The 266,332-nt window shown below is 37.0% G+C and overlaps 12 protein-coding genes and 1 long non-coding RNA gene across 21 annotated transcripts; 4 read left to right on the forward strand and 9 right to left on the reverse strand.

Annotated features, from left to right (window-relative positions):
* Positions 1-30,010: 30,010 nt before the first annotated feature.
* On the reverse strand, positions 30,011-56,008 carry taf4a (TAF4A RNA polymerase II, TATA box binding protein (TBP)-associated factor). The gene is made up of 16 exons (XM_088937749.1): positions 55,723-56,008; positions 54,569-55,582; positions 46,433-46,587; positions 45,680-45,799; positions 43,862-43,984; positions 42,413-42,535; positions 42,047-42,136; positions 41,399-41,632; positions 39,039-39,177; positions 37,717-37,831; positions 36,451-36,620; positions 35,497-35,627; positions 35,062-35,187; positions 34,609-34,665; positions 34,166-34,285; positions 30,011-31,526 (listed from the first exon to the last, which is right to left on the reverse strand). The coding sequence occupies exons 1-16, from the start codon at positions 55,952-55,954 to the stop codon at positions 31,359-31,361; spliced, it is 3,117 nt and encodes a 1,038-aa protein (XP_088793875.1). The 5' UTR covers positions 55,955-56,008; the 3' UTR covers positions 30,011-31,358.
* A 3,558-nt stretch (positions 56,009-59,566) lies between these two features.
* lsm14b (LSM family member 14B) lies at positions 59,567-64,742 on the forward strand. Of its 2 annotated transcripts, XM_088937527.1 has the most exons (9): positions 59,567-59,872; positions 60,264-60,427; positions 60,681-60,816; positions 61,307-61,351; positions 61,580-61,756; positions 62,360-62,443; positions 62,847-63,008; positions 63,131-63,281; positions 63,644-64,742. In XM_088937527.1, the coding sequence occupies exons 1-9, from the start codon at positions 59,752-59,754 to the stop codon at positions 63,807-63,809; spliced, it is 1,206 nt and encodes a 401-aa protein (XP_088793653.1). In that variant the 5' UTR covers positions 59,567-59,751; the 3' UTR covers positions 63,810-64,742. The 2 variants fall into 2 exon arrangements, with proteins under 2 accessions (XP_088793653.1, XP_088793654.1); XM_088937528.1 differs by lacking the exon at positions 61,307-61,351.
* Positions 64,743-65,904: 1,162 nt separating this feature from the next.
* LOC148817998 (proteasome subunit alpha type-7) lies at positions 65,905-70,091 on the reverse strand. The gene is made up of 7 exons (XM_088937320.1): positions 69,859-70,091; positions 68,369-68,495; positions 67,567-67,691; positions 66,962-67,084; positions 66,692-66,811; positions 66,402-66,464; positions 65,905-66,089 (listed from the first exon to the last, which is right to left on the reverse strand). Exons 1-7 carry the CDS (start codon positions 69,952-69,954, stop codon positions 66,003-66,005), a joined length of 741 nt encoding a protein of 246 aa, XP_088793446.1. The 5' UTR covers positions 69,955-70,091; the 3' UTR covers positions 65,905-66,002.
* Positions 70,092-70,458: 367 nt separating this feature from the next.
* Positions 70,459-83,784, forward strand: LOC148817999 (calcium-responsive transactivator-like). 3 transcript variants are annotated; one of them, XM_088937321.1, is made up of 11 exons: positions 70,459-70,617; positions 71,890-71,966; positions 72,735-72,819; positions 73,738-73,882; positions 74,241-74,441; positions 74,798-74,962; positions 78,159-78,260; positions 78,606-78,698; positions 79,419-79,538; positions 80,412-80,539; positions 80,863-83,784. In XM_088937321.1, the coding sequence occupies exons 1-11, from the start codon at positions 70,549-70,551 to the stop codon at positions 80,887-80,889; spliced, it is 1,212 nt and encodes a 403-aa protein (XP_088793447.1). In that variant the 5' UTR covers positions 70,459-70,548; the 3' UTR covers positions 80,890-83,784. The 3 variants fall into 3 exon arrangements, with proteins under 3 accessions (XP_088793447.1, XP_088793448.1, XP_088793449.1); XM_088937322.1 differs by lacking the exon at positions 78,159-78,260; XM_088937323.1 differs by lacking the exon at positions 78,159-78,260 and having other exon boundaries at positions 74,843-74,962.
* Positions 83,785-85,368: 1,584 nt separating this feature from the next.
* mtg2 (mitochondrial ribosome-associated GTPase 2) lies at positions 85,369-90,810 on the forward strand. Its single transcript, XM_088937324.1, has 6 exons — positions 85,369-86,041; positions 87,041-87,188; positions 87,461-87,576; positions 88,004-88,222; positions 89,226-89,364; positions 90,086-90,810. Exons 1-6 carry the CDS (start codon positions 85,835-85,837, stop codon positions 90,478-90,480), a joined length of 1,224 nt encoding a protein of 407 aa, XP_088793450.1. The 5' UTR covers positions 85,369-85,834; the 3' UTR covers positions 90,481-90,810.
* Positions 90,811-93,890: 3,080 nt separating this feature from the next.
* Positions 93,891-96,229, forward strand: LOC148818001 (uncharacterized). Its single transcript, XM_088937664.1, has 5 exons — positions 93,891-93,973; positions 94,178-94,301; positions 94,509-94,661; positions 95,797-95,976; positions 96,111-96,229. The coding sequence occupies exons 1-5, from the start codon at positions 93,902-93,904 to the stop codon at positions 96,227-96,229; spliced, it is 648 nt and encodes a 215-aa protein (XP_088793790.1). The 5' UTR covers positions 93,891-93,901.
* Positions 96,230-99,376: 3,147 nt separating this feature from the next.
* Positions 99,377-125,933, reverse strand: LOC148818002 (histamine H3 receptor-like). Its single transcript, XM_088937446.1, has 6 exons — positions 125,892-125,933; positions 124,793-124,906; positions 123,334-123,483; positions 122,520-122,664; positions 100,679-100,845; positions 99,377-100,156 (listed from the first exon to the last, which is right to left on the reverse strand). The coding sequence occupies exons 1-6, from the start codon at positions 125,931-125,933 to the stop codon at positions 99,377-99,379; spliced, it is 1,398 nt and encodes a 465-aa protein (XP_088793572.1).
* On the reverse strand, positions 106,977-109,773 carry LOC148818003 (uncharacterized). Its single transcript, XR_016094486.1, has 3 exons — positions 109,693-109,773; positions 108,735-108,833; positions 106,977-108,449 (listed from the first exon to the last, which is right to left on the reverse strand). It is a non-coding gene; the product is annotated as an uncharacterized LOC148818003 (long non-coding RNA).
* On the reverse strand, positions 110,203-121,852 carry LOC148818004 (cadherin-like protein 26). The gene is made up of 11 exons (XM_088937366.1): positions 121,801-121,852; positions 121,500-121,663; positions 120,452-120,583; positions 119,869-120,051; positions 115,854-116,179; positions 114,576-114,718; positions 114,006-114,230; positions 113,060-113,287; positions 111,438-111,589; positions 110,626-110,715; positions 110,203-110,286 (listed from the first exon to the last, which is right to left on the reverse strand). Exons 1-11 carry the CDS (start codon positions 121,850-121,852, stop codon positions 110,203-110,205), a joined length of 1,779 nt encoding a protein of 592 aa, XP_088793492.1.
* A 6,342-nt stretch (positions 125,934-132,275) lies between the features above and the next one.
* On the reverse strand, positions 132,276-157,987 carry LOC148818005 (cadherin-like protein 26). Its single transcript, XM_088937437.1, has 17 exons — positions 157,868-157,987; positions 153,127-153,237; positions 152,231-152,380; positions 151,700-151,844; positions 149,769-149,932; positions 148,949-149,080; positions 147,721-147,903; positions 145,809-146,128; positions 145,220-145,362; positions 144,582-144,812; positions 143,788-144,015; positions 141,739-141,857; positions 140,566-140,670; positions 140,089-140,193; positions 138,328-138,414; positions 135,552-135,650; positions 132,276-135,105 (listed from the first exon to the last, which is right to left on the reverse strand). The coding sequence occupies exons 1-17, from the start codon at positions 157,919-157,921 to the stop codon at positions 134,899-134,901; spliced, it is 2,583 nt and encodes an 860-aa protein (XP_088793563.1). The 5' UTR covers positions 157,922-157,987; the 3' UTR covers positions 132,276-134,898.
* A 3,961-nt stretch (positions 157,988-161,948) lies between these two features.
* On the reverse strand, positions 161,949-185,382 carry LOC148818006 (cadherin-like protein 26). 3 transcript variants are annotated; one of them, XM_088937564.1, is made up of 16 exons: positions 185,142-185,382; positions 181,424-181,534; positions 180,154-180,303; positions 179,203-179,347; positions 176,157-176,320; positions 174,868-174,999; positions 173,155-173,337; positions 169,393-169,712; positions 168,739-168,881; positions 168,210-168,434; positions 167,612-167,839; positions 166,025-166,143; positions 165,196-165,300; positions 164,759-164,836; positions 164,065-164,145; positions 161,949-163,652 (listed from the first exon to the last, which is right to left on the reverse strand). In XM_088937564.1, the coding sequence occupies exons 1-16, from the start codon at positions 185,178-185,180 to the stop codon at positions 163,434-163,436; spliced, it is 2,442 nt and encodes an 813-aa protein (XP_088793690.1). In that variant the 5' UTR covers positions 185,181-185,382; the 3' UTR covers positions 161,949-163,433. The 3 variants fall into 3 exon arrangements, with proteins under 3 accessions (XP_088793690.1, XP_088793691.1, XP_088793689.1); XM_088937565.1 differs by having other exon boundaries at positions 176,157-176,296; positions 185,142-185,256; XM_088937563.1 differs by lacking the exon at positions 185,142-185,382 and having other exon boundaries at positions 181,424-181,624.
* An 11,399-nt stretch (positions 185,383-196,781) lies between these two features.
* On the reverse strand, positions 196,782-228,522 carry cdh26.1 (cadherin 26, tandem duplicate 1). Its single transcript, XM_088937675.1, has 18 exons — positions 228,410-228,522; positions 219,230-219,319; positions 217,468-217,560; positions 216,784-216,939; positions 216,243-216,390; positions 215,189-215,361; positions 213,972-214,100; positions 211,910-212,095; positions 211,228-211,493; positions 208,455-208,597; positions 207,887-208,120; positions 207,236-207,457; positions 206,202-206,332; positions 205,589-205,663; positions 205,177-205,257; positions 203,660-203,737; positions 202,861-202,950; positions 196,782-199,774 (listed from the first exon to the last, which is right to left on the reverse strand). The coding sequence occupies exons 1-18, from the start codon at positions 228,464-228,466 to the stop codon at positions 199,556-199,558; spliced, it is 2,571 nt and encodes an 856-aa protein (XP_088793801.1). The 5' UTR covers positions 228,467-228,522; the 3' UTR covers positions 196,782-199,555.
* Positions 228,523-238,598: 10,076 nt separating this feature from the next.
* LOC148818008 (dysbindin) lies at positions 238,599-261,085 on the reverse strand. Of its 4 annotated transcripts, XM_088937483.1 has the most exons (5): positions 260,795-261,083; positions 259,659-259,716; positions 242,914-243,063; positions 241,773-241,916; positions 238,599-241,175 (listed from the first exon to the last, which is right to left on the reverse strand). In XM_088937483.1, the coding sequence occupies exons 3-5, from the start codon at positions 243,029-243,031 to the stop codon at positions 240,937-240,939; spliced, it is 501 nt and encodes a 166-aa protein (XP_088793609.1). In that variant the 5' UTR covers positions 243,032-243,063; positions 259,659-259,716; positions 260,795-261,083; the 3' UTR covers positions 238,599-240,936. The 4 variants fall into 4 exon arrangements, with proteins under 4 accessions (XP_088793609.1, XP_088793608.1, XP_088793607.1 ...); XM_088937482.1 differs by lacking the exon at positions 259,659-259,716 and having other exon boundaries at positions 242,914-243,060; positions 260,795-261,085; XM_088937481.1 differs by lacking the exon at positions 259,659-259,716 and having other exon boundaries at positions 260,795-261,084.
* Positions 261,086-266,332: the final 5,247 nt, after the last annotated feature.

A 266,332-nucleotide genomic window follows, 5' to 3' on the forward strand; every position in this document is an offset into this window, starting at 1 on the left:
GAGATATAGATATCTTCAAGTAATGTGATATAAATTATATCTTTAAGTAATTTACATGTTTATTTAAATGATTTATATATATTTTATTTCATTTATCACATTTTCAGATTATTTATATAAATATCTTTATATGTTTTTAGAGATATTTCTAAATGATAATTTGGCTTGCCATACACCTGCTTGTCTTCATTCCAATGGACCTTTTTACGTAATTGAATTCTTAAGTGAACTGAGATTTTTTTGTCTGGAACTTTTGAAATGTGTTTACTCAAAAGTAGGTAATTTTATATAACGGAGATCTCCAACATGTTTAAGAACCACAAACAATTAAAATTGTTCAAAATAATCCTAGTATTAGTGAGACAAAGGGTTCAATTATAAAACTGAGAGCTCAGTTGTAAAGAAACAGCAGGTGTGTAAGTACCAGGGTTAGGTTCACAGTGTAGACAGGACTGTGAGTTCTTTCTTTTTTGTTTTCAACTTTAATAAACCTAGGAACTGCTATATTCCATTATTCACTGATGAAATGCTTTGATTTTGTTAATTTTGAATCCATGGCATTTTAAAAATGACTTTCATGCATCCATGCACTGCTTGCCTTTCCTGTGCCTTAATTAAATAGAAATTAAGAATGTCTTTTGTGCTCAAATTACAGCTTGCACTAACATTTTAATTATGAGAAATCAATGGTAAAGAATAAGTTAGCCAGTCACAGAGGCACAAAATCTATAACAGTCTAAGGAGTTGAAGAAAATCTTTTCTCTTATACCAATTCTTCCAAGTCGATTCAACCTTCTTAGAAATGCTAATATCTTACAAAAACTGAAGAAGGAAAAAGGGAGGTTTTCAGAAATATATCATGAGGAAAAAAATCCATCAGGAGAACAACAACATTGAAACATTTTCAGTAAAACCACAGTTAATGCCCCCCCCCCCCCAAAAAAAAACGTAAGAATTATGACTTTCATTAAACTTCTAAATTTGCCATTTATTTAACTCTAAAACTCTGTTCAATGAACTTAAATAATCATGAATGTCAAAAGTATAATATTTTATTACAGTTCTTAGGGAGAAAGTACCTCAACTAAAAAAAGCCATTGTATATCAGAATATAAATATAAATATAAATCCAATATTTGTGTTTTTTAGTGTTACTGAGCATGTTTAAAATATGTATATGATAAAGCCAACACTCCATGGCCCAAGTCTTCATTCAGTTCTTTGGTCAAATTCTTATAATGATGAAATGAACCGATGAATATAAAGGAATAAAGTGCCTAATACTTTGGCTTTAACACATCTGGCTGAGGAAATCATCTATGACTGGCCCTGTCACATCACTCATCACTTATAATGTATAAGTCAGGGAAGAAATCCTGCAGTAGTGCTTTTGGGGTAGAGGGAGGGGTGCTAGAATATATAGGGAAGCAGTGAAAGATTAGAATTTGAACTCCACCCAAACTTTTGGTCAATAACGCCATTTAAATTGTTAGGTTAAATTATGATAATGACGAAAGTGGTGACAAAAGTTGGTGACTAAAAGAAGTCAGCTCCTACCAGTCGTTAATTTCCACTCCCGGGTCTTTTATGCAAGAACAGCAAAAAGGAGGATAGGGGAGAAACAAACAAATATAGGCTGCGGGAGGGTAGAAAGAATAGAGCAGGCAAAATTAGGAAGAGAGAGAGCAAAGGGAAAGTGGGACATAACCGACGCAGTTGTTCAGAGTTTCTGGAAGGCTTGCCAACATCAGGAGACCTGTAAAAATGCAAACAGCATTGTGGGAACAAAGCAGCTTGTTTGTGGTGGAAGGTTGAGGCTGAAGACCTGAAAAAGCAACTCTAGTCCTGGATGAATGCAATGAAGGTAAAGTCCCAGCAGCATCGAATGTAAAACATGTCCTTTTGCAATGAAGTGATCTACCAAATACTAGAAAGATGCGCACAACATCAGAATGTGACCTTCACCTGAAATATTCAATAACACCATGAATATTTGGTATCAAATCAGCTAGATCCCTAATATACTCTATCTTGCATGAAATTATAAAAATAATTCCAATAATTCTCCATGAAAAACAGAGATTAGTAAAAGGAGCTCACAGCTCAAATGCCTTATTGTATTTCAGCATTTTAGACTAACTTCTGAACCATTGCCAGTGTTTGATTCCTGCTTCAAATACTCCAGCAGAGACTCTGTTAATTAGCACTGCTGAAGTTTGTGCAAAGTGGAGAAAGCAAAAATACTTACTGACGAGTAATTGTGTCATATCTTAAAGCAAGTAAAAAATATTGTTTAAAACATGTTGTTGGAGGAAAACAAATGCCTTTTTACCTAAACGATTGGAATGAAATCAGAATCAAACTTTGCTTTATATAAATATATGTTCCACTGGGACTAACATCTTTTCTGTAATATGCAAACAGTGTAAATTTCACATTTTATCAATCCAAGAACAGAAAGACATTTTGGTGTTTAAGAGATAATATAAGAACTTCAGTGAACTGTGATACCCAGCTGTACCACAGCACTACAGTCCCTCCAATACATTTGTTTACTTTTCCTACAGTGGACATGGAGCAAAAAGTTATCATTGTTTATTTTCTTATCCTTAGACACAACACATATAATGAACTTTACAGTAACAATCACATACACACAACAAGGAAAATGAAAAATACATCAAACACAAGCTGGAAGTGAAATACAAGTGCTGCTCCAGGCAAAACAAAACTGCATACAGTGTAAAAATAGAGTTCTGCTGAGGATATCCCTTTTTTCTCTTGCAGTTCCACAGAACGCAGAGACATGGCTTCATCAATGGAAATTGCAAAATAGAAGGGCCCTTAAATAGGCTTTATTATGTTGCTGATAATATAAATGCCAATGGATTCTACAACAAAACCTATCCAGGATGGATAAACACTGACAGCCCAGCACTGGGCCGAAATTTGACCAATGATTTAAATTTCAAAGGCACACTGCCAAACTTCTTCTTTTTAGCTTTCTAAAGATATTGCAAAAGGATGAGAACTCATTGGATACTTGCATGCCACTGTGAATGGTTTTACAGATTATTTTTATTCTGCTTTCATAAAGAGTGGCAGCTGTGACATTTGCTGATCTGCAGTTAATCCCTGCATGTGCAACGTTTAAGTGTCATGGGCTGAAAAGCTTTTACAAGTAAAGTTCCACATCTTACAGTTTCCTCATTGATAAGACAATTCAAATGCAACTGTGGCTCACATTGTCAAAACTAAAACCCAAATAAGCACAGCAAACACATTTAAAAAAAACAGTAATTTACGCAAAATCCAAATGCCAACCACCTCTTGTACAAAACAATTAAAACAATGCTGTACAGACGACACAACAATTAATTAGAAATATCTGGTCAAAGAAAACTCAATTTCTCCTAGTTGGTAACAATTACTCCCACTTGGGTGAAACCGTATTACACACATGCAAATAATCTTTCCCTAAGTGTTAAATTATCACTCAGTTCATAATCACATATACTGTTAAAGAGGTCACTATTGGGTTGGTTTTGGTTGGAGACTGATGGTTAAAGAGGATGAAGAGCAATACCACAAGCCCAGAGTGGAAGAACTGCTCAAAGACATAGAGGAAGACAGCAGAAACATGAGATGCCAAATGAAATACAGGCAGCTATTGTTGACCATGTGATGAATCATGATCTTTCACCGCGTGAGACTGACCAAAGGATGCAGCCCAATTGGACTCGTTCAACTGTGGCATTAATTGTTAGAATACTCAAAGTAGAGAATAGGTACTGTAGATCATGTATAATTTCAATGCACAGTTACACATTACTGTATGACATGCATGTATGGAGTTTTCTCTCTTCAGATACTTATGGAGTTATCTTTTTTGTCCAGCAGAAATGTATTGTTGTCCTTAATAGAACTGACAGAAAACACCACTCTGGTGGCCAAGAGAAGGTTTTTAATGCAGAACAGGAGGCTGCAATTGCTGATGTGGTGCTTACAAACAATGCCATACATTTGTGGAAAATCCAGGCAACTACTGTTGGAGACGATACTGTATTTTCAAACGTTAATGCAGTAGTGTCAGTACTGCAACAATTGACTGAGTGTTGAAGAGACGTCATCTCAGAATGAAGTAGCTCTACACAGTGCCCTATGAAAGAAATAGTGACAGAGTGAAGGAGATGAGGTACCAGTATGTACAGGTAAGGATTCACCATAGTTTTATTTTGCCTTACATAGTATCGCTGTATTTGATTGTAAACACTTTACTGTGAATGGTTAAACATATTGTGTTTATTGTCCCCTTAGAGTAAAATGGAGTTAGAAGCAAATGTGTTGCCACTTGTATCTGTTTATGTGGTTGAAGCTTGGTTCAATATGACCAACATGAGCAGACGTGGGAGGAACATTATAGGTTATAGGGTAGTTAATGTGCCTGGCCAAATATAACTGTGTGTGTAGCTACTGTATCTCAAGAGATGATGTCCTTCCCCACATGCCTAGAGTTGGGTCCCACAACACCATATGCCGGATCATGTTTCTTGATGTTCTATATATTGTATAAAACTTCTTGGTTGGGGCTAACAATCTAAAATACTGTATTTTTTTAATGTGCTTTTCTTCCCCCATTTTTGTACAGCAGTGTCATTTGATTTCTTGCTTTGTGATAGATTTGATATGTTTTTACTTGGAAAGCTCAGTAAATAGTAGGTTCACTAAATCTTTTGTCCAAGTGTTTTTCATTACTTAATCAAATTCTTCCTCTCATTTATGACAATATGAAAACATTGGTTTACACTTATGTTACTAAAATTGTCACATTTACGTTGTGTTACATTATCAACGAGCAGGCCAAGGCAAGATTGCTGTACCCCTGGCTGCGTGTCATTCCGAAGATAATAGTGTTTCCAGTGTCATTTTGAAGTGGCTGGTGCAAAGAGCTATTAACCAGATGATGAGTTATACTGATCTGATTGTGTTATTTGTTATTGTGTGACATATTTAAGGTTTTCAGCAAATTTTGTGCATTTTGCACAAATTGACCAGCACGTTTCTGTTCTGGGGGGGGGGGTTGTATTTACCATTATGTGAATACTGTTTCAAGCATTGTGCTCAAGCAATAAAGTAAACCCCTGTAATATTCTGTACCTTTCTTGACACAACAGAGTGACTTAGTGCAGAGCTGTAGTATTAACATTATGAGGGAAACTGCATTATACCACAGCACATTGTTCAGATTCACGCACACCTTCGGCCACCACTTATAACTTATTTCAAAGTACTACAACATTACTGGGTTTTCTGATTATGTTCCTTTTCATGGTTTCTGTGGCACCCAGCAGGTGTATCACAACATTAATAAATTTAAAATGTATTTTGTGTTCTTTGTAAATCATATACCACAGATGGATTTTCACCTCCAGAAATAGTTTTAAAACAAAGGTCTTCCACCAGAGATTAATCTCATGGATCAGACGTGCAGGTATGATAATAATAGTGAACATGCATGTAAAGTAAAATACCAGTTAATTTTTTCCAAATTATGTTAAACAATTTCAGCACATAAAAACATCACTTGTACATCAACAGTATCTTATATACAAGATTTCAAATGTGCATCTTCTTATTAGGCAGTACTTCCAGTCAGATAAGCACCATTAAATTAATGTCTAGAATAATTTGTAAGCTTTCACTAGGAAAATGTACAACACAGATGTGAATCAGTGCAGGACAAGGAATGAATCAAGTGATACATTTCTCTTCTATTTCATATCACATTTTGAATATTAAATCCCATGCCATTCATATCAAACTGGTTCTTATATCAGAGGTCATGTTCCAAAACATCTTAGGTCGCTGCTCTTTGGAAAACAGGGATAAACTAGCCCACAGCTTTGGGAAAGGGTTCACCTATGTTATGATCACATAGGGAACTGGAACAAGGATAAGGTTTGTGAATAACAAAAGAATACTGCAAAACAATATAAATTGAAATCATGTTAATGCATTAAGTACATAACGGAAAGTAAATGGGACCACCACAATCTTTTTTCCTAGGAAATGGTTCCTTTAAATATTAAACGTAGATTTTCCAGTGGCAGCCCATTTAAAAAAATACAGCATATTTTGAAGTGTTTCATTTTACTCCACAAAAACTATAGTTACAGCTTTTCTGTCTGAAAAATAGCATACAATATTAAAGTATATTCACTGAGGCCACATGAGTTGTTGTGTCCCTTCTAGTAGCGAGACTCAGACCTAATTAATCTCATATATTTAGCTCACCCTTGCTGTCATTTGTAAATTATTAATCTCCTAAGAAACACCTTTGCAGTGGCTTCCTGGTTCATTCAAATGCATTTTCTTTTTTCTTCACTCAGCATGTCTGCATTGAGAAAGTCACAGTGTTTAAAATCAATGCACTTCATTTCACTTTTGTGACCTCTTTACAGCATTAAACATGTTCTCAAAGGTTTATTATCCAAACTATACCATTATGCCACATTATTTTTACAAGAATATTCTCGACACACTTTGCAGTGGCAACAAAAATATATAAAAAACATGTAAGACCAAGGGATGCATTTCTCCTTTCTGTCTTGTACAATTACATGGCCATAAGTATTTATCACATGATTTCTTCCAGTATTATTATGACCACACTATTTTTAAAATGTCAAAGATAGAAAGGGAGGATAATTCACATAGTGCAGTTTTTGTTTTCCCCTTTCTTTCTATAGGAATAGGACATTCAGGAAAAATGGGTTATGATTTTATCATACAGTGTTAACAGAGCAGTGTAATGTGGGATTGGCTCCACTCTGTATGCTATGAACTGTGTTTTATCCCAACCATGTCAAAGTGTTTGATTTGAAATGTACATTTTGAGGATCAAATTCTTTCACATTGTGAAAGAAAAAACACTTTGTGCATTGTTGGTCTTGGCTGCCATAGTCTCCAGATCAAAATTCCTTTGACTTTCTTTTTGGCTGGAAGGTGGAGGGCTTAAGAAGAGGCTTATTAGTAGGGTAACATGGCCAACTAAAGATCTAGAAAGTAAAATATGACCAGTTTAAGTGGGTATTCTAGAAGAAATGTTGGTAGCAAAAAAGTAGAACTTTAAAAAAAGAGTGGCAAAACTTCTGGGCCCTAAAATCATTCCTCTTGTCCTCATTGTGGAACTTGTAATATAATAACTTGGAAGAGTGTAGGATCAGGCTACATTATGGAAGTCACTAGTAACACCAACCTCTCTAGTTAGAATTCTTTGATTTGACTACTCTAGGTCATTTGACAGTGAATCATAAGGTATTCTGGAAGATCCTGGAATAGTATGGATGTCCTCCAAAATTGATTAGCTTATTTTGCCTGCTTCATGATAATGTAATAATTCACACAAATCACTCGATTACAGAATTCAAACATTCAAGAGACCAAAATTCTCCATCATCAAGCTCCAAATGGACTCTCACCAGTGCCATCAAACCAGATTCAGATTCAAATAAGTATTTGAAGAATGTCGAGAATTTCCTATAACTTGGGAGTTGCAATCTCCAAGTGCAGTCTTTAGCTGATTGTGGAAGTGGGTGCTTGAGGACTGCAACATCAAAACTATAATCAAACCGATGGTCTGCTCTGTAGTCATCATTCTTACTTTACTTTATGGGTAAGTACTTTAATTTATGGGGCTGAAATAAGGCAATCACACCAGAGGCGTCCACAAGACTTGTGTAACGATCAGTTCTTTCCGGGCCCTATGCAGACGACACAATCCGGGTTAATGTGAGAAAACACGGGGGGAAAAGTCATGCAGGAGACGGGAATGAAGATGGGGGCGTGTCCTTGGTGCACTGGTGTACGGGGAAGGTGTGGCCGAGGCAAACAGTCCAAAGAATAAGTCCATAAGCGAATCCAAAAAACAGGCAAAAGACCATGGCCAGGTGATCCATCCAAAACGAAGGATTAAAAACAGGAACCGGGTTGGAACTGGCGAGGGGAACAGGAACAGGCATAGAAACTTAAAAACATAACGGAGCCAGGCACAACTAGGTCCCGGGTTCGCACGATATGGGAATCAGATGCAGAGCCCTGATTAACGTCAGCGCCTGGCTTTTAAGGGGGGCAGGAAGGAGTCTAGAACAAGGAACAGGTGCTGGGAATGAGGCAAACAAGGAAGAGCCGGAGCGCCCTTTAGGGGGAGGGACTACAATCGTGACAATGGTTTCATAAATGTGGTAAAGCAAACAAAGTAATGCAACATTGATATTAGCTCCAGAATATCTAGGATGGATCCCAGCACTTTAGGACCCAAAGGTGTCAAGACAAGGCAAGGGAGCCGAAGAGAGCTGACCATGAATAGATTGCACCTTACACAACCGTAATGTCTCTCAAGGCCACGCCTGTTCAATGTGACAGAGTGGGAGGATCCCGTATTGGCCTTATCAATCACCTCCAGGTTCATGGAAGAGAAACGTCATTGACCATCACTGGAGGGACAGCCAATGACAAATAATTCATTTTGATGTCACATGTTCTCTGAGTAGTTCAGGTGGGTAGCTGCATCAACATGACACCTGAAGCAGGCTCCACGGCCGAAACGTTGTGTTTTCTTTCTTCTTTTTTTCAGCATGGAATAAACCTATTACATGTTCTCTGAGTGTTCTCCAAGTGTTACAGTGCAGTACAGCCCAGTTGGTTAAACTGGCTGTGTACTGCAGCCAGCTGCAGAGTATTACAACCTGGATCCCAACTGCTTGGACTAGGGGGGTTTTGTAGATACCTGGCACGAGTTGGACACTGGTGAAATTAATATGTTTGAGAAGTGCACCAGTTTAGAAGCAGCTTTAGGGAGTGGATTCCTAGCAGGAGATTTAAAGAAGAGTAGAAACTTGGAAGACTTGGGATTGCATACAAGCACCGCAGAGCTGTGCAGCAAGCTGTACACCCTTAGGTAGCTCAATGACAGAGCATTTCGTTGGTAGAGTCTAGGAAATAAACAGAAGACCTGAAATGGATTGATTAAGTGGTTGATTTGGTGCCTGATTGGTAGGATGTGGGTTTAATCAAAAGGTGGCCTAAGTCCTCAAACTCATGAAAGGACCATGATTGCTCATGAAAATGTTACAGTGGCCTGGGGCAACCAAGTGCTATGTCACTCATGTGAGTGACACTAGAAGATAGGATATTTGTTTTAACATGGAAAAAACCCATATTTTTTAACATTATAACATTCTGATCATCATTACATTAAAATTAACATGAAAAGTCTTTTCTTGAAGACCCCATAAACTTACATCGATTCTTTTGTCTACAAGAGCTCACACATCCTTCTTGCTAATAAAGCCTGGACAACTTGCATGCTTGGGAAATAGTTGTTCTCACCCAGATGTGGCCCTTGATCTTTATCACTATCTGAAGAGTCATTTCAATTCACAACCCCTCCCCTCCACGTTGGAATGGTACTTTCAGGGTCAAACAGATACTACTGCTTAGGAAATGATTTTTTTCAAATCATCTGTCAGTCTCTGAATGACAGGGGTGAATTTCTGCCAGGTATCTCGAGGGTAATATCTCAGTTTTTTCCTGTCGTTCTCCTGCCTGTCGCTTTCAGTTATCATGATAGCACCAAGGAAAAAAAAAGACTGGAACTGAGATAGTAAACTGTTGGGATTTTTTAAAAAAAGTAAAAGTTTTCAAACCAGAAAAAAGGCAAGCAATGAAAGGCAAGTCTGAGGTATTCTCATTAGAAATGTAAAGGTAGCATTGCTGTCGTAGCCTATTTCACACTTCCAAACAAGCTCAGCACTGTGCCACCCAGCTGTCACAAAGTATGACTGTAATGTATTTCTATACTACTGTACCTCACATTAAATACTGTAGCTGGAATGTCTTTATGAATGCAGTCATATATAAACTGTACACTGAAGATCTTAGTTAATATATGAGAGACTAGTGTTCTCACATTGCACAAGTTTAATTGAAATCTGATCTAAATTAATCTGCAGATCAGTTACTTTTGAAACTGTACATAAGTGAAATACCCCTATTAAACATCTATTGAATTTTGATTTGATCATGATAGAAAATCAGCTTATAAAGTTAATTGAATATCTAATAACCGTTTTAGTGATATAAAGATTTACAGAGCACATAAAAGAGCTTTCCAGCTTTGAATCAGCCGAACCTCCAGCAGACTTTTAAAAGGAAGAATTACAAAGTTGTCTGCTTAGAAATTGCCATTCAATTAAAAATATATGTTCAAGATTGGGGAAAAATATTGAGGCCTTTGTAAACAAAATCCAACAGCACCGTTGACAGTACCAGTCTCCTTTTAGAACTGATTAACAAAAATGCCACCATTTTAAAAGAAAAGACTGAGCAGTGCAGATATTCTATTTCTATATCCAATGGATGAAAGCAGAGGAACTGTATGAATTGCTGAGTGCAGAGAATCGGAGTAGACCACACAGGTCTCATATTAAAATCCAATGTCTCTCAACACAACTGAAACACATTAAGGTGACTATTTTTTGCTCTTATTGCATTTTTCTAATATGGGCCAATATACACTGTGTAAAATCATCTCAATATTTTGGAGTCCTGAGGTTGATACCGTAATAGTGACAGTTCCATCTACCACGAAGCATTTATAACATAATGATAAAAAAATAAAAAAAACAAAACTCAAATCTGAAAACAGCAGGCAATGTGCAAATAAGGTGACACTGTTGAACTTCAAATGAAGCAAGTGGAAAAGAGAAAAAAATACATATCATTCATGCCTATGTATTCCAGTCTCATTATTTTTAAGAAAAAACTACTGTCAAATATTGCTGTCAGCATCTTGACTGCAAGTATTTCACATAAAGATATACAAGTATTCATTTTTTAACAATCATGATACTTTCTCCTCTTCTCCCACATACAATATCACAAATTTTAACATTTAAGAACTCAGTTTTAACAGTAGTTTGCTCATTGAATAAATATCATGCTTCTGATTTTTTTGTGTGCTAAGAACATTATGCATAATATGTTTCCTGTGTTATTTTTAACACTTAAGAAGTCTGCATTTTTAACCAATGCTGTCAAGTTGTTATGTTTAAGTCAGTGTAGAAAAAAAACGATAACGATTTTCCCATTTGCTGTGACAATTTCATTTGAAAAGAAAAACTCTGTGGATAATTTTGGGTGCAGGAATATTCACTCATGTATTGATTTGATTATTATGAATTATCTGCAGATTTTCAATTATAATTTGTACAGCCTCTTTCAGGTTAGTGCGCAACCTTTTCTTTTCACATATCTATGTATTATTATAAAGAGATTTTATTTATCTGATGCAGAGTACAAAACAAATCGCTGAATGATATTTAAGTCATTGTATGTCCTCTTTTCTATTTTAGCATGAGTTTGCACTTGAGATGCATGTTTTGAAAGATAGAGGGCTTGTTCATGGTTTCCATAGATATCCACAATTGCAGTGATTTACTTATTCTGAGATTTAAACACTTAATGACACAACACATTCACACTCTGAACTTCATAAAACTGTGCTCTGCTATTTTTGTGGTCTCTCACATTTTATCTCAGGTTTTAAATTAGACATTCTTTCTTGTGAAGATAAGAAGGCAAAGTCTTTCTGGTTTTCATGAAGAAGTGGGTTTCTTTCTCTGATTGTCCTGCGATGTCTTCATTCAAGATAAGCACAGCCGAAAAAAATTACAGTCTTGTCTCACAAATTCTTTCATGCATCCTCCAAACATTTCACGACTTTTAAAACATTACATAGCAAATGTTTGTTCATTCGGGGGTTTAGATTTACTGCCACTCACTTGTTTACATCACGTTGCCTGATTAATCTGCTCCTCTTTAATGAGTTAATTGTGTTCAAACTGAGTGTGATTCATTCTTTTTTCAAAATTAAATCTCAGAATACTAAGTGCTCATCATTATAAGTCTCAAGTCAATCTTCAAGTTTATCTTGGCCCAAAAAATACATTTAGAGGTGCATTTATAATTCATACCACATGCTCCGGGGAATTGTAATTCTGATTCCTTCTATCAAAGCATATTGAAATTGGTTTGTCTGTTCATGAATCATTCCATATTTGTTTACCACTAATTTATGGTATGTTTAGATCTAGAATTCTATTAATTTTAAGCAACCAAGATACCGCCTGCCAAAAGCAAAGCTTCAGATGCCTTATGATGATGCATGAATTTTTAACTTCCAACAATTTTTCCCTATTGAAGAATTTTGTTGAATTGACCCCAAATCAATTCAAATCACCCCAAAGGATAGTTATCCTGGAGATTACAGGTTTACTTTCTGAGTGCATGCATACACAATATAACACTTATGTTACTTTAATAGTTAAAATCTATTGAGGGAAATCAGTTCTTGGGTACAAAACTATTTCTATTCAACCCAACTTCCATTGCTATTTGAAGTATCTTGAATGCAAATGCATATTAAGAGGCCAACAGGCTATTAACCTCAGAATCGATACTTCACAGGTTCAGCACCACTTATAAACCCATTGAAGTGAGAACGATGAATACTCTATACATTATCACCGTGGCACTCTGGCTAAATATCTAATTTCCCATTTTAAGCACTGAATGCATTTGAGATTAGTGAGGTAACAAGCAACATTTGCATACAGTGTATACCAATCAATTTCAAGGTGACAATACCACCCAGGTCCTCCATATCACTGGTTCTTACTACTTCCTCTCTGATCTGCTGAAACCTTGTTTTTCTGCACAGTAACTGGAATCCTGGCCTTCTTATAACGTCTGTCCCCGTGAGAGTTACAACTGAGAGGTGATAGTTCAGCTACTGTATGTCACATACATGCCCACGAATGCTGACATTTCTTTTTACAAGAATAGACTAAGCACATATGTTCTCTCTGGCACGTGTTTTCTTATTCCCAGTGTGATATCTATTCCCATAAACCTTCTTCATTTAATGAATTATTGATTGATTGATGGATGAATAGAATTAAACGGAACAAATTCTATTGCGTTTATATGCTTCTGATACAAGGTCTGGATTTTACAAATACTTGCTGCAAATATAGTACCAATTAATATGTTAATTAAAATCTTGTATTCATTTTTAAGACACCTATTGCTCTCTAATACACTCAACCAGATTGCTGCATAATGGCCCTTTATATGTGCAAAGCCATCAACACAGCTGGTTTTCATCAAAGCAGGGGAAGGTTATTTCAAAAGAAAGGAAACATGTTAGCTTAATAATTATACTCAATTGGCAGTTTTAATTGGAATTATTCTGAGTAATTGAAATAAAAAACTCTCCAAACCACTGGTATATGGGTGTGTTTTTTTGTGCTTTTTATCTGCTGAAACATGCTATCAACTTGCTATCAACTGCATATTCAAGATCACAAAGAAATGAATTAGAAAATTTAGCACCTGTATGGATACAATATATGACACAGAGTCTGTCTTATCTGGAGACATCTGAGATACAGAGGTGTATCAGTAAGGAATCATTGTGAAAACTGCCCAGACAAAGGGTCACTAAAAAGGTTTTTTTTTTAGAATACCCTAAGGAAATTGAATGTAATTTAAAACTCTGATGCTGCAGAACTGATATTAACATGAAATGGAAAGCACTACTGCAGCAGACTCCACAGTACACATACTCAGGGCATTGACATACTGTAAATGAGGGTGAAACTGTTTGTATAGTAAATATGTAGATACATACATACGTAGGTTTTTTGGGGGTTAGATATTCATATTAGATATTGATATTCAGAACCAAATATGTGAACCTTTTTGAGTCTTTTGTATTTTTATTGATTAAAAATAATATACTATAATATATTATAAAAATGCATAATGGATCTTGTTTCACACTCATCCTGCTCCTCAGCCAGCAGTGACAGACAGTGAGACATCTATAGTAGAAGAACTGTGCAATTAGCATTTGACCACATAGTAGTAATATTACAAACTTCCATGCGGTCCCCTCCCTCCACCATGCCTGTGAGCAGCAGTGAACTCCAAATACTGTAGATAATGTCAGAATCACACAGCATCCAATGGTGCCAGGGGAATGCAAGAACCACTGTCTTAAGAAGACTATCCTAGGACAAGAGAAGCAGTGTTCAGGTAAATTGTTGGTTGATATTGATCTGTTTGATTTGAAGAATGGGGCTGCTGCAAAAAAACATGAACAATCTTTTTAAATAAATGGGAATTCCTAGTTAGGTATAGACCATACAGTATATCACCAGCCTACAAGCTACAGTAGTATTTACCCTGAATCCTTGCAACAGAATGACGATTGCTATCGAAACGACATGCTGCCAATGCATTTGGAGTATGAATAACTACCATTAATGGCTTAATTATAACAGTCCATGCTTTTCGCTTAAGATAAATGGAGTATGAAGTCCACCCACCATCTTCTGACACCCACTCACTACTGCATGGCTGTCCATGTCAAGGCATTTTAATCAAGTAATAAAAGCTTACTTTTAAGTACCTCCCTGGCATCCCTGGATCTGAAACAACATTTCCACCACCCACCACTCATTCTAATCTGATCTGACAGCGCAGGCTGATGAGCCTGAGTATTGGCTGGGGTGCAGACAATCGCAGAAACAGCCACTTCATCGCACCGCACAGCTGGAGCCAAGCCGTGCCAGTGGCAGCTCAGGAAAGTTGTTAAAAATGTAACATAATAATCTGCGTCTTTAACGGATCCATGGCAGTGGTGCAGCAGAAATGTGCAAAAAAAAACAGCCTGGAGGAGTTTGAAGCAGATTCCACTTCATTTCGTCCCTGCTGATTGAGGCTATTTGGAATGTTCTCTTAATGGTTTCTATCTGTCTACCTATCTATCAATGTATTTCTCAGCAGTGGCCCAGTTCTGCAGAGTCTCCCAGGCTCAGCCTGTGGGTCTGTTATACCAAAGCTTCTGGAGTGAGCTCCTGGGTGGCTGCAGAGATTAGCGTTATTACCAAACAGCGTCTCATTTCCCTTGTCGTGCCTAGTTACTTTCCTGTCAGAGGTTACAACTGTAAAGCCTCGTCCAGATGTTCGGGTTTAGCGCTAGAATACTTGTTTTTCATTTTCTGCATGTGTGCATGGTTAAAACAAGGAATTGGTTTCATTGAGAGGATAAGCACTTCCTACGCAGGATGTACTACCTGAAGTTCCAACTCCACGTCCAAAGAGGACACCATTTGGGACTGCACCACAGGAAGAGCTAAATAATAAAACTTGACATTGGCCTAAAAACTAATTGTAGCAGTGACTGTCACGGATGTCAGAGGGGACAATCCGTGGAGCAGGAGAGCGGAAAAAGACCAATATGCATAGCGGCGGAACGGGAAAAAGGCCCGGGCTCAGCAGTTCAGGAGTCAGGTAGAAACCAATGCCCTCAGGCAGCGGACATGGGGCAACCTGGATGGTTAGGCAGGTTTCAGGACATCCAAACGTCAATGCTGAGCACCAGCAGAATGAGAGACCCAGAAATATATAGCCCAGGGAAAGAGGGAGACCGGAAGGACAGCAAAGCAGGAAACTAGGGACAGGACAGAGTAGGAGTGCCCTCTGGCTGCAGAGGGCGTGACAGTGACACATGGTGGTGAAACATAAGTAACCCCCAATTGTACTGATGATTTTCAAAAGTACCATATGAATCCAAAAGGAAATTGGCAGGGTTGTGGAAAAATGGCAACAACTTGGGCAGAAAACATTGCCCAAGGTGTGAACACTACCCAGGAGAGACAGAGTTCTTTTGGACAGTCAAGTTACCTTCAACTCCCAGAATCATTCTGGGAGTTAGATCATCTTTTTACCATCTCTGAGAAATGCGATAGTCTGGTTCATATCTTTATCTGATACTGCATTTATTTGACATGCTATTGCTACCTTTCATCTAGACTACTGAGAAATACTGTGCTACTGAATACTAAAATACTAAAATAATACTACTGAATTTTTAACCAAAAGCAATCATCATGATCGCATTGTTCCACAAGTGGCCCTACTTCAATAGTTACTTGTTTTTATAATGCTGCTGCTCACTTAGAAATCGTTTCAGAAGCCCAGCCTTTAACACCCATCTTTCCCACTGTCACATTCTGTCTTGAAAGAAGGTCTCCTTGTTATTCCAAAGGACAAATGCATAGCTTCCGCTCTCTAGAATTATCTTTCGCTTTACAAATCAAAAGACTCACGTCCTTCATTCATTAAGGTATTGATTTAATTCCCACCTTTTTTCATTGGGTTTGCCAATAAAATGAGTATTAAATGTTCTGGGCTGGCGATTGCCTAATCACCCGAGGTTTTTTTTGGTCTCTTGTTAATTTTGCATATGTAGGAAAGTTCCATGTGCTGGCATATGCAAAGAATATTATTTTGCAGAACTTTATCCACTGTTATAGTGTTTTGTTACATATTTTGTGTTATTTTTATGTATTTTCTTTTGTGCTCGATTGTGCTCAATGCACAGTGCTTTGTGAAGGATATTTTCCTTGAAAGGTGCTTTATAAAAATAAAGTTTGATTGAAGCTAAAAGGTGACTCACAGCAGGTGTTGTTATATTCTTGCACATCATTACTCATTCTCTAGTACAGTATATTACAAATTTTTGTCAACTAAAGCAATGAAGTTCAGATCTTTATACAAAATTCTTGGTTAGTTTGGCTAGCATCAATAAGTTTTATGTCTCTTCTGAGTCAATTAAAAAGTTTTTCTTATCAGACACAGGTGCTGCTCAGATGATCAGCCTCCATTTCTTTCACTTCTTGGTGATAAACCAGGTCAATACTGTTCAGAAACCAATAACAGAGCACCATTTTGCCAACACTTTCAATGTAATCTCCCTGTAGCTCTCAGCTGGCTGCGTGGTCCTGGTACTTCAACTTCACTGCATTAAATATCTCTGAGTTAAATACCAGTGCGCACTAAAACCATCCTGTTCAAGCAGTAATAGTTTAAGCTCCAGGGATTCTCATAGCCTGACTGTGAAAATGGTTTAAATTGAATGAAAAACATGTGGTCAGATTTGAAATTGGCTTTGGGATTTGTAGCACTATGGTTAACTCCAACTATACATACTCATACTGTGATTATGATTAAAATTACAGTAATGGGAAAAATATTCAGATTCTCCAAGAACCTACTGTAAATGTTCAATTTACTAGTTGTTTTAAAGCAAAGCTCTTGTGATGAAAAAAGGTATATAATCACATTTACTTATTTTCCTTGAAATACCTCTGCATAGGCAGGACATCAAGCAATTCTAAAATTAAATACAAACCCAGAAAAGATCAGCAAGTGAAAATTGGTAATCATGCTTTATTCTGAAGATATGTTTGCCCAGGTTCAATAATTGTTCTTTTTACTATTCTAATTTTTATAATTTTAGGGCTCAGATTTGGTATTAATGGTATTTTTAGAGAATGTTTTGGGTTGGGGGTAAAAATTACTTGTACTATTTTTGCACATGTCAGACTTGTGAACATCCCTGAACAACCTTCAGAACATCAACTGGGAATTGTGCGATTGTCCACTAAGCACTAGCAAGACCTACTTCTTTACAGTGCACCGTAGTACAGTCAAATATAACCCGAGACAACTACAAAAACCATCTATCCCAAGACTCCAACTATACAATGGACAAATACACAGCGAAAAGAACAAGAACGCACTGGAACATCATAGTTGGGAGTACTAGAAGAAACATCAATGGTTAACTTCAACCTTCGCTGTCCATTGTACAGGAATTTTCAACTTTTCTATAGTTAAAAAAAGTACTGACCAGCAGCTTACATTAATTTTGAAGCACTCCAATGAAAAATCTGAAAATATAGCAAAGTACAATGCAAACACGGATTGATCCGACTGAACACTAGACTGCAGCAAAGGTACACAAAGAATGCCACAGAGAGGCCAATATGTCACCTGAATTCAACAACATCACCTCTTCATCGATTCTTAAGTGACTGTTCGAGGTAATGAATTTTAATGTAGGTAGGACAACTCTAAACTAGTTGTCATGTGCATATTTCCTGCTCAACACTTATCTTATGCTTTGAAACATATTATTTTTTATTTATCTGTAGAGTTGCTTTGATTATATTCATTTCAGTTGTTGTTGTTTTTTCTTCTGAAGTTTCTACTTCTGCAAATGGTTGTCAAATGAACAACAAAAAGAACTAAAATGTCAAAGTTTTCATTGCTTTGCCTTCCACAGCTTGGCCAGCTATTACGTTTCTGATGAAATTTTAATGGCACATCGGCATTCATTCAGAACAAGCAGTGCGTATTTCAAATGGCTTTCCTTTCCTGGTTCCAGCAGAAGAATATTTATTTTCCAAGACACGTTAGTATTTAAATTTGCTCTTGAAAAAAACAATTCAAGTAACAAATAATAATAATAATATTTCTGTGTTGTACTGAACATGAGATTAATTGTCTTGCCAGTTACATTACATATAACCCCTAAAATTAAGATTAAAGTGTTGCTTGCATTGATATTCACTTTAAAAACAATTGGAAAAATATCTTTAGTATGCACTGGAAAAAAAGACAAATGTGTTAGTGGTAGCTTCTCAAAAGATCCATTTCTGTTCTTAGTGCCCTTAAGCTCACCATTTAACTGTGGTTTCTTAGTTTACCTTCTCTCTATATGTGTTTTTTATTGCAGCTTATACAGTAAAACACATCACTAGTTCCTACTATATGCTCCTACTTTTAAGACCTTTCAGTGTTTGGAAGGCTGAGATGATCTGATTTCCTGAATATTACATTCTCATGTAATACATTTTTTTGCAGAAGATATACCTTCTCTGCTGGTACCTTACATTAGTCTTTGTAACTTAAAAGCTCAATTTTGTCTATTAGGAGTTTGCAGGATGTGTGGACGTGTAACATGGCCAGATTCTATCATTAAATCATTCGCTCGTGTATACGTTTACTGGCATATACTGTAATTCTTAGAATCTAAATGAGAGCTTCCATATATTTAGTCCTTTGGATCAATCTAAACTACTAATTTTAATTAACATCCGACCAAAAGATCTCAGACTTAATTCTGTTACGTGGAGGTTAATCATCAAAATCAGAAAGAACCCAGCTCAAGGAAGAATTATAGTCAGGTTAACTTCAAGGCTGGGAAAAGCAGGAAAATAACTTAGATGTTCAGGAAGGCACTCTGAGTTTGATATATAGGCAGTGTAACACCACATCCCTTCTTCAATTTCAAACAGACAACCTCTCTCATACAGGAGAGGCATAGTAGTCCTACAAGGTTTTTCTTTTAAAGATCTTTTACTTAAAAAAGAAATTAATTATGGTAGCACAACAAACTGAGTGGAGGTAAGATAAAGCAAAATCCAGAAGCTTTTATGACTCTGTAGAAGTGGGTTGATAATCCATGGGTTTAGATTGTAAGAACAAACTAATGGTTTAATAGTGAAAATATACTATTGCTGCAGCCGTGTCAGTTTCTATACAACTGTATTTTTCTTGTTTCATAGAACAATCCCATTTAAAATGCCTTGTGGCAAAATTATATGAACACTCAACTTCTGAGATGTATGAGCACTCAGGAGATATACCCAGAACATGGCTCTCCTTAATTTAGAGGGAACCGTCCTATTTTTACAGCCATCTGCACCAAAATGAAAGGATGGATGTTCCCTAATTAGAAGAATGTATTTACAATTGGGACTGATATGGGGAATACATTAGTCTGCAGATGTGTTTTCCAGCATCCTTTGAGAAAAGAAAAAATAAATCTAATTTTTTTAAAGCACTCTTTCACTATATATAACCAAATTCTTACGATGTATCTATTTAATAGACATTAAGAGACAAAAATAGGGAAATAAAAAATAGGGAAACCACAGTCATAGTTTCATATAAAGTACAGGATTCCACAAGTTGTAGAAATGATCTTCTTTGCCCAGTGTAAAAGCCCCTAACAGCCTCTCACTTCTCCAAATGAGTCCCTATCCCATCAGAGAGTTGTTGAGATTGGAAATCCTTAACTATTAATTGTGTAGCTGAGCAAGAAACAAAAAAGAATCCTGGGAAATGTAGTTTATTCAATTCTTACCTCCACTGCTTAGGTAAAGGAAGTGGGTGAAATATGACTATTTGCAGCTTCAAAGGAACTTTGTCCCATTGAAGAACAAATCAAATTATTTGACCAAAACTTAGAACAGTATAACAAACCTGTTAGGAGAAGTTTCAGAGATGATATTGAACATGCTGAAACTAAGTCTGAAGTTAAAATTATTGTAAAACAGGGATAAGTTCAGGTAGCACAGGTAAGCACAGTGCGTTTCAGGAAAGGTCGACACATCTTTATACTTAATAATGATTCTGGAAAATTGCATATCTGTGACAAATATCTTTATACTACAAGCAGTAATTTGGAACAACACTAGTTAATATGTGGAGAAATAAAAAAATAAACACCTGGCAGTTTTATTCAGAAAAAAATATAATTATCCAGCTTCTCAGTTCACTGAGCAATCAGCAAGAAGTGCATTGTGTTTAGGATTTATGTTTTGAAATGCTTTTTTGGCAATTATTTTGTGTGACCCTTAGCTGATGCCTTTTTTTAAAGTGGGACATTATTATAAAGCAGTGAAGACCACCGGGCTATGAGGTAAAGAAAGTAGTATTTAAGTGCTTTTCTAGAGAAAAAAATAGCTCACATAGCTCAGAGGAGCATCAAACCCACAGCACCCAAAGAAAAACCTATTGTCATTGAGCGTTTCAACACCATAAAACTCTTTTCTTACACTATGAGACCTATTACACTTTTACGTTCAAGGATGGAAAAGGGAGAATATGATCAGGTCAAGGGAATACATTTTCCGTGAGTTCCTTCAGATGAGGATAAAAGCCAGGAAGTCCGTTTGTTGGTTTCCAGCACTGAAGTGGAAATTAACGCAAACATATCACAATCCTCCCAAGTTCTTTTTGAAAAGGAAGGGTGTGTGTGTCTTATTGTTGCTGTGAAAGAAACAGTAAAAAGACTATTGCATATCCCATTAACCTCACAGACAAAAACAGTCTCTGCGGTTTAAAGTACTTTACTTGTCTTCCAAGTTTATGAAACAGGTGGCTAATCCTCACGGGTGCTACTTCCCTAGGACCTGCCTCATAACCCCGGCCATCTCTGAGGTTTTGGAGTAATTTGCTATGGCAGCGTGAACACTCACATGCCCTCCTAGAAACACTGAGCTCCTCCTCGAGCTCTGGTGCTAAATGCTATAAATTCCGGAGGAAGTATGGTCAGCTCCTATGAGAGACCAATTGATTTATTCAAGGTTCAGCTTGATTAGTGTGATTCTTTTTACCTTCCTCCCTTATAAAAAGGAGATGCATCTGTATTTGCTCAGACAGAAACATATTGAAAAGAAATTGCTGAATTGTCATAACAGTAGAGAAGTGCTGAGCAATGATGACAGCACTTAATATAATAAGTGGGAGAAAGAAATTTTTTAAACCTTTGCTGTAGAGAAGTTGCCAATTGCATCCAAACAGGGTACCAATAAATCAGTAGCTGCCACTAGTGAAGAATGTAACTAGGCAACCGCACAACTCCTGCGGCTTCTACTCCTGGATTTACTTGAAGCTTAAGCAGGGCTACGTGTTGATTTTAGGCCCAGACACGACTGTCTCATCAGAGATCAGCAGGAATTTAATTAAATAAAAGTCAGGGGAAGAAAATGTATCTCCATGTAAAATGTAAAAATGATTGAGTTTTTAATGAATAAAGTCGGACAAATATCATCCAAGCAATAATGCCAAATGCTACATGTAAGTGAAACTAAGTAAGTTATAGGGCTGGCCAGTGCTTTGCCGATTCCGTCTTACACATTACAGACCTTTCCAAAGAGTGAAAAATTTAATAAATGAGCTTGTTCGTCTTAAGCAGAGGTCATGTGAGAAGGCAACAGCGTGGAGCAGTGATTAGGGTTCTAGAATTAGAACTGGAAGGTTATGGATTAAAATCCTAGGTGGGAGACAAGGTGTTTAAATTTCTTATTACCAAATTGTATACATGGGAGAAAATGTAAATTCCTTGTGAAAGTGTTAGCCGAGTAAATTAGTAAGACATTCCTTATCAGAAGGTACACTGGAGGATGAGTAGTATCTCAGTGTCACTGTACATACAATAATCACCACTGATCATAGTGGATTGGGTAGAGAATGTGTGAAACACAGAAAAAAACAAGCTGTGAAAGTCCTCTATGTTTTGAATGATATATTTCCCTGGGTACAAACAGTGGGTATAAAGCAGCTATTCTGCAAGACAGCCTTTGTTAACAAGGAATTCAGCTGGTTACGCCTACTCTTCATCAGCGCAAATGTACACACAAGTTAGAAGTGCCATTCAGTTAGAAAGTCTTTGTGACTTTGTGAATTTGCGTACATTAACAGGCTTTTTGCACATTCAGCAGGTGAAAATGTATGCATTGTGTTGGTTTTTACATATGCGTACAGTATGTGTGAATATGTACTCTAAAGCTCTCAGGCCCTTCTTTCTCTCATACATTTCTAATCGCATTAGAATCTTTTGTAAATGATTTACTGTATTCTAACATGCCTCTGCCCAGTATACTTGCAATGATGCAGCACACTGTTACTGCAGTACTGTATATGTAGGTTTGGCTGTCTAAAGATGTGATAATAAACCTTGGTTAATGCATCTGCAATCCAGGTTTACTTATCATCTTAGAGTGCCTCCTAGCCCAGTATAACAGTATCAACAGTAAAATATTCTGAATCAACCTCCTCATTGAATTTCTCAATAAAAGTGGTGAAGCAAAAACAAATACTGCAAATTTTGAGTTCTCTAACATTAATCCAATCACAACAAATACACAATTAACATAACAAATGTTGTTAATAAAATAAGGTATCAAATATACATATGAACTATAATATAAACTTGATATATTAGATTTAAACAAATTTTTGTTTGAAATTTACAGTGCTGTGCAGCCTTAAACAATTAAAAGTATGTATGCATAGATATATGGTGCCAAATCTTGTCTGCAGCACTTAAAATGCCGTGTTTTAGGAGTTCGGTCAGTTCCACAACCTTTTCCTGTGTTTCACAAGTTCCAAGGTATAACTTTATTTTCATTTTCTGAGTGAATTGCGCCCCCAAGTGGAAGGAATCATAGCAAAATTGCTGCAGTCACTGATCCACAGCGTGGCTCAGAAGATAATGCTCCCAACCGACCAAGCATTGAAGGGTTTTACACCTTGCCCTTAGAATGAAAGTAATGAATATTTTTAACTCTGAACTCCTGATAAATTGATGTTGCAACTGTGTCGCAAACTAAGCAATTACAGTGCATTTCAAAAGCTGTTAAAATTCTATTTAGTGAACATTTTAAATTTGTTATTTGCCTTATTAATTGCTACATTACTCCAATTTTCACAGTCTAGCTCTGATAAAAAAAAGTGGTGAATGCTCTAGTTTCCAAAGGCTTGGAAGCCTTAGGTTTAATAGTATAAACAAACTGTCAAATTTAACACATTAACAAGGATGGGGGTTAATGTTAGGGATAAAGAATGCATTAGTATTAAGATAGCAACAATAAAAGGTAAATGTTAAATGTCCAACTGTAATAAGACAAAAGCAATAGAGTAGCTTCACTTTCACAGTGTTATTGAAATACTGTTTAAATTTCACACATATTTTTATATACCATAACATTTTCAATGACATTTAACTCCATCAGTGTTCAAATCGGTGAATTATTCTTGGCTTATATTCAGATGCCAGTGAAAAAAAAAGCTAAGTTAAACTACATTGAGCCTGTGACTGAGGTTTATGCCAAACCTTTTGTAATGATGGACATTTGGCATGTGCAAAAGATCTGGAGATTTGTAGAATTCATAAAAAGGCATGTCTTGGTAATTATGTTTGTCATGATATATTGAAGCCAGGAATCAGAAGCTAATCAGAATGCCTGACAGCTGCACAGTACAGATGCTATCAGCCCTCATGTCCAAGAATATAAAATGAAAGCAGGTCATTTTAACAGGTAACAGCTGTTCCCCTCTAATTTGTTCAATTAAGAGAATAGACCGCAGGCTTAGGTTGATTCTGGGACCATGGGTGTTTCTATTAAGAGAAGAGACAAAAAAAAAGTTTTGTACCTTTCTCCCTCCACACACACAGCAATCTCTTTTATTTCAACAGCTCATCTATTGTAGGGTGGTTTTATTAAAGCTGGAATATTGATTCTAAAAATGTTTTTGTTTTTCTGAAACTGATATTTCTTTTCATTTTCTTCAAGCTGTAAAACAATCAGAGTGAAATTAAAAAAGACTGAATGCATAAACCGAAACTGCAGAATTATAGGGTTTTACAGAAATCGAAATGCGTGAAACAAAGCAGAAAAGCCACAAATTAAACTGGTTTAAAATGTTATTTATTCTTTTTTTTTTTTGCTCAGAAAGTAGTTTTTATGGTGGCTAAAACTGCTGCCACACAGCTCTTGTGTCCTGGGTTTGATTCTGGCATGGCCACCTGCTGGCACATGCTATGGGGAGTTGGCATGCTATCCCATGCCCACTTGAGATTCAGCAATATCCCCCAGTTTCATTTAAAAATGCTCTAGGTTAATTAATCTCTAAACTTCCCCTGTGTAGACTGTGATGGATAGCTATCCCATCCAGCTTGTAGTCCCAGTTTGTGCCTTGTGCTCCTGTGGTTGGCAGAGTGTTGCCACAACCCTTGATAGAAATAAGCAGCTTTCTTTTCATGAATATATTTTTTTATTTTAGATATATCTATTGTAACCTCAAATTAGAAAGACATAAATGAGGTCTGCCATAGAATGTCACAGGCTAGAGTGTACAGGGAAATGCATAAACTGTACTGTATAACCACCCCACAGCCACTACTACCAACCCAGTTAAAACCCTAAAAAAGGAGGCTCTTCAGTGTTTGGAATGTGTCAGAACGTCAAGCTACTGTATTTTCTGGATCAGCTACTGAAAGCGTCTTATTTCTGAAAAAAACAACAACTGTATGATTCAAAATCTTCCGAATTGCACGTGATACACTTTATATAATGTACCACTATATACCTTTTATCTGCTGCTTTTGTTTGTGTTTAATATGTTAGATCACCATTAACGGCCAAGTGCTCCTGTTCCTTGAGGAACAAAGAAGCTGCTTTTAAATATCTCCACATAAACCTTGGTCTCGTAATAGAAATGAAGGCTCTGTTTCGTTGATGAACTGACTAAATGTCGGTCTTCAATATGAACAGATCAGGAAAATCATTTACTATTTATTTATCTAGACAGATATTAGAAATGTTAACAGGCTGCCTTCAGATTTGATTTCAAACTGTTGTCCAAGCACCCAATTCTAAGTTTTCCTCAGTTTATCTTTGTACAGGCCATTTCTCTGTGCTGTGTTTTTTTTAGTTTTCTGCCATCGCGTTTCAGACTTTTCCTTCTCTCTCCCCTCCTTCATCTTAAAACCTTTCCAGACCTTCTCCCCAGCCCCTGCAGGATTATGTACTGCCCCTCGAGCATTAAACACGGGACCCATTCGTCCGTATTCCATATCTCCCTGGACGTTCATTTAGCATGGCCTTCTGTAACTGACAACGTGAGAAGCAATTTTCCCTCAGATTCATCACCAGTGTTAGCTCAGGAGAGGTAATTGGTGGGGCTCCCTTCAGGGCATGTGGTGCTTCAAAGCTCCTGATTACAGAGTGTTTTCTATCAGGTGGCAGGAATAGGCTCTCCTTGTGTTTTTCTTTTCGTCTTCCCAAAGAGCAAGGCTTGCACCAGTGCACTATGAGCAGAGAAAACAATAACAGCAGCTGACATACGTTTGCAGCTGTCCTCATTCTTGAATGTTTTACCTTGTCATGAATAATATTATTGAATCACTTTTTAGGGATTTTTTTCAGTATAATTTCAGAATGGCTGGGGGTATACTGTCTCCATTTAACATAGTTTAGTAAGGAGGCATGGCTTCCAAAGTTGAAAAAAACATAATTTTTCAAGTTATCAAGAGGCAACACAGCCATAACTCAATAGTTCAGACATATGTGTTCATAAGGTTTCTGCATTCATTAGCAGCTAGCAAAGATGTCATGGACATCTCAAAGAATTACATAATCTTAGTATCACTGTGAGCAAGTACAAACAATTTAAGAAAATGTACCTTTGGTTATGTGATTGCTGATCCGTGGTCTGTGATCTTCAAAGATGAGGAGAAGTTTTTATGCCTGTTGATTTAATTATACTAATGTCTCCTGAATATAATCTTATAGTCTTTGTTCATATTTGTGTTATTACTGCAAAAGTATGCCATCAGTTGAGCCTTACTGAAGTGGATATCCACAAATTTGAAATTTTTACATGATGTGTTAGTTTGGTATTAGATATGTTGAGGTTCATGGGAAGCTAAGGTTGACATTCTTGCAGGAATAGGGTACACTAGGGAGTCATTCTTAATTAGCTGCAGCTGCCAAAGTCACTTATGTCAACATTCCTTGTGAGATTAGTGGACAGACCTTCTGTGATTGTATGTAATTCTAGTACTAAGCAGTCCTTACTTACACCTATACTGGTAAATGTAGCTGGACGCCAACATATCCAAACTTTCATCAGTGATTTAATTTTTGGTTTATCCCTTGCAATTCTTCCTCTGTGGTACCATTTTTTATACAGGGGAGAAACGGTAAAATAATATTTTGTGTATGCAGTGAAAAGAAGTAGATAAATGTAGTAACTCATAACCAACTTACAGTAAGTAGTCATTTTGAAGTAGTGATTTCAAGGTTTTTGTTTGAGACTCAGTTACCAGACACACTGCCAAATTAACAGGGCTTGATTTATCAAGTTCATCATCCTCATCCCATTCTATTGCAGCCTCATATAAAAAGCAGCAATGATATAAAGTCAAGGCTCTCCCTGAATAAATGCATGTTGTGCATTTCTTCATATGATCAGGGCTAGTCTCCAGACTGAGTGCAGGTGAATGTCTTCCACTTACTCATTTCAAGGACTAATGCTAAAAAATGAATAAAGATGGTTGAACATGAAACATGGTTTGCCTTTAGATGGCAAAGGAGTTGTTTTTGATGGAAATATTTGACAGTAATACAAGTACGTCAATTCAATAGAAAACTAACATACATACTGTATAGTCTTTTTAAAGTTAGAAATCGATGAACACTTTTGTAACATAAATCTCTTATTAGCGGTAATGCATCTTTCACCCTTGCATTACCCTGTTATTACAGAACAGTGCTTAGAAAACTCATGTAGGGATGCAAGAAATCACAGTGCAGGTTTGAGATAAGTTTCAATTATCTCCATTTCCTGTAAACGCAGGCAGAAGACACACAAGGTGCATCCCCCACAGTATCCCAAATTTCAGAAGTGTTACAGGCGATTTTATCATCTCCAGCCATGGTCACCCTATGTTATTACCATGAATGGGTGTTTCTGAGTTACCATTAACGATGTATTCGAATCACAGAAAATATATTATCCCTGCTTTTCAGTTATTCCTGAGATTATGTTGAGTTACATTCAGCAACATGTGTCTCTTTAAAACGCACTCAAGCCAGGTCAGGAGTAATGATACTGATGAGTATCTAGGCAAAAACCTTTTTTCCATCTAGAACAATGTGGAGTAGAACCTAACCACCTGATCTTAATAGTCTAATACTAAACAAAATCTCCTTTTGTTGGTTTTTATTTCAAGAAAGAAGTCGACAAGTGAATCAAAAACATAGTTTACTTAAACTCTTTTACACTATCTGCCTCTGCAAATGTCTCCTGTGTCAGTCTTTGCATAATTTGGCTCATTGCAAATAGAACACATTTAATTTCAAAACAGCATCCATCTCTGCAATGTTATATAAAATCTCACAGACGTTAACAATGTTTATTGCACCAGACATGACAAGAATGGTTCATTATCATTTGGTCCAGTTTCCATGGCTCAGTCAACAGTGGGCCTTTCTTTTTACTTTTCTTTTCTGCATTGAAATTATTCTTTTCCCCAAATCAATATCTCTTTTCCAATATCTGCTAACTGGGTGACGATTTTGCATAATGAATGTCTGGTTTGAAAGAACTGACACAGGTCTATTGAGATGTGTATTCTAATAATGCTGTCTCAAAGAGTAGCTAATAATTTGAGAAAAGCTTAAATATGTTGTAAACATGCAATACTTGAAACATCATGTACAGCACTAGATAAAGCTTTGCATTTAAATAATGTTAACTAATAATCTAACAAAAGTATGTCTGCTTTAAACTCACAAAAGTCTTTATTCTGGGGTGAAAAACTTTACATCCACTTTTGTCATTCAAATATATATATATATATTTTACTTACTACATTTTCTCCTATCTGCAATTTAATATAATATTAACATGAAAACTAAAGATTAAAACATAATTTATTAAGTAAAATTGGTACTGAGATAAGACATTGTCCAGGTTGGTGAATTATTTTATGATTCGTAGTGATTATGATTATAGTACATACTGGTATAATAATAATTATATATATATGTAATATAATATAATTGAGCCTGGGTCGTGTCAGTAAACAACTGTGACCAGGATTTTCCATGAAGCAGCGCACATCTGGCAGAGCGCTGTTGGGGTATTAGTCAGCCACGTCCTCCCTGCCTCATCCGACACAGTCATTCCAGGAACTTCCTGGGCCCCTGCAGGCTTGCAGAGTCATAACTTCGAAAGTGTGCACTGCCCATCCAATCAGCATGAACATTTCTGCCAGTCACTGTAGAGCTTGCAGGCTGTTCAGAGATGAATGGCGCTGGCAGGTGGGTACTGTATGTGGGAGATGTGTGTGCCAGTGCTTATTCCACTCATATGGGTACAGGAAGCGGTCATTAGCAAGAGGCAATTCCAGACTGGGTGGGCATATAATAATAATTGACAACTTCACAAATACACAGCACTGGAATGTGAAATGCAAAGAAATAACCGTTGTCATTTGAGTCCTTGAGGGCCACGGCCCCTGTCCTCCACTTAAGGTCAGTGAATTCTCAAATTACTTCCTGTCTGTGCAAGAAGAGTTCTGTTCTTATGCAATCCACTGACTTATTTCATCAGTATACTGTAAGACCGCAAGGTGGTAAAACAAAAAGGAGGTGCTAACATTGGGCATTAATTGGCATTCTATTTAAAATGTAGTTGTAAATGTAGTTGCAGTTAAAATGTATTGGAGTCATGATTTGTATTTAAACAGTAATTGAAACAGCTCAGAGACAGTGTGTTTGGGTAAGGATTTTTTTCCCCTGGTTTTCTACAATGATGCGGCAGATATGAACTTTGAATCCATCTTATTATAACCCGAGCACAGAAGCTGCTTCACACAGCAGTGGAGCCCCCGAGATGAAAAGGTCCCTTCTTAACAATGGGAATCAGAAGGCAGGATTATCTTGCTGCGTTACTGAAGTCTTTTACAGAATGCTGCATGAGCTCATGATTGCAGGTATCGAGGAAAACAAACAGAGCCGAGGACTTGAGATAAGTCATTAAGTTCCCCTCCAAACACAACAGACTTCAGGCAAGCTTTGTTAGCTAAGGGAAGCGACAAAACTCACTTGGTGAGGAAACCGACCTGAAACATGAGTGCCATCTAGCGTCTTTCTAAAATCACTGTCGCAGTCTTGGCACTGCAGGGAGGGTTTTTAATTCCTCTTACAGAAATGGTACATCATAGTAACTAGGACCTCGTGTGCACCTTGTGTCTTCCATTTTAACAATAAATTCATTTTACGCCCAGAAATTCAAACTATTCTAAGTTTTTGATTCATAACCCACATTTAAACACGAACTGAAGGATCTTTATATCTGTTCATGGTATTAGAACAGGTCATTCTACCTCGAGCATAGCCAAATGGGAACAGGAAAATATGACAGAATACATAACGATCACAGACAGATTCTGTTTTTGTTTTTTTTAATGAAGGAGTTAATTCTCTTTCAATCCTATATAAAACAATAGCAATTAAAAACTTTTTTAGGTAAAATATTTACATATAAACAAGTGACTGTGCAAAATTTACATGAAAAGAGGGATATATATGAGTTGAATTTTGTTTTCTTTCTTCTCTGTAAAAGACAAAGGGGAAAGTGTAACAGTTACCAGACATTGGTAAAAATACTGGATAGCATTGACTTTACACATAATGTTCATTGAACAACATAGCATTTGAAAAGTCTTGTTCATTGAATAACTAACATATAATTACACATTGAAAAAGGAAAACAAAAGTATTTACAATCATAAAAGTACTATTGATAAACAATTTTAATACAATACTTGAGAAAAATATAAAGAAACAATTAGTATATTTAATAAAAAAATAGGTAAGAATGGGGGACTTCCCTCTGGCTTCTTGTTTGCTTGAAAGTAGGTCTGTAATTGAATGCAGTCCATTTTAGCAAAATAATTATGGTGTACATAGTATTTTATGTGCCAAAGTTATATACAATTACTGGCAATAATTCCCAGAAATTATCTTCTACATTTAATTCATATTTAAAAACAGTTCGGCAATCTCAGTGACACATCTTTCATATCTGAATCAAATTGTTTTTAATAGAAAAACCAAAACAGTGCAATTAAATTAGATTTATGCAAAGAATTTACTAAAGTCATCTTTAAAAATGTTTTAGGAAATGTATCAAATGTGTTGTTTTTTATTCAAACTATGGACAATTGTGTAGGCTCAAGAGGCCTTTAAACCATGCGTTAAATTGACAATAGCTATTGAGATTATATAATCTTCTCAATTCACACACTTAAAGCAAACGGACAGATAAATAACCATTAATTTGATTAAAAATCTTAAATACAAAAAACACACCAGACAAAGTTTAAATTAATCTGAGGTCAAAACAGTGGGAAAAAAAATCAGTAAAACGAGTAGCTGATTAATTGCTTAGCCTTGTAAGATCAGGTACGAATATATGGCTTATTTTGGCAAGAAGGCAACTCAGTAAATGATGAGTAACAATTATCTGTCCAGTTAAAAGAATCCACAGGCCATAATAATAAAGTAATAAAATAATAGTAATAATAAAACAGTAACAATTTTATAGAAATTTTAACTGAACCTTTTGAATAAACAGAAATATAAAATGGATTTCTTTATGTATAATTTTGTACATTTGTCCATTTGCGTGTTACAAAAAGGCGCTCTCTGTAAAATTTATATATATCATTTATTAAAAGACACAAACAAGGAAAGTCCCATGAACGCCTCCTGCCTACAGAAAGCCAGCAGCCGGTGCTATTTCAGGAAAGCACGGTACAGGAGGTGCGAGTGGCTGGTCTCCCGCTCGTTCTCCAGGCAGAAGAGGAGGTCCCTGAGGTTGACGCGAGTGATCCGCTGGCGTGTGAACTGTCGTGACGCGCCCGCACTGGAGCTGCCCGGTAGAGACGCGTGGGAGCCCGAGCCCTGCAGTGGGGGGGGGGACAGCGCCTGTGAGACCGCCCAGCAGCCAGCCTGCGGCGATACGTTCGCGAGCGGGATATCCCGCACGACCTGCCACTCACTCGAAGGGCCCGCCCCTCGACCGTGAGACTCAAGGAAGTATGCAAACGAAAGGAGTCCATTCAGCCCATCTTGCTCGTTTTCTAGTTTTAGTGGCTAAATTTTCCCCTAGCTGCTTTTTGAAAAAGAGCCGGTTTTAGGCCTTCCTCTTATCCTCTAAGCCTGTTCCAGATATTCACAACATTATGTGTTTTCCCTCCTAAATTAATCTCCTTTCAGCTTCCATTTATGACCCAGTGTCCTGGTTTCATTGCCGAGACTGAAAGTCTCTTGGGTCGGCCTTCTCTATAGATCCCTCTTACCATCTGATACACATAGATCAAATGTTCTCTCTGTCTCCTTTGTTTTGGACTGAAGAGTTTTAGTTCTGCATATCTGCATATAATAATCCCTTGATACCAAGACTCATTATTACTGCCTCTTTTGTATACTCTTTCTACATTTAAAATATTCATTTTCTTTGGTATGGGGACGCGAACTGAACATAATAGCGTAAATGCGGTCTTACGAAAGCATTAAAAAACTGGACCAAACATTCTGCTATTTTTGCTGCTTCCCCACATTGTAGTGGTAAGGATACAGAGGTATCCATATAAAAATCCAGAGCCCTTTCACAAATAGCTTCTAGCTGTTTAAAGTCACCCATATAATACATTCTGTTTGTATGCATACATTCAGGATGGATCACTTTTGTCCATGTTAGATTTAATTTGCCAAAGTGTCTTCTCCATCCACGGATCTAAGTCTTATTGTTAGTGTTTAACTTTACTAGAATCAAAATCTGTGATAAAGAGATGGAAAGGCAATGGACCTAAAAAGAGCAATAACTTTTTGCATGCTAAAAAAAGGTGCACTCTGTAAAATGAGTTAAAAGATAGAAAAACAACAAAGTCCCATGAATGCATAAAATGAACACATAATTGAATCTTGATATTGAAGAACATTTTTGTTCTAAAATCTGACTGAACACCTGATTAAATGGAGTCCTTTATAGTACAGCTATTCCAGATCCAATCAGGGTTTATGTAATTTTATTCTACATTAAACTTGTCAACTCTTCTAAGTCCCCCTGGATAACACTGTCTTCTGTATTAATTATTTATAAACAATGCTAACAATGTGTACTTACAGGTGATTGTAAATTACAGTCTATTAGTACTATGTAATCTCCACATGGTTGATGTGCTGCGTGCCATATTACAAGTCTTGTTTCACTCCAATTCGTAAGGATGTAGACTGATAATGTTGAGTTTTTTCAGCAGGAATTGCATGAAATGGTCACTTGAATTGAGTAAATGTTTTTCATGAACAGAGTAATATAATAGTAAACAAGCTCTAATAATATAGACATATGTTATATTCTGTAATGATGGTTATTACTTATTTTCCTTATTTATCAAGTACAAGTATGTTGTGTTAATTAATTAATTGTTTCAAATTCCTTTGCTACTAAAGCTGTTTTTGCTATACTGCATGTTTGTTACTAATGCCACTTTTTGTTACTAACACTTGTTACTAATGCCACTTTTTGAACCTTATAAGTTCTTGACACTTTGAAGACAAAATATCTTAAAATAATATTTCCATGAGAAAGAAGTTACCGTGCTAGTAAAAAATAGATATGAAAATGTTTCTGAATATTAATTTACTTAGCACATTTCTGCAACCACTAACCTCACCTCAAGAGTAAAATACTACCAGAGGCATGACCTTTAAAAATAATGGACAATGCAGTAACAAATTTAACCCAGAAGAGGGAGCCATAAACTAAGACAATGCAGGGGCATAAAATACACAATAGAATAAAAACTTTCCTTTGTTCTTAAAATGAACAGTTTAACCTTTAACAAGCTTCAATATTTATTAGTACGTCAGTAAGAATAATTTACTGTATATAATGTCAAGATAATATCAGGTGCAGTAAGAAACCACAGAACAGTATAGCACTGCTCTTTATAGAAGGCGACAAAGTTAAAAAGACAAACGAGAAACACGTTTCAAGATTCATAAGCTCTGGTTTCACTGTGGAAAAAAATTATCTTGGGAATGACAAAATTGAATAAAACTTAAATTTGATTTATAGGACTTGCAGCTCATCATGGGTATAGTTTTCGGGTGCACTAACTGGGATTCTATTCATGCTTTATTGTCCCATTTGGGGAAATTTATTTTACAGCTACCTCCCAACATAACACAATGACAGACAAACTTTTACCAACCAAGAAGTCAGTGCAACAGTGTTACAGCAAGATAGTTACGACACATTGTTTGAAAGACACTGCAGTGGGGATGGAAGATTTCCTGTGTGTTAGAATGACACCTGGGGACACAGAGGCGTCTCCCAGATGGGAGAAGTGTGCACTAAAAGTGGAGTGGGTGAGAGATGCAATCCATAATACACTTTGCTTGTTTGTAGAGGATATTTAAGGCGATTTGATTTGCCCCGATTAATTTGCTACTTATTTTGACTTATTCTACACTCCTATAACATGTGCTGATTCTTACGTTAGTAAAGCAGGAACACAAAAGTGAAAAACCCGTACCTCAGCTCCGGCCCCAGATCCTGGAGAGTCCAGTTTCCTTTTCTTTCTGGGCCCGATGGCAGCCAGCGCTGTGAGGTTGGCGTCCCGTTGCCTCATCTGGGCCAGCTCCTGCTGCTGCATCTGTGAAACAGCATGCACACACGTCAACGCTAGCTCTGGCACCCCTGCTGCCCCCCTTTCACAATACAGTTTCGAGTGAGGGAATTTAACTCGCAGTTCCATCAAGGACAGGGACTGCATCAGGAGTGTTTCAGTACATCACTAGGAGACACACAATCATTTCTGTTATCTATGAAGTTATAAAATAATGAAAATGTACACTTGAAACTCATTCTGATTGTGAAGCAATATTCCCTTCACTAAAAACTGTTTTTCTTCACTCACTTCGAAGCAGGAAAGACAATCACGTCAAACGCTTCAATCGTCTTGAAGGATCTGCTTACCTCTTTGGCCTTCTGTTTCAACCGGAGCTGCTCTGGGTCTTCTTGTCGAGATCGAGACTGCAGACAAACAACGCACAGTACAAACATATCATCACCAGCTCGCACAGCTCTTCACAGACGAATGTTAGAAAAAGACAGGACTGGATTCTGTTCCGTGCCACTCATTCGAGATCTGGACTGTCGCTTCAACTGTATCACACTGGAGTCAGATATACTCATATACTTCAGCGCTTTTTAAATCAATGACATTTCCCAAGAAGATGAATGTATCCTGAAAACAAATCTCAATTTAAATTAAACTTGTGATTCTGAGCAACGTGGCACAAAAACCAGAACATCGTTAGTGTAAACTCTTTTTCTTAAAAAAAGTTTTTCCACTGCAAGGTCATGATAGTTACGACTCCAAGGCAAAATCCAACTGTGGCATTTTTTTGTTTTAGGCCATTCCCTTACCTTTGCTGCCTTCATTAAGATTTCTCTTTCTTGCTCCTCCTTTCTTTGCTTCTCGATTTGATCTAGCTGCTCAAAGAATTTCAGCTGGGAGCGCACATCATTGACTTGCTCGTACCGATCGTCCTCCTGCAACAGAACCACTAGAGATCAGGACCCAAGCCGCGCACTCAAAACTGCGCAGTGCTCACTTTAGTTGAATCATACAAATGGCAATGGATCATTTGCAAAATTCTACAAAAGAATGGAAAAAACCTGTGACTTATGAAGTCTGGACGTATTTTAAAAAATGCTCTTAACTAAGATTTACATAACCTGTACAGATCTGTACATGATCCCAACATGTACATCAATGATATTCATATTCAATAACATATGATCTAAAGAGCCACTGCTTTTACAAGTTATAAAGGTGTACCAGTGCTGTACCAGTCTTACCTTGAACGACATATTTCTCTGCTGTGCAATCTCTGACACTTTCTCTATTACGTTCTGCAGCCTTTGTTGTGTTGCGTGTGAGACAAAGTTGACCACCTCTGGACCAAGTTCCGTTACTCCATATTTTTTACCTAAAGAGAACAAATAAAATAGTTTAGATTTTGAATCCATATCTAATTAAGCTGTGTGCATCACAATAATGGGTCACACGTAATATTTGCAAGCAGTTTATATGCTAGTGGTAAAAATTGTGGGATCTCCTTGATCAAGACGTAACTAAGACATGAGAAACACAGAAATTAAATGTTTTAAATCATATGAAAGTAAATTTATCGTCTCAAACAACAGAGAACATGACTCGCTATCATTTTACTGTATTTCTTTCCCAAAGATATATAGTTAGTTATCAAACCAGCACATACTCTGAGCATTATACTAAACAAATGTATCATTTATGGATGGATGGATGTTTGCCCGTTATGCCTTTCGGCAAATAGTGGCAGCAGCGTCCTGTTGATGTTACCATAACATTTGGTTTTTACGGGACAGGGTTGTTAGCCATGTGCCCAACCTCCAACATGGAGGACCTGGCGCCCGACGTGGGACACGAACCCACTACCCTGAGAGTATGAGACTCATGCTCTACCAACAGAGCTAGCAGGGGTACAAATGTATCATAGTATTCCATATTTTATACCACAAACATGTATGTAACAGTTGACCAGTTAACCATATGAATACAGGTTATAGATCAAATTTGTCAAAGGTTATTGGGGTCAAGATTATATGTTCTTTGTAATGGTACATTCAAGTCTTTCTCTTAGGTTAATGGATCCACATGTTAGGTCATGAAAAAAATGAAATAGTCAGTTCTTTGGTCAACAAATGAATAATGCTTTTGATGAAATCTTAAATGTATACTGCAAGGACCAAAGACAGATGACTATTACTTACCTATGTCTAATATCCTTCTGTGTAAAGAGGATGTGAAAAGAAAGGCCTCGTCCTTGCAGGATCTCGTCAGCGTGCCCACAAGCTCGGAGTTCGTAGCCAGTATCCTGGCACTTTCCTCAGATAAGTTGACGCCGGCCATCGAGGCCACGTCGTTAATGTCATCGTCATCCCTGAAGAGGAAGAAATAGGAGTTATGAGCAGGGCTGGTGTGTACAAGGTGTGTGAATTAGCACCAGACTAAGTATGGTAAGTATCTTATATTGCCTTTCAGGTATTAAATAGGGGTCTTTAGTGCACTGTAAAATGGTAATAGTAAAAAGGGTCTTCAGAAGACAATTAACTTAATGATATATAAACTGCACTCTATCCTTAAAAACTAAACATCACAAATACCAAGAGAATATGAAAATAAAACAATTATATTTAAATACGGTGACATTTCATTTTCTTTCCATTACGATGAACATCTGAAGAGAGGAAAAACCTGCCTTTCTGAACCTTTACACTACACCCCAAAAAACCAAGGAGATTTTACTACATAGTTAAAGTAGAATCTGGAAAGGCTTAAGTGTAACACATACATTTGATTGGTTTAATCAAGAAAAGACAGGCCTCCTGCCACCATCAATTAAAGCTCTGGATCAGGCTACATCATCTGCCTCAGCTAGTACTGCAGTTACGGATGTGCCTGGGACTCACAATTTAACAGGGCTTGGGTTTACTTCACTCTGAGAAACCTCTAAACTCTGACGTAGCCAGGCTCCTTTCAGGAATTGGAATCATTACTAATATAGCAAGTTCATACCTGAGGACACCCTACACAGGCCATATGCATGCTGAATAAAGGCTTAAGCTTTAATATACTTCACAATATAGAGCAATTCACTAATGAAAGTAAGCAGTCACGGATTGATGTTTCCCCTCTATTTCTCAGCTTATCAGTGCAGCTGCGCTATATTTTCACCAGTGAAACAGGTGTATAGATGGATAAGTATACAGTATATCGACATTACCTTAACTCACAGCAACTTGCTTACTCTTAAAAAATACCATAACCGTGGAAGGTATTTCTTGTAAGATCTAAATCGTACGTATGTTCCACTTTTAAGCTGAAGAGCTGCTGACACTCTGCTTTCTCTGGCGAGTATACACTGTCCCTCGGCTTGTGACTGGTACAGCCACACTGGGCAGCTGCCAGCAATACTGTGATGAGAATACTAGGCTGGGGCTCTGTTAGGAAATGTATGATGCCTCCTGTTTGCTTACCGGAAAGACCCTCCCCCTGCATCCTTCATTTTATTCTTCTGAGCTGGTGATGTCAGTGCTGGACAAGCAGGAGACACTTTGGTACCTGGTAATACTGTCTGTTTTACCATGGGGACTGCAAAAGATGGATTGATGAAAGAGCTGCTATTAGCAAATTCTAAAATGAGAGACTCAGAAATCACGGCTTCACCAAGAAAAGTTCCAAGACTTAATCTTGTTTAAAGTCTAGATAAGAGCTCTTAAGTGTGCTGGAAATTTTTTATTTATGTTAAGGTGACGTTGCGTGCTAATTCCATACAATTATTTTTAAAGCTTTACAATCTACATCTATTGAAACACCATTTTGTAACTTAAAACTAAGCAATTTCTTTTCACTTTAATTAAACCCTGCATAAGCATCAATGCAGAACTTTCCTGACCTCTAGTTTTAATAAATTCCTAACCTAACAGCATATTTTGACTCTTAATGAAATTAGTTTTTGACACTAATGGCTGCTGCCATGAGCTTAGTACAGTAGTTTACTGCCCACCAGTGCACATTCATGCAGGTGTGTAATGAAGCACTAGGTGGCAGCATTTCTCAGGACTCACAAAAAATGAGTTGGAACTGAACAGCAGTTAGCATATTTAGTGCAATGTGTAGCATCTAATAGCCTCAAGCTACACACAAAAGATGCATTATGTTGCTAGATGTGTTCTTTCATAGCTTAGCCTGTCAAAGGGAAATGAGATTCCATCTACTGAAAATCAGTTAAAACTCAGAAACCAGGAGGACAAGTGGCTTACAGGATCATGAAGTTGTCAATGGACAACTATAATATATATATATAGATTTGACTATATAACTTATTAAAATCACATTCAAGCCTTAACGATAGTATCTCAGAACTGGTCGGCAGTACAATGAGGTAGCTCCAGTCTTCTTGTTACACAATGAAAAATGATGCTGCTGTAAACACTTTTGAACCACCAGGACCTAGAATATAGGAACTGTTGGCGTTTTAATGCTGTACTTAGAATTAGTTTACTTCATCACAAATTTAAGAGAAAGAAATGGACAATAAAATATTTGAACTGACCTTGGGGGAGGATGTTTCTTAAAACAGTGTAAACTAAAGATACTGGTTCATATTTTTAATACCAGCTCTTTGGGATGATTCAGCAACACGAGATACTGTGTAATATAAAGTCATTCTATTATGAGTCGGCCTTTTATTTATTTTTTAACCTTTTTTCCTCACATTCATCTTCCTATCCTGACCTCGGCACCTTGCCCTTTGATGTCTCGAACAGGTGAGGGACCCCCTGCGATCTCACATTACCTGTCTGAAGCTGTTTCACTTGCACCGGCTGCGGACTCAGCATTATCCGACTGTGAGGAGGCCTGAGCGTCACCATGGGCGTCTGTGTCAAAGTCACCTGGGGCCGCACCATTGTCCCCTGCTGTTGAGATTGAAGAATCTGCCAAAAACGAGCATTACACGTTAATAGAGAACACATTTATTATAGTGATGTTCCAAAACTTTACAATGAAACTAAATGGAAATAATGATAGCTACAGTGGTGTGAAAAAGTGTTTGCCCCCTTCCTGATTTCTTATTGTTTTGCATGTTTGTCACACTGAAATGTTTCAGATCATCAAACAAATTGAAATATTAGACAAAGATAACACAAGTAAACACAAAATGCAGCTTTTAAAAGAAGGTTTTTATTATTAAGGGAAAAAAAACCCAAACCTACATGGCCCTGTGTGAAAAAGTGATTGCCCCCTAAACCTAATAACTGGTTGGGCCACCCTTAGCAGCAACAACAGCAATCAAGCGTTTGCGATAACTGGCAATGAGTCTTTTACAGCGCTGTGGAGGAATTTTAGCCCACTCATCTTTGCAGAATTGTTGTAATTCAGCCACATTGGAGGGTTTTCGAGCCTTAACCGCTTTTTTAAGGACATGCCACAACATCTCAATTGGATTCAGGTCAGGACTTTGACTAGGCCACTCCAAAGTCTTCATTTTGTTTTTCTTAAGCCATTCAGAGGTGGACTTGCTGGTGTGTTTTGGATCATTGTCCGGCTGCAGAACCTAAGTGCGCTTTAGCTTGAGGTCACGAACAGATTGCCGGACATTCTCCTTCAGGATTTTTTGGTAGACAGCAGAATTCATGGTTCCATTTACCACAGCAAGTCTTCCAGGTCCTGAAGCAGCAAAACAGCCCCAGACCATCACACTACCACCACCATATTTTACTGTTGGTATGATGTTCCTTTTCTGAAATGCTGTGTTACTTTTACGCCAGATGTAATGGGACACACACCTTCCAAAAAGTTCAACTTTTGTCTCGTCAGTCCACAGTCCTCGTCAGTATTTTCCCAAAAGTCTTGGGGATCATCAAGATGTTTTCTGGCAAAACTGAGACGAGCCTTTATGTTCTTTTTGCTCAGCAGTGGTTTTCGTCTTGGAACTCTGCCATGCATGCCATTTTTGCCCAGTCTCTTTCTTATGGTGAAGTCATGAACACTGACCTTAACTGAGGCAAGTGAAGCCTGCAGTTCTTTGGATGTTGTTGTGGGGCTTTTTCTGACCTCTTGGATGAGTCGTCGCTGCGCTCTTGGGGCAATTTTGGTCGGCCGGCCACTCCTGGGAAGGTTCACCACTGTTCCATGTTTTCGCCATTTGTGGATAATGGCTCTCACTGTGGTTCGCTGGAGTACCAAAGCTTTAGAAATGGCTTTATAACCTTTTCCAGACTGATAAATCTCAATTACTCTGTTTCTCATTTGTTCCTGAATTTCTTTGGATCGCAGCATGATGTCTAGCTTTTGAGGATCTTTTGGTCTACTTCACTTTGTCAGGCAGGTCCTATTTAAGTGATTTCTTGATTGAGAACAAGTGTGGCAGTAATCAGGCCTGGGTGTGGCTAGAGAAATTGAACTCAGCTTTCCAAAGATGTGATAAACCACAGTTGATTTATGTTTTAACAGGGGGGGCAATCACTTTTTCACACAGGGCCATGTAGGTTTGGATTTTTTTTTCCCTTAATAATAAAAACCTTCATTTAAAAACTGCATTTTGTGTTTACTTACTGTTATCTTTGTCTAATATTTCAATTTGTTTGATGATCTGAAACATTTCAGTGTGACAAACATGCAAAAAAATAAGAAATCAGGAAGGGGGCAAACACTTTTTCACACCACTGTATATTCACACATCAAAAGCGTCCGATATGGAATTGACAAGGTTTATCATCTTAGGAACACCATCATCTATGCAAACACACAGGTGTGCGCAACACATCTCAGACGTCACTGTTGGGCAGCACTCTCAGAAAACCCTGTCTTACAAAAGCCAACTCAGCAGCAGCTGTGCTTGGCCAGCTGTTCACTGTCACCTGGGGAATCCTGGATACTGCCCAGGCCCAAACCACAAACATCTGGATTACAGGGCCAACCTGTAACCTGAGTGAGCATGCCTACTACACAAGCTACTCAGTACTTAATAATAAAGATAAAGATAAAAGCTTTTCTTGTGGAGTAACCTGTAACTCTGGGATTAAACTAAATATCTTATGTGCTGCTTAAAAAGGAGGTAATCTTCAAAAGGCTAGGTGGTGCAGAGACCCAAGTCGTAGACCGAGTTAACTGAGGTAACTCCCAAGCCCCCTCCAGTATGAGATGCTTTATTACCAGCGGTGCCGGCTGCCCTGGCTTGGTGTGGCTGGGTTGTGCCAGGCTGATGACGGGCTGGTGGAGGGTGCTGGTGACGGTGGCAGTGGTTTTGCCAGCTGTCCGCTGCACTGTACTGCCCAGCACTACTGCCGTGAGGGCGGTGGTGGCCTGTGTGCTGGGCTGCTGGAGCTGGCTCTGCTGGATGAACGCCGTGGAGTCAGGGGTGAGCTGCCGCAAAGCAGGGAGACTCCTCTGGAAAACAAGAAAAAAAAAGAGATGTTGCAGCATCAGTCCACATTGCATCCCAGATAGATACTCCAGGACATGCAGGAAATCAAGTATTTCATATTTATAAGACAAATAGTTGATTTACATTGGTGCTATCATCCTTCCTATATACATTGTGGATCTCTTTCTGAAAGAACACTGCAGATCACCCACTTCAACTACTGTATGATAAAAATGGAAGGAATCTTGAAGAAAGCCAATCATTATACCGTCTTCTTGCACAACAATGAAGATGAAATATTTGCTCCTGTTTTTTTGTGTTAAATACAATTCATTTGAAAAAGTTACTGAATATAATAATAAAAAAAAACAGTCCCTGTATGTCTCTGTCCTCTTCCTGCTCCTGGATTATCTGTATGTACGCCTCACCACCCTTACCTTGAGGAAAGGCACAAGATATGGTTGAGGTGAGGAATTGAGCTCCCGGTATAACCTGCTCGTGAAATCTTCAGCTTCGATTTTTCCTTCCTGTAAAGCAAGCATGGAAAGCAATGTGAAACCTTACAAATTCAGCCTGTTTATTACAGAGTCAGAAGGCTGAAAAAAAATAAGCGCAGTCAAGTGTGCCGGCACTACGAATCAGGGTAACATACAGATCCACTAGATCCTACTTGAGAAAATACTCAAATCGACACACAACTGTGTTCGGAAATTTCCAGGAAGCTTTTTTTAGCTGAAGCTTAAGATATTGTTCTATACATAAGACCTGAGCTCTGTGCAGTCAGGAGCACCAGTTTTTCTTACCAGAAGGTTCTGCACCAGTTCCTTCACATTGGCAGCCGTCTCTGAAGACTGTTTCCCACTTGAGGCTAGCTTAATTAACGTGGAAAGAAAATTCTTGCATTTCTTCACATTTTCTAATGTTTCCTGCAAAGCAAACAACACTTGGTCAGATATGTATGAAGAAGTCAACAGTCCACATGTTAATTTGTTAAATTGCTAAATTAAGCATACTACACAGATACAATAGGTATTGCTGTCATTTCCATCACTGCGCAGACACATTTTTCTCATGTTTTTATTTTAAAATCTCTAGATGCAATTACCTATTTTTTAATATTTTATATTTTAATCTTTACCTCCAAATTAACATAGAATCCACTCTCAGTAGAGTGTCGGAAAAAGGTTTTTAACTACTGTCAGACAAATTTGACTAATTATCAAAATAATCAAAATAATTTCCACATTACTAATACGACAGTATCTTAAACCTAGTCTCTTTCCATTAAAGGGTTAATTAACATGATAAGCAATTATTGCCAGATGTGAGGACAATACTCTTTCATCTTGTGTTCTGAGATCACCTTGAAGCCTAGTTAATCTTATGAAAGATGTCATCCTGTCAGATCAAATAGTGCTTACCTCAAGTCAGGCAATAGGCATTACCCAAATATTATGATACAGCAAACAATGAGTACTCACTGTTAAAGACCCAGCATGTACTTAAACAGACAGGACTCTTATTTAAAATGGTAAGTATGTTGTGCTTGACTTTGAAAACAGAATTTAAAAGAAAACATGAAAACATAACAGAAGCCTCTCCAAACCACGTCCCATCAGGGACATTCAAACTTGGAAAGTGGCTATGGGCATAACGAAATAATTTAAAAATGAATTGCAGCAGGTGGCTGGGGACACTTCTTGCTTATCATCTCTGTAACAACAATGTACCCTATAGTGCTAGAAAAGAAAGTTTTCATTTTCCATATTTTCAGTTTTAACACAGTGCAGATTCAAACTAGGTCAGTCGAATTCCTGGAGTAACTCCCCCCCTCCAAAAACACACACACCACTCCTAATCCTTGTGATCCACAAGAGGAATTGCTTATACGTCACAAAACTGATGTAAAACAACAGACACACAACTTACTGCTTTAGCAAGGAGCGCTTTGCTTCCCAGTGAAGGAGATGCATCACTGTAGATGGGCGCAATGAAGAAAACTTGTGTAAATGAGATACTTGTGTAAAGTAACAGGTTTCGACCACACAAACCAGTAACAGGCACTTTCTCAGCACCCCTTTTTCCCCTCACTAAGGGTGGCACAATAAAACGTGCTCATTTATTCTCGTTGAACTGAGCTCATTTTGTCCAGTGCTAAGCTCCGGAAATGAATAATATTTAAAAAAAAAACAAGAAAAGAAGGAAGCACGAACCCAAGTAGAAGTTTGCATGCGCTAGCCCCTGGCTCTTACCGTTGCAGTGGTGGCTGGGGTCCCAGTGGCCCCTGTTACGGTCCGCTGGGTGGCCCCTGGCTGCACTGAAGACGGGGCCCCTATTGATGTGGCTGTGGCTGTCCCCCCAAGCACAATGGGATTCTTGAAATAAAAAACACAACTTAGACACTGAACAGTCCCGGGGCTGTTGGCAGGTTATTTTAGTCCCATCACTAGTAGTTGAACGGTTTGACGCTGGGTTTACATTGTTGAGTTTATAGAGCTAAAAGACGAATACAGTAATCCCTTGCTACACACAAATTTACCTGAAGTACTTTTGAGTACTCGTACAGAATTTTCTGTTTACCATTTCACCTTGCATGACCCCCAGTTTTAAGCATCTGCAAGTTCGAGAAGGATCTGTGAGCTGTGGTGCTTGCTTCCTCAAGGAGGAGAGGATGAGAAAGAGACTGCGAGCACGCGTGCGGCCTGATCTCGCTCTTTCTCAGTCAGCCTCAGACATGTCCGTAATTTCTCTCACATTCTTAAATTCTGCACATACTGGTGTAGATAATTACATTGGGCTTTGATGGTTATTGATATTTGATTGTGCAAAGAAGTGGTAGTCATTGTGATTTCCTAAATAAAAGTATCGTTAGTACTGCTGCAAGCATTTCCAGCAATGTAACCTTCCTGCTTGACAAGGGATTACTGCACATGTTAAGCATTATTTGGACTAAATTAACTGTCTACAACAGTTTGAGATTTATTCTTGCATCAGAGGCTTCTATGAGAAATTCTTGGAGAATATTAAAGGTTTTTGTTAAATTAAAAAACCTAGCGGAAGCTGAAGCTAAGAACGTAATGTGTCCTTAAATTCACTGGACATACACCTGCACCTCCATAAAACAGCTATTAAAGGAACCCTTTTTAAGTTTACAAGAAAGATGGTAAATCTGTATCTAAAGAAAAACCACATAACTTTCAACCTGTGCTGTCATACTAATAAAAAGTTTACAATAGTCTTTACATATACAAATCTCTGCAAAAACAAAGAACTTAGTTATAACAAAAACAGATCATCATGCTAACTTTCATTATGCTTAAAAACAGTTTTATTTTTTCGAAAGTAAAAAATTAAAACTGAAATGAGAATTTCCATTCATCCAGTTTCTAAATGCTTCTTCCAATTCAGGATCACTGGGAAGCCATAGTAAATATTTTATACATAAATCTCCTTGTATATAAATCCAGATTTAGGCCTGAATATGATCCAAATTTTGATCCACCTTCCAATAATTTTTGCACATCCAGTATTAGATCTCTGAATTTTTGATTGCCAGAGGCAACTTGTTTCTACCCACTGAATGAAACCTACCATAAAAGTCTCAGCTTACAATTCACATTGGTGACAGGGTCAAAGATCTGATTAAATCTGGGCCTTCTTTCAGATATCAAAACATTTCAATTTAAATACAAAATGTAAAGAGCTAAACATCCATAGAAATAACACATAAGGCCCGCCTGTAATCAGATCTAGACCAGCCAGCACAACAATAAATAATAACTTTTTTATCACACAATCCTTTCAGGGACAATACTTGTAGTGAGTTTGAATAGAGGACTGAATATCTGATTTGGAGACAAAGGGCTGTTAGGCAACACAGTTAGAAATTAACTAGATCCCTAACAAGAATACCAAGGAATTTAACCCAAGGAAGAAATCCCTCCTCTGTCTCCCAGGTGAGAGAAACATGGGGGACTTTAAAAAAACTATTTTGTAAAATGGCTGTTACCTCTGCAACATGGTCTGCAAAATCTGCATAATCACCCTTTGCTCATAGTGTTGCATTGTACCTGTAGGACAGGAGGTCTCTGTAGTGTAGTGGTAGCTTGCACTGTTGTCTGTGCAGGAGAGGCCTGTTTGATGATCGTCGTTGGTGTGACCTGCCGTGCAATAATTGGAGTTCCAGGGGCCTGGAGATTAAGTGTAGAAAGGGTATTGTTATAATGAACAAAACACTGCCTTAAGCAAAAATGCTGCTCTCAAATATTCTATAACCCTAGGTGTTAAAAACACATGCAGAGCAATGTCTTTCCCTGTGATCAAACCACTTGTTGCAGATGTACAACTTTCTTTTTAAAAAAAAAAACATACATGCTACTAATTTGTTTGCTTAAGGAGATACCCCCTTGGTGAATCAACTACTGATCACAAATTATAATTATCATTACCTATGCCATGTCTGTTCAATAAAACATCAGTACACCAAAAAAAGATAATTTTCCTAGTATCTGTGAATTTGCTACAATAACAAGAGATACAGTGATATGAAAAAGAAAGTACACTCTTTGGATTCTATGGTTTTATTAAGTTATGGTTATTAAGACAGATTTGACTTTCACCTAGTCTTCAACACGTCTTAAAAGTAAAAGTCCTAAAAGGAAAATACAGACACTGAGTTGCTCACAAGCAGCTCTACTGTTTTGTAAGTCTAAATCTAAAGTTTTGAGAAAAAGATAAGAGGACACATGCTTAAAATGAAATACATTTGACACCCAGCACAGTCAGAGGGACAGGGTGGGCCCTTCGGCTAGGGGGGTAGTTACCTGGACTGAGGTGATCTGGACTGGGGGAGTGCTGGTGGGTGTGGAGGGGCGAGGAGCCATGGCACTCTGGGACTGGGACTGGGCCTGCATCTGAGCCAGAGTCTGCTGGTGGATCATTAACAACTGGCCACTGTCACTGCGCACCAGAACCATACCTGCAAGGCACACACGGGGACACAAAAAAAAACCTTTTTAAGGAGGAAAAGCTCCTTGCTGCTGCTAATATTTGTTTCCTTTTTGGGGGGTAAATTACACCCTTCAAATGTGACCTCAATTAACACAACCAACATAATAATAATAATATTAATTCCTTACACTTATATTGCACTTTTCACAAGAATGTGACACTCCCCTGATAATCCTGATAAGCATCTTTTAAAGGAGAGAGTGTGGAAAGGCAGGTTTAAAATAAATGACTGATTTGCAGAGATCAAGTGCAGTACATGTACAGTAAATGAAAAATACAAATAAAAAAAAAAACACCCAACTGAAATATTGTCACAAATCCCCTTCTTTGTACAGCTGAAGAAAAACTACACACAATGACAAAAATGAAAATCTGCTTCGTAGTGTTGATCCAGCCAGTCTGTTCTGCTTAGCTGCAGATGTACAACTTTTAAGCACAGGACACAGTCATAACCAGAGTTATCACCATCTGCAACCACTTACGAGCTACGGAAAAACATTAAAGTATGGGAAAAAGTGCTCCAGGTAAGGAGATAAAATGGTAGCAGTTTTTAACAAGCTTAATACACCAGCAGTACCCAATGTGCTCATGCAATTTAGAGAGAGGTCAACTGTTGATTCCACGCTATTTTGTTCATACGTAAGAAGTGAATGGACCTTCTGAAAGGGGTATGTCTTCTTTTCTTAAACACAGAGTGATAATTACAAATGGTATGACTATGCACCAAGTGTTATTAAATAAATTCAATAGAAGTGTGGGTTTTTTTATTCGTGAAAGCTAGTATTTTCTATCTGCATTGGCTGTTAAGGTAAATAACCTTACTATGTATTCAATATTCTGTTAAATATAAAGAGACAGATATATCTTTTCAGCCCAAAAACACAATTATATGAAAATGTTTTCTTTATCTATTGATTTTTCTTTTTAAAAAATTGCAATGAACACATCAATTAAAATGGTTTCTGTGCCTTTTATCATATTGTATCCAAAGCCCTTTATTTCTATATAAAATCATAAACTATATAAAATTCGCTAAAGCATATGAAACATAAACACCCATCACAAGCAACTGGCCTATCTCTATAGGGCACCTTTGATATTGCTGAATTTTAAACGTATTTAGTATTTATTTTAACTTTTAACTTATTTGCATTGTGTTAACATTTTCGTATTTTTAATTCTAAAAAAATATTCATTTTATTCATATGCTAAAGCATATGAAATACAAACAATACCCATCATAAGCAATTCACCAACAGTTATTGGAAAGTCCGGTATTTCCAATTTTACAGACAGAATTCCCCTTCAGAAGATTTTGTCCGTTAAATCCAAAGTCTGTTGAACTGGGGGTTTACTGTATTTGATCTACACCCCCTACAATAAAGACCTACAATCAGATGGTGCGTTTAGAGGCAAGGATCAGACATTTACTGTACTTCTTCATGACGTTCAAATTAAGACAACTATCTTGAAATGCAGCAATTCTTGATTTAGAAATAAAGAATAGTATAAATAAGAAATGAAAAACATCTTCCAATGCAACCTGAATTTACCATACTTTTCCCTTCATAGTTCCAAAGTAGCTGGGAACTTTCCCTATATCATACAGAGCAGGTGCTTTCAGTGGGAACTAACAGCACCACTGAGTGTTATGTATCATCCTACACTATACAATTGTGTGCGAAAGTTAGGCAGTCCCGTCCAAACTGTATGTTTCATTGAATCTTTAAGTGAAAAGAATTGGGCAACCTCTGCGTGGTACATATTTAAACATGACATTTTTCTAAATATAGCAATGGACAATTATTATTTACTGATTTTAACAGAAAAAAATAAAAAAGTGAATGTGGCATGTGCACAAGTTTGGGTACCCTTCCAGTCGATTCATTACTTATGGCTCGTTAAGCCTTAAATTATGTCTGGTGAAGACAATTCTAAAACACTTTGACCCTTTTAACCTCTGAGGCTGCGATTGTTGTTCTGCCTGCTTTTAACAACCATAGGTCCCCCTAAGCAGCTCTCTGAGGACTTGAAAATAAAGATAACTCAGTCTTACAAAGCAGGGCAAGGCTGTAAATGATCTCCAAATGCTTGCAATTTCATCGTGAGAAACATTATTAAGAAACAGATTAAGTGAGAACTTAAAGGGAATTGTTGAAGTCAAGGCAAGATCTGGAAGACCCAGAAAAATCTCTGATAGAACTGCTCAAAGACTGGTTAAGATCTGCAAAGCAGAATCCACAGATCCGCAGAAAAGATTAGCCGACACTGAAGTAGCTGTTCACAGGTCCACACTACAGTGTTGCTTACACAAAAACGATCTGCACAAGAGAGCTGTCAGAAGGAAACCTTTCCTTCAATCTCATCACAAAAGTCAATGTTTAAAGTATGTAAAACAAAACCTTTATAAGCCAGAAACTTATTGGAACAAAGTGCTGTGGACAGATAAAACATTCTAGTGGAGGTATTACTTAGTACTGACTGACAGGATGCCCAAATGTTTGCACTTGTCATATTCACTCTTTTATTATTTTAAATATCTACACAACTGTAAATAAATACTTATTCTGCATTAACATTTGCAGAAAGATGTCATGTTTAACATTTTCACATTTACTGAAACAATTTGACTGTGCCTAAACCTTTGCACGCAACTGTAAGTTTATACCAGCTTCTCAGTTGTTATAAAAACTATATAATAAAATAGTTTTATTATGCAACCTAGTATTAAACTATAAATCTGAAGTAAGTCATCCTTATTTTAATTGAATTTAATTTAATTAAAAATTATACCACATAAAACCATATGATATTTTACTTACTTACACAACATGTGAACTTGTGCTCACTAGTGTTTTGGTCTTTTGGTCTATTAGGCTAGCATTAAAAATGTTACTGTGTTTCATACATTTTATTATCTGCTTGTAAGAGAGCTATTTGTTTTATGCCTTGCTGCTGTAAAGTCAAACTGGTCTTTTATTTAATAAAACACTAGATTGCCTTAACAGATGTTCTGTTAAGAGAATGCACAATCTCTTTAAAACCTGATATATCACAGAAATAAAATAGTTCAAAATTTAGATATAGTACTAATATTATTTCAATCGAAAAATGAACTAAATCAAACAGCCTAAGATATAACTGTTTTGCATTTTTTTTTTACACACCGAAATGCAAATTACCTCCAGGTGATCCAGTTTAACACACTTTTTAAAAGAAATACGAAGTGACTTTTAAGAAAGCATGGTTTGTGAGGACATATTCAGATTATTTATTCAAAATAAAATGTGTTGAGTAGATCAGACCAGACAAGCGTTAAAAGCTCTGTACTACATTAGAAAAACTGTGGTTCCCTAGTTATATCCAAGTCTCTAACGTTTACATTAAACACACAACCCTCATCACAATACTTTTATGATCACTTCAAGATACACACTAATAAAGGACTCAACAATCAGTTAGACAATACTATAGTACGCAATATGTAAATCCATATAACCCATCAGAAAACCCAAATATTCTGACACAAAACACAGTATAAAAAATTACTTTTTGTAGGACAACATCCAGAACCAGAAAAAAACCTTTTAATTATCTTAACACAGATGTTATACATCTGACCACAATATCTACTATTAAGTTTCAAGTCCTGTATCTATAGCACTAGGATCTAGGAACACTAATTATTTTACTTTTCTGCTGTTTAAGAAAACAGCATTTTTTTCATGTAGGAAAACAATGATGATCAAAGAATAAGAAAACGAGGCCCAGGAGATAAAATGAAACAATTAGGTCAACTAAATGTATTAAATTCTGGTGTTAGTCTACTATACAAATATGGAATTTAAAAATATCAACTGCAGTACATTATTGTTTACTATAGCTATACTATATTGTTTACTATATTCATTTCTTGGTATATTGTAGAATATATTACACAGAGGCTATCACAAAACAGTAGGCAAAAGTAATTGTGCTACAAACTTAAAAAACAAACTTGTTTTCAGGACATTAAGTAAATTAGTTGACTGCTTTTTATGTGAAAAGAAGCAATTCAAACACTAAAGTTAAGAGCTTTGATAAATGGTATTCCCCGGATAGCTTTTACAGTTTAGCGTAGTTGGAAGTTGCTCTCTGGGGCTGCAACACAGCGGGACATTGTTTTTACTCCTGCTACAGCACTATCATTGGCAGCCTATTTAAACGCACATGAGTGAGCAAAGTGAACTACTAGCTTAGCATACTCTCACTGAAACCAGTCAAACCACTGCACAGCACTGCAGACAGGGACAACATCTAAACAGGATCTGACCTCATAAACCACAGATTTGACTCTTACACAACAAAGTTTATCTAAACAGCTAATTCAAGACCATTATCTATAAAAATTAACATGGTGACATGCCATAGCACAAGATGCTAAAGAGCGGAGGAGAATTAGAAAAGTTTTTCAATTCAGTGTTTGTACAGGTCCGTTTATATATATGTACACTGAATAAATGCCATTAAGACTAATCAATTTAATCACATATTTTAAACAGAAAAGGCAAATCACACAAAACGAGCACAATGATCGAAATATTAGTAGAGGTCTTCAGTATGAGCCGTGACACTGTCAAAATGGAAAAACTTTCAAAGTTAATATCGGACTGGACCCCTCTGAGCACTGACTGAATCCCGGCAGAGCAGCCATATGGGCTTGATACATGACCCTGGGATTTTCCGCCACCCACCCATTGAAGCTGGCCAAGGTGTCTGTCCTGAGGGTGGTACTGGCGAGCTGGTCCAATGGATGTTCTGTTGCAATGTGTCAAAAGAACACGAGGCTTTCCTGGAGTTCCCAAGTCATGATGCACTGCTGACTGAGTGTCACCAAGGGTCTGGTGGAGTCAGCTATCTAAAGCTCTCTCCTCAAGATTCAAGATTTCTTTATTTGCCACATACAACAAGTGCTTTGGAATGCTTACTCATTCAGATGTAACCAGTAACATTAGAGAAAAAATATAGGCACAAATAACAAACAGACATGGACCACAAACTTAGACAACAGACATTACAATCATGCCAAGACAGGACATAGTATAGATGGTGCAGTACCTTAAAGTGCAGGTGCTAATATGTACAGGTGCTAATTTGAGCTATTTAAGATGCAGACTGCTTGGGGGAAGAAACTGATTTTGAATCTATTTGTCAGTGTTCTGATACTGCAATACCTCCTACCAGAACCCAGGGGTGAAAACAGATCGTGGCCAGGGTGAATTGGGTCCCGAAGTATAGCTCGAGCCCAGTTGTGGCAGCGGTCGAGATATATCCGGTCAATGGAGGGGAGCTCAGTCCCAGTGATTTTCTGCACGGACCTCCTGGGTGCTCGAGGCAAGCAGAGCTGGTGGTACAGGAACATGCCTCTGCCTATATTACTTGTTATATGTAAAATGTGAAGTGGCAGGAAAGTGTCAGAGGATTCTGATCTTCACTTTCTCATTCTCCCCTGTGCAGAAGGTACAGCTTGGAGCTGGAGCTGGGATGGTGAAAAACTCATGACTGGCCCTTTCCGATTTGGAAATATATACCAAAAAAAAATAGTTTTAATTTAAAAAATAATAAAGACGGTTCCTCCTAATAACATCGCCCGTCCATCAGTCTGCCCGTTGGTGTGAGATTCCGAACAATATAACAGTCAGCATACTGCTCAACACGATGGCTCTGCACATTGCTTTCGGACAGGAAAAACAGCATTCATGGGTGAATAAAACACTGTACCGTGCCACCCCCTCAGACGTTCTCTGGCCCACAGAAGACAGCGAGTTTTGTCACTCCGCTGTCAGCGTGTTACATCTTGAACGGCCTTAAGCGCACTGCAGTCATTCTGCCAACACGCGTGATCTTTCTTTCCGGAACGTTTCATGTTGTAACTTCTGCTGTGGAGGGACAACAGAAGAAGCCGACAGTCCCGTTCTGATAGTCCCGGGCCGGTGAGGCGAACCACAGCTTTCCAAGACGTGACCTCGGAGGGCCGGTTTCCTGGTTTCTCGGGACTGGACTGCAGAGGCTGATACAGAGCATCTCATTCTTCAGGCACTCTCTCTCGTCGACAGGCCACCTTTGATTATTCCAGCTGACACAATCGGGTAATCTTCATCACCTAATCGGGGCACGCTTATATCTTTTACTTACAGGTACTAAAATCATCGCATCGCATTGCTATTTAAGCCCATTCTAAATCATATAGTTTTGACACTTTTTACTCCGCTGTCGTAACACTGGGCACCTAGCACTTTTCGGAATCACACAACTTGAGCTCAGTATTTTGATATCCCAGGGAGATGGATAAGAAAGAAGGCAAGGAAGTATTCAATGTAGGGATATCTCAGGCCTACTTTTCACTGTTATAAATAAAGAGACGTGAATATATAGCCCGAGTGCTGTAAAGTAGTAAGTGTCCCTAGCAGTTTTAAATCACTTCTTCCACCACAATTTCTGAGCTGGAGCTGTTAGCATAACCACCAACAACTTCAGTCTTTTTTACGTCGGTGGATTAAACATCCCCTTTATACACGAACTTGGTTTTTACACCAGCTAATCCAGACTTTAGTTTAACAACGGCAACAACTTGCTTGAAATTAAGCCTCCTTCATGCTTAATAGTCATAGTTAGGTACAAAATCAGAGACCACAGAAGCAATCTGTCAGTGCCTCTGTGTGGGCTAACTGTTCACAAAGGTATGCAGTTTGTTAATAAAATTAACAAAACCAGCAGATGCAGTAACTAGACTAACTGTGGTTTTGAATTACTGTAAAAACCTTTCTTCACAGTGGAGCTAACTACACATAAGGCCTACATACCTCTTTTGAATACTTATTCTCACTGTAATCATTTATCTGTTTAGAACAACAGCAACAAGCAGATTTTAAAGACTTTAGATTTGAAAGGACTGAAATAATACAGTATTCACTTTTCTGTCTAAGGCACAAGAGGTCCTAGGAACACTGATTAGCTCAGAGGACACAGGGTAACTTCAGTCATGTCTACTAGTGTGTAAAATAAACACTTCACACAGAGGACTGCTTCTGTCAGTCATCACTGTTTCTGCCACCTGTGTTCCTGATTTTAACAGTTTGTGAGTAATTTATTACTACTACATTGTTTAATTAAACTGCCATTTATATTTACTGAGAGGTTTATCTTGCAAAGTGATATGTTGCAAAGTTCCTGCTCAAACTTTTTTTCTCCTGAAAAGTTCTCCAAGAGAGAAACACCAGCCTCAGCTTTGGATAGATTCACGTAACGGGTTTATAAGTATCTGCTGTATTTTGATTGTTACACACAGTTAACGTGCAATAATGACCTTTGTTCTACAAACTTCAAAATACATTGTCTTTGTTTATATTTCATCAGTTGTCACGGTTTAAAGACTTGCCAAGCCAAACTTTCTATTTGCTAGATTGTAGTGGCAGCAGCCACTTTAACAAGGAAAAAAAGTCTGAGTACTTAAAAACGTACACATTGGAACCAAAAACGTTTGGATACGTTATGGTCTTTAGGCTATAAATAAGCTTTTTTTTAGTTCCCTAACTTTAAAATTACACATATTCACAGAATTATCTGAAAGGGGCATTAGCAGACGCTCTTCTTGAGACGCACATTATCGTTAATGAAAATAAAACGACCGACATGATCGAGAAAGATAAAAGACAAAAGGTAAAGAAAAAGGTGCAGTCTCTTGACTTATTCAAGCAAGACCGTGAATATAATTACACAGACAGCATGTGTGTATGACATTTGTCTTGGGCTTCAGACGCTGAGCTAATCATGAACTAAAAGCGATTCAGTCACTATTAAGTTATGGAGGAGTTATGATCCTGTCTAGAATTAAGGACAGCTCTTAAAAGTTCTTCAAGGTTTAGAACTGCTGGTGTGTTCAATAATAAAAAAAACTTTTAAAGGCTTACCTGGAGGAAGCTGGATGTTCTGGATATTTGGCTGATTCTGCGGTGCGTGGGGCAGGCGGGGAGCTAACACCTGCGGAGCTATAGTCCGTATTCCGCCCGGACCGGGCACGACTGCTCCCGGAGTGGAAGTCCTGGCTACATTCTGCAAGACCGGACTCTTCCCGATAGCCGCGGCCGAACTGGGCTGCGGTGGAGGTCCTGGCTGCAGAGCGTTTTGCATAGGCTGACCAAGAGTCAAGTTACCGGCGTTCGCCACCACACCTGGCGCAACTGCCTGCGCTGTAGTCTGGATGATAGTTTTGGGGGACTCCGACTTGATCACCTGCGCCCCGGCGCTCACAGACACGCTCACGGGCGACTGGCTGCTGTTTAAAAGCGGAGCCTGTAAAGGTATTCCAGATCCCACCGTGGCGGGCAGGCTCGCTACACTGACCGCAGAAGTCAAGACCGTACTGTTCGTACTCCCATTCTGCGTCGTACCCGGTCCGGTCGTGTGCATCGGAGGCCGCACTAGAGTCACTGTAGGTCCACTTCCCAAACTTGTCGCCTGAGACGAGATCACTGTCGAAGTAACAACATTCTGCGCGTTCACGAAAGAGGTCTGTATGACAGTGCTTGAGGCTGAAGGCAAAACAGCGTTTACATTTCCTTTCACAACCGATCCAGGTCCGTTGTTGACAACTGTGACAGCAGGTGCAGTGCTGCTGCTGCTGCTGCTGCAAGTCGTAGCACTTGATACTGGCGTCCCGGGGAAAACAGCGGCACTTCCTGAATTGTGAGAGTTCATTACTACATTACTCCCATTCAAAGTTTGCACCGCAGACGTCCCGATTTTCCCGTTGCCCGCTCCGTGGTTGGGCACAGCGGTTACCATGGCACTGACAGCCACAGTTTTGCCTTGGCTGAGCCCCACTGATGCCTCCGACCCAGCCGATGAAGTGATCCCTGTTGTTGCATCCATATCTGAACCCTGGGACCTCGTATTATTAATAACACCCCCTTGCACTCCAGCCCCTGTTGGAACGGAAACAAACCAGAGAGGGAAAAATATCACAGCACATTGAAAGGCATGGCAATGGATGCACTCGTTTACATTTTCTCTTTCGGAAACAGAAAAGAAAAAAACCAAAACAACGTTTACTATGTTACATTACCTGCTTTTGCCAGATCTTGTGCAAGTCCCATTTTGCTCTCCTGGACATTGGCATTGCTTCCTACCCCAGGGCTTGCGATGTGGTTCCCCACCCCCTGACCTCTTATGTCGGTGTTCCCGTGACCCGAGCCGGTTAGCTCAGACTCCAGGGACCCCACCAGATCGCTAACTACTTTCTCGTCCACCTCTGTGTTGAAGAAAACCTCATCCAGCAAATCGGAGCCCGCCGCCATCTTACTCTGCTATGAGTTGAGGGGGGGGTTACCCGGCCTCACGCACGCGCGAATGGTGTGAAACGTCACGGGGATAGGGATTCCGGCGTATTCTGATTGGTTGTTTCCAGATTTAAAGGGCGGGACAAATGGCTGAAAGCGTCAGTATCGAGAAAGTTGAGGATGATACAGCACCGTCGGTTGAGGAGCTGGTGGGGTTGAAGTATAATAGTATTAAGCTACTGTGTCCGCGTTACTTTTTAACGCAAATAACGGACCTAACTGGAAATTACAGGCAGTGATGTTTACGAGTCTTCAATGCTGGTTTGGAGTTATATGAATCTGGCAAAAATCGAAGAGACTTTCTGTTTTGGCGCTTCGGCTTTTTGTACTTGCGTTTCAAGATGGCTGCGTTGTTTTTGTTCAGTAAGTTCAGAGAGTGTGTGAGGGCGCCACACCGGAGAGTGCTGCCAAGAGCGTGTAGTACATGCTGTCGAGACTAATGGGGGGTTATCTCGTAATACTGTAAAGTGTATTTCAGCGGTGGGTGCGAGTTAAAGCGGTTTCCTTTATTAGACCGGAACTGATTTTTTTGGTTGTTTCTTTAAACCGTATCTGACCTGTGGTGCAGTAGCGTAAGAGGGCATGACTGATTTTGTTTGTTGATAAACTAATTCTGGCACTCGGTCACTAAACAAAATGGGGAAGTATATTTCTGTCCGTGCAACTGTCATTCTATTAAATAGACTATTTACAGACAGTGACTTTGAGATGTCACACCCGCGTAGCGGAGATGTGAAAGGTGGCGGCACCCAAGCTAGACGCTTCATCCGAGGAAAACCTGGATTTTATCCTGTGCTCCATTTACAACCTGAGAGGCACAGCCAGGCTTTTCGGAGTGTCGATTTGACGGTCTCCCGTGTCTGATTTTAAGGTTCCTTGAGCCCTTGTTTGAAGCCGAATCATTTCCCAGTCCAAGTAAAAATGAGGGCTGCTCCTTTCTCTCCGTTTCTTCGACCCCTTCAAGCTGTAGCTGTACGTCCTGCTTCCCATCTGTTGAGCTGTGGAGCTTTCAAAATGCTCACGCCCCCAATTCGCCGCACGTGTTCTGCTCAGTTTTCTCTTCCCCCCCCCCCCCGCAGTGTGAATTTGTACATTTTGTATGAATTTAAAGATTTGCAACGTGTTACGTGTTTCATTTCCTCTTGTGAATCGCTGTTGACAAAATTGGTCATACAAATAAATCCACATAAAATGAGTTACCTTGTACTGTTGTGATTATTGTATTATTTACCAATAATACATGTTTTTACTTACACCACTTTATTTTTTTATTCCTTGATTTGCTTAGACGCTTAACCAGGACTGTTCATAAAATGTAGTCATACAGAAAACAAACTAAATGCGGTAAAAAAAATAAAAAGAATTTAAATTGCAATGCATAAGAGCCTCAGCTAAATCTGTTGGCAATGATATATGGGCTAAAATAATGCACACTGGTTTTATGTCAAAATTTGAACGTTAAATGGGTTCTGCAACTTCAGTATATTTATCTTTCAGCGCAGGTATGAAGTGTGTTGTCTGTATAACAAGACATTGCCAGAGGAAGCAGGACTGAATAAGCGACACTGAAAATCAAGATATATGCAACTAACCTGTTAAGAAGCTGAAAATGTACAGAGTACACAGATTACATAGGTATATTCTCTCCTGTGAGCTGTCTCTCCTTCAGTATGTTGTAGCCTTTTAAAATGATTTTTACTAGTTCTCATGTACCTTTCACTGTTCGCTGAACACACACCTGAAAGACTGCTTGTTCATTTTATCCCTAAAGGTATACTAAAACCTATTTGATCTCAAATGTGCCTAGGATTGTAGTCTGTCTATTAACAGAGTTGACACTGGATTGGTGCCGTTTAATTTATCTTACACTTATATAATGCTTTTCTGGACACTCAAAGTGCTTTACAGGAAATGAGGACTCCCCTCCACCACCACCAATGTGCGGCATCCACCTGGATGATGCAACAGCAGCCATAGTGCGCCAGAACGCTCAGCACACATCAGCTATCAGAGGAGAGCAGAGTAATGAAGCCAATTCATAGATGGAGATTATTAGGAGGCCATGATTGGTAAGGGCCAATGGGAAATTTGGCTAGGATGCCGGGGTTACACCCCTACTCTTTTGAGAAATGCCCTGAGATTTATATGACCACAGAGAGGACCTCAGTTTTACATCTCATCCACATGGACCACAGGGTGAGCACCCCCTGCTGGCCCCACTAACACCTCTTCCAGCAGCAACCTTAGTTTTTCCCAGGAGGTCTCCCATTCAGGTACTGACCAGGCTCACACCTGCTTAGCTTCAGGTGGTTTTCAGTTGTGAATTGCAAAGTGATATAGCTGCTGGCTGTATAAAAAAATTACATTGATGGAGGAGATGCAGATTCTTATTATACATGTATACTTACATAGTAAGTCATGGAGTAGTTACAGTGAAGTCACCAGTACATAAAACGAGACTTGTAAAATCTGAGCGGTTCTCTAAAACTCATTCTCTACCTTTTAGTGCCAGCGATCATCTCCCTAAATCTCCGTACACGCAGAGGAGAATGGTGTGAATACAATTTACTCAGTGAGACTGGGAGTGTTAATATGAATATCTAAGACATTTTAATTGTATTGAAGAAGAACTCCATTACACATTGAGGTTAAAAAAGGCTAGGAGTCAGTTCAATCTATCTTAGGTGAAAACATCTTACTATTTACCAAGAGATTTCATAAATCCTTTTCATAAGGAATCGGGAAATGTGTTTCAACTGTGTGTAGAAGCAGCTATACATGCCAGCTAGATCACCCTGCAACTCACAACTGGCAAACCACTAAAGTTTGAGACTGGCCAGTACCTGGATGGGAGACCTTCTGGGCAAGCTGGAAAAGGTATTATTGGGACCAGTAGGGAGCACTCACCCTGCATCCTGTGTGGGTGCTAATGCCTCAGTATAGCGATGGGGACACTCTACTGTAAAAGGGCGTCTTCCTTTGGATGAGATGTAAAACCAAGGTCCTAAATCTCTGTGGTCATTAAAAACCTCAGGGCGCTTCATGAAAAGAGTAGGCATATTAACCCGGTGTCCTGGCCAAATATCCTCCCGGCCTTTATAAAATCATTGCCTCTTGATAATCCCCATCTATGAATTGGCTTTATTACTGTGTTCTCCTCCATAGCTGATTTGTGTCTGCCATCGCTTTTGCTGGTGGTGGAGGGGAGTTCCCATTATCTGTAAAGCGTTTTGAGTGGGGTGCCCAGCAAAGAGCTATATAAATGTAAGGAAATATTTATTAGCTGTGTTACAGATCTTCACAACTCTTTGTGTAAAGAAGTAGCAGCTATTTTCTGGCCTAAATGCAATTCCTCTTAACGCTGTCCTTGGATCTTTGCTCTACAGTTAATCGTTAAAAGGGCCAATAGCCAACAGACTGCATTACGGCTCCAGTGCAAAGTTGGGGTTGCGACATTGAGCAAAACGTGAAACATTACTCGAGTCTTTACTTCTGTCTTCCAAACGGCAGGGGGCACCCTCTGTCTGTCTGTCTGTCTGACTGTCTGATTGATAGATTGTTTTCAGCCTCTTCTGCAGGGTTCTCTATAAAATCGATGCGAGATGGGGCGGCGGATCACTCGGCTGAGTTTGATGTTTAAGATCGGTGTTAAAGTTAACATTGCTACAATTAAAGATCGAACGTAGGAGTGGAGGAAAAAAAAAAAGCTCCTCTGAAAATTACAAGTTGGTAAAGGAAGTACATATATACCGGCCATGAGTACCGGAACACCTTACCTTGGTAGCAAAATTGGCCTCATATCCAAGGCTCAGATCCGATATGAGGGTATTTTGTACACCATAGATACGGAGAACTCGACCGTGGCGTTAGCTAAAGGTGAGTACAAGTTGCTTTCCTTCTTGCAGTGGAAATTTACATCCCTTTTCATTCGTGTTTATTTATAGGAGATGTAACAGATATGCTCTTTGGTGCCCGTGATATGATTGTGTTTGAGAGGCGGGGTGTTTGTATCATCGTTTGAGGTGGTGGCGCCAGTAACCATTTACCTTTCGGTACCTTTGAATTAAAGTGTGCGAAAGCTTTTAAGAGATTAGTTCACAAGTTAAAGATTGTTTTACCAGCGTAAGAGCAAAAAAAGTTCTGGTTCTTAAGAATGCTACTTCGGGTTAGGCATTTTTTTAGGGGTTAGGTGCTAGCTTGTTACCCGTGTGTAAGTAATGAAGTGGGAACTGACGGTCTTAATGCCATTTGTCCTTCACTGGATTAGTGCGATCCTTCGGGACGGAGGGCCGCCCTACAGATAGACCAGTGCCTCCCAGGGACGAGATTTACGAATACATCATCTTCAGGGGAAGTGATATTAAAGACATAACGGTGTGCGAGCCTCCGAAACCTCTCCATGCCTTACCCCAGGACCCGGCGATTGTGCAAGTATGTGAGACGCGACTTGTTCGTGTCCGAAGTGTGCGCGCCTGATTCTGCTTATTGTTCGAATAACTGTACAGTTGGGTGTCATTAATATGCAATAGCTTTCAATAAAATATTGCACGTCAGACATCCAAAGTTTACACGAATAATGCAATGATGTTTGATTTAAGAATGCATGTATAAGTGCTTTATTGAAAATGTTTCTTTATCTTTTAGCATTTAATCTAAACGTATAGCTGTGTTCTTCATTTTGCAGTCTTCACTTAGTGGATCATCAGCCTCTTACCAGCACCAGGTTCCCTTCAGCCCTTACAGAAGTATGATGCCCACATACAGCCAGTTAGCAGCAAGCTCTTTGCTCAATCAGCAGTATGCAGCAGCACTGGGCTTGGGTGAGTGCCACTGAGTGTTGAGCTCTTAGTTTGAGGTAATGGTGACTGAATGGGTTTGTACAGTTCAGGACCATATGGCTTCATTTCTCTTGTATGATATTACCGTTTTGAGATGAAAGCTGAACGCAAAAACCATTGCCATTTTAAGTAAAGTTTAATATTCTACAGGTTTATTATGTTGCCTTTTGAAGCTTTGGGTGAAGGTGCATTTTGCTTAATCATAAGAAGTCACAATGGAGGACATCATTTGGAACGTGTTTGACGGCAAGTAGCAAATTGCCTAGGACACTTCATGTAGCTGTTTCTTGAAGGATGTGGGGTTACTTTTCAACAATGGCTGGGCAACATTTTCTGTTTTTCTTCAGTGATGAAACGGGATACTTAGCTGACAATTTTAACTTTTATACCCCTTTACTTCAACCAGTGGGGTCAGTTCTCCATAACTGTAGCATTTTAACTCATCCCTGCTGTGTTCCATTTCATCTTCCAGCGTTCAAGAGGGGAAGGGGAGCAGTGTCCAGAGTAAATGGACAAGGTGTGACACTGCTTGTACTAATATTCTTAAGTCTTTCTAGACAAAACCTAAGAGGTCTGGCTGTAGAATTGCCTTTTCAGTATTTAAGAGTAACTTTTTAAAATGTCATAATTTAAGTATTTGCAGGGAAACGGTCTTGCTTGTGGAAACCTCAATGATTTTAGCGTATTTACTCCAGATTATCTCCAACTCTGAATCTCTTGCCACTCCCAATGTGATGTCTTGCAGGAACAGGGTTTCACAGCTTGCCAGTGCGGCGAGCCCCTACGGTAGAGCAAGCTGTACAGACTGTCCCACCAGACACCTCTGCACCCAAAAAGCCCCCTCAAGCAGCACCGCAACAGAACAGAGATCTTCCACGGCCCCCACAGCAAATGGGACAGGAGGTTCCCCAGGTCCAAAGAAGTAAGAACAGTGTTGGCAGGGGACCTGGAATACTCTGGTTGCTGGTTGTCTAGCAGTGGCCATTGGATGTCATGTCCTGCATTTGGAATGTTAAGTTAGTTCTGTACAGTTGTAGCTATGTATGCATGGTGTATTGTAAACTTTAACTTGTGCACTAACACGGTTTCAAAACTACCTGATTAATTTTTATAGTCCTCCTCTGCAGTAAATGAGTCTGCCCTTTCCTGTCAATGGAAGAGGAGAGGCATATGCAAAGGGTTCAGGTGGTAGCCAGTGTTATCCTCAGTGACCTGGCAAGTTGTAACTTCTTAAAATGCACTTGGAATATGAAGCAGGGACAACTAAATCTAAAACCCGAGTGGAGAAGAAGCAGACACTGACATTAACCATTTTTATACAAACCAGTTTTCATCTGAGAAATTCTAAGGTTTACTTTTTTCCATTAGTGGCTAGATGCATTTTTCATGGGTTCCTAATACAGAATGCATTCCTACTTTCTGTGCCAATTTAGCACTTTTTACCCCATACTTTCTATATAAAGTGTATATATAGAATATTTGAGTTCCTTTTTAAGTTCACCAATTGTTGTCTCATCCCTTTAAGATGCTGTGGTACCTGAGCATGGTGTAGTGCAAGAAACGGCGCAAAGCAATGATGTGAACAGAAGACCACAGAGGCGAAGGCAAGGTAAAGATGAGATTCGTACAGTCGCATCATGCTCATAAACCTTAGTAGTACAGTCGCATCTGGGAATACTGACGTGCTTTACTAGTGGACACTCCTACAGTCTTAAGTAGGAGTTGCATACACCTCAGATGGATGTGACTGGTTCAGGAGCAAATTTCCTCTGGAAATGTTTCTTGTACATCTCTTGAAATTTCAGCCATCATACTCTTGAGTGTCAGTAGTTCAGACTGGTTTTATGATTATTTTAACTGCTTGCATACACTGTTAGTTAAATGTTTAGGATGTCGAGCAAAACATTTTTGATCAGACGGTTGAAAAAGTTTGAGTTTTTAAGTTTGATACTGGTTAATAAGCCTTTTTTAACAATGCAGTTGGTCATCATTGCATTGCTCTCCTTACACAGCAAACAGGAGGTCCAGAAACCGTGGCAAAGGACAAATTCTAGTGGGAAATTCAAAGCCCAGTACCCTCCAGTTCGATGCAGACTTTGATTTTGAAACAGCAAATGCTCAGTTCAACAAAGAAGATCTGGAGAAGGAAATGCAGAACAAGCTGAATATCAAAGGTCTGTCCTTTGAGATTCACTAAAGAATGTACACTGATATTAGGTGGCAAAATGTATTGGTCAGCATGAAGTTCTAATGTAGTACCCGCATATTTTTTTGAAAAGACTTTGTTCTTCTGCAGATGTGAAGGGTGATCTGGAAGAAAAGGGGGATTCTGAAATTGATACTGGGAACATTGAGAACTCAGTGGAAGATGATCTCTTTGGGCCAAACTGCTACTATGACAAGACAAAGTGTTTCTTTGACAACATTTCTTCAGAACTAAAATCAAGGTGTGTGTGTGTACAACACATTACACTTTTCTAAACTAGAACTGGAAAGTTATTGCAGCTTTATTTGTGCGTGGCATAAATAACAGTGAAGGGTGAAATGTGAAATAACCTCAAAAGACAATTTTCTTTCTTCCCGTGGGAAACCAACAACAATGTCTGGGATGTCTAGTGCACGTTTCCAAACAAGTGAACCAGATGAAAAGTCTGTTTTGAAAGTGCATCCTTAAAGCTGTAGGCAAAGAACTATTTGAAGTTGCTGTTTCTATGTAGCTATGTTACCGTCTCTTATAGTGCCTTCCTCCTTTTAGCCATTTTTTATTATGTAGACAAGGCCTGTAACTTCATAAATCTCCATGTTTCAGACGAACAACATGGGCCGAAGAGAGGAAGCTCAATGTGGAGACGTTTGGGGTTCCTGGCAGGTTTTTGAGGGGCCGTGGATTCAGAGGGGGCATCAGAGGCAGAAGAGGGAGAGGGGCAGCACAACGCGTCCCTACCATGCAAAAAGTGGGAAGTGGGAGGCTGTGAAGAGGACTTCAGTATTTTGGAATGCAGAACAGCACTGCAGTCAATCTTTTTTTTTTTTGTATTGGGATTTCTTCAAGTTCTACAAATCTCTCTGAACTAGTTTTAAAGTCTGTTGTCTGCTGGTCTTCAATCTTCAAAAGTGAGATTTTGTAAGATGCTATATTTTGTGGTCATGGGTGCAAGATTGAATAAATCCAGGCTCTTGTGACATGCTCCGATTAGACTGCCATGGTTAAGTATTCTTAATCCTTTTTAGGGGTTGGTTTGTAGACCCATGTTACTTGGTTTTGAAGATCTGGGTTCTGCTTAGACTACTGTTGCAGTTAGTGCCAAAGCTGATGCTTGATTCTCATAGGAAATTCTGGAGTCTTCCAATTTTAGAGTTTAGGTGTGAGTTTTCAAGTTTTGGAATTTTTTTCCATGCCACAATGTAATTAAACTAATAGGCTTTTAAGTGAGTTTAAAAAATGTTATGTACCTTATAAAGTTTGTAAATCTCAAACTACATATTTCCCCAATACCACATTTGAGAACATTTTAAAACCCAGATCGTTTATTTTTGGTTTTGCTGCCCTTATACAATGAACTCTTATGCCATATTCCTAGTTGATTTTCAGCAATTTCTACTTGCTACTCATTTCCTAAGCAATTTTTCCAACTTTAAATATGAATTTAATCCTATGAAGCATTACTTGCACATTGACAATTGTTTATTTAAAACTTATTTTTCCTCAAGGTTGTAAATAGAAATGTATATAACAATTTAACCAAGCAATGGAACTTGTAGAAGATGGTTGAGATAACCCAAAATGTTGCCTGAAAAAAGTGGGTGTCTTCATTCTGACTTCATTTGAATGGATGTTTGTGTTGTAGAACTTTTTTTTTTTTTAGTTTTGAAGGATTTTGAGAAGGTAACCAATTTGTAAGTGATGCAGGGAAATGTTTGATCCATTGCTGAATAAACATACATAAATTACATTTTGGGCATTTCATCATACTGTGCATTATTATGAGCTGAATGTTTGCTGCATATGAACATGTTTGGTTTCCCTTGGTGTCATTACTCAAAAGGAGTGCGATTGTCCTACTCCTCTGCTGCCTTTGATTTCAAATAGGGAAGTTTACGAAACATCACATGTAAAGCAGGAATGTCTCCATCAGTCTTGCCACTCTTATGCCTTAGTCTACCATGCAGTTTTGTACCTTTTAGACACTGCAAGATTAGGGCCAAGTTAAGGCAGAGTTTAAATTCAGTCCCTTTCTGTGCTTTGCTCCCTTCTTAAATAATTTACAGCTTTAACTGCCAGAGATTCCTCACTCAGAATCCTGTAAATACCATATTTGAACGTATGAATATTTGTAAGGTGAATTCCAGGGATCATGTCATCATCTTTTCTGATGGGCTTGGACCAACCTAGGTTACGCTCCTTTAAATGAATAGACAAGTCTTGAACCCAGCCTGTGATCAGATGCATACAGGTCCTTTGGTCATGTTTTGGACTTGATTTAGTTAGGTGCCGTTATTAATTTCCATTTAAGAAGCTTTCTTTCATGTGCTTTGACTCCATACCTCTCATTGCACCCACAGGGGGTCATTCCTGGAGCTGTTCAGTCATTCAAATATTTTTAACTCTTCTGCCTAGCAACACATGCACATGTAGGAAGTATCAGTAAAATGAAACTTCACCAGTTTAAGAAAGTAAGTTGGGTACATCTTGTACATGTCCAGGATAACCATTAACCTAGGTGTCTTGGCTAATGCTTCTTGCAGAGTGACACTTAGTTGACTAACACTTAACAGTGGTGACCTAACCTGGTTTTCTCACAGGACTCATTTTCCAGAAATGGCCTGGCCCAGGCTTGCTTACCTTCTGAGATTGGCAATAGGGTAGGAAAGCAGTAGTCTTAATTTTATGCACATAAATTATACACTGTTCTTGTTTTATTAAATGTTAAAACTTGAAAAAAATACATTTAGATAAATCACTTCGGAATATGCTCTATTGTATTGCCTTTTAATTAGACTGATCTGCCTCAACACCGCTTATTTTTTAAAAAAGTTGAGTTCTAATAGCACAAATTTTACATTCCAAATCTATTTTGTACACATTTTATTGCAGGTTTGAAAAATCATTGTTCATAAAACCATATTGTGGCTTTGACATTTTATAGAAAAATAAAAGGGCTTCTGTCCTAGGTCTTCTTCTTTTGCTTTTCGGATTCTTCTTTTTCTTTCTCTATTTCTGAGACGTACTTTTCTATTTCCTCTTGATCTAAAATCTGAGGAGAAAAGACGCATTTAAGGTACAGATCCCAAAAAATCCAGTCTACATTACAATTACTGCTATGGAGAACTGTCTATTTGAATAGAACAACCTAGCAATCACTCACCTGCCAAAAATAGTTCATGCTTCTGCATTTACAGCGAGACAATATTTTGCATCTGTCAAAGATGCAAGTTCTTCTCGCTCTTATTCAATACCAATAATTATTTGGGAAATGAACTGATTGTGCATACATTTAAGAGAAGTTACAAAGGGAGAGGTCATTTGTCATGTCTAAGTTGTGCAGGTTTTTATGGTAAATACAAACCTTTAGTGGTTCATCACGTCTCATAACAGCTAGTTCAATGTTCTTGCCTCCAGACTGGACAACCTGAAAACAGAGGTTTGTAAATGCAGTTTTTTAATTCCAATTTGTCTGAATTAGTGAATACAGTGGGAAAGTCTTTCTTATTGTGGTCAAATACCGAAACGAGTTGGAAAATAGATTATGTATCATATAACCAGAGTTGACTTGTGCTGAAATTTGTTTAAAATTTTACCTTTTCATATAAACAGCAGGAAATATCAACACAAAACTAAATAATTTTTTACTCTTACCTCAAGAAGAGCTCGGATTACAAGTTTCACGGTTTCCTTATCCGATTCCATGTCTTCATCTTTGTAGTTCTTTTCTAAAAATTCCCTGACAGTCTTTGCAGCTCTTCCAATAGCATTTGCCTGGGAGAGGACGAGAGAGAAATCTGGTTATAGTTTATGTGGAGTGTCGAAACTAATCCTTTACAAGCCGTTGTGATTACACCAATCTGCTGTTTCATTGGAAACTAGAAATATCTTTTTAGCATTTCCTGTAGTCTAAAGTAGGCTCACCTTCCATGCGTGGTATGTTCCTGATGGGTCAGTCTGGTAGAGCCTCGGTGTTCCATCAAAGTCGAAACCCACAATGAGGGACGAAATCCCAAAAGGCCTGCGCCCATTGCTCTGAGTGTAACGCTGAGGAGAGAACATTTTACAGCTAAGCGCCTCGTCTTGCTTCATTCATCTGAGTAAGGAGATGTTCTGAGGTGTAGCTATCACAGAAATGTACAGTGCTTCTGCAAGGCTTTTATTTAGTCATCTTAGATCATAACAGTGACACGTTTAGCTTTGTAACCTTACAAACCAGCTATTACAAGTCATACAACATCTGCTAACTTTTTTCTAATGTTTGACTAAATAATTGGAACTTGCAATACAAGTATTATGAGTTTGTCTTTTTAAAGAAACCAGACAGTTGAAGGGAATTATTACCTATGTTGACATTCTGATCCTGCCACCTAGGTTTTAAACATGGCCGTTTAGTTTAAGGCTGTTACACAAAGCTTTTTGGAGATATGAGGGGAGATTTTATGCGAGACCTTAAGAGCACAAAGAGAATCGGCTCATTAAATTTCTCAGTGAACCCTGAAGTGGGCAGTTACAGTGGGGAATCCTACCTGCTTGAGGCTGGAAATGTAGCGTGTGATGTACTCGACAGTGACAGGGTCCTCCACTGTCAGCCTATGGCTCTGACACTCCACCCGGGCCCTGTTTATAACAATCCTGGCGTCGGCTGTGAGCCCTGCAAAAAGATTGTGGTTCAGGATTCTTAAAAAAAATAAATCACGTGCACACTGCCGTTACATTAACTATAACTCCAAAGCTGCAATTTCCGATACAGTACAAGCAATTTTGGAAAGCAAAGCAGCAGCTGGTATTCTAAAAGTGGCCACCACAAGCTCCTGATTTGGATCTGACCAAGGTCAGATGGGGCTACCTGAAATCAGATCAAAACAGAAAGTAACAAACCTTGTTTTGAATGATTTACAGGTCATCAATAACATCTTTACTTACAATCCACCACTGAAAACTTAATATATCAAGACACTCGGAAAACAAGAGTGGACCATCATGGGCATGTAGTTCGGATATATATTTCACATAGTACACAACCAGCCAGATTTAAAATGTGATATTAACATGCAGCAGAATATTCTACATCCTATAGTCATACAGTTTTTCTGTATGTGCATTATGCGTGTTACATGCCACACTGGGCAATATCCTGGGCAGTGTGGTTATTGTACTACGCATTCTCCTGACAGGAAGTATGAGCTCAGCATGTCACACAGGTATCAGCACCTCCAATACTGTACAGCACCTGAACTGTGACTTCTCTAACACTTGCGTGCAAAATCTACCCACAGTTGCCAAACATAAGGAAATGGCACAGTCTCTCCAGTCCAGGGAAAGTTTTACCTGCAAAGGCCATGAAAACATTGTCATCCAAGGCACAGATCTTCCGGACAGTCCTGTCGTCTTGCAGCTTGGCCATTGACTTCTTCTCCACTCCAAGCACAACGATGTTTTTACCTCTAACTCCGACCTGATGAAACAAATGCAGAAAGGGGTTCCTTTCAAATAAAACCAGAATGATGTTAAAAATGCACTTTTTTGTGCGCATACTATATTGGAATCCAAATTTTAAAAACCTTCTAATGCAGTTAAACGGCATAGTGGCCCAGCAGTTCTCATAGCTAACCGATCCATAACTGGCTTCATAGCAGTCATATCCTGGAAGCAAGACTGCAGAAGAAACACTGTAATGCAAACCTTATGCATGCCAAGCATTTTATATAATGTTTCTATTTTGTTTAGCGAACATGTTATGCCAAAAAAAACAACATCCAGACCACGTCTGTATGCTGAGAAAAATCTAATTCTGGTTTGTAAAAGTCCTTTCCTAGGGTGCGCCATTGTCCAAGGGACATTGTTTCAGAGTTCCTGATTCAAGTTTGATCCTGGGCTGGGGCTCCTTGTGTGTGGAGTTTGCATGTTCTCCGCAGGGGTTTTCCTCCCACTTTCCACATGCTGGCTAGTTTAACCGGTGTCTCCACGCTGACGCTGTGAGTGCTTCACGGTAACTGTTCTTGTTGTGCCCAGCGTAGCTCCGACAAGCGCCATGTGTTATGCAGTGCTACAGTATGTTCTTGCCAGGAGTTTCCTTAGCATGAAAGGGCTATCGATGGATAAGTGAATCGTGCGCTTTAATTTTACAACTGCTGAAAAACTAACAGCACGGCATCCTAGATCCGTACCTGTGACATTTACTTCGGTAGCCATCGCCAAAGTCAACTCTTAGCTACGAAGCCAAAAGCAGATTTTAAATTGAAGATTTTTGCGATCTCCATAAACGTTACTCGAGCTATTTACAATTCCTGAACCCAATTCGAGTTTTTATACAAGCTATACATGCCTGGTTGCGTCCTAGACAGGGGTCACTGTCATTTAAAGTTAAATATAAGTTCAAACGGCAAGTTTCCGAAGGGTCGGAAATTGTCGTGGCAGAGACATCAAACCACCCACATGAACCAGTGATGGCGATATTTCATCTAAGTACCTTGGGTACCCTTAACACAAGGCATGCCGCCTTAAGATAAAACCAGCGATACGGTCAAAGTGAAATAATGGGAATTTTAACAGAACAGACTTGGATCCCGCAAATCTAAAAAAAAACGCACGTTTTGCCCTCTTTGGTAACACGCAGCTAGATACTATGTATTTAAATACCTCTGGCTAACAAAGAAATATTACTATTACAGCTAAATACGCATACTGTATGTGTATTCTATATCATATATTAATTCAAATGAAGAACCGGCTGTGCCTTGGTTCAGACTATGAACTGCATCTTCAACAAATATAATGGGAGTTGGAGTGGATCATTCGCGAGTTTCTCGGTTACTCACTGCTGTGGATCCCTTCTTCACCGCCTCCTGCGCGTATTCCACCTGGAACAGGTGACCGTCCGGGGAAAAGACCGTGATGGCTCGGTCGTAACTCATTCTCTGAGGCTAAAATAACCGTCCCAAGGCAAAGAAAAAGAAACGCTCAGGCGTAGAAATCAGAAATCGGCAAAGTACAGTACTGAAACTGAAAGTAACGGCAAGCGCAAAACAGCCAAATCATGCCGCAGCGCCTCTTCCGGGAGTCGACGCTGCTGCCAGCCGACATACGCATGATTTATTGCGTGTGTTTTGTATCACACTGCTGGCGTCTACGCACAAGAATAGGCGTACAGGGCGTTGTGAATCGAAGAACAGGCACACTCCAGCAGGAACCCTCAGAATGGGGTTGTACCAAAAACTGACAGAGGTATGTCTACGCCACTTACTGGAGCGAAATCTCCGAAACATGCCAGAAGGAATCCTGAGTTAGCCACGTTTCAAACCTGCACTAAAGATTATATCAACATTTTGCGTTCAAGACACCTTTCAAAATTAATTGCCCCTTGATTCTTGTGTGTTTTGGAATAGCCCAGGTTTTGCCGAACACCCCCTGTATATCTCACGACATGGGAACCCTTAGCTTGTAATAGGAGGTAGATAATAAAAATATTAGAATAAAAAGAAGCGTTTTTTATATATTAAAAAATAATAATGTCTGTTGCGTTCGCTTCGGCTCGCCCCAGAAGTAAAGGGGAGGTGACACAGCAAACTATACAAAAGGTAATAAAGCGTTTTTATATTTTGATGTCAATGCGATGGTTTTGAATGCTGGCTGACTACTGAGAAATGTGTTTCAATGGTGGGAAAGTAGTGTATATCAGGGATTGTGAAGATGGTCAACTAGTATAAGCTTAACAAAGCGAGGTGTATGGCCTTATTGGATTAATGGGGACTATGATGGATTTTTACAAATGTTTTGCTGTATTTTTTTATTTTAAATGTTTATTTTTCTGCAGAATGCGTGTATCTGTATGGGGGAGGCAATTTCCCCACAATTAAAACAACTAACCTGCATATTTCAGAATACAAAATATGTGGTAAAATATTACTTGAACATTATATTATGTGATCTACAATAGGCGTCTTGTAGGCGTTGTAATTCGGTGCATTTAAAATGAAACAGGTGCTAAATTAAAATGAATTTTGTTTCCAGGTGTTGCGTATAGGTGATTTGAATACAACGTATATTGATGTATTCTGGGGACTGCGCACGATACCGTTGTATGTTGTTTTCGTGTAATATGAATCTGCTCGTCTTTTAAAAAAAAGTCCAAATTCTGAATGCTTAAGGCAATCCACGATAAAGAACGGAACTCTAGAGGTTTGTCAAGATGGTGAAATGAAGTGCCTGGCATGCAGTTGACGAGCAGGTAGCCTGCTACTGTGTTTGCTGCGCTGACTGATAATGGCAGGAGAGTCTTGGGACCAGACAGATTTGTTCAGTAGCCTGTGAGGATGCAGAGCTTTGTTCCCGTTTCAGAGCTACTGTGAATGTTTTACAGGTGTGATTGCGATTCTTTTACATCGCGTTTACGACGCGAGAGGCTTCCGTCGGTTTGATTTACAGACCAGCGACGAAGACTTTGGCCAAGTCGCGCTGCTGCGTTGCTGTCTTTCTCCGTTGAATGAGTGATGGCGAATGAAGGAGGCTATGTACTGTAGCTGAGATGAAGCAGCCCCGTTTCTCGCCTTCGTGCACCGTTCTGAATGATCTCCTGCTGCCAACTCATGGAGCCTCGGAGAATCTACTGACCCAGATACATTGTGCTCCTACTCTACATACAGTCCTGCAAGACTGATTTTTGACAGTACAATTATGTGGGTTCCGGATTTTGTGTGTGAGAGAAGTTTGTTCATTTCTCCACAAGCAAGACTTGAACAACATTATTCCAGGAGTTTGTACGTCCTATAGTGCTGCCCCCAATACCTTTAATACTAATTTTTTAATCATATATCTTAATATACAGTAAATGTTTTTTTTCTTTCCCAAAGATGCTAGACGAAAACCATCACCTGATCCAGTGTATTATGGACTATCAGAGTAAAGGGAAAACTGCAGAATGCACTCAGTAAGTATGTTGTCTGGTCTGCAGAACAAAGATGTAAATCACAATATTAAACTGTACAACTGTTGTGTTCTTACCACATTTGCTTCGATTTACTTACCAAAGTAAATTATACTTGGTTAAACTTGGTTTAAACATCAGAGGAGTATTTATATAAAACTGCTTGTTGTTTATGCTGTTCTGCACAGTTTATTATGTTTAACTTGGCAAAAACAACTGTGCGCATTTAATAAGATAAGATAAGATCACTTTATTAGCCATGTACAATTTCTTGCATACCCCAGTTTGCTCTCCATGAGACAGACACACAGACAAGGAGAGAAGCTTGGGGTCAGAGCGCAGGGTCAGCCATTGTACAGCGCCCCTGGAGCAGTTGGGGTTAAGGGCCTTGCTCAGGGGCCCAACGGAGTAGAATTCCTCTGCCGGCCGCGGGATTTGAACCGGCAACCTTCCAGCCAATATTTATTTCCTGAAGCATATTAAATCCTTTCCTAGGTTTGCCCTTTATTCATATAAACATAGCTTTTTAAAAATCAATTACATCTGCACTGTAGATTATACAAACATTATTTTTTGGATATATAGAATAGATTTATGTTCTTGTCAACTCTCAATATTTCAGTGATTGTTAAAGGACAGTTTCAAGTGCTGCCATAGGCAAAATTTCTGCTTGAGCTTTAATTCACATTTATTTCCTACCTTTGTTGACAAATATATTTTGTGTTGTTGTTTCTCATATGATAGTTTATGTACTGAACTTTCTTTTCACAGATACCAGCAAATACTGCACAGAAACCTGGTGTATCTTGCAACAATAGCGGACTCCAATCAGAACATGCAGTCATTGTTACCTGCAGTAAGTGCTCAGTGTGTTTTATGGCCTGCTGCTGGCCTTGCTTGGCTGTTATCTGAAAACCCAAAGCTTCTTGTCATGTGGGGTTACAAATGAGAGAAGTCCTTTTCGGCTCCTGTAGCCTTTTGCGTGTGGCTAATTGCTCTGAGGATTCTATTCAGGCAGAGTATCAGCTTCGACATCATGGCTGAGTAGCTTGTTCAATATTCCCGCAACTCTTTGTGTAAAACGTACCTCCCGTTTTCAGTTTTAAATGCAATCCAGGATAGTTTTCGTTTGTGTCCTCTGGTACATATTTCAGTACTGTTTCCAAAGAAGCCCATTGGGTTCACTTTGTCATTGCCGTTTAGGAGTTTGAATACTTGAAATGGGTTCCCTTGCATTTTTTTCTCATTTCGTGAGTGATATGTTTAGTTGTTTTATTCTGTCAGTATTGCAGGCTCCTTTAAGGCTGAGGATGTACAGTACCTGGTTGCTCTTCTGTGAACTGGTTTTGCATAGTACTGTATCTCTTCTGCATAGCATCAGTAAGTCGCTTGCCTTCTGTGTGGATTTGTTCTGGAACCCTGTATCCATTTAAATTTGAACAATTTGAAAATCTGGCCTTTTTACTAGTGTAGTGCAGCTGTTGTCTTGTATTATTTGTCATTGCCCCTTACAAGCAAGTTATCTGGAGTTGCCTTACGCACTCTTGAGGTCTGTTTAACAGTGTTGAGAGCCTTTGACATCCCCTTGCTAAACTATGAGAATGCTGCAGTCAGACAAGAGTTGTCACTTCTTCCAGCATCTATTAGATTGGGACCGAGCTATTTGGGGGGAGCTTGTGCACTAAAGCGTCTTTTAAGGATTTCATAGAGATAGGTGCCCATATTTTTCATTTTGCGCAATACCTGATTTTTCTCAATAAATGTGTTTTTACAGCCGCCTACCCAAAACATGAACATGGGCCCGGGAGGGATCAGCCAAAGTGGGTCGAGCCAGTCGCTCCACTCCCAGAGCAATCTGAACGACAGCATGGCAACTGGTCTGCCACCCACCTCTCTTATGCAGAGCCAGATGAGCAATGGTGTGGCCTTTTCCTTTGCTTTTGAGATAGAAAAGTGGAGTAAAAGCTTAGTTCTGAGCCTCTAGAAACACATTAGCTCCGTGAAGCTGGTCTCCCTAAGAACAGCACAATGAAACCCACCACATTTGTTTGTGCCATTGAGATATCGTTCCTGAGATATGGTGCCTTCTTTTTTTGGGATGTGACATGTCTGAAGACTGAAAACGATCCTGTAACCATTGACATCCTTTTGGACCGATTCTTATGAAAAACAATTAATTTTGATTAATTTAAGAGAAGAGAGGGCTTGTCTAGGTTGCAGACTATGAATGTGTTTTGAAGGCCGACTTCTGAAGACTGCCCTTCTGTCTTGCCACAGGCCCAAGTCATGTGTCCATGCAGCAGTCAGGACAGACGTCTCTCCCCACCACTTCCATGAGCATGCCAGTCAGCAGCCATGGTTCGGCCACAGGCTACAGCCACTCGGTGTCCTCTTCACAGGGCATGCAGATGCAAAGCCAGGGTCAGTCCATGGGCAGCTATGCTTCCCGAAGCAACCTCAACATGCAGTCTAACCAAGGTGAGGACAAGGTTCTCTAAATGGTTAAACAGGAGCCCTAAGAAGAACCGTGTTTCTCCTTTAATTTGTTTTGTTACGCGATGATACTGACGTGGTTCCTCAGCTTCATTCACACTGCTGTTATTCTGAATTCTAGTTCTCTGTTGCAAAGCCAGTTGTACCTACATTATACACTGTAATGTATTTACACTTATGTTACACGAACCCATGCAAAGTGTATTCACTCTGTTAATTAATAATTGTTCAGCAATGCATAGTCTGTATGCTGATAGAAGGCTACAGACTTTTACTGTAAAGTGTTCAAATGCCTCTTCTTTTTCCCCTTTAAACTGAAATTTCCCCCACCATGTTTTCAGTCACAATGATGCACCAACAAGCTGCCACATCCCATTACTCCCCAGCACAAGCCGGGAGCCAGCACTATCAGGGGCAGCAGTCCATAGGAATGTTGGGACAGGGTAACCAAGGCAACAGTATGATGGCCCAGAGACCCATGGGTTCATACCGACCTTCACAGCAAGGTAAGTTAAGGGCTCTTCTACTGGGCTTTAAGTGAAAAAAGGAAGGCCAAAAAAAAAAAAGAAAATGGTTGGCCACAGAGCATTTCATGTTTTTGTTTCATGTACAAAATGCTTATTTACACAATAAGTCAAATGAATTTTGGACAGTTTGTTCTAGTTATTAATTAAATGGAAGAATTGTATGTGGTTTATGTGTACTGCTTAGCCTTTGAGGAGAGAGTTTACATCAAAAACCGAATTCTCGCATGCACAGAAGGGTTTGGTTTGTGTTTTATGTATTTGTTGATTTAGAAAAGATCAGTTTGAATATGTTTGTGTAAAAAAGTCAAAACATTCTGGTGCGTTGGAGTAACAGTGTTCACTTGGCAGCATAATGGAAAAAAGATGTGTAAGATAAGTTTATAATGGATCTGTTTCAGTGAAACTTCAAATAACTGGTCAATACATTTCTATACAGGAGTACGTTTGTGGTGTCGCTTTTAATCTGCTAACTATACCAGTGAAACTTTACTGCATGTCCAAAATCACAAATTGTGCATGTGTTTTGAACACAGTAAGCCTTTGTGTGATCCGTGTGTAGCTTTAAGAAGCAAGTTAAGATTTATTGTTGCTGTCACTTCTGGTCTAGTCTCTGTAAATCATGGACTAGGTTTTGTCAGTGTTGATCTAAAAATAGTTTCTAATGTTCTCCAGCATGTTTTACATGGATGTGGGTACAGCACACTCCCTGCATGACAGCACTGCTTGCTCCATTCATATAAAAGAAATCTGTGGTATATCTGTAAGTGGAAACATTTATTCTGTATTGTTCTGTATTCCCCAGAACAGACCTGAAATTAACCCTTAACTGCCCCTGAAAGTATTGTGCACAGCTTTCTTTTTGCTGCTTGTTCCACTATTGACGTGTATTACTCTTTATGAGCTATTTGGCATGTGTAGTAGATCATTGATTATTTCACATGCTGAGGGAGAGGTCCCTTGATTTTTAAAAACAGCAGGAAATTACTATTTTATTGTAATTTACAGTAGCTCTGCACATTTTTTTATGAACGCTTTAATTTGGGGTGTTGTGTACTGTTTGAAATGTTATAATGTTTGGAGTATACACCCACACAGACTCCGTATGTTTAAAGCATAGTACTGCAAAAATACAGTGCTGTCCAGTATGCTTAACCTTGTTTAATGCTAATTATAATGCTTTACATGTTGTATAGTACATGATTAAGGAGAAGGAACATCTTGCTTGTACATATTGTTTTAATGGAAAATTTTGGATGTAATCAATAATTACTGGAATTGCTTTAATTTCTCTATGACTTTGTAGAGAACTTTAGCCCATTGTATATTTTCAATATTTTGCTTTGAACATGACATTTTCACTGGGGTTTAGAGCTGTTGGGTGGCACAGTGATGCAGTGGTTAGCATTGCTGCCTCACAGCAGTGGGGCCCTGGGTTCAGCTCTGGACTGGGGGGTGCTGTCTGCGTGGAGTTTATGTGTTCTCCTCATGCTCACGTGGGTTTTCTCCCACACTCCAAAGACATACTGGTAGGCTAATTCGGTTCTGGGAGAACTGGCCCTAGGTGTGAGTGTTTGCGTCTCCCTTGCGATGGATTGGCGGCCCATTTGGGGTGTAATCTCCTTAATGCCAGTCGCCCAGGCTCCCCACTCTGAATGGATCAGAGCTGTTGGTGAGACTGTAACTCAAACATCATCTCAATATGTAAGGATTTGTATGTATTATATACTGGAGTGCTAGTGTTCTAGGCGCAACTTGAGTTTTGGTTAATTTTGCATTCAAGCAGTCTGTGGACACGCCTTTCGACTGACTCGACGGACGTTATATTGAAAGAAAAAGTTGTTTGGTAGTAGGTGTAGAGAGGCCAGCTGTCTGTCCATGACAGCAGCATCGTTGGGCTGCGCAGTGTAGTAGGTAAGTCCCTTTTCAGGCCATAAAGGCTCATGGGGAATGGGGGGCAAGGGACACTGGAAGTGGAGGTGATGTGGTCAGCATCGCGCTCCGGCCGGCCCATTACCCCCGGCAGGATTAACACCCAGTACTCATTTGGAAAGCAGGCTGAGTGGACCTGGGAGCCGTCTGGAAGGAATTGGAGCAAGCTACAGTACATCGCTTGCCTCTACCTGGCATTGAACCCAGGACCTTCCAGTCAGGAGCTAGACACCCTTGCTGAACTATCACAGTTCCTGCGAAGTGTGGTACTTACTGTACATTTCATGTCTTTATTGCCTTCTGTTGGGGCAAGACTCTTAAGTTGTCAGCTTATGGAGTTTTTTAGCAAAACCTGAGGAGGAGGTCCGGCCCACACCTGGCTCCCTTCCACACAGTTACATAGAAGAATCATAATTGTCGTGCACCTCATGTACCTGCCTGTATCCCTCCTTCCAGCCCACCACTGTCCTTGTAGCAGCTCGCCAGCATGTCCTTCTTAAGAACAGAGGTGGGGTGTTGTCTTCCTGATGGTCAGGAAAACAATTTTGATTACTTCTTCATTCCATTTGATTAGGGCCTGATCCAATTTTGGAACTGATTTTGTTGAGATATACTGTACAGGGTTTTCTATTTACCAGTGCTGTGTAAACATTGTGAAGTTCAGGGCAAAATGGTACAGCGTATGAATTTTCTGCACATCCTTCTCTTAAGTAAAGCAGGATTTTTTTCACTGCTCATGTATTTAAAAAATGTCTAGTTTCAAAGTGAATGTGTTTTTTTATAATGTTTTTATAAAATGGCTTTCATTTTTTCCATGCATTTTATAAAAACACTAAGCAAATGATTTTCCAAAAAAAGTACTTCACATCACAGAAGGTTACAGGGTGTCCTCTGTTGAAGTTATATGAGCCAGAGGGCAAACATAACACAAACAGAATTAATGCTACCCTCAGACTTTTGCCTGTTTCTCTATATTTACAATCCCCTTAACTGAAAGCTCTAAAGAGTATCACACCAGTTAATTTCACACCTGCTAACATGCATTATGGTCATTATTCAACTGTTTTTGTGATGAGTTTCAAAAAACTCCTCATTCCTCTAGGTGCCCTCAAGCAATCTGTCATTTGCCAGTACTGGAGTTGGGCTACTTGCTCCTTCCCATTCACACCCCTTCCACCAGTCACCAGAACTCGATTTTGGTCAAATCAAGTGATTAACCATTCCTAGTGTCACCTGTCTGTTGCAGGATCAGCCCCGCAGTACATGGGACAGGAGGAGTTCTACGGGGAGCAGTATGGACACAGTCAGAGCTCCAGCGAGCCCATTAACCAGCAATATTACCCCGATGGTAATAACACCTTCTCTCCTTCATCTCCAAAACCCCTTTCAGTTAGCACTATTCGTGTCATAGCACTTTAATTTTTCTATTTTTAACTATTCCTATTCTATATCCAAGGCCTTATATCCTTCTCTAGATTTTAAGTCCTCATGTTAGACTTTCATCTAGCAATTTCCTGCATTGAATTCACAACCAATATCACTATTGCGTGGCTTTGATTCAGTGGTGTGCAGAAAATTCAGAACTGTTTTTTCTTGGTAAAAAAAACAAATCTGTAGGATCAATGTGTTATTTCATTTACTTCTGTCCTTGTTGGATGGAGGAGTGAGTGCTTGGGTATTGTTGTCTCTGCAGGCCATGGAGAATACTCCTACCAGCAGTCTTCATACAGTGAGCAGAGCTATGAGAGAAGCTTTGAGGAGTCCTCTCAGCACTACTATGAAGGAGGTATTCTGGGTTTAATTGTGTTGGGTTTCACTGGTTTCCTTATAGTTTGAACAACCTGTGACTTTACCATACCAAAAATACGATCAATATAAAAGCACAAAATATTTTCTTTATTTTCTTCTTTTTTCACTGTACACACACCTTACTTTATACAAGAAACCTCGGACAGTATCTTAGTCTTTCAATTCAGTTCAAGTTTTATTATTCACTTTATAGCAGAGTCCAACACAACAATACACGAGAACAGACAAACATCATCAGCAAAGAATTTGAGAATGTGATTACAGAGGGGACAAAAGACTCTGTTACCATTAAACCTGGAAGCACAAATGTGTCTTCTAGATGGGAGGAGTGTAAATTCACAGTGGAGGGGGTGAGCCATAATCTACATAATGATCTTAGCCTTCTTTACAACCCTGTGTTTGTAGAGGGTATTTAGGTTGATCACCCTTAAATAACCCGAAGAAGGCTCCACAGCCGAAACGTTGTGTTTCTCTTCTTCTCTTTTCAGCATGGCATACACCTTGTTCCTTTGCCCCCTTAAATAGTCCACTGAATCCTGCAAAGGCACATCCAGATGATTAAGTCTTTTGCTGGAGCCAGCTGGCATCCATGCTTTTCCCCTGCAGAATGCATTTCGTTTTCCAGAGCGGTAGTAATATTTGCCAAGTAGTTTCAAGAACATTAATAAGTGCCCTTTTTCTTGGCCTGTGCCTGTAGGAAACTCGCAGTACAGCCAGCAGCAAGCATCCTACCAACAGGGTTCCAGCCAACAGCAGTCTTTCAGCCAGCAGCAGTACCCTACCCAACAAAGTTATGCTGGACAGCAGCAGGGATACGGTAAGAATAGAGGTCTGTGGGACTGACTGACAGAGTCTGTGAACCCAGCAAAGACAGTCAGGGCTACCAGGGAGACCTACACTGTTGCAAGGATGAACAAGAGGAACTGAAAGTTAGGACTGTGGAAAAGAATGTAAGTTTAATAGCAGGTTTAGTTGAGTGACCCTGGCAAAGCTGAGAAGCAGCAGTTCTCACCTGATTTCTTTGAGTATTGCTAAGAGGTGTGAGATTGATAGAGGAGCCTCTAAGATCTGATATCAGAAGATAGGCAAGGATGGCCCTGGGCCACTACTAGGATGAGAGGCCTATTTAGAGACATCTCTAAATATGTGAACCCTTAATTCTGTTGGCAAAGTACAATAACATTTCTCCACCCAGTCTGCTGTGCAGGTGAGGGTAGGGAGGTTTAATGCCTGCTGTGCGTCTACCATCTGGTAGATAAAATGGGTCCCCTGCTGTATGTGAAGTGCTTTGTGTTTCTTTGAGATTAAAAGTGCTGTACAAATGCAAGCAAATATTATTCTTCAATGGGTGGCATGGCAGCGCAGTGGTTAGCATTGGTGCCTTGCAGAGCTGGGGCCCAGGGTTCAATTCTGAACCTGGGATGCTGTCTATGTAGAGTTTGCAATGGTTTCCTCTGGGTACTCTGCTTTCCTCCCACAGTCCAAAAACATACTGGTTATGTGACTTCTGGGAAAATTGCTCCTAGGTGTGAGTGTGTGTGTGTGTCTGCGGATGGACTGGAGTGTACCCTGCTTGTGCCCGTTGCTTGCTGGGATTGGCTCCTGCTCCCCTGTGACCTTGAATTAGAAGAAGATGTTAGAAAATGGATGAATGGATTATTCTGTGCTATAGAGTATCTTCTTTTCTTAGGCCCGGCACAAGGAGCCTCCACCCAGTACTCTAGCTACCAGCAGGGGCAGGGGCAGCAGTACAGCTCTTATCGCCCCTCGCAGTCTGGCCCTGCTGCACAAACACAGCGACCTTATGGATATGAGCAGGTGTGTGACTCTGGCCTTGTCTCTTCACAGGGGACGCTTCGTGTTTCAAATGCATGTTGTGTGCTTTCTTAAAACCGATAAATATAGGATTAGACCTGAAATATTTATTTTTAATTTCCACTTAGTCCCAAGAATGAATTCAGAACTAATAGAATGCTAAAAAGTTCTGTACACTATGATTGAGACCAGTATACTATCATGAAACAGACAGCAGACCTTTAATGATTGGCAGATTTCTGTTTATGTTTTTGGAGTATTCTTCTGGGATTCATGAACCATTTGCACTGCTGTAATCATTTTAAATATTTTATTTTGTGTAACAGGGCCAGTATGGGAACTACCAGCAATAAGGTAAAAGCTCTTCAGCAGATTTCCTACGCAGTCAACAAGAAAACATTTTCCTTTGTTCTGTATTCTGTGATGATCTGTTTGAGTATAGTAACCTAACAGATCTGAGACCTTTCAATCTCTGTTTCTTGTGTGTTATTTTACTCGGTGCAGCTGTATGGGTTTGGGAAAGTTTTTTTTAGAAGAATTGTTGCTGCTCATAGTATCTGTCAAGTGAAAACAATTGTGTATTTGTTTTAATTTGTTTTTAAGATTGTAAATGAAAAATTGTGCAAGTCTGGACAAAAAGGCTTATTGTCAACATCAAAGGACGTATTTCAAAGACAACTCAAAATCATAATTTTCGGTACTGTCTACATGCTCTGTCTCAAATACAGATTATGTATGATGCAGAAGAAGGGGATAATGGCCCATTTTAGTTGAGGGTAGGAACAGCAGTGGTATTATATATATATATATTTTTTATTTCTGGAAGTGCATCTTATTTGAATCTCTTTATTTATCAGGTTTTGTTAAACTGGGTGTCACTTTAGCATTTGTGTAGATATGGTGTACTGTTACAGCCAAGGTTACAAGTCATACTCTAGAACTAATTTCTCATTCATGGGGAAAGGGTCAGGCATCACCTGCCCCTGAGCGGTGTGATTTAGGGTTCTGCAGCCACCTCACCTCGGGTTTTATATTGTTGCCATTGCTTCTTTCTTCCATTTTAAAGTTGTATGTGCTTCCCCAAACAGACAAAGGTACTAGATTGCACTGCATGGTGGGGTTTGACAGTTATATCAGTTATTTCTTCACCTCTATATTTGGCCCACTCATAAAAGCATGTGTATACTCTGTACCAATTCACTAAAGAATTAGGCACTTAGAAGAAACGAATGTTTCACTGGTTTGTGTTATGATAGAGATGCATACTTTTAAACATGGTTTTCATATTTTTAGTTGCGGCACAGGTTTATCTCTGAAGTAATTCTCTGCATGAAAAGAAATGAAGGACTAGAAATGGGAGATGAGATTTTTTTTCTTGTTTTTCAAGTTTTTTGTATGTAATTTATTTATTACATCTTGAAAATGTTGACAATTACAGTAGAGCAGAGATCTCCAAACCAGGTTTTGGAGAGCCTCAGTCCAGGTGGTTTTAGAAATCACCTGAAATCACTCATTTTCAAAGATAAGTAACACTTGTAAGTTTACACATAACCGGCTTAATCTGTCACAATTCATTTGCCTTGAATTTCTGGAAATTGATGAATTGAGGGTAACATACTGTATAAAACATTTTGGATTGTTGATGGGAGATATTTATTTTAGTATGTATTTATATTTATGTATGTATTTGCTGTTTTTTAATGATGTAATGAGCCAATTCATTGAACACTGTTTTTGTACAACACTGTTGTTTACCCTCTTTTTTTAATCTGTACAATTACAAAACAATAACCTGAACTCTATAGGAGACACAAAGTGTTGCAGAAATGTGTAATGTAATTGAGACAGCCTGCTGGCTATTGTACCAGTGACACTGTACTACTCGCATCAGATAAATAATCATTTAGACTGAGAAATCTACAAGACCCCTGGGACAAAACTGATCTGAGGATATATTGATTAGGACCATACAAGTGAAAGTTTTTCATCTGTACATAAAGCACTGGTATAATAGGATATTAGGATTACAAATTGTTCCAAGTCCTGGTCTTTGTGTTAAGTGTCAATAATCAAATCATTAAACTAATAAACAGGTTTAATTACATTTTGTATCCTTAAATAGCACAGTACTAGTTTAATGATGAGTTAAATGAAATAACCGAGAGCCCAGATGGGAATGGCACTGGAGAAACCTCAGACAGGATTGGAAAGCCCTGAGCTGCTGTGTTGTGCAGAATCTGGAATGTGATGGAATGTGATGTCCTTGTCTGCCAGAAAACAATGACTTCTGGGAGCTTTTCCTACAGCCTTCTGACTCGTCATTCATGGTAGTCCAAATTGTAGCGTACGGGATATTCCTGGAGTTTTGCATCCGGTTTTGCAGTGGGTAACTACCCCAAGGTGAAAGTGGAAGAGAATATTTTTTTTGTGTGTATCGTATCAGTTAGACTCATAGTGCTTATCTACATGTGTAGGCGTATAATGTTTATGGTTACAGAAATGTTGCCTTGATATGTTTTTTTTAAAGCAAAGGACTTTCTTTGGAGAATGGGTGTGAGGATGATATGAGATTTCCTTTTGCATGGGTATCTCTTTGCCCATTCTACCAGACAGCTCTGTAAAGAGTGAGATGTTGTAGTGCCAGATTTATTCATATAATTGAGTCTTTTGTATTGTGTTAGAAGTCAAAAGACATGTTAAAGGTTCCACAAACACATTTGCCTTATTATTTTTATTTAATGGCAAAATAATGTACAGCACAGATTTTTTTGTTATTTATAAATATCAAAGTAGCAAAACAACAGTATGCCATATACTGATTTATTAAAAAAGATATAATAATAAAAGTATGGGTGCTGCAATTTTACCAGTAAAAACAACAGCACAGTTCATCCCCATTTTAATGCTGCTTAGAGTCTCCTTCACATTGTTGTGTTTGGCTGTCAGACAGCTGTATTATTTCACACTGTTCCATGACAATCGTAGGGTTCTCTATATCACAACATGGTGTGTTCTAAAGTTAATTTAGATTCTGAAAACTTAAAAGGTTTGTCTTCTGTTCAAATGTTGTTTATAATGTAAAGAAGTCATTGTAATCCATTTGTTGAGAGGGCTTTGGTATGATCATTGACCAAATATGAATGTTTTATCTACAAGTATACTGTACTGCATTGCCTGTTAGTACTTTTTCTCTTTTTGTTACTGTTTATTATGAAAAAATAAAAAATAAACATTCACCTTCTTTATTGCTTTGTGGTCAATGCGCATCCAAGTTGCACCAGAGTGGAGGATCTGTATCGGTGATCTGCAAAGGTAAAAGCAGAGGATAATTCTGCATTGAAAACTGAAAATAAAAGGGTTAAAATACCCAACGCTTCTGCTGTGGATCCTTCCTCAGGTGTGTGTAAGGGGGAGGTTGGGACCAGGGTTTCCAAAGTCACAGTGGGAAGGCATCATAGCCAAGGTTTGAATTAATTTTCTGAAATATTTTCTTACTGTTTTGACACCTGAGCCTGTTCTAGAATCTGCCATTTTTGTCTTCAAGGGCTTGTTATACATGGCAAGTAAAAACTCTCTCCAGTTAGTTTAAGTGTCGCACAAATAAATAAGCACGTTGGAGTCTACTCATTGTTAAGAAAAAAAGGTCCAGATTTAATTCATTCATATACATGTTTTCTGCACACAACCATTAGGTTTATTTTTACTTATTTCCTTAACTGCCATTCCCCTTAGTCCTACACCTTTTTGAGGTGTTTGGTTTGTTTTATGGCTTAAAAATGTAAAATTGTCAGTTTAATCCAATTTTAAATTGCTGACCAAAATGTCCATTGATTTGCTAGAGTATTACACAATTGCTGTATTCTCACTTTCATTGTTTTAAATTGATGGGTTTCATGTAATAATGTAGTTATTTAATTAAGACAGCTGATGTTAAGAATATATAGGTTTCTTAAAAATGGTTGGTGTTGTGGTGGCTCACATTGTGATAATACTGCAAGATGCAGCCCCTTACTCAATGTACAGTACAGTAGCTATAGGAAGACAATAGAAGATGAAGACTAACACTGGTATTTTCCATGATACAGCTCAAACAGCCGAAAACATGGTTAAACCATGGTAGACCACGTCTAAGAAAGGGACCAACAAATAAGGATAAAGAATTGTTAAATATTGAGGCATTTGAACTAGGAATGAAGGAGCAAACCCCCCTAAAAGATCTACAGAGGACCAAGAGAATCAGAAAGACATGGACATTTCAACCAATCTCACTCAATCCCCTTTAAAAGCCCAATCTGAAAAAAAATTGCATTCAAACACTAAAAATGTTTGAAATAAAGTGTTAGATATACCAATGCATTAGGAGTTGATGTTTAAGAACTGACTGAGTGGTGGAGATGAATACAATATCGGTGGGTGTGCTATGTTTAGGAAAGACGGACATGATCAAAGAAGAGGTGGGAGTAGCACTGTATGCCAGAAAAGAGTAATAAGCACAGGAAATTAAACCTGAAGGAAATCATATTTGTCTAAAGAGTACATTGAACTGCTAGTCAAAAGAGACAGACTAATAGATAAAATGAATACTGCTTTGGTAGCTAAATCGAATGCAAACTTTCCTTTTTACCAGTAGTATTACAGTAAAGGTCAGTATAGAATTTGCATAAATACTGTTAATATAACTGTAAAACTATGTGTCTCCTCTTCTTTTTGCAAATACGTGTATCGTATCAGTTTACTAAAACCGGTTTGAAATGTATTCTTTTGGAACGCCGTTTTCTGAAGTATTTTTATCCTCAGTGCTTACCGTACTTCAATAGACGGTGTCACGTGTTGTTAGGTGAGGGAATGTGGCTGGATTAGGTTGACTTGAATGTTCCATTTAAAACTACTTAGAAACAAAATAGATACAGTCTTGCAAAAAAACTTTATATCAACCAGTAGTATTCATAATACTATATTGTTTCTTGAAACATTGATAAATACATTGATTTAATTTATTACAAGTCTACTGTAGCTGCAATAGCATTGGACTGTCACGCGACTGACACTTAGAATATTTATTTACACCTATTGAGAGAAAGGATTGTGGCGTTTGTATTTGCATTTTTAAGAATAACCTGTTGTACCTAGAGGGTCTTAATTGATATTTACGAATTGGCACAGTCGTAAAAGAGATTAGATGAAGTCCAATAGTATTATTAATCGAGTATTGAAAAAATACAGTATTTTGTGCCAGTAGATTTATTTATTCTTTTTTTTCTGCTCCTCCTGTAGCTTAAACTGCTTAATCCACAGAGTATGACGATCGGAGGATGGCTCCTGCAAGACGTGGTCAGACTGTTAAGCGCAGTGCCCGGCAGGAGGATGCTCTCTGCACTGTCGGTGTCAGTGAGTGGGGCTGCAGGTCAGCACAGGACAAACGTGCGTTACTTCTCTACCACATGCTCCCAGTGCGCCAAGGCCGGGTGTGTTAAGAAGAAAACAGATATTTCAGAAAAGAAGTTGGTAGGTATACTTACAGTAAATTCTTGTCGCATACTGTATGTGCCCACTCCATGCTAGACTCAGTCAGGAAGTCTTCGATTGCTCAGCCTGTTGAAAGAACTGATTGCAAGAAATTGCAATTGCAAAAAATTGTGGCTTTCATATGAAAGGTTTTGTAAACATTTCTTGAATTCCTTATTTATATTAACAAAGCAGAAAAGTTCATTCCAGCAATTTGTGGTAGCAGCTAATAGATCTTGAAGAGCCAGTTCTTGAAAAAAGTCAGTGTATCATTTTAATTAATATTTATGCAATTACCGGTAAAAATAGATGCAGCATATTCATAAACTGGTAGCAGTTTGCAATCTATAACAACTTGTCCTTGTTCTTTCTTTTAATATTCTATAGTTGTATTAGTAGGAAATATACAACTTTTAGTTTAGAGGATATTTTGCTGTAATGCTGGCTAAAACTGCCTGTGTTTTAGCTATGTATTTCCAGATTTCAAATTAAATGTAAGTAATGATTCCTTTAATTTTGCAGCTGCATGAACAATACAAATACTATACTGTGAAATTGTAGGTTTGATGAAAAACAACATAAAAGTATATTTCCATCATAGTATCATGCGGTGCTCATTTTAACATTGTAGTTCTTCAGCACACTCTCTAATTTATAATAGTTAACTTTCCTAATTCAAAGAAATGATTAATTTTCATGTGTGCTCCACCTCCAACAATAGAATCCTGTTTCACTCACAGAATTTTGAACTTTTCCATTTGCACTATAATGCAAAAGTATTTTTGTATTTTCAAATTCAGGAGCCAGAATGCTCAGCATAATATTTTTATACCAAATCTAGATGTTGTCAGTTGAGTTATAAATGTCAAATTAAAAAGGGAAAATATAGGTGCTGTTAAATCACTTCATGTGTGAATGTACCACATTAGAAGATACTGAGGCAGCACTGCTCTGTGGTAATGTTCACTGCACCCACATCGTTTCCTATTTTGGGAACAGACACGCTACTTTGTTGATCACCGGAGAGTTAGTTTGACTGCAGGGTCAGGAGGCAAAGGAGCATGCACCTTCCACAGCGAACCCAGGAAAGAGTTTGGAGGGCCTGATGGAGGAAATGGAGGCAATGGGGGAGACATTATCATTAAAGGTACCTGATTAATTGTGCATGATTTTTGTAAGCAAGAAAGAACAAAGAATCACATAAAAAAGAAGACCAAAGTACAGTATGAAAACAAAGAGCACATGTAGCTTTAAAATATAAACAAAACTAGCACACCTTGACAACAAACATTTTGATGTTAGTCTTCAGCATGCAGCTCTGAGGATTGCCGGACCAAAGAGTACAAGACTGTGTACAGTAGATATCTGATGCTATCAAATACGTTTTAGCTCCCTTAACAGTACCTTTTGTGTTTTCAGTTGATCAGCAAGTGAAATCTCTGTCAACGGTTGCTCCAGTGTACCGCGGGCAGGATGGAGAATCAGGAGGAAAGAAAAACTGCTATGGCCGGAATGCCAAGACCACCTACATCACAGTGAGCATTCTCGTTTTCAGAGTTCACACAACTGGCAAAGTGTCAGCAGGCCCGAGTGTGGCTGACTTGATTCGTTATTGTTTGCCATGAAACTTTAATTTTTGGGATCAGCTAGCCATTTGTGAGCTTTCAATGATATCCATGAAAAACCTGTCAGCCCTCCATTCAGTACACACTGTCGTGGCACTTTAGAGCTTGCAGTGTTGCAAATGACTTTGACAGATGGGCATGTTAGGGGAATGCAATCAGAGATCCTCATTCTTCCTGTGCAGTGCGGGAAAAGTAAGTCAGGTTCATTAACAATTGATGTTTCTAAATTTGGTGGATGAAAAATGAAAGAACTTTGTTTTTCTAAAAGTTGGAATCACCAATTCAGATCAGTTCAACTGGGTGAGAGGTGCAATGGAGGTCTGCTTATGTGTTGCAGGTGCCTGTAGGTACCATAGTAAAGGAGAATGGGAAGATTGTGGCTGATCTGTCCAGGCAAGGCCAGGAGTACATTGCAGCATTCGGTGGAGCAGGGGGCAAGGGAAACCGTTTTTTTCTGTCCAACGAGAACCGGGCTCCAACAACAGCCACTCCAGGGGAGCCCGGGCAGGAGAAAGTGCTGCATCTGGAGCTCCGTACGATGGCACACGCAGGCATGGTGAGTTGAGAGAGGTACAGGGACTGAGCACTTTGACTGAACACTGAGGAGCCAACACAGACCTTTGATTAGAGGGAGTGACACATGTTTTGGTAGACTTAGTTCATGGAAGCCTGAAGAATTTGAGTTCATTTGACTTGTTTTGAGGATAAGGTTACTTTAAATGTTATATTAGTAGCTTAGTGCATTGATTTGTGTACTTCAGCTATTGGGTACTTGTAGCTGTGTTGAAATTTCAGTCTGCTCTTCATGTCAAGCTGTGCCTTTTCTCTGCCTTTACTCAAAGAAGGCTGTGTAACTTACAGTAGCTACACTGTATCTGAACATACATCCTTCACTTTTTTGTGCATTACACATTTGTTTTTCTTGTACATCAATTGGCATTATCTGTAAGAAACTGCAGTTAGTTGTACAATATATAAAATACATACTGTATCTATAACTTTTATAGTTCTATTTCTGTACGTCTCTTCAGCTAGAAAAGCCTGGGCCTGGTCAGTACCGGCCCAGTGGGATGGGAGACCTCCAGGGAAATCCAGGTTATAGCTGCAAGTTGTGTTGATGAACATAAAAGATGCCATGATGATGTTCATGCAAGTCGGATGTAACCTTGACCTTAATACAGGCTTGTCTATATCCTACTCTGGTCTTACACAGTTTGGCCTGCCTAATTCAACTGGATAAGCTGTTAAGCGATTGTATCATTGAGCTGCTGTTGCAAAATGCCTGCCAGGCATCACCCAGGTGTGTGTTGCACTTCAGTGGAGAAAGGGGTTGGTTCCTTCCTCTAAGGAAAGCTCTTTAAGATCCTTTGGGGTACAAAAGTGCTATATAAATGTAACTAATTACACAGACTTACCTTTTTGCCTGTTCAGCTATGATATATCAGCATTGTCTTTCCTTAATAATGTAGCACTAAGCATGCTTTTTTCTTTTATGTGCTGAATTGACCTTGTGATGATTTATTTCTGTACATCATTTGCACTGTTTTTCTTGTATTCAGGTTGGCTTTCCAAATGCTGGGAAGTCTTCCCTTTTGCGAGCAATTTCCAACGCTAAGCCGGCAGTGGCTGCTTATCCTTTCACTACATTAAATCCCCATGTTGGTATCGTCCAGTACCAGGACCATGAACAGGTTGCAGGTACGCAGACTCCGTTCATTTGCCTGAAATTCTTCAACAAGAACGAAACAAATTGCATAAAAACCAAAAAACATGTTAATATCATACCTTCGCTGTGAGCATGTATAATCTGTATAGTATGCATATGTATATAGCAATTAGGGTGTTACTGTTGTGGAGATTTATAGCAACAGGAGTTAGACAGTGCGGGGCACTTAAAAGTTTCAGTAATCATGAGGCGAAATGGTTCAGCAAGCTCAGATAATTCAATTTTTTGGGATTTATGTTTTATTTTGCATTTGCATATGTTAGTACAGTACTTGAATTTTATGCTGTTTTTGCTGCTAGGGTGAGATTTGAAGAGAGTGCTACAGAGATTGAGAGGTAGCTAATACATGCCAGGGAATGAGTGGTGGAATGATTTTCATGAAGTTATTTGCAGCATTCCAAATAAAATTGTGGAAACAAAAGCAAAACATCTTTTATACCAGTTATCCAAGTTAAATAAGAGGATGGCTCTCCCCCGTCCCATATGTTTCCCGTAAGTAAAATGGACTCCAAGTGAAAGCAGGCAGAGTGGGTGCGTGTTGTCAAGCGCAGGCTCACACTCTGGGGACAGGTTGTTCTTCAGATTCCTGCCAGCATTTTCTCCTTCATTGGGATTCACACTTTCATTTTTTTTTTAAATTGTAATTGTCCGGATATTATTTTTCAATATGTCTCTTCTTTTGTTACCGAACAGTTGCTGACATCCCAGGAATTATCCGAGGCGCTCACAGGAATCGCGGCCTGGGGATCTCTTTCCTGCGCCACATCGAGCGCTGCCGATTCCTGATCTACGTCCTCGACCTGTCGGCGCGCGAGCCCTGGACTCAGCTGCAGGAGCTCCGCTTCGAGCTGGAGCAGTACGAGCCGGGACTGTCCGGGCGCCCACAGGCCATCGTGGCCAACAAGGTGGACCTCCCGGAGGCTCGTGCCAACCTGGCAGCCCTCAGGAGCCGCGTGACACAGAGGGTCATCCCTGTTTCCGCCCTCACTGGGCACAATGTAGAGGAGCTCATCCTGCACCTCCGAGAGCTGTACGACGGGTATCTGCTGACTGAGGAGAGGGCAGGAGGGAGCCCTGTGACGTGGTAGAACACGCAGAGGAAAACCCTGCCTGTGATCAGCCCAAAGGCCAACACCGTCTTCCAAAAAAGTGCTCTACCCAGCGCAGCATCATTATTCTCTGTGGTGTTGGTTATTTAATGGATATTTTGAAGGAGTACATTGCAAGACTGAGTGAATTCCCTTATAAACATTTTCTTTTGAAACAACTCAAATTTATGCAAGTGAAATTGCATTGGACCTAAACAGGTTTTTATGCTCATAAAATTCTTGTCTTTTCTAAATAGTGCTTTAAGATGCAAGTGTGAATTAGAATGTGAATTGTACATTATAATTTGTTAAAATAAATTATTTTGATTATTCTTTGTTCATGGACTCTTTTCTATTTCTAGTACTCTTGATTTTTATGCTTATCTGTGTAGCGACTAACTCACTGAATTACATTTTGAGTAATTTATGAGTGAGCCTTAGTTCCTTACTCATATACCCTTGAACCGAAGAGGGGCTCTTTTGTAGAGTGGGGAGGATCGGTGAGGCTTGTCTCTCTCTCTGAGTGCAGAGCTTCAGGACGCACGATCATAGAGTGGTGAGGGAGGAGGAGGCTACATGCCTAGCAGTTGGATCAGCTGAATAGAGGAGTTTGTTACCAGGTGCTTTGGTTTTCTTCCACTTTCCAAAGACAGGCTGGTTAGGTTAATTTAAGTGCCTGAGTTGTCTCTGTGTGTCCTCCAATGGACTTGCATTCCATTCAGGGTGTGGTCCTGCCTGGTGCCCTGTGCCTCCAGGATAGGCCACAGTTGCTGCAACTCTCATCTTTACTAACCTCCTTTTCTTATAACGAATAGATAAGCGGCACAATGGCGCAGTGGTTAGTGTTTGCCTTGCAGCGCTGCTTGCTGTCTTGCAGCCTTGTCCAGGATGTATCCTACCTTGTTCCAGTTGTTTACTGGTGTAGTCTCCAGCTCCACCGCTGGATGATGCAGTTAGAACACGGATATACAGTATGTACTTGGATATTGACACATTCTTTGACATGTGATATTCTATAAAGTGTTTATTAACTAAATGCTACATATACTTGTGTATAGTATGTGATCTTTTCTTCTAAAGCCAGTGTTTTGTGTGTATTATTGATAATTGTTAAAAGGGCTACAATAATGTTTTGATGTTACAGACAAATCCCTAACGATACATAATATTTTAAGAATTTAATATACTGTATATTAATTATATATTGAATATATTCAATATCAATTTAATATTGTAAGAATTTGTCAAAAACAGACATTAGCTTCAAAATTTGCCATGAAAAGTCAGAATTTGGATGAGTATGTTTGGTGCGGATGAATAATTTAAAGTATACATACTGTATATAAAGTGTTGTCATAGACATTTTGCATTTTTACATAGTGCTTATACTTTTTATACAGAAACAATTCTATGCTAACATTTCCTATAGCCATTTTAAGATCAGTTAATGATATGCATTTTGTAGTGGAAGCGTAGGTGTAGAGAGGAATCAAAGATGTTATTTACACCTGTAACACCTATAAGGAACACCTGAGAATATATCGATTAGATTTGACTGGTAACCACTGCATCTAGGATGTGTAAGACAGTACACAGCCCTGCATATATGAATAAAACACAGGAACAGTACAGCATCAGCTCTGTTAGACAGTGCTGTCAGCAGCCAGATTAGTGGTGAATGGGGAGTGTAAAGCTTTTCCTTTTGCTGCTGTTGTGTTCAATTTCTTATTAATGAGGTACATCTAAGAATGGATCAATTACAGTAGATTTGATAGGTAAAAGTGATGGATTGTCTTCCTATTGCCTGCTGACATATAATTAACTGTGAGTTGTTAAGATCAGGATTTTGAAGATTGCTTAATGACAAGCTTGACTTTCTCACCTAACCTAAATGGTATCAGTCAAAACTGAGAAAAAGCTTGATGCTTACAAAAATATACTGCAACTCCTGTGTTTAAGATGTGTAAGACTTACAGTACATACTATAGCACTGCATACATAAATAAAACAAGCAGGGACAGTACAGCATCAGCTCTGTTAAATAATGCTGTCAGCAGCCAGATTAGTGGTGAATGAGGTTTTCTTTTGTTACTGTTTTGTTCATTTTCTGAAAAATAAAAGCAGCATGCTTTTAAAACACTCCCCCCCACAGAGGCAGATGTTTACTTTGCATTCGTGCTGACTGGGCTCTCAGATAGTTAATGGGGGGCTGGTCAGATGAGCTGCAGAGTAGCCTACCTTGTGTGTCGGGTCAGATGACACAATTATGATAAAAACAAAAGGGAATCGCGCAGCCCTTCCTGAGCATAAAAGCACAAGTGTGCTAGCAAGTGGATCCTCAAAGGCCTTTCCCTTGGTTCTCGCAAGAATTGCTTTGCAGTGGTGATTTAGGAAGGAGGGGCTGCTCTGAACACTGAGGTTAGCCTTTAACAGAATGGTAAGAATACCGGGGGAATTCTGTACTGCATTATCAGTGCTGTCAGGGCGCATGAGGTATTGTGGTTAGTGTGGGATCTGATCTTAGCAATCACCTATGGGTACAGCAGTTTTTTTTATTTATTTTGTCTTTGCTACTGCCTAATAACTGAATTATTTTTACTGTCTTTCATACTTGTAAAGCTCTCTTTGGCGGGGTGAAGAAAAAATGGCTGATTGTATTACATTTCAGAGAAAGATATTTAACGACGGAAAGTGCCTTGACTTGCCATTGATTTCCTCAGCCGTGCTCGTAAACGTGCTGCACTGTATTGTTTTCTTTAGAAGAACTGGCTTTCTTCGTATATGTGAGCTTTTATTCCTACATCATGCTAAACTGCTGCTTCATGGTAGGCCTGTGCATTATAGTATTTATAGTACAGTAAACGGTGCAAATATGCATCACTGCATAAATGCCAGCATGTGTCTTGCAGACTGTATGCAGTGTCTTTGTGTACTAAACTTAAAAAGGAAATACGGTACATCATTGTGACATCTTCTTTTGTTTTAGGCATCTATTCTGTTTTTTCTTTGTTTCTTTGCTTTCTTAGCAATCCAAAATAATGGCACAAGGCCATTATTGTCTTGTACAAAATTCTCAGGACTGAGCTTTTGTTCGTAGCATTTAAGAGTTCAAATCACCTAGAGATGACAAAACGGACCTTGTGGAATATTTATCTATGGTTTTATAAAAGTGCGTCAGTCCGTTATCAGTAACTGCTTTATCCTTAGAGAGTCATGGTGAGTTTTTGAAAGTCAGTTTCTTACTGAAATATCAAAGACATTGGAAAGAAGTGTTTATAATGCACTGTGTGATATGGTTAATTACACTGGTACAGTTAACCAGCGTTGCTTGCAGTGACTGTTCTGGAAGAGTGGGGCTCCTCACTAACGTGAGTGTTTTGCCTGTGGCTGTATTTCTTCTGCAGGTCGTCATGTAAAGGGAATGGACGATGTGTATCAGAAATGGGCGCGGGTTCTGTGGAACTACCTTCAACTGCGCCAGCCCCTTGTCAAGGTTAGGCACCAGGGTTTGGATTTCTTTTCCCAGCTTGCTGTTCCTCTTTTGCCCGAAAAGCTCAAGAAAAGAGAGGAAAAACAAATGGACACAGCTAAAGGGCACCCACATCTTGTCAGAGAGCAGGGCCAGAATAACATTTTGACCTTTTGAATGCCGCGGTAGAATCAGACCTTGTCTCCGAATCTCTGCTCTCCCTTTCAGAGCGATGTGATAATCGGTCTGGGCTGTCATGACCTTCGTGTGGCCGAGAGGTCGGCCTCGCTCTTCCTGGATGGATGGGCCCCCTGGCTGCTCTTCACGGGCTACCTAGGCAAGCAGACTGCAGGTGAATGATAGGGGTTAGACACTCACACGGGGATCCATATTGGAAAAGGACTGCAGGAAAAATGGAAGTGGAGACCTGGGTCCTGTGCTGTCTCCTTAACCCTCCTCCCTGCTTGTTCCTAGAATTCTTCAAACTGGAATGTGGCCTTCCTAGCCCTACAGCTATTCCTTATAAATCTTAACTTCTTAAGTGGCTGCGTTTGCATAGGTGTTTGGCAACGTCCGGAAGCTGAGATTTTCATGGATGTGGCCCTGAAAATGGGAGTGCCCAGGGAGAGGATCTTGCTGGAGACGAAGGCCACTAACACTGGAGAGAACATCCGGTTTTCTTTCCAAGTGCTGCTGGAGCACAATATTCCTGGTGCGTCCTTCGGTGTGTTCTTTTTTTGGGCAATACATTTACCGTACCGTTATTTTTTTTCACAAACCAATCATCAAGCTTTTCTCTGCCCTGGTTTCAGGCATTAGGGCTAGAACCACAGCCCCTTTAGAAACAAGTACAATGTAATGTCACAAACAATCCACAAGAGGAAGCCATACACCGTGAAATAATTACTAACAGGCCGAGCGCCTTTCGCCTGCAGAATTTTTTACACTAGCAATTGCAAAGGAAAAGGATTAAGTCTGATTTTTCATCCGGCTGATTTAGTTAATTTCCAATAAATGGGTAGAGCACAAACAGCACTGACTGAAAGCTGACAGATGTACTGGTAATTTTATAATTAGGGATGGTTCTGCTATTAGGCTTGGGGAGGTGTAATAAATAAACACATGGTGTTTAAAGATAACTGTGACAAAATTCCTTTTTCTCCAGAAGCTTAAAGTACTGGATCAGCTAGATTCAGAGATACATGCTATAAAAGTAAATTGCAGTAGATACAACAGCATATTAAGCCAAAATAATCTGCCTTGGTTTCATTATTTCTGCAGACATCCTTCCCTGTAATTTTTAATATTAATATAATATTAGGGAGTGGCACAGTGGTTAGCATTACTGCCTTTCAAGTGCTGGGGCCCTGTGTTCAATTCCTGGTGGAAGTTTTTATTTCTGTGTGTTCCGATTTCCTCTTCCAGTCCAAAGACATAGTGGTAAGTTACTGTAATTGGCTTCTGGGAAAACTGGCCCGTGTGTGTGTGTGTGTGTGTGTGTGTGTGTGTGTGTGTGTGTGTGTGTGTGTGTGTGTGTGTCCTGTCATAGACTGGTGTCTCAACCAGGGTGTGTCCTGCCTTATGACCGTTGCTGGGATAGGCTCCAGCTCCCCCACGACACTGTGTTGGACACAGCGGTCAGAAAATTAATGGATGGATAATATTAGGGCTTTTGGGTGCGTTAACGCTTTAGTCCGTGGTAATGTGTTCTCTCCAGTTCAGTTTGTACAGTATGTGCTGCAAATGTCATGACTTCATAGTACACAGCTGTCAGAGAAGCTCACAGGGAGCTCCATGTGTACTGTATGTGTGCACACTGAGTCTGTGATTTATGTAAGGCGTGTTAGTTGACAGGGTGATCCTGGTGCAGCAGCCCTTCATGGAGAGGCGTGTGTTGGCGACGTTCCTTCGGCAGTGGCCAGGAAACCAGCATGCTCATGCCACTGTTACCTCCCCTGACCTGGACCTGTGGGACTACCCAGACCCCACCGTGGGCAGTGCCAGCAGTCTCATTGGCTACATGTTAGGTAGGCTAGAGCTGCTAGCAAAGCCACCCGCATCTGTTTTCTGAGGTTCTACTGGTGCCTGTATGGTTTTATCTTGTATTACTCCTTGCATAATGATATCAAATGCACTGGTTTTTACTGCATGTTTCTTTCAGGGGCTGTGGAGAGAATTCGAGATTATCCACAGAAGGGATTCCAGGCTGAACAAGAAATCTCACCTGAAGCTTTATATGCGTATCAGTGGTTTCTACAAGCCGGCTACACTCCTGAATAAAACTGCACTGAGAAATCAAACGTTTCCTCCTGTGCTTTGTATGAGTCCACTACAGAATTTGCAGTAGCCTCTTCTACTACAGTTTTGGTGCCTTGGTTTTAGTCTGTATTTGAAGTTTTAAAGCAATAAGGTAATGACTTCATGCGGTGCAGTGCCTATGTTTGAATTAAATTTATGTTAAAATTTCAAATGTCAAATATCAAAATATTTCACAGTGCACTGTGATAGATTTTAGACTGACAGAGAACTGTCAACATGCAATTACATAGATATGAAATAACACTAATACATTACCAGTTTTTTGAAAGTGTAATGGTAAATTGCGACTTAATATATTTTTTCTTATGGATGCTTTATAACTTTGTGTTATATAATGAAAAGTAATATTTCAAGTAATGCAAAGTATATTCAAAGTATTTTCATACTGGTAATTGTTGCATTGTGGTATTGTATTATTTTACCATTTCCACTTCAACTATTTTCTCTTCATAACAAGAACAGACTGTTGAACTAAATACCACTGTAGCCTAGGCAGCTGTTATTTCTGTCAAGCAATCTGTCTTCAATGGGAAGTACACATACAATGTACACTTTTATGTTCTGTTACTGCATTCTAATGTTGTAATATTGAAAACCCTCAAAGGATGTAGAGCTTTTCTTCTTCCCAAACTCTCAGTTACTTCACTACACATCAGTGAAATAATTAATCGTTTCCAGATTTGAAGCACATGGGGATTTAAAGACTAGTAAAATATGCACAATTAGCATAAGAGAATAATAAGAGTTTGAAGGCAGGGGTGTAATTGAGGGGGTGCCATTCAAGTCATTATTGTACACTGTACAGTTACAGCAATACCAAAATAAATAGAACGTATTAATCTTATTAATGTATTAATCTTACCATGATAATCCTTTCTTCTACTCAACAAAGGTCAGTCAAGATTTTCTGTTTAAATTTGGGATCAATGCCAAATGCCAACCAGCTGTACTATTGAGTCTTAATTGAACACCTGTGCAAACTGGGACCACACATACTGTATTATACATGTCAATCGTTATTATTCTAACATGACAGTTAATTGACAAGTTAAATATTTGTCACAAGAAGCACTTACAGTATCAGTCTACCTTCATTCCATTTTATGTTCATCTTAAATCTCGGGTTTCATTTTGAAAGTGTTATTCCTTTAATAATTTACCTCATGCTTCATATTCAAGGTAAAAAATGTAAATGAAATATTTTCTACACTTGCACCCTGAAGATTCGTTTTACCTGATATTATGTGTTTAAATACAAGTAGGGCACAAATGTTATTGGTCCATGTCTGAATAATGTTCTAACCTGTTTACAAGAGAAAGTTCACCTTTTGTGTTGGTCAGTCTCAAACAGATCAGTAAAACCTGTGCTCTTTGTGACACTGATAAGGTCCCTGAGCTGAGTAAACATACTACTGGGAGATTAAATAATGATTACAACCTCAATTACAGTGTTTGCGTTCTTAAATACTGTTTTCCATTTATCCTGTTGAATAATGTCTAATATTATTGACTTCTAATGCAGTGTGATTCTTACATGATTGATTAGTGTTATTGCATCTGGTTTATCTACTGTGCTTTTCTTCTTAATCCTGTGATTATCTCCATACAAAAAAAACATAGCCCAGTTTCACTTGTATTTTGATAATAGAAATCTGTTTACATTGTTACATTTACATTGTTATTTTGTATCAAAAACCATTTCTGAAACCACTGATATTTGTTTGACTGTTTATTCTTAGGATTTAGAAAAAGTTAGAAAAAGAAAATAGTTTTTTTATCATTTTCCAATGATGACAAAAAAACATGAATAAAACAAACCCTAGAATATTTGCATCTGCATTTAGGCTCCAAAAACTATAAATTAAGTAGTAAGATCCCCATTTAGTCCAGGATTTTGGACTTGTAAAGCCCCAGCACTAGAACTAGTGGGTAGTAAAGTGGTGTTGTGGTTAGCAGCACTGGAGCACTGGGTTCAAATCTGGACCTGGAGGCCCTGAGTATACAGTCTTTATGTTCTCCCCATGTTAGCATTGGTTTCCTGTGGGTGCTCTGACTTCCTCCTACAGTTCCAGACATACTGGTAGGTTAATTGGCTTCTGGGAAAATTAGCCCTGGTGTGAGTGCGTACACGTCTGTGATTGTGTTTGCCCTGCAATTGACTAGCATCATGTCCAGGGTGTACTCTGCCCATTGCGCCCATTGCTTGCCAGGATAGGCTCTGACTCCCCGACAACTCTGAATTAGAAAAAGTGGTTAGAAAAATGGACAAGAGGAATGGACAAGAAATAATGTCACACAATACAATAGGTACTGGTATGAAAAAGACTAATGGGGGTAAGGTATGGAAATAATAGGTTTATGTAAGACCATTTACTCCCATGTTCACAATAATGGGAGAATTAGTTGTATATACAACAAAGGATTATTTCTGTCACACTACTGTTTTGCAGTTTTGCAGGGTATACCTCCACAATTAAGTTATTCAAATCTTTTGATCTGTTTATGTTGTTGTACTGTCCTGCAGTAGTTTAAGTAGTATATTATAATGCTATAGGGTGGGTGTTATTAGTAGAAGGTTAAATTAGTCCAATATACAGTATTTAGTCCAATATATTGTAAGTCAGTACTAATAATTAGTCCAATATTATTAGCCAGTCCTGCTGAATACACGACAAGTATAAAAGACAAATAATTAAACAATTTTTCAGGGTAAAAAGATCAAGGTATAATGTCTTCTTTATTTTTTTGTGGACAAAAATATGGGAAAACAAGACTTTTCCTACACAATACTCCTACACAAGAAAGTTAACACTTTGATACTAAAACCAGACACCCTCTGGACCCTATACACACATGCATCTGAAATACATACAGTACTAGAGTCACAATGTAAAATGTACAATGTAAAAGGAAATAAATATATTTTTTTTAAATAACATCTACGTGTTGTTGAAAGCATTTATGCTATCAGTCCATTTTGGGGAAAAAAAATTATGTTTGCTGCAAAATGTCCCGAACCTGGCTTGTCTCAACTGCTTTTCCTAATTTATTATTGTGAATGGCTAGTTCTACCATGTATTGTTTTGAAGCATTAAATCCTCACCAGGGCTAAACAGTGAACTCCTTTGGACACAGCAGTTTTGTAAAGGCCTTTCTGAAGGCTTTGTGGCAAAGTGGATACAGGAAAGGATTTATAGCAGAGTTGACCCACAGCAACCAGAAGGTAACTTCATAGCAAAACCTGGGGACACAGTCATCATTAAAAGCTGCTCGAATGATCATCAGCAAAGTATATGGAGCCCAGCAAACCCCAAATGTACAGACAATAATGGCCAGAGATTTGGCAACTTTTTTATCCTTAAGCAACCTGGATCTCTGGCCATACATCTGTGGCACAGCTTTAATCCAGCTTTCTTTGGAAGGTGCTGTCTGAGAGGTCTTGCCATCATCATTCTTTTTGGTGTCTTGGCCTCGAAGTGCCATGGTACTGGGCTTGACCAGCTCTGTTCTGCCCTCCAGGCCCACAAACATCACTGATTGGAAGAGCTGGTACAGGCTGGCTCTTTTGGGTTGCCTAGGTACTTCATTCATCTCCCTCACCAACCTTCTGCGAGAGCAGGCACGGCGATGGATGTTAAGATAGATGCACAGGTTGAAGAAAGTAACGCTGATGAAGGGCATAAAGAACTCCACAGTGGATGCTGTGATTAGAAAATACCAGTTGAAGTAGAACTCGGGGTAGCACTGCTCTTTTTCAAGAAGGCTGTAACCAGCAATGTGCTCCCAAGCAATGATGGCAGGACCATATAACAGAAATGCCAGAAGCCAGACCATTGCCATTTTGGTAATAGCCTGGGAAGTCTTGCCTTGCTGGGTTCTGTATGTGACCTGTGATGAAATAAAAAGCCCTTTTAGTGAAGTTATTTCGGAACATATGCAGTCTCACTTGATCTGACGTTATTGTCTTATAGCGGTCTTGTTCTCAAAACTGCTTTAATTTTTCTCAAGGAAATGGAAAATATCATCAGTTAAGAACGGATAATTCAGAAGCATGCTGCATGTTTTTTTCTTCAATATGCTTTCTTCTGTAATCTAAAACTTTACTTAACATTGTTCATAGGAATGGAAGAGCCCTCCTTCCAAAATCTGATTTCAGACAGAAAGACAGTTTGGTACATTTTTTTTTGCAGTCAGATGAGTTTCTGTGCCACCTAGTGACAGGTTGTGCAATGTAGTTTTTCATTCTTACCAACACGACCACTAGGTCGAACAATCCGTATAGGTATCAATCTGTCTGTTCTTACATTATATCTGCATACCTAAGGTTATTTTCAACGAGGAGCTTTCTTAGGTAGTGGAACAATTCCTGTTTTAATCATAAAGGGATTAACCATTTTATTGGATACTTACGGCGTCGGTGACAGATAGAAAGCGGTCATAACTGATGAGCACGATGTTGAATACAGAAGACGTGCACATCAGATAATCCATCACCAGCCACAGTTTACAAAGTGTCTTCCCAAACGTCCATCGCCCTGTCAGCATGTAGGGAACGTAGAGGGGGATACAGAATGCACCTAGTTTAACCAGAAAAGATTCAATTAGAGAACTGTACTCACAAACATATTTCGAATTTTGAGAAAATACTGTACATCTTACCTAAAATATAAATATCGGGTTGTGGGCAGAGATGTAGCAGCAAAACGACATGAATGCTTTCTCCTGAAGCAGCTCATGTTTTAAGACCGACAAGTTTTGTTATGAGCAAGTTCAGTTACGCACTGTGTAAATATTGTATGTACGACATTACTAGATAAACGATAAAAATAACAACAAATATGTTGCAAACTGAAGACTTAATTCAATCCTTTTTAGGTAAACATCTCAATATGCATTTGTAGTTGAAAAAACTCTTACCTACTAAAAAATCTGATATTGCAAGATTTAACAGGAAGAAATTACTCTGTGTTCTGAGATTTCTGACCGCTACGAAAGCAAGTACGACCAGAGCATTTCCCAAAACTATTACGACGACCAGAAGTGCAATAAGAAAAATAATAAGTACAGTCCCCGGTGTAGGATTAGGGCGAGAAAATACGTTGTCAAGTTTTCCCAAATATCCTGTCTGGTTCATATTTACTGTATATCACGAGAAATACGAATTCCGTCTTCTTCACTGAAAAGACTCCTTCGGGGCATTCAAGTTTCATTCAGGTTTCATCGGCACAGAAAAATAGGTTCTTCATTGGCAAACCTGACTATTTTGCTAAAAGTGAATGCTAAATAGAGTTCGAATATTTCCTCGATAGATATTATTTCCACCTACACCTGAACTTGGCGTCCATGCAGCGGAGGTCGTTTTGAACTGCAAGACGCACAACAGTTGTGGAACACGACATCGTCGTTGCGTATTGGTCTAGAAATGAACACTCTTCCTCTCTATGCTTTGCTGTTTACACAAAATTCCCTTTATCTACCTATTAGGACGCCTTTGGTTCTTTTGAAGAAATGACCAAGCAGAAAGTCATGAAATCATGCTCTTGTAAAACGCTTCCTACATTTGATTTGCTGTCTTCTAGAGTTGAAAACAATTGTCAAGGTTCCTATCCTATATAAAGAGACACAAGTCTAGTAGCTTGCTCTCATTAATATTGTTCATTTGAAGTGAACGAGAAAAAATTTTCACAAGAAATCTAAAATGGTTGTTTTCAAATGTTAAGTGTAGCCTATATGTTCAAATGCTAAAGAAGCATATTAACATGATGTTTGTTAAATGTTAAAATTTGAATGAAAGCATAAATGATCATACCAGAATAAGATGTTGGCACAGCTCTAGCCAGGAGGTAGATTCTGGTGCAAATGGAATGAGGTCTCTGTATGCATTCTTCAAATGCATGGTGTAGACCCCTCTGTAAAAGGTTTAATCTTATTCATATGATAATTTTCTTTTTTTTTTAGATTTTTTAAAACCAATTATACATTATAAAGTTTTCAGGCATCTACAATCGAAAATATAAAAGAAATCTTCCACGATAAGTATGGTAATGCATTAGACAAAGATGTATGGAGTATGGCATTTGTAAAACAAATTTTTAAAACTGTTATTTTGTGCAAAAACAAGCAATGTGCAATGATCCACTTCAGGAAAAGCACTAGTGAAAAGAGGTAAGACCTGTCTGTATTGCATTGTAATGTCATAAAGCATTTTCTACAACAATCTTTCTCAGCATAGAGCTCAGTCAATGAACTCAATACTATTGTGGAGACTTGTCCTTTCTGTGTTTCTACACAGAATAATAGTAAAAAACAACACATTTTCTCAGAAACCCCTATTTGTATAATAAATATTTATCAGTACTTAACTGCAAATATCAACTATGTAAGTGCTACAGCAACCCACAGCTAGCAAGAGATATAGATTGAACATATTTACTTACTGTGTTGCTTATCACTGTCTATTTTTCTGAACTATATTGTTTAAAGAAGCAGTAGAATGAGGTTTATAGACTACCAGGGCCTCCATTTATAAATTAAATGGGTTTAACCATCTGGTATTCAAGAATTTGAATGTATGTAACTGATGGAAACCTCTGAAATCATCGATGAATTGCCAAGAGTGTAATTATGTGTGAATTAAATCCAGAAGAACTATACTGTAATTATCAATTCAATAATTACATTGGTTCAAAATACAGTAGTGTTATTAATCAGAAGTTTGGTTGGAGGTAAAGGTTTAGCTCCCTGAATGCACATTCAAAACATATTTCCAGCACCTGACATTTTGCCTCATTGCAGACATACAGTACAATATATATTTCACACTTGGTGTTACCATACCTACTTTGTAATCTCTTATACTGTAAATGAGGGCTAGAATTGTTTTCTTCCCTCTTCAGCCTCTTGAACATCAATCATCCAACAAAAATAAGCAGCTTTTTTAAATCTACACTGTCTGTTTTTATCTTTAAGTTCTCTTGATGTAATCAAGCTTTCCAGAAACTCCAAACAAGTGTGGCAGTTTTGTTCCTTTTTCATTCTAATCCAACGAACCTACAGCCCCAACCTATATACCTATATACAGTATGTTGTCTCTTCTTCCCAATCCTTCTTTACACTATCCCAGCAGGAGCCCCTGGTCACCAGCTCCCACTCTGCCTCATTGGTACAAGTGCATGACATTTGTCTGCACTGGATCTGGGCATCCTCATTCATCCCTATGTGCTACGGTGACACCACCCCCATTTACCCCTCTCAGTTGGTGTCCAACTTGTACAATGTTGGCCCTAAACATTTCTGTCATCCCAAGGCTGCCAGCTGCATAAGTAGATGTTGTTTGGAAGACATTCTCATCCATTCCATCTAGTAAACCTCAGCAAGTGGTAGCTTTCATCTAGCTTCCATGTCAGGCAACTCTTCCACCACAGAGATCCAATCTCAAGATTGTGAGTTATACTTGTCTGTATTGGCTACTAGTGTTGACACCTGTTTCTGACTCTTGTTCTGTCACCCACGTTATACAGTACATATTTTTCATTTACTGAGAATTGTTCCTTTGAAATGCACAAATCTGAATCTGAATCATTCACACAAGCTCAAACCTGCATCATATGCACTCCTCATGCATTCTTGCTACACACACATTCTACTCACTTCCTGTAAAAATACAACCAAACCGACTTGCTCTTAACTGACCATTATATATCTGTATAGAAAAGACAGTAAAATAAATTAATGTGTTAGAACACAAACAAGAGTCAGAAATCATGCAGAGGATGATGTCACAGCAATGCATCTGATACACAGTAGGCAGACCAAGGAAAGACCAGACTTAATCCTGAGAAACAAGATAAAAAACATTATGCTTCCTGGAAAAAGCTAGCTGAGGACAGATAAAGATGGAAGTTCACAGATGAATATTGAAGATATACATTCAAAATTCACAAGGAAATGTTTTTGTTTTACCAAGAAAAAGCTTAAATAACTTACATCAATAATACAGTGGATCTGTAAAGTACCAAACAAGTCATTTTCAAGTCATCCTTGGTCATTTGTTTATAGAAAAAGCACTACAGAAAAATAATTTAGATGTTATTGCTTCTAATAAATTTCATACTTCATGATGAAGTTAAGTAGACAGTTCCGAAAACCCTAAAGAGTTATTTTAATAGAGAAAAAAGGTCAGCAGATCAAAGCTAAACAATCCATGTGAACAAAACTTGTTGTGTACTGCATGTCTCTCTCATGGCAAGTGCTCTTTGTGCTTCCCTTTTCATCTCATCTTTCAAAAAGGAAATAATCAAAACATATTCGATTTAACAAGGAAGACTACCAAATTAGAAAAAGTGGGTAACTAACATCACAGGCAGCTGTGATTGATATTATTTGCCCCACATAATTAAGCTGTATAATTAAGTACACATAATAATTAAGCTGTACACATATCTTACTTGCTTTTATTTTGAGCACTTATCTCAAACACGATTTTGAACATTGTTAACTGAGGCAACTTCAACAACTCCAAAGACTTCTTACATCACACTGATATTGAATGTCCTTATTCGGATGTAAATCACAAGATGCAATAATGTATGACAAGAAACTCAAGCAACATAATTATCTTTATCATTAATTTAAACCTGCTTCACAATATATTGCATGAACACACTTGCAGTACCTTGCTTAATAAAAGGGGCTGTAAATTTAATTCTGTGGATGTACAATAAAAGTATATAATTATCATTTGAATGGAAATGACACTAATGCTAATACTAATACTAAACTCATATCAAAACCAGTCCTACAATAATTTAAAAAAAAGTTCATTTACTTTTATCTCTGCTAATTTTTTCCATCTTGCGTAATTGTAGTTAATTATCTTACCATGGTGTAAGAGATCAGAGTCTGCAGATGTAGCCCTAAAAAGATGCAATAAGGTACTAGCAAGATCAGAGCCAGGTCTGAATAAAATTAATTTTAATCTCATTAAGAATACTGGTGCACAGAAAAGTACATGTGAGTGGTGCACTTAAATCACAATCTTTCCTTCTGAGTCAATTAAGTGAGTAGCAATGAGCATGTATCTCCTGCTTAGATAAAGTATCTCTGGAGATTGTTATGAAAGGCTAAAACTAACATTAAGTTTCATTTTTTATCAATATTTTGTAATGGGTGGTAACGTCATTTTGTCTGACTCCAGATACCTTTGTGCAGACAGATGATAAATGAGGCAGATGTGATTTCCCTGTGTTAGACTATCTCTTGGGGGTAAAGCAAACAGTGCTCTTTAAAGAGATGCATTTATTTTATGGACAACCTAGCAACACCCAGAGCTCTTGGAGAATATTGCTACATAAATTGATAAGCATTCCAATTACTATAATTCACTGTACATGAGAAATAATTTATATGCAGGGGATTCACAGTGTTATTCATGTAAATATTAATTTTGAAAAGCATTACATAAAAACATTTGTAAAACATAAAAGGTAAGTGTGGTACTGGCAATAAAGACCTTCATGACTAAGGTGACTAATGATACCTATTTGTTACTCACAGATGGTTTAATAAAAGAAATGAGCTTAGATAGGCTTCTGGGAAAACTGGCCGCTGTGAGAGTGTGTGTGTTTGTGTCCAGAGTGTATCCCACCTTGTGCCCGTGGCTGGGATAGGCTCCAATTCCCCCACTACCCTGAATTGGATTAAGTGATTAGAAAAGAGATGGAGACCTCAACCTATCTGGCTGAGATGGAGACCCTGGTGACAGCAGTCACAACTATAGTCATCACCAGCATACTCCAATCAGACGGCTATGTGGATGGTGCTCTTTGAGTGCCGCCCTAATCTCCTGGACTTCCACTCTGCACATCTATGCCCACCAATATCTGCCCATACACTACCACTGCTTTCAGAACCAGACCTTTCAGTTCCTGGACTGCACCTCCCAGCAGCACCTGGACAGGGAGATCAACTGCATGTGCTTCACGGAGGTGTCCCTGCCCTAGGAGAGATGCTGTGCGGAGGGCTGCTCTCACAGTCAAAAGATTCCAGAGGCTAAGAACCTGAATGTTGACTGGCAATGTGCCGGGATAATTTGCCCAGGAGAGGTGACCCGTCCTGCCCCATAGAGGGAGGAGGTTGTTGCTAGCCAGGGGCCCTGAGAGGCTGATGCTTTTTTTCGGCTTTTTGAAATGCTTAGGTTTGTTAATGTGTTTATGTGGAAGAGCATTATATGTTGATATGGTAAATAAAACAAACAAAAAAATTAAATAAAATAACATTAAAAAACAAAAACAGATGGATCACAAGCTACTGAAGGTTCAGTGCATTTCTATATTTTAAGTGTAAAATTCTGCATTATTTCTATACTGTAATCAATGTTATAATTACATGATAAAAACAAGGATATACAGTAAGAAACTCATTCTGGTTTCTGCACTAGTAAGCAGACTAGAGAATATCTGACTCCCCCACACAGTGAAATTGGACACTGGTCCATCACAGGGATTACGCTCAGCAAAGCTTAGAGCCTAGACCGTCACATTAAAGACAAAACAAAAAGGACTTTCTTTCAATGGAACAAATGCACAGAATTTTGACATAGAAGGGAAAACAATATCTTAATGAAAATACCGTCTTCCTGAGCATTTATGTCCTTATTCTGTAAATTCTGGAATGTAGCCTCCACAAAAAAAGAAACAATCATCTTAAGTTGCCACGATGTACTTTAATGTATGCATTACATTGGTAATCAAGCACTTGCAATAGCAACGTACCACAAACACAAAATGTAACCTTATTAACTTTATGGTAGGTCATGTACAAGCAGGGTGTTTAGCAGTGGCTTTTTTCCATTCTGTCTGTAATTTGTGCTAATGGAGTGTCTTTGCAGATATAATGTTGGGCTACTGCCGATTCAAAGAAAAAAAATGCAGGAAATGGAATATCACAACAAGTAAATGTTATTGGTTCCAAGATTAGTCTTTTTAATTATGGTTAAAGCTGTCATTCCCAGCTTATTAAGTCAATGTCTGGGGAGTGCATCTCCAACTCAACTTTGTGCAATAGAACTGAAAAAGTAACTGTAACATAAATCAAATAACACCATTCAAAAATGCTGACATAAAAATATGAAGAATTTTCCATTTTTCACCGGAAGGTGTTGATATGCATTAGATATAGAGCTGGGTATCTGAGTTGGATGCTGCATCACTGCCATGGATCCAAGAGGGACATCACGAATACAGCTATTGTTTAGGAGGATTTCCTGGTCTACAGAGGACTGCATGGAGTACTGGCACACAGAAGGACATGATGGATGACTTAATACTCCACATTTAGTACTTTTTTAGAATTCAATAATGTTAGCATGCCCAGAGGGGTTGGTCAGCCAGTTGACCTTGGACCCCTAGAGGTTTTTTTTCTCCTTACAGAGGAGTTTTTTGTTTCTCTCCTCCATTGTCTTATGGCTTTTTCTCTTTCTGTACTGTAATGTAATGTACTGTCACACAGCTTTGTTAAGTGCCCTGGGGCATCCTTGTTGTGAAAGGTGCTATATAAAAATTAATTGAATTGAGTAATATGTAGCTAAATCAGTGTTGCACACTTTATACTATTAGTTACCTTACATCTAGGTCCAGCAATCTACCCTTCATCACCTGTTAAGTTATTTGCATTAATGTAATATTATAGTTGCTACCAAAGCATTGCTGTTCTTGAGAGAGAAAGTTACAAAGAAAAGCTTTTGAAGAAAATAGAGATAATTTCTTGTTTGCAAATACAATAAAGATAATGTCTGGTGTTCTATCCACACGTTAATCTACACATCTACTAATGAATGTGTGAAGTGTCTGTTGTGTCCAGTAATATAATATAATTACAGAGTAATTCCAGTTTAATTTTCTAATGTCAATCAATGTCAACTTATTTTTGGTGTTTTATTTCTAAAAATCCCCAGCTGTTAGGTCTCTTGTAAACAGTGTTAATTATTTTGTCTTTTAGAGCACATTGTAGCAAGATCTTTAAACTTTGGTCCCAGGTCATGGAGCAGGTCAGACACAAACTCCTTTTCATCAATGGAAATGGCATCAAGGTCTGGGTCACTCATGGGTTGTCCTTCATCAGCATAAATGTGAGGGGGATAGTCATGCAGTTCATTGCCATTGCTTTGTAATAAAAGCATTTGCTGTAAATAAATACAATAGTCAATCACAAATGTCTGTAATAGTTGCTACAGTATGTCTAGTTCTTCAGCTAGTTTCTGTATTAGAAATTATTACAATCATAACAAAAACAAACAGCTGAAATCCATGACACCATTAATGTCACCATTAATGTTATTACTCTTATGCTTTATCACCCTAATAAGTTGGTACTTTAAAATAGACAGCAGAAACTGCTAACATCTAGAAACTAAATATAAAAATCTGAATCATTTACCAATGAACAGCTATTAGCTATTATTGCTTACCTCATTGATTATAGCTTTCACTTCCTCTGTTCTGATAAAGTGATTGCTTTTTTTAGTTTCAGTCGACATTGTTGAATTGATTTGGCTGTACTGCGATCCCTTTGAGACAAAAATACATCAGAATGTGGAAAACTTGGCAATTGATCTGCTCTGTTTAAATTATCAAAAGATTTCCTTGATCTTAATGTCTAGCTGGATACAAATAAAATTATATTGGTAAATATTTGAAATAGTGTGTAGGCTTTTCTTTACACCAGATTCAAATAAACTGTATACTATATCTACTGAATTATTTTTACAAAAGAAAAAGCATAATAAGTCTATGTAAAGCACAATAAGTCTATGTTGATTCAAAACATAATGTAGAATGTCTTTCGTGCAACTTCATCATTACATACTGAAACCAAATTTAATTTTTGTTGTATATTCATGGTTTGTTTTCTGTCATTCCCCTTGTTCTTCTGTTGTTGAACTAACATATATGATTATATGTCAAAAATAAGGATGGAGAACCAAATAATTTTATTTAAAACTGCCACTAACTATAGTAATACCATAAACTGGGAGACATTATGATGAATGAGATTCTTTTATGTCTCCATGACATCCTGTTCCTGTGTCATATACAGTACTTTGCTTGGTTCAGATTATCAGTGCAATAAATAGAATAGACAACACAGTCTACACTAGATGGTTTGCCTGTGACAATTACGATGATTCACGTCATCCCACAAATATTCGATTAGTATATGTGTGAAGGCCAATCAAACACTTGAACATTATGTGCACAATGAAATGGCTTCAATGTATATACACTGGCTGTGTAAGGGAGGGAATTCTAATGCTCTTTACTACTGAAGAAAGACACACAGTCCCATGGGCTATACCAATATACTGTAGTAAGGGCAGATAAAGCATGCTTAGGTCTCCAAGCATAAAGGAAAATTAATATATGTACCTGATAAGAAATCCTTGTGGAGTTCTGTACACATCCACCTTTTGCATGAGTATATTGTACTTGCTCAGTTCTATTAGGAACCTTCATAAAGAAAGCAAAAGATGGTTATCTGAAACAGACACTTAAATTCTCACATCCTTGTAGGGTTAAGCATTATTGTGTTTTGAGTTGATCATTCCCATCAGGTTCAACTACCTTTGGAAGGATGGCTGCTTTAAAGATTGTTCAGCTATAGTTCCTGGCAGTGGGACTACTCTGTACAATATATTCTGATTGGAACAAGTAACTGCACCCTAACACCATCACACCATTTCCCCCCAACTGATCTCTTACTGATGTGCATAGAGTTTGCCATCAGCAAACCTTGGCGCATTAGAGATTATTATTATAATTATTATTATACCTTTCCATTGTTTGTCACCAAGTGTAACTCTGTGTCATGCAAGTTGATATTGATGAATAAGCCTAATAAGGCCTACAAGCCATAGTATTCTAACATCTTCAAACTGTTCACTCACTAAATGGTTTGGATTGAGTCCTTATGACAGCTTTTTTTGTAGCTCTGGCCAACTGTTCTAGTCCTGCCTGGTTGAGCTGACAAGTGCAGTTATCAATGGACACTCCTTCCCCAGGCATATAAAGTGTTGGCTCAGCAGCACTAGATATTCAGTAACCCTCATTCAGGTTTCAGGCAATTACTTAGATACCACTTATACAGTATGGTCCACTGTCCCCTTGTCTCGATGACTTCAGTCTTAAATTACAGCAGTTCCATCTTCTACTACACACTGAATTTTATAATGACCTCTGTAAAGTTGAGATTTTAAACTGTCCCTTGATGCTTTAGGTACCTTTCAAGAATTCAAATTGTGAGCCCAGTTGTTCCTTCATCAATGCAGATAAAAGTCAAATTGGTATCTCAACTGTACCTACCTTAGCCTTGTCATGGAAATGTTGCCAGCTTTCGCTGCTATATTTGCTGAAATGCTTGTGATCAATGGTAGATTGATGGTTCAAATTCTTCTAGAAAAGTAAAACAATAAGAATGATCAGATCAAGCCATTAAAAACTTGAAACGTGTTGTCTTAACTCATTCATTAAGAGCTTATATGACTGTGTGTTAGCAATATGCATCAGTCCTGTTCAAATTCTGACATAAAAAACACCCTAGCTGTTAAAGAGGTCTCCCGAGGTCTAAACACACGAGGTCTCTGTTGAAAAAAACAGACACAGCGTGAAGCCATAGGCTACTAAAAAATACTGTGGTAAGAGCAGTTAAAGCATGCTGAGGTCCCCAATCATAAAGGAGAATTGATAAACAATGTTTTTGAGGTTCTGTTCAGATATACAGCTCCCTTGGTTATGTTTTACTGTCAGTCTTGTATTATTAACCTTAATAAAAGAAGCAGAAGAAAATAATAAGAAACAAACACTTCCATCTATCCATTTTCTAACCGATTGTTCCAGTATTGGAGCCTATCCCAGCAAGCAAACAGGCGCCAGGCATGATACACCCTGGATGAGATGCAATACCATCACAGGACACACACACACTCTCACACCTAGGGCCAGTTTTCCCAGAAGCTAATTAACCTACAGTACCAGTATGTTTTTGGACTGAAGCAAAAATACCAAAACATAATAGAAACAAAAATACTTCATGCTTGTCAATACTTCAGGAGAACACTACAAATGTACCGAACATATTTCACAGACTCTTAGCAGAGAGGTCAATATACATTTACCGAGTTCATGTTTGCCAGTGACAAAGGGCTTACTATGCAGTCTGATCCGGGCATTTCAGTATTGTATTTTAGTAAAGTTTCTGAGGTTTTATCCACGATGATCGTTACTGGCATTCTCACACATGAAATTAAAATTGCCAAAACAAGTGATCCTGCAATTAAAAGAAGGGAAATTCAGATTAGCGGATCTAATTTGCATTAAAAGGTTCTCTGTGAATATTTACTTGAGTGTTTATGTCATAAAGCTTTTGTAGCACCTGAGGGCTGTAGTTATAAACTATATTATAGAGAACTGATGATGAATAGCACTAGATAATGCAGAGGAATACTGTATGTTGTTAATGCAGTGAGAGTTATCATACTACTATTTTCTTATTGTTTATTAATAGATATACTGTATTGTAGCTACAGTATAAGTGTTTAGAACAATGGAACAATTCAGTGCAACAGCATTCTTTAGCTGAAAATATGGAACCCATAAGCAGAGAGACCTATGCCATTCAGGCATTTACATGTTTTAACAGTACCTCCAGTGATCTTAACCTATTATGAATCAAAATTTCTGAACAATGTTGTGATAGGCTGGTGAAAGAAATTACACTGCGTTGGTACTTTTATAGAAAAAGCACTAGTGATATTGATATTGATCCCATAGGTTCAAGTCTTTCATATGCTGGCTCTCCTTGTCTCTCTGTGACCTGGTGTGTGCTATCAGAGGCCTCTCTCCAATTTCCTCATACGCCGACAAAAAAGAAGCACACAGTGAAATCAACAGCACCCCAGCTGTCAGGGATCAGGAAGTTAAGGACCGACAGCTGCCTCACAGGAGGTGATCATTAGAACTGACTGCTTGGTGCACACACACACACTCATACACAATATATAAAAAATGGCTTGGGGTGCTTCACATAATTTATTAAAACAATGATATATCAAACATGCTCTGATAAACTTTATATGGCCTCTGCTAATTCCACTGCCCATTAGTAAAGTTCTGACTGAGACAAACTTCATATACTTGACCAGTCCATTGACAAAATCATGCTTTTCAGAAGACGGGAATTGATGTAATGCCTCTGCTTGAGACATACTGTAGCTAAAAATAATTTATATCTTTGATACTCATAGGCCAAGGAATTTATTTAATGTGGAAGAACTGTGCTGTTTTCTGAATGTTAAGTAATTCTGAGCATTAGTTATCATCCTAAAAAAGGATCTTCAAGGCATTCAATAAAAATCACCAAAAATCACAATTCCTCAAAGACTCTAACTATGGTATGGAGTGCAGGCTGTGTTAAAATACATGTCAATATTAATTATTTAATGTCACATGAAGAGATGTTTATTTCCTACTTCCTATATTTATGTCCTATTTATAAATAATTATAAATTAAATTTCTATGCAGAATGCCTTATTTCTTTACCACATAGAGGAAAATGAAATTGTTCTTCTTAAAATAATGTATTACTCATTGAAGAATAACATCAATAAGGTATAATAACAGAACTGCAAACAGAACTGAATGAGATTAAGGTCACTGGATGGTAGTGTGTCTGTATTTTCTTCCTGATTAAAGAAAAGACACTAAAATGATGAATATTCTATGAAAATACGATCATACCAAGGAACAGAAATAAAACCACAAAGATGATCCCTATGGCACTGCCTCCCATCTGTGCAGCAGGGGATTTCCGGAAACTGCAGTTTGGTGGTCCTGAACTGACACAGTCACACACCGTCACAGTGAGGTTCTGGACAGAATACTGCTCCTGCTTGTCAAAGATTTTTAAAGACACTTCATACACGCCGCTGAAAACACTACTTTCCCTTATGAGATTGACAGAACTGCCTGTGAAAAGAAAACAAAAATATTATTTTAAAATATACATTTGCATTTTGTTTCGCTTAAAATGTTTTTTTTTTTCCTGATCATTTTTAGGAAATGTTTTTGGAAACGAAATAAATAAGATTGCAATCTCTTTTAAATAACAAACAACACATTTCTATTGTAGAATCCACAAGCGAAACCCATTCTTTCTAATTTTAGTGCTGGAACACCTGTGTGCATCATTTTTTAGAAAGGGAAATTTAGCCCTGAGTAGGATCAATTTTTATTAGGATAAAAAGCATTAGGAAGAAGGTGTTCTCTCTTTGGCTTGTTAAGGGTTAAGGGCGTTCTGTTCCGAATCTTAATTTTATAAGGACAATATTCTGGAATTCTCTAGGTCTATATTAGTAAGACTCTGGAACTCCTGTTTAAGTTTGTGCCTGATTGCTACTCCATCATCCGAGTTGTGGCAGAGAAATAAAATCTAGCATAAATCGTTGTAATCACTGACTTCAGGAGCCATGAAATGATTAATCTTTATTATTTGCTTCCACAGTAAGATTATATCAGAATCCTGATTTTAATACCCCTCTTTTCTCATTCCAATATATTTTTATATATGATATTGCAAATAATGCCCACCGTTTCTTAAACAATTGAGTCTTTTTATAGAGATTTAGAGTCAGTTGTATAAAAGAAGTACACGGTAAAGTAAGGAACTTTGACTTGTTGATTTCACCGTGAGTAGGATCTAGTCTCCATTTTCCTTCAAGATCCTTCTCATTCACCAATTGGATGCGGAACGGCCCAGAAAAGGGATCTTCATCCAGGTCATATGGAGTGATGTTGGTCGCTGCTGCCCCTGAGCACATGTCAATGTTGGTTTTACGCAGAAAAGGAACATTGTCGTTCTCGTCTCGTATGTGGATAATGAGAGTCCCAGTGCCTGTCATGGGGGGGGATCCTGTGAATCGAGAGAGAGTGACATTTTAGCAGAACAGAAGGAATTCTATTGATATTTTCAGTTAGAATTCTGATCTTATTTTTTTTTCTTGAAAAGGGATTTATCTGCGATTTTCAGTTGAATTATATTCAAAATCAGATCTGACCTAAATAAAAGTATAATGTGAAGTTAATAACAGATCTACAGTACTTTCACTCATAAGTATACTCAAGCTCCAAAACAGAAGAATGTTAATGGTTTCATAATTACAAATTACTTAATTTTTTATTAATGTTTTTAATTAAAATAATTTTAAAATTTACTGTGGGAGCTAAGCTTTATAGTAAACGTAGGCTTTAATCTTACCTTTATCAATTGCATACAGAATTACTGAATATGTGTTATTCACAACATATTTAGATTCTCTGTCCACTCCTTTTATTGTTTTAATAGCTCCAGTTTGCTTGTCCACAGTTACCCATCCTGCTGGATCAATCCCTATCTGATATCTGTGACAAGGAAGAAAGTGATTTCAATGAAGGAACATTAACAAGGCTTCTGATGGCTCCTATTGTGCACGCAGAGACTCCCATTGCTGTATTTCTATAATTACATGCTTTAAATCAAGAAAGATTTCACTTAGTGTGCAAGATGGGTAATTTGAAACTTGGGGTGGAGTAGTGGGACTGTGGCTAAGGATCTGCGCCTGTGCCTGGAAGGTTGCCGGTTCAAATCCCATGGCCGACAAAGGAATCCTACTCCATTGTGCCCCTAAGCAAGGCCCTTAACCCCAACTGCTCCAGGGGTGCTGTATAAATGGCTGATCCTGCGTTCTGACCCCAAGCTTCTCTCTCCCCATCTGTGTGCTTGTGTGTCTCATGGACAGCAAGCTAGGGTATGTGAAAAGACAAATTCCTATTGCAAGAAATTGTATATGGCTAATAAAATGATCTTATCTAACATCCTGTAACTGGGCTGATTTAGCAGGAATGTCACATAAGAGGGCAGTGCTGAGACACTTCAGATACGGGAAAACACATATTCATGGATTATCAAGAGATTGACAACTGTGTGAAGCCAGGTTTCCCTCTATATTAAGTTCAGGGAAATACCCTCCTGGTCAGCTCAGAGTGTCCTGCTAGACCCTCACTGTCCAGCAGGAGGTCTTAGGCTCTATCCGTCTGCAGGTTGTGGATTAAACTCTCACTGTCAGTTGGACAGTAGGAAGGCAGACCCTTATGGTCTTATGGTGAGACTCTGGTTCGATCGACTCAGGTTTGTGTTCGACCCTCGCTGTCAGGGGACAGTGAAAAAGCAGAATCTTGCAGTGTTAGTAAAACTGTCAAGGTGTTAAAGTGATATCCATTCGGGTTTGAGAGAGATTACTGTCTCATGGACACTGAGAAGGCAAGTCTCATGATGAAGCACACAACAAAAACATATTTTTTACAAGTTTGGAGAAAAGCATAAATGTGCATCTGTATAGATATTTCTGATTTTAATAATTTTAAAACCATGAAAAATAAGAGTATTAGTTTAGGAGTACTAATTTTAACAGAACTAATTTACTTGATTTTGTAAACAACAACTCCATAACGTCGAAATCTTACAAGTCTGTAGTAAATATTAAGTCTAGCAACATACACAAATTGATTTGCGAAGGTACCATCTTGATCTACTGCAGTGAAGCTTCCCAGGAAAAATCCAATTTTGTTCTCTTCCACATGGCTAGTTATGATTCTTGTTGTAAATTCGGGGGGATCATTGATGTCTTCTACAAAGACTGTAAGTGCCAGTGAAGGTACTTCTTCTTCGCTTCTAGCTGCTTGTCGTCTCATTTCAACATCCCACCGTTCTTCATTCTTCACAGTTCTTTTCTGCTTCACAGTGCATGAAAAATAGTCCACCTCATTCCTGACTGTGATCGACAAGCGGAGCTCATTTCCATTTTTACTCTCAAAGTCCAGCGCCTGCGAGGAGACAAAAGCGGCAAAAGACTGAATAAATGCTACAGTAGAAGTCAAACACAAAAAGAACATTATAGCTAACAACCTATAAAAACACACACTTTAATATTGACCCAAACGATTAAAAACACAGTGATAATGCAACAACAACTGCTTCAGTATATTGTTTTATCATTTATTTATGAGCTAGAGCAGTGGTTCTCAAACTTTTTGGACCAAGTACCACCCCTAATCCAACCAAAGCATCCAAGTACCACCTACAAGTCATCATCTCATAGGAACCCCAGAAATTCTCAATGACCAACATGAGCGCGCGTGCACACACACACATGCATATAATAAATATTATAATAATAAACTTTATTTGATATAGCGCCTTTAAAGGTGGCTTCTCAAAGTGTTTTACAGAAAAAAAACAGTAACAACAACTAATAAAAAAGCACCATTTCAGTGAGAGGAGTGAGCCTGTTTAGTCGAGCAAAGCAGATGTGAATTCATTTTTCGAGCCTTGATACAATTCACAACAGAGTCTAACAGATTTTAAATCGTCAGGCATTTTCTTGACGGCAAAGGTCTGGCGGTGGATGTTGCAATGCGTCCATTCATTTCTGGAGCAACCTCTCTAATTCGTGCAAATACACCGTTATGTCGGCTTGTCATTGCTCTAGCACCGTCTGTACAAACTCCGACACATTTTAGCCAGTCGATGCCATTCTCTTCGATAAATTCATTCAGAAGCTGAAATATGTGCTCTCCTGTAGTTCCTGTTGGTTGCGGTTTACAGAACAGAAAGTCCTCATGGGACGTACCCTCAAACTCGTATCTAACGTAAACGAGCAAATTGGCCAAATCGACTACAGACTCATCTAATTGCAGTGAAAAGCATCTGCTCATCTTAATATGTTCTACCAGCGTACTTTTGATATTATCCTCTATTTCAATAATTCTATGAGTGACCGTGTCTTTAGGAGGGGACAGCAGGTCGAGCTGTTCAGCAGCTTTTTCTCCACACACAATACGTGTCAGCTCTTTTGCCAACGGTAAATAAGGTTCTTCAAAAATAGTGTGGGACTTACCTGCTTTAGCAATCCGCAAGCTTGCATTTTTCCGCGTTTTCGTTTTTATTTCCGTATTTATTTAAAGTTTTTATTTCATGCGCATGGGAGCGAAACACAGAGACGCTCGGTGTATTTTTCTCAAATTAACTTAGAACAGTTCTTAAATATTTTTCTGTTATTTTTCACGCTTTCCTGTGCTCACAAGATTACCAGCGTTCTTACCACGCATTTCTATGCATTCCTGTGTTTACAACATTGGCATTGTTCCAAAATCACGCACATTCTCCTTCCTCCCTATTTGCTGGAGATACAGTAGCTTTTTTAAAATACAATTGGTCACTTGCGTCCTTAGCACGCATTCCTATAGAGTGGTATAGAATTACAGAGTATCTCCTGTGTCCACTGAAGTATTAGTGCGCACTGTATCGTAGCACGTAGGCTGTGTATTCGACACGTATTAAAATACAAAATACGAAAACCCGTCCCGATTTTTCAGCGCACACGACACAGTTCCAGGATCATTTGGCGTACCACCTGGCTGCACTCCACGTACCACTGCTGGTACGCGTACCATAGTTTGAGAACCACTGAGTTAGAGTAACTACATTTTATTTCAAATGAATTTTATTTCAAATCAAATAATTGGTTGACACTGTATTCTCTGGACCTCTTAACCCCTGCTCTATCAATATTAACTTTATTTTCAGTTTCACCTGCAATTCTGACATTGTCACGGACGTCCAAAGGGACTAACCGTGGAGAGCAGGAGAGCAGAAAAAGACCCATATGCGTAGCGGCAGGACGGGAAAAAGGCCCGGGCTTGTTAGTCCAAAGAGTTCAGGAGTGCCGTATAGAAACCTATGCCTTCAGGTAGCGGACGTGGGGCGACCTGGTGCTTGGCAGGTCTCAGGACATCCGAATGTCAATGCTGAGCGAGGGCAGAGTGCAAGACCTGGAAATATATAGCCCAAGGGAAAGAGAGGGACCGGAAGGACAGCCAGGCAGGAAACTAGGGACAGGACAGGGTAGGAGCACCCTCTGGCTGCAGAGGGTGTGACAGACATGCTTACTCTGTCAATGATGCATGCACCTTTATACTAAAATAGCTTCACTCAATGCACTGCCTGGTAGTAAGCTTCCTCTTAAAATATCTGTACTGCCATTTCTTTGGCTCTGACCAAACATCAAAGCTACTTTGACATTCATATTACTTATACTGTGAGTGTCAAGCTGTAAAAATCTTAATACTGTCCAGAAAAGCAGGGGTATGGAGGATAGTCACTGAAAGTCATCGGTATAACTTTAAATTTCATATTACTGGAATATGTGACTAAAAGGCTGTGATGTGTAATCACATACTGTGGTGAGATGGAATTTAATTTCTCAAGGGAGGTTCTACTGGACAAAATAAATGTGATTTCAAGTAGTACGTGTTTCAGCTGGAAACGCTGGGAGTTGAAAATTGCTCATTACTGTAATTCAGCACGTGGTATTTATTGTGTAAAATTTAAAGGAAGCAAAAAGAGTAGCTGTTAGTACAGTATTTAAAGTGTTTTTTTTCTAATAAGCACCAAATCATATTACAAGGTACTGACAAAGTCATGCAGATCTACTGTCACAAGTGGAAACTACAGCGGTAGGTGTGGAGGAAGGTACTCGGGATTCCTGCTGAAGCCTTGAGATCATTCAAGAAATATCTTATTTATCCTCTTATCAATCTAGTACATTCCTAGAGACCACACAAGGAAGATGGAATACACATGGTAGCTATTCAGACCATTTTTATTCATTTGAACCTATATTAATCTTAGACATACACCCATAAGGGAGGTCAATGGATGTGAGATGATCACCAGTCAGATTATTCTGAATGACAATTTACAGTCTGTAACATACAAATCATTCTAAGAGTGAAAAATAAAGAACCATATTGCCGTGTACCTTTCAATATATTTCTTTCAGACATTCTGTAAGCCATATGGCAATTCACTGATTGTGATGCTACCTGGTTTCTGATCCATTTATTGATTTATACTGCAGTAAAAAAACCTGAAATTAAAGGTCTTACATAAGCACAGAACATTCATTTATTTTTTGGTTGATTAGATTGTGACTATTATCTCTTTAATGCATCAATTTGAAATCATACAGGTGTTTCCAGAGCCAAGACCAGAAATCAGATTTGGCTAAAAAAATATAGAACTCTAACATGGAGGTTTTAGACTCTCTTGAGGGAACAGTCTTCTGTTTTTTTTTCCAACCTGAGCTCTCAGTTACAGTTACAAACTGGATCTAATTAACTAATTGGCTGTTCAGTTATAATACTTGTAACTAGGCTCCAAGATGTTCTTTAAATAAATTTATCTTAGGTAGCAAGTGTTTTGTGTAATCAACTGTCAACGAGTTTACTTAACATCCTATATATCTGACATATAAAAGAAATAGGCTAAATGTTTAATTGACTACCCTCAATAAAATAAAAAAACACCAGGAGCTGGGCTCCCCAGGAAGTGAATCTGTTCTTATGTCAGCCAACAGATAAACAGAACTTTCACTGACTAAATCTGGACACGTACAGCAGTTGCCTGGCCAGTTCTTTCCATGTTACCGAAGACAAAAAAAAACATTTCTTACCCTCACAACAGTCAAGATTCCATCGTTAGTCTCAGGGTCAGTTGTTATGTTAAAGTGTCTGTCTTTGTCCCCTTTGATGATGTATTTTGCTTTCCAGGCAGGAGTGAACTTTGTGTCTGTGTCGTTTACCTTTATTCTGAGAATGGTCACTCCTTCATCCCTCTCCTTCACTACTACTGTCTCCTACAGTTAAAAAAGTAAGCACCTTGGTTAAAGGGGAGCTCCACCTCAAGAAATCTCAATCAATCTGAAACCTCCCTCTCTAGGCTTTTCATATGTTGTAATGACCGAGATTGTAATTTAAAACCAAGAATAAGAGGCAGTTCTTTACACAAAGGCATGTGAGTGTCTGTAAGAAGCAACACAATTATATAGTGTATTAAATTATACACACATAACAGTAAATTACTCAAGTAGTGCTAATGTTTTTTTAAACCTTAAGGAATGATTATGCTTATTGTAGAAGTATTGAAATATAAAGAAATGTTTCTCTTTTGCCAGTCCTAAAAAAAACAGTTACAGAAGACATCAAATACATTCATATTTATTTAAACAAAATGTAGGTATGATCAAAAAGACAGACTTTAGGTCTAAGAAAGGTGGGTAGATGGTCATTTTCATCTTCAACATTTAGGACAACAGTAGTAGAACTTGAGAGCCGTCTTTCTTTATCATAGTCTTTAGCTCCAACAATGATGGTATATTTCTTGGTTTGCTGGAAAAATAATAGATTAATAAAAAAAACAGTCAACTTAATTAAAACAATATTGAAATTCAGGATCACATTTCTAAAGTTTGGAGATATTCACTAAAGCAAAGTCATGGCAACTTGCTTGGTCTTTTTTCCTGCACATATGAGGTATATGTTTTCATGTACAGTATATAGAAATTAATATTAGCAAATATTTCCACCTGTTAATAATCTCATTTAGAATAGCCTGCTAATTTTTCAAAGAATTGCATTAAGCAAAAACTAAAAAACAAGTATCCTCTTAAATATGGAATATTTTTACTGCAATATGCATTCAAAACTGTTATCTAGATTAGTACAGGATCAAGTAAAAGGTGTATTCCATGCTGAAAAGAGAAGAAAGGAAACACAATGTTTCGGGTGTGGAGCCTTCTTCAGGTGACAAGTCACACCCAAAGAGGGCTCCACAGCCGAAACTTTGTGTTTCCTTTCTTCTCTTTTCAGCATCTAACAAACCTTTTACTTGTTCCTTTGCAGCCTACGCATGCTGACACAGCCACGTACTTGAACTACTCCTATCTAGATTAGTACTGTAGCTAGATAACACAGGCAGAATTTACTCATTCCAGCCCTGTGACATTGTACTCATTTGAGTGGCACAGACAGTAACTTATCTTGTTGTTCTCTAAGCTGCAATGCTCACCCTTAACGCTGCTAAAATCTACTTGGGAAAACTAATTCCAAGAAAATAGCCACTTTTAAAGATTGTATTATTTTTTGCATTTTCCTTATTGTGAATCTACTGTAGCAATGCTTCGGCTGGAATCCATCTTAAGAAACCATCCTCCCAACATAGTTTTAGCATATGTTTATGCAGGCTATTTAAGCTACAGTAGCTTTAAAATTAAATTTTCATTATGAGTTAATAAACTTCACTCACCTCATAGTCTAAACACCCTCTGAAGGAAATGGTGCCTTTTCTACTAATGTTGAACTCTATATCTTCTGTGTTGGGGGTTACTGAAGCAATGTAATAAGAAACATTGGAAGTTTGAGTTTTATAATTGTCGGCATCTGTTGCTGATACAGTTATCAGATGTTGCCCTTTCAAAAGAAGACAAAAGTGTAAATGATTGTAAATAAACTAAACAAAGTTGTAAGTAAAGGCCTACAGTAATTAAACGATTATGCAGTATATACACTCAATGGCCAAAATATTCGGAAGCCCCAGTCAAGTGTACAGTTGGCAAAGTGATCAGTGTGTAACTGGTTTGAGGAATCTGTGACCAACATCGATCACCGTCCCCAACCAGAACAATTACACATTCTCTTTCTTACTTAAAAGTTTGGAATGTGCAGTTTATTTCTTACTTAAAAGTTTGGAATGTGTTGTATGCACAACTGCTCCCAGAGTTAACCTCGTATGCAGGAGATTCTCATAGAAGTATGTAATTTCCCTGAGATGTAAACATTTTAAAACGTACTACATCTTGCTCAAAATCCTCCTCTGCTTCACTGAGGACTTCATTTTGACTAGTGAGTGTTAGCTCCCAAAGTATTTTAAAACCATTGAAGGTTTGAAGGTTTTGGAGTATACATATACAAATGATCTTGGATGCATAGCTTGACTAAACCTAAATTTGTTAAAAGAAAAAGTACAGCAGATTTTTGAAGTGTGAGTTAGTTTTTCCAGTCTTCCATTTTTAAGCCCAATAAAATGCAGTAGAGTTAGCTTGATACTTCTTGATTTAACTGAGATTAGATTTTTGGAATTAATAATGCAAAATAAAATGGCCGTTGCAGTTTGTGATATATTGCCCAGATTGTAACTTTGTTAAAAAAGAGAATATATTTTGGAGGAATAGTACTTCAAATACTAAGCAACAGTTTTTTTATTATAAATGTATTAGTACTTGGGATATGCCACTGTAATGTCTTATCATAAAAAATAAAATAATACCTTGAACCATTGATTCTTTAATGGTTGTTTCATAATGTTCCCACTGGAATCTTGGTGGGTTGTCATTTATGTTCAATATAATGATCTCAATTCCAAGTTGTGCATACTTCACATTAGTGGCGTCAATTATAGCTTCAATTGTTAGCTATAGGTATTTGAGATGAAGAAAAATACATGGTAGATAATTATTATTGATTGAAATGATGGATTAAAGAAATATGGGTCCTAATTAATCAAAAATGTCAAGAAATACTACAGTATAGCAAAGCAGCATGCCAGAGTGCCAGCTACAGTATACACATGAGTAACACAGATAGGGGAATATGACTCTTGGCTAACAATAGAAAAGACAGAGTACTGTACTTTGTCCTGAGATTTAACAGATGTTCGAGGAGACGGTCACAACACATTAATAAAACATATGATGGAAGAAAACAACACCTACAAAATGTCAGTTCTTAATGTATGACTGGTATTGTAATGAACATCTCAAATTTTGTGTTTGGGAGTGCTTTTGAAATGCGGAATGATACTTGATTTAGTTTAGTGACAGCAGAGCCCTGGAACTTAAATAGTGACTCAGATTTCCTTGTCTTTGTGTAATGTCTCAACTCCCATCACTGTCAAGATGTTTATATATACTTTTAAAAATGAGGCACAGTATACACAGTATGCGTAGGAGACAACAAAGACAGCAAACTGGCAGCTATTATCATCACAAACAGACCCAATAAACACCTCTATGTGAGGGTTCACTTCCCAGTCATTAATGAATACAGTTTCAATGTAACACCAATAATAAATTTTAACTTACATTCAGAGCCTCGTGTTCCTCGTAATCTATTGATCCATACACAATGACGGATCGGGTTGTTTCATCAAAGCCCAGGATGCCCTTTGGGTCTTCATCCACCCCTTTGCCCCTTAGTTTGAATCTCAACCCATTTTCCCGTTCTAAATTTATCTAAGAAGCAATTTAATAATGATGATGATAATGCATATAAATACATCTAACAGTATGGCAGTTATATTCATGAATAATCTGGGGGAAGAGCAATTCACTTCAAGACCAGAATCTGGTTGACCACTGTGAGCATACTGTTACATAGTTGTGCGAATTTCAATTATATATTTTTTAACTATTTGTGAAATTACACAAGTAAAAACAGATACAAAAACAGTGCCTGTGACAGTGGAATAACCCCCTGGAGCCTGAATACTGTGGCTGTCCCACTGGGTCACATGACTAATCTTTTATTGCATTGGAATTGCCCACCTGCCTGAGCTCTGTGTAGGTTTTGGAAAACTGGGAAAGATTACCAATCAAACCCTAATGGTGGACAAACCACAAATATGACATTTACACCTGTATATAAATGTAACCCCAATGTAAAAATGTAACCCCACAGGCTATAAAATGAGAAAAAAAGTTAACAAGTTTCCTTTATTTATATATTATTTATAATCTGGCATTGAGAAAAGAGAAAAAAGAGCAAGTTATGTAATCTAAACTATAATATAGAAAATAAAGAAAACTTTACTGTAGTAATGATACATGTAAAATGAACACTGCACCAACCTAACTAAATTAAAACTGTTCATGCACTCAAAACTGACAGATGTAGTTCATTGGATGAACAGGTGAATGATGGGGACCAAGTGTTCTCCCCCGGTTTGTAACCTCTCATGTGTTATTTGGTTTTTAAATCAAGTTAAAATCTAATTCTTTCAATTAGGTGGATACCTTACAGAAAGATACACATGCTGAATGCTGAAAGACCTTTCTAAGGCTGTATATGGTGGATCCTATGCCATTATCTCTGTTTTGTCGTCAGAAAATCCTTGAGCACCTTAGATATAGCTTCTCCATAAGCACAGCTCTCTGGTACCCAGAGAGCAAATCTCTGTTTTAACCCTTATTAAATATGAAAGAAAACAAAGGCTACAAACAAGAGGAGACCAGCTGACCCATACAGTACTTTGTTTGTGCATGGTTTTGAATTTATTATTGCATGTTTAGATTTGTACAAAATAAGCCGTTGATTGAACAGGAATAAATCAAAAGCTTACATTTATGTAAACGTTTCACAAATATGCCTAAAGCCCAGATTAAATCGGAACTTCAACCGAAATCTGTAAATTAGAAAACCTACTGTTTCTCAACCAGTACAGTAAAGTATAAATGGTTTTTATGGTTAAACAAGTTTGTATTTGAATATTGCCAAAAATATGATGCATTGTTCCAATATTTTTTATGCATAAAATATACTTACAGTTCCCAATTGATATGGAAAAGGGCCTGGATATTCCTCCTCAATAGAAAATGAAGCAATAATCCAGTTTCTTTTGTGGCGCGTCATGTGTGAATCAACAGCATAATGCAAGTACTAAATAAACGGCAATAGATAAGCAGACAAAAACAAACACATAAGTAATAAACAGAACAGAACAGAGTCCACTAGGATCTTAAAACACTTTCGAACAACAACACACTCAAATAATAATTGTCAACTTCTAGGGAACTTCTTACAAATCAGTCTGAATGGCTCTTTCTTTGTAAATACTAGTATGTTTTTTTTGCAGAACAACTAGAGTGGCATAAGAATTTGACATTTTCATCCTTGTACTGTCTTTTTTAAAAAACAATCATTTTATAACTCTCTCAGTTCGGTTTATTTGTCTGGACTCGCTATACTGCATTTAGTATAGTATTGTAAATTGTTTCAAATTGATTTGAGAATGAAGCAAATTGAAATGGAGTTACAAAATGATGTAGACACTATTAATTAAACTCCTTAAAGGCTAATATTTGAAGCATATTTGGATAAATTAATTTCCAGTCTATGGTAATGTCGAAAAATCACTATCTCCTTTCAACGGAACTATTTCACACACCATATAATTTATCCCACATATCAATATCCCAAAACATTTCACACTTTTATGATAACACAATTATATCTATGTTTAAAGTGTTTTTTTACATGCTTAAGCACTGCACACTAAAATTCAAGGGCATAACATCACTCAGGGTATCACTCCCTCCATAGCTACAAATTTACAAAAAGGTGTGTAAATCCGACAATTTGAATAACTATTGTCAAATTCACATAGCAACACTATAATTGAATTACTCTGTTCACTATATAAACAATATCCCTCCACTAAAAACTAAAGATAGTCTTTCTATTTTATTTGGAAATGTGATTATTTAGGGGCTATTTGGAATGTCATTGCCAACGTAAAACCCTACAATATCTTGTACTTTATGTTCCCTGCATGATTTCTAAATTTCTGATTTGCAACATTTGCTATTATGCATCATTGACACAATGCAAACAAATTTGTGAATGTACTTACTGTTACTACTACCAGCAAAACGGTGATGGCAACCTTGATGTCAATGCTCAGCATGGTTCGATGATTCAACAAGAAAAAGCAATTATTTCCTTCCTTCTGCTCCCACATTATGAAGTGCACTGACACCAAGGCCTTGACTAGTTTGAACAGGAAGGCAAATGATTCTCTGATGTCATGGATTTCAGAGAATTTTACAGCCGTGGGTACTATCAAACATGAGGAAGTAGATATTGTACAAAGCTACAGAGGCTTTTTTTGTTACAAATAATTTGGGCAGCTACCAGGAAAGTGTATAATTCAATTTTTGCATTGTTTCTGAGGCTCCTCTTCACTCCTGTCAGCTCTTTACTGAGAAAGTGAATAATGCCAGTTGGGAGTTTATTTGCCTAGAGAGACGGGCCGTTTGGATAATTTGCAAAAGTAGCCACCAGCTATCTTTAAGGCATGATTATTGTGGACAGTGAAACAGACATTCTGCAGATCATGAAAGTCATTACAGATGCACAATCTAATGATATATTCATCTTTCATAGCATAAAAGGCAACATTGTCTTTATTAAGGAATAAACGTATACAATTGTTATTTATTGATTCCAACCTAAATACATACAGCCAAAAATCTATTAATTTCTGACATAAAATGTTGAAGTTGTACTTTCACAATTGTATTAGCTACTGTACTTAAGTATTTGATGGGATATTGTAAAATATATCACGATTCTACTAGACCTCTTAAATTAAACGACTCTGAAGATAATTGCAAATATTTGAACATTCAAAGCTTTTTAGCTTAGTGCAGAAATTTGTTAAACTATTCTGTCTCCAAATAATATCTAATTTAATTCCTAATTAAATTTGCAATGTATTACTGTAGTTCAGATTATAATCTGAAGTGCACAGTCTGAACCCTGAATATTGTCTAGTGCCGATCCTGCTTGAGGAGATTGTTCATTTAGTTCCTCAGTGTATCTCTGTGTTATTTTGGCAGTTTCAAGGTATTGGCGTTTGGTCTTGAAGACTGTTTGCCTTCTGCTTTCAGTTCATACTGATCCTCTGATTCATTTCTTAAAATGAATTCAATGAAAAGATCACCAAAGAAAAATGTATAAGAGAACTAAATGCATTTTAGAAGATGAGAAGAGAATGACAAACATTGTAAGTGAATGTTCTGCAAAGCAAAAAATAGAACTAATACAAAGATTTAAAAAAATATAAAAAACACAGAGTTTTAAATGATTTCTCATTAAGAGACCATGATGTAGAAAGAGACTAGGAGGACTAGGAGATTATCTTCATTAAAGGTCTTCGGCAAGACCTTCAAAAGAGAGATACAGTACATAAAGGAGACAAATATGAGCCAGATGTTTACTGATCAATCAGGTTTACAAATGCAAGGAAAAGGAAAAAATCTTGAGTCCAAGAAAGTGTCTGATTGAAACCATATGATTTAGTTATAACATGAATTTACAAGAAGCAGTTCATGTCAGACTAATTTACAGAAAAATTGAAATATAACTTACATTTTCATCTCCTGCACCATATAGAAAAATATCTAATGGCAAAAGTAATGTTAGGAATTATTTAAAACAGTTAAAAGTGTAGAATTGCACTTGTAAATCCTCATTTACAATATTGTGTACAATTTTGGTTGTTACATTACAAAAAAGATATTATTGTTTTTGACTGTGTTTCTCTTTTTTAAGATACTTGTCCAGAAAAGATCCATTCCCATACTTAATGGTAGGCCCTACACTGACAGGTTAACTTCTTTTAACCATAAATGTGTCCAGTTTGACCATTCAAATTTTCAAATTAAAAATATCTTAAAAATGTGTGTGCATCATGTGTAATCCAACAAAATGGGAACTGCCTGCCCCTGCAATTTGCTAGGAGTGTAAAGTACCTTTAATGTCCTATTCATTTGTATTAAATTAGCATCATTGAGTGCTTAAAAATTTAACCTCTAACAAAAAAAATCAGTGTACAGTACAAGGTTAAAGAATCTGGGTTCTTCCTTGGATTCATTCCTGGGTTCAGGAAGTCTCATTTCACCATGAAATGATACTTAACTCACTCCCTTGGCTAAATTAGAGAAATTAAAAGAAAAAGTACTGATTTTTATATGAAGTAAGAATCATAATACATGCTAATGGCTATGGGCCCACAACTGCACACAGGAGAAAGACGGAATGTAAAAAGCCTCCTGACAACCTGACCATTATCACGTTTAATAGCCCCCTCTGAAACGTTGAAACTCTGAAACCAAACATACAGCTGGGTGCTTATGAATTGTGTCTGAGACCACCAGCTGTAGTTTAACCCAGTTAGGGCACATGTAGAGACCAATCCCATGCTAAAAAGCTCATATGAAGCACATGTAAGTGTATGGAAGAATGGACATGGTAAGAAAGTGTGTTCAGATTAAAGGCAAACTGGGAATGAATTCCAGGAGACTTCCAGGAGACTTGCTGAAAAGCTGAAATCTGTAAGGTGTGGCCCTTAGCCAAGCAGGTAATACCCAATTTAATAGGAAACAAATAATAAACGTTTTTTCAATACACTTAATTCTTGAGTGTTATTTCTAGTGAATTATACAATTAGATATTGTATTTAGACTGTATGCTGTAATATTAGAATATTTTAAAGAACATATTTAGAAATATTTAGAATATTATAAAGCTTTTGAAATTCCAAATGTACTTATTTTCAGTATGGAAACAGACTATTTCCTAAGAAGTGAGATGTGAACAATACATCCTTCATTCCTCCAACTCTCCCCACCGCCATTCTGATTAAAACAAAACCAGACAGGTGTGGTTCCTGCAACACACCCAACATATTGGTCTATTGAGAGGATCTGGTAATTGTAATGGCAGTACTTTTCTATGGCAGCTGGGCTTCTCCATTATAATCTCCTGATATTTTTTCCCATGACTGCACATAGATTTTCATAGTTCTAAGATAAGATAAAATCTTGTCCCTAGCAAAGACTAGAGCAATCAGCAAAAAGGAAGGACTAAAAAAACAAGATTGCAATCAAAAGATGAATGCAATGCACTGATGAGCCCCAGGCAGGGCACAACATGTCTAAATGTTGTTTATTTATCAGTTTACTTAAAATGTTAATAAAATAAAACATCATAAAATAACACTGCAGACTGACAGAAAATATTTTTTCAATGGCTTCACTAATGATTAAGAAGCAGAGCTTGAAACTCCACATTCACACACCCACGGCCATGACAGTGTTACTTAAAAATCAGCCATCAATCAAAGTAACCCAGACTTATTGCAGCCTAACAAGCAACGAGTTGGGGCTAAAGTGATACTTCGGTGCTGTTGGAATTCCAGAGAAGTGAATTACTCAGATAAAAAAATAGTCAGGTAAGGTTGGGTTGTTACGCTCAATTGCATTAGCACGACATTCTAGCTTCAGTGTAATGTTTGTTCTGCATGACCTGTTCTTTGGCACTGAAAACACGATGGTCTACTGATATTCTATACAGAGCATAAAGAGAAACAGAAAGAAAATTCTCAAGAACTCCTACAGTATATGCATCACATATCGGCACCAAGAATCACAGATGTGTAGGTGGTGCACTGTTCAATCCACTATCACAGCCTTTAATGTTTTAGATTCAATACATTTTTACCTTTTTTATAAAGAAGTTGATTACTATTTATTATCAAGGAGATAGAGTATTGTATAAGGGCTTGTGAACAAATTAGAACAATATTTGGTGACATATTTGGTGACTGTATAAACAGTGTGTGTGCACAGTAGCTGTTTGATACCTTAAAAGTATATTGCATTACTTTGATGTGCTGATGTACCTAATAATAATAACCTAACAGTATTTCACACTCTTTCTGTAAAACTGTCACAATAGCAAATTGACCTGGGACAATTGGACAACCTCTTTTAGAAGTTTAAATACTACACTCAGCTAGCATTATTGCAGGTCTTAACTCGTATTTAAAAACAAAGCAGTGTTTGCCAAATGTGCCTTTTCCACACAATCTGATATCAGTCTTTCCATTGAAATCATGAGCCTTAAAATAGAAAAACACAAAGAAACTCTGATGTTTTCAGGAGAGTAAATGGGATCCTGAAGGGGTAACTATCTTTGCACCTTCAATGGGAAATCCTCTGGTAAGATACTGCTTAACATGTGGATATGAAACCTAAATCCAATACAAAATTGCTACAATATATATATAGCATACAGAAAATTGCAAATATGTATATTAAGAGTAACAAGAATAGTCAGAAAAAGAACAGAGTTACAGCTCAATTCAGTGCATTTAGCATTATTCTTGAGCCTAATATTTCACTGAGTTTTAAACCAAACAAAAGGATAGATCATATGTCATTTGTAAAAAGTAAAGAATCAAAATAAATTTTGATTATCAAGGAAGACTACATACAGTGGATACATCACATTACAGACTAGTTAGGCTTATCTTCTCTGCAGCTCTTAATAGAAAATCAATTTTCAAGTGACAATCAATGAATGACTTTTATTTTTAAAATGGATCTCAAGCTTGTGGGAAATTATTGACTCATGCAATTTCACCAGACACCTCCTACATCACACTAGTAGCAAAATGTTTTTGTTTAAATGGTGTATGTAAACAAATCTGGGGACAAAACAACTTAAAACTAAATATGCTTACTCTAGAACCACTACATATTTTTTTAAAACCTATACCATAGCACATAAATTTATTGATCTTAACCTTTCTTAAATATTGTAATTTAGTAATTAGAAAAAACATATTTAAAAAAATTAAGCTTTGTCTTTTACTAACTAGTAAGAAACAAAATATATAGTATTTTGTCCATAACAATGTTTTACATCTTGTAGAAACAATGATTAGTTTCCAAATGAAATGATATAGTAACAATCATGTTCAGTAGAAATGCCTTTAAAATACATAGTAAATCACTGTATGAGATCAGAGATACTGCAGCTCTGAGTAAAATTATTATTATTTGTATTACTATACAAATCCCATTAAGAAAACTGATATACAGTACAAAAGATCAAAACAGAACAGAATACTGAAATCACAATGTATTTTGTATGATAATATTTCAGTCACACTGTAACTGGTCTACAAATGTAATAAGATCTGCACTTAGATACATAGAGATATTTTCTCTGGAACATTTTTTTTTGTAGTATAATATAGAAGACTTTACAGTATGTATATAATAATCTTGAAAAAACTAAAATGTGTCTTGAAAATATAAAGTGAATGTCAAGCAAAGGTGTCATGTTAAAATCAAATGATGCGGAAATATATTCCATTTGTTTTTTGTGATCCTTTACAATTTCATTAACATAACATTGCTAAGGTGCTGTAATGTTTTGTTATTTCTGTACCTTTAAATTACTCCTGTGTATTTGAAGCACAGTAACCTTTCTTTTTCAGAATAAGTCTTTGGGAAAGACAAAGCAGTGGCATGTTCTGATTACTAATACTGTGTGCTCAGAATATTACTATGCAAATTGCACTGATTATAAAATAATTTCAGAATAATTACTGAAGGTATAGTAAATTACAATAAGTTCTATTCTTATGTTTCTGCAAGACTGAATAATAATACATTTAAAGACTAATAAACAGTAAATAATTGTCAGGGATGTAGGAAGGGCAAGATGGGGGTTAGCCCAGGCTCAGGGGGTCAGACGATGTCGGTAAGAAACCTATGCCCTCAGGCCACGGACAGGAGTGACCTGGTGCTAGGCGGGTCTCAGGACATCCGTACCCTCAATGCTGAGCCAGGAAGAAAGGGTGACCTAGAAATATACAGTATAGCCCTCCCACACAAAGACGCACCGGAAGGACAAGCAAAGCACAGGGAAACTAGGAACAGGACAGAGTAGGAGCGCCCTCTAGCTGTAGAGGGTGTGACAATAATGGTATGTTCTTTGCTAAAAATAATGGACTTCACAATAAGAATATGTATTTTCTGGAACTGACAGGAACCTACTGATTTTTAAATAAAAAACACTCCTTTTATTTTATGTTTTAAAGGTGTACAATATATATATAAAATTAAATTAATTAAAAGACAAAATATAAAATGTGTTGATTTCAAAGTATCACTATAATCCAAAAAATAAAAACAATGTCACGGTCAATAGGGATATAAGATAGTTAAAAGCAAATGTAAGCCGACAAAATATGAAAGTAGGAAACAGTCACATTGAAGCTAAGTTACTACAATTCATAAACAGAACATAACAATCTTGTCAATAAACAAAAGGAGGCTTCTTGGTACAGTTTGGCTTCAATAGCTACAGTAATTGTTTTGAGGATTCCATACAACCACTTAATACTAGCAAGAAAAACAGAGAAAGGAAAAACACAGGCAGTTGCTTTTGTGGTATATTTTTATTTTTATTTATATGTATTTGTCCAAACAAATCGACCAATACCTGGTACAAATTTCTCACCAAAACACCAGATTACCCAAAACAAATACCTTATAAACATACACTCATACACAAAAATACCACATAATAGTGCCAACAATGTTTTATTTTCGCCCACATCAATCAAAGGAACTGTGTATGTTGAAGAGTATATCCACATCCTCAAGAGTCTATGAAATTATTCTGGCAGTGAATAATCTAAAGGCTGAATTTTCAAAACCAACCCTCTTGCTGACTGAAGTATTTGTGCTATGGTGTCTCAGAGGCAGAGACATTGTTCATAGCACTATGTTCATCCATTTTCTAACCACCTAAGATAATGCCTATCCTGGGAAGCATTGGGCACAGTGGACAGAATGCCTGTCTACTGCAGGGCACTCAAAGACACAATCACAGACATGCACTCACTCATACCAGGACCAGTTTTCCCAGATGCCTGTTAACCTACCAGTCTGTCTGAGTTTGAATGGGGAGAACATTCAAACTCTATACAGATACTGTAGTACACAAGGGCAGGAATTGAACCCAGGGCCCCAGTCCTGCAAGGCAGCAATCTTAACTACTGAGCCCCCATCCTCTATAGGATGTGCATGTATCTTCACACTTATATCATTCTTTACAAAAAGCAATTGACCCATTCCTGGGATGGATTTGCAACCCTACACTGTCTGAGTTAAAGTGAAGGCAACTGAACAATTTTGGAAACCTCTGTATATACTGTATCTATGTTTGTGGGTCTGTATGTATGAAATTCAATATAAAAATCACAGCTTACATAAAGTATACTGCATTCAGTTACCAAAGATAAGATTTATTAGGCTACCAAAAGTCATCATTTATATCTGGCATAAAATGCTTAATAGCAATTCATTAATGTTCTTCATAATTAACTCTCAATTTTCATTAATCACTTGGCTATTCTTGTATTCTTTTCATAGTACAATACAGTTGCTCATTTGCCCCAGAAGGTTTTTGGATGCATTTATGCAGTTTGCAAAAGAGGCAAAATTAAATTATTTTTAATTTTATTTAAATTTAGAGAGGTATGCAGGTTTCAAGACTCTGTGGTAAATTCTGTTTGTGTCCACTGTCACAGTGCAAAAGTGAATAAATAAAATTTCCTTAAAAGTAAAATCTGAGGAAATGGTAAATGATCTGTAAAGAAGTATACAGTTCAAATTGAATTACCTGAGACATATACTGTATATAAAAAATGACTTCTGCAAATTTAAAACTCATACAATAACATTTGCTGTCACATTTTCTAAATACCATTTGCTGTGGCATATCTTCCATGGTTTTGTTAAGCTGCAGAGATTTTTAATGTATCGAAAAAATATGTTCAATGTTTTTTCTATAAAAATATATTCTTTTCAAAAAACAAGACCTGCTACCTTCCAAGATTTTATCTTCATAAGCATTAATAAAAGACTATATTTACATTTTTAATTTTACAAGGGTTTCCTGTCTTTTTGAAAGGCACTCAGACTTCAGTACCTTTAACTTTCTTTTTAGGAAAGACTAACTCTGGTGAAAAATCAATATTGTAGTAGTGGTCATCTGAAAGTGATAGACATGTTACAATGTGTCACCTATATAGCACCAAAAATTGTGTTCTCTGAAGTACGTGTTTAACACTCTGTTTTAGTGATTCTGTGAAATACTAAAACATTGAAAACACAAGGGAGATTTTTTTTCCAAAATTAATAAAAGGCATAGTTTGATTCAATCGTTCAATTAGAGCAATAACTACAAAAGGAGTGGACATAATTTAAATTATGATACTATTGAAGTGGTGGGATTTACGTATTTTCACAATAAATTACATAATACATTTACATCTTTCAAAATGGAACACAACTGCAAACAATGTAGATAAATAAATTATCTACGTTATCATCTACTGTATATTCTTTCTTTTTAATTGATTTCTCTTAATACATAAATTTAACAGTGTCTGCCACAGCATGGTTTTCTACCACATCTTGACAAAATTCACCTTTCTGACATTATACCAGTAATATTGTATTGTAGACCAGCAAAAAATATTTTTTACAAACTAACGTTTCACTGCATTCAGTGAATGCTTCCTAACACAGAGTTTATTCACTTCAGCGCACTTTATAACTCGTAATAAACTTTTTATATACAGTATTATGGAGGTCATTAACTCCAACTCTGTCCTGTCCAACTCTTCACTGCCTTTTGCAGTTCAAGCAGCATTAATTACACACTTGCTACAAGCCACATAGAACTTATTTTGAGAGATGGAATTTCAAAACGTTTCTAAACAAATTCTTGTTTCTTGTTTGAAAAAAGTCATAATGATCCATGGATTTTCTACCATGTTTGGCAGTTTTAGACCTTTAGTGTTTTCAACACTGATGTGGAGTAGAACAATCCCAATTTTGCTGACTATACACAGTCTATAAAAATCACTCTGTACTTTTATTTAATGTTGTTTTTTGACTCCACATACAGTATATATGTACAGTAAGTACATGAGAAATTTCCATCTGTAATCGAGCTGCTGTCAGATTGGTTGTCTTGATTTCCTCGCCAGTCAGTTTGTCCTAACGTGTTTTAGGAACAGGCATACAAGTAGCAGCAAGATCATTAAACTTTGGTCCCAGGTCATGGAGCTGGTCAGGCACAAACTCCTGTTCATCAATGGAAATGGCATCAAGTTCTGGGTCACTCATGGGTTGTCCTTCATCAGCATAAATGTGAGGGGGATAGTCACGCAGTTCATTGCCATTGCTTTGTAATGAAAGCTTTCGCTGTAAATAAACAATTAAGTACGTTATAATTCTATATAACAGTTCTGCAAAGCAAGTTACTGGTCTAACTAGACTTAAAAAATTATGTTAAAAACCAAATGGAAACTAAAACCTTTACCATTCTCTACCATTAGTAGGATTCAGTTTGTTCTGATATTCCATACGTAAATACCTTATAAACAAGAAGAAAACAGTAAAAACTGCAAACATAGAAACCTAGTTTTAAGTTTATGACAAAGACGATTTTTAGATGGCTTGTACTTAAACATGTAAAAAAAAGGCAGATTGGTAAAACATAATTCAGCGGTTTAAAGAATATAATGTATTTATTTTCTCTATTTCTGGTTGTAAGTAAAATTAATCAGAAACAGAACTTGTATTGGTCATAATCATTGGTTTATATTTGCAATAATCATGAAGAAATGTGCCTTTGTCATCATTCTTACCTCTTTGATGATTGTTTGCAGTTTCTCTTCTCTGATGAAGAGGCCATTGCTTCTCATTCTTGATGACACTGTTGATCCCGTGTGTGATCTCTGCGAACCCTTTGGGACATAAAATTACATCTGAAAGTGAAAAACTGGTACATGTTTTGACATTCTATCGGATTAGAGAGTCTTTTTCATGGCAATTGGAAAGAATGAGCTTGCATACAGTACCCTCAAATATATTGTATGAGATTTGAAAAACTGTGAGAGATATGTTAGAGGGTTAAACTAACATGTACTAAAAAGTTAGTAAAGGTGGAGGTAGTGTGAAGGTACTGTAGGGGGGAAATTATCAACTTTAAAAACAGGTACACACAACAGATACATGATGACTCCATTATTCTCTCTGCTTCATTATTGCACTAGATTATTGGTGCACTTACAGCATTGTAATTGTTATGATTTGAGCATTGTGCTAGTTTTTTGGTGTAGATGGCATATTTGTTACGCCACACCCCTGGAGAACTTGTAATTCTACCTCGCATTACCTCGAAAATTTTCTATCTTCTCGGGTAAGGTAGCTTTTATTAACTCTTTTTTTTCTGGAAGGGCTCTTGAATGTACAACTGCACTCTTAGAGTCACAAGCTCCTGAAATTTCAGATTTTAATCTTTTTCAAGAGACCTTAAGAACGGTATTTCATCACCCCTCCCCGTCTCAGGATGCACCTTCCTGACTGATGGCTTTGAGGCAGGGCAAGAGGTCAGTGGTAGACTATGCAGTGGAATTCCAGGTTATTGCGGCGGAGCTATCCTGGGGTGATGAGGCTTTGATCTTCCTTTTTAAGCAGGGGTCTCGGATGAAATTAAGGGCAATATGTTTGTCTTGCCTCTAAAAGGAAAATCCTTCATGGAAGTGATTTCCTTGGTGATCGAATGGTATGACGGGCTTTGCAGTAGAGGATCACGGAGACAAACAGAACCTTCCTTCACCTACTCCACCTGCCACCCTCGTGCCTCTCAGTTTGACCCCTGCACCTCCCCCCCCAGAACCTATGGAGATCGCACACTCCCGCCTCACTCCACAGGAAAGGGAGAAGCGCATACGGGAGAATTGTTGTCTTTACTGTGGTCTTCTAGGTCATTACCGTTCGGACTGTTCCTCCCGCCCTCCACGGCGCCCCCTGTCTAAACCCAGTCCACAGGTGAGACGCGGTAAACATTTTGGTACCTCTTCTAATGCCTTGTCTGTTCCTGCTTCCCTCTTCTGGGACTCGTCTAAACTTAATCTTCTCACTTTTATCGATTCAGGGGCCTCCCCTTTCCAGACCCCAGCCTCGGCCCTTACCCCCCGGACCATTCATGGACCCCCAGCATTCATTGTAAGTATGATCCTGGATTCTCACTGGTTCCGCGGCAAGTAACAATATCTCATTGATTGGGAGGGCTACAGACCCGAGGAGCGCTCCTGGGTTCCCGAAAAAGGACATGCCGCTGATTGCTTATTTCTGCCGGCGTCGTTCCAATAGATCCTCTGGGGCGTCAGGAGCCGCCCCTGGGGAGGGGGGTAATGTTATGCCACGCCCCCAGAAGACTCGTCATTCCACCTCGCATTCCAGCACGGTTCCCAATGAGCCTATTTAATGCTGCTTCACACTCTCCCCTGTGCTCAGTATTAGGGTTTTTCCTGGCTAGAGCTACTTCCATTTTCGCTGCGACTTACTACTTGGTTTTTGGTTTCCTGACCCTGGTTTGTTTTCCAACTACTTCTCCTGGCTTTGGTTTTGGTACTTTGGTTATCGTTCTGGTTCCGACCCTCGGCTTCCATGCGGCTTACGGCTCCGCTTCTGGTTTTGTACATTTGCACCGGCTTGTTTACCTACAGCTTTCGGACCTTGGATTGCTATATCTACTACGCCTCTGGAGATCATTCTGGTGACCCACCATAGAAGTACTGTGCTAAGAATACTACTTAAACATAAGATGACTAAAACAATATCTTCTGATATGGATATACTGTTAGTATAATAACATTTCCAATATCAAAAGTATAACCGTTTAATTTTCTAAATATATACAGTATGAAAATGAAAATGTCTTTCACTTCCAAAAAACTAAAATCTTACCAGAGACATGCCAGATCTAAACTTCATCCTTTTAATAATCACTGCATTTGAAAGGTTTTCTAATAGAGCAAAGCCCTTTAAACTTTATTAAGATAAAGTGCAGTTTTGATGCCTAATATTAAATGTGCTGGAACAACGTAACATTTTAGGTCAAAACAAAAGAAAATCTGTAAAGGGTTAATGTTTTCCAGTTCAGATGTAAACAAAAATTAAACAATTTTTACTTACAGATTTTGCTTTTGTAAATGTAAATAAAATGTAATGATCTCTGACCTTGTTCTAAACCTTGAAATCTTTTAGTTCTTTTAGTTCTAGACCTTGAAATCTTTTATTATTTTCATACCATACCTCTGGTTTCACTTCTTTTTTACTTAGATTTTATGTACTGTTCTTATGCTTTAATGCACCTGATTTTAGGTGACTTTATGTGACTTTTATGTTTTATTTTGTGTGTGTCTAATGTTCGTTGTACTTCTTATGGGAGAAGAAAATACAAATTCCCACAGTTGTGGACAGTAAAGTATTTATGCACACAAATACTATGAAATACCAAGGAAATAGTAGAAACTGCTCTTAATAACAATAATAACACTTTAATATTTTCAGAACTAATTAATTATGAACTCTTGATTTAAAAAATGTTATTCAGAGTTAAAAGAGAATACCTACCTTACGCATATAATGGTGATTTTGTTGATGCTGTGTATGATGGTATTGATTAATGGTTGATCGATAACTTGGATTTCTGTAAATGCTCTGAAACTGAAACAACAAATAGAAAATCAGCACAAGAAATATTTACTTATGAATTATTGTATAATCTGTAAGACTAGTTTTTGTTAATATCTCATGATTTCAGCAACCGAGCAGTGCTTTTGTAAGACAATCTGTCACGGAAGCCAGAGACAGGAAACCCCTATGCATAGCGGCAGGAACGGAGCAAACATGGGGGTTTGGTCTGGGCTCAAGGTATCGGGCGAAGTTAGAATGAGACATAAGCCCTCAGGTAGCAGACATGGGCTGACCTGGTAAGGCGAGCCTCTCAACAACCGATCTCAATGCCGAGCGAGGAGGATAGGGAGACCCAGAAATATAAAGCCCCAGACAACAAGACACATCGGAAGGAGCACAGGGAAACTAGGAACAGGACAGAGCAGGAGCACCCTCTAGATGTAGAAGGTGTGAAAGTACCCCCCCCTTCAAGGGCGGATTCTGACGCCCAAAAAATAAATGAGCTGCACAGCACTGGGAGGAGGAAAAACCTCATTTAACTGAAAGGAAACCTCTGAGAGTCCACAGCTATGGGCTACCCTCTCCTCCGGGGTAAAAACCTTTATTGAGTAGAGGAAGGAGGGGCCGGGTAGGGTTCCAGGGGAGTGAGACAAAAAAACAGACAAAACTCATAAAAAAGCACGCACAACAAAAAAATACGCCCTGACGGAACAGGGGAACAAACAACACATGAAAATAACTCACAAAAAATAGGGAGACCAGGGAGCATGGAAGCCCAGACAAGAGAGACCAGCGGGCGTGGGAGTCCGGGACAGGGAGACAGCGGGTGTGGGAGCCCAGGACGGGGAGACAGCGGCATGGGAGCCCGGGCAGACAAAACACATAAAAAAACCACACACAAAAATAAACCCTGAAGGAAAAGGGGGACGAACAACAATACTAGGGAGACAGGGAACCAGAAGCTAGGAAAAAGGACAAGAGAGACCAGGACCAGAAGCCAGGGCAGCCAGAAAAACAAAAGCCAGGAAAGAAGAAAAGGGAGACAAGGAACAGAAGCCAGGGTGGCCAGGAAACTGCATGCGGGGTCCAGTGCAAGCTTGGCATTCTATCACCGAAGCCGAGGGCTTGCCGTGGAGAAAGTCCTGCAGGACAGGTGGACCCTATGCGTAGTGTCAGGAACAGAGCAAACATGGGGGTTCGGTCTGGGCTCAAGGTATCGGGCGGTGTCGGAACGAGATATAAGCCCTCAGGTAGAAGAGGTGGGGCGACCTGGTGAGGCGAGCCTCTCGACAACTGATCCAAATGCCGAGCAAGGAGGAAAGAGAGACCTGTAAATATATAGCTCCAGACAACAAGACACACCGGAAGAACAAGTAAAGCACAGGAAAACTAGGAACAGGACAGAGCAGGAGCACCCTCTAGATGTAGAGGGCATGACACAATCATTTGCTGATATCACGATTTTTAAGTTGTCTTCTGTTGAAAACTTATTGTGTACTGGCCAATGAGCTACTGCTCCACAATGTTCTAATAAATGCAGTTAAAACAGTTTGCTGAAGTAGTTGTTAGAAGGGCAGGTGAAATGTTTTACATAGTATTAAGTATTTTTGTAGCTTCTGTCTGTTACAACACTTCTAACTAAATACAATTGGGCATGCAGAGACTTGCATCCCTAGGCATACAGAAATTGATTTGTACCTGATAAGCATTCTTGTTGTGGAATTGTTGATATATACCAAATGCGTTTTGACCGTTCACAGCATCAACCTGAGTGGTGTTGACTTGCTGACCTGTATGGGGAACCTTTATAAAGAAAATAAAGGAAGATTAATATATTGTACAGCAATAAAAAGTTTACATATTCACAATAAATGGAATATTTAAGTAGTTGTTAGAAGGGCAGGTGAAATGTTACCTGGGTGCTTTTGTTGGTACAGTTCAGAAAGAACAAGAACACTTCTCGTACACCTACAGAGACCAAGATTCCTGCACCACTGGTCCTGACTCCAGTTTATCCAACTTTTTTATTTCAGGATCCATTAAAAAAGGTGCTGCCTCCTTGTTTTACATAGTATGAAGTATTTTTGTAGCTTCTGTCTGTTAAAACATTTCTAACTAAATACATTTGGGAATGCAGAGACTTGCATCTCTAGGCATACAAAAGTTGATTTGTACCTGATAAGCATTCTTGTTGTGGAATTGTTGATATATACCAAATGCGTTTTGACCATTCACAGCATCAACCTGAGTGGTGTTAACTTGCTGACCTGTATGGGGAACCTTTATAAAGAAAATAAAGGAAGATTAACATATTGTACAGCAATAAAAAGTTAACATATTCACAATAAATGGAGTGTTTAACCATTTATTACTTTTTATTTGTACATTAAACCCCTGTCGAAAAACACTGCTATCTTCAAAGTACCAAAGTAAGCCATGACATCAAAGCACTTCACCACATTCAAATACATACACACCCTCTTATGTGACTTGCACCTTCAAGCACATAGCTGTGGAGCTGGTAGGCATGCAGGTGAATTAGTTGCTTACAGTATGTCACTCATTATTCAAGCATAACTACAACTTACGATCCCATGTGCCTGAGGGGTATCCATGATTTAAAGGGGCCATACCACACCATGAAAACAGCTGTCAGTTTCACTGAGCACTCATGAATGTTTCAAAAGGACATTTGATTAAAATAACTAGGGTTAACATTTTTTTTATAAAAAGAACATTATTTTTTAAAACTCTGTAGTACAATCCTTTCCCCTTTTTAAACCTGAGTGAAAGAGGACAGTGGTTTTAGCTATAGATAAATTGACATTAGTTAATATAGTCTAATTAATTACTATTTTAGAGCCTTCTGAGACTTTTCCTAACATAGTATTATACACTTCACTTTGAAGTATATTGCTTGTAAATTCAGAGTTTATTTTATATGTTGTGCTGTAAATGATAGAGGAAACATATACAACTCACATACTGTATATAATATTTATACAATTTCAGTTTATGTGATAGCTACAGTATGTTTCACTATTTTTGGTCTACGTACACAATTGTATAGCATATTAACTTTTTACCAACATTACAGTAATGGCTGTAATTGATACTACATAATTAATTTCATTATGGACCTAGTAGAATTTACTTCAAAACAACCCCTTTACTATTTTTTTTTTGCTTGCCTAACTTTCAATAGCCCTTGAAGAGTTTAAAACAATTTAAAAGTGAAATCTGATGAGAAATATTGACTCAATCTGTATTGCCTCATCATAAAATTTAGGTTATTTTCTTTCAGCGCTCACACATGGGCTAAGTGATTATTATAGACTGTTGCCTTACCATGCAGTCAGTTCCTGGAGTTTCTGTGTTGGATGTTAGCAAAGTGTTTCCTGCATTGTCATTAATTAATCTGAATTTCTCTTTCTCGCCAGCAAAAGTTAATGCCAAAAGCAATAACCCTGCAAGCCAAAGAAGGGTGAAATATTAGTTTACTAATGAAATACTAATTGTAATAAAAGAGGAATGAAATCTGTACTATAGGTTTAATTTAGGAGGAAAGGTTTTCTACACATGTACACAACACACAACACGATTTATTTTATTTGTCTCTCAATGTTGCAAAGGGTTTTGTGGCAGCAGGAACCAGTGGCTTCTATTTTCTTTTCTCAAGAAATTTGGTTTAGTAACTAAAACTGGTTATAGCAGTAGCCTGCTGAGTTTAAAGTTTTATGAGAAGCGTGGACAGCCGGCTCACCGTGTACAACCCAATGACATGTAATGGAATTGAGGACACCCGAGTCCTAGCGTTATGGACTGTATCAGAGAGCGATGATATCTGATGGAAACCACTAGATGGTGCTAGAGGCTGTGCTGTTAATGCTTTGAAGTCTTAATGGAATAAGAAGACAGCTACAGTAACATACAGAACATACTGTATATAAAATATGAATCTGAAAAGAATCTTTCTTACTCGGGGAGCAGGTGGGAGGGTTACGGGTTGACATTTTGTCTGTATCTCAAAACAATCAGTGCCAGTATCCCTGAGGGAGTGGCACCTTGTGCTCTTTCAAGCTAATAGTAGCCTCCAGAAAATGTGAGACATATCTGAGGTTACCCTAGAGGTAAACAAGACCTGTGGCTTCTTTTCTTGCTGGAAAAGCCTGTTTTTACCTAGAGAAAAGCAATAATGCTCATTCTGTCCAGTAAAAAAATATATGATATGCTACATAAAGAAGTGGAATTGATAACACTGGTCTTTGGGCCATGGGGACTGAAGAGCGGTGCAGCGCTTTTAATGGGAATTCACAACAGTACCTCTAGTGGTAATGTCAACCAACATTGGCACAGAAAGATAAAGCAAAGAAGTCTCCTAGTTGACCAGAATAGAGGATTACAGTAATGCCTTTGCACTGTAATGTGTGTGAACCACATTTGTTGTTTTCTTGAACTGTGCCTTCTTTTTAATCAAAATATTCAACAAACAAGTTGACATAACAAACACTAGAATGTCTTTGGTGCCAGTGTGGGCCAGCCTTAGTGCTTAAGGTACCTTGAGCCAAGAGCTTTCCTTTCCTGCAAGCCAATCTAAAAGAACTAGCAGAACAATGTCAAGACGACACACAGCAGCATGCCATCAGAAAAACATCATTTTGCTGTTGACAGTTTTTCTCCTGACTTGAGTCCAGTAGAGAAAATGGGGGATCAACCATCAAGAGGAAACATCTGCAATCATTGCGGGAAAAGCTCCCCTAGTTCTGTGGTGAGAAGATCTGTTCTCCATTGCCCATTTCTGTAGACAGTGCTGTATTTCCAGGTACCCACCAATTACTCATAAAACTAGTGCACACCATGTTGCTCCATATAGACCTGATGTGGCTATGTAATGCAGTCACTAAACTTTCTTTAGGACAATCACTTTTGGAGTGCTGGCTACCCCTACAATCCTACTAAAGGGTTTTAGACATACAGAACAAATAAAATAAATGCAAAAGGCATTAAAAGGGAAATAGTTAAAACTTATGCAATGAAGTAAAACAAAACTATGTTTTGCACCTTAATGTTTTGGTGAAACTTTTCGTATTCTTTAAAAATTTGTCAGAATTATCAGTAAACATTTTAAATAATTCTGTAATCAGCTCAGAAATATAATTAGGAATAGTAGGATGTTAACTGCACTCACTTGTGTTTAAAAGTTTAAAGAAAGTTTAAAAATTATCATGCAGAGAAATTGAAATGAGATTGCAAATATGATCCCTATATGACACTATACAGCAACTGGAGGAGCAGACCAGTTAAAACAGAACAGGGGCCTTGAAATATATACAGTACTATGACTGCCAGGAAAAAACCTTATAATGGTAATTATTCTCCAAAAAAACATGATCATACCAAGGAATAGAAATAAAACCACAAAGATGATCCCTATGGCACTGGCTCCCATCTGTGCAGCAGGGGATTTCCGGAATCTGCAGTTTGCTGGTCCTGAACTGACACAGTCACACACCGTCACAGTGAGGTTCTGGACAGAATACTGCTCCTGCTTGTCAAAGATTTTCAAAGACACTTCATACACGCCGCTGAAAACACTACTTTCCTTGATGAGATCGACAGAATACCCTATGAAAAAGAGCATTATTAAATTACATGCATTTTTGCCTTAGATTATAATGATTACTTTAATAGTCTTGCAGTTACCTCAAACACTGATATAAAAACTATATACTGTAATAACTAACTCTTCATTTATTCATTAAATGTTTACTATTACTCATTAAATATTTACTATTAAACATATTTTCATCACACATTTTATAACACATTTTAAAGACACAATATACTGTAAATAAAATTAGATGCATGTTAATATTAAGATCAAGAGGAAGACAGTGGTGAAATGTTCCTCTTCAACATTTTTGTCTCTTTAAACAAAGCCCGTTATATGTTAAGGTCATCAATACCTAATGGTTCTATGAAATCAGAACAAAATTACTCACTGATGATTCCCTTTTAAATAGGATAAGGGATCTTCGTAATCTAAAAAAAGGTTTTGAAAACCATACAAACTATACACAATGGCATTCTCTTTGCTTGATTGTGGTCTGTAAGGTACAGTATATAATGAAGAGATGTACAGCAGTACAACACCTAAATTAAGAAAACCTTTTTAAGTTTTGGGGATTTACCATAAGAAGGTTCCAGTCTCCATTTTCCTTTCATTTCTTTCTCATTGATTAACTGAAAGCGGAAGGGCCCGGAATAGGGATCTGCATCCATATCTATAGCAGTAATAGTGGTATTTGAAGGTCCACCCTCCAAACACATGTCGATAGTGGTATTTGCCACAGTGGGGGTATTGTCATTCACATCTGATAAGTGGATTTTGAGAGTCCCAGTGCCTGTCATGGGGGGATTCCCTGTGTATGTAAGAAGAGGGAGATTTCAGTACTTCATACATCAACTGAAAGCGATTTCTCATTTACAGGGACAACCTTGGAAGCATGTGTACAACAAGAGTGGAATAATTTGAGTGGAATTGCATCACAAGAGTACAATAGCAGTAGGATCTGAACTCACACACCTCCAGATGGGAGGCCCTAACCATTACTTCGCACTGCCAGCTGCTCACCTACCAACTACTCCAACTGATATCTTGCACCTACATTTTAGTTTCCCTCTTTAAAGAGGATTTCTTTCTGAACTACTTTTTACCTACGCCTACGTCTGTTCTCAGGAGAATTGGGTCTATAATTTCTCAGAACGTAAACTAGATAATACTGAAAACTTTTCTCTTAGTATGTTAATTTAATAAACTTAATATTACCTTTATCAATTGCGTATATAACTATTGTGTATGTATTATTCACAACATATGGAGATTCTCTGTCCACCTTCTTTATTGTTTTAACTACACCAGTTTTTGGGTCCACAGTTACCCATCCTGCTGGGTCGTTTCCTATCTCATACCTGTTACAAAGAAGAAGTCCATATTAGTGAAGGAAGATTAATAAGTTCTTCTGAAGACAGCAAGGTACACAAAAATGTCAGTAGGCCTTTCTTCAGTACAATGATGTTTAAAATAAAAAATACTTTAACATACAGCAAATAATATTTAATTTGAAACTTTAAAAAATATCCCCTAAAACTGAACTTCACAAAAATGTTTTCCTTCAACAAAATGTAATTACAAATATCACTTTGATTTACAATAATTTACACCTGCACATTTGTACACAGACATTGTTGAATTTAGTTAACCATTTCCAGAATTGTGAAAATAAAATAATAAATTGTGTGCAAGTGTCAGGTAAAAAAGTCTAGACATTACATTATTAAATAGTTTTTTTAAAACAAGGACGTAATAAATATAAAACCTTAAAAATTCGCAAGTAGTATGATACGTTAGAACATACACAAATTCACTGGATAAGCTATCGTCTTGGTCGACTGCTGTGAATGTCTCCAATACATGTCCAATTTCGGTGTTTTCCACCACATAAACATCTTTAATGCTAGTTTGGAATTCCGGGGGGTCATTGACATCTTCTACGATGACATCCACAGTCTGCTTTATTAGTGGTGGTAGTTGTCCTTTACTGGAATCATAACGTTTCATGTCCACATCCCACAGTGTTGTAGGGTTACGTTTCTTTACAATACATGAAAAATAATCCGCTTCATTCCTCACTGTGATCGACAAGTTCCGTCGTTTACCGCTTTCATAGTCCAGAGACTGTGATACAAAAAAAAGAGGTAGAGGACATTGAAGTGTTTCAAAATAATTCTGCTTAAATTTAGAGTATGTGGAAAATCCAGGGATATCCCAGAAGGAGATTATACAAAAGACCTCCAATTTTAATATGAGCTTTACTGATGCACTGCTTGAGAGGCTGACTGGTTTTTGATTTATTGGAAAATATACTACTTTTTATTTGATTTATTGGAAAACCTACAATCTAAGGATGAAGGTATTTAACACAGTAGATGAACTGTCATCCATTTGTTTACTGGTGTTGTCTTTTTCATATCCAGGTTTAGAATGATCCATGGATTCTGAGCCTTGCATGTCTCTGCAATGCACTGCTGATAAAAGCCTCTTATGAGCCTCTCTGATAAATGCTTGTTCACATAGTGTAACTCCAGAAAATAATCAGTTAAGCCTCAGTGTCAACCTGTTTATACATCTTTCAGTTAGCCTGAACACACAGATGACAGTCTGAAAAACTGAGGATCCTCAGTTTTCTTTGCCTTGTCCATTCTAACATTGCACTGAGTTCTGTAGTTCTTATTATGTGTTTCAAATGTTGAGCTACTCAGCTGTAATCTGGGGTCAGCAATTTGAAGTTATCATTGTTTGTCAGCTGCTGGTGGAAAAAGAAGTGTTTTTCTTTCAAATGTTTTGTTTTTCACCCATAGGTAAACACAAATGCATGGAAGGCAACCTCTCACACAGGATGCTTTCTTGCAATATTGCTGTTTTATAAAAAAAAAAATCCACTACTTGTTTGAATGGTGTCAAGGCATGGTTTTAACACCTTTAGGTATCTACATTTAGCTATCTAAATTAGGGTGTCCAATTCTTATCCTGGGTCAGTAATACAAAAAATAAAATAATCTATTTATGATCTCTCCAAAGTGGATGAATGGATTAATAAGAAAAGGTCTCATCAGTTTCTCCAGCAATACACAAAGGAGAGCTTGGAGGCTAATTAAAGATGATATGATTATGGCATATGGCCATATGCCATAAAAAGGAAATAAGAACAGCCAGCCAGGAAAAGAACATTGTATTTGTATAAAATCTAACCTAAAATAAGATTTGTAATTGGAAAAGAAAGGGTATAATGCATTGGAAATTTCAACAACTCTCATAACTACGTCACTGATATCGTTTTGACCAATGAAAATGTCAGAAATGTGCCAATTGCTACATGGAATATACAAGCGTCAGCATGCGTAGGCTGCAAAGGAACAGGTAACAGGTTTATTCCATGCTGAAAAGAAAAGAAAGGAAACACAACATTTCGGCTGTGGAGACTTCTTCAGGTGAACGCTCGACAGTCGAAACATGTTTCGTATTTTAATAAAAAACATTTTAAGCTGTGGTAATTAGAGTGTACCATGTACAGTAAATGGATTCGAATCTGGTTTAAGTTTAGTACACAAACAACTGTAGTAAGAGAGGAAGCATCTGAGCTAAAACCTTATAGAAAGTGCATCCTACTAGAATTATTATTTTTCATTAATAATATCAAGTTTATATAGTATATAATAGAATTTATGATAGAAAAATAATGTTGTTATTAAAGAAAGATCCAGTCTTACCTTCACAACAGTCAAGATTCCATCATTAGTCTCTGGGTCAGTTATTATCTGAAAATGTCCATCTTTGTCCCCTTCGATGCTGTATTTTGCTTTCCAGGCAGGAGTGGGCTTTGTGTCTTTGTCATTTACTTGTATTCTGAGAACTGTCACTCCTTCATCCCTCTCCTTCACTTTACCAGAAGCCTAAAACACAAAACAACAAGTGTGTAAAACATGAGCCCACAGTTGCACTACTAAATCTAAACACGGTATTATGTATCTGAAATCTCTTTTCTTAAACATTGTTTTACCTTAGAAGAGAAAATACTGTAATTGTTATATCTTCCTTTTGTTGAGTGGGAAGGGTACGCATGAATGCGACAGGTCTGATTTGCAATGAATAGAATTATGAGTTTTATGTCCTGATTTTTAAAAGTTGAAAGGTCTAGTAATAATGCAAAACTGGTAAAGTTACCCATTTATGCTAATTTTCAGAATATGATAGCGTTCACTTAATTATAATTTTAACATAAAGGAATTAGCTATCAACACAGCTGATATTAAGCCTTGGTTTATTGGAGAAAATAGTCCCTTCCCATCTTCTGTGACCAGGATTCCCTGTGTTTGGCGCACAAAGTGGTCATGCAAGTTGATGCTGATAATAAATGATTTTGCCATGGTAAAGCATACTGCACTACAGTTCTTCTGTTACAAATGGACCTTTTTCATGTGGTGGGATTTGCTTTTTTTCGCTCTACCTCTGCCTGAGTGTTCCTGTCCTGTCTTGCCATGGTAAGGTGTGAACTACTAGGCTAAGTCTGATTACTAACACTACCAGGCATCCTAAATTTGTGTAATCATCCATCTGTCCCATCCATTTTCTAATATACATTATATGATTTGTATGACCTGTATGTACAATTAGCTTGATAGTTCAGTGCCGCAGTAGTGGACATCCATCCATTTTCACAGCACTTTATCCAACAGGGTAAACCTTAAGGGCACAAGGCAGGATGCACCCTGGATGGGACACCAGCACACGCATACAGACACACACTCTTGCTATGGCCAGTTTTCCCAGAAGCCAATTAACTTACCTGTTTGTCTTTAGATTACGGGAGGACACAAGAGTACCTGGAGGAAAACCTCAGGAAAGCTAACCATTGTGTTACCAGGCCACCCTTGTGTAATCTAAATTTGGAATAATTATTTTAACACGTAACTTTATAGCTTAGAGCAGACCACTCACTTTTTGATTAAGAAGGACTGGGAGATTGTTGTTATCATCTTCCAGATTTAAAACAACCGTTGCAGAGCTTGAGAGACGCACTTTTTCGCCTTGGTCTTTTGCTTCAACAATGATGGTGTATTGCTGGGCTTTCTGAAACAAAATATAGAGCAGTTCATGATGAATGAGACCATAAAATTACCATAAACTTAATGTGTAAACTAGGTGGAATTTATACAATCCGTGTATTCTCTTTTTTTTCAAACAGTTTCCACAGATGGTCTGAACAGCTTAACTGCATTATAGATTTCTTGCTAACAGACTGTGTGCATGAAGACGTGTGAATTGACAGAAAGGAAAATCACATATATATTATTTCTAACTGCAAAATTAAAATAGTGCATTTTTTTCATACAATGATACTGGTGTCCAGTTTATAATTCAATTGTCAATTTCAAACTGTAGTTGATCATTGCTTATTCTCTGCTCTTCTACACAAGATCTACACAAGAATCCCACTTTTCTTGTTTGCATGGTGTTCATGGAAAAAATAAGCTGCTTTTGTGAAAGTGGGAAAATGTACATGTAATTTAAAAAAGATAACAAGTACATGTGTTTTTAAGAACATATTTAATAAAATTATCAAGTAATGGAATATGCACATTATTCTTATCCTAATAACATCATAACCTACATAAAATGCACATTAAGTTTAAGTACAAGGAAAATAATGGATCACTTTACTAAAACAAATTAAATTAAAACATTAAAAATTAAAAATTTGTGACACAAATTACACAAAAATAAGTAAAATTGTAAGTAATTGAAGTAGATCATTTACCTCATAGTCCAAGCATCCTTTGAAGGAAATCTTGCCATGAGTATCAATGTAGAATTCTGCATCTGTTTCTCTGGGAATAACTGAAGCAATTCTATAGGAGAAAGTTGAATTTTTGGTGTTTGGCTTATCATCATCTCTGGCTGATAGAACAATCAGAGTGTTCTCTTTAAAAAAAAAATATAGGAAAGCAAAATTATCCCAGTGAATAAAGGTGCTATTTTATATATTATATACATATTTTATATATGTAGCTTGGCAGGAGAGTGAAGAAGAGCAAATTGCTACAGACTTGGACCAGAATTTCCAGACTACAGATGTGATTAGTAAAAATATTGTGGTGAGAAACATGTGCAGTAAAGTAAAGCACTAACCACCCCCCCCCCACTGGTTGCAAAATAATGGTTAAATTTAATCATTTTGACCATGACCATGTCGCAACTCTTTGCTTTGGTTTTATGGATTTAAAAAAAATGTTCACAAGAATTTCAGAGCTCAAGACTCTTGGAATGTGCCTTTCATGTGACTCATATGGTATATTGAAAACTGCATATAATTCATGTTGAATTTGATGTTCATACAGATGTTAGTGGATGGCTACTACTGCTATCCCATTCTTTGAAAGATAGACCTTTAAGCTACAGGACATGTGGTCATTGTTGTTTTTGTATGGAAGTGTGCGCTGTGAAAGAAATGGCGTCAAATGTTCATGGATTTCTTGTACAATGAGTATTAGAGTAAGGTCCCACTTATTATTCCACAGTGATGTGATGGGTAATTTAAACATTTCAAAGATGACCCAGATGCACAATCCATCTAGAATCAGTCTTTGACATGGAAGTCACAATAAGGTTTCATCATCAAAGCAACATCGGGTCATCAACTGTGATCTAGAGTAGTTCTTCTGGACAATGGTGATGAGAAATTAATTAATCACTTTGTTCGTGAATTAATGCATTTTAAGAACTCAGGTTACAAGAGTATGTAAAAAATATCTTCTAGAATTTAGAGGGGGCTGTAGTGAAACAATTACATATCATGGAGAACTGCAGTACTGCAGTAACCCACTCCAGACTAGCTGACCTTGCTGTGTAAAGGTATCTGCAAAATGAGGAATGTTGACACTTGCTCTGCTGCTTCGCTAGTTCACTCAGGCATCCATTTGTCACAATGGGTTTGTGCACCTGAATCATTCATCGTACAGCTCTGACATGCACAACATTGGAAGTCTGGTCTGTATAGTTTATACTATGAGTCAAATAGATGCAGATGTTCACAAATAAAGTGGACTACGCTAATTATTTGAGCTATATGAATATAATTATATCATTAATTTCTTTAGATATGTGATTCCATATTATATTCCCTATTAATCAAATTCTAAAAAGTATGCGATAACGAGTACTGTGTGTTGTTTGCCGGGCTACATAATATTGAGCGAATTTAAACATGCAACGTAAAGAGATTAAATGAAGCAATCGTTTCACTAGTAACCAATGCACCACGAGTGCCGCCTGTCGGTCATTTTAGCCAGCCAATCACGTACTGCAGTATAACAAGCTAATCTGCAGATAATTTCGCGCGGTACGGAGTTTTACCGCGCAATTTAAATGGCTGCATCTGTATATATTCAAAAGAGGTCAGTAGAATTCTAGGACAAATGGGCTGCATGTGTTGAGATCAAGTATGATTAAACTGAGAGATAAATTGCTGTTATCTTGTTTCTGTACCTGAGTTGCAAAACTTTTTGAATGTCCCATTCTGTATTTATATCACCTTTAAAATTTCAAATATTTTTTAATACAGTAGTATCATAGACATTGTGTAATGATTTTATTTCCTGTTAAAAACATGTACTTAAAAACATTTTATATGCATTATATAGAATGTATATAATATAAATTGAATAGTATATCACTATAAGGAATCATTACCTTGAGCCATAGATTCTTTAATAGTAATTTCATAATGTTCCTGTTGAAAAGTTGGTGGGTGGTCATTTATATCCAAAATTGAGATCTCAACGCCAAGCCGGGTATCCACAGCACCATTGGTAACATTTTGAGCCTGAAATGTTAGCTATGCAGATGTGAGAAGAATGAAAACATATCAAATCCTGTTTCAGCATCAGTTCAGCATCAAAATCTCAGTTTAATGTGTAATTTTGCACTTGAAGCAATCAAGAGACTAGATTAAAGTGCTAATGATGTGATACTCTGTGATGGCAAAATAACAAAAGATAACTGTTCACAGTGCATTTTATAGGGACTAGGAACACTTTTCTTTTCTTCACAAATGTTAGCTGTTTTCAATTTAAAAACCTGCTGATATCTGGAGACCAGGGTCCTGAGCTGATGATAGAACAGTACTTTGGAAACATAATGGTTCACACTTGTTTATAACTAGACAGTTGATTAAGTAATGCACTTATTTTTATAGTCTATGAATAATTATTATTTGCTCACCTTCAGTTTATCGTATTGCTCATAATCTACAGGTCCCAACACAGTAATGACGCCAGTGTGTTGATCAATTCGGAGGATTCCCTTTGGGTCTTCATTGACCCCACTGCCAAGCAACTCAAATGTTACGAGATATGTACGGTCCAGCTGAATCTACAAAGCAGGGTAACAATGATGAGTAGAAGTAAATAAAACTCATTTGGAGGAAAAATAATGAATATGCTAATTATGAGTCTCCAGATTTGGTAAGGTGATTATCGATAAGTACTGTACAGTAGTACTTAAATAATATACTAGCATATACTGTACTGTTAAAAAGCACTTACACTTCTAAAAGGTTACATGAAAACTTAAAGTCAGTGACTGTGAATTAGTAGGTCATTGGGAAATTTCAATTAAATTGATAAAATTGAATGTATTCCAGACAATTATATAATAAAATACCTTTAATTTTAATATCTTATTTAATATCTGACATTTACAGTATATCTTTGCTGCACACAAAATTATGAAATAAAATTAGAAAGATGAAAGATTTAAACTAAATTTTGTGATTTAGTTTAAGTACAGAAAAAAAATGAAAATGCAAAATGAAAATCAATAGTTTTGCACAGGTAGTGATTACGTTTCCTTTATTTCTTTGTGTGCTGGTGTCAGTATGACCTGTGGCAGACATGAGGGAATATGGCAATAAATCAAATGTACTCTTTTTGAAATAATCGTTTGATCTACACATAGAATCATTTGAGAGACTGTACATGGTTGATGGCTTCTTATTTTATTTTATATTAGTTAGTCATTAGCCATTAGTTAGATGGCTGTTTGATAAAGGCTGTTTCTGAAAAGGTTATCACCTTATATATAGTTTCAGTTCTCTTTTTCACTTGCTATGTACTTACAGTCCCCAGAGCATATGGAAAAGGACCTGGATTTTCCTCCTCAATGGAAAATGAATCAACGATCCAGGCTCGTTTCTGACGACTATGAATGTTTTTTGAATCAGTGGCATCCTACAGGGGTTGAGAAAAAAGATTAAAAGATTCTACAGTCAAAGCAAACAGAAACAGTACCGGTATCTAATAAGTACTATATGCTGTAGACATTAACATAATTTGTTATAGGCTAGCAACAACTTAAAATATATTCAAAACATGTGTTGTGCATTTATTGAAATTTGTTAAAAAATACTGCCATGGGGAATGGTAACATTTAATGTTACTTTCATACTCATTGATCACATGAATACTAGGAAAAAAGACAACCATTTACATTTAAAAAAAATGAAAGGGACAATAATTAGTATAACACAACATCAGGATTAAAGTTATACTAAATAACAAAAACAGCAGTGACACCAAATGTTCAAGCAATGTACACCTGTCCATTTAGAATGTCTCAAAGTCCTAGCAAGCAATTAAAACTTTTATATATAATTTACTGGAAGCCTTTATTTAGCTCATAAAAAGTGTCTAAGCATACAGATTTATATTTATATTATTTTCTGTCGAAACTGGAAAGCATGAATGAAAATGCATCTAAATACTTGGGCATCAGATTTGATTTGTTCCACTGTACAGAAATCACAAATCATTTTCCATTATTTTGTATGTCATGGTTAAAAGGTTCCTTCAATACAGTGCACTTTAGTAAAGCAATATGTTCACATTTAAAAGGCTTCTCAGTGCACAAAGCTAAAAATGACGTTGCAACAAGCTTTTCATTATAGTCCCCTATGACTAAGATAATGATAGGTTGCTTTTAATCCTTCTGTATTTCAGGCAATGAGGATTAAAACTTGGAAGCCTTTATGTAGTTCAGAGGAAGTGTCTTAAGAACACAGATTTGTAATTTTTAATCATGGAATAATTTTCTTGTTGCTTCAGGGAATCACTAATGAAAGCACGTGAGGGTATGGCTAAATCTTGTGAATCAGCCAGTAATAGAAATGACTGATTCTTTATTTAGCTGACTGTATATGTATCATAGCCATTATAGCCAACATGCATATCTGATTGTAAGAGGGTTAACAAATACCTTGAATGTTAAAAACAGTCAAATTTAAATAAAGGGCGCAGCAGTGTATATACCATAGTTGTGTATATAATGCATATCATTGGATTGTTATTAGTTATGTAGTAGTTATGTAGAGTATAATATAAGTTTGAGTAATCAGCTGCATCAAAATACATAGGCTGCAAAGGAGCAGGTAATTGTTCATTCCATCCTAAAAGGTAAAGAAAATACAGTTTCAGCTGTGGAGTCTTCTTCACACCTGAAAAAGTCTCTACAGACAAAATGTTTTTCTTTTTTTAAATACAGTGTCATGTGGAAGTTTGGTCAAACAAGACTTTTGGCCAATATCATGCACTTTGTTGTTCTGAACAACAATTGTTAAGTTTATTTATATATATACTGTATATACAATATACTGTAAGAATTCATATACTGCATACTGTATGTACAGAGAGCCTTAAAGGCAAAGTGAATAGAAAAAGGAAGGAAGGATTACATAAAAACATGCTGTATTTTTCATAATAACATTCAAACCTATCAGCTGATAGGTATTAGAATAAAACAAAACAAAACTGAGACTACAAAACATATTTTCTTTATCTTATTCAGTAGCTGACTTTTATTTTCAGGATGTTATCAGGTAATTTGCAATTGATTTAATAAGGATTTAGCTATTTATGCTTTTGGTTTCGACGCAACTTCAGAGTCTTCCTCTTGTCTTAAGGTGTCTGGCTTTTCTCAAGCCAGATGGTCACACCCTAGTTATAGTATAAAAAACAGAAATACATTTAAAAAATTTCCCTTTTAAGCTTTTAGAATGTGTGCAGAGCAGTGAAAATAAAACTCAATATCTTTATGATGAAGGCAGTAAGGGGGTATCATACAGTATATGGTCTTCATAGTCCGACACATTTCCATTTTAGAGTTAAAAGGTTTTACATAGTCCGACAGTGATTTAGAATAGGATTTAGTGTACTTAAGTCTTAACCTCTGTGTTCCTGTACATGATAATATTCTTAATGCTATATTACAGTTAAAAAAGGTCAGATAAGTAAAGACAATTATCAGGTGAAGTTAAATGCATTTGTGATCAATGTGTATTAAAGATTGTCAAGTTGTATTATATCTTTTATCTCAGCTGTATAAAGCTAGTTTTAACAGTTGAAAGCACTAGTGCAGGCTTGAGTAAATTATAACATATATAATATTTTAATATAGTGTAACTCCTGATTATGTCTAAGACGTTTAAGACTTTTGCATAGCATTTCATAATGGTCTAAATCACTAAGCTAGTTTTTCTGTATAAACAGCAAATTTCACAACCTTAATATCATTAATTAATTAATCTTGACTGCTGATGCTACAACTGGCCAAAAGCTGTAGCAACATAAATATTACACATTATTCACTGCTGAAGATATACACTTCTCTTAACCGTTAAAGTTATATTTGTGAACTTTGTGAGCATTTTGAGCAATATTAACTTTCCAATGAAAGCATAACTTATTGCTCTATATTAAAGGTTTTGTTTTTACACATTATATGATCATAATTCTAATTCAATGGTTGAAACATTCCAGACAAAACAATTTTGATTTCAAAATTTTTAACTTGTATACAGATTTGTATTCAACGCAGTGCTACATCTCTTCATCTTTGCGTGAATTCATTACCCTGACTCTGTTGTTACAAATATTACAAATGGTGTTGTTACAAAATGATAATGGAAAAAATAAACTGCTTTTATGATTCATAAAACAGGAACTCTAAGGCAGCATTTCTTGTTATGCCTATTCAAATTAGTTAAGAGGATACAACACCTACAGTAAAATTGCATATAGCACATTAATAGGTCTGTAATGCATGGATTTTATTTCTATTCTCTGTGTTTTTTAAGTCCTACATTCTGTTTCTCGGAGTCATAATACTGTAAGTGCCTTTAGCTATTCTCTATCTCAGAAGCAGGCTGAACAATATATATTCTATGCCTAAAAGCTGAGCAGCAACCTTTAATGATTAATGGCACTAATCCAAGAATCTTTTATTCTCTCACAAGACCTAAATGCAATAGAGCGGTTTTATGCAAAAACCATGCAATAAACACGTTATGAACGATTTATAGTCTGCCTTTGTCAGTGAAATATGTAGAAAAGAGTAAAATTGTATTATCTGCCTTAGGGAAGGTGAAGAGATATGCTATTACAATCTGCATGTTTGAACTTGATAAATTTCAGCTGCAAGTTTTGGCTTCACATAATCTGCAATTGTGTGAGTACATTTTTTAGCTTTGTGACAGTTTTTTTGCATTTTATTTGAGCAGTAAAACAAAATTTCTTGATAAAATAATCTACCTGAAACTACTATGAAATGTTTTTTTCTGTTATATTGTTCTATCATATCCTTTTTTCGTTCTGCATTTTTGTTTTCTAAAGTGAAAAAAACATTTAGAATTTCACATGAAAGAATGGCCTGTAAATTGCATAGTAGAAATTTTGTAAAAAGCAATAAGCAAACAAGGGTGAATTATTAGAATTCACACTGATGCATTATTCTGTATAAAAACACAAACTTTCTGATCTGAGGTTTTGGACTATCTGAGGTCTGATCTCCTCACCACCACCACCCCCAAGCACAACCCCTCCTTTTTCAGTCATATTTCTCATCTGCATTATATGCCGTTTGACATTTGTGCCTTGGATCAACCTTGTTGTGAAAGGTGCTATATAAAAATACAATTAATTTAATTGCTTTAGTGTGCAAAAAGTTTAGTTAATCCATCCCTTGGATACAAAGCGAGAAAGGCCATTGATTGCTAACTGCGAAATGACGATATTACATACAGTATCATTACATTTCTAAATATGGAAATATAAAGAAATTAATGTACATAAGAACACAAGAAAAGTCAATGACAGGAACAGTTAGGGTTGCCACATACAGTACCACAGTATTTTTACCCTGACCTCTCTGACTCTCAGCTCCTGTGTTTAGGTATTACCTGTTTGTTTTCAGGATCACACCCACACACATCTCACCCGAGAAAGCAAAAGAGTTACTTAAGAATTGAAAAGGTGACACATATCCCTATAAGAGATATAAGAGATTCTATTACAGAGTCACGTTTGACATGATGGCTCTCAGTGTGTTTGTCTGCACAGAGTTTCTGTGGAAAACTATTCCATTACTATGCCTTTTAATTTCTCCAGTCATGTCCCAGAAGCTCTGTTCACTACACTAAGCCTCCAATTTAGTGTGTAAACTTAAAATTTAAAATGGTACTGGGATTAACCTTATTGGTTCACTGCAAAATGTGGAATCCTTTGTCCTTTGATTTTTTTTTCTTGAGAATAAAAAGATTAAGTTGCTTCAGCCTGTTCTCATAATACACTTTCTTAAACCCTGGAATGAATAGTTAAAACTTCGCAATCCCTTTTGTAAAATGACAACCAGACCTTGTCACTGTGCTCCAGACACAAATACTACACAACATCCTTCTAGCATGAAGTAACAAGTTTCACTTAATTTGATGTTTATTTTTTTAGAAATGTTATCACTTTTGAGACACACTAAAGCTTTTACAACCAGTGGGAGTGGCAGTCAAGCAAAAAGAGCCATAAATATACTTACTATTGCAGCTAGCAGAAGAACTGTGAGGGCAACCTTCATATTGAAACCAGACATGGTTCACGGGTAATCCAACAGAAAAAGCTATAGGTTTTGATGTTCTCATTCCCTTGTAACAAGCACAGCAGCTGTCAAGGGCTTGACTATTTAAGAGTAAGAAGGTGGGTTCCAGAAAATGACCCTCTGATGTCATCTAAACCAGGAATTGCCACAGGCACGGCAGTCAAATATACTACCATGTGAGCACAGTTGCAGCACACAGAAGTAGGTGCTCCACAGAAATGCAAGGACAAAAACAACTCACTTGGTTAATCGCCAGAAGTATTTATGATTTCTTTCTATTGTTTGATGTTGTTTTGTAGTTTTGAATGAGCTAGAGAGTCAATATCCAGCAGATTGAGAGCAGTATCCAGGAGATTGAGTGGCCTTGAGGCTGCAGAGCACTGGGCAGTTTTTTCACAAAAGAAATCACGGAAGAACAGTCTCTAAGGCAAATGTTTGTTATTGGCAATGACACTGAGATTCTGGAAACTAGAACGTGTATTAGATTAGCAACATTTAATATGTAAAAAAAGCAAAAACAATATTTTCTTTTTAAGTGGTAAAGGTATACAGTTGTATCACTGGTTCTAATAGAACAGTTTTGACATATCTGTTTTGGGTGCACTTTACAATACGAATTTAAAAAAAGAAATAAAAAATACAAATATATGCATTTAACATGGAATATGTTATTACCTGATTAGTAAAAATAATCTGATAATTCCTTACTGATTTTGCTTGTGCACTGAAATGATTAACCCCTATGTAGGTCTGTTGTTTTTTTATGTGGAGCGATCAGCTTCAGAATAACTAAAACCCAGGGTGCAGCTGCCCTCAGTGGTAGAGTGTGAAGAGAGTCAGGTTTTCTGTTGTAATACTGGGACAGCAGATGAACACCTGACTACTAAGGAATGTCAAATACCTGCATTCTCAGGAGGGTTTCAAACAGAAGGCTTATTCCAGTTTATCCCAGTAGGCTCAATCAGACATAATGCAATACAGCAGTGGGAAGAGAAGGCCTTCCTTTATAAAAAGCAGTTCTGGGATGGCTTGGCTAACAGCATTGTGTAGCTGAAGTTGTTTGGGTTGAGAAATACAAACCTTAGGTGTAACATTGGTGTCTCAGTATTTAAAAAGATCTGATAGACTGGGAGGAATACTGGAATCATTTGAATCAGGTCTCTCTAGTCCTTTAAAGAATGTAGTGAAATAAACGACTGGTCTGGAAGTCATGGAGAATCCCCAAAGAAAAATATACTGCATGTTCTGTACATGGTTTTGAGGGATTTTCTTTCAGCGATCTAGTGGCCTCGTCCCTGAGCTTTGAGGTTCCAGAGTTCCACAGGCTTTGTCCCTGAGCCTCAAGGTTCCAGACTTCCACTGGTCTCATCCCTGAGCCTCGAGGTTCCAGACTTCCACTGGTCTCGACCCTGAGCCTCGAGGTTCCAGACTTCCACTGGTCTCTGTGTGCAAAAACTATTAATATTTTAGCAAAGCAGGTTAAATTCAAATCTGCATCTTAACTGTTTAATCACTTCTGAGACTTTAACAGTTAATTATTAAAGGATTTATACAAAAATTAATTCACTTCTTTTACTTCAACACAGGGCTGTTTACTTGTAAAATATTATTTGCGTAGCTACATTATAATTAATTCCTACATCACATAGTATTAATGGTGACATTTAACCTTGTAAAAACAGAATAATTGGTAGTTGTGTAGTATTTAGTGCTTTAAATATAAAAAAATAAATGAGACCTGCCAGCAGGAAGATTAGCAAGAAATAAGGTTTTATTTAGGATTTAGTGATAATATCTTATGAGGGTAAGATAACATTCCTGACATTCGACATTTAATAATGAAACAGAAAAGAACCTGAAAGAAGGCTACTAATCTTCTTAGCCTGTGGCATGACTGTTGGGCTTTTCATAAACTGCACACGGATTACAAAGGAACAGTTGTAGCTACCCTGTTCCTGTTTTACAAGAAAAAGCAATAAAAGTAAAGTCTCACATGCATAGACATTTCACATAGCTTTGGTCTAAATTCCTCATGCTCTGTATTTAATTGCTTTTCTACAAAAAAAATTCCAATGTGAAGAAACATTGTGAAAAAGACAGTTTTGCCGTCCCTAACTGGCTTCGTGTCTGTATACTAAACTTTGACTGTATCAACATTTCGTGGAAAAAGATTAACCATTGGAGAGAACTTATTTTTTTATAAAATATAATATAAAATATTTGTAGAACCCTGTCATTCATTTAATCCTCTTGACAAAGACATAATAATGAAAATGTGTAATGGCCTAATCATTACAAGCTCTAATTATTTACGCAATGTGATCATTTAGAGTGGGTCAGAAAATATTTATTCATGAAATAAGAATGAAATTAGAGGCTTTGATGTATATACTTACACTGCTATAAAATAGCATTAAGGCTGGATCTTAATGCTGTTTGACAGTTAAAATTAAATTCATGCCTGAGGGGACATACTGTATCTGCCCATTCTGCCATGAAAAGAACCAGATGCTAGTCATTGTATTATATATTATGAGACTTATATTTCCTTTAAAATACCTGGTAATAGAGAATTTATTCTTATCAATTCTCTTAGTAGAGTTTATAAAAAGGTACAAAAAAGTAAAACATTTTTTGTTTGCAAGATTGGCAATTTGCTTTTATATTCTGTACAGGATATAAAATTGTGATCTAAATATTTTAAGGACACTTAAACTTGCTTTGAAGCTCTAGGATGCAAATCCTGATGACAAAATATGAAAGAAAAGATAAACTAAAATAAATTTGGTAGAGAGGAAAGACTTTTTTTTCACGAAATCATCTGCAAGGTGTCTAAATGCTTTGCTGAATAATATACACAAAATCAGTGTCAATGAAACTGATACTTACCTAAAAATTGTCAAGAATACCGGCTAACCCTTATACTGTCTCTTGAGCTTGTCGGTTCCATTTCTATGCATTCAGGATTATGAAGAGGGTCTCGAACTCCAATTAGTTGCATTATTGTGAATCTTGTATAATTGGTTTATATGTGAAACAAAATAACAAGATCTGACTCATTGTTACAGATTGTTACAGTCTTATTGTAAAATCAATACAGCAGTGTGACCTCCTCCTGGTCAAGTGACACATTGCAGTTTCTCTGGAGGTAGGAACAAGGACACTATAGACACAAGTTTTGATCTGAATTGTTTTTGTTCTGTACACAGATTATCCTCTCAGATTGATTTTAAATAACAGTAGACCTCCTACTGTATGCTCTGGAAAAGATGGTGTGAGCCTGGTCAGTACATGGATGTGAATGGATGAGTACCTCCTGGGAAAAACTAAGGTTTGAGACATTCAACCGAGGTCCTGACCCTCTGGGGTCATTAAAAAACTCAGGGCATTTTTCAAAAGAGTTGGGGTGTAACCCCAGCATCCTGGTCAAATTTCCCATTGGCCCTCACCAATCATGGCCTCCTAATAATCCCCATCTATGAATTGGCTTCATCTCTCTGTTCTCCTCCCCACTAATATTTGATGTGTGGTGATTATACTGATGCACTATGGCTGCCGTCACATCATCCAGGTGGGGCTGCACATTGGTGATGGTGAAGGGGATCCCCATTACCTGTAAAGCGCTTTGAGTGGTGTGTCCAGAAAAGCGCTATATAAATGTAAGCAATTATTATTATTTACTTTTCAAACTCAGTTCTTAAATTGTTTGGATTCATAAAATTATGTTTAAAATAGAAATTTAGTAAAAAGGAATTATTATAATGAATGAAATAGAGTAATGTGTTATGATATTAAAAATATAGTAATATACAGTAAATAATAGTGTCCTATTGTTAAAGATAATCCCAGCTACCCACCTGACAATGTTTCTAAATCAATAAATACAAATCGTTAACACGTTTATACGAAATGTTCAAAACATACTCATTCTACTCTGTTCTGACGTGTTGATTGCTGTGCCTATAAAGTTAATTTGGCATTTGGCCAAATGTTTCACACTTGTTTGTTTTATTTCACATAGTAGATTTTAGTATTTTTTATTTCTATTTTTTTAAATAACAAAAAGAAATTAAAATGAATACAAATTCAATACAGTTACAATTCCCAAGTTGTGCTATCAGAATGAATGTGTTACCAGAATTTAAAAAATGCTACACAGAAGCATTTGGAGAGCAAATTACTGGGGAATATTAAAAAAAATATATTTGTACTTGTGCAAAAAAAAAATGTAACATCTGCCATGACATGCCTAACACCCGATACAAAAATTCATAACAGATCACCAAACCACCCTCAAGTCAATTTAAATATATGCAAACACATGTATAGAAACACAAATATTCACATTATAGTAGAAAACAAAATAGTCCATCACTTTCTATTTTGCACAGGATACTGAGTCTGAGAATGCACCTATAGATAAGAACCACATTACCTGCATTTATAAAAAGATCTGTATATACTAAAGAGCACAAAAACATCCTGAAAAAGAGATTAAGTGACAAGCCATTGATTATTTTGGAAGTGTTTTCCATCTTCTTTTCTAGGACAACTCTGCTAAGTGCTTCAGAACTAGAAATCTGAGCTCCTCTGAAGTTCTTCTCAATTTGAAAGAAAACAGGGAGAAGATGCAGACACTCGAAATTAAAATACTTTTGTAATTCCTGTACTTTAACACTGTCCAAAACGTAATGTTGAAGCTTTTTAGATTTTAATGGTCCATAAAAAAATTACTTAAAAATGAGTAATTACGGTTTGAAGGGAAGTGTGTTATTCGAAAATAAACGCCAGGGGTACCTCAAGCGATTGCAGTAAAGTGCTCAACTAATATCTGTTTAATATTGAGATTTAATATCTGAAAAAAGATGTTCTCTTTTTCTTCATCTAAAAAATGTGACACTGTTCTGATCAGCTCCAACCACTGTAGGACGTGTCCGCTTGGTATATGTAACAGGAGCCGGTCCAGGCTCCCGTGAAACGTAGTTCAGGACCTTATGCAGACGGTATAATCTGGAAGTAAGTGGAGAAGGACAACAGGGAAAAGAAATAGAGGATCAGGATAGGTTGACAGACAAGGGGGCAGTGTTCCGGTGCTTGGGGGGAGTGGCGCAGGCAAACAAGTCCAAACAGTCCAAGGGGGAAATCCGGGCGCAGTCCAGGGTCCAGAAACCGGGAGAACCATCAGAGACAGACGAGACTAAAATCCGGAACTGGATCCGGAACAGGAACAGGGAATTAAAAAACAAGATAACTAGGCCAGATGCTCCGAGCACCGGTCTCAGATGATCAGGATTTCGTGATGAAGCCTATGCCGTCGGGTCTCTCCTGGACACGCTGGTAGGCGGGCTTCTGGGCATCCATCTCCCAGTGCTAAGCCAGGAATAGCAGGAGCCCCAGGCTTAAATAATGACAGACTTAATGAGGGGCAGGTGCATGTAATAAAGAAAAGTCCGAAAGGGTTGGAGCGCCCTTAAGAGGAGGGATGATGATCCTGACAGTATCATTTTCAATTATTTTGCCTCAGTGTTTTTAGGCTGGACATACAAATCGTAGCAAGATTATTAAATCTTGGGCCCAGATCGTGGAGCTGGTCAGACACAAACTCCTGTTCATAAATGGAAATGGCATCAAGTTCTGGGTCACTCATGGGTTGTCCTTCATCAGCATAAATGTGAGGGGGATAGTCATGCAGTTCATTGCCATTGCCTTGGATTAACAGTACTTTCTGTAAGTAAACAAATGAAAATTAAAACTTTAATTATCAATAAATGTCAGTTTGCAAAGAAATCTAGTTTTTCTGAATTAAAGTTTTGCCGTTACACTTTACCTAGCAACCCTAATTTGCATCACTCCCAACAAAAATATATTTCTAATATATTACTAAACTGTTAAACAGTTATACGCTGTTTTCCCTTAAATAATTGTCCTTTACATAATCAACTGAGGAAAGCAGGAGGAAAGCACACAGGAGGAAAGCAATCCTACTTTTTTACTGAATTGAATTTTACTATTTGTTTAATGCAGTAAAAGAAATTAAAATTTATTTTGTGTAGTTTATTTTCTTAATTTGCAATGACAGTGTTAATAAAGCATCTGCATGAATCTTGAACCAATGTGTCAGTGCAGTCCTTACTTACCTTATTAATTTTCGCTTTCAGTTTCATCCCTTCTATGTTTATGCTTTTTGTTAACACTGTTTGTTGGCTCTGCTCTGATCCCTTTAGGGTATAAAAAACTGATTTAATATGGGAAGTCAGTACATCAGAAAGCACCAACTGTGCTCAGTCATGTTTGACAATCTTGGTTTGTATTTCAGCTACTTAAAAAGTGATATAGTAATGCCTCTTGAAAAAAAGTATAATTGCCTTTTGAAATATCCTAAAATGATATCTGGACTATTTATTATTATATTAAAGGATTATTTAATGCTATATCACAAAATTTTTAAAATAAGACTAGTCAATCCCTGCAGGTAACACCCCAGATGCAGAATTGAACCCAGGACCCCAGCACAGTGAGGTAGCAATGCGAATTACTGCACAACCATGCCACCCCAGTGTAGCATTATATTTATAACATACAGTATAGTTGTTCACAGGTACTGTAGATACATGATACATAGCTAAACTTTTATAGGACTGTTTTATAGGATTGTTTTTGCTTAAAAATAATTAAAAAATAATAATTTTCCATCAGATATTTAATGGATTCCACAGGAAACAACCAATTTTTTACATCCTTAGTTTATTTTATTTGCAGTGCTGTTATCAGTAAGGGCCTCAGACCCTGAGCACTCGGGATTTGTATGAATGTCATAATACTAATACGTACCGTCTGACTGTAATGATGCACTTGTTGCCCTATCTTGGAGAACTGACTATTGCTTTGACTTCTATGAATATTCACATTCTGAATAAAAAATGAAAAAGTTACCACCATGAACAGAAAAGAGATTATTGTGACCTAAAAAATAGCATATGACTTGAAATGTACTCTGTTCTAATTATCTTAATAAACAGATCATGCAAATCAACACTGTTTCTATAAAACGTGTTCATATACTGACATAGAAACTCTTCTGTTGTGTGGATCACACAAACTACATTTCCAGATAGTTTGATAAATACAAAGAAAGCCTTAGATCTATCTTAAAAAAGTCAATTTCTAATGAGTGAGAACAAAAAATCTTTGGACACGTATTGAAATAGATCCCTAAGGATAAAAGAAAACTGAATACAGGATAAACACCCAGAAAAACAGATAAGTACCTGAACAAAAATATTTTTGTGTGCCTGCCCATAATAGTTTTTCACATGCTGATTATTTGTAGCATCTGCTTCAGTCATTTGGAATTTCTGTGCTGTATTTGGAACCTTAATAAAGAAAGAAGAAACGTTATTTCACAATAAAGGGAATGGATAAAAGTATATATTTTTCTGATGTTTATTTTAATCAAGTACCATTAAAAGCCTCATATCCAAAACATTTACAATGGAAATTGTATAAGTTACATATGTTAATAACCTAGGTAAGCCAACACTTAAGTCCCTCACCATAGTCAGAGAATATGACCCTGCTAAACTGACTTGTGACTTGTAGTTAACCACTTCCAATGGAAAGTGGTAGATAAGCTAAGGGAGAGAGATACAATCCAGATATTCTCAGGTTTTATTTCACTGAATACTCCCTCTGGTTGATGAGTTACAAGGACACACCATGCCACAAATTGAACCTTCATTTAACTATCATTTAATATATATTTGTAATATAACATAAGTGTAAGCAACTCCTCTTGGAATATACTGTATGGTGTTCTTCTATGACGTGTTTGACATTTCTGTAGTCAGAAAATTTACTGAAATGCAAGTAACAATTATCTGTGAAATCAAAACATAATTTAAAGCCATTTGTGTATCTGAAATGAGTGAATCTGAAGAGGAGACGTCTTGCCCTAATTTCTACAAATGAGAAATACAATCATAAATTGGCATTTACAAAATTAGACAAAACCTTATCTCCAGGAGAGGGTTTCAAAGGCCTTTCACAGAGCACTAGACACCTATTTTTCCAATGTGTTCTAGGGTATAATATGCTTACCATGCAGTCAGTCCCTGGTGTTTCAATGTTAGATTTTACGAAAGTATTTGTTGAATCATCATCTAAGATCATGAATGATTTCTTCTTCCCACATGTCAGAAAACCCAAAAGTAATAACCCTGGAAATCAAAAAAGGGGAAAGAATTGTTTTATTGATAATAGAAAATCAGGCCAGTGGTGATGATTTAGCGTCTCTTTGTAAGGTAATATTTGTCTGTTTCATAGTGTAGCTCATGTTTCAGTATTTCAAGCAACCTGCCTGTGGGAGATTGCGGTTTAAGAGAAGAGGACAGAGGACTGACTGTGAAAGGGGTGCAGCAAATTCTAGTATAATGCCAACACGTGAGTTCTGGAGTGATAATGTACATTAAAGAGCATGGTGATGCTGCAGGATTGTTAATGGGATGAAACAACAGCATTTCTACAATATAAGAATATGGTAAGATGAGGCTATCAGAACTAATTGTTTTCATTCTCCAGTTACAGGGAAACCACCATTTTGCTACATGGAATATGGGTTGATTACAAAACAGACAAAACTATTAATATCTAATTAATATCTCTCTACTGTCCCTGGCACTGCATCTGACGAGATGCCTTTTCCAAAGATCAACCCAAAACTCTCTTTTGGGTCTTTGTTAAACCACTGCCTTGTCCTATTGAATTGGAAGCAATCTACCTCATCTTATCATGCTCACTGCATTGCATTAGATAAACACAAAAATGATTCCAAATGAAAAGATGCTATTAAGCCAAATTTGCTTAGTTGGTAATTCAGTCGCTTAAAGTACGTCTAACATCTGGATAAACAGTTTCATGAACAGCACATACAGTACTTTGGGCCTCAGAACCTGGGTGAGAAACTTTTCCAGTTACGTCTAACTCTTTTAACATGTTTTTTTATATTATAGGTGGGTAGCTGCGTCAGCATGCTGCTGACTGCGTCAGCGTCAGCACTGCGTCAGCACTTCTTTTTTTCAGCATGGAATAAACCTATTACTTGTTCCTTTTTATATTATAAATGGATTCCCTTTTAGTTTCCACTTGTGTTCTGTTGTCCTTGTTTTTCCATTCAGTAAAAAATAGTTCCCTGATTGTTTACTTATTTTAGTGCATCAGCACACTATCTTGATGAAGGTAAAACAAGAATCTGTGTAAACAAAGGGATACTTTTCATACTTTCTGTATCTTCAGAAAGCTCAGAATCACCCAGAGATGATAAGTATGTTTCTCCTTCCTGTGTGAACATTGTTTCCTATGTATTCTTCTAGTATGGCTCTCAACTGAAGTTGTACAGCTGAGTACAACTGAAATAATAACTTTTATTTCTTTTACTCAAATGTATGGTATTCATTTTGACAGTGGATTCATTTTCTATTTCTCTGTTTTTAAATATAAATATAAAAAATAACCTAAATATTGAAGAAACAAATGTTCAGGAGCCATCTGAGTACATTAGACTTGTATCATTAATAGAATATGCAATAGATGTTTTAGAAATATCCATTTTGAGGAACAGAACATGAGCTATCACAACAAGATAAGCAATAAACTCTGGAATGTAATGTCTTGTAAACATTCCCATACCCAGTAGAAGAAATAAGGATGCAAATATGATCCCTATGCCACTGCCTCCCATCTGTGTAGCAGGGGATTTCCGGAATCTGCAGTTTGCTGGTCCTGAACTGACACAGTCACACACTGTCACAGTGAGGTTCTGGACAGAATAGTGCTCCTGTCTGTCAAAGATTTTCAAAGACACTTCATACACACCACTGAAAACATCACTTTCCTTGATGAGATCGACAGAGTACCCTGCATCAAAGAACAGGCATGAAAATTACCATTTAAATCAGTACCAGACTTCAAAGAGATTATCCATCATTTATCCAAATCTATGTCAGAACTCATGTCAAATTTGCCTCACACAAGTGATGAAAAAATGGATTAATTCTCTGTTTGCACTCAGTTACCCATGTATACCTTTTTTAAAAATAAATGGTGATTGCATTACCTATAGCACTTTGAGCAAAAAAAGAATGTTTATGTACTTTAATGAGGTTCTTTGCTTTTTTTATTTAGTGTGTGTGTATTGTAGAATTGTGAAAAGAGGTGGTATGTAACAGGATTGAAAATAAATTTCATGATGCAGAATTTTGTAGAATGCACAGTTTGTGGACTCTACCGTAAGTAGGATCTAGTCTCCATTTTCCTTCAAGATCCTTCTCATTCACCAATTGGAACCGGAAGGGCCCAGAAAAGGGATCTTCATCCAGGTCATATGGAGTGATGTTGGTCGCTCCTGTCCCTGAGCACATGTCAATGTTGGTTTTATGCAGAAAAGGAACATTGTCGTTCTTGTCTTGCATGTGGATAATGAGAGTCCCAGTGCCTGTCATGGGGGGGGTTCCTGTGAATTGAGAGAATGGTAATGGTACAACAATTCAGAAGGATGATTGGTGCAACATTGGTTTGATTTCTGACATTGATTGTTTGTTTAAACCAGGATAAAGTATGATTATAACATCAATAACATTTTGTCAATTTGCAGCCCTGCTGCTGGTCTGAGAGTAATTTATCTGAAATTTCCAAGGAGTAACAATGTGGATTGAAATTAATTTTCTTTTGAAAGAGATCCTAAACTGCTGAACAAAGCTTTCAACATGATATTGATAATGATAATGATTTATTGTAGGTGTATTGTAGCACATTACCTTTATCAACTGCATGTATAAGTACTGTGTATGTGTTATTCACCACATGTGAGGATTCTCTATCCACTTTTTTTATTGTTTTAATTACACCATTTTTTGGATCCACAGTTACCCATCCTGCTGGGTCGTTTCCTATCTCATACCTGTTGTAAAGAAATAAGCAATATTACTGAAAATATATTGATTAGGTCTTCTACAGAGTTCAGGGCTCACAGACTTATATTTATTTGTCCAAAACAGTTTTGCATGCACAATGTTATTTTTTTTCAAATAATGAAAATGTTTTCTTTAAAATTTCTTTCTGTTATTCATCTTGTCTGCAAACATAATTAAGAAGGTGAAACATTCTAGTAAGAAAATTCAAGTATGAACAGGTAAAAAAGTTTCTGGGCCAATGAAAAACATGGTCTTGATAAAGAAATCAAATCAAGTATAAAACACTACAGTAATATTAGCATTTAAACTTTATGTAGTCCGTTATTTGTTATACTGTAAATTTGTAATTGTAATTTCCAACAAAAATTTTACATTTATTTTCAAGTGAAAATATTTAATAAAGGATTAAGAAAAATAGCAATGGTAGGTCATTTGATTTGATGAAACAAGAAAATAATAAAATTGAAATTTTCTTAGATATTGTTTCTGCAAACATACACAAATTCACCAGCAGATTTATCATCCAGGTCCACCGCAGTCATTTTCTCCAGTTCATGGCCTGTTTCTGTGTTTTCGGCAATATAAGTGTTTTTAATGCTTGGTGTGAATTCCGGGGGGTCATTGACATCTTCTACAATGACTTCCACTGTCTGTTTCATCAGTACCGGCAGGTTTCTCTTACTGGCATCATAATGTTTCATTTCCACATTCCAATGCCGTGTGGGGTTTTGTTTCTTCACAGTACATGAAGAATAGTCCTCTTCATTCATCACTGTTACAGATAAGTTCCTCCCGTTACATTTTTCAAAGTCCAGTGGCTGTGATACAAAAAAGGCAGAAGACATTGAAATGGTCTCACTAAAATTATCAAAATATTGGCATTAGAATATACAGTGCCTTGAAAAAGTATTCACCCCCCTTGGACTTTTTAACGTTTTTTGGTGTTACAGCATGGAACCATGATGTATTTAACTGAGAATGTTTGCCACTCATTCACTCACTCAACACAAAGTACTCTATAATATCAAAGTGAAAAAAAAATCCAGACATTTTACTAAATTAATTAAAAATAAAAAACAGAAAATAATTGAATGCATAAGTATTCACCCCCTTGTTTTGACACACCTAAATTACTTCTGAAATAACCAACTCTCTTCTCCAAGTCATGTAATTACTTGACTGGAGTCCACCTGTGTGCAGTTGAGGTGTTTCACACGATTAAAGAATAAATACACCTGTGTCTTACTGTTGAAGGGAACTGGAGCACCCAGAGGACACTCACAGTGACCATGGGGAGAATATACAGACCCCACACATATAGCTCCCCTGGTCCAGAACCCTGATCAGTGAGGCAGCAATGCTAACAACTGCGCCACCATGCTGTCTTAATGCTTTAGTATCTTTACTAAACATCAATACTGGCTATCAGCTGCAATTTAAGCTTTTGTGCAAGACCTTACAAGTCACAGAAGTAATATTGATAATATCCTCCCACCCACGTCATGCCTTTGGTTTTGTCTGCTGTATTGCTCTGCCAGAATGGAAAGAAAGAAACTGTTCCGATCCACAGGATGTCAGTGTTCTCTTGATTGCTTTTTTTGTCAGAAAGACAGATAAAAACAGGACTGTGAAACTTGGACGATGAAGCTAACGGCAGAGAAAATTAAACTAATAAAAGGCAAGTGTGGGCACCGAGGAAAATCTGGTTGTAGTTTCAAATATGCTCCTTCCTATGCTCAGTTTGGATTCATCAAGTCTGGTCATGAGGAGGCTTCAAAGCCAGCTGTGTCTTTTCTGTTCTGAAACACTAAGCAAGAATATAATGGAACCCATTAAAACATATTAGACGCCTAAGACAAACATCTTCGTCTCTCAAAAAAATGAGTATTTTGAACACAGAAAGGCTGAGTCAAAATGGTTGTTGCCAAAACGACCATTTTTCACCAGCACATCAACAACAATATTTGTTCTGAAGGCATCATAGATGCCAATTTACCTCATTTCAGAGGAAGAAAAAACAATTCATTATTACTGAAGTGCTTAAACAAACTGTACAGAAAGGGCATCTGTGGGAAGATTTTTCAGTTGTTAGGAAAGTAAGCCAAGTTCCTTTATCTGATGACAGATGTGGCCAGTGGCAGAGGAACAAATGTTAGAGAGTATAAAAGCCTCTACAAGCACTGCCATTCAGGTCAATCAATCAAAGTTGCATATGACATGTATTCGAGCATGACCTTCGTGAAGATTTGATGCGCGGTTTTGATCAGAGTTCTGTCTGCAAGCTGCTGTTTCAAGTAAGCTCAGCTAGTGTCTTGTTGATATAGTCCATGATGTGGGAACTACCGCCATGCCCAAGACTTTCCAGCTCTGCAGCTGAACACAGTGACAGCAGAATAATAAGATGGTCACTGTTTTATTCACTACAAAGAACTGGGAAGCAAAAATGATCACCTGGTAATAATACACATTATATTGAATAATATGATATGGTGAGTGACATAAAAACTAATGCACTAAGTTTGAATCTTTGTTCGGGTGCACATCTCGGACACTATCTGCTTTGCACAGATTTGTGTTGATTATCCAGAATACAGATGGTCACAGAGTATTCACTTAAGAAAAAGAGCTGCAAAGATTTGTGTCAGAGGAAAATTATGCTATGGCTGACTTCTTCAGTGAGAAGAATTTTTTCTCTAAACTTGTGTACTTGAGCTACATTTTTACCCTACTAAAGGAATTGAACATGTCATTGTAAGGGAGGATGACAGTTTTCAAACTGACAGACAAGATCGTGACTTTCAAAACAAAGCTTATATCCTGGAGAAACGATGTGGACAGGAGTCCTTGATACCTGTCCTACTTTTGGAGAACATGCAGGGACTTGAAATAAAAGAAGATCTGACTTTATTATCGGAAATATCTGAACAACACTTTTCAGCTACAAAAGACTCAAGAGCAGATACAGAATGGGTTCATAATCCTTTTTTAAACATCCACTAGCAATTGACTTAGCATTGCAGGAAAATCAGCTAATCAAACCGAAAATTGACAGAGCTTTAAAAACATTTTTTTTATTTAATGTCCTCACCCTTTCGCTGTTTAAACCTCTTTTTAATAATAATAATAATAATAATAATAATAATTGCTTACACTTATATAGAGCTTTCTGGACACTCCACTCAAAGCGCTTTACAGGTAATGGGGACTCCCCTCCACCACCACCAATGTGCAGCCCCACCTGGATGATGCGACGGCAGCCATAGTGCGCCAGAACGCTCACCACACACCAGCTATCAGTGGGGAGGAGAGCAGAGTAATGAAGCCAATTCATAGATTTTTGAATTAAAAAAGGACAGGATATCCCGATCTTGACAGCAAGAGCTTGAAAATCTTGGTGCTGTTCATGTCAGTCTATCTGTATGAGGCACCTTTATTCGTTAATTCGTTATGCATTATATATGAATGCAATATAATCTAGAGTGGTACGGCTAGGGCTCATAATGGGGCAGCTGCTGTGCATAGTTTGCAAGATCTCCCCATGTTCATGTGGACTTATTCTGGTTTCATGCCACTGAACCTTTTTTGAAGGAGTAGGATTGGATTCTGCTACAATGCATACAGTACCAAACATCCCATTATAGGATAGGGCAGTCAGGATAAAGATTCAGGTGATGAAGAATGCAATGTACAGTAGGTGATCCCACTACGTAGCAATAGCTAATTGTAGTTACTCTCTAGTATCTGATCCATTATAAAGTTTATTTTTTATAAGTAAAGTTCTGCAAGCAATAGATCATCTGAACATGTGTTTATAGATATACTGTACACTACTAGTCTTGCCCATTTCGTACCCTAAAACAGAATTGTATAGGGTGATCCAGTTTTACAATCCATTTCAAACCTAGACGGATTTGATAGGTCAGAAAGCCTCCTATTAGTGTTTGTCCTTGTACTGCAATTCTAGCAAAGAATCAGTGAGATTCCAGTGGAAGGGTTTGGATAAACACAGCATAAACTTGGACTGAACACACAAGCTCCTGACCACTGATTGGTGCTGTATGTCAAGATAAAGTTTGTCATGCTGTCACCTCCTCAACCATTCTTAGTATTGCATTGCCAACACCCTTACGTGGTAAATGACGCAGACCAAATTGTATAATTGTAATCTCAAGGCTGTGGGAGTCCTACATAACATCTGTATGTTTTACCCGATGAGCCAATCTGATGCAACTAGAGAAATTTAAGGGAGAAAATATTTACCTTTACAACAGTCAAGATTCCATCATTAGTCTCTGGGTCTGTAGTTATCTGAAAGTTTCCGTCTTTGTCATCTTCAATGATGTATTTTGCGTTCCAGGCAGAAGTTGACTTTTTGTCTTTGTCATTTACCTTTATTCTGAGAACTGTCACTCCTTCATACCTCTCCTTCACTTTGACAGTCAGCTAAAACACAAAGTCAGTGAGTCAATACAAAGGAAGTCATGCATAAATTTGGGATACTCCCAAGCACATCATTTCTTATAAAATAAATAAAAACAAAGTTATGACTTGTCACAAACCTGGAGACTTATCATCATTTATATATACGGTACCAGTCAAAATTGACCATTATTTGGGTGAAAGAAATTTTGCTTTCATGGAAGATGTTTGTTGGACCTGAGAAAATGTTATGTACAGGTACAGTATAAATAACATTTACAGTTTTTATCAAATATATTCAGACCTCTGCATAGTTTTACAGATTTTGTTCCTTTAAAAATTGCTGTCATGAATTAGAAATAGGTACTTGTCAAATACGCAACCTACTCCACACATGCGAAGAAAGAAGTTAAAATTATTATGACCTTAACAAGCCACACAAATACGTTGAATGGCTTACTGTATGTTTATGTGCAATAATAATGGTTCTAGTGATTTCATTATTAGTAGAAGAACAACAGATTCCTTAGTCATGTAGTGAATTTGAACACTAAGGATATTTTAAAGCATGTCGGAGATAGAATAATTTAAAATCACAGATCAGGAGAATGGCACAAAAATATTGACCTGTTTGTATATCCCTGTGAGCAAGAAATCAAGAAATGGAAGATGCATTCTACCACACAGAGACTGCCTAGATTAGTTACGAGTTCAAAGGGTAAAATGAGAGAAAATTACTAGTCACTCCACAAAGATGGCCAGTTTGGCAGGGCGGCAAACCCATTGCAAACATGGTAAATTTATTTTTGGTCAAACAAGTCAAAAGTGGTAGTTTTTGGTATAATTGCAACGAAATACATCTGGCACAAAACAGAGTGCAACACCCAGTCATAAACAGATGGCTGTTATAGCTACAGCTACCCAGGTACCCTACAGCTAAGCATGATGGTGGAATCTTATGTCTGCTTCTCATCAGCAGGGACTGGAAAGCTCATCAAGACTAAAAACTTGGTGTAACGTACTGGCAAATCTTAGAAGAAAACTAGTTTCAAAAAAGTGAATGTACTTCAGTGTTTCAATCAAAAATCCTGGCTTGAATACTTGAAAATTTGTTTTGTTTTGAGACAAAACTGCTTGAGAACTGCTGTCCAGAAGCAACCCCCAAGCAACTTGAGAAAACTTGAACAAATCTGACAAGGTGAATGGGCATACTGTACGTTGCACCAAGCTGGTGTACTAAGTTGGTAGACATTTGCCCAAAATATGTGCTGCTGTGATTGCTGCCAAAGGGACTTCCACATAATATTGAGCTTGTGGGCCTGAATACTTTTGCCATCTGTTTTATTAATTTTAGTTTTTGCTGATGACTACTGTAACTTATCTTGCCTTTACAAGTCTTCATTATGAGCATTCAGGTTTTAAATAAAATATAGAGTTTTAAATAATGTGTGCGTATCATTTCATTTCACAAAATAGGACACAATACAAAGGGATACAAATACAAATACAAATATGATCAGTTTTGCAAGGTACTGTGTGAATATGAACACTCACTTTTGGACTGAGAAAAACTGGTAGATTGTCATTAGCATCTTTCACAGTTAACAGAACAGTTGTGGAACTTGAGAGCTGTACTTTCTCACCATGGTCTTTAGCTTCTACGATGATGGTGTATTTCTCTGTTTGCTGTAAAACAGAACAACAATAGAATGGTTATCATCTTAGGCTCTTGGCTCCTGGATCCTGATGAATAAGTTAGAAAACAGATGGATGATTATCATCTGGGAAAATAAAATTGAATGTACATTTTCTGTGACTGAAGTAATGCAGGTATTTGGTAGGTTACACCCATGTGCTTTTATCTGGCATAATTATTTGGTAGGTTGTATCTCACTTATTTGTTTTCCATTTGTCTTTTTATTTTCTTTAAAAATACATTGATTTTAATGAAATTAATGATTCCATTAATTTATACTGTTATTTTGAATAACCTGATGTTGCTCTGCCCATTTCATCAGTATGGTCTGAGTTTCAGTGCTGGGAAAAAGATTCTGAGCCCCCTGGGTTGGTCCTTATTCTTGTTACATTTTAGACCTAACACAGCCTTCATGAAGATCTTATTAAACGATGAAGATAACCTAATTAATTGCACAACAAAAAGATATAAAATTTTGTAGATGTATGTAATTACACTGAATATACATCCTTAACTATCCTGGTCAATAAATACTGTATGTAAATGTCTCACACAATCAGACACAAGCCTCCTCCTGTCCCCGCAAACCCAGACACATTAAGTAATTATCCAATCAGTCACCACCACACCAGAGTACTTAAGGACTCGTTCTCAACATGACAATGCTCAGTATTGGGTTTCCCACAGGAGCTGCTCAATTAAGAGTTTCTTGTGACCTCTGCTGTTTGCTTCCTGAACCTCCGGCTTTCTGCCTTAGACTTTCTTTGACTATGACTTCGGATACTCCCTATTAGATAAGTACATCTGGCTTTCACTAATACTTGTTCCTCAGATTAAAGCATTAACCGCATAGGGTCCAACCTTAATTTTGGCTGTTGCACTGCAACAGTAAATCCTTACATTCAGTAACTGGTGATACCTTCTTGAACAGCAATGACTTCAACTTTAGCTGTAACTGCATGTAAGTCTCTCGCATAGACATTCAGGAATTTTGCCCATTCTTCTTTACTGATCCATGACAAGTTGGTGAAATTTGAGGCTTTTTTTCTCTCTCTGTCATTTGTGATGCCCACTGGGCTTGCAGATTTTTTCCCGAATGTGAAGAACGATTATCGCTATTGATGGAGTATGTCAAAATATTACTCACCTCATAGTCCAAACATCCTTTGAATGAAACCATGCCTTTTTCATTAATAGTGAACTCTACATCCTTTGTCATAGGGGACACTGAAGCAATACTATAAGAAAATGTTGAATTTTCCGTGTCTGGTTTGTCCAGATCTGTTGCTGACACAATAATGAGAGAATCACCTGTGAGAAGAACACAAAACTAGCTAATTAAGAAAACAAATAAAAGCCCTCGATAAATGAATGTACTGTAATATACTCATGGATTTATGTATGTACTTTGAGGTGAAATTTTTATTTTTTTACCTAAGGTGAAATGCATTGTAATTATTTTTAAAATTATTACTGTAATCGTAAATTGACCTTCACAAATAAATACTGAGCTTAAATGTAAAGATTATACCCTAATTAGTGAAAAGGAAATAATAATAATAATAATAATTCCTTACACATATATAGTGCTTTTCTGGACACTCCACTCAGAGTGCTTTGCACCACTAATAAGAGGTTCTGAATTTACATGCTGGTTTTGCAAGATATCTGACTTCAATCTTATTGCATTGGTTTAGGCTATGATTAATCAAGGAGTGAAAAAGAAATGAGCAGCCTGACTAAACAGCAGATTAGGACTAAAATGATAAAAATAGATGGCAATACAATTCTAGAGATGTATGACAGAAAGCCAAGAATATACAGTAACTCTGATCACAATCAAAGGGGAAAATGTTCAATGAGAAACATTTGATGTTGAATGCTGGTGTAACATGTCCAGTATTCCTTACCAGCCCTCTGCATTTCTGTTCAAACTTCAATAATTTATATATTAGGGTTTATTTGGTTAATTGGGGGCATATATAACAAACAGTTAATTTAGAAATTTCTATGTGTCTGTTTCAGCAATTAGTCTATAAAATTACTAGTTTGCTGATCAATTATTTTATAAATCAATAAAAGGATTTGAGTCTGAAAATTCAAAGATTTGGACTTTTGAGCCCAAAGCCAGCTGGATACACCCAGGTAGCCTGAATCACAGATATCTTGCAAACCCTAATATTTCTAAAAATAGTCCAGACAGGTTCTTATAAATAATGAGCACACTGCATGCTCAAGGCTCTGCAGACATTAAGAACTATGCAAGCATTTATTTTTTTTTCTTCTAAACTGTCTTTGAATGTAAAAAAGGACGTTTAAAATGTAATTGGCCTTGATTTGTTTTACCTAACCTATGCACATGCCATGTCTCAAAGATTTGTAAAACGATAAACAATAAAAGCGAGCAGTATCTGGTGATCATTAGGTGGCACTCCTGAGCAGAATTTCCACAAACAAACAGCCCACTGTAGTGCCTGGGGACACTCTACTGTAGGAGGTGCCGAGATGTTAAATCAAAGTCCTGACTGCTTACTGACTGAGTACAGTGACTTGGTCATTAATGATCCCTTGACAATCAAAAGAGTAGGGATGTTAACCCTATGTCCTGGTTAAATTGCACTCTAGGTTTGTACAATCTGGCCTTCCTCAAGCTTCCCCTTTATTCAGTCAATGAACCAATTTCTAACATTACACCTACAATTCTACTGTGTTGTAGGGGTTGTTGCCATCTAATGGTTCCTGCATATCACCCAGGTGGGAGCTGCTCTTCATAACGGGATGAAGTGGGTCTTCTCATATACGTAAAGTGCTTTTGGATACATTGACACAAAAAGCACTATAAAAATGCAATAATTAATTGATGGACTAATACACGGATAGGTCTATAGGTAAAAGCCAAACCTATAAAAGTGCCTAGAATTGTTGTATGATATAATTTCATATTAATGCACCCAAACTCTAAAATAATATACCCTATTTAAACCAGGGAAAAGGTCCTTTATAAGCAATATGCTGCAAGTTGAAAATACAATACTTTATATCTCATTATATTAATAATGCACACAATAGAATATTATATGCACTGATAATATGCATATGATTCCAATGCATAAAAAGAAACATGAGCTATACAGTAGATGTGCAAATCTATTTTAATTTAGTTAAATTTAAAACTTAACATTTTCCCTCAACTTAAAAATGTTAAAGCTGTGTTTTAGAAGTAAATTAATAAAAACAAATATAGATACACCTGGTGAGTTTTCCAGATTTGTAATTTCCAGATTGTTTTATGAATAGCTATTGGCCCTCACTATGATAACCGAATTGAAAAAAAATTGCTGATTATTCCTCCTTTATTTGTAAATGGATCACAGTAGACAGATGACACTGATCAATCATTACTAAACCTAAATGTCTTGCATTTTAATTCTTTCAAAAATGTAGGTGCCAGTCTTTCTTTGCGCTTATGGTATTTTAAGATTTTAATAAACTGTTCTTATAATCTTTGATTTCAAATAAATCCTTAAAAAATATGATCATTTTTATTAAATCACAAGGAAGGAAAAGTAAAAGTTTTTATGTTTGATCGATCACGCTTATCATCACAAAATACACAAGTGACATAAACAGTATAAATTATTAAACACAACAGTCTCACCAAATATAATGTCTAAAAAAAAGAGATCTTAAAATTCTAACACTACATACAACAGTGCAGTCTGCCACTAAGTGAGTGAGTTTTGTCCATGCCATTCTGGCTGTACTGGCTATGTAAATTACAAATCAATAACAACGCATTATATTTTCAATTCTTTTTTTTAAGAAACAGGGATTTCAGGTAAATTTAGATTTTTAAGATAACTCTTATTCAGGCTGCAAAGCTAGTTGCGTTTCCTTTGAGTCTCCTGGCTCTGATGCCACAGGCACATTTATAGAATAACTGGCCTGTTTATACATTGACAGATGCAGCTCTTATATATCCCAAACAATAGTTGGATTTTAATAATGTTGTATGATTGGCAATGGTACCTTATTTCTATCTGAATCAAGATTTCTGTCTGTTGTACTATGAATATGTAACTGTAAGAAAAACAGCATTCTGCCGTAGCTTTGTGAAACTAATCATGCAGTACATTTATTTGAATATTACAAATATTTATGTAATAGAATAATGCAATTAGAGTTGAAGTTACCTTGAGATGTTGATTCTTTAACTGTACTTTCATACAATGTGTTTTGGAAGATTGGTGGGTGATCATTTATGTCCAAAATATTGATCTCAACTCCAAGCCGTGCATTCAAAATGCCAGTGAAATCGTTTTTGGCTTCATATTGTAGCTGTGTAAATTAAAGAGGAATTAAAAATAAACATTACAACAATAAAATTACATTTATTAAATAACAAGTTTTGAAATTTAGCATCATAAATATATATTTTCTAAGTTGCTAAAGCTTAGATATCCTACTCCAAATGTAAGTGGACAAATTTAGAATAAACAAAGAAAAAAATAATAAAGGACATGTTCACAATGTGTAGGCCCACAATTGTAATCTAATTGGTAAATATAGAAGGTCTCAACATAAAACATTATCAATACTGGCAGTACATTGGTGTCCAAAATATCTTACAAAACATATTGTAGTGGCAGTAACAATGGGCCTGACAAAAAACAAATTCTGTTGTCCAAAGAATAAGAAATATACCCATATTTATGTATTCAAAACGTTTGTATACAAACGTGTGCCCAGCCCTCTAGATCATATATATTTGGCCTGTCTGATCTAGCTTTTTCTCTGACTGGCCCCTTGGTCTCCTGTAACTATTAAATACTCCACGGTAGACTGTGAGAACCCACAGTGCGCAGTGTCTTACAAGCAAGCGTGCACGAATTACAGACAACCCAACTCTTCCATGCTGGAGTTTTGTCAGCTCCAAGCCATTTGCCTTCAAGAACTGGTGGTGGATTGGCTTTACATACTTTGTGACTAGCGCATAAGGCCTGCATGTAACATCTTGTACATATCTCCTAGCACAATCCATAACCCAAGGAATGAAGCTAGTCAAAAAAAACTGGTTGTAGTATAGTCTATCTTCATAGTCTAGTTCTTCAGAAATGTCAATAGCAGGGTTTTTTTTCACTTACCATCAGTTTGTGGTATTTCTCATAGTCTACCTTTCCAAATACTCTAATCTCTCCCGTATCTTTATCAATTTTAAAGATGCCTTTTGGGTCTTTGTCTACCCCGCTACCATGTAATGTGAATAGCAATTGGTATTTACTTTCCAGGTTGATCTAAAAATGCAAAAATACAACAAGATTAAAGCATTAAAACAATTCCTCAAACACTAACTCTCCCAACTTTGACATGAGAGTTGATCTTTAACTTTTAATTTCCAGGTTACCAGTCTGTATTTATTTTGTTGCAATGTCTACATGCCCTTTCAGTTCTTTCAGGAATTGATATTATTATGTGGACTGAAATAAATATAATGGAACTAATCTATAACGTTCTTGGGATATAAGACAATTTCAGATCTACTGTATATGACATACCAATCCCCATGGAACACTGGCCTAATCTAATGACTTCCTATGGACACACTATTAAAACTTAATACATTCTCTGTCACTGCTGTAATATTAAGTACTGTTACAGAGTCCACAACAAGTGTTGCATGTAGTTATTACATATGATCAAACCACTCTTATAAGTAGTTTACATTCAACGAGTCCATAATGAACAACAGTAAAAATTCTGAGAATTAAAAACCTAAGAAACAATTCAACTGCAGTGGTACAAGGTATAAGCAACATTTATATCAATGAAACTTGTTGCATATAATCTTCAAGTATTTTGTGATTACAGTATCTGCATTCACTTTAAGGCAATCATGTAGACTGCTTGTTCTGAGCTCTTCTATCCTCTTTGCAGCTGCTCCACACCCACCTAACAAATCTTTTTACCCAACAAATCTCTCTGTTTTAATCTTTTATAAAATGTTTTTACATGGGTGTGCCTAGATTATATAAATCGTTCAGTTCAGTTGTTTAATTTCTGGGATTTTCTCATGTAAATACATGGTTTAAAATGTTGTTTATGACATTCTTAGTTTAAAATGGAGAACAAAAAACTACAGGCACCAAAACGTGTGACTAAAACTGAGGCCTGTAATGAAGCACAAGGTATAACCCATCACCAGCACTTGATTGTGACATACTGTATGAACTATTTCTGGCCATCCCTCTGTTTGTTCAAGGTCATTTCCTCCAGCCCGTGAAAAACTACTGTTAATTACACTACAATGCCAATACACGGCAGTAGGAGCCTTTGTAGCACTTGTAGTCTACCTTTTGTAGTTGCATATTTATTTCACTTATTATAGTTTCCATTTTACACATCCTGTGTACTTACCGTTCCCAAGGTATAAGGAAAAGGACCTGGGTTTTCCTCCTCAATGGTAAATGAAGAAATGATCCAGGCCCGTTTCTGACGACTCCGAACGGATTGTGAATCAGTTGCATCCTGTACGTATTGACAAGTGGCAGAAAAATCAATCATATTCAGTATATGAATATGAAATACTATATAAACAAATATATATTCACAGTGCATAATCTTACACAAATTCTTCTATGTGTCTATGTGTGCTAAAAATGTTCCAAAGTCTGATGCAAGCAGTCTGGAGAAGCCAGGAGTGAACAGTTTCCAGAGAAGTTGATCCCCTGAAGCTTTTATAGGCCACTCCTCAAGAACAACAAAAAAAAAGATAACCACAATCACGTCTATATGGCTATGGAATATTTAATCAATTACCAAAAGTTTTAAAAAGTCTTCCTTCATGAGAGAACTCACGGAAAAAAGAAAACAATTACAGAGAACAATAGTTTGGTGTCACAGTTTGCAACTTCAAACTACAGAAAAACCACCAATCACTGTTGAAAAGGGATTACTTTAAGTGTTAACATTACTTTAAGTTGACATCAAGATGTCAACTTCTTTTTTTATACAGTGCCTTTCAATCCAGAACATTCCCAAAGCTCTTTAGATAAATCAATTACATAAAAAGGTGTACAGTAAAAAAGGAGAATAATAAAATGATGTATAAGTATTAAATTAAAAAGAACAAATTAGGTTAAGAACTGAAGGCCATCGAAAACAAATGAATTCTGAGGCCAGATTTAACCAGATTAGCCGTGGCAGCGTATTTTAATATGGTCAGGAAGAGTATTCTGTAAACGGAGGGCTACCACTGAAAAGGCTAAGTCCCTTAACATACATTTGACAGAAAATTTTGTGAACCCTTTGGAATTATTTATATTCCTGCAGTAATCGTGCCTAAAATGTAATCTGACCTTCATCTCTGTCATAATAATTGATACAGTCCGATTAAACAAATAACACATAATTGTACTTTTCTTGTCTATATTGAACACATTGTTTAAACATTCACTATCAATGCTGGAAAAAGTTTGCAAACCTTTAGATTTAGTAACTAGGGGGACCTCCTTTAGCAGCAATGACCTCAAGCAAATGTTTCCTGTAGCTGTTGATCAGTCCTGCACAATAGTTTTGGGGTATTTGGGCTTATTCTTAACAGAAATATTTCAATTCATTGATATTTTTGGGATGTCTTGTATGCATGGTTTGCTTCAGATCATTTCACCGATTACTCCAGGAATGCAGATAATTCCAAAGGGTTCACAGTCTTTTTCTGACCACTGTATGTTAGGGGACAGAGCCTTTTCAGTGGTAGCCCCTAGTTTACGGAATACTGTTCCTGACCATATTATAAAATGTAGCCCCTGCTGATCTTGTTACATCTCAACTCTGAACTTACTTGCAATTAATGCAGGAATACAGGTGATTCCAAAGGGTTGACAAACTTTTTCTCACAATGGTATGAAGCTCTGGGAAGGCTGAGGAGCCTAGAGCCAGCGGAACAAAGAGTGAACTAGGAATGTGGGGATTGTAACACTTGAAGGTACACAAGACACAGACCTTGCAGTGCCCGGTAGTCAAATAAGAGAATTTTAAATTCAACCCTGTAAGGAACTGTTAGCCAGTGCAGATTCTTGAGTACAAGAGAAATGTCTGGAAAGGAATTTGAGATGTTTTCCATTTTGTCATGTAGGCCAGTTTTGTGGATTATTGACTTTTCATCTCAGTAATGATATGTACCTGTATGCTGTAGTTCCTTCGGATTGACCATTGGCCTCACAGTTACATCCCTAACTAGTTTCCTCCTTTCCCAGCAGTTCAGTTAGGAGGGACAATCAGATCTACAGTAGGCAGGGTCAGGCTGGTTTGATACACAATCCACTTCTTATTGATCAGATTTACAGTACTCCAAGGGATATTCAGTGTTTTTGATTTTTTATAAATTTCCTCCAATCTGTGGTTTTCTACAAATGTATCCCTACGTCATTTTTTAAGCTCCTTGGTTGTAATAGTTGCTTGCAATTCACTACCTGACTTAAAGACCTTACAGTGACAGGTGTATCAATTCTTAAGTCATGCAATTCACTATTATCACATACAGTAGAGACAAAGACCAAATGTATTTAAGATTGCCACAGCAAAGGATTTAAATACTTGTGTAATCATGACCATTTTTCTTTCATATCAATGATCTATCTACTTTTTTCTGTTTCCTTTGAATGAGTACAGCAGGTTGCGTATGTAACCCTTTTTTAGTTTAATACTAATTGCTATGTAAAAGTGTTGTGATTGGTAGTAGTTCAGGTGGGTAGCTGCGTCAGCATGCGTAGGCTGCAAAGGAACAAGTAATAGGTTTATTCCATGCTGAAAAAAAGAAGAAAGAGAACACAACGTTTCGGCCGTGGAGCCTTCTTCAGGTGCGAAGCCGTGGAGCCTTCTTCACACCTGAAGAAGACTCCACGGCCGAAACGTTGTGTTCTCTTTCTTCTTTTTTTCAGCATGGAATAAACCTATTACTTGTTCCAAAGTGTTGTGATTGCATGTTGTATCACAACAAAATGTGTAAACTATGCAAGTATATAAAAATGTTTATATTATCATCATAAAAATAAGAAATGATGTTGGTTCATTAGTACTTCTAGTACAATGTGCTAAAAGCTCAGTGTCAGGCAATAATTTGGTTTTATACATAGATGTTATCCCTGCCTGTTTTCTCTGAAGTCTAACATTGCTTTGTATTGAATTTAAATTGAGAAGTAAATACCGAGAATAGGAGTAAGTAAAACAGAAGTAAAAATTGTATTTGATAATATGCCTCTTAATGCCAGTGTTTCCTGTTAACAGAACTATGCAAAATAAATGTTTCTCTAGTTTTTCAATATTGTTTATTATTACAAATTTTCTGTTTCATTAGGAGTTTTTACGGCTGCAGTATGTGCCTGCAGCTATTATCTGTCTCAAAAGTAATATTAAAGCCATTCCACCACTTTGAGATCTGCTGTTTCAGCACAGTGCAGTATGTGCCTAAACCTGTGTGTTATTATTCTTGATTGGTTCAAATTAGCTGTAACGCACGAATTTTGCTATGCTATATAAACACATTCTGTTTATTTCACTTGAGTTACCAACGCAGTGCAGTTAACCATGAAGTTTCAAAATGTTAAGATTCTAGCAATTGCCTTGGGCAAAAGAGAAATTGATACTTACTCGAACCTGCACATGTTTGCCTATTTTCTAGTTATTTCTGCCTCATTCCCTTCTTTTGTTTTGTGAATCCAGATGTGGTCAATCTTTTTAGAAATATTCAACACTCTTTCAAATGCAAAACAGTCATCAAAGGCACATGCTGCTTGCAGTCGATTATATTTGAAATGGTCATTTTCCCCACTTTATCTGAAGACGCTTACAGTATGGATTTATACAATTAAAGGAATTTCATTAAAATCACCAACCTGTGGAAGTCACTCAATGACGCCTATGGGTTTCATAAAACTCAACAAGAACTATTTAAACATTAGTACCTTGACTATGAAATAAAAAAAGTTTCATTGTATTCAATTTTTTAAAATACGATCAGGTTAGCTTATTCTACTAATCACCCTTCCTTGTATTTAAAAGTATATAGTTTTTCTTAATATGTTAAAAGCAGCTGAAGATGCAATAAAGAAAACAATTTTGCAAATACACTTACTAATACTGCCAGCAGTAGAAGAATGATGACAGGCTTCATATTAAACCCGAATGTGGTTTAATGCAAATCCACAGTAAACAGTGACTGGTTTTGTTCTTCTTCCACATTACAAGGGAGCTGAAACCAAAGGCTCATCTATATAAATGTAGGAAGGCAGATCTCTGTAGGTGACCCTCTGATGTCATCTCTTCCAGGAAATGCAGACACATACTGTACAGTACCTGCCTGTTATACAGTGCTAGAACACAAAGAAGAAGATATACAGTAGAAATGAATACAGTTACGCATTATTTCATAAAAACAATTGGTCAATGTACCAGAATTGATTAGTATTTTTTGCTGTTTAATGGTAAGCCTGTCCTTAACTTCTTTATTCCTTATCTTAAAGGAAAATCCTTGTCAAACCTGTCCTGTTTGTCCACATTTTGGTTTCTCCTTAAAGTGTGTCAGCAGTTTGTGTGCCCTTAAGCAAAGGGCAGACTGTTTCTTTAACAAAAGCATTGAGAGGCAGTCTGTATATATTGCTGTTGGCACACTATTGTAGCTGAGTCTAATGCTGTGCACTACCAGTGTAGTATAAAATTGATTAGTAACTTAATGAAGATGATTTAAAGAAACTTATTAAAAGTTTTTTTCCCAGTACTGTGATTAAAGTTCCAGTATGTATGACTCATTTGAGTTTTTTAAAAGCACACAAAAATTAGTAATGTACATAGTAGTAGTGTGTGTGAAGTTAGTGTAGAGAACTTCAGTATAGATTGTGAATGATTCATAATATGAGAAGAAGAGATTATTGTAGCATTATTTATATTATTGTGTTATAGTAGCATTTTGAAAGTAAAATATTTTAGCTTCAGTGTTGCACTTAAAATGTAATTAAAACTTCAACACTGTTCTAAGCTTCTAACCAATAATATTCTTGTCTGTACAAGCAAGAAGTTTTACAAATTATCAATTTTAATTGGGGGTCTTTAATCAGCAACAGAAACATCAACTGCCTTACCTTTATTGCATTATTCAATAATAAATTTGTTTAATTTTGTATCTCTATATTAACATCTTTATTTAATCATTCAAGAACTGAATTTGTGTGAATGTGTTATTCTTATAATCTTTAAAAACACAAACTATTTTGCATTTTTGTAGTAAAAACTTTATATACAAACCTAAGAATATCAATTATGTTCCAATAATAAGGTGAGATTTGTCATACTTTTTTAATAATATTGTCTTGCAAATTAGGTCCAGGTGTACCTAACTGTGTTAACAGGTGGTCTGTGCTTAACTGCTTTATAAACCACAAAAAAATCAGAAGAAATAGTGAGTGAGAGAAAGAACAAACAAATAAAAAAAGAATAAGAATAAAAAAGACAAACCAAATGACCTCCTTATCTGCAACCAGTCTTATAAACTGGAAAACTATGAGTAGTTTCAACTTCAAGGCAAATTTATATCCATTCAGTTGAAATTTTTGAGTGAACTGTGAGAAAATTCTTGTTTCTCCTATTTTAATCAAAAACGATATATAGTTTTTGAAGAAGTCAAAGATAGAGATACAGACTATTTTCTGAAGCATGTGATAACCCGTTTTGGACATAAAAACCACATGTGTCCACATGTGAAGCTGGTTTTAATTTTCTTTTTTTCTAAAATTTTCTTAATTTTCTAAAAGTCTTTCAAGTAGAGAGATTCCAAAGACAGAAATAGTTTACATTTTTTTTCAGCTAGCCCTGAAAACAGTTCTGCTGAAAATTTCTCAAAGACAATAAAGATTATCATGAAGTTTCAGTAAAATGACAGTAACCCAAACCAAATTATTATTTTTTCTATCAAAGTTTATGTGCAATAAAAATGACAAAAGCCACATACTGTACGAAACACTGTTTTGTTTGTCACATTTTTATGAACAAACAAATGATTCTATCAAGTGTCAAAACACCTCTTCTTTTAGGACTTAATTTGTTGACAAACAAGTCCAGAATGCCTTGAAGACTGAAGTTCCCCATCTATGACCTATAGTAATCAAATTGTTCATGCAGCAGGTGTGCTCTTTCATTCATATCTATGCAGATTACACAACTTTATATCCTGCATGGTCTTCTTTAGATTTTGCAGTAAACTGTCTACAATTAAACTCTGACTATGTTCAGCAGAATTTCTCTTTTTTAACTTGCTAAATTAAAAATATAAAAATAAAGAATAGATATAGTATACTTTAACAAAAAACTACCATGAGTCTTGTAAGGAAATTTTAAATGTTAACCCTAAACACTTTGAGATGACAGGTTTTAAAGATGATATATCAAATATATCTTTTTTATTATACATCAGGATAAAGGGTACTCAGTATTTTTTAATTTTAGTCCAATACACTTTGACAAAGATGCTCCTAACTTGCATTACATTAATATAAATATAGACATTTACTGAAACATGATTTGTAATGTTCCTGTATGACATACAGTATTAAGGTTTTCTTAAACATTGCCCATTTGAACCTTTGCTTAAACTACAACGTATTTAAAGATGGCTTAATTAATTATTCCCCAGAATTCTAATGTTCTTGAATATCCCTGTTTCAGCGTGCTGTTATGAAGGACTGGAATGAATTGCAGCAAAGATTATAACAAGTTGTCCTGTAGATGCTTTTAGCAACAGGATTAACTCATACATTATTTATTCTTGAATGTTAAATCCTGTTTTCACTATCAGTGCTTAAGTTCTTTAATTGCACTTCTTTTAAAGCTAGCCAGCCACTGTGCCACCATGCTAACCTAATCCTGCACATACTGTATACAGTATGTGGAAAATCCTGCAGGATTGTCTGATTATGATTTAAGGTGTCATGAAATCACACATTGCTTTGCAAAATGGCTTCTTATAGCACTCAGTATATTTAAAGGTAACATATACTCATTGAATGCACTGAGAAATATACAGTAAGTCTCAGATACAGAAATAGAGCAAAATATTGCATGTATAAAATGTTACAGCATACAAAAATTACCTGCCTGGTATAAACCCAGCTTTGCTAGAAACTCACCTACAGTATGCTTGATGTAGATGAAGAACGAAACCCATTATCACAAAGCAGTGATAAGCAAAGCACTCCAGATCAACAGTTTAATAGAGGACAGTAAAGGGGTGTTTTCACTTTACTTGAGCTTGACCAAACCAAACATGTACTACAGTAAATTACATTTACACATCTTGGGCGTTTGTCACTGAGAGATCCATCCTGCCACCTGCTTGTTTTGTGACCATCCTGTGCTGAGGTTTTTGCTGAAAGGCAGAACTAGGTGGGGATACTGATAATTTTCCAACAGAAACTTAATTTATGCATCTATTGTTATTATTATTAAGCACTTCGTGCAAAGTTTGTTTTTGCTTTATAAAGGTCTCTTTTCACTTCACTGCAGGCATTTTTTTCACCCAGCCAGGTGTGACTGAAACTTGTCAGACGGGCTTGGTCACCTTTGTTAACTTGTTTTAAAATCTTGCTCTTACAGCTGAAATGGGAGTATATGAAAAAATGTGTATTTTTTATCTCTTACTATATTGCACTGTTCTTTTTAATTATTTTCTTTTGTTACAGATATACTGTAATTATACATCAATATTATGTTAATATATAATTATCTATAATAATTACTGTATATGTAATGTAATTATATATTAATATTTATTATAGCTATCTGGAATGAATTTTCACTGCTACTGTAGCCCAGAAATACTGAAAGTGCTAGACAGTGTTAGTGTGCCATTTCAATACTGAGTGAAAGTGGGGTACTGGACCTCAGGACTGTTAAACTATGGTGCTGAAGAGGAACCTCCATTTACTTCAGTACCAATTGAGTACATGAGTTGCTGGGGGTTAGTATTTTAATTTCAGAACAATCTCTAAAGGACTTCAATGAACACATCAGCTTTTTCAGTTATCTAAATGGATTCAAATTTTTATCCTTTGTATTCTATTCAGCTACATAAATGGTCTAGTACTAATTCTCACAACTTCAAGCTATTTTGCATTCTGAGCCTTACACAAATGTCACACACTAATAGACTAAAAGAACTAGATGTTTTTGTTTTTTAACAGAGAGACTTATATGACTTGATTTAAGTATTCAAAATGCTCAAACGTCTTGACAAATTCAACCAAGTGAAATTCTTCAGATGTTCACACTGACTTTTGCCTTGTTTGCCAGAGGTTTTAAAGAGTGCAGTGAATATTAGATTTGAGCCCATATTGTGAGGATGTGCAGGACCAGATTTACAGTATTAGATGCAAAAAAATGTGATCTCAAGTGTTAAACTAGAAGAGACTATTGATCATGGTGTTAGACAGGCATGGTCTTCTAACCTTTTAGTTCCATGCACTAGGCAGTGTACCGCGTTTTCCAGTAAATCTGTAGGACGCACTTTGTATATTTTTTCTTTCAAGTCACACTAAACATTTTCCTAGTAATTGAAAGAAGCAAGTTTTGGCTTGTTGGTTATGTTTGAGGTGCCAGAAAATACTCATGTGACCTTTTAATGGTAGATTGGTTACTGAATTGTCAGAAAACCATCACAAATTAAAATCATGCTCTTATTAGCTGTGCTTCATAAGAGTAGCATAGATATTATAGAAAAGCTTGATGTTTTCAGATTTAAAAGCAAGAAAACCAAATTTCACAAAAAGTATTGGACATGTATACTAATGAAAGCACATACAGTATTATACCAAAGCACAATTGTTTGAGTTTGATTGTGGAGACCACAAGATCCTTACTACTGCAACACAGTTGAAAAAGGAGTTAATATGTGTGTAAATAGTCATACTAGTTAGTATATAATGGTGGTGTTAGGTAAGAGATTGATTAGATGTTTAAATTTCTACAGTACAACAAATAGTTACATCAAAATAATAGGGGTCTTGTACAATTTCTAAATTTTAGATAATAACACTATTTAAATAATAACAATATGCCTTTTTTAATCTTCAATGAACAATTTTCGGTTAACAAAGGTTAGTGGGTGCATTTTTTGAATTGGGAAAGGCAATAGGTTCCCATATGCTTTGTGGCATCCGAGTTTGCAGAAAGAAAGGGAGATTGAACTGCACGTTGTATTGTGTTTGGTTAGGAAGGCAACTTATCTCTTCTTTTGGTCTTTACAGTCTGTTAGTAACAGTCTGAGGTTTTTAGGACTTTAGGCCTCTTGGATGCCTTATTTGAAAGTTTGTACATAGGGTAACTTGCTTGTTGTATGTTTTTGCTGTGTGCAGTTTAATGTGTGTATTTTGACTGCTCATAAATACTTGTTAAACCCAGTGTCCCTGAATTATTACTTTATTCACTAAATCTGTGCCAGAGAACAAAGAACTAATGTACCTCTAACCATGCCAATCACTCCGGTGTATTCTTGGCAATAAATTCATAACCCACAAGTTGTGGGTTATGAATTTATGTATTTATTAATCCGCTCAGTCATTTCCTGATATTTCATTATTTCCATAACAGCTTGTTTGTCGCAATAGTTACTCTACATCCTTTTAACTCACGTTATATTCATTGACAAGAAATTTACTGGCAACAGACATCATTGTGCAACATAACAAGGTTCACAGCCATCATTGCATAAGTTCCTGATACTGAACGCCCTTTTTGATCCACAGAGCTACGCCTGCACCCACCCTTACTGTTCAGTACTTCCTATTTCTTCAGAATTCTTCGAATTCACTAACATTGTCTTTCGTCAGAGTCACTTAATCCTGTATAGGCAAAACATTTTACTGTGTTCTCTTACTCAGGTCACCATACCCCAGCTTCCAATCATTTCTCTTTCCTGCTTGTAAGTAATCTGTTACCAAGCAACACACAGAAAAGATGTCTGTGAGGTGGTTATCGAGGTTTTGTATCTTTGCCACCATTCATTAGTAACAATCAAACAAATTCTTATAACCTTTAGTAATTATTACTTCTACAGACAATGTCAGAACCTTCAGCTTCATGAAATGAAATCCATACTGCCCAACTGTGAGGCTGACAAAGTGTTTAGTTTCTGTTATGGTGATTCAATGTTGACGTAAGTTTCTGAATAAGTTGGTTGTTGGAATCCATCCAAACCAACCCTGACACATTTGTTTTTACATTTTTGTTGTCCTTTACAAGTCAGTTCTTGGAAAGCAAACTGAGCTACAGGACTCTAAAACAAGCTACCACATTCCTACAGTCAACGGCCCAAGACTAAGCTTTGAATGTCTGTACAGCATGATATTTTACATTGAACTGTTGCTTTTGTGCAGAAATAAAGATTTTCAAATGTCAGTACTGATTTGAAATAGAACTGACGTACAGTACCTCTAGATTTATGATATAATTAATAAATACAGTCCAATCCAACAAATTCCTGAATGATATAAAGTGATAAAGCAAGGAGCTTTTTGTTTTTTAATTTATTTCTACTATTTATCCAGATACCCAAATTAATTTGCAATAAACAAATACAAATCAGATTCAGTGCCCAATTAATTTTGGAAACTATTGTGTAGAGTGAAAGATAAGGAGGGAGAGCCGGCAGGACATGACACACACCAACACTTTCTGTGAAATTTAAAAGGGTGACAATCTATTGTACAGTGTTAACCATGGTTGTTGGCAAGAGTTTCATGTCCTGTGTGTGGATTTACAGCACATCTTAGCAAAGGCAGGGTAGAGTATTTCTTCTGTTGTTGTTATGCAAACGTCTACATCATATTTCATGTTTTGAGCAGGATATGTAGCCTGGGAATTTTCCTGTGAAACGTTCTTTTCCCATATCCACTGACACTTTGCTCACCTGAGACACTCTATGTTTTAACCACTGTTAAGGTATTATAGGGGAGTAGCCACATCTGAGGTTCCTTCAGTCATGTTCAATGTTGTAATGTAATACTTTTGCAACTATACTTATTTTTATCCTGAAGGATCACAGGTCTTCTGTTTTTCATTCTGCTGTAGCTCTTAATGACCAATATACTGGCCTTTAGTCCATAGGGCTATTATTACTTTATCTGCCATATAATTTCTGAAAGGCTGTGGCTGCATTGAGGTGTGAGAGTCACTGAAATTATTACAAAAGCATGTCTTGCTAATTGACAAGTGCAGTAGAACAAACAAAGAAACCAACCCATTCTTAGAAGCAGGGTGGAGTAATCAATAATGCTGACAGACAGATTCATGAAAGAGAAGCCAATTCCAACAATTGTTAAAAGAATTGTTGGTAAATTCTGCTGGTTGTAACATGCAGTATACTTGTGCTACACTATGCAAATACATCGGAAAAGTACGTACAGTAAACTGAACTGGATTATGTCAATTTACTAGCACTTGGAACAATTCGATGACTTTACATATACTTTTATGGGGATGTAGTGACACTTTTACAATGTTTTGCCGAGATTCTTGAATCTGTTGTGTTCTTATGACAAGAACTGAGTGTATTGCAAAACTGAGTTTTTTTTTTAATTGTAACTATTATAATTATTGGACACAACATTCTCAATATGCTGGATTAAACAGATATACTCTTAAAACATGATTTTTGACAAAATAGCAATTAAATTGTTCATATGGGGGGCTGGGGGAAAGGAGGGAAGAAACAAGGGAAGCAGGGAGAAGAGAGAGTCCGCAGGAGTTGGGACTTGAAGCTTGCGCCAGGCAAGAGCCCCTACTTCATGATCATCCAAATCAAATCTGACTAGAGCTCAGTATCTGAACCTTGTTAGAGAGAGCATGCTTTTCTGTGTTTTCTGGGAACCAGGGTTTCCTGGGTAAAAGATACCTCAGTTAGAAACATCTTTCCTGCTTACGGTACATTTTTATGGATAGGGATATAGGCTCCCATTTACTTTGTGGCATCTGGGGTGCAGAGAGAGAGATTTAACTGCAGTTTGCACTGTATTTAGTTAGAAGGCAGCTCATCTCTTGTGTGGCCTCTGTAGGTATATTAAGAGTTTAATGCTTAGTAGCAGTCTGAGGTTTTCTAGGTGGCCAGAATATTAGGTCTCCAAAACACCTTGTTTGAAAATACTATATATAGAGTAACTTGTGTGTTGTATGTTTTGTTGTGTGTAGTGTAGTTTGTGTTTTGTCGTAGTAATAAATACTTGTTTAACCACGTGTGTCTGGATTATTACTCCTCTCAACAAAGCTGTGGCAAAGAACAAAGAATTAACTTACCTCCAATTATACCAGCCACTTGGGTATATTGCTAGAAATCACTTACAAGTTGGGGGTTATGAATAATTGTTTCACTGATTGACTAAACTGCTTGGTCAATTCCTGATTTTCACCATATTTGTAACCCCATTTGTAACAATATTTAAGACAAAAAAGAATAAATGCAATTATTTTGATTTACAAAAAATAATTTCATAGTACTGTATGGTATAAATGACATACAATACATTCTAAATATATTTCAGGTGAGACCATTATATAATTCCATATATTATATATTTCTTAGCTGTATGGATACATTATCTCTTTAAGAGTTAGTTAAGAATTTTACCTACTATATACATGTAACAACTAATCGTCTGTAATTTTTTTCCCATTACGTGTATAATTTGCTGATTACTAACCACACCTATTTTTCTTCATGATCTCACAACAATATTTCCAAATGCCAGTTTATTCACGCTAGCTTTTCTGTCAAAATGTGGTCAGGGGCCCCCTACTATCAATGTACTGTACAAACAGGTTTACATCTATACACACATTTATTCCTTCTTAAAAGTATTATTGATAATACTAGTTTCACTCTTAAAGTTAATAGTGTACATTTAACTGAAAAATGAATAATCAAATGCAAAAGTACATATGGAAATTAAACTGTGTAATTTGAGTGTAATGCTGTTGAGTGTAATGAAGCTTGCAAATGTAGACATTAGATTTGCAATCTAATTTGATCAACAGGCAGTCTTATTAAGGCAGTTGTATGTACTGTACATTGTGACATTAAAGAGCAAGGCATCCACATTCCTGAATTATTCCTTAGCATTCATTTTTTTAAATATTATAAACTGTTTGTTTTATTAAAAACAATATTTTTGTAAGCCAAAAAAGGAAACATTAGATTATTAGAATTGATTTTGTTCGCATTTGCCCCCTTTATCTTGATCCAAAAGCTGCTTGTTCGTGGTAGGAGTTGTGCCAACCTGGAGTCAAAGGGATAGGGCGAAAGGTGGTTCTATATCTCGGATGGAGTGCCAGTATATTTGAGGACACACAAATACACACAAACTGTCCACAAAGACACAATTTCAAGATACTGATTAATCTACGCAGCAGAATTTTGGGCAGTGGAAGGAAACCAGCACACCCCGAGAACACCCGAAAATTAGCATTTCATATTAGAAGTGCCCTACTATGCCCCCTTGTGAAAAATAAAGGAACAGCCTGTGATAGAAATTCCAAGCAAGCGCACATTTTTGTATAGTACATACGACAAGGGGACTAATTCAGCTGTCATACAGTAATTGAAATAAAACCCTTAATTTTTTTTAGGCTATCATTGCACTGAAAAAAATGTATTTTCTTGCTGTATTTATACCTATCACTTCTAATTTTTATGAAGGGCACTTCTGCATACCCTTTTAAAGACCCTTTACACTTGTTGCAAAGCATGTTAGTATGACTCATGCTCCATTGTTGGTCAAGTAAAGCTCTGTTTTGTGAGAACAGAACACAGAAACCCTCAGGGTAGCTGCTCTCCTTAAAACATACCGTAACCTTGCAGGTTTTTCACCTACTGACAGTGACACCTAATAGTTTGTTAAAGAGGAATGTGCTTGTCAAAGTTGGTTGCTGCTCCCATTATACATTGGGAGACACATTCTGGGGTTTACATTTACCAAAAAATGGCATCCACAGAAAGGATTCTATGGCATGCATATATGTATATCACACGTTCCTCTTACTGCTGGAGAAATGCAGTGAGAAGAAAAATTTCAGCTTTTGAAATATAAAATATACTGAAACTAACATACAATGCAAAAACACATATAATAACAGATCTAATTGAATGAACTGTAGTTTGAGACAAATTTCAGTTATTCTGAACTGAATATGCCTTACACTGAAATGATTGTGGTACATGCGCAAGGTTTGAAGACACCCCAAAGACAATGCTAGTCCTTCACAGGGCACGCAAACAACCACAGATCAGAGAGCCTAATTCTGTTCCAATAATAAGTCAATGTTATTGATTTATTGAGGGCAGCACTGACATCTATTTGGTGATTGGTGGTGTGTGCTTTAATTTGTAAGGCGTTTTATCTAGTTTAGAATAATTGGTGTGCCTGGGGAGAGATTGGGACATTCAGCATGCCGTGGCTCAGTCAATACCCTTGTAGATGGGGATGGTTATCAGACTGTTGTTTGAGGGAAGAGAGGATCACTTGTCTGTCCTGAGGAATACTACTGATCACAGCCCGGCTCTTTTTAGGTTTTGCTCTCAGTACAAATGAAGGACAGTTCACGCAAAGCAGTTTTAATGAAAGTGACGACATGATTTATTTATGGAAGTGATGTTGTGGTGCACGTTTGTTTAGCAGGCCATCACCTTTGACCAAAAAAGGAAGTACAAATGAGGGCTTTTATACTATACTGTAGTGCAGTATGACGTTTCTGACGGAGGGAGGTAGGTTGCAGCTACAACATGCGGCCACTAGAGGGCAGGGCGAGCCCACTTGTAGCACTAAAGCGAACATTAAGTGGTCTGCGTAAGCACGTGGAACTAACTCTTCAGACATCAGCCGTGATACTCTGCAACTGAAACTGAAATTCCTTTTATGAGGCAAGTCAGGTGCGGTTCAAAACGGATTTTGCGTTGGTGGTAGCCAAGGGATTATTAGTTGTTTTGTTTGACCAAGGAGTGGAAGAATGTGGGTTTTTTATGTTAAAAAGGATAGTGCTCCAGTTTTTTTTTGAGACGCTAGGACTCGCCCCTTATAACAAAGCAGGGTGTGCTAATATCCCTTATTGAATTAGTGCAGACTGTAGTACATTAAAGCAAAAGGTCTGCGTTGACTGGTGTTTACTTCTTCATTATATAAGTCTTCCTATCTATGAATAAAAGTTGGAAATTTTGTCAATGGAACTGCAGAGCAATTATCTATAGTATTGGTATTATTACACAGCTCTTTTCTGGACATTCCATTCAAAGTGCATTACAGATAATGGGGACTCCTCTCCACCACCAGTGTGTAACCCCACCTGAATGATTCCACGGCAGCCAAACTGCGCCAGAACAAACTTTCAGCCATTCACATCCTAATCAAAGTACCAATTATGAATTTCAATAATTGTAACTCAGATTGTGATTTTTTTTAAATGCCCATTTATGGATTTTACAGATTGGCTATTATATATCACACAAGCTAAATTAAACTAAAAGAGTTGCAGTTCCAAGTAGTAAGACATAGTAGCATTGATTGGGAATTGTATGTATTTGCAATAACTGGATACTACAAAGCAATATTTGCTACAATATTTGCTTATAATTCGTACCATACTCAATTAACAAGTTGTATTTTGAAGTCATATAAATGTAAATTGTGTCTTCAAATTCTGCAACAGAATGTAAAAACTTAAAGTTTAACACACAACCCTTTAAGTCCATAACTTTTATTAAGGCTTGCTTAGGTAGAAAAATTTAGGAAATGTGGAGATTTTGATACAAATTCCAATATAGACATTTTTAAGGATGCAACCATGCAATTATTTCTATTTCCTTAAAATGATGTCTGTAATGCAGTGTTAAATGTATTTACAAGAATACTCCAGCATTTAAAAAATATAATATAAAGGTCTAAAAGCCCAGGTTTAATGTTTTACACATCTAAAATCAAAATACCTATATTGTCTTAAGCTAAAAAATAACATTCCTTAAAACTGTACCAGAATACTGCAGTATTTACATACCAATCAACATTTCCTTTTACAAAAAATAACCCCAAATACTGTTGCATTTTAACAATGTATTGTATACCACTATTTATAACTCTACTACCCAACAACAATCATAATGAAAAACAGCAAAGTTTTTTTACAGATGCTTTGTTGTTCACATCTATTTTTTAACAGAAAATTGAGAAATTACCATCACCTTCTCTAAAGAAACAGAATGTATCACTGTGGCAAGAAAGTTGGTACTGTACTTCAGCTTTATGTTATGTAATTTCTAAGGTCACGCAGTGTTTCAGTAAAAAAAGGGACAGCTGTATTTTAAAGTATATCTGAAAGAGTTTCAGCAAGAAAATGTAACTTAGGCACAACTGGGAAAAGACTATCATGATAACCAAATGCACTCATTTATAAATATCATCTGTTTTATGAAATATGATGTTTTTAGTATTTCAATGCATAATGTACAGTATAGTTAAGAGTCTGAAAAAGCAATAGATTATTGCTATTTAAAATAGTGCATATTTAGCATTTTTTTGGCTTCTTAATTCTATATTATTTGCATACAGTTTGCTATGGTCTTCTAACTAAAATGGATCAACATCAGTGTTGTTTACCTTTCACTGTGGATTTAACCTCTACTTGTTCCTTACTGTCTTGTGCAATTTGATCACCTTATATTTCCTTGTACAGTAATATAATTGCTCACCTATAATGCAATATCATATAATTATTTCTTTGGAAGTTTCCAATGCTTTTTCTAAGGGCATACAATGTCTGCAAGACAAAATCTTTAAATTGACTAATACAGTACGCCACCTATCTTGTGTGATTTGAGGTTCTGCTTTATGGACCTGATTCCGCCCCTCAGATGTGCTTTCTTCCAGTTTACCCATTCCATCACCTTAGCAAGTTATTCACCCATGATATGAATCATGAGATTGCCTCTTCCTCAAATAATTACTGTCCTAGATTCTGTTTTTGAGGGATGTTTAGACAGTATTATGCTTCATGATTACATTTACATGTAGAATGAAATCAAACAAAAGAAAATCACCTGCTTTTCTTTCTGTTGCTTTCTCTAAGCTTTCATTAATATTTGCTACCATCTCCATTAGTTAAGAGCAATTGAAAAGTGACAAAATAGGGAGATCAATCATTCATCCCATCTTGCTTGTTTGATTGTTTAGTACCTCAGTGACGCTAAAAGTCTGATTCACCTGGTTGGGAAGCCTATTCTAGACACTCAAAACCTTAAGTAAAGAAATGTCTCTATTCTCCATCTAAATGTTTCCTAAGGACTTTATTCTTAATTTACAAAACAATGTTGCTTGTTTCACCTCCAAGTCTGAAGGACTCCACTGGGTTGTTCCTATCTCTAGCCCTTATGATTTATACACTTGAAAAGAATCTCTCATACTCCTTTTTTTAAAAATAGTTTGTTCTACATTCTTTAAGGTGTTTGCATGTGACAATCCCTAGTGACTAAGAAGCAATTGTATTCATTTGACTGCTGCTTTTGAACTCTTTCTAAAGCAATAACCTTTTAGTTATGATGAACAAAACTGGGTACCATTCTAAATGTCAGTATAATTGTTATGGAAAGCCTGGGCATAACTTCTTTTGATTGAAATTCTACACATTTTGTCCTATCCAATAAACTCAAGCATTACAAGCATTTTGAGTTTTTTGCTATCTTTCATTGTTTAATGGGGACATCTACAGGTATCTACAGGAAATAAAAATGTAGATTTTTTTGTCAGAAAGACTCATCCGATATGTATGATATGGCGACATGTACAGTGTATATTCCTATTTCTGTCTCTGGTATAGATCAGAAACGTACCGAAACTTAAAGGGTTTTATCAAAACCTTTCTGAAATCTAAAGTTAGCATGTTACATCCTTAAAGAATATTGACTGTCACACTGTGGGTCACATACAGTAAATAGTAAGTCAGTTAAGACCTTTCTCTTCTAAACCCTTCTTAGCTACAGTATCTCTAACCATTATTTTGTACACATTATCATATGTTTTTTCTGTCATTTCCATAAATTACCAGGAAAAGACATCAGACAGGTTCAGTTTGTGTCCCTTTAAAAGAAGTGGTGTTTAATTTTCAGTTCTACCATCTGTGGGTACAATCTGTGGGTACAATTCCCATCTTCAGTGACAACTGAAACTGTTAAATATGAAAAACACAGCTCTAAAGACAAAATATATTGTGCTTTTGCCATATATCATGTCTTTCTACAGCTCTTTATACCGCAAAAGGATAAATCGTTTTTTTCAAACTGCTGGAATGGCATTAAGTGTTCTGAAGCAAAGTTTAATTTCCATGACTTTTTTCAACTTGACCCCTATTGCAAGGGTTTTACTTTAAAATTCCAAGTGTGGCAGCTCGTATCATTACTCATATTTCATTGCACTGCATGTTGCTTAGTTTTTGCACAACACTTGCACAAGACCTTTGTTCAAAAAATGTTCATAATTTCATGCCTTTCTCCTGCATAGTCTGGTGGCATATCCTGTCCAGCGTATTGAACCTTGGCCCTAGGTTGTGAAGGAAATTCAAGCTATTGGAGCTGTTGGCAATGGAGAGCCGATCCAGAGACTGGTGCCGGCTGTCCTGGCCCTCGTAGGCGTAGATGTGTGGAAGATTTTGTGTGACATCATCCTCGACATCTCTCAACTGGTACAGCCGCTGAGGAGGGAAAATTGTATCAGTCACTGCCTGCAAATAAGCTCTTATAAACTGCACTATATCAGTTAAATCGAGGAAGAATCTTGAACTCATGCACTAGAAAAATAAAAACCTGGAGTTTACAAGAGAAGGCAACCATTCAATATACTTTATTCATTTTAAATAGTGGTAGCTTATTGATCTGAGGATCTGATCTAGACATTTCTTGAAGGGGATTCTGTGACTGATCTTGAATTACATCCTGACAGTGTGCTTCAGACACCTATGCACCTTTGTGTAAAGAGATGTTGGCAATTTTCAAACCAAAATAAGCTATCTTTATTTTATTTTTTCCCCATGCATCCTTGTGTAAAAACATGAAAGACCCTCAATCTTCTCTAGCCTAAACCAATCCAATGCTTTTTAATCTGTTTGTGATATAACTTTTAGCCTGAGTTATTCTGGAAGCTCCTCTTTCAGCTACTTTTAGGGAAATGCTCTTTTTAACAAGCTGAACAAAAATGCATGCAATATTCTAAGTATAATCCTAAAAACCCCTCCTTTGATTTAAATTCAATACATTTCCTGAACATGGGAAAAAAAACGAATTTTTGATCATTTCCCTACATTGCCTACAGCAAACCAATGACAAGTCAACACAGACTTCTAAAGCCCTTTCCTGATTTGCCTCAAGGAAATGTATCATGTTAAACAACACCTGATGTTCTTAAATCCGTGTTGAATGGGACCTATAATCGTGCTGGCTAGAACATGTTACTTGACATTCACTTTTGAGTTTTTATCTTATTTCTACATACAAGGATAATTTACTTTGTAGGTTACAGGCTTTTGGTACTAGTAGTCAGATTCTGTCCATGTGTTTCAGTTCTGTGATACAAAGTGTAACAAGTATGGAATAACTATCTGGTATGACTAGCTTTCTGTGCAATTCAAAGCCAATATTTTCAGACCCTTGAGGAGGCAGCCATTTGAGCAGAGCTTTCAGACTTCTTATATTAAAGAGTCTGTTGACATTAGCTGTTAGAATTCCTTCTGATCCTTCTCATGTTCTACATGAAGAATATCTATAAAGGCCTTCAAACAGAGTTCCTTAAGGTAGGCTTAACACAATGAGAATTTCTTTTATCAGACACTTAAACCACTAAATCGATAAATTAGTTCACAATAAATGAGTAATGGAATATGGGTAATCAATGGATTAGGAACAAGTAAAGGTTTATTCCATGCTGAAAAGAGAAGAAAAAAAAACACAACATTTCAGCTGTTGAGCCTTCTTTGGGTGTTATACTATTTGAACTAATCAGTGGATTATGTGCAAAAGTAATGTGTGATCATATGGGCTTAGTGTAATTGTGGGGTGTAAATCTAAATGTATGTGCAGTTGTGTGGATTCCTGAAGAAGTGGTGTGAAATTAATATGGGTACATGTCTGTTTTGTAATGTTTACTTGTACTATGTGTACGTTTCTGTGTGTGTACAACATAGCTACTTTGATGCAAGACAAATTTCTGAGAAATCGGACAATGGAATATCGTTCTATAGTACTGTATCCTCTGCGTCTGTGTTCTGTGTTCTTGAGCATTTCCCGCAGAAAACAACACCACGACTGCGTCTTCACCTGCTGTGGCCAGTAACCTGCATGCTCTGCGGGCCAAGTAAGCCATCTTGGCTCCTGTTGTATGTGAAAGGACTGTGTTGTATGCAATACCTGCTGTATTTCACAGAAGAGTATACCAGGTGACTGTTCTGTGAACTCCTAAAAGTAACCAGTTTATTGTTTTGGTTTTGGATTGCCTTGTAAGAAAATTAATCTTATGATGCCCTTATGTTATTTTATGGGGTTTTGTTTTTGTTGTTTTGCCATCCTGAAAACATATGGAAATAAACAGTGAGTGCTTTACCTAGCTTTAATCCTTTACCATGAAACACCCCAACAGGGAGGAATAGAAGACACTCAGTCACTGAGGAATATTAAATTCTGTTTGTGTCACGCCCTCTGCAGCCAGAGGGCGCTCCTTCTCTGTCCTGTCTCTTGTTTCCGGTGCTTTGCTGTCCTTCCGGTGTCTCTCTCTCTCTGGGGCTATGTATTTCTGGGTCTTTCATTTGCCTTGGCTCAGCATTGACGTTCGGATGTCCTGAAACCCGCCTAGCACCAGGTCGCCCCACGTCCGCTACCTGAGGGCATAGGTTTCTATACGGCATTTCCTGAACAGCTGAGCCCGGGCTAACCCCCGTCTCGCCGCTTCGCATAGGGTCTTCACGCTCTCCTGTCATTCCACGGTTCGTCCTTTCCGACTTCCGTGACAGTTTGGGTGCTACATTAGCCTAGATTAGATTTGCATGGTGTATTTTGAATTACTTTCTACAGTTAGCTTTTAAGAAAGTTCTTGGGTAATCTTCCATAGTGTGTGGTCTAACAAATTTGTAGGATTCTTTTTTTTTCACTGTAACTGTGCATTACAGAATACAGTAATTTAATATAAAAAAAACAAAAGAAGTAGTTGAATATCATGTTGTCACAAACACATTCAGCTGTGCAGTCAAGTGCAGGAACTGTTGAACATCAATTACTTGTCCAAACTCTTGCTTTGACAATTGTTAACTTTAATTCAAAGCTGAAACTTATATTGAGGAAACTAAATTAATTTAACAATGCCTTATTACATCCATGATCAGCTCAACCGAGATACAAAGCAAAAACAAGCTGCTGCTTGTAGCTGGCATGTATAGTGAGAACTATAATTTACACATAATAAAAGCTGTTTTCCTGGATAAACAGGAGGTTTTAGCTCAGGGGGGTTTGGTGCTGTGCTTCTTCTATAAATCTCTCTATTCAGAAAGGATTTATCTAATGTAAATGTCTCCCAGTCTTTCAGCCATTATGAACACCCTGTAATTTTGTACAGTTGCGTACACATGCACATACAGATGTGAAAATGAAGTATATTATGATGTGCATAATATAAGCTAAAAGGTTTTAAGAATTTCAAAGCATATTGAATCTGATGTGGTTTGCAAACCTATGCATAGACAGTGACATGCCGACACCACTGGACTATAATTAAAATAACAAACTGGTTTCCTACCCTTGTTATGTGTTCTTGTAGTTCATTCTGTTCGGCGTCAAAACCACGCAGTCTCATGCTGTTTGATCCGGAGTATTTTAAAGTTCCATCCTGAAAATGAACAATAAAAGTGGCACTTAAATATACATGACTTAATGTATGAAAATGATACAATTGTTTTAAAATGCAGATCTACAAATGGAGCCCAGTGTGTCAAAGTTGTTTATTGAGCTGAACTGTTCATATTTGAATGAAGAACTAGAAATAGACAATTTAGTTAAAATCTATTATTTCACTTATACAGCAAAAGGAAAAAAAACTACATTTTGCTGAGTAACTTTCCACTATCTTATCATATAAAACGTATCCAGGAAACACTGAAGCAACCGAACAGATTGAGACTGTTCAGTCCAGATTGTTAGGCAAGTGTACCCAATCCTAGGGCTGCGAAACTGGTAAATTGGTCCATTTAATCCAGTAATAGACTGATTGACAATGGATTGAAAACCTGGTGACCACCAGCCCACCTGAGCAGGGACCCCTGTTCTGGGTAAAGACTAGGCAACCCCAAAGGTTTCTTGTTTGTGTTCCATCAAATCTCAGTTAAACCCTCTCTTGAAATTAGTGCACACTCAATTAGACCTCTTAATTTGTTTTCTGATCTGAAAGAGTAAAAGATTTTAAACTAACTGTCAATTTAAAAACTGTTTAACATTTGCCACTTTTTAAGAGGGTGGAGCTCAGCTGTAACAAATATGAGAATACACTGGAGTACGGAGAGCCTGGTTTTTTAAATCTACCTACAGAATACAGTACTCACTTCATTGATATTCATTCTGCTATTCCACAGGCTTTGACGAGATTGCGAACGAGTGGGAATCTCATGTAGTAGTGTTCCCTTAAATATACATAAAAATGATATATTTAAAATGATTAGCATAATGAAATTTAAAAATAATACAAAGCAAATAATACCCTTGCAATAAATCCTTATTGTAATCCTAATTAATTTAGTTTCAAATGGATTAAATACATTTGCTTCTGTTTTTTTATTATTCATCTAACCACCATGCACAAGTACAAATAAAAGTGGAATGCTAAATAAACTGGCATTAGTATCAATTACTTTATGGAACAAGTAATAGGTTTATTCCATGCTGAAAAAAAGAAGAAAGAGAACACAAGAAAGAGAACACAACGTTTCGGCCGTGGAGCCTTCTTCAGGTGTGAAGAAGGCTGAAGAACCTGAAGAAGGCTCCACGGCCGAAACGTTGTGTTCTCTTTCTTGTGTTCTCTTTCTTCTTTTTTTCAGCATGGAATAAACCTATTACTTGTTCCTTTGCAGCCTACGCATGCTGACGCAGCTACCCACCTGAACTACTATCAATTACTTTATGCCTCTTTGGAAGCAACACATATAATTGCTTTAGACATGAAGCTGAATGACACAGGTAACATTAATTTGAAAAGTCAGCTGTGGAACTTGGTATAATTTTACAATATAATTACCATATAAATTCATGCCCAGCCAATCCTGGGTATGAGTAGCCAGGCATCGTATAGTGTATACGTTTGTAAATATTGTTCCAAACACAACAGCTACCGCACTACATTTAAAATTGTGTTCACTGCCCTGAAGGAACCAGGAATGAATGTGTCTCCTTTGTCCTAAAACAAATGAACTGCATTCAAACTTGCAGCACTTCCAGACAATTGGAGAAGTCAGTGAAATGTAAACTCCTGAAAATTCATTTTCTACTGTCAAACTTGTAAGTTCTACAACTAACATGCTAATTGTTAAGCAAACAATTCATCCTGAAAGTTGATTTAAACATTCTCATATAAGTCTACACAAATGAATGAACTGTTCTGTCATCGTACCTGTATGTACTGATGAATGACTTAATTGAATGAATTAATCTGTAATCTCACCAATGACAAAGGAATAAATTAGGAGTTATGGCACTGCTTTGTTGCTACAGGTGTATGTTTAATTCCCTGTTAAAAAATCATCCAAAACCAAAACAATTCCCCATGAAGAACTCAATTTACCAAGAAACTTAAACACTAAGACTGAGATTGAATGTTTGGCGGAAATGTATCATGAAACCTTTATTAGAGCAACTTTCAAAGCACTTTCCTGAAGGAGCAAAATGTACTCTATTTTGTCTTTCTGAGCATAGTCCATCTAAAGTCTCAAAAACTGCATTTAAAACTGGAAATTTAGCTTAGAAAATTCCCCCATTAATTGGCCTAATAATTTAACCAATCCAGACCATAATTGTGATAACCCCTCCAAACTAATATACCTAATAACAGGAAACTCCTCCTACTCACCGAATTTATGCCGTTCCTATACATCGTGCCATCAGTCGCATCAGCCCTCATCCCTGACCAGGGAGGAGTCTGAGCGTGCAGCTTAGGCAAATATGAAAAAGATGAGAAATATTTTTAAAAATGAGCAGTCATTTCAAACTACTTTGAGATTCCTTCAAGAATGACTCTAGTCAGCCTATAGTATGTATTTCGCTAAGAAAAAAATTATGTTTTTAAAAGGAGATACACTAAGTAAAGTAAAAAAATACATATGATTCCAAAATAACATCTTCTGTGTTTACTTTGCAATGTATAGTGAGTCATTTTTTTCTTACTTTCCAAACTATCATTGCGGCATTAATAAAACTAGTCAGAAATCCTGTATTGGAAGAGGGGTATACAGTTAACACTATGCGGCCGTCGGTCTCCTTACCGGCAGAGTTACCTGCTTCATTCCATCCGTAGCTCCATTACTGCCCGTGACATTCATAATGATTGTCTGCCCGGTCTAAAGGGGTTTCAAACTTAATATTACCTTTTTAGATTTCAGTAAGACACGAGATGCACAAATAATAGAAGATGAAGTGTGGTGTTGCCATCCAAATAATTTCAACAACTTTTTCAACTCTTGTGACTTCTAAATGGAAGTTATTATTTGATGTTTGGGAGGGATATCCTCCCAAACACAGGAGTACATATCCTCCTCAATGACATACAGCTGTTCCTAATCACTATCACCACAAAATTAGCTATATTGTATGTAAATATCAAACTCAAACAGCTCCCTTCACATTTGTCTCAGGCATCACTCCTTCACCCCATCTCCACCTGCTTCTCTTTCAGACTGGGGTTCGACCTTTCTCACCAAATTTATATAAAGCATTCAATTATTGGAATGTTGTTGCCCCTAGTGAATCACAGTTAATCTTATTAACCACAACAGACCCATTGCAATGTTGCCACAAAACTACGATCTACCTATTCTGAAATAGAGAAAATGATTAAAACGTTATTTTGGGTCTAATCCCAATGAAGTTTGGTCTCACCTGACTCATGGACCCCCCACCCTCTTCGTTGTATTTAATGAGAGTTTGGTGTCCTTCATCCTGGCCATAGATGGGGATTTCCTTTAAAGTCTCCCTTCCACTGCTGCATAGCAGACATAGGCACAGAAGAACTGCAGTACAGCGGGAAAGAGGGCAAAACACACTTTGAGAGACAAAGACTAAATGTTGGTTTTTTTTTATGCAGTATCATTTATTGTTCTTCATGGTCACCTAAACTCTCTGGAACTGTATCCTGAGTAGGATTAGATAATGAGATAACTGTTTTTACAGAAACAGTCCATATACTGTACTGTACTATACTTACAAACATTAACAAATCAACCAGAAAGCATGACATAAATCTGAAAAGCTGTAAAGTTTTCAGCTTATACCCCTCTTACCATATTTAAAGATAAAAACATGGCACGCAGCACTTCAGACAGCAAATACATTTTTGACCTGAGTTCAGGAATTTATTCAAATTCAGTGGTTTTTCTCCCTTTAGCTATCTGTTTATTAAAGAATTTAGCTGTCCTGACTTGCCTCATCCAAACATTAGTCACTATGCCTCTGCAACACCTGTCATCACAGTCTAAACTGCATTGAGGTGAAAAGCTGTGAATACTCTACTGTCTCTCTAGCAATTGTCAAACAGTCACAGTTGTCACTCTCACACTGTGATAACAATCACAGGTGTTTCCTTAGAGGAAATTCTTAAAGAATAAAGCATGAAGCAAATAAACATACAGGTTTACTAAGTGTTAGGATTTGTACAGTATAAGTGCTGAATATTTTTGTGGTTACATTAGTAAAAGTGAGCAGACATTAGCCAGAACAAACATACAGTAGAACCTTAACTTAATATCATTTGAAGCAAACAAGTGGAATCATTTTGAAAACATTTTCTTTGTGGGGTACATTCTGAAAAATACAAAGTGTTGCTAACTTGGTGAAGAATAAAATGAAAATATGGTATTCCATTTTACTATTCATTGCTTGTCAATGGTAAATTTGTCAGCACAGAAGTTACTTACGCAGAAGAAGGAGCAGAGAGCTTAAGAGAATTCCAATGGCAGCACCACCTAGAGCTGAGGACTTAGTTTTCAAGGGTCGACAATGGTTCATTCCTTCACAATCGCAGACCTGTACATACAGATTCTCCTCTGCAGACTGACCCTGCTTATCCTCGATTTTTAAGGGCACACTGTAATTTCCATTCGGAAGACGCTGTAGACTCCTGAGATCAACTGAATCTCCTGCGAGCAAAGACAACACAAAGCAAATGCCTCTAAAGCAATCACTCATTCAGTGATTGCTGAAGCACTAAAACCGGGCGACATACACAAAACCGAGATAAGCTCAACAAGTTTGAAATATTTCTTTTTAAAAAAAATACATTCTACTAGATTTAAATTCAAGTTCAATAAAAATCCAATACCTTATAAATAACATCTCTAGCCTATGTGTGCAGACATGCCATTAGTCTAATTTCTATCTGTTTTTGTACCATTTACTTTGGCACACTTGCTATATATTTGATGACTATTCTGAAAGTTAGTTTTTCAGCGAATATCTAGAAAACACTTTTGTGTAACAGAAAGTTCTGTTGTCGATTTTCACCTCTGCGGCAACCTTAATTCATTATTCATTCATGAGACAATTGCCTGTGTCGAGGCACTGCTCACCACTTGTTTGATCCAGTTTCCATTTTGTTTTCACATCCTGGCCCTTGTCCAGCAGCTCATAAGCGAAAGGCCCTGCATATGGCTCGATGTCTTTGTCCCCAGCCGTGACTGTCACAGAGTTTTTATCCAAGTCTCCACATATGTGCACGTTTTTTGTGATGAGGTGGGGCTTGTTGTCATTGACGTCGCTCAGGTGAATTAAAACAGTGGCTGTGGTGGTTGCTGGTGGATCACCTAGACAGCACAGGAATTATTGTAAAACCTTACATGTTATTTGCAAAGCAAAAGCAACGTATTTGAGCTATTTAACTTCTGAAGCTAAATACTGACAATCAGAAATGACCTTTATCTTCCTCCTTGAAACTACAGTACCTCTCTGTACTTATGAAATCTTACCTATTGGAAGATGTGACATTTTGACATGTTTAGATATCAAAAGCACAGATTGAAAAACAGAAATAGCTATTAAACTTAAAGTGTTTTTACTCTGTTATAATATAATTCTAGCACTCGCTAGGTATAGTATTTTAATTTTGTCTTGTATTTATAATACGATGAGGCTACTTACCATCATCAATAGCATGTACAACAATCGTATATATGCTGTTATTAACAAAGGGTGATTCTCTGTCCATCTCCTTGATATTTGTAATCTGGCCTGTCTGTTCATTAACAGCAACCCAGTGAGCAGGATCTGATACCAATTCATACCTTCAAAGAAGTGAAAGAAAATTATTCTCATTTTAATATTGTTGTTGTTGTTGTTGTTGTTGTTGAAAAAATCTCATGGATCACCCCCACACTCACTAAATAGATACATTCTTACACACTTTACATCTCATTTTGCTCCTTCGTTTCCATAACCATGGACCCTTTCTCAACTGGTGGAGCTCAGCCTAAATATTCCCAGTAGTTCAAGCACTGTAGATAGCTACGTCAGCATGTATAGGCTGCAAAGGAACAAGTAAAAGTATTCCATGCTGAAAAGAGAAGAAAAGGAACACAAAAGAAACTGCAAAGGCTGTCGAGCCTTCTTTGGGTGTGAGAGAGAGGAAAACCGGCAGTTGATAAAGCAAGGGAGAACAAAAGCCGGGAGCAGGAGAAAAGCAGAGTGAAGATTCAGGTGGTGTGAAGCCGAGAGAGGTGTAAAGTCAAAACCTGCAAACGTGTGGAGATCTCTGTTTTTTGCATAAATATTCACATTTAAAATTCTATAAAGTAATGGGTTCAAGCTGTGGATTGCAGTGAAAGTTTACATTTCATACATAATGTGGGAAATGAGAGATTTAATTTTTTGGTGCATAGAGTTCGTTAATATCATTATGGCATGTGTTGGTTAGCTACAATGTTTATTTTTTTTAAATGTGACTCGACAACGGAAATACTGGGCTTCCTCTTTCTACATTTCACAGTGGACGTAACCTTTACTTTCTCTGTGATATGTTGTTTGTTCATTTCAACAGCATTGCTTGTTGCCCTTTGGGAAGAGGGAGGGGACTTGTTATAGCAACCAAAGGTTTCAATACTGGACAAATCCCTGTAAAATAAACACATAACTTTTTTCCCCTCTGGCAAATATAATAAAAGAAGCTGAAGTACATGACCTCACAAGATGCAACATTGTTGATGCCCCTGGTGTGTTGCTGAAAGCCTGCGTAATGACAAGGTTCAAGGGTTATTTATGAAGTGATTGGGAAATAAAAAAGAACCACAGCTGGGAAGCACCACTCAGGCTACAAGAAACTACTGAACCATCCTGTGCAGAGTTGCATTAACTAATAATGGCTGAGGGTCCCATTACTCTGCAAACACTTGCAGTTATCAAGTGGAACTGATAGAGTAAAGTGTTGTCATCCCCACTGGAGGTGGACTCACTAAAAAATACGACAATTCTCCTTTTTTGAGGCAGTTTACTTTTTAACAAACGCATCCAAACAGTTTCCAATGTTGAGTTGTGTCTTAAATTTTATATTGTATATGCTTCCAACTTAATATACAAGTATTTCAGCTTCTTTCTGAGACTGATCATAAGTCATGTTAAAAGAATAACAGGTACACACCCACCTACCTACCCTCAACAGACACACACCTACCTTCAACAGAAGCACACCCAAACTGCCAAATAGCATTTCACTACCATTCTTCTAAGATGGATTAAAGATGGTGGATTCTCCTAGAGCCTAATGTATTCTGAAACCTGAATGCAGGTGTTCTTTAAGGGTATTCATATTTTGCTTGCAGTGTGTCAGATAATTTAGTGAGACTAAATCAGGAACTGTACACATTGTACAAGATTAGTCTTGCTGGCAAATTCTGTAAATTGTTTATAATTCCAATTCCCGTCTATATAAATATTTTCAATAGTAAGTGGTATCTAATGCAACAAATACATTGGGAATCACATCTTAATATAGATTTATTTTTCCTATTGCATTCGTTAAGGCAAATCCTAATTCATGCGAAATTAATTTAAACCTTGAGATGTATTAAAAGTGTATTTGGTATAACTCATCTGACTGAGGGAACAGCAGTCTGCCCATGACAAACAGGCTGGAAGGACCCCCAAAAGAGAATAAGGGAAACCTATAACACTGATGCACAAATCTTCAATGAATGGAGTTCAGGTATATGTGAGGCTTTGGAGGAATAACATAAAAATGATTATATCAATAGTTTTTGATGGAGGTTGAATGAAATTCCACAAAAGGCTGCAGGAAATACTGCACTGACCTGGACAGAGTATCAATGCAGAGGTTGGCTTGTTAGCCTTATCAGGGAATGGACAGAATGGCTGACTGAGACAAGTAAAGGGTAAGGATAAGACACTCAATGATCCAATAATTATCGTGCATGTTTTTGTTTCTTGTTTAATTTTTTTAATTTACATTTTTGTCTTTTTTTTTGTCCTTCTCACTATGTGCAGTGTCCCTGGGCCCAGCAGAGACCGATGCTGTGTGCTCACAGCCACAGGGCAGCCAGGGGAGGGTTCCTGTGGGACTATGGGAACAGCAGGACAGAAAGGGAAGAGAGATAGACCAGAGATAGGCTGGGGCAACAGGTGCATTGGGTTGGACACCTGATGATGAAATAGAGCAGAGGGGGGAGGGGGAAGGAGAGAGAGAGGGCAGCGAGCAGGGAATGGAGGTAAGATATGTATATTTAGGAGAGGTTGGAGAGGTTAGGAATTTGACCTCCTTCTGAACCTCTGTTTTAAAAAACATCATTTTGTAAAACACATTTCATTTGATTAGTACAGTCAATGCTTTTACAGCATATTGATGTTCTGCATTAATTAAATATGAATTCCATCAAGTTACCGTACTGTAAATATTTGTACCCACCTCATTTTACTCAGATGTGTTTCGTCATCCTTGGCGACAAGTGTCGTCAGAACTGTGCCTGGCTTAGCCGCCTCAGAGACATACACAGGTTTAAGACCTTGAAACACAGGGGCGTCATTAATATTTTTCACAGCTACAGACACGTTTACAGTCTGTGGCCCATATAGATTCCGATGGGAAGCTGTGCCAGGGCAAGTGAATAGTGGCTCTTCATTCTCAACTGCAATCACTAAATTCTTCAAAGAGGCTTCCTCATAATCTTTAGCCTGAAAGAAAAGGTAATACAATTATTTTCATACTTAACACTTGGTGTTCGGCATATGGGGAAATTGTTGCTGTTAGCAACAATGGAAGGTCGTCTTCTTTTATTGGATGGAATGGTGGCATCCTTTGCAGCCTAAAGTATATGTGCTTTAGTTTGTGGATAATCCTAAGATATACAGCATTACACAGCATTCATTACTGTGCAAACATACAGTATTGAAAGCATTTTTGTGTAGAAAGCAGAATTAAAAACACGTGTTTGCTTATGCCCAACATCTTTATTCTCATGAAATTGAGGTGAAAAAAAATTGAAATGAAAGCACACCAGCAGTCTGTGCCCCTCTCCACTTCATGTGCCAAAGTAAGAACTATCTGAGACAACAATAGGGAACGTACTGGTATGTCTGAACTAACCTACCTTGATAACTGACAGGATTCCTTCATTGGTGCTTTTGTCAGTCTCTATTTGGAAATTTCCATTGTCATTGCCTGACAAAATTTTGAACACGGCATTTGATGCAGGTGTGTTTGGGTTGTCTTCATCTTTCACAGCCATCCTCAGGATAACCACATTCACATCCCCCTCGTGCACTTCAGCCTCATACTAAAAGGAATGCATAGTATGTTGACAGTCACTGATAACAAAGCACAAATGTTTCCATATTTTTGAGTCGCAGATGTGCATCGTTACAAGCATTTTTCAGATTTTCACATTCTTCTTCTTTTATCCTTTTAAGCTGCATTGATTTTGTTTTTCATTTAAAATCTACAAGTCGAGCATGGTGGCACAGTGGTATACTGTACATTGCTCTCTCACAGTGCTGAGGCCCTGAGTTCAATTCCTGAGGCGCTATCTGCATGGATTTTTTTAATGTTCTCCCCAAGTTTGTGTGGGTCTCCTCCGGGTGTTCTGGTTTCCTCCAGCAGTCCAAACACACACTTTCAGGCTAATTAACTTCTGGGAAATTTGGCCCTGGTGTGCGTGTGAGTGTGTGTGTATGTCTGCCTTGTGATGGACTGGCAAGAATGTATCCTGCCTTGTACCCGTTGTTAAGACAGGATAGGCTCTAGCTCCCCTGAAACCCTGTATCAGACAAATCAGTAAGAAAATGGATGGATGTTCACCACTGTGGCACTATCTATTTCCATAATACCACAAATGTTATTCACCACTGATGTCATGAAATCAAGTATGTTGCTAAGGAATGGATGTTAGCTGCATTCACGTAGTTAGGTGAACGACAAACACTGTGACAGACTTCTCATTTTACACAGTGACATCTTCTCCTGGAACTTGAATTCAGAACAAAATGTATGCCAGGAGGGACCTAATTTGTTTTAAGACAGATGTCCATTTTACATAGATAGTGTGACTCCTGTATCCTCATAGCGATGGCATCTGCCAAATTTGGACATGATCTCTTAGCCCCTTTTTTCAATACTTGTGTTTTTTAATTTTGATACGTAATTGATACATCTGTGCAGGAATGGTATTTTGTAAAATACTATCCTATTTTCATAGTCATAATACCTGACACCTTGAAATTTACATGGTCAAATCTGTTTTTAGCAGAGGTGTAATACAATTTTGAAATCATGGTTTAGTTAAAAACAGAGACAGAGTACATACACATGATTAAAGTACAATATTGCAGAAACAGTGATGTAGAGTATATATTACTTCAGCTTGCTTACTGCAGAATACATTACATTTAATACACACTTTTTATCAAGACATAAAATATTGTTTGTAAATTCCATGATATACTTTCACTCTTTACTACGGATAGACTCTTTACTACGGGAAATGTTGGAAACTGGATTATCAGTTGACAAATAATAATTAATAATAATAATTCCTTACATTTACTGTATATAGCACTTTTCTGGACACTCCACTTAAAGTGCTTTACAGGTCATGGGGAGTCTCCTCCACCACCAACATGTAGTTCCACCTGGATTATGTGACGGCAAAAAAGTGCGCCAGTACACTCCCCGCACACCAGCTCTCAATGGGGAGGAGAACGGCCCAACGGGAGGAGTGATAAAGCCAGTTCATAGATGGGAATTATTTGGAGGCCATGACTGGTAAAGACCAATGGGAAATTTGGCCAGGACACTAGGGTAACACCCTTTTTTTGAGAAACGCACTGGGGTTTTTTAATGACCACAGAGAGTCAAAACCTCGGTTTTACGTCTCATCCGAAGGACAGTGCCTTTTTTTAATAATCAATAATCAATAATCTACAGTAATAGGTTATTCCTTCTTTGGAGAATAGTGACTGGGTTGTTTTGATCTGTTAATCAACATTTTAAGATCAACGGTTATTGTTGAAATTTATACTGAGCAACCCTGAAATAAGAATGGGTGTTGTAAGTGCACTGGGACTTAATAACTTAGAAGTTATTTAAGTTTGTATTTAATAAACTATATAGATATTTGACATATGGTGCAAAAAAAATTAAACATATTCACTTACTTTCTCTTTACTAAATACAGGGGGGTGATTATTTCCATCCTCAATGTTGATATTGATTGTTGCTGTAGAGGAAAGCTTTGGTTCTCCCTCATCTTTTGCCTCCACAAGAATCCTATATTGTTTTTCTTTCTAAGAAACAAATGACATAAAACAACAGAGAAGCTCACATTGATAGCGTCATAACAATGGTAGACATAACTGTCACTCTTTGACAACTGAGACACAAACTCCCTTATTACCCTTAAGGATTACCAGCCCACTGTAACACAGTAACACTGTAACAGCTGATGTTTAATCTTTTTTGCCTTGGGTAGACCCTCCCATCACTTCATACTCTGTGAAGGTGTAACCCAGATTTCAAGATCCAAATCAAACCTTTGAAAAAAGAGAGCTGGTCATTTTGCAGAAACCAATTAGCTCAATTCAGAACAAAAAGGCACAGATGGCAGGGTTCACATCTGATGTGAAGACCACAGTAACACCACTTAACATGCAGTACGTATTTTTCCAATCCAATCACCGACACACTTCAGATCGCATCACTGCCAAAGATTGTGATGGTTCTTAATCTAAATCCTTTTGTCTCAGTGGGAGTCAAGACAGACTGCCCTACTGTAAAAGTAGAGAGCAAGTACAAAAATTGTGATGTGAACAAAAGATGTGAACCCTGTTCCCTGTTCCTTTTGGTTCTGAATTGAACTAATTGATTTCTGCAAATCATTCACTGAATTCGCACATCCTGAAATTGCACTTTGTGCAATTTGCACTTTTTAACCTGTTTATTACAACCTCTAAACTATTAAAGATTTCAATATTCAGACATTAGCCAGATCTGATGTTGCCATTGCACATGGTAACTGAGCATAGGTACAATATGTTTGATTCAAGGCAAGTAAGAGTTGCATTAGAATCCGAGAAAGATTAAATACTAGAAGAGATTGTTCAGCCTATCTTGCTTGTTTGGTTTCTAGTTGATTAATGACCCATGAATTCTATAAAACCATTTCCTTAAAGGATTCCAGATAGTCACATTCAACACCATGTATGTTCAGAAAACATGCTGGATTCTGGATTCTCTAAATTTCAAATTTTCAATCATGACTGCTCTAAATCTAAGTTTCCACTTGTGTCCCTGGGGATCTGTAATGTTTTCCTTAATTATACTGTACGTTTGTTACATTATATATTGGCCTACTGTTATAATTACAATGACTTACCTCATAATCAAAGCACCCTTTGAAAGATATCATTGCTTTGTTTGTACCTATGATCCTTCTAATACTAAATGCTGGATAGGAAGGAGTTTGTGAAATCATCTTAAAATTAAATTCTGAATTGGGACTCCCATGAAGGTCAATATCATTTGCTTCTATATTGACTTGTAGGTCACCTTAAAAAGAAACAAGATTAGAAAAGATGATCCACGTTTCTCAGGAAAATTGCTAGCTGTTCAGTTGCTTCCGCTTGTTGGGTATAGAAGCACTCTGTGAAGGCTCATGTGTTGGTCAATCATTAAGACACTGACTTGCACCACAAGTTAAACACCTGGCTGGGAGCTGCCAGGGTGGTGTAAGGATAACTCGACCTGGGTCCTCACCAAAAATTCAATCCACACTGAATGTTGGCAAGAGATCTCATATGCTTGAGCACTCCACCATTTGCCACTCGTTCTACCCTTTCATGTGCAGAGGGACTTTCATAATGTCTAATAACATGTCTCTCGTCTTATTTAATGTCTCCCAGGCTGAGAGAGGCATTACTCCTAGAGAACTCAGTCTTAGTGGAAAAAAAAGAGACAAATGACTGAACATAAAGGTGAATATAATACAGAACAATGACTGACTTTCTCTCCTTTCTTGAGTCTCAGTGCAGTTATAAGGACTCCACAAGTCTCAAACAACATTTCTTTAGTATCTACAAGATACAATTATGTACTGAGAATGAGACTTCATCTGAAACTTTTTCTACAAGAGTATAATCAACCTATACTTCAAGCTGAAGAAATCTTGTCTAAGTTTAACTTTATTAATTTGCTTAGCAGTTGATCAGAAAATACTAATAATACTTGTTGTTCCTATCATTCATTCATTAAAGCTTTGGGTTCTATCAGATGTATCTGAAATAGTATCAGGCTGCTTTGGTATTCTGCTCTTATACAGAACAATGCAATACCCTGAACAGCACCCAAAGAGTTTTACAGTTTGCTTTGAGTAGGTAAAACATTCTTTCAGTTTATACAAACCAGTATTGTGTTATTTCAATATGTCTTACCTTCATTTGTGGTCTCCTTAACAGTGATATTCTGCACAGGGATTGTGAATTGTGGCGCATTGTCATTCACATCTTTGATCTCAACATCAAATGCTAGTGTTTTATCCACAACTCTATTGGTCGTCCTGTCAAGAACATCAAACTTTACCTGACAATTAAAGGGAAAAAAAAGTCTTATTTCATGTTAAGTGAGGTATTAAAATACAAAAATATGTATTAATGAGATTTTTGTTAAAAGCATTTATAATGAAAGGGTTATAAAGATAATTTAACTTTACCCAAATGTTTTTTCGTAAAATAAAAATTGCAAATTTTATTATACATATAGTGTTTTTGTTGTATTTCATTTCTTATTTCTTAAAACAACAAAGTAAAGCTTAGCCACTTAAATAAGGATACACCTCTTCTAAACAATAGCCAATATGGTCTTAGTTTTCACAGTTTCTCCCATATAACTATCTATAGTAGCTACTGGATGTGGGGTCTTAGCTCAATATTATCAATAATTATTTTATGTGCAACAAGCTTTGGAGATACTCACGTAAAATTCGGGATACATCTCTCGATCAATGGTTTTATGCACAAACACTCTGCCATCAGTGTCATTAACAGAAAATATTCCTATTGGATGCTCAGTCACCCCACGTCCACTTATCACATATTTCAGTTGGTAGTTTACTCCCTGGTCATTAAATAGCTATTAAAGACAAACACATGTCCACAGTTATTAGGCCTTGACATGTTACAGTGCATAAACAGGTGAGCTTCAGTGAACTGAATGGAAAAGAAAAAATGATAATTACATTGAAGAATTTGGATGAATAAGCAAATTGTTTATTTTGGTAATAACTTGTTACCAATCTACAGCTATCCATATAATTCCTTATCCATAAAGGTCATGTCAGCCAATAGAAAAAGAACTTTATTTTAGCTGTGTTCTTGACCATATATTATCAGCATAAATAGAAAAGGTTGGTCTTATAAAGGTGGAGAAGTGCACAGATTGGTTTTGGGTTGTGTGCCTTTTTAGTGCTAATAAGTGAAGGAACTATTCCATTTGATGTGAAATCTGGTAGTTTGTGTGAATAAACAATGAAATTGACAAAAAGTTGCATTTGACGTTCGTGTCTAATGAACTGCAAAAAGGAATGATCAGTTTCCTTAAAAGTTAGGCAGATGTAACAAACAAATCATTATAAAATTCAGTAACCAAATTAAGACTTACTGTTGCAGCATGCTTAGGAAAAGGACCTTCATCTTGTTCTGTTACTTCTATAGTCGTAAGGACCCACCTTCTTTTAGTACGTCTCAACAGCTCCTGCCACAAAAGATCCATAAAAACATAAACCAGAATTAATGATGGAACAATATAGAGGTTAATATATCCTGTATTCTTTATTTTATTTGATAGTTCATCTAAATGTATTGCTCATCAGAAAGAATTAAGTTATTTCTTATCAGGGACTCGACCCGGTTTCAGTGTTGATCCCATCACGGGGTCCCAGATGCCTGAGGAGCTACGCGACAACCCAATGTTTATCTCTGAACAATCGCTGGTGATTCTTTTTTATTTTACACAGAAACCGTTCACTGTTATAAGTACTATCTTGTAATAATTTAGTAGCCCAGTGCATATTCCGGTACAATGAAAAAGCAGAGAAATTTTTAAATGACTCCATAATTAAGTTACAGGACTACCAATGTGCACTATAACTCACAATTCAATCAAAGCAAACAGCTTTGGAGCAATAACTAAATCAACATACAAACTAAACACTGGATGGTTACTTTATTTTTACCAATGAACTCACTCATTTTCATCCATATATTCAAGGCCTTCTCTTACTAACAACAAGGCAAACAAACCTTCCTTCTACCTTTCCGAGGAATAGGCTAGCCTTACCCTACTGCTAATACCACGTGGCACAGTATCAGGGCTCTTTTACTGTAAGTGGGCAGGGTCTGGGCAAACACACGAACAAAGGAGGACCTAAAGTGCAAAACAGTGACATATTTACAGTGTATCAACACATATTTACAAAAAACACCTCTTATTTGAGCTTAGCTTGACTTCCACAGGTCCATTTATATACAGTATACAACCTGGAAGATGAGCTGCTTGTTGGACTCCCCAAATATGAACCAGATGCTTCAACGAACACTACCTCATCTGTGAAGCATTGCAGAGGCATTATTAAGCATGGCTGCCTCTGGACCTGGCACACTTGCCTGTATTGATTATGTAAATAATGATGGCAGATGTTGAATTGATTTGGAAGTTCACAGCAAACGTTTGGTAGAAAACAATATGCTCTCATACTTATTGGGCCATGCCTTCACCAGCCAGCACGACAATGACCTACGACACGGCTAAAGTAACCAAAGGGGTTCATCAGGAGATAACGGTGGAAAACCGTAGACTGCCAAAATGTATCTGCAGAGTTAAATCCAATTTTACATGCTGAAGACAGAATTGAAATCAGGAAACCCCGAGAACAGACGAAACAAGTGGCTGCAGTAGAGGCGGCTTGGCAAAGCATCTCTGATTATTGCACATATTTGAACACCCAAATATTTTGGTAAGTTCAGTGATAGCAGACCGTGAGACGTTGCCTCAGAGGGATATGCAACCAAATGCTGACTTTAACACAATGAAATTTACTGAAACTGAATGTGTCCCAAATCATATTGTGGTTGTAATACAATCAACTACATGCATGGAATTACCCCAAAACTGCCAATATTGCACATATCATTCATATTAACTCCAGTATCATAGAAAACAAACTGATAATAATAATAGTTTTAGCTTTGCTGGCCCAATCCTTTTGGTAGGAACTGTCTATTTTGTTAATATATTTATTGACTTTCAATAAGTGCTCTGTTAATCTGTTTCAGAGATAAGCCTTTTCTATATATTGTTTTACTTAATACAAAACACTGCTAGAGAAAACACTGCTATACTCTTGTAGTAAGTGTATACAAACCCTTTTTTCTCTCTTCAAAAGAGAGGTCTGACCCACGTCCTGGACATCTTCGGCATTTTGCTCTTGTCCAGCACAACTCAGAACAGCCATCTTGAGAAAAGAAAACAGAAGACTAAGTTTGAGAGCTTCAGCCCTTCATAAATAAGGTTTCTGTTGGACTGCAAAGTAGTCCTTATCTGCTCCATCTGGCTTCCAGTTTAAGGAATAAATTACAGAATAAGGTATGGAATATAGTATGTCATTGTGTAGAAGGGGAAATGATAAAATCATGATCTTATCATGTTTTCCTCAGTGAAGTCCAGTTAAATTCTACTCATGTGAGTGAACACTGAAATGTTAAAAGGTTAAGCTTTTCCTATTTAAGCATTCCTCTGTAATACACCGGTACAGTATGTAACTACTGTATATGTGGTTTGATAACCACACAGTGTGTTTCTTTCCAGGGGTATTGTGTAATTTAAAGGACTTGCTATATTGACAAAAAGCTAAGATAAAGTGCAAGAATAAAATTTGTTTTCTTATAAGAGTTGTGATTCAAGCATGCTTTCACATCACTGTTTTGTTTTTGTTTGCATCATACAAACTATGCTAGAAGTGAAAACTGTGTATATTTGCAGCAATAGCATCTACTGTGTTGTATAATTGATAAATCAATACAAATAATGTAATTGTTACAATATAGTGGAATGTCTGAATGTTCATATGATGTTTGGATGTAAACAAGGTGTGTCTTGGTGTTGCTTTGTGTTGTTAGTGTTTAGGTGAGCAAGGTTGGTAGTCATTGGAGGACATTTGTTTTGGCTACATTTCTTAGTTATAGACAGGGAACTATCTGAGGTTTAGTTTCTCATTTTCATTTGTTTCTGTTAGCCATTTTGTTTTTTTTGTTGAACCATTGATAAAGCCAAGAACACTTTTGGTTAATTATTTGTTTCAGAGTATTTCATAAGCAAAGGTCTCTACAAACCAACAAAAGGTTCATCATTGTAAAAAAGGCTTTCTTGCAAAAAATACTAATTCAGCAGCAAATGCTCTCTCTTTTTCATGACACTGGAGCTATATGTGCTGCAAAGGAAAAGCTAGACGAATATAAAAAGTGACAGTAGTGTGTCCTGAGGCTACGTGTCTTTTGTCATGAGAGAACAGGCCTCCAGGGCAGGGTGGCATGCTAGACACATACTGTATCCTTTCAGGTATCTCCAGCATCTGGCTTGACTGCCTTTCCACATCACCTCACCCATAGCTCACACCTTGCCAACTACCTCCTTTAGGACTAAGTTCTCAATGTCTTTGAGAGGTGGAATTGAAGTTTTCAGTCCAGTGTTGGTTTAGTCCTCAGTTTAAAATGTAGTCATAATCTTAGTCTGTTCAACAAAAATGTCTATATTAGATATAATATATCACATCTGAAGAAGGTTCCAAAATGTTGTGTTTTCTTTCTTCATTTTTCAGCATGGAATAAACCTATTACTTGTTCCTTTGCAGCCTACGCATGCTGACGCAGCTATCCACCTGAACTATATTAGATATAGTCATGTTTTAGTCATGTGCTTTTATTTTAGTACAGTCAACTAGAATTTGAGTAAGATCGCTCTAACTTGACTTAACGTGAATTCGTTTTTCTCATGCAATTCAGTCACATAAAATGTAATATAAAAAGGTTTTTTGTTTAATTCATTTTAGTCTCTAGAATATTAAGGAAACTAACTTTAGTTCTTTTTACTTTACAATGAAAACTGTTCTAATTAGATAACAATAAATATATATAATAATAGTATAGCAGTTTTTTATATATATTTTCCAAATTATGCAAAGATTAGGGACCTTGACTGTTACTTTAAGAAAATAAAAGAACAATGAACTAATTTACAGTGAAAATGCACAAACATCATTCAGTCATCAAATGGAATTTGACAACAACCTGTGGAAAACCAAAGAAATGTTTTATGTATCTTACAGTGAGCAGTGGACACTATAACAGTATAATAGCGTCTATCATGAAAATGTCTCTTCTCTCGGTACTGCTAAGCCAAGAATAATTTTTATCCTAAAAGTTCTTATTTGAACCATCTACCACATAATTACATGATTTCATACATTTGATAAATGTCAAAGACATATGTCTTTATTGCATAATGTAAAGCATATTAATCTTAGACGTAAAAGATCCAATACAAGAAATAACTGTGCAATAAAGGGTTAATAAATAATATACAGAGACATCACATGAGTCTTTCCCAATGGGAATGTCTGTTTTGGCAATGTTAATAATAATTTCATGAGGTTTTTCAAAGTACCCAGTATTATTAATGTATTCAGCTGAGGTCCTTGCCAAGAGTGAATTTGCAATAACTAAATTATAGGGAAATTACTGCAGCAGCTACTTAGAAAATATAGTCAAAACCAGACAGGACAAGCAACATACTGTATACAGTATATTCATTCACTCTGATATAATATTTTTCATAACTAGCCCTTTTGACAAAATATTATTTCAGTTGAAAAACTACCATGGTCTAAGAGGAATCAACTGTCCTTCAGATACACCATCGCTGCAGGACCAGGCAAGCCCAGCCCACAGGGGTGTAAACATTTAGTAGGGGCTCTCAACCTTAGGTCTGTCAGTCCACTAATCCCAGGCACTTTGTGCACTTGGGCACCTATCTAGCATGCCTTACATGTAGACATCAGATATGAATCAAGTGTGCATTCATAAGTGGAATAAATGTGGAACTCCCATAAAAATGACAAGTTCAAGATCTTTATGTTATTATTTGTAGGTATTTAAAACTGTAGAGTTTTTATTTCACACCCTTGTTTTGCATCCTTGCAGAGCATGTACTGCAAGTTCCCTGCCCTTAAGGGTAAAGGTGTGGTGCCCATTACTTAGACTAACCAGTAGGTGAGCTTTACTGATAAAAGAAACTAGATCCTAAGAGACAAGAGGTGTGCCTAACTGAATACAATTCCAAAACAATGTACACCACTCTGTCATTATTATCAAGGAGATGGCATTGAATCTCAGGTTGCTTTGTGGAAACTCGTTCTTCCAGAGCTCAGAACTACTATCAGTCATCCTAATTTTGTAGATCAAAGATTAAAAACATGGTCAATTACACATACTGTAAATCAAATTAAGAGCATTTTTATGGCTTGTTTTGAACGTTGACATTTTTTAAGATTGTGCGTAAGTTGCATGATTTCAATGCATAGGGTCTATTGACTAGTGAATAGTGACGTGACTATTGACTAGTGTGTAAAAGCTGAACAGCATCTAGTGATTGTGCCAATATGGTAGGAATATTCAAAATATACAGAAGAAAAGATGCTGCTAAAAATCAAAGAGGCTTTATTGATTAAGAAGAAACCAACAGACACAGATGAAGATATAATCTTAACACTGTTGGACACAATTAAAACAAAATTAACACCAATAATCTAAAAGGTATTTCTGTACACCCCAAAGTTCAGGTAACAATGGTTTTTAAAATATAAAATAATGAAGACTGGTACAAAGTCATGGATATGGTCCTTTTTATCACATTATTTGTATGTAAAAATAAAGGATAAATGTGTGATTGGACTGTAAAGAAATGTTTAGACACTTCCTTCAAATACGGTAACCTCCTTGAGTCCAAGAAGATTCAGAAAGTCAGATTGTTGTGGGTAATGTCAGCCTTGAATGACTAATACAAAATCCAAATTATCTTTGTTATGTTAGATATTTAAAGCAAGCTCATGCATGCTTCAAAGAAATCTGAAAGTTAATAAGTGTACATTCCTTACAGATGTAAACATTTAAAAAACAAGCTGTGATATGTACATAAGCCAAATTCATTTTTTCAATATTATCCACTATTATAAAACACGTGTTACAATGAGTATACTGTATGAAGAACTGTGCGTTTTTAAAGAGTTAAATATACTGGTGGAAAAAAGAAACACAACATTTTCTGGAATGAGAATACTACAGTTGTAGCTTATGTACTGTACTTTCACAAAAAGTTGTTTTAAGCTTTCTGACCAGCAATACAGCTTGTGCAGTGAGACATTGCGACTTCCCAATCACACAAAAGCTCGTTAGGTGCACTTTTACCCAACAAGGTCCAGGTGGAACAATGCCGGTGTTGTAATCCTCTCATCCAGCAATTAAAAGTGTGTTACCAACTGTAAACTTCCTTATAGACAGTCATGTGAGCACTAACGAATACTGTGGGTTTCATTGTTGGGGCTGCTTGTATAGGGGCCAACTTCAGAGAGCTGTATTTGAGGGCTTCCTTGTGGACAGCTTGCTTCAACTCCTGCCATAATATTTCAGTGAGATTTAGGTCCAGACTTTGACTTGGCCAATCCAACATACTGTATGAGATTTAATCTCCAGCCATTCTGTTGTAAATGTTGTATGTTATGATCATTGTCTTGCTACTGTATGTCTCAGCACAGCTTCAACCAGTGAATGGATGGTCTGACATCCTCCTCCAAAATTTGCTATTACAATGCTGAATTCATGATTCTGTAAATGGTAGCAAGCTGTCTGGATCCTGAGCTGGCAAGGCATCCTACAACCTTGATACATCTACAGTCATGCTTGTTGCTAGAAGCCAGTTTTTGTTTTTCACTATACCAAATTTCTCATTGTGGCCAAAAAGTTCAATTTTTGACTCACCTATCCAGGGAACATTCTTCCAGTATTCTTATAGAGTGTGGGACAGGCAACAAAATTCTTTTTAGAGACCAATAGTTTCTTCTTGTCTATTCTCCCATGAAAACCATTCCTGTTTAGCCTATTCGTGATCACTGAGGTATGAACACTGACATTAGCCAGTGTGAGACAAGCCTGTAGATCCTTGGATATTACTCTGGGGTTCTATGTGATTTCCTGAATGACTTTCCGGTGGCTCTTTTAGAGATCTTGGTAGGATAACTGGATGATATCTAGATGTAGTAGATGGATGGATTCCAAAATGTTTAGAAATTGTTTTATAACCCTCTCCAGGCTGATAAGCATCTGCTACTCCTATTCTAAGGTCCTCTGAAATCCCTTTTGATCATGTCATGAAGTATAAACTCTGTCCATGTTTACTTGTTACTCAATTATTTAACCACCTGATTCTATTTACTAATCCTTTAATTATGCCAAGTCAACTAGGGATTCACTTATTATTTTTCCACACACTGTTAATTATTCATTTTTGTCTACTTCATATACCAATGTTTCTAAACAATTTAACTAGTAAATACTGTATAAACCCTTTTGCTAATGGACAGGGTTTTTTTTTTCTTACCAACCCAGGAACTCTTCTAGTAAGGTGCAAAGTACTATCAGTATGGGTGATCTCATCATAGCAAAGTTCAAAATTGTACTTCTCATACAAGACATGTGTTTTTAAGGAAGGTGCCTTTCCATCCATGTAAGCAATCCAGGAGTAGCTTAAGCCTCATGATATGCTTTACAGGTGGATGGATTTCTGATCAAAAATCTTTGGTCAGTGAAGGTGAATGTGTCTGTAGAGCAACTGGCTAATTGAAACCATTTAAGCTCTTATGTATCTGACAGTTCCTGATGAAAGCCCTATGCTTGCATGAAGGTACAGTATGCTCAAGATTTCTGTTGTATCATCAATTTCATGCAGAGAGGCCTGACCTCTTCTACTGCCACTGATACTATTTTAGAAGATCCCGAAAATACTCATTGAGTACAAACAGTGCTCTTCATAGAATATTGCATAAATTGGACTAAAATCTGTCAAAGCATCACTTATTAGCTACAACAATTGATACCTTTGCTTTTTGTCATGTGACATTTCCTTCCCAGAAGACAAAGTGTTCACTACAGATATAAAACTGCCTTACTGTAAATTGTTCAAGGCATTAATTATAATCAATTACAGGACCAAAAAGACCAAGCTAACCGGCTTACAGGCTCAATTGCTAGGTGTGTTACCGTCTTCATCCATATTCTGTAAACATAATTTGTTGCAGATAATTATATAGATCCATACAGTGGTTTATCAAACAAGGTTTTAATGTCAGATGATATATTTTCTTTTCCTTCTTACAGTATTTCGTGCTTGCCTCATATTTATTAATATGGAGACCTGGGTTTGATCCTGAGGCGAGAGACGAACAGTGGCAAGAGCAGAAACCCCAAGAACCCGAATTTGCTACATTATTCTCTTTTCAACACGGCTTATTCATTAGAGAATAAGACCCTAAAAACTTCTATAGTAAAGTTCAGAAAATGGTAACTCGTTAGTAACTCAGATTCTGTGAATCTTTTGCCTTGAGGAGACAAAAGAGAAGAAAAACAAAGAGAAAAACAAGCAGTTGTTCTCCTTAATGCCACTTTGTAGGCTTTAGGAAGAACTTTGGAAATGTAACTGAATATACAGTATACACAAAAATATCCACAAAGGAAATGAATGTTATGCAGCCTAAAAATAAAAAATGCCAATTGTTTTACTTTTCTTTGTTTTTGCTTTACAATTTAAGAAAGGAATTCTTTCCGTTTCTAAAATATATGCAGACCAGTTTTGCAAAATTGCATGATAGAAGTAAGATATTGGTGAATTTATGTCACATGGCTATTAAAATAAACAGTGCTTTATCAAAATAAAGTTTGGAAACACTATGTAAAAGAATAATCTCTCTAAAAACAAAAGCATTATGCATGTACCTGTATATAAGCACATTATCTTTGGTAGATTAGTAACTAAATTAATCTAAAATTCCAACTATATGATTCTCGAAGCAGACCAGAGTTTGAAATTCAACATCTTGGCTGGGAAACCTGTTTATACCAACAACAATATTTCACAATTCCCTAAAATCAGGGATGATTCTTCTCGCTCCTCATTGAACTCTTTCTAAGACTATAATATTCTTTTTGTGGTTTGGTGACTAAAACTGAATGCAGTATTTTAAATGAACAAGTAATAGGTTTATTCCATGCTGAAAAAAAGAAGAAAGAGAACACAATGTTTCGGTCGTGGGGCCTTCTTCATTTTAAATGAAGCCCTACTAATCTGTTGTAATCTTTGCTCAAAGCAGTCTCTTAAGCATTCTGTTTATTTTTTATTGCTTCCCCACATTGTGTTAAAGAGGAGATGAATCCACAAAAAGAACTAAATCCTTTTCATATCTAGCTTTCTACAAATTCTTTAGCACGCATATGATATGCATAATAAATATTCCTTCTTCCTTTATGCAGTCCTTTGCATTTACCAATCTTAAATTCCATTAGCTACAATACATGTGTGCTCAATCCATGATTTTATCTAAAGTTTTTTGTAAGCTTTGAAGCTGCTTCTGTTTGCTACTCCCCCTGTTTTCATCTGCAAATGTAGCTAGTTTGCTAATTATACCAAAATCTTGTAAATCATCGATATAAACCAATTAGACCAAAAATGCATCCCTGCAGCACAGATATATTAAATGTCAGTTAAAAACATCTTTCTTTCCTAATTCCATGTTGGCTGATACTTGAGACGCAATCATTTTGTAAATATGCTTGTAGTTTAGATCCAAATATCATTAGACCATAATTTTACCAGTAACAACAGTAAGACTGATCTCTCCACAACAGTTTATTCGCAGTTTTGTAAAAATGTGGGTATACCCCCATGCATAGTGGCAGCTGAAATGTTCTAGTTAAAGTCAATGAATAACATTCTTAATTTTCTTAAATACAACCTGGAAAATGCCATCCATCAACAAAGATTTGGTGTAAGATGCCCTGGTCTCTGTAATACTTCAGTGTCAGTTATTATCACTAAACATCGTACAACACACCTTGTACAGCTTCGGACATATTTGTGATATACAGATCATGTATGCTTTTGTTAGAAGGTTGAGTGAAGTATTAAATCAGCACATTTACAGTACTATTTATTTTTCCTCTTCTAGTATCAATCCTGTTTTATCTTGCTATCTACAGTATTTACTTCAGCTATTATTTAAATCCTTCATGTGGTAAACTAAACTATTTTTAAGCCATCTGTAAAACACATTTATCAGATACTTGTTTATTCTAGCAAGAAGTCATTGTGTTCTAAACAACTAAAAAGATTTAGAGATATATACTGACTATATTCTGTACCTTGTAAGGAATGTTTTGTTATTTAGAGTTTATCAAATGAAAGTATTTGTTTATTTTGACCAACTAAAGAACAAAGGAAGATAATGTTTTACTTAATTTTCTGCTGCTAAATTAGTTACATCATAATAATAATAGTTTACAGCTTTTTGAAATTTACAAGTCGCATCAATATATTTGTAAACAATATAAAATTCCACGGAAGTGCTTACTTGAAATTCCACCCTTACAATTTAGTATACTATATGTGACCTGCTTTTCCATAACCGGCCCCGTCATTATTAATTTTAATATTATTGAACTTATATTTTCATAGAATTTTAGATACAAATGAATTACATTTTACCTGAATTACATAAATTCACTCTAGGCTTTGGAGGACCGCCCAGTGTCTAGGTAAACTACTTCATGAGAATTTGCATAATTGGTGTAGCTGTAGGTCACATAAACAGGAGATATGTTTCTGCAACAGCTGAATTAATATTTTCGTAAATACATCAACAGATGCTGAAACTGTACAACCAATAAGTAGGCCAATGAAATAATCTTAGAAACAATAAGTGCAAGGTTTTATATATAGTACTGAGACAACCTTCATCGCGAATGCGAAGAAATAAATGCAGTACAGGATTCTTCCTTATACAATTATCATCGTTGTCGTCATAATTTATTTCATGTTTATCACGACCTTACTAGTAAGTTTTATCGTTAGTAGAATTAGATCGCTTAATATACTGTGGGGGAAAACATTTTAAAATGTTTTTTTGTGCTTTCCATGTGCTACCTGTGGAGACATTAATAATTGATGTATTTTGCTGGTGTCCGACACTTGCTGGGTTATACAGCTTTAAAACATTTTAATAGAAATAAAAGCTACTTAAAACAGCATTAACGCACAACAGTTATTTTGTTTTTTTTTTAACTGTGTGGAACATAACACTTTGAATCACTGCGTCTCTGTTCATCAGAATTAACATATTTCGCTGTCTTTTATGTTGGCAGTCGTAAAGTAACATCCATTAATTGTAAAAGTAACGAAAATAAGTTACATTGTCGCATTAAAATGGACACAATATTGTACTTACAGTTAGAAGGAGGAGAGTGGTGTATTTTGCCATCCAAAAGACAATGGATTCCCGCATATTCTCTTAGCGGTAACTGTACTAATACGTGGACGACGAAACAGAAAACCAAGACTGTAAGTTTGTGCTCCACTTAACCGGTGTGTGTGAATTACTGTAGTCCCCAACTGGAAGCAGCCTATCAAAGTCAAGAGTCACTTTTCCACGCCTTCTGTAGCTTTAATGTCTGTAACAGAGTCTGGGGAGCAATCAGACTTCTGTGAAATGTTCCCTACACACAGAATATTCATAGCCGGTAAAACCTGAAAGGTCTTTTTCTTGACCAATCCCTGTAGGTGACGCAGGACCACCGGTTTAGACAAACTTGTTGAGAAATCGAGTGCGCATGAACTGCAAATTAATTATATTTAAGTGTTTTGTTAGGGTTTTTTTTTTTTGGGGGGGGGGGGGGGGGATTTATTGTTGGAATAATAAATGAGAGTTTGGGGAAGATCAAAATATATTTAATATGGTACGTTAATTTAGGTGTAGGTAACTTGGAACTCCACTCATTCACATTTCTAGATAACTATGAGAAATGGTGGATAAAATGCCAGCTTTTATTTTGATTCCAAATTGAATTCCCAAACTGTGATCATTCACGAATTCTAATAAACTCGTAGATGGGGCAGCTATTTCCACTGTGTCTTAATGATGAGCCTCTTAAATATCAATTCTTGTTTTCTAAGTTGACTGTTTTGCAGTGGAATCGTCTATTTTGGAAACAGTTTTGGAAAGTGTTTAATTTACGTTTGTTTTGGTAACATTTGTACCATTTTGTTTTAATATACTTTAATTTATTAATAATTATGCTGTATATTAATATTTCATTGTGTTTCTTTTTTATATACTGCAACTAGTTGTCTTCCAATTTTGAATATAAAATATCAATTATATATGATACTAGTAGAGAATAAAAAAAAACACATTTATAAAGATTAGCTTTGGAGCACAATGTAATGTGATCCTAAAACATACAATGAACTAGCTCAAGATTGTCACTCATCAAGCACTAGAGATAAGCCATTCTCAGGATTGACAAACTGTGACAAACTGTTCTTCTTTTGTCTTCTTGTTCAACACAATTTCTATTTTGTTTCTTAATTATTCATTGATTTTGTTTTGTGAAATCTGAATCAGCAGCAAGAACTGACAGGGGCTATGTGTTGCTCTTTAAGAGTAGTGGGATGGTTTTCATGAAGAGAGAAGAAAAAACATCTTCACTAATCCATCAAAAGTTCCTCGGTAAAGGAAGTTTATCGTCTTAGCTGTCTGTAGTACAATTCTCAAGCATTTCCAACGTAGGTGAGGAAGAGCAGTAAACTCACTGACCAAACTATAAGGATACCCCTATTGAAATGACTACATTCTGTCCTTGGTGGTCAATGAACTGTACAGTATAAATTGACATAAGGAGCAAGAGACATGCATCTTTCACCCTCTCTGGGTAGAATCCACAATCCACAGATCTACTGAAAAAAAATAGTAGTACTGGTGTGTCCTACAGTGGAAACCCCAATACCATTACCCTCATTAAAACCTCAAGTGAAAATGATCCCGCAGAAGGAAAGGGAGCTTCAGAATATGTGAAAACATTGTGAAAAACAATCCATGCTTTCACTGCTGGCAATGAGTTTATTGTTATGTTGATTTTTTTTTCATTGGACATAATGGTTTTCTTTTAGTTTTGATTTTGTATGACAGTAATTTACTTAATTTAACACCAGTTGGCGTCCATAAATATAGCACTTTAACAAAAATGGCAAAACAAAAAATTACCTGTAGGCACATTGGTAATGCAGTGTGCAGTAATGATCAGGCATGAATTATTTTAGAGACAGACCCAATTCCTGCTGGAAATCCTCCTTCTTTCAAATCTGTGCTTCATATAAAAATCCAATCCAAATGTGTCCTACACCTTTAAAAAAACATTTTAAACACAACCAGTGCCTTTGATTCAATTTCTTATTTATAAAGTAGCACTTCTAATGATCTCTGTATATATTATAAAATATTGTATGTATTTCTGTCTTTAAAAGACAGATGTTTGCAATGACAAGAAGAGATTTCAAAAGATTTTTTGCAAAGGTTATTTAGGAGTAGGATGTTTTTCTGATCATTTTTTTAGTTTTGTAATTGATTTGGTTTTATGGAAAAGATCATAACCAAACCATTGCTATTTCAGTCTTATATAATTTATCTTCTTTCCCTGAATCAAAAACCTCCTGCTATACCTTAATAGTTACTAGTTTAAAATGTAATCAATGAATACAGTCTTATCTAAACTGAAAAGAAGTATCATTCTTTAACAAAAGTGCATTTGATGTAATAAAACCAGGGCATTATGACTGTTTATTAAAATGTTCTTATTCCCATAATAAGAATATGGTATTGATTTTTTATTTAACTAGGAATGCTAGGGTAATGGAAAACATTAATTTTCTTTGTAAATTATTTTGGGAAGTATTATTCAAATGTTTTCCGTTTTAGCCATTGTAAACTTCAATGCAAATCTGTTTGACATAACTGTACCTTTGTGTGTGATACAATACATCTTGATATTATATTTTAACATATCATACCACTGTCAAAGCGTAAAAATAAGATTAAGAAGGAGTTTCCCACTCTTCAGCTGGAATGAAGTTTATCCAGCATTGATTTGACCTTTCTCACTGTATCTCCAGTATTTGAGAAGGGATTAACAAACCTCCATGTCTCAGCCCACATTCATTTCTTTGCATTATAACTCTAACAATGACACATGACATAGCTATTTGAAACCCAGTTTTTTCATGTATTATTATTTAAAATTATTATAATCCAGTTTCCCTCCAATATACAGTATTTTAAAATGTTATTGATCAAAATGAAAACGAAATGATTTGTATAAAGTAACAACAGTGATACAATACGTAATCGTGACTTTCCAAGCACTGTATGACATATGTAAAGTACAGTTGTGTACAAGTTTGAAAATGTCTCAAAATGTCTCTTTGAAAAAATATTCTTCCTGGCATTTTTAATTTTATTAATATTTTCAGTATTGTTTAGAATTGGGAGAACAAATAAATAGACATGTCAGGCCTTTGTTCAATAAAAATCTCCAATCTAATGTTCATCAAGCCAAAGAGGCCATTATTTCCCTCATTATTTAACTGAAAAACTTTGACTCGAAAAACTTTTTATTGTTGTTGTCCATGTGAAGAGGGTCAATAAATCTGTAATTTGTAAAACTCTCATTAAATCTAACAATTAATATAAATCTGAACAAATTGGGATTACAGAAGCAACGGGTCATTCTAGTTAAATTTGCATACAGTACATTTGTCTATATACATGTATGGACAAAAAACTGGGAGAACATTAAACAACCTTGGAGTACTTAAAACTTTAACCCACCCATCTGTGGGAACTCATAAAAAAGGATGCCTTGTGCCAGGTTTCCACTGGGTAGATGTACAAGGCTTCTGTGAGATAAAAAGATGTCGTTAGGTACCAGGATTATAGTTTGGAAATAGAATGTAACCATTCTGCCCATGGTGACCTGTTCTGTCATGTTTGCTTACACTTCATTTTAAATCATCAAACTAAAAGCAAAACTCTTCAGAGGAAAATAAAATCATTAATATAACGTTACACCACTGCAGCAATAGAAATAGTGAGTATTCATCAATGAGTGTTTTTAAAACCCATAACAATTATAATAAACCGTATCTTATATAGCACCTTCAAAGATGGCTTCTCATAGTATTTAAAATAAAAAAAACACACAAGGAGAGGATGCAGCAGAATTAACACAACTACAACAAGGGTTGTTGTAATGGAACTTATTTCTCAATGAACAGGAATATTCTTATTATTAAGCTGCATCACCTTCAGTGATGAATACAGAACAAATAAATTGTTGATAGGATTCTAGAAAGTGTTCACTGATTAGCAAAGTGGTAAAGTGGTTAACTCAACTACAAGGATGACACAGTAGTGATACTACCACAGTACTAACTAGGGAACTGCACTAGGGAAAAGCCTAGTTTGCTACTACTTTACAGTCTACAGGAATGTACCACATGCTGCACCATACCCACTGTCAGACAGGAGAGATCACTCCCATGGATCATATCCTCTAATGTTTAGGTGTATAAATTTATATGGTACACTTTTGTGATGGGACAGAAATAATTTCAAATTCTTTGATTGTACATGTTTTGAATTAACGTTTCCATACAAAACAAAAAAAAAATGTATATCTCTTTGAAAAAACAAGCTTTTTAAAAAAATGTACACTCCCAATGAAAACAAGGACCATCAATGTAATTGGGCAAATCGCCTTAACATTTTATTTTCTGTGGAGAATACTGCTTTCTCTGTATTCAGATACAATCTCTAAAATGGTAGACACAGACAGCTACCTGTACATTATTCGAGTTATGTTTTTCTTTCAAACGTATACTGTATGCCGCCACAAGACCTAGGGCTCTTTGGTAATGCTAACCTTTTTTATTACTTTTTATGCCATAATGAGTCATTATTTTCACTTTGATTTTCTAACAGTCCGACATCTTTTAATTTCATTTGTACACGTCATGTGCAGACTTGATTTGTTCGGAGATTTCTATCTGAATTGAGTTGCTTTTCAAAAGCCGCCCACTTCCAAGAAATTCCAAAACCGTGGAGCTGTAGTTATCCATTCTTCCGTCTACTCGTGATCCAAAGCTATCATCTTAAGGAAGGTGATTGCTATCTGGAGGGCTAGCCTCGAAGATGCTGGAGGCAAGGTCAGACAACACCTAGTTATCCTGGGAAATCCAGGTCTCAGGGGGTTGTGTGTCTGCAGGATTTTATTCTAACAATCTGCATCTACTCCATATTGGCTTAATGGAGCGAATGTACAACTTCTCACAGCTCTTCAAGTGCTGGTGCTTGGAAAAGATCTATAATACCAACAGACACACCAGCCCTAAAGGAGCAGTATTGCCTGCTCCTGGACCGGAAACCAGTTCATCACAAGAGACATGTACACATCAGAACAAAAAAAGACACCAGTTAACCGGTTATTGAACTATAGGAGGAAAGCAGAGCACTCGGCCGAAACTCGTGGAATGGAAAGGATATGCAGATTCCAGAGAGAAGGCATCCCAGTCTAGAATTCCAGACTCAATTGCTGTGAGACAGCCGCACCGTCTGCACTGCATCAGAGCCACCTGATTCAGGTGTTAAAAATCCATCGACTGTGAGAAAACCACGTATTAGAGTTTAATTCAGAGTTTTACAGCTTAATTGTTATTTTAGAAAAATGGCTGTTTCCAATTTGTAAGAATGCAATATTATATTACCTTCTAAGAAATATTTCTTGCATCTCAGTGTTGAGAGATGCAAGGACCTGATCAATTTTAAACGTGGCTTGTACTATATCACCAGAACATTTGCCGAGTAAAGAAATATTACATTTATAGTATACTAAACATGTATGTCTTTAGAAAACAAAACTATACAGGTTTGGGATACTGATTAAATGATTTTAATGTCATATTGATTAATGAATTGTTCATGACTGACATTGATACACTGAAGTGACTGACTCTTGCATACGTGCTGAATTGTCTCATTAGGGACAGAGTTGATTGGAAACAGGTAATGAGGTTGCTTGCCAGGCTGGAATAAAATCAAACAAGACAGAACATAGAAAGGAACTAATGTGCCGTGCTAAACAAGAATGCAATGCCTTTGTGCCTCCAGGGTGTTGTAAGCTGTTGTGACTAAACCTGCAGTGGAGCCAAGTCCTCTTCAGTAGTGAATCAAGGTTTTATTATGCAGGGCAATATAGTAATCACTGTTTACAACAGACCAATGTTTACAATGGGCAGTGCTGGGATAGCCTAGAGTGGGACAGTTGACCTGAAATATTTCTGTTATGAAAACCCATCTGTCGTGTGCTTCTGGTTTATCACTTAGCTTATTCTTCCTGAATTTACTTCGCTTTTTGTGTCTGTGCTTTTGCTATTTTTAGTATATTCATTTGTGTGCTTCTAATTTTGACCATGATTCTCCCATTCCTACCCCAAGTTTCTGGTACCTGAAAGGCAGATAATGGAAGAAGAGCCCTGCATTTACTGTATTCTTCTCTAACCTCTTGGCTGTGCTTAAAGTAGTGCATATTTCCATTCATTCCTGACTAAGGATTTGGGTACAGTTCACATGTTACCTGTGTATACAATCAACTGCCCTTCTCCCTCATTATACTGTAGAGAGAGCCCATGCAATGCATTTTTTATTAGACAAATAAAATGAATGATGTGCCTTGTGTTTTGTGGTTACCCTGTTCTACTAGTTGCTCATCATTGATTTACTTCCTTGACTTATGAACTGCACTGAACCTGCATATCCCACATGTAATACATTTGACATGAATAGGGCTGATTAAAGTGAGGATAGGTTAAAGTGAGTTCCCAGCGTGAACTATGGCTATGGCTTTGCTTGACTGAATCCCAAATACAAAAAAAAATATACCTGAAGTGGTGTGACTTCTAATATATACAACATTCTGCTCTCCCACAACTACCCTTTTTCAGTCACCTTGAGACTTCACTACATACAAGGTCCTGGGAGACAGAATCCATCCTCCCAAGAGAATGTGTCAAGCATGGTCTAATGCTATACAATTTGTAATACTTGCTTCCCAGCCTTCCATTTGGACTCCAGCCTATCATAGTAATCCCCAGTCTGCTCTACACACTTTTAATATCTCTCTCCTTGACAGGCATGTTTCTGGATCTTTTAATTCCTCTCTTAGACATTACAGAGTCCCTTTAAACCACACCTGTAGACTCTGTTGCTTTCAGTGATTCACAGTGGTATGTTATTGACCAGTTCTCAACCTAACTGTGGTTTTTGTCACATTCTTTGCCAGACTTCCCTTCTTAATTTGAACCGGTCTTTCCTGATTATCCATCACTGTGTCAGAAACTTAATGAAGAACCTTAATTAGAAAAAAACTTGGCATGCTGATCATGTCACGATGATCTCCAGCTCCCAGGGTATCTCTAACACCTTTTTTCTTGACATGTTCTTGGAATTATTCCAAAAGGCAAGCCCAGTTCAATTAATGTAATATGATTTGCATTCTCACATTTTCCACTTTCACATTTTGTCACTCGTCTTTTTTCGTCTTGTCCTGTAACACCTTATTTATCCATATGTACACCATCTTTTTGGTTACGAATACACAATAAATACAAAACAACAAAGCACAAAAACAAACTACTACCTGTCTGTCAATCCAGAGTTGTATCTAATTCACTGGTCCCTGGTCAAGTCAAAAGTCTCTTCTTCAAGTCTCACATCAAATGCCTTAAGAATGTGGGCTGGAGATTGGGATAGATTTAATATGATGTGTAAGAACCACATCCCTAAAATGGCCACACCAAAGTTTCAAGCAAAGATTAAACTGCACTTTAGACTCCCTTAATTTAAGAATTTATAATATAAATGTAACACCAGTTTCACTCACCTCCAGCCTACAGTTTTCCTAAATACCATGTCAGTACTGTCTATAATTTTAGCCAAAAAATAACTTCTAAGATGGGAAATACAGCTTTACAACAAACTAGTTTCAATCCAAATAGAGTTAAAATAACTTGATCTCCTGTAGAATAATATGGTAGGATTTCCAGTCAATATTTGATCCCTGCTTAAGGATTCAGATGTTACTTGGAATCAAGGTAGAAACAGAAACTACTAGAAACAGATCTATTTGGCTAGCCTCAGTGTGGCTTAAACGCTGGCACATTTTGGGAACCTCTGCATGTCCTCATTTAAAAGCAACGAGTCCTGGCCCTTAATGGTATTATTTATAGGGAGCTTTATTATCACCCAGATTCATCTTGTCTGTTGGGGATAGGCAGATGGAGGTATGGAACGTCGAAATGGATGTCAGATTTTTAGTGTACTGTGATACTTCCACTTGAGTGTTATTACTAGTTTCAATGGCTGATGCTTTTATTGCATTTGTGCTCAGTTATCCAGCTGGTTATCCTTCTAGAACAAATTGGGAAAGCACCTTTGCTCAAGGGTACAACGGTAGTTTCTCTTCAGGGATCTGAACCTGCCACCTTTTAGTTTCAAGTCCAAACCAACAGCTGCTGCTCAGTACTGTCCAAGAAGTGTGTGATTCTATTTCTGCGTTACTTTGAATGGCATGTCCTCGGAGGTACCACTCTTTTTACTGGAAAGGAAGTGGAAAGGGATATTATATGCTGAGGTAAATTTAGCTTTTTGTATTTGGGTTGTTCTGTTTTGAAACCTTGAAATATATAAAAAAAATATTCAGATGACAGGATGTTTGGCCAGTGATGGGGTTTTGCTGTCCTAACCTTTCACCATTCTAAAAGTACTCCCACCCCCAACCAGCGCCTGACCTATAGAAATTGAAATATAATATAAATATATAATATAATATAATATAATATAAAAAAATAAAATTTGCCCATGTGATTGAACAAAGTCTGGTCCTTTAAAGATGAATGAATACTTCTGCAATATATTTGTAAGTTGCTCAGTCTTCAGAGAGAATAAAAATCAGATATTAAAATAATATATTAATCAATGCAAAGTGTTAAGTTATATGAAGAAATAATCTCAGCATAATAATGCTTCTAGGCAAAGTATACAACATTTCCTCATTGTAGCTGGTGATCACACATTATTGTTAGAGTAGCTTTCACTTTTGTTTTACTTGTTTGTAATCAAAGCAAAAAACACTCCTCAAAAGATTTGGAAAAAAAATGCTAAGACTTGATTATTATTATGCTGCATATTATGTCTTAAATCTTAAATATGTAGAATACCCACTGATCCATAGATATGCTCAAGGTCTTAGTTTTATCAGAAGATTCTTATACTGTATATATGTATTCTTAGTAATTTTGCCATGGGGGTTTGCGTTGGTTGTTTCTGGGAAAAATACTGTAAAACCCTATTGCCTGCGTCTACTGCTTTATTAATGTCATTATCATCATTATCTTCATGATCATAATTTTTATTATTATCATTGGTAATTCAGTATGTAATCAGTCATCTTATTCGCAAGAACTTGTAAAGTTGAAGCTCGTAAAACTAAAGCCCTTCCCATTCCCAGTAAAATTCCAACAGGTCAGATGAAACAGGTTGCAGAATGTGAGAAACCAAATATTTCATAAGAATCAACTAATATCTAGTACTAAATTGCTGGCTAAAATTACTACATTTGTAAATATTTTTTATTCTATTGGAAAGAACGAATTATGATTTTTTGGGCAAAATATGAATCCTTTAATAGTAGCATTTTTATTTTGTAAAATAAAACCCTTTCATTAAAGTGATATAATCTGTACTTTCTGGAACAACACTTATGTATGAAGTTAATCATTGTTTTTTTAATTGTGGAATATAATTGTATGTAATATACTTAATATACCTATCTAATATTACATGCATTAACTGTACTTTCTTCCTTTTGCCAAAGGTGTATTTAAAGTGACAGTATACATACAGTACTTTGTCTTGCAACAAGTTACAGTCCCTTTATAACTTTTCTTTCTGGTATCACCGGTATCTACAGAACTCTTAAACAGAGAGATCTGGCCATTTCAAATTATCTCATAGGTATTATTGGCTAACCTGAGAGGAATGTTTTGATGAGCACCTTATATAAAGTTTCTCTGTCCTAACGGGCAAAGCTGGAAAAAAAAACACAATCTGGGGCACCTGGTAACAAAGAAAAATATGTTCCTTGTCATCTTTTTTGACAATGGGTGCAAGTAGATTTTTATGTCCTTTCGGGAAGTATTTGTAATGTTCATGATTTTGTGTACAAGTATTGCTCGTTACACCAATCTTTGAGCCTCTGTGATAAAATTCTTATTGCACCCAATCTCTTCATCTTTCATCTCTGATCCTTCTCCTTAGGACACCTGTAAGTAAGGGTATGTTTCTTTCATCCGCAAAAGTATAATTGAAACTTTACTCCTCATAAACCCTCGTAGAAGCAACAGATAGTACTTTTCATACAATATATCTTCCTGTTTTGATTTTACTTGAAGGCTTATATAGAATGATTAGGCTCTAGTGCCTAACACAAAAGAATTGAAAAATGAAACTAGGGACACTTCACAGCTCTGCAGTTAATCTTCTGTTCTTTATTATGAACTTTGTTTATACAAAGTAAATAAGAGAAACATTGTTTTTTTTCCCAGTATAACAGAGCAAAGGATTACACATGACCCATACAGCGTCCACCAATGGTATTAGCAAAGTCAGAACAATTACTTTTGCTTAGGCTAGGCCATGCTTCACAGATGAGGTGGTGTCTTTTGGGGCATCCCTTTCTTCTCCACCTTTGCATCAGTTTATTTTTGTTAAGGTTTATCTTGGTCTTATCAGTCTGGAATGCTTGTTCCATAACTCTCCTGACTCACCTTTGTAATTCCAAGCAAATTCTGAAGCATGGCTTACGTACAGTTATGGCTAGGGCATGCACTGCCACTCATCTTTATTGGAGAAGGAACTAATGATGACAGCAGCAGAGTGAATTGTAAACACAAGAAACTTTTTTTGCCTGCTTATGACAATGAAAATGGTTCCATACTTATTGGGTAACGCTTCACCCAGGCAACCAAGGGGTTCATCAACGGAAAAAAGTGGAAAACTACTGGCTGGCCAGCTCACTCTCCATCTATCAATCCAGTTGAAAAAATTGAAGTCAGAACACCATAGGAATAGAATTCAGTCTGGTTGCAGGAAAACATCTCAAATGGTTTACTCAAAGTGTTGAACTGTATTGGTTGTAGACTTTGTGCAGGTATTGTGTCAAAGGGTTATCCAACAGAAAAAGTTCACTATGACCTTTTCACTATGAAATGTACCAATGTGAATGTGTACCATGCATTATGGTTGATATTATGATTACTCTAAATCACTAGGTGAACCACAATGATGTTTTTGTATTTGTTCTAATATGATCAAATGGATGCTCAGAATTACTTGAAAGTAAAACATATTACATTGTGCTTACCGTATGATCACATTTACAAATTGTTTGACTATAAAGCAAAAATCAGAGTTTTGGCTTTGCTGTTCCCATAGTTTTGGAGAGCCCTGCACAGTATTAGCAAGGAAAACAAAGTGGGAGGTCATTTTACAGAAGATGAACTAGCCATTAGTACAAGTGTTTCCATTACTTCAAGTCTATGCCTTAATCCCCAGGTTTCTACTTCAGGCACTACTTGCAAAGGATCCACTATACTGCTGTTTTTTCAAGTTGCCTTTCTGCATTGATGGTAGTATTCATGTGTGTGGTGGTGATGATGGGGTTACAGTCACATGTCTGAGAGTGTTCAGTTCAAAGAGGCCGACACACATTTCCCATTACTTGTGATTTGCACTTGTGTCCATTTTACCATTACTGTTCCCATGCCCAAAGCTGCACTGAGCCCTTTAAACAGCTGAGATTATAAAAAAACAATTCAAACGTGGACTTTAATGTAGTGTACCAAAAATCAGTAAAAAAAAACATCTTAAAACAGAATAATATTTAGATCAGAGGTTTTACATCTCTATTTCTCCATTACAACATGTTTTTGTGCTATAAATCTGGGAGAAAGATTAAACCAATTCAGGGTTAACTGGACCAATTTATTCTTAAGCTGTTAATGGTATGAAGAGATTTATGAAACTAATTGGATTCTGGAACACAAAGGGAGGAACTGGATAGTAACTATAAATTGACATAAGTTGATTGTTTCATATTTCTTTTGTTTTGTAGAACATAAACAATGAGTCAGGAGTTGTGCTGGATTGTGAGGTGCACAAGGAACAAGTAGAGATTAGTTAGAGGTGGATTTAACCTGTACTGTATATATTAATTGTATATACAAAAGTATGGATTGACCAAGAATGTCACTATTTTCTGCAAAATACAAAATCTGCAGGTTATTTGAAATTTGTTATAGTTTTTTTTTCCCAAAAGAACAGAACTGTTTTTTGGATTTTTTTTCTTTCTTAATTTTTTTCATCTCAGTTTTGGGAACCATCTATCATGGCATACGCACATGCTATGTAAAAGAAGTACATTTTGGGGGTTCTTTAAGTTAGGTTTTCCTTTTAAAATCTTGGCACCAGGTTGTGGTTTAAAATGCAAACAGGAATGCTTCTAAGAAACAAAGTAAAATTAAAAAAGCATAATATCTTAATCAAACTATGAGAAAATAGTAAGAAAGTTGTGCAATGTTATATTTTGAAAAAGTGTTTTTTGAAAGGAAAAAACGCTGAATGACTTGTAGTAGTGTAGACAAACCACAGAAAGGAAACAGGCCAATATCAATAAGTGGCCACTTGTCACCAGTCCATTCTAAATAGCACTTATTAATGTCTCTCTCCGCTGTTTAAGAGTCTGTCTGTGAAGACCCCTCTGTGTTGCAGTGATGGTTAGAAGCACATGTGTTTCTGCACAGGGATTGCTAAGAGATGGGGACAGACTGACCCTCCTCATCTTCATTTGTCAGGGGAGTGGTGGTCAGCAATTCAGTGCTGGCGTGGACCTCCTCATCGTCTGATTGGACAGTGGGGGTGTCAGCCCCCTCTTCGCTGGTGTCAAGGCTGTAGGGGTCTGTGGAGGTGGACGAGGTGGAGGACATGCGTGACTTGACTTCTCTACCATGGGGCACCTGCAGCATGATCTGATCCTCATCACCCTGACCTGGAAGAGCAGCAAAGATAACAATGCTTCGAATGCCCATTCATTCAACTTTCTCAGCTTGTTTGCTGAAATGCCATTCATTGGCTTGTCACTTTCTTTTTTTTTTTGTCAAAGTGACTGAAGCATTTGTGCTAAAGGGCATCTCTTAAAAAGGCTTAAAAACACAATGGCAATGAGCTAACCAAATCCACAGATATCATGAGTCAAAATAAGTTCCAGCACGTGAATCACTTTTAAAAACATATGTTCATATAAACGCATATAAAAATATAAGCTCATGCCGTTTTCTCAAAGAGTGGGGAAGAAAACTAAAACTGTAGTAATTGATGAATTATCAGATCAAATAAACCGAGTGTGGCTGTTTGTATTGTTAAATATCCTCAGTGCAGTAGAGATTATTTTTCCTATGTTTTATCTCCGGAAACTTGTTATATGTATGCAATGATGTTTTATGTTGGGAAATAGAGCATACACTTAAATGAAAGGAAATCTGAGATTTGTGTCTAGCAAAGACTTCACTCAGGCACCATTTTTTCGGATTGATAGGAATACGTATACTCCGAGCTCTTAGATGTCTGAGATGTCCATTTTTCCTACCTGCCAGCGGAGATGGGATATCACTCTCATCTGCTCCCGAATTCAGGAAAACATCCAGGGCCTCCTGGTCAGAGATGTCCATCAGCTCCATCTGTTCCAGCATGTCCACATTGACCTCCATAGAGGATATACTTCCAATGGGGGCTGGTCAAGGGACATGGACATTGGCCTTATTAGTTTTTCACTTTTCGCTGCTGCACATCAAAAGTTTTGGGATTTTGAATACCTATATAGTTTATGCCTTTCTATATTTCTCTGTCAATGAATCTTTTTTCCCTCTACAGTACATAGAACATATATGTAATGAGCTGTACATGAATGGTTAAAGTATCACTGCACAAAACATTTCACAGTGTTAAGTGTTGCAAGACATGTTTGATAACTATCATATGCAAACACTTAAGACTTTTTCATATTTTTGATTTTTTGTTTAAGAACGGACGGCAGTTTCTTTACCAACAAAGCTGTCTGTAGTTTGTGCGTTAAATTTAATAAGTTAAGTATTTATATAAAGAAAATACATTTGTGTTTAAGATAAAGTATGTGTTTTTATCTCATGCTCTATCTAAATAGTCTGACTCATCCTCATTCACTCTTATTACACACCTTTGTTTTCTTTGTACTGTTCTGGTATTTCATCTGTCTTCTTTGAACTGTTATATGATCACATTGGCTTACCCTTTGTCCTGTTTGTTTTCATTTTCTGTATTGTATGAGGTTACAGACCCTGTCCCTGCCTGGGTAAAAATTGAGTCTTCCTCCACCCAGCAGGGGGAGCCAGAAGCAAGGTTTAGTCATTATATTCTAGCGCTGGTGCTCATGAATCTCAGTCTGTTAGTCTGTTGCTAAAAACACTCAGACGTTTCTCTAAGTCATGTTTCCCTGCTTAGCTGAGTTAGACATTGAGAATTTTCTTTTCTATAGAAAATGTCATTACCTTTTTGAAGACCTTTCTCACAGAAACTTTCTGAGCTTAGTAAGAGTTAACATAGATGGGTTTAACTCACTCGTGCTCAAAGGATTCAAAAACAGAGATATAACTGTACTATTCCTGTGTCCTCCTGATATTAAAGACTCCCGGAATGTGAACCCTGTTGTTACACTTGAGTCCTGCAGGATGGATTAATGGAGGCCTACTCACGCCTCTTGTGTTCGATCTGGAGGTGAGCGGTGGAGAGGAAGACGTCAACATCATGCTGAAAGACCTCCTCGAAGAAGCGCTGTCTCTCCCGTATCTTCATCTGTTGGGCAGCATCCATCTCCAGGACTCTCTGAGCATGCTCTGTCTCTGCTGGCAGTCACAACAGCAGAGTCAGCTCCCACGCACTCTCCCAACTCCAAGGACCACGTTTCTACTGTGGACAAACTGCCTCTTTCTAAACATTCTGTTTAGTCTACCATGGAGTGGGCTACAGTGGAGCACAAAGACACATGCTGCATTACTAGCTGTTTCTATTTAATACATCATAATTATGTTTTGATGGTAATATACCCCATTTGTGAAATACTAATAAATGCCCTTTTACTGCACAATCCTGCAAAATAAATGCACAATATTAAGGTCTTATCAGACATCGAACTCTTCCAGATAAGAGAAACCTTTCCGTGGTGTTAACAGATTTCAGCATTATTGGCATGCACGATGGGGAAATACTTTGCAAGGCAGCAGCAGTGCCAGACTCGATAAGAAACTTGTCAACTCATACTTCTCCAATTTTCAACAATTCATAATTGAATATGCTTTCAGGAGCTATGAAAAAAAAGGTTTGTGGTCATGGTCACTAAGAGTAATATTCAGCACTTGTTCATAACCTGTATGAGAGGAAGCTGGGTAACAGAGGGTCTTCAACACTAACGAAGTGAGGCAATCCACTTGCCTGTGGCACTAATTTTTTCACAAATTAGTTTTGGTAAAAGTACCCGCTTATTAAGATCAAATTAACATAAAGCAGCAGCTCAGAAATAATACTTTCTGATAAATGATTTGCTCTTGGTTTAAGATTGTTTGAATTTGCTGTGTGACTTATGGTTATAAGTGCACACAGCCTCTCTACAGTACTTTACACCACCTTCTTTGTTTTTGGAGAGATCAAATGTCAAGTGTCTATCTTTTTCTCAATAGTACAATAAATCATTCCCATTATATATAGCCTGCAGGGCTAGAAATGGCTTTTCTGGCTCCTTATTATGTGAAATTGTCTAGCAGATCTCCAACAATTAGAATGTCGCTGTTGGAATAGCAACAAAAAGGTGTGGTTGGATCAAGAGCAATATGTAAGGAACTGCAGTGCTTTGGAAATGATTACCTGTAAATCACACCAAAAGATCTTTAGCCAGAAGGGGGCAATGTGTTACAGAGCGCAGAGCTCTGAAGGGTGAGCAACTTGCATTTTCTGGCTCGTGCCATCAGAATAATTCAGAGATTGTGCAGAGCTCTCACCAGCTGCTAAAAAGAAAATTGATGTATAAATCTCTCAAGGATTAGCATGGAGGTTTAGGGGGAATAGCAGAATGCTAAACAGAACAATATATATCTCTGGAGTTTACTGCAACCCCCCTCCCTGTACCACATTCTATCACTCCTGATAGTTTAAATAGCAGTCACAGCTGCAGTTTCTAGACCTCTGTCTCAGTCTTCATGGTATAGTTCACTGAAACAGACTTACAGGAACTGTAGCTCAGGAACAGGCCATGTTTCTGGTCTGTGTCAGTGGATATGGCTAAGACGTATTGTGCATTCTGCACCAATCAGAAAAGTCTATATGCACAACTGTTCTACAAGAAAATTAACAATTTTCATTATATTTTATTGTCGAATCACAGAGACCTTTTTTCCATTCAACAAGACACCGTGCTGACTGTGAAATACATTAATCTCAGCAATATGCTTGGGATAATCAAACCTTTATACAGTATTTCACATGGTATTGCATTTTGCACAAAATCTATCTTCTATTAAATGTTTACACCTTCTTTTTCAATACCTGTTTCTGGAATCATTTATATATTAATCAGCATTTATATATACCACAACAGAGAGCAACAGAATAAAAGAGAGAGATCTGCAACAATGTGCTTCTGTCCCTCTTTTGCCCTCAGGCATGATAATGTGACTTGGAATATGACTCTGACATAGCATCTTATATCCTTATTTCTGTTTTGTAACTGCAGTACAATATTAAATTCTGTACAGAGCTCATGTCTAATGTCTCCAGATGGGATGTTGACTCACCACAGATTCACAAAGACTTTGCAAGTAGTTATGCTTCTTATTTAATAAGCCATGGGATTTTTTTTTCAACATTTGCCGTAGTCATTTTGGATAGTTTTTGGAAGCACGAAAAACACTGAGAAAAAAAAATTGTTACCAAGCTGTTAGATATTTGATTGCAGAAAAAAAGAGATTTAACATGTCTTTTTGTCAATAAAACTAACATACAATTCCACTGTATCCATTGACATTCAAAAAATACTTTGTTAAGTTTTTAAAGAAGTTCAGTTCTCATTTGATTTTTATAGCAGCTGTTGTTCAAAATAAACTTAATGTCACAGAAACAATTCTTTGTGTTAAAGCAACCTTTTTTAAAGGTTTTACTGTAGTGAAATATTTCCTGAAAGAAATAGCAAACCTAAAACTATCCCCCTGACTGACATAATCATTATTTATCAATTATATTTCTGGGGTGTGATAATTTGGCAGTTAAGACTTCTGCCTATCAACTCCAGAGTCCTGGGCCCCACTGTGGCCGGTGGGACCTGTCTGTGTAGAGTTCACATGTTCACTCTGTGTTCATATGGGTTGTCTCCAGATGCTGTGGCTCCAGATCCTGAATATATGCTGGATAGGATGAGTTTGCTCTCAGGCCCTGTATTGTGCCCTGTGTTTCCAAGATAGCTTCCACTGTGCTGCTGTCCTAGCCAGGACTAGAAGCTTTCTGTTAACTGAAGGTTATTTTTCATAAGTTTGAATTTTCAAGTAAAGTACTTTAAACTACAATTAAAACAGGAGGTGTTATCTAGTATTTTCAATGTTTGTTTTTCCTCCTTGTAAAATATTCCCAGTGCAGAGCTACTTTTTAAAAGACACACACAGAGGCACTACCACAATCAGAGACTCTGTCTGCTTTAAACAAATTACAACTTAATCTTACCTCTAGGTTGCCTGGATATTGACTGTGGGAAAATTGTATTTCTGGCTTGGCACAGACCCCACAAATTACAGGCTGTCAGGGCTCAGCTTTCCCTTGTCATCTCATTGCTAAAGAAATGTATGCCACACTGATCTCAGTAATTTTGACTGTACAAAGCAAGGCTGAATCCCCATCTTTTGTGCAGAAGTGAAAAGCTTTCAACCCACTCTCTGAAAAACTGAAAAGTTGTGACTATAATAGAAAATCAATATTTAATTAAGCACCACAAAATAAATATCAAGTATAATGTTATTAACCTTGTCTGTCCTGCTACTTGGGCTTTTCCCACTATATTGGCTCAGCACTTGCATTCTGTTAAATTAGCAGAGATCACATAGAAAACTTTCATTTCTTATAAATATTGCCTGATGCTTCAGAATAAAAAGGGAAAGCTTTGTTATTTTTTTATATGTTATTTTTCTTCTCCAAGTATTTATACACAGGCATATACACATACAAAACAAAGCCTGCTTATGTAGTCCAACTCCTACCAACCAAACCAGTAGAATCCCATTCTGTTACACAGGAACTCCAGCTTTCCAAGGAGATGCTGTTTTATCGCTGGGATGTTGTCATTCAAACAACCGAGGTGTGACAGCTCCCAATATGACAGCGGACACATGCACAAGTCAGACGGTCTGGTTACTGACCGCCCTAAGGCTCCTCATTTACTCCATCAAAAATCTGAGCTGCAGTTACAGGTTAATGAGAATCATCCTGTCCAGAATCAACAGCTTGTGCACAGCCCCAGACTCCACCACTGTCAGTGACTGACAAGGTCCTGACACACAGCCAGAGTTAGTTCCCTTATATGTATACAGGCCAGGAAACTTTGGACAGAATCTAGTCAGTGTTTTACATTTGGCTCATTTACCATTGTAATGCAATACAAAATACATGACAGATTACTTAATTCCTCTAGACAAAGTGGTCATAAAGAAAGGAAAATAGAATGTTGAGATATATAGTTTAATGTGTAGAATACAGTATATATTAAGAAATGTTCAGGTTACAATTGTAAGGTGGTATGATGGTGCAGTGTTTAGCAAGGCTGCTTTGCAAGTCTGGAGCCTTGGGTTCAATTCCTGACCTGGGGTGCTATCTGTGTGGTATTTGTACTATATGTTGACCCCATTTTTGTGAGTGTTTTTGTCTTGTGCTCTGACTTTCTCCCACAGTCAAAAGACTTACTGGTAGACTAATTGGCTTCTGGGAAAATTGGTCCTGGTGTGAGTGTGTTTGTCTGTGTGCGTCCTGCAATGGACTGTTAAAATTCTACAACGCAGTAGTAACATTTTGTTGTAACAATTTTTTACTTAATGTTACAGAAAATAAGTATGACCAGCCAGTGACTGACAGGCTAAAAGAACGTTTTTAGTCTTGAATGCAGAAGTCTTCAGACTGCTCAACTGCTTTGACAAAGTTGACCCAAACAGTGAAACACAAACAGAAGACAAAAAGAAAAACTGAGGAAACATATTTAAAACAGAGGACAGGAGATATGTTTTTGCAAAAGGTTATGGTAGATTGTTAAAAGTTACCAAGGCATATAAAAGCTAATATCCTACCTTAAGAAATGAATGTATGTGATCCTCATTTGAATTAGTTATAGGAACCAAATGAGCTACAAGGCCTCCTCTTATCAATAATCTGTCTTATGTGTTTACAACTTTCCATTCAGTTTAGCCTGGTTTTCAATATACCTGTTCTCTGAAGGAGCACCTGCAGAGAACTGGTCAGTAGCCTGTCATTTCAGTTGAGATCTCTCACTGAAACTGTACAGTGATCTCAAGAAGAAAGAATTCAGGAGCAGAACAGTCAGCTCAAAGTTTAAAGTGATGTGGTGTTCACTGCACAGAATGCCTAGTTATTTTTAGCGAACCTTTAGTAGAGAATAGCTAACCCATGCCATTTAGGAGATGCAGACCTCAGTTTACGAAGGTGACTGGCATTACTCACCGAATAAAAAAAGACATCCGTAACAAATCAAAAAGAAAGATTTGCTTGTCTGCCAACAACAAGAGAAAGACTAAGTCCTAAGAAACTTGCAATTAATCATTGAAAGCATTCCATCTTTTCTCTTATTCTGTAGTGTTTCATCTCGGTGGAATGCCTACTGTATATCTGGCATCAGTGGCCAAATTAGGGCATTTTCCCATGAAACTCATTTGGCATACAGTGCCAAGGAGGCTGGGCAAAGCCATTACAGATTCATGTTGATTGGAAGAGTTTTATAAGTTAACTTGTTATGCTCCATTCCTGTGTTTACTTAACATTAAACTGTCTGGGTGGCGACAGCTTTTTTCTCCTTTTCCGGTTGTGTGGAAAGAGTAAGCAGATACAGTCATCGCAGTCTGATCACAGTTATCAAAACAAATTAGTTTCACTTTTCTCTGTTAGAAAGGAGGCAGGGAGGTTTTCTTCCTTCAAGTCAGTTTCTTGCTGCTCTTCCTGTGAGGTCCCAAGCTGTATTCGGCCTGAAGCTGGGTGAATCAGCTCTCCATGTCCAGAAAGCCAGTGTTCACTAATGCTGCGTAGCTCTGCGATTGGTGGTTTAAGTCTCGAGGACACAAAATGTTTTCTCAGCACAATTCTTTAGTAATGTGTAGCTGAAACCAACTGGATATCTCCTGTTCTTCTACAGTTTTGACAGTAACAGAACAGATAATTAAGAGGAACTAAAAAGAAAGATCCTTACAATGTTTTACTATGATATAGTGTATAAAATTGCTGATGAAGCAAATTCAAAAGTGCTTACAAATGAATCTCTGGAAACAAAATGTTTTCAAAATAGTCTTCAAAATATGTCTGTAATGTGACCTATGTTCCTCATTTATGTCTGTTAATTCAGATTAGTTTTCGATAACACAGACATAGCTGACTACAATGCAAACAAAACGAATGTGCTTTACATGCCATATATTGAACTAATTGTCTTCAACATTACAGATAAAACACAGACTTAATCTTTTAACTGAGACCATCACTGCCTGAAAAGTCACAAGATATGAGCGTTTGTGATCTCATTGCCTATCCACAATCTACAGTACACTTCCAGGACCAGTAAAAGCACTTCTTAGTGACCCACTCATAAACATGATGAACCAAGAAAAGACTGTAATTTCATTTACAGATTGCTGATCTTCTCCACACATATTGGAACTGTTTTTGGTTCAGAAAACAAATATGTGATTACAAAACTGGGATTCTAAATACCTATGTCTCATGTCTGTATATATACATAGCACTTGAAAACAATGTGAAAAAGTATTTTCTACATTGCATGGAAATAAAAAAAAACATACGTTCTTTAATAATATGAAGTGGGCTTTCAAAACATGGTTGTAATCATCTTTGAGCAATTGTCTATGCTTTCATTTCCAGCTCTGTGTGTATTTCTCATTTTATTGAGCCATTCTGAAAAGGCATCTTTGAATTTAGGCTACATTAGAAATTTTCTGGGAGGGTTTCAGTTAATTGGGTAAAGCTTTTAAGACCAATCCAAATTAGAAGTACAATGAAGATTGTCAGCACACTGAAGTGTGCCTCATTCAGTTAAGCTACACTATGGCATTGTGCTTAGTATGGACATCTCAGCTCAGTAGGTCCCAAAGCCTTCAAACACTAAATAAAGAATAACTGTGAAATTACGATGTTTTTATTTTCAAAGAATCATGCTAGTTTGTATGATACATATTTGGAAAAAAATGAACAGTTTCAATAAGGTAAATAATGATTGGGATTGATTAATGAAAGTGTAAGCCTACCAGCAACAGCTGACTAGATAAAACATTTTAGACACAATCAGGAGTTACAGTATGTGTATAATTGAATAATTCCACAAATTACTCAGAGCTTCCACTGGCTTTTTCTGTTACTATATAATAACACTGAATGATGCTGTCAAGATACTAAGTGCTACTTTGTTTGAGTAAAATAAAGCCATGATTGTCATTTAGTCATTTTTAATTCACATTGATCAGAATAATTAAAAACTCGATTATAGCATCTCAGGGCAAACTATGCAAGAGCAACCAATATGAAGTGCTGCAGCTGCTCATCCATCACATTTACAGTACCAATAAAATCTAACTGACTCATCAACAGGTATTCCTCTTTATTATCACAATCCATGAAGCTAAAAGGCTAATTTTTGTTGTACAAAATATGCATCTACTTTGATTATCTTTTACTTTTTGAACTTCTACTGAAAAAACTTCCACTTTCTTAGAAGAAAATCTCCCATAGAATGTTTCTGTACAAAGAAGGAAAAATAGTTGAAACATCTAACACTTTCACATAGCAGTGTAGATTTCACAAGGCCTGAAGTGTATAAAAAGAGACAGAGAATATGTGACAGCGTAAAATACTCCTTACATAATATGCTGCCTAACTCAAGGACAGTTCATGTAAATTAATCGGACAGTGTTTATTTCAAAAGTGATCGCTTTTAGACAAAACAGGCAGAAGAAGAATATGTCTTTTCTTATTCATGAACATAGCACTCAGGGAAAGGAATATTCCCCCAAGGAGCAATGACATTTAAATGCAGGTCACTATTTTTAATGGGCATGTTACCTTGCTGTCATTTAGATGTTTGTTACAAAATTCAGAATATTTGATTGGAAAATTCCCTGCTGTAACAGCAAAACCTCTGGCTGACAAGGGCAGGCAAACTAGCGTCAAGATCTATTACTGAAAAAGAAAATTGATGCATAAGAACAACAGGGTTATTGCACCAGTCTACAAGCCCGACCTTACAAGGAGGTATTTCTGTAAATCTCCAGCTTCTCTATTTTAAGCAGAGGAAGTAAGGCTTGTCAAACCAGCTTAAAATCCTACTCAGAAGGCCTCTGCAGAGACAAATGTGTGAGGCCAGCAAAAACAGATGACTGGATAGTTGATGTAGTTATTTAATTCATGGCTGAGTTTAAACACAAAAGCAACTACAGTATATGTGCTCTGTTCTATGCAGGTGATGTTTATATGATTTTTTAAATCTCTGAACAGGATCAAAATAGGATCACAATTTTGAACAGGGGTCCTTGAGGATATTAATAAAAAAACAAAGTGGTTAGCATTGCTGTCTCCCATTGCCGGGACCCTGGGTTCAATTCCTGGGGTGCTATCTGTGTGGTATTTGTATGTTCTCCCTGTGTTTGAGTGGGTTTCCTCTGGGTGCTCTAGTTTCCTCCCATAGTCCAAAGACACACAGGTAGGTTAATAAGCTACTGTGAAAATTGGTGCGTGTGCACATATAAGGTCTGCATTTCAACTTAATCATTGCAGTTTGACACGTGTACATTAATTTTTCACTAAACCAAGCCCTGTTTTAATGAAGCATTGCAGTACTTAATCTGTAGACAAACCGTAGGAAAAGAACAGACAGAAACACGAGATGTACCAAAGCAGTAAAATACCTTTGTTGCTAAACTAGGAAAGAGGATCCTGAACCCAGACAGCAAAAATATACATATCCTTCACTGAATGTTAGCCATGACCTTCTGGTGTGTCACTTAATCTTTCTCATGCAATTGACCTAAAAAATTCCGTTGCTCACTGGAAAAATGGTTTTGAGATGCATGACTTTGTAAAGGAATATTGTTTAAGTCATTCGTTACTTACAGCTATTGTCAACCTTTAGGAAATGTATTACCGTGCCCTTCAGGAGACAGATTAGAGACCCCCTGCTCAAATATTTTGTTTAGTTGAACTTTTTAGGTCATTTCAGTTTTTCCGCTGTGTTTACTTCACCTGAGTGAGTAGACCTCTCTAGTCTCAGAATTGACATGACACTCAACTGGGAAGCCAGAGCACCAGTAGTTTTATAGCAATTTGGAAGACAACGATTCACTTGCCAGTCTGCTCTAACCTCCAGACAACCGGTTGAATAGCTTAATGCTAGAAACATGCCAGAAACATGCCTCAGTTCTTTCAGTCTTATATGTCTGAACGACCTGCACTTAAACAGTTGCACTAACAAACATTCTTATAAAATAGGTTGAACATACAGTGTGACTTGCAAACATGGTTTGTTAGATCAGTAATTGCTTAATAAGTTCAGAAATGTTGCCTGATTATCTGATAGGGAGTTAGCATTTAGCAAGGGTAAGACAAGTTTAACTCTGGATGGGTCAGGAAAGTACAAAGCTGAATATTTTCTAATTTTTTGAGGGAAAAAAAAACGAAGGGAGTGTTGAAATGAGGGCATGGATCCAGGCAGAATACGAAAGGAGTTGGAGAGCGGATGTGAGAGGCATGCTCAGCCTCCTCTCACAAAGAGAAACAGAACTTTCAGCATGACTGGGAAAGTAAAACCCTTTTCATACAGGGACAAAACCAGAGTTCATGAGGTTTAGGGATTGGTCTGGTCTGCTCTGTGGACAGGAAGTTTGGTAAGAAGCCCTTTATTCTATCAGTCTGGTTCACAATTAAGACAGTGCTGCGTTCATCTCTCAGCACAGAAGCTCTTTGATTTGGGTAGTCATCCTTTTTTCAAAAGTCTGAGCAGACTTAGTTCAGGAGCAACCCATTAAAAGTTTGAGATTCACAAAAGCATAGCTTTCCAAGAAATATCCACAATTGGTAAATTATTGGGGCACAATTACATAGTCTAATCAAGTCCTGCTATAGGTAAACAAAAGCACACTAGATAGAAGGTTACTTTAGCCAGGGCTGTACTTGAGTTTGCATTTTCATATTGTGGTTAAAAAGCTGTTTTGACAGGAAAAACAAGGCTCTAGAGTAAAGAAACAGATAATTGTATTCTTATTGGCTTCAATTTATGGAAGCAAAATGCCCTAACCTAAATCATTATATGCCACTGTACTCATAAATGCAACTTCAGCAATGACTGAAACATTATATACACCTTCAACCATGTGTAGTTAATGTATTTCTTGGTGAAGAAGAGTTATGACAATGAATTGAATTAAAGCATTGTAGCGAATCCCCAGATAAAAAAGTTTATTTAAAGGAGGATTCCTGCCAATGTCTGGGTACAACATGATAGTAGAAGCACATGGCTGTGATTCATTTCTGTTCTGCAACACGAAGCCTGAAGGTCACTGCACCAGGATGCATTAAAAGCTCAGTCTTACATCTAGGCTGAGATAAATAGAAAAGGAGAGGTCTAGATGGATGTGTGTTTCTCCAGAGAAGAAAAACCAATTGCTTTGTTAGGAGAGCTACAGTATTACTCTGGGCACTCGTGTTTTTACAAACATGAAACCAGTTCTGAATATCACTTCTTCTGCATTAGAAGGTTATAGCACTTAAGTAAATTTCCTCTAAGCAACTAAAACCTTGACATCTGAATACAGTAATGAGATTATGAATAACCTAAGAAAACATACTCTAATAATTACTTATAATCCACCTTGTACAGTACATACTGAGGATCAAATTGTCATCAGCTTCAAGACCTAAGGATGTGAAACATTTGAAATCATAATTTGAATTTGGTACTACAGTACCAAATGTTTAACACTCAAGCCACAGTAAGTGCTGAAAAAGCATACTGTAGATACAAGAATTGATTAAATTGATTTGATCAAGTTATCTATTCATACAATCAGGCCGGTGTGATCCAAATTTGTGATAGTTTGACAAAACATGCTGTTGTCATTCACTCCCATATCAAACATTCTGCACTTCATTCAGCTGATTAATTAATAAACTAATAGGAATTATCAAATCTAGCCTTTTAGAGCCTTAACTAGGGTATATGATCAGTTGTTTGTTTACATAATCCAGAGGACAAACATGGACACTGCACATACTTAAGGAGTTGTTTTATTTCATCCTTAAAATGTTCGCTCTTAGATGATAGTGGATTATATTAATTACATTAACTGCACAAAATTGACATGTTATGTTACTTTAGGGAAATTTAATTTAAAACAAGAGGCAAAAGGAATTAAAGTGAAATATATACTGGGATCTAGTGCTGGACTCAGACAGGCAGGGAGTGAAAAATTAATTTGACAGGACATAATTTCTTCTCTACCAGCATGCCTGTCCAAATGATTCATCCTGGAACGTTTGCTTTGAGCACACACTGTTCTGAGCTGTGGAGAGTGAATTAATCTGTTCAGGAACTTCTCATTTATTAGCAAAGCCAATCATACATGTTCAAGCCTGGAACGAAGAGGGAAAATAAACATTTATCTTGTTTCAGAGATGACTGCTTGGCTCACCTGTCTATCAATCCTTTCAGAACTGATAGATTCTTAATTTAGTGTAATCTTCTTGGCATGGCTGAACTGAGACAGTAAATTAGAAAATGTGTAATATACTGTGCAATGGTAACAGTCATTTCATTGAAAAAAAAAACTAAATTGCAGATAGATTTTATATTAACAGCAATGAAGTACAAGTAGGTAGCTGTGTTAGCATGCGTAAACTGCAAAGGAACAGGTAAAGGTTTATTCCTTGTGGAAAGAAAAAGAAAAAAGACACAATGCCTTCTTCATGTGTGCTTCACAACCTGCACTTGTCTCTTACTTAATACAATGCTCATGAGAAAAACAAGAAAAACTGCAAATAACGTTCCACTGTCACTAGCAGTAAGTAGTTACACAGTACTTGAATTTGAATGTATTTAGTTAAGCCAGTCTCTTTCTCAGTTTCTTTCTCTCTTTACATGTATATACAGCTCTTTCAAATTTACCTCCCTGCAGTAAAATGCACTATATACAGTACATATACTGTATATGATGTATTAGATTCTATCAATAAGTAGGATGAAAGACATTGTTCTTCATTAAGCTATAGATAAATGATTTTTAATGTGTGTGTGTTATGTTAGAATGTTTTACACAAATGTACTGTATATTACCAAAGACAAGGATTATTCTTTGGCTGCTAATGACATCTGTTTCCCCTAATGGAAGGAGTGAATAGGGCAATTGACAAATTCAACAATTGAATACCAGCTATGACTTTTTGATTTTCTTGATTATAAAACTGCTCCAGGAGGTAGAATATTTTTTAAAAATTATTAGTGGTCTGGAAAGCTACTGAGACATTTGAGCTGGGTGTTGCAACAACGTTTTGGTTAATGACATCATTATTATCCAACAGTACACTTCACAATAGTCTTTGCCCAGTCTTTTAGTCTCCTGTCAGACAATGATTGACTACTCTAAGCTCACAAAAAGGATTGTTAGAGCTTTGTGGTGTATTTACAGTAACATCCCTATTTACCATCACAATCCAGTGAGATATCTGTAGTATCTGTAATTTCTTTTTTTTTCAAATGCCCCTTTAAGGAATCTCAGACGATAAGGCTCTGTACTTGAGTATCCTGAATTCATAAATGGACGTGTATGAGGGTCGTTTACTAAATTTCGTGTTTGTCATATACCCTATAATAACATTATTTTGGTTAGGAGAGAAGTTTATCAAACTCAATTGACTAGCCTAATCTAATAAAATTCAAGTTATTGATTAATTATATGTCAATTACATTAGTATTAAATATTAATAATATTAAAATACGGTTAATGTTGTTAATATTTAATTAGTATATTAATTATGCATATTAATTCAAGTTCTATTAAATATATAAGCAAATTATATTTCCAGAGGTAGAGTGTTTCACAATCTGTTTCCAAATGGAACGGCATGCCAGAATTATTTATTTGAATCTAAAAATTCATTATAGTGTGCCACTTTTGAGTCACATTGACTTCTACTTTCCAGAGGCTATTAAAGTTACTGTAGTCATTCTAAATGTGCAGATGTAAAAGACGTGTACTAAACCACAATTGTAAATAGTCTTGTAAAGTAGAGTAGTTTCTGTGATAATTGGGGAATTTGTAACACAAGATGACAAAGGTATAGTAAACATACTAAATATATATTTCAGATATACACAATCCAATTTTTTATAATAGAAGTTGTCAGTAACGTGACCCATGTTATTACAATCTCCATCAGGAGTTGGTGAGTTTAACAGAACTGACACTGAAGTACCACAGGGTCTAGGGAGGCTATAGACCAATAGATCACCACGTGTGCAATCACCAGTTATACTTAAGGAAGAGGGGATGTTATTTACAGACCCCTAGCTAAGATATTACAGCAGTCATTTAGAATGTGACTTTATAGTATCTCCAAATTAGATAAATGACACCAATTCTGATCTGAATCAGGAAATCAATTGGTCTTTCTTTTGGAGAGATAATTAGAAGAATGCTTAGAGAATAGTGGTGTTTTAAGGAATGAGTAACATGGATTTAGAAAGTGAAGATTTAACTTGCTAGATGTCTTTAAATAGGTATAGTTATGTAAAATCACATATACAAAATTATATATTTAGACCTACAGGAAGCTTTTGATAAGATTCCTCATTAAGGGTTGATTCTCAGATTAAAGCCATAGGAATCCATATGGATCAAGAACTAGTTAACCAGTCTCAAAGATCTGAAACAATACACCTTTAAACTTAAAAGGAATTTATTTAGAATAGAGAATGTACACACTATCATGGAAAGGTACAGCACTCCTTATTTTATTCTCAAAACTGTGCCATTTATCATCTGCTTAACAAAAGGCCCAGTTCTTTCTACTTCCTATCATAGTGTAACAGCTGTAAAGTTGTTGTTGCATTGCAGATTTTCAATAGAAACAGATAGTTTTGCAGCTTTCTTCCATTACCATGAAAATCATAACCTTGTCCAATCTAAATGTAGAAATGTCCTTCAGCAGAACTGTAGTGTCATAATATTCTCTGTGTCCCACAGTTCCTGTACTTGTAAATAAAGAGCCTAACAGGGGGTCTATTCGGAGAAAGATAAGCCGAAGGATGAATGTAGATTGTGAATGTGTATGTACAGTAACTGGAGTTCTTCCACAGCAAACTGTCATGTAGTTGCTGTCTGACTTAGATTTTCTTTATTTAAAGATATTACACCAAAATTTCCCTTATCAGAGCACTCCACTCAAAATACACTGAAAGATCTGAGTTTAAAGTGTCCCTTAGGGACACAATTTCTGTACACACCAGGTTTCTACAGACTTTCTAAGTCATAATTCACAAGAGTAGTTTTCCTTATAGCTTCTCATGTGTTCAGGAAGTTGAGATTTATTCAATAACATGTATCGAAGCTTTTTGCCAGCATATGAAAGCACATATAATATGTGTAATGTATTGCGTATGAATATATGAATGTATGTTTTATTTTTGACATTCATTCTTCCACTGTCTCGACATGGCAGGTGAGGGAAACAGGTCCTAAGGCAGAGGGGCAGTGGGTCCCTGGAATTCAGACAATTTCATTGCCAGACAGCATGCTGAGAGTGGGATTCAAGATGCAGAAACACTTCACACAAGTATTTACTGGGAACTCAGGTTTAGTAAAACAATTTCTGTAACAAATTAATAATTGTTTGCTTTTCAACACTTTTTTAACTGTCTGGTGATTCATAGTCATTTTATTGTCTGCAGCATACGTGCATCACTGCAGATACGTGAGACAGAATGGCCATGTTATTTACTAATCAATTTTTATGCAGTATATTTAGTAATCTTATGCTTCTAAAGTTTGCTGAATATTTACTTATCTTCCTCAGCTTTGTTTAGTCTAAAATCAGTTCTGACATAGCTCTGCCCAGTCTAAATAGCTTCTCTCTTTCACTAAATGCTGCTTCAAGTTTTTTTCTAAAACTATTTATTGCTCTTTTGAAGACATCCAATCTGTTTTATAGCTTTAATTATCGGTGCATCTTTACCAGGGAACATATGGTGCATGCTGCTTGATTATACAATCTATAACCTTTGAGGTTAAAGGAAAGAGGTGGTGATGCACAATCTTCCCAGACAGGGTTACTTCAATACTTCAAGGTCAGTGATTTAGAAGTTATTAACCTTGTTCATTTTATGAGCTCTTTCATAATATTACTGAGTATTCAGTCCCAAGCAACAAGCTGTGAATGTCTCCTAGCAAAATTTAAACGGTATGCATTACAAATTAAATTTATCAGAAATTACAGTTTTAAAACCCCCACAAAACAAATATTTTAGCCATATTATCTGAAGAAACATGAAGAATACTTTGGGACTTTCAAGCTTTGGGTTAAAATTTCATTTTGGGATTTGTCCAGGTTTGCCAATAATACTTGAACTCATACTGTTTGTTTAAAACAGTAATGAACTACGCCCTTGGCACAGTCTATTAAAATGTATGAAGTTCATGAACTGTATTATCATTTTCATACAATGATATCACTATCTGTAAGATACTATTTGCATGTGTGACTGTGTGTGTGGGGAGGCTGCTACATGTTGTACACTGAAGCTTCTTGCTGATTTCAAACTAATAGCAAAGGAATTGCAAGTTACTAGAGACTGATTGTACAGAATCCATTCTGTAATATATTTCATGTATTATTTCATGTGTTCTGTTTCTGAGAAGCACCTATATGTGTCAAGCTGGCCAGTCTTGTCACGTGAGGATCTCTGCTCCATGAACCTACCCAGAAATCTAACCCCATTAACTCCACAAATGTCAGACCTAACCTGATTACAGCGAGCTCCATGGATAATCCCTGCACTGTCAGGAAGAGATCCTGGTGGCAAGAAGCTGTCTGGAAAACGATGGGGGTAGGGACACCAGGATCTTGACTGTGTAAATCGCAGGATTAAACTGAGTGGATTAGCAATACAGAAATAAACCCTAACTACCCAGATTTTATGCAAAGTCTGTTTTTTTCCCCACAAGATAAAGAGACACAACCCACTCCAATTTTAAGTGAAAATGCAGAATGTATTGATCCACAAGATGAATGGAAAATCTATTGGAGATTAGCTTCTTTAATTGGCACAATTAACATGAACAACAACCTATAGGTTAAATTTTAAAATGTATATATTAGTATGTGTGTGAAAAATAAAGAGAAATACATTGAATGCATGAATCCTTTGTAAATTGCAACCTAATCTTTTTTCTTTACGATATTGATTTATCATTCCCTTGTGAATCAAAAGCCAGTCAGACCTTGGCCAAGAGCCCTGCTCTGTTCCTTCTTCAGAAGTGAAGATCTTTTCTGTTATGTTTCTGTGATTGAACAAGAAACAGAATTCAAAGAGTAGCAGAAATAATTTCCAGTGCATGCATGTGTGTTTATGCCTGAATTAGTGGACTGATGTAACAGTGCTAAAATAATAACTTTCTTAGTTCAGCCAGACAGGTATTTAAAGATGATGTTTTTCATATGTTTGATTTCTAAAACAGTTGCTATTTTAGACCTACATACTGGCCAAAATGTATGCATTATTGAAACAATCCAGTTGTTGCTTACTGATGTCTAAACCATTATCTTGATGGATCCTACATGCCATGATCTGGATATCCCCAAAGAGCAATATATCAGAACTGTGAAGAAAATTCCATCCCCTAATTACCTGTATTTATAATCATGTGGGACTGATGGAACCGCAATACAAACTTATGGTTCATGACTGTTCTTTTTTTCAAAGTTGAAAAAATGTTTTAACAGAAATTATCTAGAGAACATCAGCAGAAGGCAAGAGCCAATATTAAGTTGAACCAGTCTGCTAATCAACTAACAGCATTAAATAAATCCCTGTCTGCCCTTAAACAAGCACAATCCTTCTAAAACCTTGTTTGTTTTAATGCTGTGATGTTGAATTACAGTTTTCAGGGGTAGTAGTCCAGAAAGTCACACAAACCTCTTTAAGTAACCACCTGCTTCCTGCCCTGGAAAAGTGCCAGATGGATTCAGTTATCCTGGTGAACAGTTGAGAATGATAATTATGAACTTGGGTGGAAACAAAAATAAAGACATCCTGTGGCATTTCAAGAGGTTCTGAAGCTTTATCATTATTTTATTAAACCTCCATCCATTACACTTACAGACCTATACATACATTTCAAAAGTCCACCACAGCAGACCACATGTGAAGCAACAGGACAAAAGATAAACATGTAAAATGAGAGCTTCTATAATCCACAGGTGAGGTCTCAACACAGAGTGGTGAGACTGTCTAGCCTTGGACTTGTATAATACTTGTCCAGCACATGTCGATGCATTGTGTAGGGGTAAGTGGATTAAATTCAAATTTCTTTTTGCAGTATACTGGAATGTCAACTCCAATCCATCATTTCCTGAGACCCCATCCAGGACAGGCTATGTGGTACAACACTGATAGATCTCTATTAGCCAAACTTCATCTAGTACACCTAGGCAAGTGAGGTATCATGCAAATTCAAAACAACTTTTTATATGCTTGTTTTATATCAAAGAGTTTAAAGTTGCCCTATTATTGTTAACACGGTGTTGCACCATAATCCAAATTTTAACTCAATCTGTTTCATTGAATGGATCATATGTAGTATAGGTCCAAGCAGGGGTATACTATATAGATTCATTCTTATGATTTTGCGATCTGTATTTTCCTTTAAACCTACAAATAGTACTGGAGCTGGGAAAAATAATTCAATATATCGAATTATATATATAATCATTTATTCTGTACTTGTATATAAAATGCAGTTTCATGAAAAATGAGAATTCTCTACACAAATCTATGCTGGAGGGACACACTGTATAAGTGTTGTGTTGTTATTTAAAAGTTAAAGGTGCACTCACTCAAAACCTTTTACTTTAAATAAAAAGAAGTGAAGGCAGTGATCAATTAAAAAAACTTGCATTTTTTGTCAGGACAGAGACACTTTCTGGACTTGTTTGAAATGATAAAACAATTAATCAAAATTACAGACACCATAAAACACTGAGACCCATTCTGGGTGAGAAGGCAGATTAAACAGAATGATTACACTTATTTTATATAATAGAAATACTTACAAGGCAGTCTCTTATTGTGGCTGTTAGATCCAGAAGAGGACATGATCTTGTTAAGTTTCTTTTGTTCTGTTCAAGTGATGACAGACACACAGCTGCACACAGCTGTTTGAGGGAGTCTTTGCTGATTCTTCTCTCAGCAGGAGGAAGGGTGTGCCGTTATATAGCTCATTCTGTTGTCAAGCAGGGTTAGGGATCCCTGAAAGAAGCAAGAATTACACCACAACTGAACTGTACTGCTCACACACAGCTATACTTGCTCCCCTTCTTACTGTTGGACTTCTACAGCACTGAGCAGTTTAGACTACAGGGACAGTATAACAGCAGTGTGGCCTGTACCAAGTGGACACTCAGAGGGATATGCAAGGGGAGGCAGGGCAAGAGAGTGGTAGAGATGGAAGCAGCTTTTACATAACACTGTGGAAGATACCAAGTGTGTCAGGAGTTTTTCCCTTTATTCTCCAGAGTTAAATGCTGTGTAGAAAATGTAAACTGACAGGGAACTCTGCTGTAGTTCCTTTAATGTAGATAGGATTGATAATATTGAACTGTATTAAGTGCATTTTTGAAGATTTGCTTTTTAAAAATACTTTGCTTTAATTTTTCAGAAACCCATTTCTGTCTCTTTCTGATTTTCTGTAAATATAAATAAGGTTATGAAGTTGCTGAAGTTTAGCTGCTACTGTCACTGTCATTTTTTCTTTCGTAAAATTTAGAGTTAATTTTGTACAGAGATACAATGATCTATTATTTCCTCAAAAGAACTGCACTTAGTTTTTTCTTTAACATAATAGTCAGAAGGAAGCTGTAAAATTTTGTTTTGGTATTCATGTGATATTTCCTGAAGCTGGAAATGAACTCTTTAAAGCTGTAAGACTACAAAGACCTAATTGAGATTACAAAAAAACACAATTGCAGCATTCTTCACTTGCAGAAAATGAATCTCAAGGTTTTTGTGGACCAAAAATCTCTTTCATTTTGTTCTGTAATTGGATAGTCATCTTTTGGCTACTCAGAAGTATCTCTCAGACTTTGTTCATGCCTGTTACCCTAGATTAAGTTCTGCTTTTGAGGCACACAGGGCAAAGGCACATTCAATACCAACACCACCTGCCTCAGATCACCTCCTCCATCACTGCAGCATAATGCCAAAATTGTAGCCTTCAATAATTAATAGCATTCCAGTCTGCTGAACGCTGACATGCATGTCTGAAAACCAGAAGCAGCCTAAAATGCACTTTGAGAAAGGTGGAAGAGTGGAAGCAGAAATCTGTCCTGGGGGAAATGCTATTCACAGAGGTCTGTCTAGCTTCCACCTACAGTACCGCTGTCTGCTGTGATGTGGGAACAGGGGTGATTTTAAGGTAACACAAGCAGAACACCATACAGGTCACAAGAAAATGTCCTGGCATTTGTTAAGATGAACTTTCTACTGTGGCTGGGAGATTCCTCTTCTGTAGGAAGGATTCTGTTGTTATCTATCCAGGACATTTTTGTGCCCGAAAAGCTGAAAGAATTTGATCATCATCCACAGAGCAGAGCTAAACAATGCATTTTGAATTTAATATGGTTCTCACTGCACTAATACTCTGGTGACTCACTGTATTAGGAAGGACTTTTTAAATTGTGAATCATTCAGTATTCATTGATTCCCTTCTGAGATAGTAAACTTCTGATTTTCCAGGATAGTGCTAAAATAAACTAACATAAATTGGGAACTGGTGACTATTTTCACTTGAAAATATATTAATTTGTATTAACACAATATACATATAAGACATTTTTCTTTTCTCTTCTAAGTTTTTTCTTCTTAATACAGAAAACTCTATGTTCAAAGTCAACTAAAATCTTGGCTGTTTGTGTTGCAGGATAACAGATAATCAAGTCAAATCCATATTTTATAGTACAAAAGTTGCTTTATGCATGTGTAAATAGGTGATGGCAATGTCATGATACTCCTGACAATTAGTCAATTACACCTGATTGGTAAATGTAATGTATTATCTAATACACCTCTTCTTATTGACTCCCTGTATATGGTTTACCTGGAGTGATCAGGTTTTGGGAGATTCTTACCAATTTGAATGAAAGATTCCACAATGGCAAGCTTGATTTATTCACCCATAAGATAAGCTGTATTATATGTAAGAATAGATGTATTGAGATGTTCTATCATTGGTAACAGAACACTAAAACCTCTACCGAGGGCTATGAGTAAATTATACTTATATATCCCACAGTGGTATACAAGGGTATCGGTAATTTACTGCAGGGCTAATAAAAAAGGTAACTACAGACCCTGACCTTCAATAAATAAGCAGTTGTAGTTTTTAACTTATTGAAAGAGTAAAATAGATAATAAAGCATTGTTTTTAAAAAGCGTAATTGTGCTTAAGTCTTTCTCCTCTCTGTTTTAATCCTGTAGATGAGCCCAATTATTTGTCGGACTCCTTTGAATTATTGACTTTTAACTCTGTGGGCCAGGTTTGCAGTCTGTCAAGAACCTGACATTTGGAAAGTTGACTGTTTTAAGAAAGCTTGCCTTCCTGTTATAGCAATTGTGCTATGCACGGACATCAGTACATCTTCATCAAGATGAGACTGCGGTCACTAGAACCACCTTCCTTTCATTTTCTGCCTTGAAACTAGATCTGGCTTCCAACTGGCTTCCAACTCTGTCTCAGAGCTTAAAATGCATTTATTTTAGAAGCTAATTGTTTAAGGTCATCACCTATGTTTTAGAAAAGTCTGAGTGGAAAGTTCCTTTGATAAAAGCACTCAGCTGCCTTCTTGTTTTAACAGGGCATAAAGAGCCAGTGCAGGTGGTACATATCTCAGAACAACAGCTTAATCCATCTGAAAACAGTAAGAGCCATAAGGGAACATAGAACAGCTGCTAGCATGTTTATGTCCTGGCTTTTCAAATATTATCCATGGTCATTTTATAAGTATTTAATGAGATTTTTCTATAAGTTTGTTATTTTTTGGAATGCTTACTTTGATCTAGTTAAACATACTTACCGTGATTTTACTGTTCTTTGCTGCACTTACTGTGCTGTTTTCACAATAACTTTTAATATTTAAAATTTTAATTTTAAGATCAGGCACTCTGTTCCCATAATGTTGTCATGTCTGTCACGCAGCACGTTTCAGACTGGAAATCCCCCAGTGCCAACAGCAGAGTTAACATCTGTTGGACTGGTGTAGCTCTGACATAACTGCAAGTGAGCAGGAGCTCAGAAAGTCAGGGAGACAGATATCGCATGGCACCAAGGATACACTCATTGAATCAAGTCCATTCAGCCCTTGCAGTTCTTATGGAACCCTGGCATTGTGCCAGCAGCCATATCACCCTGCATCTCACAACTGGCAACCCACTATAGCTCAGCAGGTGTGAGCCTGGTCAGTACCTGGACGGGAGACCTCCTGGGAAACACTAAGGTTGCTGCTGGAAGAGGTGTTAGTGGGGCCAGCAGGGGGCACTCACCCTGCGGTCTGTGTGGGTTCTAATATCCCAGTATAGTGATGAGGACACTATACTGTAAAAAGTCACCATTCTTAAGATGAGACATAAAACTGAGGTCCTGACTCTCTGTGGTCATTTAAAATCCCAGGGTGGTTCTCGAAAAGAGTAGGGGTGTAACCACATTTCCCATTGGCCCTTACCAATCATGGCCTCCTAATAATCCCCAATTATAAATTGGCTTCATCACTCTGTTCTTCTCCCCACTGATAGCTGATGTGTGGTGAGCGTTCTGACACACTATGGCTGACGCTGCATCATTCAGGTGGATGCTGCACATTGGTGGTGGTGGAGGGGAGTCCCCATTACCTGTAAAGCGCTTTGAGTGGAGTGTCCAGAAAAGCGCTATATAAGTGTAAGAAATTATTATTATTATTATTATTATTATAGTCAGCTAATAGCAGACAGTATACTCAAAATGACTATAATATAACTAGACCATGGTGAAAAGAAAAGAGACACAACGTTGCCTGAAGAAGGCTTCACAGATGAAATGTTGTCTCTTTTCCTTTCTGCATGGAATAAACCTTAACGTGTTCCTTTGCAGCCTACGCATGCTGACGCGGCTATCTACTTCAACTTCTATAACTGGATCATGTAGGTCAACCTTTGTTCCAGACCAGCACCTTTACTTGTAGACTCATTGTGGATTCTTCTTTTTTCACATTGTCTTCATAATACAGTAGCTTTTAGCTCTATACTTGCTACATGTTTTCTCAAATGGATGTGCTGTAAACTTTGTGACAAGGAGAATTTGTAAGTAGGCTTTTCAAAGTAAATAAGCTATAATACAAATTTGTGTGAAGTATGTATATATTGCAGAAGTATTATTGGTTTGATTCAAAATTACAACAGTTAACATATATTGTGGTAGGGCATTGTATATTAAATAATAGCAGACCACATTTTTAGCTGTTGTGTATTTAGAGCAGTGATTAGGATTCTGGACTTCTGGTGACTACAAGGTTATGGACTCAAATCACAAGAGAACTGGTGCTATTGTACTCCTGATCAAGGTATTTCACATTAATTCTGGTAAAAAAATATCCACAGGATATGGCACAATCAGTACTGCCTGTATAATATTCTATGTATTTTTAGGAGTCTGAAAAAAGTGGGAAAACTACATTTACCAGCTGGTCTTAGTAATTAAGGCCAATGGGATGTTTGCCTTGAGTTAATTGAGCACAAGTGTTATCAATCAAGGCCAGTGCTTGGGGTATATAAGGCTGAGGCTACCAAACACTACATATCTTTTTCCATAGAGGCTGGATAATTAGAGTGGTGTTGGTTTGCCACTCTTTGCCATCAGTTAAGAAAAGTGATCTTGTAGGTTTCAAAAGAAACAAATTGTGGAAAGGAAAATGTATTATTCAGGTAAATGTTTGAAAGTGGTTTATCCATCCAACTTTCCAATAAAAGTACAGGTAGAGCTCCAGCACAGAACAAGCAGACCTGCTTTTGTTTTGTGTTTTGTAAAGTCTGGGAATTATTTTGGGACCCCAAACAAAACTGCTAATAAGCAAGGAAAATGCTGAGCACAGACATGGTCACATCTGTATGCTAGTACACTAGCAATAAGAGCCTGACTGAGTCTTAAAATTTAGCATATCGAAGGAGGGAAAAACTTTCTTAACACTTTTTTAGGATTACAGATTTAAGAGATCAGCCACATCTGTTGTATCAAAAGATTGCAATATGCTTTCTTTGAAGTGCAGTTGATTAGTGGAAGATTCTGCTTTTATTGTGCCAGACTTTAGTTATCCTGTTGCTTCATTCTGCAGTATTGATTGCTCCTTATGTGTTTAAATATTTAGCATTGCAGAGGTCTCCTTCAGGAATCTCTTGTGACCCACAGGCTGACAGTTCAAGTTCAAGTTCACGTTTATTTGTCATTCCAGACATAAACAAGTATACAGTGGAATGAAATATCGTTCCTCCTGGTCCACGGTGCAAATACAGACAGGACATTGACATAGACATTGTAGACAGGATACACATAGTGCAAAGTGCAAATA

The sequence above is a fragment of the Atractosteus spatula genome, chromosome 19 (genome assembly GCF_055471065.1).
Source record: "Atractosteus spatula isolate fAtrSpa1 chromosome 19, fAtrSpa1.hap1, whole genome shotgun sequence".
NCBI lineage: Eukaryota > Metazoa > Chordata > Actinopteri > Semionotiformes > Lepisosteidae > Atractosteus > Atractosteus spatula.

What these genes read in the sequence shown, in the direction of transcription:
- LOC148818001 (XM_088937664.1), top strand. Translation starts at nt 93,902, where the DNA reads ATGGACGATGTGTATCAGAAATGGGCGCGGGTTCTGTGGAACTACCTT. An exon ending in TGCGCCAGCCCCTTGTCAAG is followed by an intron (nt 93,974 to 94,177) that starts GTTAGGCACCAG and finishes TCTCCCTTTCAG; the next exon opens with AGCGATGTGATAATCGGTCT. An exon ending in TCTCATTGGCTACATGTTAG is followed by an intron (nt 95,977 to 96,110) that starts GTAGGCTAGAGC and finishes TGTTTCTTTCAG; the next exon opens with GGGCTGTGGAGAGAATTCGA.
- LOC148818005 (XM_088937437.1), bottom strand. Translation starts at nt 157,921, where the DNA reads ATGTCTGGTTTCAATATGAAGGTTGCCCTCACAGTTCTTCTGCTAGCT. An exon ending in AAGGATGCTTGGACTATGAG is followed by an intron (nt 149,081 to 149,768) that starts GTAAATGATCTA and finishes ATTTTGTTTCAG; the next exon opens with AAAGCCCAGCAATACACCAT. An exon ending in TATATACGCAATTGATAAAG is followed by an intron (nt 144,813 to 145,219) that starts GTAATATTAAGT and finishes TTACATACACAG; the next exon opens with GGAATCCCCCCATGACAGGC.
- LOC148817999 (XM_088937321.1), top strand. Translation starts at nt 70,549, where the DNA reads ATGTCTGTTGCGTTCGCTTCGGCTCGCCCCAGAAGTAAAGGGGAGGTG. An exon ending in TGCAGTCATTGTTACCTGCA is followed by an intron (nt 72,820 to 73,737) that starts GTAAGTGCTCAG and finishes GTGTTTTTACAG; the next exon opens with CCGCCTACCCAAAACATGAA. An exon ending in TGGACAGCAGCAGGGATACG is followed by an intron (nt 79,539 to 80,411) that starts GTAAGAATAGAG and finishes TTCTTTTCTTAG; the next exon opens with GCCCGGCACAAGGAGCCTCC.
- lsm14b (XM_088937527.1), top strand. Translation starts at nt 59,752, where the DNA reads ATGAGTACCGGAACACCTTACCTTGGTAGCAAAATTGGCCTCATATCC. An exon ending in TGCAGCAGCACTGGGCTTGG is followed by an intron (nt 60,817 to 61,306) that starts GTGAGTGCCACT and finishes TTCATCTTCCAG; the next exon opens with CGTTCAAGAGGGGAAGGGGA. An exon ending in GAACAAGCTGAATATCAAAG is followed by an intron (nt 63,009 to 63,130) that starts GTCTGTCCTTTG and finishes GTTCTTCTGCAG; the next exon opens with ATGTGAAGGGTGATCTGGAA.
- LOC148818004 (XM_088937366.1), bottom strand. Translation starts at nt 121,852, where the DNA reads ATGTTGGTCACAGATTCCTCAAACCAGTTACACACTGATCACTTTGCC. An exon ending in TCTGTATGCAATTGATAAAG is followed by an intron (nt 114,231 to 114,575) that starts GTAAGATTAAAG and finishes CTCGATTCACAG; the next exon opens with GATCCCCCCCCATGACAGGC. An exon ending in GGTTTTATTTCTGTTCCTTG is followed by an intron (nt 111,590 to 113,059) that starts GTATGATCGTAT and finishes TTTTAATTGCAG; the next exon opens with GATCACTTGTTTTGGCAATT.
- LOC148818006 (XM_088937563.1), bottom strand. Translation starts at nt 181,624, where the DNA reads ATGCACTGTGAATATATATTTGTTTATATAGTATTTCATATTCATATA. An exon ending in AGAAATACCACAAACTGATG is followed by an intron (nt 179,348 to 180,153) that starts GTAAGTGAAAAA and finishes TAATTTACACAG; the next exon opens with CTACAATATGAAGCCAAAAA. An exon ending in ATCCTTATTTCTTCTACTGG is followed by an intron (nt 166,144 to 167,611) that starts GTATGGGAATGT and finishes TTTGATTTCCAG; the next exon opens with GGTTATTACTTTTGGGTTTT.
- mtg2 (XM_088937324.1), top strand. Translation starts at nt 85,835, where the DNA reads ATGACGATCGGAGGATGGCTCCTGCAAGACGTGGTCAGACTGTTAAGC. An exon ending in CGATGGCACACGCAGGCATG is followed by an intron (nt 88,223 to 89,225) that starts GTGAGTTGAGAG and finishes TCTTGTATTCAG; the next exon opens with GTTGGCTTTCCAAATGCTGG. An exon ending in GGACCATGAACAGGTTGCAG is followed by an intron (nt 89,365 to 90,085) that starts GTACGCAGACTC and finishes GTTACCGAACAG; the next exon opens with TTGCTGACATCCCAGGAATT.
- cdh26.1 (XM_088937675.1), bottom strand. Translation starts at nt 228,466, where the DNA reads ATGCGGGAATCCATTGTCTTTTGGATGGCAAAATACACCACTCTCCTC. An exon ending in GAATCCTGTCAGTTATCAAG is followed by an intron (nt 211,494 to 211,909) that starts GTAGGTTAGTTC and finishes CTTTTCTTTCAG; the next exon opens with GCTAAAGATTATGAGGAAGC. An exon ending in GCAGAATGAATATCAATGAA is followed by an intron (nt 202,951 to 203,659) that starts GTGAGTACTGTA and finishes GTTCATTTTCAG; the next exon opens with GATGGAACTTTAAAATACTC.
- taf4a (XM_088937749.1), bottom strand. Translation starts at nt 55,954, where the DNA reads ATGGCGGCGGGCTCCGATTTGCTGGATGAGGTTTTCTTCAACACAGAG. An exon ending in GAACATCCAGCTTCCTCCAG is followed by an intron (nt 46,588 to 54,568) that starts GTAAGCCTTTAA and finishes TGTGCCTTGCAG; the next exon opens with GTATGGTTCTGGTGCGCAGT. An exon ending in CCCCAGCCACCACTGCAACG is followed by an intron (nt 42,536 to 43,861) that starts GTAAGAGCCAGG and finishes TTTGCTTTGCAG; the next exon opens with GAAACATTAGAAAATGTGAA.
- LOC148817998 (XM_088937320.1), bottom strand. Translation starts at nt 69,954, where the DNA reads ATGAGTTACGACCGAGCCATCACGGTCTTTTCCCCGGACGGTCACCTG. An exon ending in TGAAGAAGGGATCCACAGCA is followed by an intron (nt 68,496 to 69,858) that starts GTGAGTAACCGA and finishes TTGTTTCATCAG; the next exon opens with GTCGGAGTTAGAGGTAAAAA. An exon ending in ACATTTCCAGCCTCAAGCAG is followed by an intron (nt 67,085 to 67,566) that starts GTAGGATTCCCC and finishes TTCTCTCCTCAG; the next exon opens with CGTTACACTCAGAGCAATGG.
- LOC148818002 (XM_088937446.1), bottom strand. Translation starts at nt 125,933, where the DNA reads ATGCTGAGCATTGACATCAAGGTTGCCATCACCGTTTTGCTG. An exon ending in TTGCCATCACCGTTTTGCTG is followed by an intron (nt 124,907 to 125,891) that starts GTAGTAGTAACA and finishes CCGTTTATTTAG; the next exon opens with TACTTGCATTATGCTGTTGA. An exon ending in TTCCATATCAATTGGGAACT is followed by an intron (nt 123,484 to 124,792) that starts GTAAGTATATTT and finishes ATTGCTTCTTAG; the next exon opens with ATAAATTTAGAACGGGAAAA.
- LOC148818008 (XM_088937481.1), bottom strand. Translation starts at nt 260,837, where the DNA reads ATGTCCTCTTCTGGATCTAACAGCCACAATAAGAGACTGCCTT. An exon ending in CCACAATAAGAGACTGCCTT is followed by an intron (nt 243,064 to 260,794) that starts GTAAGTATTTCT and finishes TGTGACTGCCAG; the next exon opens with CAGAGACAGAGCATGCTCAG. An exon ending in CCAGATCGAACACAAGAGGC is followed by an intron (nt 241,917 to 242,913) that starts GTGAGTAGGCCT and finishes TCCCTTGACCAG; the next exon opens with CCCCCATTGGAAGTATATCC.